Source organism: Schistocerca nitens, chromosome 8 (genome assembly GCF_023898315.1).
Source record: "Schistocerca nitens isolate TAMUIC-IGC-003100 chromosome 8, iqSchNite1.1, whole genome shotgun sequence".
Classification (NCBI taxonomy): Eukaryota; Metazoa; Arthropoda; class Insecta; order Orthoptera; family Acrididae; genus Schistocerca; species Schistocerca nitens.
In genome coordinates this window covers 245,666,634-245,873,670 of record NC_064621.1, presented here as the reverse complement: position 1 = coordinate 245,873,670, position 207,037 = coordinate 245,666,634, and the positions used below count along the sequence as shown (strand labels likewise).

The 207,037-nt window shown below is 42.4% G+C and overlaps 1 protein-coding gene and 1 non-coding gene across 2 annotated transcripts; one reads left to right on the top strand and one right to left on the bottom strand.

Annotated features, from left to right (window-relative positions):
• Nucleotides 1-83,342: 83,342 nt before the first annotated feature.
• LOC126199505 (uncharacterized) lies at nucleotides 83,343-200,627 on the bottom strand. The gene is made up of 9 exons (XM_049936428.1): nucleotides 200,415-200,627; nucleotides 183,297-183,445; nucleotides 174,170-174,349; nucleotides 163,297-163,466; nucleotides 151,266-151,468; nucleotides 132,435-132,600; nucleotides 122,150-122,274; nucleotides 118,953-119,080; nucleotides 83,343-83,565 (listed from the first exon to the last, which is right to left on the bottom strand). The coding sequence occupies exons 1-9, from the start codon at nucleotides 200,625-200,627 to the stop codon at nucleotides 83,343-83,345; spliced, it is 1,557 nt and encodes a 518-aa protein (XP_049792385.1).
• On the top strand, nucleotides 88,047-88,119 carry Trnaa-cgc (transfer RNA alanine (anticodon CGC)). The gene has a single exon. It is a non-coding gene; the product is annotated as a tRNA-Ala (tRNA).
• Nucleotides 200,628-207,037: the final 6,410 nt, after the last annotated feature.

Below are 207,037 nucleotides of genomic sequence, written 5' to 3'. Positions count from 1 at the left end.
ATTGTTGGCTAATCGAATTTCTATAGCTTCCCTGAATACAGATTCCCAAAAAGAAGAGGTGGATGTTAAAATCTTCACATCACCGTAATTCATGGAATGACCCGTATCAATGGTTTTAATTTGGACAAAGCATGGAATCCGGCTCTTGAAGTAATTAAATTGCAGAGAAGTCGTCATCGTGTCACCGCCGCTGATCAAACATCGATAAGCACATCGAATGTCTGTACGCCTTTGCCACAGGCGGCGCATGTGTAAGCGTATGTCTCTGCCGCCGACCAGCATCTGTGACCCGCATGCACAGTACCGCTGCGGTGGAGCATATAAGGCCCCCCTTGGCACCTTGTCGTCAGTCTTGTGACTCGCTCTGAAGATGGCCGGACGATACGCGGCCGAAATATCAGTAGAAGAAATTTTATTTGCGCGGCTGCATGCCTGAAATTTAATGGGTTATTCATTACGCCGCGAGAAGTTGTAAATGCACAACAGAGCATAACTTAATTACAGCTAACACTTGGTTCAAGAATCATAAAAGAAGGTTGTATACATGGAAGAATCCTAGAGATACTAGAAGGTATCAGATAGATTATATAATGGTAAGACAGAGATTTAGTAACCAGGTTTTAAATTGTAAGACATTTCCAGGGGCAGATGTGGACTCTGACCACAATCTATTGGTTATGAGCTGTAGATTAAAACTGAAGAAACTGCAAAAAGTTGGGAGTTTAAGGAGATGGGATCTGGACAAACTGATTAAACCAGAGGATGTACAGAGTTTCAGAGAGAGCATAAGGGAACAATTGTCACAAATGGGGGAAAGAAATACAGTAGAAGAAGAATGGGTATTTCTGAGGGATGAAGTAGTGAAGGCAGCAGAGGATCAAGTAGGTAAAAAGACGAGGGCTAGTAGAAATCCTTGGGTAACAGAAGAAATATTGAATTTAATTGATGAAAGGAGGAAACATAAAAACGCAGTAAATGAAGCACGCAAAAAGGAATACAAACGTCTCAAAAATGAGATCGAAGGAAGTGCAAAATGTCTAAGCAGGGATGGCTAGAGGACAAATGTAAGGATGTAGAGGCTTATCTCACTAGGGGTAAGATAGATACTGCCTGCAGGAAAATTAAAGAGACCTTTGGAGAAAAGAGAACCATTTGCATGAATATCAAGAGCTCAGATGGAAACCCAGTTCCAAGCAAAGAGGGGAAAGCAGAAAGGTGGAAGGAGTATATAGAGGGTCTATACCAGGGCGATGTACTTGTGGACAATATTATAGAAATGGAAGAGAATGTAGATGAAGATGAAATGGGAGATACGATACTGCGTGAAGAGTTTGACAGAGCACTGAAAGACCTGAGCCAAAACAAGGCCCTGGGAGTAGACAACATTGCATTAGAACTACTGACAGCCTTGGGAGAGCCATTCCTGACAAAACTCTACCATCTGGTGTGCAAGATGTATGAAACAGGCGAAGTACCCTCAGACTTCAAGAAGAATATAATAATTCCAATCCCAAAGAAAGTAGTTGTTGACAGATGTGAAAATTACCGAACTATCAGTTTAATAAGTCACAGCTGCAAACTACTAATGCGAATTCTTTACAGACGAATGGAAAAGGTGGTATAAGCCGACCTCGGGGAAGATCAGTTTGGATTCCCTAGAAATATTGGAACGTGTGAGGCAATACTGACCTTACGACTTATCTTAGAAGAAAGATTAAGGCAAGGCAAATCTACGTTTCTAGCATTTGTAGACTTAGAGAAAGCTTTTGACAATGTTGACTGGAATACTCTCTTTCAAATTCTGAAGGTGGCAGGGTTAAAATACAGGGAGCAAAAGGCTATTTACAATTTGAACAGAAACCAGATGGCAGTTATAAGAGTCGATGGGCATGAAAGGGAAGCAGTGGTTGGGAAGGGAGTGAGACAGGGTTGTAGCCTCTCCCCGATGTTACTCAATCTGTAAATTGAGCAAGCAGTAAAGGAAACAAAAGAAAAATTCAGAGTAGGTATTAAAATCCATGGAGAAGAAATAAAAACTTTGAGATTCGCCGATGACATTGTACTTCTGTCAGAGACAGCAAAGGACTTGGAAGAGCAGTTGAATGGAATGGACAGTGTCTTGAAAGCAGGATATATGATGAACATCAACAAAAGAAAACAAGGATAATGGAATGTAGTCGAATTAAGTCGGGTGATGCTGAGGGAATTAGATTAGGAAATGAGACACTTAAAGTAGTAAAGGAGTTTTGCTATTTGGGGAGCAAAATAACTGATGATGGTCGAAGTAGAGAGGATATAAAATGTAGACTGGCAATGGCAAGAAAAGCGTTTCTGAAGAAGAGAAATTTGTTAACATCGAGTATAGATTTAAGTGTCAGGAAGTCATTTCTGAAAGTATTTGTATGGAGTGTAGCCATGTATGGAAGTGTAACGTGGATGATAAATAGTTTGGACAAGAAGAGAATAGAAGCTTTCGAAATGTGGTTCTACAGAAGAATGCTGAAGATTAAATGGGTAGATCACACAACTAATGAGGAGGTATTGAATAGAATTGGGGAGAAGAGGAGTTTGTGGCACAACTTGACAAGAAGAAGGGACCGGTTGGTAGGACATGTTCTGAGGCATCAAGGGATCACAAATTTAGCATTGGAGGGCAGTGTGGAGGGTAAAAATCATGGAGGGAAAACAAGAGATGAATACACTAAGCAGATTCAGAAGGACGTAGGTTGCAGTAAGTACTGGGAGATGAAGAAGCTTGCACAGGACAGAGTAGCATGGAGAGCTGCATCAAACCAGTCTCAGGACTGAAGATTACAACAAAAACAACAAGGCTTCCGCGGCCAGTGTCAGTCAACATAAAAGTTTTCTGGGTTTGGTACCGCGTCATAATTTCACCATGAGGCCACATAGCGAACGTGTCGTCCACGTATCTAATCCAGAAACGTGGGCATAAAGGAGCTGAACCGAGGGCCGTTGCTTCAAGGGCTTACATGAATATGTCGGCTGCCAGCGGAGATAGGGGAGACCCCATTGCTATGCCGTCTGTCTGCTCATAGTATTTTTTCCTTGCCATTTGAAATGGAGTTACACAAGTTCCACGAATATTTGAACAATATGCGCAGGAAGATACAGTTCATGCTGGAAGTAGAAAAGAATGGTGCTATCCCATTTCTAGATGTTGAAGTCTACAGGAGAACGGAGGCCACACAGGGGCACAGAATACATCGTGAGCCTACGTATACTGACAGGTATCTGCACGCCCAATCCGACAACCACCCAGCGCAGAAGAACTCTGTCAGCCGCTCTTTGGCAATCCGTGCACATCACCTAAGTGATACTCAAAACATCACACCTGAACTTAAAAGGTTATGCACAATGTTTCTAGCCAATGGCTACAGCCATAAGTCGATAAACACAGCCTTGTAAATGAACACAAGCAAGAAAGGTAAGCAGGAAATAGACAAACTGCAGACAACAGTACGCTTACCCTACGTGAAAAACGTTACTGACTGAATAGGCAAACATCTTCACCGCGTTGGGGTGCAGCCTGTCTTCTATAGTGGTCGTAGGATCCAGGACATGCTATGCTCCACCAAGGACAAGGTGGATGCATTACACACTGCCGGCATTTACAAGGTGGAATGCGAATGTGGAGAGGCGTATATTGGCGAGACTGGTAGGCCAATAGCAACGCGCATTCTGGAGCATGAGCATTATATTCGTCTAGTGCAAGACAACAAATCTGCTGTGGCAGAACATCACCATGACTGTGGAAAAGAAATAAAATTCAGTGAAGCCTGTGTGTTGGCCAAGCAGCCAATTATGACGAAACACAAAATCAAAGAGGCCATCGAAATACTTAAACACCCTAAAAACATGAACAGGGAGGTTGGACTCAGGCTTGCCCCATCTTGTCTGCCAGCAATCAGAGCCCAAAAGACTGTCAACACGAGGCATGAGCACTACCGGCGAGTAACTGCCGCCGCGTGGCCGACATCCAGTAGTTGGTAAACATCAGTAAACTTCTCATTCAATGGTGGCCACCAATCATGGTACATAACATCTACATCTACATCTATACTCCGCGAGCCACCTTACGGTGTGTGGCGGAGGGTACTTATTGTACCACTATCTGATCCCCCCTTCCCTGTTCCATTCACGAATTGTGCGTGGGAAGAACGACTGCTTGTAAGTCTCCGTATTTGCTCTAATTTCTCGGATCTTTTCGTTGTGATCATTACGCGAGATATATGTGGGCGGTAGTAATATGTTGCCCATCTCTTCCCGGAATGTGCTCTCTCGTAATTTCGATAATAAACCTCTCCGTATTGCGTAACGCCTTTCTTGAAGTGTCCGCCACTGGAGCTTGTTCAGCATCTCCGTAACGCTCTCACGCTGACTAAATGTCCCCATGACGAATCGCGCTGCTTTTCGCTGGATCATGTCTATCTCTTCTATTAATCCAACCTGGTAAGGGTCCCATACTGATGAGCAATACTCAAGAATCGGACGAACAAGCGTTTTGTAAGCTACTTCTTTCGTCGATGAGTCACATTTTCTTAGAATTCTTCCTATGAATCTCAACCTGGCGCCTGCTTTTCCCACTATTTGTTTTATGTGATCATTCCACTTCAGATCGCTCCGGATAGTAACTCCTAAGTATTTTACGGTCGTTACCGCTTCCAATGATTTACCACCTATGGCATAATCGTACTGGAATGGATTTCTGCCCCTATGTATGCGCATTATATTACATTTATCTACGTTTAGGGAAAGCTGCCAGCTGTCGCACCATTCATTAATCCTCTGCAGGTCTTCCTGGAGTACGTACGAGTCTTCTGATGTTGCTACTTTCTTGTAGACAACCGTGTCATCTGCAAATAGCCTCACGGAGCTACCGATGTTGTCAACTAAGTCATTTATGTATATTGTAAACAATAAAGGTCCTATCACGCTTCCTTGCGGTACTCCCGAAATTACCTCTACATCTGCAGATTTTGAACCGTTAAGGATGACATGTTGTGTTCCTTCTTCTAGGAAATCCTGAATCCAATCACAAACCTGGTCCGATATTCTGTAAGCTCGTATTTTTTTCACTAAACGTAAGTGCGGAACCGTATCAAATGCCTTCCTGAAGTCCAGGAATACGGCATCAATCTGCTCGCCAGTGTCTACGGCACTGTGAATTTCTTGGACAAATAGGGCGAGCTGAGTTTCACATGATCTCTGTTTGCGGAATCCATGTTGGTTATGATGAAGGAGATTTGTATTATCTAAGAACGTCATAATACGAGAACATAAAACATGTTCCATTATTCTACAACAGATTGACGTAAGCGAAATAGGCCTATAATTATTCGCATCTGATTTATGACCCTTCTTGAAAATGGGAACGACCTGCGCTTTCTTCCAGTCGCTAGGTACTTTACGTTCTTCCAGAGATCTACGATAAATTGCTGATAGAAAGGGGGCAAGTTCTTTAGCATAATCACTGTAGAATCTTACGGGTATCTCGTCTGGTTGGATGCTTTTCCGCTACTAAGTGATAGCAGTTGTTTTTCAATTCCGATATCGTTTATTTCAATATTTTCCATTTTGGCGTCCGTGCGACGGCTGAAGTCAGGGACCGTGTTACGATTTTCCGCAGTGAAACAGTTTCGGAACACTGAATTCAGTATTTCTGCCTTTCTTCGGTCGTCCTCTGTTTCGGTGCCATCGTGGTCAACGAGTGACTGAATAGGGGATTTAGATCCGCTTACCGATTTTACATATGACCAAAACTTTTTAGGGTTCTTGTTTAGATTGTTTGCCAATGTTTTATGTTCGAATTCGTTGAATGCTTCTCTCATTGCTCTCTTTACGCTCTTTTTCGCTTCGTTCAGCTTTTCCTTATCAGCTATGATTCGACTACTCTTAAACCTATGATGAAGCTTTCTTTGTTTCCGTAGTACCTTTCGTACATGATTGTTATACCACGGTGGATCTTTCCCCTCGCTTTGGACCTTAGTCGGTACGAACTTATCTAAGGCGTACTGGACGATGTTTCTGAATTTTTTCCATTTTTGTTCCACATCCTCTTCCTCAGAAATGAACGTTTGATGGTGGTCACTCAGATATTCTGCGATTTGTGCCCTATCACTCTTGTTAAGCAAATATATTTTCCTTCCTTTCTCGGCATTTCTTATTACACTTGTAGTCATTGATGCAACCACTGACTTATGATCACTGATACCCTCTTCTACATTCACGGAGTCGAAAAGTTCCGGTCTATTTGTTGCTATGAGGTCTAAAACGTTAGCTTCACGAGTTGGTTCTCTAACTATCTGCTCGAAGTAATTCTCGGACAAGGCAGTCAGGATAATGTCACAAGAGTCTCTGTCCCTGGCTCCAGTTCTGATTGTGTGACTATCCCATTCTATACCTGGTAGATTGAAGTCTCCCCCTATTACAATAGTATGATCATGAAACTTCTTCATGACGTTCTGCAGGTTCTCTCTGAGGCGCTCAACTACTACGGTTGCTGATGCAGGTGGTCTATAGAAGCATCCGACTATCATATCTGACCCACCTTTGATACTTAACTTAACCCAGATTATTTCACATTCGCATTCGCTAATAACTTCACTGGATATTATTGAATTCTTTACTGCTATAAATACTCCTCCACCATTGGCGTTTATCCTATCCTTGCGGTATATATTCCATTCTGTGTCTAGGATTTCGTTACTGTTCACTTCCGGTTTTAACCAACTTTCCGTTCCTAATACTATATGCGCACTATTTCCTTCAATAAGCGATACTAATTCAGGAACCCTGCCCTGGATACTCCTGCAGTTTACCAATATTACGTTAACTTTTCCTGTTTTTGGTCTCTGAGGACGGACGTTCTTTATCAACGATGCTGATGTTCTCTCTGGTCAACAGAGGTCACATTCTCCCTCCACCGCAACAACCTATTAAAATAATGACATAATGGCATGCGCAGTGAACACTAACAACAAAATATAAAGGACACTGCATAGCTAGAACGCACCATTAGACCCAGAAGAAGGCCGCTGCAATCGTGGCCGAAATGTTGGTTTTTCTATAGCAGCAGTAGTTTTTACATTATGACGTGGTACCAAACCCAGAAAACTTTTATGTCCATAGCTGAAATCTTCTGCAAATTTTCTCATCGGTTTCCACCCTCTCAATCCTGAGTTCAACATGTTGATCACTCAAAACCAAATATAAATTGCAGAATTGATCCATAGCTTCACATATGTGGTGGGATATTGGTATACTGAAAATTCATTGGTTCAACACACTATCGGTGAAACCTCTTCAGGTTCTTCATAAGTGTTTGTTCTATCATAATGTCAGTCCATACTCCACACCGATACTTATCAGAACATCGAACTGTGAAGAAAATATCCTTGGTGAGTTTACTGAACTCCATGGGTTTCATGGTTTCTTTCAATTCTTCCACGTCCTGGAGGTACAAATGACATGCCTTAGCATAAGGAAAGTGTCCAGTAGCATTGAATATTGGGAGTGTAGCTCTCACACATTCTACATGGAGCTCCCAATTCCGCATACACTCTGCTTGGGTGAAATGCTATGCCAAGACGACAAGCCGATTGTATTGTATCCATAACTGGAAAATTTTCCCTCTTTGGTTAATATCATCCATTGTGTCAATAAATTTATTTTTCAGCTTTTCAATCACTTGATCTTTTTCCAAATCGATGAAAGATGCACCATTTCCACTCATATCAAAAATACAGTCTTTAATATGTTGCTTCTCCTCCTCCATGATTACAGTTTCCTCCAGTATTATGATGGAAAGAGCACACATGACTGCAGAGTGAGCTTGAATTGTCCTCATGTATGCATGACCAGAAAGTATATGGCAAACAGAAGCTGCAGCATATACAGTCTCCAAAAGTTGAGAGAGTCCACTGTCTCTTATTAAGGATCTTATTGCTCCTAGGAAAGACATTATCAAGTGAAAGCCTCCTAATCAAATAACTACATTATTGAATAGCTCTTTCCCTCCATTAGCCTCCACTGCAACTATATCTTTAGTTTTCATGTAGAGTGGTTGATCAAACATCACAATACATGTTTGTTGTGTGGTCTTCTTACTCTCCTTGATGGCATAAGTTAAAGCAGTTAAAAGAGTGCCACAATCTGTGGGTGAGTTGTTGATGAATGGAAGTGCTACCACATTTGATTGCATATGAGGTTCTCCAGTTGTGATTTCCTCCATAAAACCTTGCCATGAAGGAATAAAAAGCTGTAAAATTTTTCTCATCATCCAAGTAAAATAGTGATTGGTAGAGATAATTGATTTAGTGAATGCCTGTTAAATGTAGACGTTTTGCAGGACAATTTCTTCAATTCCAACTTTATCCTGCCTTTGGAATGTTAGCTGACTAATTTTTGGTCATTTGCTGTTTTAGTAGAGCTTGGCATGAAAGAGTTTCATTACTTTCTGATGCTCTATCGCTCTCCCTGGAGTCAATCACACATGATTCTACCCATAGTATGGAATATACCTTTGTCTGTCATTGTTACAATATTGAAGTCAATGTTATCGAAAATGAACTGTTAGAATGAATCATTTGAAATATTTTGTTTCCAGAACTGAATGGCAGAAGCCTCAAATAAAGCCACATGTGATGAAGCAAGCTGGGATAATTATAATGCCCCTGTTGTCTTGCCATCTGCCTCCTTAAATTCGTTTTGTTACTTTTAACTAATTATCATTAACATATGTGAATATAATCTGTATTTCCATAAAAGAGAAAGATTGGCCCTCAGTTTTAGGGTAAATAACACCAGATCTAATTTTGTGATAAGTTTTATGTATGTAATTGATTTTCTAATTTATTTTGACTATTACTAGGGTGAAATCAGTAATTGTTTCATAACTTAAATTCTATTGTTGACATATAAACAAATATAAATTCTGTAATAATTGTATACAGTTGGATGATGAAATGCTAGTAATCTTAAAGTATCTATTTGGCTCTATTCAAAAACACATTAAGAAAGCCAGCCCTGAGTTAATTCCAAAGTAATTAACAGTTTTGTCAAAAGTATTGTTTATATAACTATATACATTAATTTCATGATTTAAACAAATAATCGGCTTAACCCTTGCAGTAGAAGAAACTGTTAAAAAGACACAATTTTTCAATGTATTCAGTTAATTGAGTGAGTTAAGTTTTAATTGTAATTTCTGTAAATTTAACTTCAAACAATGTGTAGTTTCAGTACCGATTATTGTGATAATATATAAGGGCCCAATTTTGGTCATGAGACAGTCAGTCCATGGCCCAGTCTCTGACGAGTAACCTGTGTTAGAACAACAACAATGCCTCAAATTAACTGCAGAATAAGTGTTAAACAATTAGGCCATGTGTAAAAACAGTGACAGTGTCTGCTCCATATGTACCTGATTATTCATCAAGAGCTGTGAACTTTGTCATTATGTTTTACTGCTCGTAGATGTTCAACAAGAAACTATTGTAGCAGTATCTGGAGTTTCACGTGCTAACTATTAATGAGGCTTATCAAAAGTTAAACAATAGTGCTCTGGCCATAACCATGAAATTACTCCAAAACTCAGATTCCTGTGGATACGATGGCATATCAAGTAGGATTTTAAAATCATGTGCAGATTTAATCAGTTATATATTGTGCTATTTGTGTAACCAATCTATGGAAACTGGTGTGTTCCCAGATAGATTAGAACATGCAGTAGTGATGCCAATCCACAAAAGTGGAGCAAGGGGTGAAATATCCAACTATCGGCCCAGCTCCCTGCTGCCAGTATTCTCAAAGGTATTTGAGAGAATAGTGTATGACAGGATTTAAAGTCACACTACACAAAATGGCTTACTGGCTCCTACACAGTTCGGCTTTCATAAGGGCTCCTCCACAGACAGAGCTATATTTAACCTAACAGATGAAATTTTAGGTGAACTAAATTATAAAAGGTATCCAACCTTGGGATATTTTGTGACCTTGCCAAGGCATTTGATTGTGAAGATCACAACAAACTCTTAAAAAAGCTTCCACATTATGGCATTAAAGACAAATCTTTGAATTGGTTAGAATCATACTTACAGAGCAGGAAGCAAAGGGTTGTCTTAAGGGGGACAGGAACAGCATTAACATCAGACTGGGGAAATATAAAGTATGGAGTCCCACAGGGCTCAATTCTTGGGCCATTAATTTTCCTGATCTACATTAATGATCTACCAATCACAATTAACAACAGAACAAAAATAGTAATGTTTGCCGACGATACAAGTATCCTCGTAAAAGGACCTAACTCCACTATGCAGGATATAGCCATGACAGTCTCTACTCAAGTACACAAATGGTTCACTGCGAATAGCCTAACCTTAAATATTTCAAAAACCAATATGATACAGTTTCTGACAAAAAATTAAAAAAAATAAGTTCCTGAAATACATGTTAACAATCACAAAATTAATGAAACCACACAAACAAAATTCCTTGGTACCCAGATAGACAGTCACCTAAGATGGAAAGGACAAATTGATCAGCTGGTCAAGAAACTTAGCTCATCGTGCTTTGCGCTAAGAGCTCTCCATCAGTTAGTAGACAGAGAAATAATGTTGTTGTCATATTTTGCATATTTCCATTGCGTCCTCTCCTATGGCATAATCTTCTGGGGAAATGCTGCAGGTGTTGAAAAAGTCTTCAGAATACAAAAACGAGCAGTGAGGCTAATATGTGGGGTCCCTAATGGGACATCTTGCAGAGGTCTCTTCAAATCTCTCAGGATACTTACCATCATAGGTCAGTATATATACTCACTGATGTTATTTGTAGCCAACAACAGGGAACTGTTTCAGACAAATTGTGACATCCACAACCATGACACAAGACAGGTGAAAAATTTTCATCAAAGCTCTGCATCTCTCACTAAAGCACATAGTGGAGTTACTGAGTCAGGTATAAAGGTCTTCAATAAGCTCCCCATCAATATAAAAAAGAAAATAAACAATGTACAGGTTTTCAAAAGGAAACTAAAATTATTCCTCATCGAACAAACTTTCTATAAAATGAATGATGTACAAGAGTGGGGGAAACTGCCTAAGAAAAGCAATCCCTTAGGGCCCTGCCGCACTGGGATGCCACGGCATCTCTGCTGGCAGAGACGCCCGATACAATACATTGGGCTCAATGGGGCCCCCCGCACCTGACATCCACCTGACGCCGGCAGCGCTGCCAGCAGACCCGCCGCTCCAAGCCTCTGCTGGCAGCGCTGCCAGGCTGGCGGTGCTGCCAGTGAAACACAAGGCGGCTTATCGCAGCTCCCGCACCTGGATGCCAGCAGACCTGCCACGCGCTACCTGCCACTCACCTGTGCTCAGATTTGTTGCAGTTTTGCATGTGTGCCACTGTGGATAGTTTCGATACGGAAGCTTTTATACGTGAAATTCAGGCGAGACCAGCAATTTGGGACACATCATCCGTGGATTATTCGAACCACGAACTGAAAAAAACGTGTTGGGAACAAGTTGTTGATATTTTCGGAGGAAAAGAATCGTCTTTTGGAAGTGAAGAAAGAACTCGGTAAGTGCTTCAAAAACATTTTATTTTTCATTACTAAAGTTTACTGAACGTAAGTACTTTGCCACTTGAGGGGATCATGATTAACAAAATAATCTGCAAATTTGTCTCTCACTGCAAGTGCAGCTCGACCGCTTCTGCCTGAATGGCCTGCACATTCATTGTTCTCAAAACCAATTACTTCAAGTGAGTCTTCATAGACGAATCCATCTCTTGCATGTACAAAATTATGCAAAGCACAACAAGCTTTAACTATATCTTGCGCAAAATCAATGCCCACATTTAGTGGACGATGAAAGATTCTCCACTTGTTGGAGAGGATACCAAAGGCACATTGCACATAACACCTAGCCCTGGATAATCTGTAATTGAAGATCTTCTTCTCGTAACTAATATTATTTCCACCGTATGGACACATCAAATTTTCACTCGTGCCAAAAGCCTCATCTCCTACCAACACATAAGGAAAAACAGCTGAATGTTTTTCTGTCAGTGGTGAAGCTTTAGGTATCTTCAGGGAACTGTTCATTAGTTTCTTGTAAAAGAAACTGTCTTTGAAAATTGCTGAATCATTACTTTTCCATAAGCTCCAACGTCACGATCAGCAATGAAGGGGTGTACCCAGAAATTCTTCGTTCTCTGAATTCTCTTTCTCTGTCAACGATGCACACAAAGCACAGCTACTAGCTCCTCTACATTCATTTCGACACTGAGCGCAGACTGAAGGAGTCTCTCCTGTGGCGTTCCTGCTGGCAGCCGCACCACCAGACCGCGTGCTGCCAGCAGAGATGCCAGCAGAGATGCCGTGGCATCCCAGTGCGGCATGGCCCTTAAAGATAAAGTATGATGCTGTTACTTGTAGTTTAACTGAAATTGTGGTGATAAAATGTAAATTTAACTGTTTCATTACGAGAAAATGTGAACTCCCATGTATCCCACTCTCTTGAGCATTCACTTAAACCTCTTCTTAAGGAATGCAGTTGAAACTTGTATTCATTCAAACCATGACCATGAAGAAAATTTACTTCCTTATATATGTCAGTAGCATAAAAATATGCACTGTCACTTATTCTACTATTTTAAACAATCATTTTAACTGTTTTTGGCATAATGCAGGCCTTAATACTGCATGCAAGTAATTGTTCTTGTAAAATAAACCAATGACTGTGCAATGTGATGTATAAATGTTAATGTACTACTGTAATTGCATCAATTTACTTGTCCTATATTACTTGTACACTGGCTGTATAATCTGTAATCAACAGGACCAAATAAATAAATAAATAAAATGAAATTTATATGTCAGCTACATCATTTAAAGAAGTGAGTGTTGGAATCCTCACAACCCATTTCTCAGTCAGTAAATCAACACCAAGGACAACAAATGAAGAAATAAAAGCAATAAGAACCACTTCACACAGTGCTATATGAAGAACAGAAACCCATATTTGAGACAATTTCAATAAAGTTTTTTGATCTCATTTGACGAAACAAGTACACTGCAAACCAATTGCAGTGGGGAGATAAATGAATGAGGCCTGTTAGCTGACACAATCACATGGAATATTGCTGTACATTTTTTAAAGGGTACTGTTCACTACCTTTCTTTCTTGTCAAAACCATACCCTTCACAAATTCATGTAAAGTGTCAGGAACCATAACTTCAGCATTCTCTGTCAAGTCATTGATATCTGGATAATCAGCAATACTGTAAAGAGTCATTCTTGTATCTTAACAGATGATAGCTGCTGCTGCTTCTACTATTCTCTTTCTCTCATCTTTTTCATTAACAACTCATTCATTGTACCATTGATTCAAAAGTTTGTGGCCACTGCCACGAAAACATACAACTGGGGGAATTTTTGGCATTGTGGCAAACAAGACCCCCATCACTGAAGTGTTCAGTCAGTTTATTTTTCAGAGTTTTTATGGTCATTGTCTCCCCTTCTGGGAGACATCCATTAATTTTCTGCAACAAATCAAGAAGTGAAAATGGACATTCCTCTGAACTATCTACAAAGTTGTATAATTCTTGAAAAGTGGCATCAAAGTTGGTATCTTGAGGGTAGCCTCTTTTTAGAACAGAGGAGGTCTTCAACACTATTTTAGCACAGCAATCTTGATGATAACAGGCTTCTGCAGCTGCTAAACACAAAACACTGTTGATGCGTTCAGGGACCTTTCTGCTGAAATCATCATCACATTTCTCTCCTTTCTCAGGCAGCATACATTTCACAGTTAAAGAGCAAACTCTGAATCCTCCACAGCGTTTGTGGAATGTTTTACTTTTTCTTTTCTTTTTTTTTCACCTCTATGTCAAACTTTTCAGCATATATGAAACAGTCTTTTTTGAAACTGAATGGATGAGAGGAAGAGGATACCAAACTTTTACCACCTGCTTGTGCAACATTCTGATTAATTAGTTTCCTTATATTACGTTCCTCACTCCAGTGTTCTGTAGAAGATTACGAGCTCCATCCTTTGTTTCTTGCTGACGCATATCAGATTTTCCAAGCCCTTCATCACTATTGATGTCTCTCCTTCCGAAACAGATTTACCACAGATAAGACAGGTACTAGATTCCAGCTCTACTGCTTTCTCAGTCCAGACAAAAAATGAGACTAAGAAGAAGCACTTCATAACACCATAAACTTAAGAATACTGCCATGAAAACAGAGCTCTCTGGCACTACTTTGACAGTTTACAACATTAACTCAACTGAACTGGACATTGGGTAGGAAGAAACGGCAGTAACAATAGTGGTAGGGGTGCACTGAGTGAAAGGGAAGGGGAAATTGATGTTTTCATTGTTGGCATGTACTCCTGATTTCCATATACTTAACTATGCATTTCATTTAAATACTTTGCTAAGCAATAAAAAATGCAAAATATTATGTTAACAGAATTCTATTCCAATTTTTATACCTCAATAAACCACCCGTGTAAATAAAAAGATGCATAAGACCTTTTTCATGTACAATTTTGAGAGTAATATATTTACTAATAAGAGCTCTGTTCAAAAAATGAGCCTTTTTGCATATAAATTTAAAATATGGTACAAATTGGCTTTTGGAGGAGATGAAAGGGGGACACGCCACTCTATGAACGGGAACTTTTCTGTTTCTTGTTACTGTACCCCATATGAGTATTTTCCCAAAGTTTCAAAATTTTATAAATTTTTTCCTCCATTGCTGATTTTCTTACTAATTTGCCTGAGGTAGTGCCTATTGACAACTCAATTATTTTGCTTTTCACTGAGTGGTCTCATATTTGCATTTTACAAGAACTTTCCAATAACATTTACAGCGGCGAGTTTAGTTCTTTGCTTGATGTAATGATCCTCATTGCTTTCTTTTGGAATGGAAGCACATTCTTACAGTCTGCATAATAGCCCCAGAACAACAGCCCATAGCTCATGTGTCTGCAAAACATTGCATAGTATAGACTGCTAGTAATGTTAAGGCCAGATCATTTGAATGGAATATAGTCAAACTTTCCAAAATGGAAACATGCAGGAAACCTGCAGGAAACCTGCAAGTCATAGCTTCAGGCTGGTTGTCTCCAATAACTGCAGTGCTTTGGATAATATGGACAAAATAATTCAGACAATTCAAGAAGTTCAAAAGCAGTGTGACAGTGCATGGCATAAGGTGCTATCTAACTCTACGAAGAAAATTTTTAGACAAACCAGAAGGTCTTATTGCTGCATAGTAGTCATGGGGGTACAGGGGAGTGGGAGAGGGGAATATCAGAACTGTAAACTCTGGGAAGTGATTACCAGGTAACTAATATATTTAGACAAATGCAGGGATCAACAATTTCACCTGTGATTTAATCTCTTGGGTAGGCTCTTGCCCAAGATGTTGATTTGACAACAACAGGGAGGACAGGCAACAGATTGGGTCATAACATTCATCAAAAAATTGAGGATGACATCAGGCACATTGCTGAGAATGCTCCTCACTCTAGTGTGAAAATCATGGAACACTTTGAGTGTTGTGATGAAACTTGAATGGTGTGTTCTGTGGAATATGTTAATCCAAAGCTTGTATAAGCATACAGGGGTGAAGGATGTTCATCCATTGATGTGACTGATGAAGTGCCTCTCACTTGGCAGCAGCACATGCCATTGTTCACAGTAGAATACTTCTAGAGAAAGGATACCTGTATGGCTAATTGCTGGAGGCATCCAGTTAGCCATATCACAATCCATCATATACCATAATGTATGATATTATCCCTGGGATCTTCATTAAGTAAATTCAGCCAACAGACAGAGCTACAAGACACTCATAGTTACAGTTCGAAGATTTACCAATAAAACAATATACCACTGCTGCCTTCAACAAATCCAGAGATATCTTAAAAAATTACATTTGATGTCTTCTACTAGTACATCAGAAATCACATTAATAAAAAGTGCAACATTATCACATCCATACTGGAATATCAAAGGATAGCTGGAATGCCAGCACACTTGTTATGCATATCATAACATCACATAAAAATAGTGAAGTCAAGCAGATTGATCTTGATGGAAAAACACAAGCTCATTTATAGTCCTGCAGCTAGCAGTATTTTAACCTCCATAATTCAATGGGAGACAGTTTCAGTCAAGTTATGCAGGGTTAACTGAAGAATTTTCTGGTTTGTGGGGACTTTAATGATGATTTTCTCTCAGACAATATTGATTAAGGGTACCTACAGTTGATATTGTCCAGCTGTGATTTATTGTCAAAACACTTATAAACCACCATTTTCTATAGTACCTATGTCTAGCATGGAATCCGCATCAGGGAGGAGCGACAGAAGACATTGAAAAAGTTCAAAGAAAGGCAGCTCCTTTTGCATTGTTATGAAGTAGGGAAAAGAGTGCCATGGATATATATATGAATTGGAGTGGCAGTCATTAAAACAAATATGTTTTTTGCTGTTGCAGGACATTCTCATGATATTTCAATCACCAACTTTTTCCTTAGAATTTGAAAATATTTTATGGTGCTTACCTATACATGTATAAATAACCATCAGAAAATAAGAGAAATCAGAGCTTCCACAGAAAGATTTAAGAGTTCGTTTTTCCTGCTCTCTGTTTGAGAGAGGAAGAGTAGAAAAGTAACTTAAAGGTGCTTCTGTGAACCCTCTGCCAGGTATGTAATTGCGAACTGCAGGGTAATCATGCAGATGTAGATATAGACTTAGGGTGTTTGCCAAAGTAAAATTTCCTATGATGATTGAAGGACATACTGGTAATGAATACATACTGACAATCAGTTTGCACTGATTTAGCTGTGAAACTAATATCAATGATTTATCTGAGCATGAAGGGTCAAACTGAAATATGTCAGTTAATTAGCAAACAGTAAAAGTTAATTAGCATATGCTCATTTTTTGTTTCATGGCAAAGCAGTACCTGTAAAAAAAATTGCAAATAACTGCTCCATCAAAATTTGCTGCAACCTGCTGAGTTCTTGACAGTGTAGCTATTTATTTGGTAGTGTCAAGAAAAATTTCAAGTAATTCAGGTTGATGTGATGTACCCTTTCAGAATACATATTTATAGCTAAAACTGTATCAAAGCTTATCTGCAAAAAAAACTGTCAGAGAACTGATGCCCTTATGGCTGATTTGCCACTGCTTATGTCATCCATTTTTAGGAAGAGAAAATTTATGGGTTACAGTCAAAAACTTGCTGGTGTATACTGACTGGTTTCAACTAGTTACTCATTAATTTGTTCCTCTCACATTGCAATGTCAAGTTTTACACAGTTTTTAGTATTGAAATTCATAAAATATGTCTGATAACAATGCTTTTTATTAAGTTGCCTATGTCATGATGATTATTAGTAGGAAAAGTTCCTAATCTTTACAAGAGTTTATTTCATAAATACTAATGGAAAGCTACCATCACTTCTTCTAAAAGGTATTCCAGAATTACAAAATCAGAATTACTTATTTCTATGTTCAAGTATCAATTAGTAACAGTCAAACCAGCACAGAGATATTTGTGTGCTTGCTAAAGCTGAAACAGTGACAATATATAATAAATTGAATTCTAAAATGACCAGATAAACGAAATAAGATTATTATAAAGTTTATGTAAGCCTATAAATGTGACAGCCTGACACTTGATAACAATGCTTTTTACTAAGTTGCCTATGTCATAATGATTATTAGTTGGAAAAGTTCCTAATCTTTACAAGAGTTTATTTCAATGGAAAGCTTCATGTCATACTTATCCTAACAATCATATATTGGTATGTTTCAACAATGTATCACAGATGAGTATCAGATACAATACTCTGTCAAAAATTAAGCTTCAATCAATTCCCAGAAATTTAGTATAAAATTCCCCCAATCATTCTAATCGCTGCAACAAGACATTCACTTTAGTGAACATAAAACATTACAGTAAGTGCATCAGACCTAGTTTGCAAAAACTATGAATCACACTCAAAGCATAGCTTAGCACAAAGATTCGAATTTAAACCTTGTCCATTTCCATGTTGTTGTTGTGATCTTCAGTCCTGAGACTGGTTTGATGCAGCTCTCCATGCCACTCTATCCTGTGCAAGCCTCTTCATCTCCCAGTACCTACTGCAACCTACATCCTTCTGAATCTGCTTAGTGTATTGATCTCTTGGTCTCCCTCTACGATTTTTACCCTCCACGCTGCCCTCCAATGCTAAATTTGTGATCCCTTGATGCCTCAAAATATGTCCTACCAACCGATCCCTTCTTCTAGTCAAGTTGTGCCACAAACTTCTCTTCTCCCCAATCCTATTCAATACCTCCTCATTAGTTATGTGATCTACCCACCTTATCTTCAGCATTCTTCTGTAGCACCACATTTCAAAAGCTTCTATTCTCTTCTTGTCCAAACTATTTATCGTCCATGTTTCACTTCCATATAATTCAAAAAAGAAATAAATGAAGCAGTCACACAAAATTATAAAAAAATATACATTCTTCTGTATTATATGCTTATTTCATTGCTTCATTTGTGGTAACACCTCCTTCCAGATACTTTACATTCCTCTGGTGCTCGCAGGCACACGGTCTCTGTGTTCAATAATTTCAGTAAATACATACAATTGATTTCTAGTCACCATTTACCTTTCCAACATACACAGTGTAGTGTACTAAAAAACAGAACAGGAAACAATTATACACAGTTGATGCTCAAATACCCAGATATAATGCTTATATTGAATAGTCTCAAATTTGATTATTATTACACAAATACAGTTTCATAGACAGTAGTTTTCTAGCAAGATAAGTTTTGGTCAGTTCTATCAACAAGAGTGAATGATTTGCTTAAATGGTATATGTGATTAAAGTACATATTCTCAAATATCACCACCAAGACACAACAGAAGTTAAAACAGTATGTAGACACAGTGATAATTAGTTTGTTTTCAGTTTCTCTGCATACTTGTATATTCATATAATAGAGGGAAACATTCCACGCAGGAAAAATATATCTAAAAACAAAGATGATGTGACTTACCATACAAAAGTGCTGGCAGGCCGATAGATACACAAACAAATACAATCATACACACAAAATTCTAGCTTTAGCAACCAACGGTTGCTTCATCAGAAAAGATGGAAGGAGAGGGAAAGATGAAAGGATGTGAGTTTTAAGGGATAGGGTAAGGAGTCATTCCAATAACGGGAGTGGAAAGACTTACCTTAGGGGGAAAAAACGACAGGTATACACTCGCACACACACCCATATCCAACCACACATACACAGGTGTCTGTGTATGTGTGATTGGATATGGGTGTGTGTGCGAGTGTATACCTGTCCTTTTTTCCCCTTAAGGTAAGTCTTTCCGCTCCCGGGATTGGAATGACTCCTTACCCTCTCCCTTAAAACCCACGTCCTTTCGTCTTTCCCTCTCCTTCCATCTATCCTGATGAAGCAACCGTTGGTTGCGAAAGCTAGAATTTTGTGAGTATGATTGTGTTTGTTTGTGTATCTATCGACCTGCCAGCACTTTCGTATGGTAAGTCACATCATCTTTGTTTTTAGATATATTTGTATATTCATTTAGATATTACACTTGTGGTTTCCTCATGGTACTCCATAACATAAAATATTGAAATATTAAGTAATAAAACCTTTTGTTCACAAGGGGGAAACACTGTGCAAGCACATGCTTTTGTGCTAGAGTCCCTCTCATGTGAGTGAATGGACGTGTATAATCATAAAGTAATCAAATTAGCAATTAATAAATTCCTTCCTTCAACTCCTCAGTACTGTACAGTTGCGATCACATAAGGTATGGAATAATGTGCAGGTAAATGCTTTTGTGCTAATATTCCTCACATTGTTATGTAATAAAACTTCTTACAACCATAAATTCATATTTTCAGTGCGAAAATTATACAGTTACAACAATTAATCCATTCAGATGTGTCTAAGTGATGTCTTACATACAATATTTTTTCAATTAACTCCTTTTCTTATACAGCAAAGTTACTTTACAATAAGGCTACAGCTATCCTTTACCATATTTCATCCAAAATAACCCTCCTTTCAAAACCCTTTAAATGTACTGTGTAAATAGCATTAGTTGTGTCTGCAATACAAATATTCTTTTGACATATACTGAAAGTGTACTCATCATGACTCAATAGCAGGCTTGTGTTTCAAAATATCTGTGACCTCCCATAAATTATTCACATAAGTTTTGCAATTACATACCTCTCAGAATTCAATAAAAGTTAAAATTGTGTTACAAATGCATCTCTTGACAGACAATTGAACTCAGGTGTATGTTTACAAGTGTACCTATGAGGCCATGTGTCTTTACCATATTAAAATGTGAAATACCAGTGCAGTAAAATACCAGAACACACAACAAAAACTGGTCACAGTGGCACAGTAGTTAGCACACTGGACTCACAGTTGGGAGGACAAAGGTTCAAACTTGTGTCTGGCCATCTTGATTTAGGCTTCCTGTGATATCCCTAAATTGCTTCAGGCAAATGTCAGGATGGTTCCTTTGAAAAGGCATGGCTGCCTTCCTTCCCCATTCTTCCCTAATCTGATGGGACTGACAACCTTGCTGTTTGGTCCCATCCCGCAAATCAACCAACACAACAAAACTCTCTAATGCTCCTTGTCCCTTAACATTGATCTTATAATATGTGAACAGTGAACAACACACCAATCCAAGGAAGCAGGAATGAACGTATCTGACTAGAACATTGACTAATTGGTTTCACAAACTGCTGTGACTCCCATCACTCAGACAATCTTTTTTGTATATTATTCAATATCTCTTTGCACAGATTCTATGGTTGTGTATGATAAAAATAGATAATTCATGTCTTTTCAGTAAGATATTTCTCATAACATAGTAGGTTATATACTTTCAGTTCTCTTAAAATCACTCTTTAGTATTGTGTATTGTATAACAATGTACAACTGTTTCATGATAAAATGTTTGAGATATTTCATTGATAAACTTCAATGACTTCTTTATAATAGTCTACCAGACACCCAGTAGCTTTATGATAAAAACAACAGTGAAAAATAGTATTGATCATATTCATTGTGTACTACTAACTTCATCTTTCCTTTACCAGTAGCAAAAAAATCATGTTAAACAGGGTACAATCGCAATATGTATCTATAAAGCAGCTTCATGTGAACTATGGGTGCATTGGTTCAAAACACTATTCATCTCCTTCTTCCTTATCTTACCTGAACCACAAAATTATCCACAGGTAGTACATGAAGTATGTGACATAAATTCACAGCAATGTTCTCATTACAATATAGCACCCTGTAACAAAGTAATTCTCACATAGTAATTTTTTAAACAAAGTAACTTCCTTATCTCTCATCAACCTAAAGAAACATAGCTATTAGCGTCAATAGTAATTTATGTGTGTGTTCTATTTTTTATTTTTATTTTTTAAGATTGCTTGTATAACTGACTGGCTGATTTCAAGCATAAAATTCTGCATGCGTAGCTATGTACTCGCATCAAAAGAACTCAGCACAATTCAGTTTTAAGCATTGTGCATACATAGATTACTTAATATGTACAATCTACACCTTCAACAAACTCTTCTAAAGCCAAGTAAAGTGTGCCTCACCTGTGTAATATTTTTTGTGACATAACTTTCAGTGTGGACAGGGTGAACATTAATAAAACTAAGAAACTGCAGGGACCGATTCCTGACTGGAAATGGAGGGAAAAAAAGTCCTATGAACATGTGTCCAGAAAAGCGTCATTGCCACCATAGGTGGTGCTGATGAATGAAAGTTCTTCTGACTACATGCCTTGTGTTCCTTGTGTGCTGCAGGCTGTGTGATTCACAGAGCATACCGTAAGCAGCAGAATGGTCTGGTATTTACGTTAGGAACAAGCGGGGATGATGTTTGTGTACAGCCAAGCAGATGGGAAGGGTGAAGAGGCAGCATGGCTATATCAAAACAAGTACCCTCACAGACACCAACCACATCATACAACATTTCAAGACCTTTTTGGGCATTTGTGTATCATGCATCATTTCAGACAGACAAATGTGCAGTAAGGCAGTGGACTGTGCATACACCAGATATGGAGAACACGTTGCATGATGCATGATGCATGATGCATTTCCAGACACATGTTCATAGGACCTTTCTTCCTTCATTTCCGGTCAGGTATCCATCCCTGCAGTTTGCTGCTTTTATTAATGTTCATCCTGTTTATGTGTTTGACATTGTGTCAGTTTGAGGGCAATCTGAAAGTTATATTATTCTTGAAGAATCAAATTAGCCAGTATCGCTAGCAATTCTTTTTATTGCTAGGACCAGTTTCGACAAATCTATGCTGTTATAATGTTACAAAAGATCCAATTATGACAGTGCAGATCTGTAGAAACCAGTCATAGTAACAAAAAGAATTGCTATCAAGCTTGGCTAACTCAATTCTTCAAGAATAATATTTCAGTATATAGTTGTGCAGTTGATAATGAAATTAATGCAGAAAACAAATAAAGGTTCACTTTCTCTTTCCTTTTCTGTAAGCCTTTAGTTGTACTGCATTCCTTACACCAAATATTTTTTCTTATTTTATAGTTAATTGAATGGTTTATTTCAGAAACCAGTCAAGCACCAAACCAGAAAATATGAGTTAATGGCGCCATATTTGTCTTTGAGGGAAACTGCACATTTTAGTGCAGAAAGCAGTCAAATATCTCCAACTGTTGTTGTCTGGCATTACGTTTAAGTTTGCGTTCACATCAGAAACTAGTCAAATGACTCCATTTGTCTGATTTCTGCAGTAAATTGTAGGGACACTTTATGTTTCTTTGTTGTCAATTGGTACTCATGTTCTGAATCAACAACAGTCAGATAGAATACTGCATGCATAAACAGATGAGTCAATATTTTAAACATAACGATACACTCACCTCCTCACAGTATGGTTTCAGATCCAGCCTTTCTACAGTTGAGAGCATGGTAGCAAAAATATACAGTTGTTTTGAAAATAAAGATATTATCTATGCGACACTGTTGGACCTTGGGAAAGCTTTTGATATGGTCTCCCATAACATTCTCATAAAAAAACTCTACCACTACGGAGTGAGAGAGAATGCTCTATGCCTAATGCAGTCATGCTTGGTCAACAGAAAACAGTTAGTGAAGGTAAATAATCAAATGTCAGAATGTCTCCTAAATGTACTGCAGAAGAATAATAGTAAAACTGAAGCTATTGTATTCAATCTGAATGCTCCCAGTCATGATAACAAAACAGTAAAATTATTCAGATTTCAAATATCATAAGCTCATCTGGGGTACCCACACAGAGAAGATATGTGGCAAATTGGCATGTGCCATATATCTGCTGTACAAGCTGAGGAGCAGCGTCAGTAAATAACTCCTGTTATCTGCATATTTTGCATTCTTCCATTCACACCTGAGTTATGGAATACTATCATGGGGCAATTCCATAGGCTCAAAATTAGTGTTTAAATGGCAAAAGAAAGCCATAAGGTGCATAGCAGAACTTAGCTTGTATGAATCATGTCGAGATAATTTTAAGAAACTAAATATAATGACAGTGCCTGTCCTGTATATTTACAACTGCCTTGTCTTTGTTAAAGAGAATCTGAGTAAATTTGACTTAAGGAGAACAGTTCATGATCATAATATAAGAAGTGGACGTACAATTAATATGCCATATGCTAGGCTTGCAAAGACACATAACAGCTACAAATATCTTGGTTCTGTCTTCTTCTACAAATTACCTGAAAATACCTACACAGTGCCAGTACATAAATTTAAAACTAGTTTTTGGAGGTGGATCAAAACTATAATTTACTCAGCTCAAGAGTTCCTTGAGTATGTGACAAATGACCCACTTTCCTAATAAGAATGAACTATAAATTAACTGCAAACTATACAAATGCCACACTGCACAACTATTTTATTGCTGTTTCATCTACTTATTGTTAATTATCTGTTTGATTATTTATTTGTCATTCACTGAACTATGTAGTTCATCTATCTTGTAATTGATCTATTGGGAAACTTCTTGTTGTTATTGACATTTGCACAAATATGTATTGTATCCATCTTGGATTATTATATTGCAGTAAATAACATTTGTCATGTCAAAGTTTATATTATTATTATTGTCATTATTATTATGTTAACACTGACAACACCAATTGTATGTAAATATGCTCAACAGTGGAATAAAACATTTGTATTCAAATGTTTTCATTGTCGTAACTGATCAGTTAACTAGAGCTTTCCAAGTAAGTCTGTTCTTTTTTTACAGTGTTAATAGGTTTTTGATAACAGTAAGCATATATCAAAGTGAGATATCTACAAGTTCAGAAGACCGACCTCACCACAAAAGGAAACAAGGAGTAGTAAACAATGACTCGTACAAACATAATCGTATTTGGAATGCAAGGGTGAAAGGAGGGGGGTTATGTTTCTTACTCTTATGAAAAAGAAGCCCAGCAGTATCATTTGTAAGTGCAATGCAAATTGTTATTTAAATATTAACCAGGATGTCATTTATGAAATGTGGAGATATTTTCATTCTCTTGGAAGGAAAAAAAATCTGTCAAGCTATATATATTCAGACTTTGATTGAGGTTAATGAAGTTAAGTGTAGAAGGGGGAAACCAGGTCCAGACAAAAGATCAGGCAAAGAAAGTGGTAGGCATACTGAAGGCAATTTTAAAAGAAATCACTCTTACGGATATAATGTAAAGATTGGCAGTGTTCTAAAACATGTTTGCAAGAATGTGTTTATGGAAATTCATGGTATATCACATAATAGATTAGGGAGAATTTGCCAATTCAATGCAATGGCAGTGCTCTTCCTGGCAACATTTATGAATGTATCCATGATCATATCAAAAAATTTGAATTTAAAGAGAACCACTATGGTTGGCAACACAAAAAGTATTTGGATGCTCATTTAAATGTCACAAAACTTCATGAAATGTTCATTAATGACAACCTTGTCTTAAGAGATACTTTCAAGTACCATTTTTACTATTCTTATTTTCATGAAAACTTTGGTTACTCGTTTGGTCAACTACAGGTTGACGTATGCAGTCAATGTGAAAGTATAAATGCAAAATTAAAGGATAAACCCTTGAATGATAATGCTAAACATATGGCAACTGCAGAGCTCATTGTACACAAGAGGATGGCCAAAACTTTTTATATTAGCATGAAAGAAGCATCTCAAAATGATGACTAAGAAATGGCCGCTTTGTGTTTCGATTATATGCAAAACTTGCCAATCCCAAATGTTCCTGTGCAGGAAGTTTTTTACATGTGGCAGTTATGGGTTAACATTTTTAGCATCCATGATTTGAAAAGCAACAACTCCAAAAGCTACCTTTATCATGAGGGTTAAGGTAACAAGTCTCCTGATGAGATATGCAGTTTTTTATTGAATTACATAGAGACTGAAATATACCTAGAGTAAAGAGACTGACTCTTTCTAGTGATGGTCTATCAGGACAGAACAAGAACCACACAGTTGTTAGGATTTTGATGAACATCTGTGACTAAGGGCAATTTTACAGTATGACCCACAACTTCCTTGTTCGTGGTCACTCTTATTCACCATGTGACAGATACTTTGGGGCTATAAAGCATATTGTGAAAAAAGTGGATCAAATTTATACACCAGAGCAACGTATGGAGCTTATACTGAAAGCCAGGCCAGCCGCTGTGGCCGAGCAGTTATAGGCACTCCAGTCCGGAACCGCGCTGCTGCTACGGTCGCAGGTTCGAATCCTGCCTCGAGCATGGATGTGTGTGATGTCCTTAGGTTAGTTAGGTTTAAGTAGTTCTAAGTCTAGGGCACTGATGACCTCAGATGTTAAGTCCCATAGTGCTTAGAGACATTTGAACCATTTGAATACCGAAAGCCAGTAAGACAAATCTTTTTACTGTACACAAAATTTCCATCCAAGGCATCAGAAGTTTCAAAACATGGTGGCTCATGCACACAAAAAGCTTACAAACTCAGACGAAACTACTGGTAGTGGTGTTCCTGAAGACCAAAAGGAGAATTTCAAGATACCCACATACAAACAATTTTGTTACGACAGTAATACACCTGGAAAAGTGCCAGTAAAGTCACGTATTAATGGAATCATTCAGTCAACTTTCACACTGCTGAAAACAGAGCCTGCTTCTGACTTACCCACCAATTTGGCCTTGCCTTTCAGGAAAAGTAAATTTATAAATAATATAATATATTAGGCAAAATACACAAAAATTACTGTTAGGTGTAACTATTTTCTTTCATTCAAACATTTACCTAAAATATTGTAGTGAAGTCTGAAATAATATTTCTTGGCCATTCTCCATTTGTGTTTAGGTCTGAACCCTAATTCCTTCATTATTGCATTAGGTTCCTATCAATGTCCAGAAGCTGCCAGACCTAAATTTGCTAAGACCTTACCTGGTGGGTTATCAAACATTTTATGACAGCATTTTATAATGGCCTACTACAGAGGAAGAATGTGCCATGGAATTTGTTTAAGAGGATTAAAGTAGTTGATTATTTCATTTGTGTATTAGTAATGTAGTCTCAATATTATAGACATTTCTGTCCTTTTCCAAATATAGGAGTTTTATTTGTAAATGCTAAAAATAATAAAAATTATACCATAAAACTACATTTGGCCTACTCGTTTTCTGTAGAAACCAGTTAAGTAAACTTTTTTCTGCTCCATTGACAGCAATGTTAAATAACCCAAAATATTTTTCTTTGATACAATGATTTGCAACATACACTACTTTCAGAAATAAATACCAAAGTCACTTCCGAAACAGGTATGATGGTAGACAGTTTTTTGTATTTTCTCAAAATGGATAAAATTGGTGCCTGGCTGGTTTCTGAAATATACAATTCAGTTAATCTGTAAGCATTTGGATGAGAATTTGATATTACTTCAAATGGCAAAATGTGTATCTCAAAAACATTTTTGATAACTTTACTAATTGCTCTAGATCTTTCATTGGTTTCACAAGAACCAGTTCCCCAATTCTAAATTGTGTAAGTTTTATTTTTCTGTCACATCTCTATTTTTTTAAACTGTACTGTTGTTCCATTGTCCTCCTAACAGTTTCTTCCCTTTCATTACTACAACCCCTTTCCAAGAGCCTAGTTCTTTTTATTTCTTTATTTATTTCCTCTCAACGACTTCTCTTACGATCAATGGATTATAGTATTCACTGCAACCCCTTTCTGTGACTCCTCCAGCTCTTTATTTCCTGTAATTTCAGTGACTCCTCTTTTTGAAACTGAAATCCAGTAAGGCTTTTTGAAAAGTGACTCATGAGGTTTCAGCTTTGATTTACACTGCCAGTTCTGCATCATTCTTACAGATTTCTCACTACTGGTCTTGACACTCTTTTTTTTCTTTTTTAATTCCCTTTTTGTTCATGGTCAAGCTTACTAGCCACATAACTTTTAGTTCATCAATTTATAATACCCATCCTCTTCAAGTTCCTCATCGCTACTGTGTACATAAATTGCATACCCCCTGCCCTCATTTCAGACTATCGCTTTTATTTGATTAGCTTCACCCCTGCTATTTCACACTGACAGTATTGTTTTCCAGTACATCACTCTTTGTCTCTGTAAAAATGAGTTCCTCAGTTCCCCAACTAAAACATACCTTTGGTTTAATAATTCAATCAGTCCTCAAAAGTAAGTCCTCATTAAGCTCAGAAATGACAAGACAGCCTTGTACAGTACACCACAAATTTTACTGTTTTACTGTGCCTCCTGGTAACTCCGTAATCTTGACACCAGCAACAGGTAATTCAACAAATTTCTTGCTATATTTAATTCTGTCTCTAGATTCCACAGATTGGACGGCCAGTGTCCATCAAACAGTTGCCTTCCCAGTTACCAGTTTTCTACCTTCTTTTTCAAATAACAACTCATCTGCTTTCATCACTGAAGACCACGGGGTGCCATTCCATTTTACAAGTGATCCTCTGATGGCACCAGTCGAGCCCTGCACATCGATCCTGTGGCATGAGTGGAAGACGGGCTAGTGGTGTGCGTGCCCATAGTCCCACTGCTGATAACCGGTTCACAACAGTTCATGTTGAAATAATTTGGGCTCACAAGTGCTTCCAAGCTGTGGAAGCTGTACAATCTGCCACTGCTCATCTTACAATACGACAATCCTGACAGGTGTCTGTTCCACGTGGACAGCGTGTGTGTGAATGTTCACGTGACCACTGATAACAGCATTGTTGCGCAACTGATGCAGCACATCCAGCTTGTGTGGCAGTTCTCTGAAAGGACTATCCCACCATTTGCTATTCCACAAATTGACCCCTTTCAATCTTGCTCACTTGGGTGTAGGAAGGACTAGTGCATCTCCATGGCATGTTTACCTGCTGACTTCACGTTTGCACCACCCTAAGCCTTCTGGCTGTGAGCACTTCCTGTTTAAGAGTAGAAACAATGGCCCTCTGGTAGCTGTGCCGCTATGCTATCTGTTGTGGAATAGATTGAAACCATTGTCAGTACATCTGCTAGCCTCCAGGTGGCATATGCCATCATCGAATCAAAACTGACATCATCTTTCCAGGTGTACTAATTTTTTTTTTCCTTGCAGTGTATAAACACTTGCACTACATTTATTTTTTGGGGTGAGGGAGAGATGGGCTTAACCTGCATGACACACATACACCAGGCTTTAATAAGACAAATATAATTTGGAACATTATTAACTAGGAAAGAAACAGTGATTAAAAGAAAATTAATCTCCCATAAAATGGCTCTAGTAGAAATGGTGACACCCTCAAATTGAGTTATTACTTTCTCTCAGTGGCAGCAAATGTTACACCCACTAATAAACAACATACTGATTCATTAGATTTACATGCGTTCACAACATCAATAGACATTAGCCTTAAAAATACAACTCGTAAGTAGATTACAAAATTCATTGGGGCATTAAAAAGTAGTAATTGTACTGGCTATGATAGTGTTTCTAGCAAATGTTAAAATTTTGTGTTGTGTTGATAGGATTACCATTAAGCTATCTTTATAATCAATCAAAGACACAGGGTATATTTCCTGACAGACTTATGACTAGTAAACATTCTGTAGTCATGCTCATCTGTAAAGCTGGAAATAAAGCACGTATAATCACGACCATATTTTACTCCTTCCAGTCTTTTTAAAACTGCTTGAGAAAATGGTGTATGATAGAATATTGGCTCATTTAAATGAGAACAGCTTATTAACTCATCTCAATCTGACTATCATAAATGAGTCTTCATGAAGAAAGTAATACAAGATCTCACAAATGAAGGTGCAGTTATGTTAAGCAAGAGAAATTCCTTGGGATAACACTAGGATCAGCATTGGGCCCACTCTCATCCCTAACCCACATAAATTGCTTTTCAATGACTTTAAAGAATAGTTAAAAGAACTGTAATATTTGCTGATGACACGAAAATACGAATCAAGTGTCCAAACATATAACTGAACAAGTCCGCTGTTAGTTCACAGTTAACAGTTCAAGTACTTGTTTACAAATATTGAGTATTAGTGTGTGTGCAAGCATACATGTGCACACATAGATGAACACATCCACAGGTCATGGTCTAGCAGCTAGCATTGCTTCCTCTGGATCACGGGGTCCTGGGTTTGATTCCTGGGCGGATTGGGGATTTTTTCTGCCTGGGGACTGTGTGTTTGTGTTGTCCTCATCATCATCATCATCATCATCATCACTCGTAACAATGGCTAGATTGGACTGTGAAAAAGAATTGGACTGTGGAAAACTGGGTTTTTATATGGGCACTGATGACATGCAGTTGAGTGCCCCACAAAGCAGACATCATCATCACAGATGAACACACACACACACACACACACACACACACACATGTACGCAGGATGACAATGGAGTGTATCTGAGTTTTAAGGAAGCATGAGTCAGAGATTTAGTGGAGGAGACTGCCTGGGTTTTGATAGGGGCTTGAAAAATTTGGTGCTGAGTCAGATACATTTGCCATGGATGCCTAGGCTGTAGGATAGGGAACTTGCTCTCCAACATATTGTCACATCCTGGACTTACCTATTAAAAATTGTCCCATTCTTTGGCAGTTATTTTTATCTATTTGCTCAATATTTTCAAAAAATTTCAGTTATGTTTTTCTTTTTTAACAGCCACTTATCTCTATCTCTCTGCCACTCCCCACCCCTCTCTCTCTCCAGTGTTTCTCATTTTCTGATTTCCTCTGAGTTCTTGGTTGAACTCTTCATTTCATTTCCCATTTTTCTACCTTTTAATCCATCTTTACATCTCATCTGTCCTTCTAACAATAATATGATAAGGATAGATAGCTTCTCGGCATATAGAGGAGATGTTGAGTTGCACAGAGGCGTATACCAGGTGATGTCGATGATAGCTCACATACTCTTTATATTTTAAATCTGAAGATGGCTTAATTTTGGTCAAAACAAGGTATAGCAGTAAAAATATTATCAGCTTAGAACTTATCTTCCTTAAACTATGGTCACTGTAAAAAGAATTTCATATGGAGAAACTATTGTTGTACAGAAGCAGGGGTTTGTTCAATTCCATCAGTTGAAGTAGTTACCACTGTCCAAGGCAAATAGTGAGTATCTTTTAGTGACAGTTGTCAAAGTTGTGTAATGTTGAATCAGAAGCTGAACCAAAGCACAGGCAGATAATCAAAATCGAGTTACACTAAGGCACAGTATAATGTTAATCCAACCATTTACTGTGCTCTGTACTTCGTTACCAAACATGATATATTTATTGATCATTAGCATGTTTCTGCAACATATTTCATGTGAAAATTTCACCAGTATCAGTTTCCAGGGAAAAGATTGAGCTATTTGACCAATGGGACTGTAATTCACGTGGTTCTGGTTTCAAAGTACAAGGTATATATATGTTATTTATTTATTTATTTATACATCAAGTTCCGTAGGACCAAATTGAGGAGCAAATCTCCAAGGTCATGGAATGTGTCAGTACATGAAATTACAACATAAAAGTAATAACAGATAAAAATAAAATGTTTATGAGCCCAAAAAAAGTGAGTCCATAAGTTTAAGTAAATGCAATCAACAATACAACAAGAATCAGATTAATTTTTCAGGGAAGTCCTCAGCAGAATAGAAGGAGTGACCCATGAGGAAACTCTTCAGTTTCGATTTGAAAGTGCCTGGATTACTGTTAAGATTTTTCAATTCAAGTGGTAGCTTGTTGAAAATGGATGCAGCAGTATAGTGCACACCTTTCTGCACAAGAGTTACGGAAGCCCGATCCACATGCAGGTTGGATTTCTGCTGAGTATTAATTGAGTGAAAGGTGCTTATTCTTGGGAATAAGCTAATATTGTTAACGAGAAATGACAGTAAGGAATATATATATTGAGAGGCCAATGTCAAAATATCCAGACTCATGAACAGAGGTTGACAAGAGGTTCGTGAACTTACACCACTTATTGCCCAAACTGCCCATTTCCGAGCCAAAAGTATCCTTTTAAAATAGAAAGACTTACCCCAAAATATAATATCATATGACATAAGTGAATGAAAATAAGGAAAGTAGACTAATTTTTGTGTCGAACGATCGCTCACTACAGGTACTGTTCGAATAGTAAAAATGGCAGCATTCAGTCTTTGAACAAGATCCTGAAAAAGGGCTTTCCATGATAGTTTACTATCTATCTGAACACCTAGAAATTTGAACTGTTCCGTTTCACTAATCATATGCCCATTCTGTGAAATTAAAACATTTTAAGCACCTTACAATACCGTTTGTAATAGGCTACTGTAGCTTGATTGTGACTACTTCTAACATTTTAATATAATTCCCACTTTGTTTTACATGATATCCTTGTCCCAATAGTCAGCCACACAGGCTGCCTATTACTGCTAGTACCCCGTGTAGAACATTCTAGTGGAAAGCAACTCTCAAAAAGCGTGAGAAATGTGTCAAGGAAAGCATTGTATTTATCATCTATGTTGTCGGCACTATAAACATCTTGCCATTCTTGCTACTTGACAAGGTTAAAAAAACACTCTATTGCTGTTGGATTAACATTTGGAAAGTAAAAGGTGAGGTTCTGGCAGAAATAAAGCTGTGAGGATGGGGCGTGAGTCACGCTTGGGTAGCTCAGATGGTAGAGCACTTGCCCCCAAAAGGCAAAGATCCTGAGTTTGAGTCTCGGTCCGGCACACAGTTTTAATCTGCCAGGAAGTTTCAACTTTCCTACATGGTCTGTAATTATATTTGACATTTGTTTGAGTACAAAAGCCTCTTAATGTTAAAATTTGTGCATCATGGTCTGAAAGGCCATTCACCCTTTTACTGACAGAATGCCCATCTAGTAATTAAGAATGAATAAAAATATTGTCTATAGCTGTGCTACTGTTCCCATGCACTCTAGTTGGAAAAAACACAGTCCGCACAGCATGAAATTAGGAGGTATACCGACATCCTTTTTCTTGCACCATCATGTACAAAATTTATGTTGAAGTAATTTCTGGTACTTCCTACAAAGTGAATCAAGAACCCTCTCTAGCTTGAGCAGAGGTGTTCTGAAGTCAGAGTTAGGGGACCTATAAACAACATCAATTAGAAGTTTAGTTTCACTAAATTCAACTACCCTGCACAACATTCATATATCTGTTCAGTGTAGTGCCATGATACATCTATGCACTCAAATGGAATACTATTTTTTACACACATAGCCATCGTATGTATCAGTACTGAATAATTGCCAACAGAGATACTTAGTACATTTGCCCCCAACTATGAGAATAATTTATCCATGAACTAGTCCATTTTACACAGGTTCTCTGCTAACATTTCACTCTCAGTTAACAACACAGATCAGTTGCATATTGTCATCAGTGATCTATCTGAAAGTGCTTTCAACAATATGTTTACAAAACACCTGTTAGAGTTTTCTGTGTGCATCTAGAAGAGTGGCCTATTTACAGTGAACATTATTACTTGTGATGCAGTTAATAGCACTCTTCACTCTTTCTGTGTGCATCTAGAAGAGTGGCCTATTTACAGTGAACATTATTACTTGTGATGCAGTTAATAGAACTCTTCACTCTTTGACTTCAGATAATTTTTAGATTGTGTGACTAATACAGTGAATACTTAACAAAAAACTCGTTGTAGATCTTGAAACCAGAATATAGAAACTTACTCGGGGCCCTACACATGGATGTAATATCTGCATGGAAATTATTTTTCTGCCTTTATTTTGGTTGGCTCAATTACAGTTCATCTTAAACTGATCTTTATTATTAGTAGCCAATGTCATTAAGGAGTAAATGTGTTGGAGAGCAAAAATAACAATTTCATTATATTTAAAAGTCCTCTGTGAGATAAATGGGTATCCATACAATATTCTTACTGCCCAATTTTGCTGGCTGAATATTTTCTTTACTTCGGATGCATGATCTCAGAAGATAATTCTAGTTATAGTAGGGGGTGACAGCAAAGGTTCCAACGCATTTCCCTAGGACATCTCTGAAGTTACTCCTATATCTGTTGATAACTCTCCATCCAAGATAAGATATTGCATGCACCCTAACATAAAATCCTCAACCTAGATACAAAGTTCCTTTGATGACTTATGTGATCTTACTTTTGTTAATTAGTGTTTGTGTGATACTGAGTCAAATGCTTCTCAGAAGGCAAGAAATACGTACACATCTGATTCCTTTGGTAAATGGCTTTCAAGAAGTCAAGTGACAAAAGCACAAGTTGGGTTTCTTAAAATCAGTGTTTTCTGAATGCATGTTGTTTGACATGGAGAACATTGCGATACTTCATTACGTTTGAGTTCAGAATACGTTATAATATTCTACACCAAATAAATATATTCACTGCACAACATGAGCAATGGAGTTCAACTATAAAATGAAGATATAGTATAATGGATAACTAATTCATCATTCAGTTCTAAATTTCTCACTATTCTGAAGAATTTTAGTGGAATTTGTGCCACTAATTCCATTAAAAAGATATAGTACACTAACATCTGTTAATCCCAAACAACGTGGTAATTCACACTAATTGCTTCATTCTATAATTTTACTCATGACCTCTACATCTACACGCATACTTTGCAATCCACTGTATGATGTATGGTGGAGGATACCATGTACTAATAATTTCCTTTCCTCTTCCCTCCAAAATTGGAGTGAGGGGAAAACAATTATTTCCCTGTAGAAGTCTTAATCAATGTTATCTCATCTTTGCAGTCCTTACACAAGATGTACATTCATGACAGTAGAATCATTCTGTCATCAATTGTAAATGCTTGTTCTCTAAATTTCTCAGCAGTGTTTCATAAGAAGAACACTGCTTTCCCCCCATTGATTTCCATTTGAGTTCACCAAGCATCTACATAAGAGTCATATGTTTATCAAACCTACTGATAACAAATCTAGAAACACACCTCTGAATTGCTTTGATGCCTTTATTTAATCTGATATGGTGGGAATCTGAAACACACTAACTGTACTAAAGAATGAGTTATGTAAGTGTTCTTGATGTAGTCTTCTTTGTAGATGAGCTACACTTCCCTAAAACTCTCTCAATAAACCGAAGTTGACTATTCGCCTTCCCTGCTAACGTCCTTATGTGCTTGTTCCATCTCGTATCACTTTGCAATGTTACATGTAGATATTTAGTTGATGTGACTGTCAAACAGCACCCCACTAGTACTGTATTTGAACATTACAGTATTTTTTCTCCTACTCATCTGTATTATGAGAGTCAATCAAAAAATAATGCACCTCCCTTTTCTGTCAACAATATCAGATGCAAATACATACATTGAAAACCACAACATTGGTGATTAATTTAAGGTTTTCAATATAATCCCATCCATTTCCACAGATTTGGCCCATATTTGAACAAGGAAATGTATTCTAGTGTGGTAAAATGCATGCCCTTGCTTCCAAAGCCATTGACACATGGGCATTTTCATGGCCTCCTCATCTTCAAAGTGATTTGTACAATGAGCTTCTTTTAATAGCCTGACAGATTGAAGTTTGATGGTTCCAGGTCAGAGCCTTGTAAGAGATGAGGCAAGGCTTCCTATTCAGTTTTCACTATCTCTTCAGTAGTTTGACAATTGGAGTGTGGTCTTGCATTGCCATGCAAAAGAACAACATCTGCGATAGATTTTGTTTGACAAACTTGCTGTAGACACATTTTAAGCTTTCCCAGAGTTCTAACATGTTACATAGAATTTATCGTGCATCCCAGCTTCAAAAAAATCAACCATAATCACACCCTCTGCATCCCAGGATACTGTAGTCATAACTTTCCCTGCCAGTCACAGTTTTAATTTTTTCTTCTCCATTGAGTTTCTGTGATGCCATTCCACCGAATGCCTCTTTGATTATGGTTTTAAAAAAAAATGAAATGTTTCATCTTCCACCACAACTTTTTCCAGGAACAACTCTCCCTTCAAACGGAAGTGCTGCAAGAGTTGGGAGGCTAGTGTTTCTATTGTCTCTTTATTCTGGTTGTTTAATATTCTTGGTACTCAAGTTGCACAAACCTTTGAGCATCCTAACTGATGAAGAATTGTCAGCACACTGCCTTTTTGAGGGAGGTAATGTGACACAAAACATCTGCAGTCACCCCACAATCAACACAAATGATGTCATCATCTCTGAATGTCATGTGGTGTTACTGTAGGCACCAGCCTGCCACCCTGCATTTCATCAGATGGTGGTGATGGTTGTTCAGCTTCATTGCAGCACTAAACCCATCATCTAATAGTGCTGATATCCACTCTCCCATCATCATACACTTATTCAGTCCTTCATAAACACAAACAGGCATTTCACCTTCTACATTCAAGAATTCTATCACAGAATTCTGTCTACTATGAACATCAATGTTGGACATTTTGCAAGCAACTGTAGTACTGGCCTCTGTTAAAACAGCAAGTTATGACTGCAGTGAATTAGTGAAGAATCTTTGCAGAACAGCACCAAATTTAAATTTTTCACTTAATGAATTTCATTTAAGGAAAAAAAAATAGGAGGCATTACTTTTTAACTGATCCTACTAACTTATATTTTGCTACATTTAGAGCAACAGCTGCATGTAGAGCAAGCTATTCATCACACCAAATATAAATTCTGACTTTAATCTTCTTCCTGCCATACTATCTGCCCATATAATCTGGTTTTCTGTTGTTAAGGTATGACTCCTTTCACAGAAAGCTACTTTTACATCTGTCAATGACTCTCCACCTAGGATAACATACTGCATCTTTCATAGCAAGAAATCCTCAGTCCAGTCTCATATTTTGTCTGGTACCCCATATGATCATATTTTTGATAATAAGCATAGTTGTGACATTGAATCAAATGCTTTTTGGAAATCGAGAAATACTGCATCTGCCTGACTGCCTTGATCAACGGCTTTCAGGATGTCATGTGAGAAAAGTTTGAGTTGGGTTCCACATGATCTATGTTTCAAAATACATGAATTTCTAAGGGACCTGACTGATCTATTTTTACATGATCTATGTTTATGATGGAGGTGTTCCATTTTGAGATATCTCATCATGTTTGAGTTGAGAAAATGTATTAAGGTTCTAAAACAAATGGATGTCAAGGATATCAGACAGTAGTTTTGTGGATCACCTTTCCTATTTTCTTGTAGACAGATGTGACCTGTGCTTTCTTCCAATTACTTGGATCAGATTTTTTCTTTTCTTTCCTTTTTTCTTCCTCGCCCCCCCCCCCCTTTCCCCTCACTTCCCCCCCTCCCCCCTCCTATCTCTCTCTCTCTCTAAGAGATCAATGATAGACTGTAATTAACAGAGGAGCTAGCTCAGCTGTGAATTGGTAATAGAAGCTGATAGGCATTCCATTGTCCCCTGAGGCTTTGTTCAGTTTTAAGTATTTCATCTGTTTCTTAACGTCACTGACACTAGCATCTATTTTACTCACTTTACTGCTGGATTTTCCTTTGCAAGTGAACATTTGAAAACAGAGTTAAGCATTTCTGGTTTTGCTTTTCTACTCTCAGCTTCAGTTCCAGTCTTGTCCATGAGTAACTGGACACTAACTTTGATGCCACTGACAGTCTTTATGTATGATCAGAATTTCTTTGAGTTTTGTGAAAGATTATTTGACTTGAAGGCTTCATGCATTGCACTTTTGATGACCAAACACATTTCATTCATATCTCTATAATTACAGCTCAATGCTTTGTTTTATACCTATTAAGCAATAGCCCTTGTTCCTTCAGAATTTTCTTACAGTGACTGCTTACCACGGAGACCTTTCCCATTATGAACTGTCCTAGTGGCTACATATCTATCCAATGCGCGATCAACTATTCTTTCAAACTTGAGACATAGTTCCTCTACATGCTCCTGCCATGATCTAAAAGTTTCAAGTACCTCATTGAGGTATTACACTATTGTTTCTATGTCTAATTTGTTGAACACACAAATATTTCTGTTCATTTTAGTTGCCCTTTGTGTTTTGGTATTCATTGTTGCTGTAACTGCCTCATGGTCATTAGACAATGGAATGAACAATTCCGATAAACAGGTAGTTTGTGTAAAGGCAAATCACCAGGCCATCCCCAAGTGTCTGACACAGATGTCGAACACATCCGTTATAGTTTCACAAGGAGTCCACAGAAATCTGTTCGCTGTGCAGCTCGACAGCTCAACACATCCCAAATGTCCACCTGGCATGTGTTACATTGATGTTTACACATGAAACCATACAAAAATCAGCTCTTCATGAAGGTGACACACAACAACATGTGGAGTTCTGTAATTTCATTCTTGGCAAGACGGAGGACACAGTTTTCTTCCACACTTAGTGTTTAGTGATGAGGCAACATTCTATTTAAATGGAAAGATGAACGGTCATAATGTGAGAATATGGGATATGGAAAAACCACATGAAGATGTACAACAAGAGAGGGACTCTCCAAATTTTGATGTGTTTTGTGCATTTTCAAGGGAAATGGTGTATGGTCCATTTTTCTTTGCCGAGAATACTGTTACAGGAAGCACATATCTCAATATGCTTCAGAAATTTCTTTTCCCACAGTTGGAGACTGATTCAAATGAGTTAATTTACCAGCAGGATAGAAAAGAGTGGGAATTTCTAAATCGAAGGATTACTGAACAATGGATCGTTTGCACTGGACCAAATGATTCAGCCTTACGTTACTGGCCTCCAAGGTCAGTGGACCTGACTGAATGTGATTATTTCTTGTGGCAGTTTGTAAAAGACTCTGTTTATGTGCCTCCATTCTAACAACAGTGAATGAACTGAGACATCACATAACAGCAGCAGAGGAAGCTGTAACTCAAGACATGCTCATTGCAGTGTGGGAACAATTTGAATACCACATGGACATATGCCATGCATCTCAAGGGGGGCATATTGAACACATGAAAAGACATGAAAATTTTTTTTTGAGTTTCCTGTTCATCAAAAAACAAAATTCATTCTATTTGTTTATTAGTGTCAGGGATAAAGATGTGTTAAATTGGGTGATTCTTTTTTATACACCCTGTATTTTAAGATGTGCTTAATTTTAATTGACATTAGTGAATCTGACCATGAGCTAATTAAAGTTGGTTGCTTATATTAGTCCAGTCAAATTGCAGATATACCTTGCAAAAGGTGGGGTAGAAGAGTTTATTTTTTAAACTCGTTCATATTGTTGGAATGATTAGAAAACCGAGTTTTGCCAACAAAATTTCGCTTGGGAAAACTTTCAGCAGTCAAAAGACGTGGAAAATTTCGGCCTTTTTTCAGTTTTTTCAAAATATCTCAGTTTCATTTTCTCCTATCACTTTAACGTCTATTTTCTTTTTTAAAGAGCACAAAATTCTCTACAAATTTGATTCTTGCCATTTTTTTCTGCTCCCAATATCTAAGGCGCTACAGCGCCTAAAAAAATACCAATTTTTCAAATTTTGAGCATAGTGGCAAGATACCTTATTTTTGAACACTATTTTTTCTGTTTGTCTAGTATAAATACATTATATATCATGTTATATGTTGGAATTTACCACCTCACTTTCAGGTATTCAATTTCTCTGTATGCCACATGAGGATTGCTGGGCACTCAACTATTGTGATTGTTACATCACTACCTCAAGTTCACTATGGGGCACCTCTGCCCTGGTATTTGTAAAACTATAAACATAAAAATACATCATTAAGAGACACACACACACACACACAAAATAATTTGTCTCAGGAAACTGAACTATTATTAGCTGCAATAGGCAACCTAATTAGATAGGTAATTATTCTTGTGTATAAAAGCCACGCAGTTGACATTAAAAATAAGTAGCTTTATTACAATTAAAATGCATTGTCAGTTACTAAAAAATGTTGACAGTTCTGGGTGTGCAATACTTGTAATATCGCACTTTAGTGCACTTGAGACAGATATGAGCATCATTTCCAACGTTTTGATGGGCCAGGTTTCTCAGTGTCACCAGAAATACCTTGGGTTACGGATTCAGGGTCTGTACATAGAGTTGATCCCAGATTGACCTCTTCTTTAAACAGTGACTCAGCCTCAGCAAGTTCGTTGATTTCGTCAGCGGTTTCCTCAACATCCTCCATAACATCTTCTTCACTGTCTTCATATAAAAATTTTGGCACATTTTCACAGTTGACCCCAATACATTTCTTACAAATTGAAGAACATTTCAAACCTGCTTTTCTGCAGGAGCACGCTCCGCCACAGTTCAGCTTGCATGAGCATGAAACAATGTGGAGAAGTGCTTCAGGTGCTGGATCTTGGCTCATTATAACGGGTATTGGACCGTGGTCAATGTGATTCCAGCCCCATTTCTCAGGAGGTTTCCAGTTTCCCATCCAACTTTGGACTTGTTCGTAAGTCCGCAACGAATGATGTTGTGCAGCATCTTGTGCAGGTGGCAACCGTGCAGGATTCAGTTTGCTTTTTGTGGCAGACTTGGCGAATAGCTGGTACCGCAAATGGTCTAGTGTGTGGGAACTGCTGACACCTCCACTATACAATGCGATAGTAACCTGTTCTCCTGCTGTTATTACTTCTACACGGGTAGCATGTGGTTTATTGAACGTGCAAAGGACTGAGGTTAGGTGTTCATTTTTCGCAACAATATTGCAGCACTTACTTTTTCCTTGACCAAAAAAGTGGATGTTGTATCACATCCGCTAAAGGTGTAAGTGAACAGAATATATTCAATGTCAAACTTGTAAGCTGCAGTGGAAAACCACTTGTCTTCTGCATTTCTTCTTTGGCTTTAAGAAAAATAAGTTTTCAATGCCTTGCCACAAACTGGTCATGAGCACAAGCAGGTCAACATCTTCTCCTACAATGACAACACTTCCAAAATCTTTGGTTCTTGAAATGGCAGATGTTACAATCATAACGTCAACATCTTCTTGTGCCAGGAGCAATTCAATGCTACACTCCAGAAATTCCTTTTTAAGAAATGTGATCAAATGCATCTTGTTTCGTTCGTTATACAGGAACTTGTCCTGAGGGACTTGTTTCACGTCTCTGATTCAACCACAACATCAACCGAAGAATGTTTTTTGGACCTACGAATCCTCTCAGCACTCTTTGTGCTACATTTGTCTCCCTCACATGGATACCCATCAAATACAATAGCAAATTGAGATCCAAAATAACGTTGCAGGTAAGAAGCATAGCTTTGAGCTATTGACTTGAAGCAAATATTTCGAGTCCAAGTCACTTTGTGGATAAGGTACCCTCCACCAATGACAAAAAATTTACTCGGTCCACCTGACTTCACATCTTCCACTGGAACGAAGGCCAAAGAATAAATACGCTTGTGTCCCCTAAAGAACAATTCCTACATACTTTTACTTATAACTGATCATTAACGTCAATCAACTGTAGAAAATGTACGGCACCTGCATGCAATCGTATTACATATTGTAACACAAATAAACTTCACGCAATCCGACGTGAATGTGTTCGTAGTTACTGAATATGATGCTGTTTGTCCTGGCCCTGCAGCAGAGTGAGATGGTAAATTCCAATGAATAACATGATGAGTAATATGTTTATACTACACAAATAGAAACTGAAATAACAGTGTTCAAAAATTAGGTAATTTGCCACTTTGCTCGAAATTTGAAAAAAAAAAAGGTATTTTTTGACGTGCTGTAGCGCCTTATATACTGGGAGTAGAAAACAGATATTTTGAAAAAACTGAAAAAAGTCCGAAATTTTCGAAGTTTTTTGACTGCAGAAAGTTTTCCCAAGAGAAATTTTGTTGGCAAAAATTTGTTTTCTAACCTTTCCAACAATATGAACGAGTTAAAAAAATAAAATCTTCTACCCCACCTTTTGCAAGGTACAGGCTTTTTTTCTGACAGTTTCACTGGATTATATAGGGGCAGAGGGTAAGTAGTGTTGCCATTGAGTGGTTAGAGGATGTGGGAAGGGGGGGTGGGATGTTTTAATGTTTGTCTTCCATTACTGACAACTACCAGGTATGTGCAACTCATACTGATCGCCAGCTACAGTATAAAATTTCACAAGAAAGTAACATGGATTCATGAATGCTCATTATAGAGACTGCCATCTACATATGCAGTACATATTTGTATCAAGGAACATTGCATTAATTACAACTATTGTAACACGGTGCATTGAAAGAAGAAAAACACTTGCCAAACTTTCCAACAAAATGGATACTCTGAACGGGAGATTCACCATGCCCTATACCTGAAGCGGGTTACTCAATGTGAAGAAATGGAAGAAGGTGAAGAATAAAGGGGAATGGTCATCTTGCCATATATCGGTGGTGTCTCTTCAAAAATAGGAAGATTATTGAAGAGGCATAAAGTTAAATGTGTCTTTCATCTGCCGGCAAAACTCAGAGCTCTCTTGGGCTCATCTAAGGACAGCCTTGGCCTAAGAAGACCCAGTGTTTACGAGATTCCTTGTAGCTGCAGCATGTCATACATCGGACAAACTTGTCGCACTGTAGAAGAGAGATGTACTGAACACTGACACCACACTTGTCTGAAGCAACCAGAGAAGTCTGCAGTGGCCGAGCATTGTCTCAGTACAGGCCATTCTATGAATTATCAACACACCAAAATTCTCATGTCGACGAGTTTGTACTGGGACAGTGTTATTAAGGAAGCAGTGGAAATACGTAGCTTGATGAATGTCATAAACAGAGACACTGGCTTTCAGCTCAGTACAGCTTGGGATCCAGCAGTGGCCATATTGAAGTCACATCCAGCAGAGAGGAGTATTTTGGTCATATGATGGATGACGATTCGCCAGCAACATAAATATTTTGTTGACAATGGGACAATAGTCAAGCGCCTTACGCAGACGTGCATTTTTGCTTGCAGCTTCCGACAGAGGTCGCTGGGGCAGCTGATGGCAGTGCAGAGCAGCAGCGGCAGCCTCTGCGCATATGCCTAAGTCTTTGGTTCTTCTTCCTGTAGGTGGCGTTGCTGTCCTTACAGCTATCGGTTGATATCATCGCTATTGGCCATCGAATTTGGCGCCTTCCACGCATGCGCACTTTCTGCCTAAGACTGGCATAAATAGGGGCCTCTAGTCATGCCTTAGCAGTGTGTTCGTCACATCTGAAGATGTCGGCCAGTTGCCCTGATGAAATATTGTGAAGTTTTCGCTATGACATCTGACGTCTCGCCCGAGAACCATATATACAACATGTCCATCAGGAAAGCCTCAAGCAACACATAAATACAGTTACTGTTATTAATCAATTAATCATCTACTCATGGAGGCAACAAAAAACACTTCATCGGGTAATTACAGTGTCACAGCTTTACAGTTGCTGAGGGTGGTAGCACTCTGCAATGGAGAACAGTTGACATGAAGTGTTCTGAATGATGCCGAATTTCAACGATCAGTACTTGAAGGCCAGCAGCCAACTTATCACATCCTTACTATAATTAGTCTATTGGGAGATCATAAGAAACTAATTTATGCATGTTGCCAATTAATAATAAGGTCAGAACATATGGCCTGAGGTTCCAGCCCACAGTGTTAGTATTGGCTCTTGAGCAAAAGAGTTTGATGATAGCTGCTCTAGAGAATCAACCAAAATTCTTTTTCATCAGTTACTCAGATATGAGGGCTACAGGGTATGATACTTACACTCACAAAAGGATTTAACTTTTACAAGCTTTCAATGCCAATAGCTCCTTCTTCTGGTAAAAGGGTTGAAGGGAAAGGAAGAAGGGTGAAGTAAAACGACTGGACTGGGTGACTTTTCTGAATGTTACCTCTTTTCCTAAACCTCTCAAGTCATTTTACTTCACCTCTCTTCCTTTCCCTTCAACCCTTTTGCCAGAAGATGGAGCCACTGACTCCAAAAGCTTATAAAAGTTAAAATCCTTTTGTGTGTGTGTTCCGCTGCTGCTGCTTGGTGAGTAGATTTTTAATTTATCCATTTATATCATAAAATTGTATTTATATGGACATCATTGTGTATAAAGTCTTCAGCATTATTAAAATAGTTTCTTGATCATTTCAATATTAAATATTAATGCTAGAATTTACTTGTCCTGGCACTGAATCTAACAAGGGATTGCCTGTATCTGTTGATGCTTCAGAACAATGCAGCCTACTCTCAAAGCTTTCTCACTATCCCTGTCCATATGGCATGACCACCTTATTACTAGCAAAGTTGGTAATCTCTTTTTCCTGTCAGCACACATAGCTATGAGCTGGTCATTGCATTCATGTATGCCATTTCCTCTCTGCTTCTCTTGAATACAGTTTTACATGAAGCATATATCAAAATAAGAAACATTTGTTAGATACAAGAACATAATCTTGCTGAAAATAAACTCATAATATTAATATTGTTTATAACAATATGCTAAGCATCCAAACAAACCTATCTCAATGTAGGTGACACATTAGTTGAATTATTATTCAGTATAAGAGTAGTTGCCTTGCATATTGATAAGCTAAGCTTGATAACTGATGATACTCTGTTACATGTCTGCTGGCACTGCATTACCTATTTTGTTTTGGCAGGCCACTAAAAAATACTTGACTACGGCAAGAAGTGTCATTCAATTCATTACCGCTTGCATCAGAAGCCATTAACCTGCACCTCAGTGCCAGGTGTGCCTGGAGGTGCTCAACTGTTTTGACAGTTCTCACACTGCAACTTAACAATGCAGTTTTCTCTGTCCTATAACATGAAATGTAAAACATTTGTGCCCAATCCCACTCAACATTACCAAAGAATTACATGAAATGAATTAATTTTTCAAGCATCTTCAAATAAGTAAGTTTTCCTACATCATTTCTCTGCAAAATAAACTGTGTCTGTGACATGTAAGGGCTGGTGAGTTTGACTGCTATGTGTTGACAATGCTCACACCAGCTTATGATGCACACCACATTATCTTGTCAGTATACTGCCAGTTTGCTTGGAGTTATCACTACAAAGTGTGTCTGGTTAAGAGCTGTGTTCTGTAATTTATTTTTTTGCAGCATAACAACTATCCACTGTCAGTATCAACCAGGAGTTACCTCTGTCTGTGGAGAAGGCTGTAGGAGCATTCAATGGTTCAATGTTGATGTGTACAGTTCCTTGAAGAGCACAGAAATGTGCATGACAAGCAGTGCACAGGGAGGCCCACTACAGCAAAATGTACAACATTTGATGATGTCATTATTACAATTCACATTATAAAATAATGCAATTCACAATGTTGTGGAATAAGACTGTCACATTACTGTCGAGAACATCCTAATGTGGCTCCCTCCTAGGGCTGCAATTTGACACTCGTCCATCACAAAGATCCTGACAGATGATCTTCCCTACCCCAAAGTCTGTGCAAGATGTGTGCCACATTTTCGGAGCAATCTTCACAAGCAGCAACAAATGGATTAGGTCATAATGCTTCTGGAAATTCATCAGAGTGGGGGATCAGCTCTTCATATGGTCTGTCACAGGGATGAGACCTGGGACTATTATTTGCCTCCTGAGACAAAACATTGGGGCATGGTGTGGAAGAAACCTGGCAGAAGAAGCCCATAAGATAAATAGTGCCAGAGATTTAATAGCCTCTCAGCAAAATAGTGCATCTGTAAAGAAAGACAGGTTTGATTTTATAATCTGTTATCTTAACATTGAAGGAGTAAGGGATAAAGAATTTACTGTCAATGACTTTGGATTAGAAAATAAGTTTGATATCTTTTGTTTAAGTGAACACTGGGCTATAAATTTGATAATTATATTCTAGCCAGTAGCTACTGAGGACAATTGCATTTAAGAGGTGGTGTGGCAATATATGTTAACAAGTCACTTAGCGGTACATTCAATAGATTAGATCTAGATTTTCTGTGTGATGAACAGAACTTTGAAGCTGCTGGTATAGTAATAGACAGTTTTAAGTTAGTTGTAATTTCCCTGTACAGGTCACCTAAGGGTATAACCAATGTATTTTTAGAAAAACTGGACCTGCTGTTACATGTACTTACAGATACCAGATGGATACATTATGATATTGTGACAGGTGGAGATGTGAATGCTGAATTCGATGTCACAACACAAAAACGTACTGTCACTGAACTCCAAAACCTACTAAGACAGTGCAACTTACATTCAGTCAATAACAAACCTACAAGAGAACATGCATGTCTTGACAATATGTTTGTAAATTTTAAAACAACAGAAGAATCATGTTTTTTGACAGTATTTCCATATTCTGATCATGATTCAGTATCTTTAAATCATACAAGTAGGTTCCCTCTTGATAAGAGTTATGTAAATAAGCTTGTCCCAGAAGTTGTGGTCACTAGACCAGTCACAGATGAAAAAATTGACAGGTTTCGTACGTCCCTTTCTAACAGAGATTGGTTTGGCCTGTGTTATGATGAGACACATTATACTCTAAGCAATTATCTGCCAGCAAAGGTACTATTTGATAGGTTTCTCAAAGCATTTTTGGGACACTTTAATGACTGCATACCAATAAAGAAATGCAAAGTAACTGACAGAGTCCTAAAAGCAAAAGTTCCAAATAGACAAAATACATGGTATACAAAACAGCTGTCTACTATGAAAAATCAAGTTATGTTGTTGTACAATATTTATAAAAATCTGAAAACCAACCATACTAAACTAGCTTATGTTAGATCTAGGAATGAGTACAAAAAAGCAATTGTGGAAGCCAAACAAGCACACAATCTCAGAAGTATTGAGAAATCCACCAATAAGTGCAAAGTAGCATGGACTCTAATAAATAGTGTCGCCAAAGATAAAAGAAGTGACAAAATTAGTATCTCTCCCCAGGAATTTAATGACTTTTTTATTAAATCAGTTGAGGAAGTAGGAAGTGCTATAATTAAACCTGAAATCAGCTCATCACAGTTACTGTCAAAAAATATTGCTAGGTCATCAACAAACACAAGTACCTTCAGTTTTTCTGAGGTCTCACCTAGTTTTGTGTTAAGAATAGTGAAGCAGTTAAAATCATCAGACAGTGTAGACATATATGACCTGTCTTGTAACATGCTTAAGAAAGTAATAGACTGTATAGTGTACCCCCTAACATATTGTATAAACAAGTGAATACTGGAGGGTTTTTTCCCTGATGAGGTTAAACTGTCTAGGGTAGTTCCAGTACATAAAAAAGGAGATAAAAATTCTGTCTCAAGTTACAGGCCAATATCCATAGACCCAGTTTTCTCAAAAGTTCTAGAATGCATAATTTACCAACAATTATCTGTTTACTTTGATAACATATGATTAATAAGTGGATCACAGTATGGCTTTAGGAAAAACCTGTCAACCATTGATGCCATAGACACTGTTGTTAAATACACCCATCAAGTATTTGAAAATAAATGCTTTGCCCAAGTGACTTTTTGTGACCTAAGCAAAGCCTTTGAGTGTGTAGAACATACACTACTACTCGAAAAAATGGACTTTTATGGTATTAAAGGTAACAGCCTTAAGCTATTGAGATCATATTTACAAAACTGTAAGCAAGCCGTCTGTGTTGGGAAAGAAATGTCCAGTATAGAACAAGTTGAGGTAGGTGTTCCGCAGGGATCCATGCTGGGCCCTTTCCTTTTCCTAATAATGATAAATGACCTGCCATCATTTATCAAATCCAGAACAGTACTCTATGCTGATGATGCAACGTTTCTGAACAGCAGTAATGATCTTAATAGCCTTAAAACATGTGTTACAGAGACAACTGAGCAAGCTTCACTCTGGTTTAAAGCAAATTGGTTCTTGCTTAATGAAAGCAAAACCCAGCAGATGGTATTTAGTTTAAAAGACAAGTTTCCATCAGATGATCCTAGTTGTGTTAAATTTTTGGGGGTATATTTGGATGATAAACTTTCTTGGAATCCACATATTAAGTATATTAGCGGTAAATTGTCTAGGGTAATCTATTTGTTAAGGCAATTAATGCACTGTGTACCTAAAAATTATGTTAGAGTATCTTACTACTCATTTTTCCAAAGCATCATATCCTATGGCATTATTTTATGGGGAAACTCCACTTGTGTGCATGATATACTATTGCTGCAAAAGAAAGCTATTAGGATAATTACAGGCTCACCATACAAGGCTCATTGTAAACCTTTGTTTACTCAACAAAAAATCATGACAGTAATAAACCTATACATTTATTATGTTTTAATCTACACAAAAAAGAACTTACCTAAAGTAAAACGCAGGGCAAATATACATTGTTACAGCACTAGGACAAACAGCTCTATCTATATGCCATACCACAAACTGTCAAAATCAGTTAACAGTTATGAACTTATGGGCCACAAATTATTTAACAAACTTCCACAAGGTATACAAAATTTACCAGAGCAACAATACAAACAAAGACTTTATGACTGGTTAGTTGTAAACCCATTCTACAATGTAAAGGATTTCATGACCTGTGATATTAAACTGTTAAGTTCTTAACAATTCTGTCCTTCTATAGCATGTACTGTACTGTATTGTATTATATGTATGACTTTATCTATTGCTGTAATGGCTTAAAGACAATAAAATTATTATTATTATTATTATTATAGAAGTGTTCCAGAAATGGGCAAATATCACCCATGTGTCAGGGAAAGTAATGGTAGCCATCTTTTGCAGGTGGTTCTGGGGGGCTTTGCTCATTCATTACCTGGCTCACAACACCACAATGAATGCAGAGGCGTACTGCAACGTTTGGGGAATCTACAAGCTACCATCAAAAGAAAATGTCCTGAACTTTTGTCTCACAAAGTTATGTTCTTTCAGAACAATGCTTTGCCTCATACATCTTGGATGACCTAGGCAGAGCTCAGAAGATTCAACTGGGACGTGTTTCCACAGCGTCCATATTCACCAGATCTTGCCGCAAGTGAGTTTCACATGTTCCCCCGAGTCAAGGGTCATCTTGGAGGTAAGCACTTCAACACCAATGATTAAGTCACATCAAAAGTGAACAGCTGGTTATGAGCACAGAATGTGAACAGTTACAACACTGATTTGGAAAAACTTGTGTCACATTACCTAAAATGCTTGAAAAAACATGTCAACTACATGGAGAAGTAACGGAAGCATTGTATGAAGTCAATAAAAATATTACAATGTGATAAATTGTTTGTCATATACTGAAATGTACTACTTATTAGATGCCCCTCATACTATAAACATCATACTAATATACACTGAGATGACAAAAGTCATGGGATAGCAATATTTACATATACAGATGGTGGTAGTATTATGCACACTAGGTATAAAAAGGCAGTACAATGGCAGAACTGTCATTTATACTCAAGTGATTCATGTGAAAAGGTTTCTGAAGTGACTATGGCCACACAATGGGAATTAATAGACTTTGAACACAGAATGGTTGTTGGAACTGGATGCATGGGACATTACATTTTGGAAATCATTAGGGAATTCAATATTCTGAGATTCACAATGTCACCATTAATAATGCAATGGCTGACAGCCTTCACTTAACAACCAAGAGCAGCAGCATTGGCATAGCGTTCTCAGTGCTAACAAACAAGTAACACTGCATGAAATAACTGAAGAAATTAATGTGGGAAGTATGATGAACATATTCATTATGACAGTGTGGAAATTTTGCCTTAATGGTCTATGGCAGCAGACAACCAACACAAATGCGTATTCTACCAGCATGACATCACCTGCAGTGTCTTTCCAGGGCTTGTGACGACATCAGTTGGTTCCTAGATGACTGGAGAACCACGGCCTGGGCAAATGAGTCGTGGTTTCAGTTTAAGAGCTGATGGCAGGCTTTGAGTGTGGTGCAGACCCCATTAACCCATTGTCTAAGTTTTCCACAAGGCACTTTTCAAGCTGTTGGTGTTTCATAATAGTGTGGGCTATATTTATATGGAATGAACATGGAATCAAAGGTGATCGTTAACTACAAATGGTTAAGTTCAGTTACTTGAAGACCATTTGCAGCCGTTTATGGACTTCATGTTCCCAAACAACAATGCGATTTTTATAGATGATAATGCACCATGTCACCAGGCTAAATTTGACCATGACGACTTTTTAGGTTAGAGGTCTCAAGGAACAACAGAAGGGACGTCCGTCTAAAAGTGGTCAGGTAAAACACAGTAAGGTAGTTGTAGAAATGATTGGTATTGTAGTTGTAAATTGTCGTAGGTGTGTTGGGATAGAACCAGAGCTCCAAGCCCTAATAGAAAGCACTGAAGCTCAAATAGTTCAGTTTCAGAGATCTGGCTAAAGCTGGAAATAGGTTCAGCTGAAATTTTTTCAAATGATCTAACAGTGTTCAGAAAGGATAGATTAAATACGGTTGGTGGTGGAGTATTTATTGCTGTCAAAGGTAGTTTGCTCTGTAGCGAAATTGAAGTAGATAGTTCATGTGAAATAGTATGGGTAGAGGTTATACCTAAAAATCGGACTAAACTATTGATTGGATCATTTTACTGACCCTTCGACTCAAAATACATAGTTGCTGAACAGTTCAAAGTAAACTTGAGTCTCATTTCAAATAAGTACCCTGCTCATATAATTATAGTCGGTGGTGACTTCAGTCTACCCTCGATATGCTGGAAAAATTATACATTAAAAGGCAGCAGCAGGCATAAAATATCATCTGAAATTGTACTGAATGCTTTCTCAGACAATTATTTTGAACAATTAGTTCATGAGTGCACTTGAAGCATAAATGGTTGCGAAAGCATACTTGACCTTTTAGCAACAAATAATCCTGGACAAATAGTGAGTGTTGTGACGAATACAGGGATTAGCGACCACAAGGCAGTTGCTGCTAGGCTGGATACCATAACACCTATGACCATCAAAAAGAAACATAAAGTATATATATTTAAAAAAGCTGATAAAATGCTCTTAATGCCTTTTTAAGAGATAGTCTTCACTCCTTCCGATCTGATCATGTAAGTGTAGAAAAGTTGTGAAATGTTTTCAAAGAGATAGTATCAACAGCATACATACCACATAAGATGGTACTGATCCCCCATGGTATACAAAATGGGTCAGATTGTTGTTGCAGAAGCAACGAAAAAAGCATGCCAAATTTAAAAGAATGAAAAATCCCCAAGATTGGCAAAGTTTCACAGAAGTTCGAAATACAGCACGTAATTCAATGTGAGATGCTTTTAATAATTTCCACAACAAAATTCTGTCTCAAAATCTGGCAGAAAACCCAGAGAGATTCTGGTCATACATATTGCACACCAGTGGCAAGACGATATCAATACTTTCACTGTGTGATAGCAATGGTGAAGTCACTGATGACAGTGCCACTAAAGCAGAGTTAATAAACACGGTTTTCTGAAACTCCTTCACCAAAGAAGACAAAGTAAATATTCCTGAATTCCAATCAAGAACAACTGCCAAGATGAGAAACATAGAAGTAGACATCCTCGGTGTAACAAAGCAGTTTAAATCACTTAATCAAGACAAGGCTTCTGGTCCAGATTGTATACCAGTCAGGTTCCTCTCAGAGTATGCTGATAAAATATGTCCATATTTAGCAATTATAAACAACCACTCTCTCGCATAAAGATCCATACCTAAAGACTGGAAAATTACTCAAGTCACACCGATACCCAGAAAGGGAAGTAGGAGTAATCCACTGAACTACAGGCCTCTATCACTAACATCGATTTGCAGTAGGGTTTTAGAACATATACTGTATTTGAACATTATGAAGTACCTCAAAGAAAACGATTTATTGACATATAGTCAGCACGGATTCAGAAAATTGTTCTTGTAAAACACAACTAGCTCTTTATACTCATGAAGTAATAAGTGCTATCAACAGGGGATGTCAAATTGATTCCATATTTTTAGATTTCCAGAAGGATTTTGACACCGTACCTCACAAGCATCTTTTAACCAAACTCGTGCCAATGGAGTATCGCCTCAGTTGTGCTATTGGATTCGTGATTTCCTGTCAGAAAGGTCACAGTTTGTAGTAATAGATGGAAAGTCATCAAGTAAAACAGAAGTAATATCCAGCGTTCCCCAAGGAAGTATTATAGGCCCTCTATTGTTCGTGACCTATATTAATGACAGGAGACAATCTGAGTAGCCGTCTTAGATTGTTTGCAGTTCATGCTGTCATTTACTGTCTTGTAAAGTCATCAGATGATCAGAACGACTTGCAAAATGATTTAGACATCTGTATGGTGCAAAAAGTGGCAATTGATCCTGAATAAAGAAAAGTGTGAAGTTATTCACATGAGTACTAAAAGAAATCAGGTAAATTTTGATTACACACAAATCTGGGGGCTGTAAATTCAACTAAATACTTAGGGATTACAATTACAAAAACCTAAATTGGGACAATCACATAGACAATATTGTGGCTAGAGCAAACCAAAGACTGTGATTCATTGGCAGAACACTTAGAAGGTGCAGCAGGTCTACCAACGAGACTGCTTACACTATGCTTGTCCATCCTATTCTGGAGTATTGCTGTGTGGTGTGGGATTCGCATCAGCTGGGACTAACAGATAAGCTTCAAAAAAGCACAAATAAGGGCAGCTTGTTTTGTATTATTGTGAAATAGGGGAGATAGTGTCACAGACATGATACGTGAATTGGAGTCGCAATCATTAAAACAAAGGCGATTTTCATTGCAATGGGGTTTTCTCATGAAATTTCAATCACCAGTTTTCTCCTCCAATTGCTGAAACATTCTGTTGCCACCCACCTGCGTAGGGAGAAATGATCATCATGATAAAATAAGAGAAATCAGGACTTGCACAGAAAAATTTAAGTGCTCGTTTTTCCCGCGTGCCGTTCAAGAGTGGAATGGCAGAGAGACAGCATGAAGGTGGTTCATTGAACCCTCTGCCAAGCATTTTATTGTGAATAGTAGAGTAATCACGTAGATGTGGATGTAGATTGGTGTGAAGAACATTCTGGACAATTCAAGTGAACGATTTGGGCACCCAGACTGCCAGACATGGGACATAATTGAGAGCTCACTTCTTGCACAAAGTCCTTCTTATATCATGTTGGATATTCACAATTGTGGATAGCTGTAGAGGTAGTGTGGCTCCATATTTCTGCAGGGTATTTCCAACAACTTGTGGAGTCCAAGCCACATCGAGATGCTGCATTATGCCACGCAAAAGCAGTTCTAAAATGATATAAGAAGATATCCAATTACTTTGCCACCTCTGTGTATATTCTGCTTAATTGCTTTAACAAGTAATTAATGTCATTAACTACAGCTTCCCATTTTACTATGAGCATGACATAATGGCATCATTTGAAAGGGCTATACTCTCTTTACCTCAAATCAGTAAACATTACTCCGTTTATCTCTTATAATCAATTGTTCCGTGCATTTCACCTCTCTTTCTGCTTTATTCATTTTTATACTTGTGCTTTCACCTACAAAATCTAAATTTGATTTTTATTTATAATTCTGAGGCTCCTTCTTCCCCATTTTATCATCATATTCATGCACTTTACTTCCATTATAAATAATCTTTCTTAACATCTCATTTTCTGCTACTTGATTCATTTGGTCATTTTCACTTCTTCTTTCACTTTCTGGTTCTGTTTGCTCAAGCTGTTATTTATATTTTGTTTCCCAGTCACCTTAACTTTGATATCATTTTTCAATTTCAGGGACTCACCTACTTCAAGCATATTATTAGATTTACTATAAACTAAAAACTTAATGTTACCATCAATATTATATCATATTTTCTTGAACAGGCATCTCATTACCCATATTCTCATTATTAGAAATCAATTTGGCATATTTACTGATATCAACAACTTGCAAAATACATCAATCCAAATCCAGAAATTGCAAGATAAATTCTCACAAAACGAAATCAAGGGATCTTTTCTCACACAATGTTGTGTCAGTTGCATTACCTCTGCAAAGTCTTGTGCCACCCTCTGCTGCCAAAAGGTTGAAGCCATTCATGCCAAACTGCCAAACTGGCCCACCTCTACGAACTCACAGAACACTGCCTCCACCAATCGCCACACTCAGAGCCATTCACATCATCCAATGTGTGTGCCTCTTTGCTGCAGGATTGAAGCCACACACACAAATATTATTTGCCAGGCAAACCCCTGGTGACTATCAGTACAGCACCTCTCCCAATCATCACCCTCAGTTCCATTTGTATGCTGTCCATTGCATGTGCCACTTGCACTTTGCAGCTCCACTATATATGCCATCTAATCATGAGAGTGCTAGCTGACACTCACACACAGTTTGCAAAAAGGCTTGATGTTCCACTACTACTGCCTGAACATGTGTGCTGGTGATAACAATAATATTTCATTGCATATAACGTTCATGCAACATGTCATAACAATCCATTACAGATTCCTTATTTAATCATTATTCCATTTTCCAAACTAGTATTTACATTCATTGGTCAGAAGAATTTTCACAGTCCTGTTCATAAGACAGTTTTCAGGGTTACTTAATAATGACAGTTGAAAATCAATAGTCTCTCACAATATTCAATTTTCAACATACTCTTTACCACATGTAATATTCACTGTTGAAAATGATTTTTTATCATGCCAATTAATCACTGTCTAGTTGCAGTGTCCTTCCAAGCCTATTAATCACTGTCTACTAGCTCTCCACCAATATTTGTCACATTTAATATTCACTATTCAAAATTATTTTTGCCACATCAATTAACTGTTGAATTGCAGTTTTCCCACAAGGGATGCCAAGTGTAATCACTGTCTACTAGCTCTCCACCAATATTTGTCACATTTAATATTCACTATTCAAAATTATTTTTGCCACATCAATTAACTGTTGAATGGCAGTTTTCCCACAAGGGATGCCAAGTGTAGCGCATCCTCTCCTGTCCAATAAATGAATGAGAATAAATGCTCCTACCATGACACAATAATGTCATTTCTTACATTCAACTTACAATTATAAATAAGACATCAAATAAAAGAGAAACTCAAACAACTTGTTTGTACACATGTGTGCATGCACATGCACTGTTTACTGTGTCTTCTGTTAGAAAGCATAAGTAACAAAGAGGATGACTAGTGAACAGAAAGCTTTCTATGTTTTACAGTTTGTAAGGACTGATTCTGTTGTTACAATGCACCATGAATCCCATATTAAGTTTCATTGTAATCCTGTAAGTGACAGTAACAGCTGTAGATGATGTCATCAGTTTGAAGACACTGGCTGTCTTTGCAAAGGGAAGAATACAAGACAAGTAAGAGTGACTGAACATGTTGAATGAGTGAGAAACTCTTTCACATGTAAGCCCAGACATCAGTTTGGAAGGCTAGTTGTGTACTAGCAATTCTGGTCATGTCTGTGTAGAGACTTTTAAGTCAATGCTTACAACTGTGTCATTTTTTGTAGTAGTTATGAGCTCTTTAATTTTATGGACTATGGTTTCCTTGCCAACTTTTCAAATGAAGTATTGCTGTATGAGAACGAGGATTTTCTGGATCATGTCATCTTCAGTCAAGAATTGACATTTCACTTAAGTGGAAATGCAAACGTTCCTAATTTGTGCATTTGGGGGTTAGCAGATATCCAGAAGGTGGTACAGGTGCAACAAGACTCCCATAAATTGAAAGTTTTTTGTGCTGTATGTCAGTGGAAAGTTTATGGGTCTTCCTTTATCAACAAAGTAACTATAACTGTTGTTTCTTATCTTGATGCACTAGAGCTATTGCTTTTTCCTCAGTTGGAAGAAGATGAACCACATAACTTTATTTGGCAGCATGATGGAGCGCCAACTCACTGGCATAATTCAGTATGTGGTTGGTTGAACAATGCTGTACCTGACTACTGGTTCGGCTACAAGAGGCTGGACGACAGGGTTTGTTTTGCATGGGCTCTATGTTCACCCAATCTAACACCATGCAATTTTTACCTTTGGGGGCTCATAAGGGATTGAGTGTAAGTGCCTCAACTACCTTCTGATCTATCTGACTTAAGAAACAGATTGCAACACACCTTGGCCTTGGGTATACACAGCCTTCACCATGATATTTCTTTCAAAGAGGATACAGTTTAGTTACTGTCCAATTCATTACCAAGGATGATGATATCAGTGGGACATTAAATGTTTAAGTTCCTTCCTACATTCCTCTCAGAAGTTTAGGTATGGCATCACTTCCTCAGACAGATATAATTCATTTTTCTTAATCAAATGAGAGACTGTTATTCTAGTTGGTATTATGTAGGATCCTGAACTGACCCACATTTCTCACTGATATTTAAGAAATACCGGGTGATCAAAAAGTCAGTATAAATTTGAAAACTGAATAAATCATGAGGTAATGTAGATAGAGAGGTACAAATTGACACATTTGCTTGGAATGACATGGGGTTTTATTAGAACCAAAATAATACAAAAGTTCACAAAATGTCCAACAGATGGTGCTTCATCTGATCAGAATAGCAATAATTAGCATAACAAAGTAAGACAAAGCAAAGATGATGTTTTTTACAGGAAATGCTCAATACGTCCACCATCATTCCTCAACAATAGCTGTAGTCGAGGAATAATGTTGTGAACAGCACTGTAAGCATGTCCGGAGTTATGGCGAGGCATTGGCGTCGGATGTTGTCTTTCAGCATCCCTAGAGATGTTGGTCAATCATGATACACTTGTGACTTCAGGTAACCCCAAAGCCAATAATTGCACAGACTGAGGTCTAGGGACCTGGGAGGCCAAGCATGATGAAAGTGGCGCCTGAGCACACGATCATCACCAAAAGATGGGCGCAAGAGATCTTTCACGCATCTAGCAATATGGGGTGGACTGCCATCCTGCATAAACATCGTACATTCCGGGAGGTGTTTATCATCCAGGCAGGTGATGATGCGATTCTGTAACATATTGGCGTACCTCTCACCTGTCATGGTAGCAGTTACAAAACCAGAATCACACATTTCCTCAAAGAAAAAAGGCCCAATAATGGTAGATGTGGTAAATCCAATCCATACCATGACTTTCTCATCATGCAATGGAGTTTCCACGACAGTGCTAGAATTGTTGGTAGCCCAAATTCTTCAGTTGTGGGCGTTGACAGACACTCGGAGCATGAAATGAGCTTCATCGGTCCACAACACATTGCTCAACCAATCGTCATCTTCCGCCATCTTTTGAAATGCCCACACTGCAAATGCCCTCCTCTTCACTAAATCGCCAGGCAGCAGTTCATGATGCCGATGGATTTTGTACGGATAGCATCGGAGGGTATGCCTCAGTGCCAACCACACAGTAGTGTATGGAAGGCCGGTGTGACATGCGACTGCACGAGCGCTGACTTCCCCGTGCATAAACGAACCCGCTACAGTCCCCATTTCTTCCTGAACTGTCTCAGCAGCATTACGTATTGTGCTCAGTCGGCCACTATGGGGTCTTTCATCTAAACAACCCGTGGCTTCGAATTTCGAAATCATTCTCGCCACAGCTGCATTTGTCAATGGACCTTTACCCGTTCGAATCCCCTTCCTATGGCGATAGGATCGTAATGCTGAACTAGCATATTCCCCATCTGATAATACAGTTTCACTACAAGTGCCTTTTCAGGTAATATCAACATGCTGTGACTGCTGGCGCATCTGATTCTCTCTCTCATTACAGCTCCTTTTATACACGATTGTCATGCGCAGTCACTGACATTTTGCTATCCAGCGCCATCTGTCAGAGATTTTGTGAACTTTATTTATTTATTTTTTTTTGTTCTAGTAAAACACCATGTCATTCCAAACATGTGTGTCAATTTTTACCTCTCCATCTACATTATTCCGTGGTTTATTAAGTTTTCAAATTTATACTGACTTTTTGCTCACCCGGTATATCAAAACGCTATACGTTAACTTCCATCTTTTATATGCACCATAAATGGTTTATATCTCCATAGATCTCTCCTCTCTGTATTAAATAAATTTTTCAGAAATCTGTATCGTCATTAACTGATGTTTACAATGTCACTGCAAGTACACTGTATTCAGATTTTGTAAAATAAAGCTTTCTTTTCATATTCTTTAATTCCACCCAATTTTAACTCAGTCAATGTGAAATGTCAGCTATCTTTATTGCATCAAAATATTCCAGGATTGAGAAATAATATTAATGAATTAACTATCTGCATAGATGAATTAGAGTCTTCAAACCCAGCTGACATAATCTGCCTCTCTGAACATCATGTGACCACTGGTATAGAACATTTAAGTGTTACAGGGTTTAGGTTAGCATCTCACTTTTGTAGATCAGAAATGGAGAAAGGAGGAGTTTCCACATTCATCAGGAACTGTCATAAATTTAAGAACATAGACATTCATAAATTTTGCCTAGAACAGCATATGGAAGCATGTGCAACAGAATTAGAATTTCAAGAAAAATCCTTCATAATATTAAGTGTATATCGAGCACCTGCAGGTAACTTTAATCTGTTTGTAAACCACCTTGAAGCTGTACTGGACCATTTAACAACCAAAAACAAAGAAATAGTGGTTGCTGGTGATTTCAATGTAGATTTCCTTAAAGACTCTCCCAATAAGAACTTATCTGAGTTAGTAACACTATCATTCAACTTAATTCCCACTGTAAAGTTCCCCACTAGGATAGCCACTTGCTCACAAACAGCCATTGATAATATCTTTATAGAAAAGTCCAATGAACAAAATTATATTACAAAACCAATAGTCAATGGCCTCTCAGACCATGACATGCAGTTCCTTCTGTTAAATGTTAATACTGAACAGGATATAAAATCTGTTAAATCTGAGCTCAAGAGGGTAATCAGTAAGCCAAAAATTGATTATTTTAGGACACTCCTCAGAGACATTCACTGGACTGATGTTTACAGTGCTCATGGCATGAATGAAAAATATAACATTTTTGCTAATAAAGTGCTTACCTTATTCGAACACTGCTTTCCCCCAAAACTTACCAAGGTTAGAGCAAAGTCTACAAAGAAGCCATGGATTACTCGAGGAATAGGGGTATCTTGTAAAACAAAAAGAAAACTGTATCTGTCAATCCGAAACATTTTCAATGTTGATGCTATAGCATATTATAAGAAATACTGCAAAATATTAAAGACTGTAATATGGATGTCAAAGCAAATATATTACAAGGAAAAGATAGTCATATCAGATAACAAAATAAAGACAATATGGGATATAGTGAAGGAGGAGACTGGTAGAACCAGACATGAAGAGGAACAAATAGCATTAAGAGTAAATGATACATTGGTGACAGATGTGTATAGTGTTGCAGAACTTTTTAACAAACATTTTATAACTGTTACTGAAAAGATGGGGTTGTCAGGTTCGGTAGATGCTGCTATGGATTACCTTAGACCAGACATTTCAAGTAACTTCCATAATATGAATTTGACCCTCACTACCCCAACAGAAATAATGTCCATCGTAAAATCTTTAAAATCAAAAACATCTAGTGGGTATGATGAAATATCAACAAAGTTAATTAAAGAATGTGATTCTGAGCTAAGTAACATATTAAACTATCTGTGTAACCAGTCGTTTATCAGTGGAATATTTCCTGAATGGCTGAAATATGCTGAAGTTAAGCCACTGTTTAAGAAGGGAGATAAGGAAATAGCATCAAATTTCCGTCCAATTTCACTGTTGCCAGCATTCTCAAAAATTTTTGAAAAAGTAATGTACAGTCATCTTTATAACCATCTTATCTCAAATAACATACTATCAAAGTCACAGTTTGGATTTCTAAAAGGTTCTGATATTGAGAAGGCTATCTACACTTACAGTGAAAATGTGCTTATTTCATTAGACAAAAAATTGCAGGTAACTGGTATATTTTGTGATCTGACAAAGGCATTTGACTGTGTAAATCACAATATCCTTTTAAGTAAACTAGAATATTATAGTGTAACAGGAAATGCTGCAAAATGGTTCAAATCTTATATCTCTGGCAGGAAACAAAGGGTGTTATTAGGAAAGAGACATGTATCAAGCTATCAGGCATCATCCAAGTGGGAACTAATTACATGTGGGGTCCCACAAGGTTCCATTTTGGGGCCCTTACTTTTTCTTGTGTATATCAATGACCTTTCATCAGTAACATTACCAGATGCCAAGTTTGTTTTGTTTGCCGATGATACAAACATTGCAATAAATAGCAAATCAAGTGTAGTCTTAGAAAGATCAGCCAATAAAATATTTGTGGACATTTAATCACTGGTTCCTAGCTAATTCTTTGTCACTAAACTTTGAAAAAACACACTACATGCAGTTCAGAACTTGTAAGGGTTGGCCCAAGAGTATATGTCTAACATATGATGACAAGAAGATAGAAGAAGTGGACAGTGTTAAATTCTTGGGATTACAGCTTGATAATAAATTCAACTGGGAGGAGCACACCACAGAACTGCTGAAGCGTCTTAACAAATCTCTGTTTGCAATGCGAATTTTGTCAGACATAGGGGATATAAAAATGAAAAAGCTGGCATACTATGCTTACTTTCATTCCATAATGTCAAATGGTTCAAATGGCTCTGAGCACTATGGGACTCAACTGCTGAGGTCATTAGTCCCCTAGAACTTAGAACTAGTTAAACCTAACTAACCTAAGGACATCACAAACATCCATGCCCGAGGCAGGATTCGAACCTGCGACCGTAGCGGTCTTGCGGTTCCAGACTGCAGCGCCTTTAACCGCACGGCCACTTCGGCCGGCCCCATAATGTCATATGGGATTATTTTTTGGGGTAATTCATCAAGCCAAGCTAAAGTTTTCCACGCACAAAAACGTGCAGTAAGAGTTATATGTGGTGTGAACTCAAGAACATCCTGCAGAAGCCTGTTTAGGCAACTAGGGATACTAACTACTGCTTCCCAATATATTTATTCCTTAATGAAATTTGTCATTAAAAATATATCACTTTTTCAAACCAACAGCTCAATTCATGGAATCAATACTAAGTAAGAATAATCTTCACAAGGATTTAAAGTCACTTAGTCTTGTACAAAAAGGTGTGCATTATTCAGGAACACACATTTTCAATAACTTGCCAGCAGCCATAAAAAGCTTAACAACCAATGAAATTCAGTTTAAGAAAAGCCTAAAGGATTTATTGGTGGCCAACTCCTTCTACTCCATTGATGAACTTCATAGTAAAAGCAACTGATTTGTATATAAGTACAACATAACTTCTGCGCAATTTCAGTGCAGTAATGTGTTCATTGAAAATGTGTGTGTGTGTGTGTGTGTGTGTGTGTGTGTGTGTGTGTGTGTGTGTGTGTGTGTAAGTATAATCTAACTTCTGCACCATTTCAGTGCAGTAATGTGTTCATTGTAAATAAGTATTACAGTAGTTGTATTACATGTTTATTACCTTATAAATAAATAAAAAACTTTTTTATTTTAAATTCAGTGCATTAGTATTTGTAAAATGACTCTTAGTGTTCATTAAAAAATGACGATCATTCCACTTGGGACCTGTGGAATGGTACATTAGCTTATTTGTTTTGGTTGTAAATATTTGTCATGTATTGTTGTTTTTCTGACATGTTCCACATCCTGGAGGACCTCCTCACTACGGATCAATTGGAATGAAAGTAAATCTAATCTAATCTAATCTAAACTGATGGTAGACTCCCATAATAATTAGTTTGTCTTTCCTTTGAATTTTCACATTTTTTTTTTTTTTTTTTTTTTTTACCCATCTCTGTCTCTGTGCAGTGAATAACATTCCATCATTTCCATATTGTTGTTGTTGTTCCATCCTGGACTTTTGCATCGTTGGATTTGTCTATATATCTATTTTTGACTTGTGGCAGCTACATATTATGAAGTCTTCAGCTTTCAAAGTAAATAGATCCTTATATCCATCCACTTTAAGTGTCAATACCTGAAATTCATCATCTTCTCTCAGTTCAGTAAATCATGTATCATACAAAGCATTTCTATGCTGATCTTACCTGCACAAATTCAAAGTTTCTATGTGTTATTATGGATCCACAGGAACCCTATATGTAATTACACTAAGAATTATAATAAATTATTTAGAATATCCATCTCATAAATAATACTGTGAGGAAATGTGCTATGTTCAGTCAGTTTGGACTGAGCAGATGCTAGTAACAATCTAGTTCTTTGTTCTAGCCTTTTGCACCAAAATTCATGGTCAGCTTTTTAAATACCTTCTCCCATGACATTTCTGTTTACTATTATTGAAATCTGTTAATGAATCAGGAAAAGCTTCTAATAATGTTAATGAAGTACAAGAGAGGGCAAATGTCATTGCAACTACTTTTTGCAGATTCCAGCCCAGTTGGCAAATGTGACACACACAAATGAAAAGGTGAGGTGGGAACTACATGTGTGGACATTGAAGAACACACAAATATTGTCCCTCACATATATGTTATGGTAGTGTACAGGACAATACTGGATTCATGGTGCAAAATGATTACATCACAGCACACAAACAGTTGCCGTGGCAAAACTGGGTCTAAAGGCCCTCAAATGAGATGTCCAAAGTTCACCACATGCTGCCAACAATATGAGAGGCACTGAATGCCACTTGCATCACTATTTGCCACACCATGTCCCAATCAGGTCATTTGTTATCGCACAGCATTAGCAATGTCCACTTACTATGTAGTGGTTCCTTTACCTTCCATATAAGATTAAAATCACAGGGCAAAAGCTCAGGAAAGTACAATGAGTGCTCCAATTCTTCCCATTCCCAGCATTGCAGTTGTTACTATATAGACTCTGCATTATGTGGTTTTGTCTTTTCATGCAATATGATTACCCTACCCAGAAGATGTAGACATTCCTCCTGGATGCCATGTTGTACCTGTCACATCAGAAAGTCCCTGTAGTACTCTGTGCTCATTGTCATGCCATGTGTAATGAAGTGGCACAGAGTGACACCCCTAATTTCATATGTGATTAATGCCAACAGTTTCATGGGAAAACAATTCTGATGGAACTTCTGCTGTGTTGGTGATCCAGCTTGTCATCTTTCTGTGGACTGACACCTCACATATATAAAAAGTATCAGATTGCTGACTCGCTCTTCTGACAACAATAACACTACATCTGTTCCCATGTCAGTGCATGTTGTCATACGATAAAAGGAATACATTGAGAATTTGAATTCTGGTACTTATCTGGTTGATGCATCAATCTGCTTCTGCTTTCTCCAGCTGTTTTCAAAAGTTGGGCAGTGGGTTGTTTAATTATTAAACTGGACACTAGATGGTTTCCATATGTTTATTTCCAAAATCCATGTCATTTCCTCATTACTGCTGTATATCAATCAAAATTTATGAAAAACCATTTGTTGTGCAACATTTCCAAACATCAGAGCATAACAAGCTACTAGCTTCCACCACTGATGTCACTCTGCTTTATGAAAAAACAGTTTGTTGTACAACATTGCAAAGTATCAGAGCATAGATGCTACTAGCTCCCACCACTGATGTCACTGTCTGATTGAGTGACAAAGTGCTTCCCCTTTGTTTGTACACAAAAACAGATGCTTTCTGATCTGTTGGTAATGCCACATTTACCAATCAGTTCAACAATTTTGTTTTAATAATTTTGATTCTTAGGATTACCTGATTGTTTAGTTCTTTGTATTTAGTTTTTATAATAAAGCAGGTAATAAAAAATATAAGAAAAACTACCATTTTTTATGTCTTTAATTAAGCTAGTCAAATCTAATCATTAATCAATCTTTGGATCGATGTGTAAGAGATGTGATTTAGTAACATAAATGTGGTTGTGCAAAAATGTCTATAGTCTGCATGCATTAATAAACATTTAATAAAGTTACAACCCATTCAACTTTTTCTCTTAACATAAATACAAAAACTGTAGAGGAATTATTTTATAGAGATATGGGATTTTTCTATTATGTGAAACAAGGCCCCGGGAATAGACAACATTCCATTAGAACTACTGAAAGCCTTGCGAGAGCCAGTCCTGACAAAACTCTACCATCTAGTGAGCAGTGTATGAGACAGGCGAAATACCCTCGGACTTCAAGAAGAATATAATAATTCCAATCCCAAAGAAAGCAGGTGTTGACAGATGTGAAGATTACAGAACTATCAGTTTAATAAGTCACAGCTGCAAAATACTAACACGTATTCTTTACAGACGAATGGAAAAACTGGTAGAAGCTGACTTCTGGGGAAGATCAGTTTGAATTCCGTAGAAATATTGGAACACGTGAGGCAATACTGACCTTACGACTTATCTTAGAAGAAAGATTAGGGAAAGGCAAACCTATATTCCTAGCATTTGAGCACATAGAGAAAGCTTTTGACAATGTTGACTGGAATACTCTCTTTCAAATTTTAAGGTGGTAGGGGTAAAATACAGGGAGCAAAAGGCTATTTACAGTTTGTACAGAAACCAGATGGCAGTTATAAGAGTTGAGAGACATGAAAGGGAAGCAGTGGTTGGGAAGGGAGTGTGACAGGGTTGTAGCCTCTCCCCGATGTTATTCAATCTCTATATTGAGCAAGCAGTAAAGGAAACAAAAGAAAACTTTGGATTAGGTATTAAAGTCCATGGAGAAGAAATAAAAACTTTGAGGTTCGCCGATGACATTGTAATTCTGTCATAGACAGCAAAGGACTTGGTAGAGCAGTTGCACGGAATGGACAGTGCCTGGAAAGGAGGAAATAAGATGAACATCAACAAAAGCAAAATGAGGATAATGGAATGTAGTTGAATTATGTCAGGTGATGCTGAGGGAATTAGAAATGAGACACTTAAAGTAGTAAAGGAGTTTTGCTATTTGGGGAGCAAAATAACTGATGATGGTCGAAGTAGAGAGGATATAATATGTAGACTGGCAATGGCAAGGAAAGCTTTTCTGAAGAAGAGAAATTTATTAACATCGAGTATAGATTTGTGTGTCAGGGACTCGTTTTCGAAAGTATTTGTATGGAGTGTAGCCATGTATGAAAGTGAAACGTGGACGATAAATAGTTTGGACAAGAAGAGAATAGAAGCTTTCCAAATGTGGTGCTACAGAAGAATGCTGAAGATTAGATGGGTAGATCACATAACTAATGAAGAGGTATTGAATAGAATTGGGGAGAAGAGGAGTTTGTGGCACAACTTGACAAGAAGAAGGGATCGGTTGGTAGGACATGTTCTGAGGCATCAAGGGATCACCAATTTAGTATTGGAGGGCAGCATGGAGGGTAAAAATCGTAGAGGAAGAGCAAGAGATGAATACACTAAGCAGATTCAGAAGGATGTAGTTGCAGTAGGTAGTGGGAGACGAATGAGCAACAGGATAGAGTAGCATGGAGAGCTGTATCAAACCAATCTCAGGACTGAATACCACAACAACATTGGTAACCAAACACTGAGCACATGTTGAACATACATATAACATATACAATTAGTTGGTGAAAGACTTTGTTAAGCAAAGATAACCATTTGTTTTAAATTCATAGGCACATGTAGAACAGACAACAAATATTAATATTCTGCATAATTTGGTACTCCTCCCTCCCACCTCTGTTTCTTTTTTATTATTATTTCTTATTTACTTGGTCAGGCAGCTTTCATATTTAAGCAAAAACTTGCACTGGTATCAGTAATCAGATGTTTTACAATAGTGTTCCTTAAGCTGTGCAAGTTATGATATTAGGTCATGTTCCGACTCCAACTTCTAATATTTCATTTGTTTTAGTATCAAAACGTATTACTGTTAGCCAACACAGAACATAAAAGGAATCCCTAACTTCTTGCCTTTCTGCACCAAAAACATCACTCTCTTCAAACATCTCAAAAAATCTCATCATCTTCCACCTCTACAAGAATTTTTTCATAAATGCCTTCATCCATCAACAAGAACCTAAACTCCTCTACTCTTCAACATAATGAAATAAATGCTCTATCCATAAATAAACATGTATAAACATGTTTTGCTAAATTGTTATTACCTGCCCTCTGGTTTTACACATATGTCTCCCACAATTTTCGTACATTGTGTTGTAACTCGCCGATCATTCAAAGCTCTGCCGCACAATTACGCGTGTCCTCTACGTGCGGCGCTGTCTGCCAGCCATGCAGCAGCTGCGCCACCTAAGTGGACAGCCGAGCAGTGGCTGCTAGACTGGGACTCAGTTCTCATTCGAATGCTAATGTGTACACATGTCTTGCTTGTCAACTTACTCTGTGACTTATATGTGTTGTGTCGTTCTGAAATGTGTTAAACTAGACGTTATAACACATTGTTATAGGTTGTATAATAGATTTAAAATTACAATAGTTGTCACAGGCAACAATGTCTGTCTGACCATCCCACACCTCAGCTTTTTCTTTTTGAATTTGTTTTTACTGTTTTACAGTTATTCAAATTTTTCAAAAGTGGATACTTATGCAAGTAATAGAGACTAGGTGATTTTCATATCGAAGACAAATGTATAAAGTGATATTAAATAGTTTGGTGAATGACTATTTAAGTCATATAAGACACAGGTAAGAGGACTAGTTTGTCATAGTTTATTAGATATCATAATCATACATCTATATATGTCAAAAAACATATTTATTTCAGCAGTCATTATTTGTGATTTTTCCTTAGACTTCAGATATATCAAGTCCCCCAGTTTAAATTCCGAAAATTTGCCTTTTGCATCATGTCTTCCTTTTCTTATTTTCCCTTGTTTTCTCATAGTATTCCTGTCACTGACTTCCTTTTCCTGTGGAGACATGATTCTACAAACTGCTTGTTCTATATTTTCTGTAAAGCAATTTAATGGTCTTGTCATCCATGACTTCAAAAGGTGGGAATCCAGATGGTGTATGTTGCAGACTGTTCAAGATATGTTCATAATTCTTGACATATTTTATCCAATCTACATGGTTTTCATTACAGTGGATTCTACAAAACCTTTCAATTTCTCTCATGTATCTTTCAGATACAGTTTGATAGACTGAGACTAAGATGTCTAATTTTGGTATGGTCAGTGAAATCCTTCCAAATTTGAGCTGTGAACTGTGACCCTTAATCTGAGAGGATAGTTTCAGTTTTTCCAGCTTCATTGAAAAAGTCAGTTGCAAATTTTGTAATCAGCTGTTTAATGGCTGACTTTTTGAGTGAACATATTTTCACTAGTTTTGAGAAAATATCTAAAATTATAAAAAATATAACAATATAACAATAATCTCCCTTTATTTTTGGCAGAGGTCCATGTGTGTCAACTGTGGTAACATTTAGGTTTTTATCTGGCAATATGTTCTGCATCAGTCCCTACTGTTTTGGTTACTAACTTTGACTCTTTGACATCTTTCACAGGTAGCAAGCTTCTTTTTTACTCACCTGGCAATATTGTAAAAGTATAGGTATACTTGTATTTTCTGTGTGTATTTAGTGGTTCCACAATGTCCAAATCTTTCATGAATTTAAGTTGTGAGTGCACCAATATGTTGATCTGGCCAGCACAGTTTCCTATAATTGAAGTCAGGTTTGTACCTTCTAAACAATATTACCCTATGGACAACATAATACTGATCAGTTATTTCTCCCTGACTTTTTCCAAGGAAACTTTTCACTAGTCCAGTTGTCACAATGATTTCAATTTCTCCTAATATCTTTGCAAACTTTCAAAATTTCTTTTTCCTCTTTTACTCTCTTTAAATACATAATTTTAAACTGATTTTCTTCATCCCCTCTACTGTTCTTTGTCATTTCCTATTGGTAAGCTTTCCCCACATGTACTTTACATCATAACTGAATTACTGTAAAAACAATACCCACCTGATAATTCTGCTGTGATAAAAATTACATTCCTCACTATAGCCTAATACTTCATGGTTAGTATATATATGATTACTTTAAGACCCAAGAGTTAAGTTTTAAACTTATTAAAGGCCCATTGTATGGCTAATAATTATTTCTATGTTATGGTATGGGATTTCTCATGTTCCTTTAAGACTCAGCTGGCAAAAGGTATTGACTTGTGATTAAAATTCTTCTGGGTATTATGCCACATAATTGCTAAAAAACTAACAATAATAAGCTAAAACCGACGTTTCGGCCGAATTGCAATGGCCTTCCTCAGTCGTGCACTGAGGAAGGCCGTTGCAATTCGGCCAAAATGTCGGTTTTAGTTTATTATTGTTAGTTTTTTAGCAATGACGCAGCATAATACACAGAATAATTTTAATCATTATGACACCGGCTGCAGAAGCCTACGTACTTATACTATTGACTTGTGTTCTATCTTTCCCCTTTCTAGCTTTTCTTAAAAAAGGATGTGCTCCCAATCCTGTGTTACTACTGTCAGTCATAATGCAAAAGGACAGAGGCATATCAAGTCTTGACAAAATTGAACTTTGACATAACTGTTTTTTATTTCACCGAATGCAATGTGGCATTCTTGAATTCAATCCCATATTATGTCCTTTTTGAGTAAATTACATAACTAAGTGGAACTGAGGACTTTGTTACCTACAAATTTTCTGTAAAATCAAGTTGATCCAAAAAATATTTTGATTGTTTTTTTATTCTTGGATACAGGAAACTTAGCAATGCCTTCAGTTTTACTTCCATCTGGTGCAATTCCTTTTTCTGAAATAATTTGCCCTGGAAACTTCAACTCACCCCAAATTTGTACTTTTCTAACTTTAATGTCATGGCCCCTTCCTTAGCTTTAGACACACTTCCTTCAATAAGCCAAGATGTTCTTCCCAAGTTTTACCAGTTATTAAAATGTCGTCTACATAGATTATTAACACAGTTTACCTTGTCCCACAACACAATCTAAGGCTCTGATAAACTCAGCCACATACACATCCAGTCCAAAAGGTACAACACAGTATTGGAAACATTCCCCACCTTAAAAAAAGCAGTGTATTTCCTGGAATGAGAATCCAAGGCACCGTTGTTGAAAACCTGAGGTCAGATCTGTGCTACTCATACATCTGACACACTGAAATCTGTGAAGGAGTTCATCAACATTCTCAGGGTGGTCATTCTCTCTTTAGATATTTATTACACTGTGTGGAATACAAGTCTGATCCTTCCACATTGTTTTGATACAACTACTAATGGATTGTTATATTCATTCCTACTCCTTTCTAAAACCCATAATGTCTCCATCTTTTGAATTTCCTTTTCTACAGCTTTTCTTTTTGCAAAAGGTATCCCATAAGGTGTTTAGGAAAAAGGTCTATGTGGTTTGAGGCTTAATTTACATTGGTAATTCTTCAGCCTTCCTACTCTGTTGCAGAATATTCCCCTAAATTCCCATTAGACTTTCTTTAACTGTTCTTTCTGATTGGAATCTAAAGATGTGGCTGCATCTACTTTTCTGTTTACAAGCGCCTCAAAGTTCTGATTATCTGTTGGATCACTGGTAACCTCTTCTAAAATGTGTCTGTTATCCCTTACATTTCTACATTCTGTGATATGGTTTCACTCAATCCCAATATTCACATACCCGTTTTGGTGGTTACTTCATGTTTGGGATCTGTTACCATTATACTTTTTCTATCCCAATGAAAAATTACATCAGTTTTAGGTATCCAATCCATATCAAGCATAAAATTTTCTGTCTGCTCTGGGATAATCAAATAACCAGGCTTAAACTATTAATTCTCAATCTTAAAAGGAAAAAGTACTTGACTCTTTACCATTTTGCTATATCCCTGTAGTTCCTTTGCCTTTTACCGCAATTATTGTTAATTCAGAAGCACTTTCAACAATCATGATCTTATCTCTAAGTTTTTGTGTTATTCCTGAGATAGATCTTCCTGCGTCTAGTAGACATTTACCTTCCCAACAATTACCTCAACTTTTACATGAAGGCAGCCCATTTCACCCCCTATGTCTCTTTCTTCAGTATTTTCAAATAATAGGTCCTTTTCAATTTCTTTAAAATCAGTCTTTTTCCTCCTCATCATCACAAGATCCACCTCTTTCACTTTTAATCAAGTTTACAGATTTTCAGTTGCTTCATTTTTCCTGTTGCTTTCTCCTAAAGGAACTGCACTAACCAGACTACTAGTTTTACTCTATTTTTTATTTCATTGGTCTTTCAATTCTTTCCACCATTCAGGATAGTGAGCATCACTGATTTTAACAAGCTATTTCCAAAATCCTTCATTATCATTATTATTTCCACAACCTTCACATATTATTCTTAGAAACTTTTTTCCTTTCCCCTCAAACCTGAAACTAATATTTGACTGATCATAAATTCTGTGGTTATCAAATCGTATGCTTTCAGTGGCTAATGGTTGACAAACATTGACCAACAATTGTGTTCTTGTAAAATTTGAAATTTTTTTGGCAAATCAACTGTACAAAAGGATTTCGGGCTTGCAGCCAGTCATTGTAAACTTCATTGCACGATATGTTGGATGGACAACTGCCAGTCATCTGCATGTGAGCTGAATGAGGACTGACGAAGACGTTCTCCACTCCGTCTTATATAGTGTGCTGATAGTACTGCGGCACATGGGTTGCAGTCGTGGAGACAAAAGGCCACACTGCCCAGTGAGTATTGCAGTTCCACCAGCGAGGGTGCTGTCACTGGGTGGTGTGGCCCTTCTGTCTCCACGACTGCAATGCATGCGCAGCAGTACTATCAGCGCACTATATAAGATGGAGTGGAGAATGTCTTCGCCGGTCAGAGTGGCCGTGCGGTTCTACGCGCTACAGTCTGGAGCCAAGCGACTGCTACGGTCGCAGGTTCGAATCCTGCCTCAGGCATGGATGTGTGTGATGTCTTTAGGTTAGTTAGGTTTAATTAGTTCTAAGTTCTAGGCGACTGATGACCTCAGAAGTTAAGTCGCATAGTGCTCAGAGCCATTCGGAGAATGTCTCCATCAGTCCTCGTTCAGCTCACCTGAAGATGGCTAGTATTCGCCCAGGGGAAATATCGTGCAGTGAAGTTTGACGACCAGCTGCAAGTCTGAAACCTTTTTGAACAATTGTGTTCTTGATGCCTCTCTCTTACTGACTTCATCCCTCTCTATACTCTCCACAACATCGTCCACTTTATCTAACTTAATCTTCATTTATGACAATATATATCTGCTCTTCCTTTACACCATCTTTAACTTCATTCTCCACAAAAATTAGCCTCAGCTTCCTGTCTTTCATTATCAACTTCATTCTTGCCTACTATCTGTTCCTTCTTTTGCATCATTCCCACAGATTGCTACTTTTAACCTCTACCTTGCATTATAAGCAATTTCTTAAGACCAGAGTTAGCATGTTCAATATCCTCATTTGTTGTTTCCCTTTCTGCCTAACTATAAAATTCACATAAAGATACTATATCCTCTTCACTATCCATCTGCCTATTACTCTTCTTTTTATTTGTTGAATGATCCTCGGCTCTTATTCTCTCAAAAATATTTTTCAAACTCTATCCTGCTTATTTGTAACATACTCTTTCTGTTTCCTTCCGTTTCTGTCTGTGAACTCTCTTTACCTACTGCCATTCCAGTTAATGATCCTATTATACCTTGGTCTATTCACCTCAAAACTGTGGACCCTCATTGAGACAATTTGAAGTTTTCCTATATACTATTCCTGTCATGTCTCCAATTCTGATTTCTCCCATTTTGACCATCCCATCTACCATTCCTATTATTATTTCTTTTCCATGGCCTGTCTCTAGAATTTCTATTCTGATCCCTCACTCCATAGTTTTGATATCTAACCTTTGATTACCATAGGATCTACTAACACCCTCCCCCCCCCCCCTCCCCATTACCTCTGATGCCACAATTTCTCTCCCAAGCATAATTAAAATTCCCTTTGGTATTATGCTCAATATTCCTCTCCAAAACTCTATCCAGTTTATTGCCATGTTTCAAAAATGCATAGATTTTCATCAGGGCAACTACATAGCTCCCACTGTAATTTGTATGGCAACCTTCTCTTAAGGGTGTCTATATGGGTCATGACATCAAAAGCTTTCTCTAAAAGTACTAAATTTTTCAATTGAGCTTTACAGAAGTCTTTCATAGGGACATTTCCGGTCCTATAAACAAGTCCACTTAGAAATTTGCTCTTTTTCTGGCCTGCTCTGACTTAGACTAAAGATTTTCTAGTAAACATTTTTCAGATTCCTTAAATGATGTCCACAGACCAACATTCAATTTTTCCCAGCACAGTGCCACTTCTTCCAAGAACTTCTTTACTAACTTAATTTTTAAATTGTCTGTCATAACAGAAACAAAATTGTCTTTACAGTACTGAATAAAATCCACCAGATGTAAATTGTCACTGGGGAATCTCTTTACTGGTAACTTGGACCACACAACGGCACTGTTTTTACACAAGCTTTTGTATGCACACAGTTCTTAAGTTCCTATCACTCTCCTAAGTCTACTACACCACCAGCTACTTTCTTAAACTTAGTCATTTGCCCAGATGCTTCTGTGCACATGTTGTTGACTTTAGGAGATACAATATCATGGCTGCTCTTTAGGTCTTCAATTTCTTATGATTATAAATATCATTAACAAATTGTTTCAAAAATTATCCCGCACCCGGGTTCCCGGGTTCGATTCCCGGTGGGTCAGGGATTTTCTGCCTCATGATGACTGGGTGTTTTGTGATGTCCTTAGGTTAGTTAGGTTTAAGTAGTTCGAAGTTGTAGGGAACTGATGACCATAGTGCTCAGAGCCATTTGAACCATTTTTTCAAAAATTACGACTTTCCCCTCACACACTTTTACTCGTTTACCAAATACATCTACATCCTCTGCAACCTGATTTTTTAATTCTGTGAATTGTTTATTAACAAATTTCGTGTGTACCTCAAAACATTCTAATACCTCTCTTTTGTAACTTGGCATTTGGATTTGGACACCCAAAATTTTGGCACTTGAGATATGTTTTTAGTTCTCCTAGTTTAGAAAACATAGCAAGTCATCAGTTTGTGCAAATCTGGCTTATTTTCTACTCTTGCAGAGTCACTTTCATGTGGTATTTTTTCCTCAGATGTCTCTCCTCTCCCTCTATAGCTCACCTACCGTCATCATTCCCCTTATTGTTATCTACTTTTATCATTATTGTTTCCCTCAAAACTGAACTCTTCTTATTATTCTATGGCACTTAGCTCCTGTAATGGCTTTATTCCTCTGATGCTGGTCCTGTAGGTTTGTTTTCTTTAATCCCATTTAATATGGCTTATATGTAGTGTCTTATGCTGCAACTCTCTCTCTCATGTGATAACATGTCAGAATTGACCATAAGCAATAATATGTTGCTTCTCTGTAAATAGAATATCATGACCATCCAGCATAATATGACATCAAGTACCTCTATGGGGAGGAGATGGTGCTTGTACAGAAGTTAGATAAACTTCGGATGAAAAAAGGAAAGCTGTTGAGTACACTCACCTTCTTGCTGAGATGCAATGGACGAAGGTATTATTGCTAATTTTGCCAGATTAGTTCATTTTATTAGAAGTAAGAGAGCTAATAGGATCAAGGAGCATGCAAGCCAAGCACTTATAAGAGAATGCATTCGTTTAACCCGAAGACAGCTGGATATTGTTTCCAAAGATTTATTTTACTTACATTTGAACTTGTCATTGCAGGTATCAAGTGATGTTTGGCAGTGGGTTGATGATTTCACAGGGGTGCTATCAGATTGGGCATGTAGGAGTGTGATTACCAGATAGTCTTCGAAATTTGAACGGCTTCTTTCTCGTTCTACAGCATCAGAAGGGGATAAACGTCGACGCATTGTGGTTAATCTTTCTATCAAATAGTTTGATGGGCCCACAGTGGCAGTGTTGGCGTAAGGTTTAAATTTTTCCCCTACTCCAAAGAGACTTCCTGTCACAGAGCTTATATGCTCTGTAGAACAAGCAGTACGCAGCGTTCCCGAGGAGCAAGCAGAAGAAATAAGGCAAGAAGTGCCCCACACATTGTCAGGCTCGGCCATCATGGGATAACATCTCTTCCAAAGAGGGAGCAGCCATTCATTCCGTTAGGAATGATGATGAAGTAGTAGTCTTACCAGCCGACAAGGGGAATGCTACGGTCTTAATGACACAGGATAATTACGTCCTAAAAATGGATTTACTATTTAACGACCCAGGGTACAGAAGACTATCTAGTAATTCCACAAAAAGGATTAAGTGCAGGACATTTTCACTGTTGAAAAAAAGTTCATTGTCCAAAGATTTAAGTAAGAAATTTCATCCTGGTGTTGCCATTCTGCCTAGGTTGGATGGTCTGCCTAAGTTGCATAAGGAAAGGGTTCCTCTACACCCTATTGTTAGTAATTTGAGTGCACCCACTTATAACCAAGTGAAGTATTTATCATATGTTGTCAGTCCATATGTTGGCAAGTGTGAACACCATATCTCCAATTCGGTGGATTTTATTCGACAATTGAAATCTTTGAGGCTGAGTCCTTCAGATCTATTAGTCAGTTTAGATGTGGTATCTCTGTTTACATGAGTCCCTCTGGAAGAGTCCCTTAGTTTGATTAGTGAAAAACTGGATGAAGAGTTGCTGAAGCCTTGTCATCATGTACTGAAATCCATGTATTTTTTATTTAATAGCAACATTTTTGAATACCCATAGTCACCAATTTATTTATGGAGGACTTCAAGGATATGGCACTAAGGACTTCGGCTTTGCAACCAACATGCTTCTGGAGATATGTGGATGATACCTTTTTCATCTGCCCACATGGACATGATGCTCTTAATAGGTTTGGAGCACTTCAACTGTCTTCATCCCCACATTAAATTTACAATGGAGGTTGAAAGTGATGGGATGCTTCCATTTTTAGATGTTATGGTTTATAAAAAACATGATACTTTGGGACATAGTGTTCACTGAAAGCCGATGCACACAAATTGGTATCTACATTCTAAGAGTTCTCATCCACCACACCAATGCAGTGGCGTCCTTAGGACTTTGGTACGCGGAGCATATGCCATTTCCGATGCGGCAGCTTAACACAAGAACTTGCACATTTGAAGGCTGTTTTTAAGAAAAATGGATACTCTGAGAAGCAGATTCATTGGGCTATGGAGTTTGGACCATCACTGGAGGTGCATGAAGAGGAACATAGATTAGTGGCCTTTATCCATTTTCTGGGGTGTATCATTTAAGATAGGAAGAATTTTAAGGAACTTTAACTTTAAGAATGTGTTCTGTCCACCTTTTAAGATTAGGGCACTACTCAGCTCTGTGAAAGATGATTTGGAGCTTAGGAAACCTGGTGTATGCAAAATTCTGTGTCAATTTGGAAAGGCTTACATCGGCCATTCAATTTGCACAGTTCATGACAGGTGTGAGGAACATCACTGTCATATGAGGCTACAACAGATGGAAAAATAAGCAGTAGCAGAACACTGCTTAAATGAGGGACATGGTATGAAATTTGATGAAACTGTGATAGCTGCCAATACCTCTGGTTTATGGAACAGTGTCTACAAAGAAACAATTGAAGTTAGGTTGGCAGATAATTTAATTAACAGAGACAACGGGTTTCCTCTTAGCAGGACATGGAATCCTGTACTATCCCACATCAAAACAGAATGTTCTTCGGTGCGGCCAAATAAGTATTAGAATATCATCCCTGAGTGTGATATATCATTGCCACTAGTGTTCTACTAAGGGCAGCACCACCTGCCCAGTCTTGGAGGGCAGAAACTGTGATGGACCATGCATATGCCATGTACGGTACAGTGGCCTGTATAGTATGTTGATTGGCAGCCTGGCGTCAGTTCTCAGTGGGAATCATCAGCAGAAACAGTATTCTCCTGAAGATGTCGACCAGTTGGATCACCAAAATATCGAATCGAGTTGATGTTAGGATCCAGCAGCAAACCCGAAGAGACTTTCAAGACTTACTATGCCGGGAAAGCCTACAATGTCACATCAAGTTACCAATTTCGCAGTTAGTTTATAAAATATCCAGCCCCACATTCAGAAGCCACATGTAAACACCTCTCATATGCAAAAAGTATTAGATTGCTGGCTAGCTCGTCTAACAACGCCAGTTCATCTGTTTACATGTCAGTGCTTGTAGTTATATGATGAGAGGAATACATTCCATTTAAGAATTTAAATTCTGGTACTTATCTGGTTGGCACACCGATCTGCTTCTCCTTCCAGCTGTTTTCAAAAATTGGGCAGTGGGTCATTTAATTATTAAACTGGACACTAGATGTTTTCCATATGTTTATTTCGAAAAGCCACATAATTTCCTCATTATTGCTGTATATCAATAAAAATTTATGAAAACACCATTTGTTATGCAACATTTCCAAGCATCAGAGCATAACGAGCTACTAGCTTCCACCACTGATGTCACTCTGCTAAGTGCTTTCCCTTTGCTTGTACGCAAAAACAGATGCTTTCTGATATGTGGGTAAGACCACATTTACCAATCATTCAACAATTTTGTTTTAATAATTTTGATTCTTGGGATTATATGATTGTTTGGTTAATTGTATTTAGTTTTTATAATAAAGCAGATAACTGAAAGTATAAGAACTAACATTTTTATGTCTTTAATTAAGCTAGTCAGATCTGGCTATTAATCTAGCTTTGAATCGATGTGTAAGAGATGTGATTCATTAACAGAAATGCACTTGTGCAAAAATGTTTTTAGTCTGCATGCATTAATAAACATTTAATAAAGATACAACCCATTCTACTTTTTCTCTGAACATAAATACAAAAACCGTAGAGAAATTATTGTATAGAGATATGTCATTTTTCTATTATGTGATAAAATTAGTTTAATTATGGTGTGAATTACGTCTCCTTACACTGATGAAGTCATTAGTGTTTGAAACTTCCTGGCAGATTAAAACTGTGTGCCCAACCGAGACTCGAACTCGGGACCTTTGCCTATCGCGGGCAAGTGCTCTACCATCTGAGCTACCGAAGCACGACTCACGCCCGGTGCTCACAGCTTTACTTCTGCCAGTATCTCGTCTCCTACCTTCCAAACTTTACAGAAGCTCTCCTGCGAATCTTGCAGAACTAGCACTCCTGAAAGAAAGGATACTGCGGAGACATGGCTTAGCCACAGCCTGGGGGATGTTTACAGAATGAGATTTTCACTCTGCAGCAGAGTGTGCACTGATATGAAACTTCCTGGCAGATTAAAACTGTGTGCCTGACCGAGACTCGAACTCGGGACCTTTGAAAGGCAAAGGTCCCGAGTTCGAGTCTCGGTCGGGCACACAGTTTTAATCTGCCAGGAAGTTTCATATCAGTGCACACTCCGCTGCAGAGTGAAAATCTCATTCTCATTAGTGTTTGTTTGTATTCCTGATTTGGTCCAAATTTGGAAACATAGTAGTAACGTGAAGAAAAATAGTATAGTATCGATCCTTTCATTAATGGTACAACATGTTTTATGGGTTTGTTTCATTGTAGGTTCATATGCCTTGATCCAGAAAATAATCTATGGTAATTTTTTGTGACAGGAAGTAATCACCATCCTGTTGCCAATGTACTAAGTAGCTTGAGCATATTGTGTGCATATCATATCCACCATTGAACTTCCATCTCTTCATGTGGTACAAAATGCATTGCAATTTTCCACAGTTGCTGTTCTGTCCACAATATCCTGTTAATGATGTGCATTTTGATGCCATTTGCCCTCTCTAACCCCAGTAGTGTTCATTGTGTGCCTTCCTCCAGGAGAAGCTCAATGATGGCACATGAAATATCAGTCTGCACACTGACAGGTCATCCCAGGTATTGCTGATCATTGGTTGCCACATGTCCTTGTTGAAACTTTCCTGTCCACTGTCCTACTTCATGGTATGGGAGGGCATTATCCCTAATGCCTTCCAGAACTTCACTGTGACAGTCTCTTGCATTTCTCCCTTGGAGAATGACTATCTTGATATGTGTTTGCTGCTCAACATGAGTTACTTTCATCTTGCAGGACACTCACCACACACCTGATTTCACAGTACACTCTGTGGTGCTACTACCAATCACAGAGCCATCTGTTGTTGTGAATACACAATATGCCTGCATAGCTTCAAAGTGAAAAATAGCAGCTTGAGATGTGCTCACAGAAAAGAAGTGGATGCAATGCCTTTTGCCCAACCCTTGTATCTTGGACGTAGACTCTGCAGTTCATCCTCTCCTGTGCAGTCCCTAAATAACTGGATATTAAATTAAATCAGTAAAATCCTTATTCTTCTATATTTCTTACAATCTACTGCTACCTCCCTCATCAAATTTTTAAGTCTAGGTGGCATGGTGAATCTTCCAAAAAAATTTACTCCCCTCAGAATCCATTTGCTAAGATGTATTTCAGTGTGTGTACTATTTACTCCACGTTGTTTCATACTTTAGCAGCCCATTTTAATTTGAAAATCTTTCCAGGGGACAGCACTTCAACTGCTTTTATCCCTTTAGTCAAACTTTCCCATGGTAGTCCTTTCACTTCACATAGTGATGTTTTCCAAACAGATAGTTTAGAAGCTTAATCTTCAATTTCAGATCAATATCTAATATGAGAAAATTCTTTGTGTTGAAGATAGGTTCATTTATCTCTTTGATCCATTTTACATTTCATTTTTATCATGGTTTCAGTGTTATTTTGTTTCTCAGTAAATTACATTTAGATTGTCATTCTCCTTCTAGTTATTTTTCATACTTCCTAGAATTAAAATAGACTTAAAAATAAGGTGGAACAAAAGGTATCAACACATGGAACAGTATTTATGAAAACAAGCACTCCAATCTTACAAATGCTTACCAAAGATGACAGTCACTTAAATGAACTAATATGGTACAGTATGTAATAGAGGCAACCAACAGAATAGCCTGCGACTGCTGCTTCTCTAACAGACAGATACAAAAGAGTTACATGTTTGCACCCATTACTGTCCTTCAAAATAGTCACCAGCGCTGTGTAGAACCTGTTGCAAGTGATGTGGAGGGCATAGTATACCATTAGCAGAGCCTGTTCTGCTGATGGTGTGAATGGAGTGGTCTATTCCATGTCGAATCTCTGGAACAGTTCTGAAGTGAATGCCACGAAGTGGTTCCTTCATCTTTGGAATCAAATCAGTCACAAGGATTTAATTCCGGGGAGTATAGAGGATGGTACAGTACTTCCCAGTTCCATCTACCGAACAGAGCAGCCACAGCTTGTGCTGTATGCGCCCATGCATGGTCGTGCAAAATGATGGGTGGGTTGTGCAAAAAGTGTTGCTGATTCTTTCGCAAAGCTGGTAGCAGGTGATAGTGACTTTGATTTGATTCTGAAGATGAAGGAACCTGTTCATGGCATTTGCTTCAGAACTGTTCCAGAGATTCGATAGGCTGTAGACCGCTCTATTCGCACCACCAATAAAACAAGCTCTGCTAACGGTATATCGTGCCTTCCACATCACTGGCCTATATCTCTGACGTCGATCTGTTGTAGAATTTTAGAACATGTTTTTTGCTCGAGTATCATGTCGTTTTTGGAAACCCAGAATCTACTATGTAGGAATCAACATGGATTCCGGAAACAGCGATCGTGTGAGACCCAACTCGCGTTATTTGTTCATGAGACTCAGAAAATATTAGATACAGGCTCCCAGGTAGATGCTATTTTTCTTGACTTCCGGAAGGCGTTCGATACAGTTCCGCACTGTCGCCTGATAAACAAAGTAAGAGCCTACAGAATATCAGACCAGCTGTGTGGCTGGATTGAAAAGTTTTTAGCAAACAGAACACAGCATGTTGTTATCAATGGAGAGACATCTACAGACGTTAAAATAACCTCTGGCGTGCCACAGGGAAGTGTTATGGGACCATTGCTTTTCACAATATATATAAATGACCTAGTAGATAGTGTCGGAAGTTCCATGCGGTTTTTCGCGGATGATGCTGTAGTATACAGAGAAGTTGCAGCATTAGAAAATTGTAGCGAAATGCAGGAAGATCTGCAGCAGATAGGCACTTGGTGCAGGGAGTGGCAACTGTCCCTTAACATAGACAAATGTAATGTATTGCGAATACATAGAAAGAAGGATCCTTTATTGTATGATTATATGATAGCGGAACAAACACTGGTAGCAGTTACTTCTGTAAAATATCTGGGAGTATGCGTGCGGAACGATTTGAAGTGGAATGATCATATAAAACTAATTGTTGGTAAGGCGGGTACCAGGTTGAGATTCATTGGGAGAGTGCTTAGAAAATGTTGTCCATCAACAAAGGAGGTGGCTTACAAAACACTCGTTCGACCTATACTTGAGTATTGCTCATCAGTGTGGGATCCGTACCAGATCGGGTTGACGGAGGAGATAGAGAAGATCCAAAGAAGAGTGGCGCGTTTCGTCACAGGGTTATTTGGTAACCGTGATAGCGTTACGGACATGTTTAGCAAACTCAAGTGGCAGACTCTGGAAGAGAGGCGCTCTGCATCGCGGTGTAGCTTGCTCGCCAGGTTTCGAGAGGGTGCGTTTCTGGATGAGGTATCGAGTATATTGCTTCCCCCTACTTATACCTCCCGAGGAGATCACGAATGTAAAATTAGAGAGATTAGAGCGCGCACGGAGGCTTTCAGACAGTCGTTCTTCCCGCGAACCATAAGCGACTGGAACAGGAAAGGGAGGTAATGACAGTGGCACGTAAAGTGCCCTCCGCCACACACCGTTGGGTGGCTTGCGGAGTATGAATGTAGATGTAGATGTAGATGAATGGGCTCTACACAATGCTGGTGACTACTTTGAAGGACATTAACAGGTGCAAACATGTAACTGTTTCGTATCAGTTGTGAATAAATAGTTGCCACTATTTAAGTTCCAACCCTTGTATATAACTGTGACTTCACAAAGGAGAGTGCCCACAAAACATAAAGGTGGCCCATAGTGGAATATTGCAGAACTGATGTTAAACAGGGCTGATAGGGGATTCTGAACAAATGAAAAGAAAAAGCAGAACGATATGTCACACGTTTAACCCATGGGAGAATGTCATGTAAATGCTGGATATAGCAAACTGGCAGATGCTTCATGAAGCAAACTAGCTGACAAAAGTCCACTTACAAAGTTTTGTCAACTGTATCATTATGTGAGGAATATTGTAGTAGAGTACAATACCCTACATATTGATCACTCCCATAGGCAAGGGCGTCACCGGCACTAAATTGTTGGGTGGGAATGACTCTATAGAGATGGTATAGATCCACTTGATAAAAATTGCAAAGATTTGGACCTAAAACATCTTTTTGGAGCATTCTGGATGCCTTACACCATATATTTCAGTGGCACTTAAAACTCATAAACCATGCCAACTTCAGCCTAGATGCCTCACACCATATATTTCAGTGGCACTTAAAACTCATAAACCATGCCAACTTCAGCCTAGATTTGTAATTTGTAGTTACTGAGTATAATAAAGTTATATAACATTAACATTTAAATTTATTGACAGTGTGTGTATGATTATTACGGATTGCGCCCTAAAGAACCATGAAAACAAATTCAATAGTTTTTTAAACTAAATTTTGCAGTTGTGACAACCAACAGTCATTAAGTACTTAAGAAAACACATTATTAACAATCAGCTGTCTATTATAAATGTATATCTCTATCGGTTTCTCATCACAAGCCATGACCACAGGAGATAAGATGAAAAAGATCAGGTGGAAGCATATTTCACAGTCCTTACAGGCTCACACAGTAGCAAAGTTATCACTGGAAGTCCACCCTCCACTTTTACCATGACAGCTCTGATGTTGCCTGAGCCTATAAGGACCATGAATATGCTTTCATCTGACCTGTTTTGACCTTGCGTCATGTGATTATGGTCTATGACCGAAACAGGTAGGTATACACGTTTAAAATATACAGCTGATGGTTAATAATGCCGTCTGTTAAATAGTTGTACCAACACGAGTCATTAAATCTTTGAATATTGTCCTTATTCTATAATATAAATGGATTTACTGGCGCATTAGTATATCCTGCATACAATTAATTCATAGTGCACAAGAGCTTTTAGTAATGTAATTACACTTCTGGCCATTAAAATTGCTACACCAAGAAGAAATGCAGATGATAAACGGGTATTCATTGGTCAAATATATTAAACTAGAACTGACATGTGATTACATTTCCAAGCAAATTTGGGTGCATAGATCCTGAGAAATCACTACCCGGAACAGCCACCTCTGGCCGTAATAACAGCCTTGATACACCTGGGCATTGAGTCAAACAGAGCTGTGATGGTGTGTACAGGTACAGCTGCGCATGCAGCTTCAACACGACACCACAGTTCATCAAGAATAGTGACTGGCGTATCGTGACGAGCCAGTTGCTCGGCCACCATCGACCAGACGTTTTCAATTGGTGAGAGATCTGGAGAATGTGCTGACCAGGGCAGCAGTCAAACATTTTCTGTATACAGAAAGGCCTGTACAGGACCTGCAACATGCGGTCGTGCATTATCCTGCCAGAAATGTAGGGTTTCGCAGGAATTGAATGAAGGGTAGAGCCACGGGTCATAACACATCTGAAAAGTAACGCCAACTGTTGAAAGTGCTGTCAGTGCGAACAAGAGGTGACTGAGACATGTAACCAATGGCACCCCATACCATCACGCCGGGTGATATGCCAGTATGGCAATGACGAATAGACGCTGCTAATGTGCGTTCACTGCGATGTCGCCAAACATGGAGGCGAGCATCATGATGTTGTAAACAGAACCTGGATTCATCCGAAAAATGACGTTTTGCCATTTGTGCACCCAGGTTCGTCATTCAGTAGACCATCGCAGGCGCTCCTGTCTGTGATGCAGCGTCAAGGGTAACCACAGCCACGGTCTCCGAGCTGATAGTCCATGCTGCTGTAAATGTCGTCGAACTGTTCGTGCAGATGGTTGTTGTCTTGCAAACGTCCCCGTCCCTTGACTCAGGGATCGAGACGTGGCTGCACAATCCGTTACAACCATGCGGATAAGATGCCTGTCATCTCGTCTGCTAGTGATACGAGGCCGTTGGGATCCATCATGGCATTCCGTATTACCCTCCTGAATCCACCGATTCCATATTCTGCTAACAGTCATTGGATCTCGACCAATGCGAGCAGCAGTGTCGCGATACGATAAACCGCAATCGTGATAGGCTACAATCCGACCTTTATCAAAGTTGGAAACGTGATGGTATGCATTTCTCCTCCTTACACGAGGCATCACAACAACGTTTCACCAGGCAACGCCGATCAACTGCTGTTTGTGTATGAGGTATCGGCTGGAAACTTTCCTTCTGTCAGCACGTTGTAGGTGTCGCCACCGGCGCCAACCTTGTGTGAATGCTCTGAAAAGCTAATCATTTGCATATCACAGCATCTTCTTCATGTCGGTTAAATTTCGCGTCTGTAGCACGTCATCTACGTGGTGTAGCAATTTTAATGGCCAGTAGTGTAGTTAAGCGTTCAACAGCGTCAATTTTTGTCAACTAACAATCCAAAAACTGAAATAACTTTTAAAAAATATTGGAGCGGGTGGAGATCCCTCTCTCGCGACCCCTCCTCTCCCCCTGTGGTGACGCACTTGCGCCACAGGAAGACAATCTCAGACTAATTATAGTGGACACGGAGGCATTTAAGCAGCCATTCTTCCTGCGCTCGCAATGTGAATGGAGCGGGCAGAATCCCTAGTTGGTACAGTGCGCACTACCCTACAGACGTAGACGCAGAGGGCCTAGTCGCTGCCGGTGGGGCTCGAGCTGCGGCGTGCTCGGCGCCGCCAATGGGCGGGCGTGGCGGCATAAGCGGCGGCCATGGCGGCGCAGCAGGGCCGCAGCGTCTCCTCTTGGGCGATGCAGCCCAGCACGCCGCCCACACCGCCGCCCACCCGCCGCGCAGCGGCCGCTGATGCTGAAGCCGACTCTGCCTCTTCTTGGGCTTCCTTCTGCCACTGCTCCCTGAAACACCAGCCCCCACTGTCGCAGCTTCCTTGGCAGTGCTGTCAACTTAACGACTACATTTTGTGATGTATAGGGTGATTATAATTAAAGTTAAACTTTCAAACCGCTGTAGAAATAACACCACTGTTCAGAATGACGTCAAATTGCAATGAGTATTATCGGAGAAGGGGGAAAACGTATGACAGAAGAAAAATAAATAGTTACAAAATGTAGCAATAGATAGCGCTGTAAGCATCATAATGGTCGACTACAAATGAGAAATGAATCATACAACAATGCCTAAGGCGTACGTTTGACGCTAAACAAACAGGTGTTATACTGTTAGGTGCATAAGCCCATCCACCACAGCAGGTCATATAACATTGGATGGGAAAAATCGATTTTTAATTGTCCTGAGGCTAAAAACAGCATGAAAAGTATCAGTCATCAAATTGGATTATTAATTTCCCTGTGACTGGCGCGAAACATGTTTAGTATGCTGTCCACCGTTTTCTGTAACAAGTTGAAATCGAGAAACAGCGTGTTACACAACTCATCGGAGTGTTTCCGGAGTCACGATCAGAATGTGTTGTGCAATGCGTGCCTTCAGTGGAGCTAAGTTTGCAATCCGAACACTGAATACATCTTTCAGACAGACACACAGCCAGATGTCACTCTGATTAAGATCAGGTTATCGGGACGACCAGGCTGTAGGGAAATGGCGGCTGACAATTCTAGCATTTCCGAAATGGTGCTTCAGCAGCTGTTTAACTGGATTTGCAATGTGCGAAGGTGCGCCATCTTGCATAAAAATGATCCATCCACACATCCACGCTGTTGAAGAGCTGGAATGACGTGGCTGCGCAGAAGACACTTGTAGTGCTTACCAGTGACGGTACAGGTAACAGATCTGGAAGCACCTGTCTCTTCGAAAAAATATGGCCCTATGATAAATGATGCCGTAAACCCGTACCACACACTGCCTTTTTCAGGGTGATGTGGCAGTGATTGATTTGTGTGTAGATTTTCCGTTGCCCATATTCGACAATTCTGTGTATTGACGTATCCTGTCAGACGGAAGTGGGCCTCGTCTGTCCACAAAACCTTTCACGGCCAATCATTGTCCACTTCCATGCGAGCAAGAAATTCTAAAGCAAAGGTCTCTCTTGCTGGCAGGTCAACAGGAAGCAACTCGTGCACATGTGTAATTTTGAATGGATACCGGTAGCAAAGAAGGATTTTTGGTAGGATTTTGCGCACCGTGCTCACGGGTATGTCTAATGTTCGGGCAATTCTCCATGAACTACACGTTTGCACACCACCACTCATATCCTCCTGCATTTCTGTGGCCACTACTTCCACTGACGTCGAATCAATTCGTTTCCTCCCTCTACCAGGTTGCACACCAAAGGAACCCGTCTTTTCAAAGTTCCGAATCATTTTATCCAGACCCACGGCAGTCATTGGACCAACGCCTTTTTTTCAAACCATTCAGTGTCCGGAACTTTCGCAGAGCAACGTGTGCACAGTCATCATTCTTGTAATACAACTTTACAAGCAGAGCGCGATCCTGCATTGAGACTGTGGTTTCGATAGTTCCGATGCCACAGTGTAGGTACACGCTCGTAGGTTGGCACTACGAGAGCAGACGAACTACGCCGACCACAGCGCCCTCTACCCGACGCTGTAGAGCTCAACGAGCGCCGCTCTACTTTCGCACCAGTTGATCAAGAGCAGACGGTCTGGATACATCGCTTCTACTTCAGAGGGTGTTGGCTCGCCAATGAGACTTTGTACTACTTACGACGGGAATACGGCTGTGCTCATCATCGCAAAGTTATGTAACCACTTATTAACTTGTTTTTGCCTATAGTAAATGTGCTTTTACTTTACACGCAGTACCGAAGTGCCTTACCTCACCTGCTCCTGCTCGCTTCCTCCATGCGGCCTATTTTGCAGATCACAGAAGCAGACCCACGCGCCTTCCAGGCGGGATACAAAAGAGACAGTCATGGCGAACGTCGCAGACGCGAAAGGGGGAAAAGCCGTGTACCCGGCGTGTTCATACCAAGTTCAGTGGGTCGTGCGCATGACAGGTATTTTCATTTACGTATTTTGACACTTGCAGTGCCATCTATTGGTCAATTTTCACATTTTTTTTTCTTCTATCATACGTTTTCCCCCTTCCCGATAATATTCCGTTGTAATTTGACGTCATTGTGAGCAGTGGAGTTATTTCTACAGCGTTTTGAAAGTGTAACTTTAATTATAATCACCCTGTACAGGATGTCCCTCTTAAGAGACGTCAAGCACATTCTCTCTCGTGCTTCAGCAGATATCAGTAATTTTCTTTTTGCGATACGTAGCTGGAATCACCTAAAACAAACCCTAATCATCTGTCTTACATGCAGTGTTCAGTGCCGAACGTGTCGGTTAGATTCCCATCATGAGCAAAACAATTTTTAAAGCGGAACTTTACATTCCCATTCGACAGAGCGGTCCCAAATTAGTCTATAGGCTGATTAAAATCTCAAAAGTAAGGTCTCCTATTTTTTTATAAGTACACAGACCTGTTTATTTCTACAATGGTTTACCTCAGTTTACAGCTTGAACATTTATCTATTTTTTTGACATAATCACAATTTCCGTCGATGCATTTTTGTAGATGCTGTGGCAGTTTTTGTATGCCCATGTCATACCAGCTCGCCGCCATGCTGTTAACAAAGTTATGAACCTGTCCTTCACCTCGTCGTGGGAGCTGAATCGCTTTCCTCCAAATGTTCTTTTAACCTAGGGAACAGGTGATAGTCACTGGGCTCCAAGTCAGGACTATAGGGTGAGTCTGTGACTATGTTCCACTGAAATTGTTGGAGGAGAGTAACAGTTTGCCGAGCGATATGTGGGCGAGCGTTATCATGGAGAATGTGTACGCCCTTGCTCAACATTCCTCTTCTCCGGTTCTGAATTGCCCGTTTGAGTTTTTTCAGAGTCTCACAGTACCTGTCAGCTTTAATTGTGGTCCCAGCGATTCAGCTCCTACGACGGGGTGAAAGAAGAGGTTCATAACTTTCTGAACAGCATGGCGGCGAGCAGGTATGACATGGGCATACAAAAACTGCCACAGAGTCTACAAAAATGCATCGACAGAATAGGTGATTATGTCGAAAAATAGCTAAATGTTCAAGCTGTAAACTGCTGTAAACCATTGTAGAAAAAAAACAGGTCAATGTACATACAAAAAAAATAGGAGACCTTACTTTGGGAGTACTCTCTAGTTGACACTTCACAAGCCGGAGCTGGTTTCCTCCAATCAGAGTGCTCAACGTTACGCTCGAACCGTTCGCCGTTGCCAAACTGCCACAACGATCCGGCTTTCTTTCTTGTTGTGTCTGGATCCCGAGTCCTGCATCTGCCCCTTTAATTTCATATTTCACCACAAATGATAACCATACAACAAAACACACACACGCGCGCGCGCGATATTAACGATATACACACGTTTCATACACAGCAATAACCAAACTAGTTCCATCCGCACAAGACGCCATTCAGCGCCACATACAGTTATTATAGTCACGGAGATCGGCTTGCAATAGAAAAGCTTCACACATTACCTGACGCCAAATTTTTAATGCTGCAGTTCATCGTTGCTACTGCAATTTGAGTCATAAATGTAACAGCTGGAAGTACAGTGATGTCGTAGTGTAGTGGTTACCGTATTAACTTTTGTATGGAAGATCTTGGATTCGAAACTCGTGGCAGAACGGACAAACGTAATTACAGGTTTCTAGCGCCAAGATACCCGAATGGAAACCGTTACCCAAAGGAAAGCGACACGCAACGACGTTGATCATCACACACACAATTATATAATTTTTGGACTTAACGGACAACTTTCAGTACCTGGCATACTTATTTGACAAATACGAGGAAGTAACTCGTCATCCTAAATATTAGCTCGCATACGCAAATTTTCCCAAGATTCCAATGTGTAAAGCTTACGATAGTATTTTGACATGAAACCGAACGCAAGAAAAAGTGGAAATGTAAAGTGACTTCTACAGTTGTCATCTAAGAAATAACTCTGTGGACAATTTCTTGCAGGTTTCTGAACAAGAGATTGAAATGTGAAAGTGTGGTAATATATATATAATCATTTCTCAAATGAGCTTTTTTTGTTGTTACACTGGTGTCCATAATTAAACCAACAAGCCGTTGTTTCCCCTTCCTCTGTTGTGGCGACATTTAATGGAGACCGAAACTGTATTCAGAAGACCAGGGCGGGGCCGACCACGTGCGACATCAGAAAGAGAGGACCGTTACTTAGCTGTAAGGGCACGACGGTACGGCCTTAGTACTGTGTAGCAACTGGCATTGGACCTTGCAGCATCCACTGGATTTGTATCGAGGAAATTTGTGTAGAGAAGGCTTCGGCAGAGTGGCCTATATTATCGAAGACCTGCTGTATGTCTCTCCCTGACGCGTCTTCACTGAAACCGGGCGAGGTGGCGCAGTGGTTAGCACACTGGACTCGCATTCGGGAGGACGACGGTTCAATCCCGTCTCCGGCCATCCTGATTTAGGTTTTCCGTGATTTCCCTAAATCGTTTCAGGCAAATGCCGGGATGGTTCCTTTGAAAGGGCACGGCCGATTTCCTTCCCACTCCTTCCCTAACCCGAGCTTGCGCTCCGTCTCTAATGACCTCGTTGTCGACGGGACGTTAAACACTAACCACCACCACCACCACCACCACCACCACCACCATCTTCACTGAAGGGAACCGTCTAGAGTGGTGTCTTAGACATGCCACCTGTACAGTCGAAGAATGGACCAATCTTCTTTCCACAGATAAGCCCCGATTTTGTCTAGATACTGATTCTCGACGGATTCGCATCTGAAGGGAATGTGGAACACGATTTCGAGACCCGGAAATTGCGGAAAGGGACCGATATCGAGGAGGATTACTAATCGTATGGGCAAGGATTATGTTGACCATTCGAACACCTCTTCATGATGTGAATCTTCAGGTTTTGGCGGCGCAAAGACTGTTCCATTAAGTTTCGGGTGTGCAGCTGCAAGAATTCTCCTCCTCCTCCTCCTTCTTCTAATATTTCGGCTGTATAACGTTCAGCCATCTTCATAGTGAGCCGCAAGACTGCCGCTGCAGTGCTCACTTCGTCCCTTTCTACTCGTGTACCGCGCAACTGCGCATGCCGCCACAGAGTAAATATCTCTGGAGTGAGCATTGCGTTCTGCGCATATCGTCAACATTAAACCAGGATTGTCACGTGTTTTCGGGACTTTGCTGTGCGTGTGTGCTTTCTGCACCGTTTGAAGTTTATAATATCAAGAGTTTTTGTTGAATTTCACCGTTTGTTGATAATGTAATAGCGATGGTGAATTGCTGTTGTTGCGACGCATGCAAAGTAAAATATGTGAAAGGAGGGATATAACTTTTCATGGGTGCATACCATGTAGCTCTAATTATTGTTATCATATTAGTAAGAGACACTGTATATGTTCAAGAATTTCGAGACTCATTATAATTAAGGCTAGATTCTGTAGACCTATTTTTCTACGATTTTATGACTTTATAATAGATATTGCGGCTCGTACAAAAGCTTACAAACAATCGCTTCCTCTCGTAAATTTGCTAGTGGGACAGGAAAGGGAATGGTTAGTTGTTTCAGCAAATACTATCCTCCACGCATTTATCAGTGACTTGTCGATTATGTATATAGATTACTCGGTCTACTATTTATTTAATAAACTGGGAGCAAGTACGTAAAATGCTTTAAATAAATACTTCAAAGTGTCACCAGTAAGAAAAATTCTGCTTTACGTCGCAAAAACGAGAAAATAAATACGCAGAAATATCAGAAAGAAAGGACGAATTAGCAGGGATATAATCGCTAATGCGTGGCAAATTCGGTGTTTTTCGGACACTTGCAAAAGTACTAGCGTACTGTCAAGCCGTTTTGCAAGACTATCACTGCAAAAATGTACGTCAGGCTCTGTAATACTATTAAGTGCCGTATCATACCGAAAACTACCAAAAATCGAGTGCATCTGAACTGTGACACCTATCGCAAAGAAGCAGGATGTAATATCACTTGCCCTTAAAAGTTCGGTAGCTGGTTTATTCCCGGTATCAAATGGATACTGTTAAAATGTCTGCACAACATATATAAATAATCTACGACACGTACGAAAAGAATCCGTCTGTACTAGGGATGTAGTGACATTCTAAATATACAGGGCGCTATACGGACAATGACCAGGCCGGCAATGTATGTTGACAACACAAAATCTGTTCTCCGCATGTGTATGCTCACTCCAGAGATATTTACTCTATGCATGCGGCAGGCCCCCACAACCGCAACTAGTCTTCGACTGTGAACAGCGGACAAATTGAATAGCTGGCCGGCGGCCATTAGAGTGGTAAACTGACGCGCGGAATTCGAATGTTTATACATCGCTTTTGGTTATAAAATGCCTTCCCTTGAGTTGAGTCACAAACATAATGCCTCATTTAAATACGTTACTACAATATACTTTTTAATTTAAGAACAAACAGCAAACACTGTTCATGAATTTATCTTACGTACTACATGGAATCTGCCATCGCTAAAAGTTATGTACTGGACCCCTAGCATTTTTCGTAGTTCATTTACGATAGATGTACGCAAAATGTATCAAAATACTCGAAGATTTGCCCACTATATTAATAGATATTTTCTGATTCTACCTTGCTTTAGATTTTATGACGAGAAGTGCGTTATATATGGCATAGTGTTTTGGCAACTCACGACCAAATTATCAAGTTTCAACCTAACCTAGACCATGAAAACACTACCGATCAGCCAACTTTCTTCAAAATGATCAGAACATATAAAATTGTATTCTGTCGGTCGGAAATCTTGCCTCCTGACAGCGTGTAACCATTTTTGTAACAGCTGTGGTTTTGAGAAAGGAAACCTGCAAATAGATGCACAGACATTATGCTAATACCGTGTTACAAAAACATATATTGAGCAAGTGCACTGACATACAAAACAACTTAAAATATTCACATACCTGTGCAATGTGATATTCGTTCCTTTCTCGAATTTATTTGTACAATTAATCGCTGCACAACTCTTCACCATTGTACTTCTTTTGATTGGAACATACAGACAGTAGAATTACGAGTAACAAATGCTGTATGTACGCCCAACAAATATACAACGTTGAATCAGGGTCTTCATAAACAAAAATACTGCACAACACATCAGACTACAACCACTATAACGGCGTCCAGCCGAAGGTTCAAATTATCCCGCTACTGAAGCGCCATCAGTGAGTCTAGTTATTTTTTACAAGGTCTTTGGCATGCGGCCACAGATGCAATGCGCCAGAGACGTTGGTCGGCGGCAGAGACGTGCACAATGCGCGAGTTATATCTATGACTCCGCAGTCGATCTGTGTTGGCATATCTATATATCATTGTGAGCTGCACTGTGAGGACGTCTTTGTGAGTTTATTTCACCCCAAGTGCCGGATTCCATGATTTATCAAGGTTGAAACCACTATCTCTAATAATTAAATTCGACGTCAATCGAATCTCAATTGCCTCCTTCATTATCGAGTCCCAATAAAAGATGATGTGGTTGCCAGAATTTCGACGTTTTCATACAACATACTGTGACCAGTGTCAATACAATGCTCTGCCACTGTCGACTTGTTAGGTTGTAAAGGTCGTGTGTACCTCCAGTGTTCTGTACATCTTTCTTGGACAGTACGAGTTGTTTGTCCAATGTAAGGGAGGCCACATTCACATGGAATTTTGTAAACTCCAGGTTTTCGGAGCAGCAAATCATCTTTGACGGGACCCACGAGTGCAGCTGTCTTGGGTGGAGGACGAAAAATCACTTTTACTTTGTGTCTGCTGAGAATCTGTCCTATTTTTGATGAGAGGTTACCCACATATGGCAGGAAGGCCATCGATTTAACGGTTTCTTCGTCTTCTTCTGCTTTCTTTGTGGCCTCTTTCGGTTCCATTTTCAGTGCCTTCTGTATTTGCTGTGGGTAGTACTCCTTGTCTTCAAAAACTCTTTGTAAGCGGGAAAGTTCATCTTGCAGACTGCTTTCGTCAGAAATAAGATACGCTCTATGGGTCATAGTTCGGAGAACACTCATCGTCTGGGCAGGATGGTGACAGCTATTTGCACGTAAATACAAATCCGTGTGCGTCGGCTTCCGATACACTTCATGTCCCAAAGTGCCATCCTCTTTGCGCCGAACCAGAACATCCAAGAATGGAAGTCATCGCTCCTTTTCAATTTCCATTGTGAACTTTATTTGATCGTGGAGGGAGTTCAGATGTCTTAAGAAGTCTTGCAAGTTATCTTCACCATGGGGCCAAACTGCAAAGGTATCATCAACATACCTCCAGAATACCGTGGGTTTCAGGTCAGCAGATACAAGCGCCTTCTCCTCGAAGTCTTCCATAAATAGATTGGCCACCAGAGGGGATAAGAGACTACCCATGGCGACTCCGTCCGTCTGTTCAAAAAATTCGTTGTTAAAAAAGAAGTATGTAAGGGTCAGAACATGTTTGAATAAAGCTGAAATCTCTTTGTCAAAACGTCTTTCAATAAGTTGTAGATATTCTGGAAGGGGAACATTTGTGAATAAAGACATCACATCGAAACTAACTAATATTTCAGAAGGATTCCTTTTTGAATGATTTCGGTTTACTAATGAAATCAGCAGAGTTCCTTATGTGGTAAGCACATTTTCCCACAAGAGGCCTCAACAACGATGCCAGGTGTTTGGCAACGTCATAGGTCGGAGAGCCTATGGAACCTCTTCATGAAATTGTAAAGGTGAATCGGAAAGGGTTAACTGCTGTCAGTTACCGTGAAGAGGTCTTGGGACTTCATGCACTCTTGTTGCGAGGTGCTGTGCGCCCAGACTGTATTGATGGACGATAATGCTCGAGCTCATAGAGCACGAGTGGTCGATGTTTTCTTGGAAACGGATGATACTGCACGCATGGCGTGGCCCGAACGCTCTCCCTGTTTGAATCCAATGGAACATGTTCAAAAATGATTCAAATGGCTCTGATCACTATGGGACTTAAATTCAAGAGGTAATCAGTCCCCTAGAACTTAGAACTACCTAACTAACCTAAGGACATAACACACATCCATGTCCGAGGCAGGATTCGAACCTCCAACCGTAGCGGTCGCGCGGTTCCGGACTGTAGCACCTAGAACCGCTCGGCCACTCCGGCCGGCAATGGAATATGTCTGGGACGCTCTAGGGAGACAGGTTGTATCACGTCAACGTCCACAAATCACTAACCAAGACTTGCGAGCAGCTCCATAGGAGGAATGGGCGTTATTGCCTCGACACTGATGACGTTATTGACAGCATACTCCGTCGTTGTCAGGCCTCTGTTTCTGACGGAGGTGGTCACACCCCATATTAAGTGCATTAACCAGTTGTCGAAAGGCTTGTGCAGATCTGTTAAGTTGGAGAAAACGAAGAACATTCTCGTCTACTGTTCAGCATGTCGCAGTTGTTTCCGATCAATATTCTTTACATTGTTTCTACTTCGCTATCACTGTTCATACTATTTTTTATTTGGAATCTGCCAGTGTTGTTGTCTTCAGACCGAAGACTGGTTTGATGCAGCTCTCCATACTACGCTATCGTGTGCAAGCGTCATCTCCGAGTAACTACTGCAACCTACATCCTCCTGAATCTGCTTGCTGCATTCATCTCTTGGTCTCCCTCCACGATTTTTACCGCCCCCCTCCCCCCCCCCCCCATGATTCCCTCCAGTATTAAACTGGTGATCCCTTGATGTCTCAGAATATGTACTACCCCCAGATCCCTTCTTCTAGTTGAGTTGTGCCACATATTTATTTGCTTCCCAATTCTATTAAGTATTTCCTCATTCGTTAAATGATCTACCCATCTAATCTTCAGCATTCTTCTGTAGCTCCATATTTCAAAAGCTTCTATTCTCTTATTGTCTTAACTGTTTAGTCCATGTATCTCTTCCATATATGGCTGCACTCCATACTAATACTCCAGAAAAGACTGCCTGACGTTTAAATCTAAACTTGATGTTAACAAATTTCTCTTCTTCGGAAACGCTTTTCCTGCCAATGCTAGTCTACATTTTATATCCTCTCTACTTCTGCTATCATCAGTTATTATGCTCCCCAAATAGCAGAATTCATCTACTGCTTAAAGAGTCTCGTTTCCTAATGGAATTCCCTTAGCATCACCTGATTTAATTCGACTACATTCCATTATCCTTCTTTTGCTTTTGTTGATGTTCATCTTATACCCTCCTTTTAAGGCCCTGTCCATCCCATTCAACTACTCTTCCAAGTCCTTTGCTGTCTCTGACAGAATTACAATGATCTCAGCAAACCTCTAAGTTTTCATTTCTTCTCCCTAACTTTAATTCCTACTCTAGATTTTTCTTTTTTTCCTTTACTGCTTGTTCGATTTACAGATTGAATAACATCAGGGATAGACTACAACCCTGTCTCACTCCCTTCTCAACCACTGCTTCCCTTTCATGTCCATCGACTCTTATAATTGCTGTCTGGTTTCTGTACAAGTTGTAAATAGCCTTTTGCTTGGTGTATTTTAGTCCTGCTACCCTCAGAATCTCCAAGTCAGTATTCCAGTCAACACAGTCAAAAGCTTTACTTAAAGAAAGCTTTTGACAGTCTGCCAGTATCGCCTGTAATCTACAACCAAGTGCCAAGCAGGACTGGTCATCTTTTGGTAAAGCTGCTTTCATGTAGTCAGTGTACAGACAGTTTCAGGTAACCAATGAATGATAGCAAGAAAATCAATTTCGTTTTTCAGCGCTGAAACTGTAATTTTTCTGGCTTGAGATTGCTCGTAGAGGTTAGCTTTAATCACTGTGAACAAAGCGATCGCCATTTTAATTCTGCCACAGATTGCTGACCGCCGTTTTCTCTCGGATACATTGCACAGCATGAGGTTGTGGTTAGGTTAGGACATGAATTTACATTCAAGGGTACAATATGCTTCATCTGGCACATTTCAGTCTGTCGACAGAGCATTTCGCATTTCCGTCATACATTGCGAATGCCACTTTGGCAACATTGCTCGACGTTACACACTAACAGCACTTGTGAAGTGACCCGTCATGTTTGTGCGTCACTTATAACCGAGCCGATGTGGCAACACTGCAGTGGCAAGTGACAGACGTCAACTATCAAGTAATTTTAACCAGACTACGGTGCAATGTTTCATTTTATCGATGTGTAGACTCTAGCAGTGATAGCACCACCCTGGCCATCACTGGCTGTTACCAGTACTGCCATGCAGCAACACTGCTCAGTTGGCAGTATTGTTTTACACACTTGCTGAGAATATTTAATGCGAGCACTCCACAACAACACAGGAGGTTGAAAAGTTATTTCCCTTCACACTGTCACTCATTGATGATGTAGGTTCACCTTCATCATGGCTTAGAACTTTATTTCTATCTTCATTAAGAGGAAAATACCCCATGTCCAAAATCGCTTCATCAGTTCTATATATTTTACTTAGGTTTTCCTACACATTTTCACTAACCGAATCTTGTAATATCACCAGCTCTACTGATGATATATTAGTATAAGCATTAACATTATCACATTTAAAGAACTGGGTAATTAATCCACTTTTGTGTATTTAATTGCGTCCATCTACAGTGTTCACTCTCCTGTTTCGATAGACATACTGACAACAATCATTTACAATTTCCATCGACGCTCAGGGTGGAGTTTCCAAACATATAATCTCAACTACCACTCTGTACGATGTTACCAGAGCGATTTCAACTTTTCCAATTGACTGTTGCTGATATTTTAAAAAGTAACTGATATTCATAAAGATCACTGCATTATTACTAGTTATGTAATAAAAAATTATTCTTGAAAGGGACATATTTCAGTAGTGAATGTTTCACTGTTTGTGTCGTTCTAATTACCATCACACCTGAGGACATTATAATGGGAGGAAATTCTTCAGATAAATTCATTGTTCATGGGGGTGAAGTATCCTTGAACAGAGAAGTGATCGAAGACAGTTCAAAAAAAAAAAACTGTTTACTGGCAAAATCAAAACTCATTTATAATGTCCTTGGATGAATATCCACACAAGTACACAAAACAGAAAAGTCCCTTCTATGATGTCATCTGGGATGTGCCTACATGACGAGACCTGCTGTCATGATACGCAGTGCCGTTAAGACCTGAGATGTTGCTGGTCCATTGTGTGATGGCTGACGTGCTGCTGGTGAAGACCAGGACGAAAGGGGCTGGGCCTGCCAGCATGGAGCGCTGAGGCGAAACTGCTGGTATTGCCAACTGGTAGCGCTGGAACTGAAATGCTGAAGCGGCCAGATGGAACTGTTGATACTGCCGACTTTGGGGTAGGGCGTAACTGACTCTGCACGGTCCAGAGATGGCCTAAATAGTCAAGCACTGATGGATACCTATGTGACACTGTGAGGGCAGGTGACCTGACATAGCAAAATAGTGTCGTGCTGACAGTGCTCTCGGCAACGTTGGTGCCCCCAGAAGCAGTGGAGGCGACGTGTAACTCTGTGGTAAATATACAAGGCCCTATAAGGACAACATTTCTGTTTTGATGAGAGTCGATACGCACGTCCTCCTGACGAGGCGGCTACCAGCACAGCCTACCTGGTGTGCAGAGGAAACGATTACCAGGGGTAGACAATAGGAAAAAAAACTACCCATCCCTCCTCCCTCCTCCCTCCCCCCCCCCCCCCCCCGCGATTTCCCTTACTGTTATAACGTTTAAGTGTGAGCATAAACTCTTTTCGTCATTTTGCATGTTTTGATAATCATCCTAGAAAGGCACTGTCAATGGAAATAAATTATACTATCTCAGTGGATAACATTTTCGAGACAATTTCTGAAAGAATATCATCTGAAATGTTCATACTTCTTTATAAGAAACATTTTACAGCATATAATCAATAAAACTGAATGCAACTAGGAACTGAATTCACAACAATCCATTGGCTTACATGTACAATATGCAAGGAAACCCGCAACACATAAGTGCACAGACAACTACACTTCATGACGTAGAAAATGTTACTGTGAATTGAACTTGCACTAATTTATATCAGAAAAGCAAATCCATAGGTGACAAATGTTAGCTGGACACAAAACTGGCACTGAGGACATGAGCCTGAAAGGCCATCTGTAAACACAGATATCATTACTCATTTGTTTGTTGATATCTCAAGCCTACTGACATAAAAATGGTATTCATAGTTTTCAGAGAAACTATTGTGAACATATTAACACCAGTACAATTGATTGTTTTTAGTAAATAAACAGCATTTAAACCAGTGGTATCTGTATTTACCAGTGACACTTAAAGGACTGAATATGCATCACTGCAAGATAACACCATTAACAAGCGTCTGGAAGATTAGAAAGCAATGTTATAAAGAACGCAACAGATCTTTACAGTTATAACCATAACACAGATGCTCAGATAATTTAGATGGCAATCTATGGAAGAACGGCGATGAAGTTCTCGCTGAATAAGTTAGCAGGACTGATAATACAAGAAGACTGTTCAGCTGCCTGCATCGTGTATCTCACCTAGGGATCTGAGAATAAGAAGAGAGGTTACGGCACATACACAGGAAGTATGAAACATAGTGACACATATAGACGTCCAAGATGTTTAGTAGCACTATGTAACAAACAACAATATGGACAACCGACAATTATTCATGGTGTCTAAATACGTGAAGACAGTTCTGTAATTATATCTGAATATCAATTTATCCATGTAGCTCAAGGCCACGGATGACAGGTCCTTAGTTGTAAATAGTTTTTTTTTTTTTCAATTGTATCAACTTTGAGACAATTTGAGAGCATCTGATGTGGGCTCTGCTGTCTTTCCTTGTAGTCAAGTAAATGAGTATATTCAGGCAAAGTATGAGGCAGGTATGTAATGCGCCTCGAATTGTTGTAGGATGTCAAGTAGTAAAGCAGCGAACCAGATTTTGCTCATTCGCTTGTACTGTTAAACAATACACTGAATAATTACAACATTATGATTACTCTCCAATGCGAGACTGAATGCCGCTCGGTGGCGCTGCAGTCATACGATGCGGCAAGAAAAGCGTATTAGTGGAGCAGGGATGAATGGCGAATCATTCTTGCGACGATATGGGCTGTAAATACGAAAATCCATTGACATAAGTGACTTTCTAGAGACTTTAGGGGCCACAAATAGGGAAATATACTGACAAAAACAATTTCCCCCTGCTTCCCCCATAGTCAAGGACCTTACCGATGTGGATTGGCTAGCGTGTCTCACTGACACAGACAGCCGTACCGTATGTGCAACTACAGTGGAGAGGTATCTGTGAAGAGACCAAACAGTTTGTTCCTGAAGAGAAGCACCAGCCTTTGCAGTAGTAGCACGGACAACAGATTGGATTATTGGCTATTGTGGCCTGTGAAATTAGCCAATATGGCTAGCAATCGTTTTTTAGAGTATTTGTTTGGAGAGTCGCCTTGTATGTGAGTCGTGGCTGGCAAGCAGTTTACACAAGAAAAGAAGCTTTTGAAATGTTGTGCTACTGAATAATGCTGATGATTCGTTGGGTACATCTAATGAAGATATAATAAATCAAATTGAAGAAAAAAGAAATATATGGCACAGTTTGGCTAAAACAAGTGATTGGTTGACAGGACTCATCCTGAGGTATCAGGGAATAGTCTATTTGGTAATGGGAGTATGTGAGGTAAAAAATGTAGAGAGAGACGAAGGGATTAACACAGTAAGCAGATTCAAAGGGAAGTAGATTGCAGTAGTTACGCAGAGATGAATAGGATTGGACAGGGTAGAGTAGCTTCATGAAATCAGTCTTTGGACTGAAGAACACATCAACAACAACAAATGACTTTGGCCAAGAGCAGATTGCTATGGCTTGGGCCTGGGCAAGAGCATCTAGGAAACTGCATAGCTAGTAGGCTGTACACGTTCTAGTGTCGTGATCATCTAAGGGATGTGATCGAACAAGCCGCAAGTAGGTGACAAGGTGTTGGACGCCCACATATCACAGATCAGAGGCTTGTCCATCTGTGGCAGATGTGTGGTGCAGACACAAATGTTTCAGAGCACACCATAATGCACACATTGTTGATCACGGGGCTCTACAGCAGACGACTTCAATTACAATTGCAGTAGGCATGGGATAATCGAGACTGGACCGCAGATTATGCAAAAGTACCGCCTGATCACACGGATCACGTTTTTTGTAACCGAACGTTGATCGTCGTGTCTGGAGAACGGCTGCTCGAAACACAGCTCGCGCCACTGCCGCAGATCAGTGGGACACTTTTGTGTTGCAGATCACATGAATGCCTTCAGTTTGATGTCTTTCCCGGCAGCGATGGCATCTTGGATGATGATTATTGCCTGTACCACAAGGCCAAATGGTTCAAATGGCTCTGACCACTATGGGACTTAACATCTGAGGTCATCAGTCCTCTATAACTTAGAACTACTTAAACCTAACTAACCTAAGGACATCACACACGTCCATGCCCCAGGCAGGATTCGAACCTGCGACCGTTGCTATCGCGCGGTTCCAGACTGTAGCGCCTAGAATCGCTTTGTCACTTCGGCCGGCACACAAGACCAGAACCTTGCAATTATGAGGTATAAGTAGCGTGGTGGTGAACACATTTTGATATCTTGGCCACCACATTTTCCTGATTTTAATCCAATGGGCCATATATGGAATGCTATCGGGTGCCAGCTCTGCCTCCACAAACCATCGCCTCAAGATTGATGCAAATTACATAACCTGTTTGTAGACATCTGGTGCCACAGAAGTTCGGAAATCTACCAAGGACTTGTCGAATCTCTATCACGCAGAATCACTGTTGCATTGCATCTCTAAGGTAAGTGCATATGCTATTAAGCATGTAATCATAGTGTTTTGGTTCATCAATGTACGCCTAATGACATAATCAGTTAAGACCTATGAACAGTCCGTTAACTTCGTCATGAGGAGGAGGTTATACAGAACTATAAACTCTGAAATTAGAGCAGACAGGGTAAATTTGACGTCCCTATTTTTCAGACAAGTTCGCAACTACAGCCCATAATTAATTCATTGCCATATTCACTAGCGACGTATGTTATGGCTTGAGACATGGTAGATACATGGTGATTCAGCTGCCCGTACTGACAGGTTTTATGCAACCCACAATGTCTTCAAAACCCACACGCAAGATTTTCATATTCTCTCACTTGCTGCAGACAAACTATTTAGTCCTACAGAAAAAAAATCAGTGGGGCCTATTTCTAGGACATTTAATGTAGTTAAATTTTATACTGGCATACGTTTTCGCTGAAGGCCACAGTTTCCTAATTATATAAGAATAATGCGTTTGCAGGACATTTTTGCGCGTTTTTCTTGAGTAATTCGAAAACTAGGGACTCTAGCGCAAACGTATCCAACTACAAAATTTAACTACATTAAATTTCCTACAAACAGGTCCTGTTCATTTTTTCTATAGGACTAAAAGTTTGCGCATAGTGAGGAGAGAATATGAAAATCTTGTTTTTGATATTTGAAGGTGCTGTAGGTTGCATAAAACCCTTGGGCAGGGGTGGATGAATCACACTCAATGGCTCCAGTTTATGTTTGCTCGTGTGAACACCTTCCAGAAAACATCTACATCTACATCATATTCCGCAAGCCACCTAATGGTGTGTAGCGGAGGGTACTTTTGGTGCCACTATCTGAGCCCTTCAGCCCTGTTCCACTCGAGAATAGTGCGTGGGAAGAATGATTGTCGGTAAGCCTCTGTATTGGCTCTAATTTCTCGAATTTTCTCCTCGTGGTCAATACGGGAGGGGGGGTGGGGGTGGAGTAATATGTTGTCCGACTAATCCTGAAAAGTGCTGTCCCGCAATTTCATTAGTAAATCTCTTCGTGATGCACAACACATCTCTTGTAACGTCTGCCAGTGAAGTTTGTTTAGCATCTCCGCAACGCTCTCTCGCCAGCGAAACGATGCCGTGACGAAACGCGCCGCTCTTCGTTGGATCTTCTCTATCTCCTCTATCAGCCCTATCTGATAGGAATCCGAGATGGATGAACAATACTCAAGAATCGGGCGAACAAGCGCCTTATAAGCCACTTCTTTCGTTGAGGGTGTTACACTTCCTCAAGACTCTTCCGTTGAATCTGAGTCTGGTGTCTGCAGTTTCACACTATCTGTTTTATATGGTCATACCACGTTAGACCGCTCTGGACAGTAACGCCTAGATATTTTACGGCAGACTCTGTCTCTTGCTGTTTGTCATCACTAGTGTAGCTCTACAGTAGTGGATTTCGTTTCTTATGTATGCGTAATATGTTACATTTATTTACGTTCAGGGTCAACTGCCAGAACCTGCACCATTCATCAATTCTCTGCAGGTCTTTCTGCAAATTCTTACTACCTTCTGGCGTTTCTACTTCGTTATAGACAACTGCATCATCTGCGAATAGCCTTAAAGAGCGTCCGACGCTTTCTACTAGATCATTTAAATATATTATAAAGAGCAACTTTCCTATCACACTTTCCTGTGGTACTCCGGATATTATCTTTACATCTGTCGATTTAGTTCCGTTAAGAGCGACGTGTTGAATTCTATCTGCAAGAATGTCTTGAATCCAATTGCAGGTCTGCTACGATACTCCGTATGCTCGAATTTCTTTTTTCGCTAAACGACAATGCGGGACGGTGTCAAATGCCGTTACTGAAATCAAGGAACACGGCATCAGCGTGAGCGCCGTTGACCACTGCGCTGTGGATCTCATGGAGGAACAGAGCGAGCTGAGTTTGGCAGGATCTCTGTTTTCGCAATCCATGTTTATTTTTATAGAGGAGATGTTCGTTTTCCAAAAAAACGTCATAATTCTTGAGCATAAAACATGTTCTATAATTCTACAACAAACTGACGTCAACAATATAGGTCTATAATTGTGTGGATCTGTCTTACGGCCTTTCTTAAAAACGGGAATGACCTACGCTTTTTTCCAGTCGTTGGGTACCTTTCGCTGCTCAAGTGACCTGCGATAAATTACTGCTAGAAGGAGAGCAAGTTCTTTCGCGCAATCCTTATAGAATCTTATAGGTATCTCATCTGGTCCTGAAGCCTTTCTGTACTAAGCGATTGTAGCTGCTTTTCAGTTCCGCGATTGGTTATCTCAATATCTGCCATTTCGATGTCCGTACGACGATTGGAAGGAGGGACAGTGTTACGATCTTCCGCGACGAAACAACTTCGAAGACCGAATTCATTATTTCGGCCTTCTCTCTGTTATCTTCCGTTTCGGTGCCGGTGTGGTCGCTGAGAGAATGAATAGATGATTTTGACTCACTTACTGATTTTACATACGACCAAAATCTCTTAGGGTTCTTACTTTTAATACTGATTCTCAGTTGAAGTGGTGTGAACACACAAAGGTACCTGTAAACAGAATGTCATCAGCAAGTTATGCCCTAAGAATCCTATCATCAGTGTGAAACATGCAGCATCTTTTAGTTACATACTATTCATATATACACTCAGTTCTTAGCTATGGCATTCTTTTTTGGAGAATAAATGCACAAAATACGAACACAATTTTCAAACTCCAGAAAAGAGCCATTAGAATAATAACCAAAAATACTAGCCGAGCTCGTTATAAAGATCTGTTCAAAACATTAGGAATTTTAACTATTCCGTGTGAATACATTTATCAGTCAGTTGTACACATCAAAAGTAATGATGGTAATTACTGCACAAACAGCTCTGTCCATGGCCATGAAACAAGAGCTAGACTCAACTTACACTTACCAAGAAAAAATAAACATAAAACTCAATATAGCATTTTCTACCAAGGAATAAAACTGTACAATAAATTACCAAAAGACATTACAGAAATAGCAAAAATACACTTATTTAAAAAGACAGCGGAAAGTACCTGTTATGCAATACATTTTATACACTGAAGGAATACTTAGATAAAAAAGAGTAGGGGTTTGGTAAAACAATGTTATACAAATAAATGATAATAATGATTATAAAACATCCAACAATCCACATAACACCTTCAATTTGTTTTTTCCTTCTTTTTCCCTTTTCTAGAAAAACTTACCCCCAAGTTATGCGTAGCACAATACTAACACCTCTTCCTCTTTCTGAGATCAACATCTCATTCATTATAGAAGGATTCTGACTCAGTTTCTCAGGATAGCAAATGGGAAGTTGCGGTACAGAAAATGGCCCAGAGATCACCAGTGTGTGTGTGTGTGTGTGTGTGTGTGTGTGTGTGTGTGTGTGTGTGTGTGGTGTTACGAAACAATGTGCGTATAGTGTGTGCAGTGATTGATAGTGAGATATGAGTGAGCAGTGTGGCATTACATTATTTAATAAGTTATTTGTAAAAAAAGTATTGTATACCAGGAGTAAATCTAATGATTGTCTCTAAGTAGAAGTCTGTAAATGTATGTGTGTACGAATTAGTTTATTTTAAATTGGTCTAAACTTGTAAATACTTTGACATGTCCTATATCCTTGTAAAAAGAGATCTACGGATGAATAAAACTACTACTACTACTACAAAATCATTGAACGCTGCTCTCATTGCTCTCCTTGCGCTCATTTTCGCTTCGTGCAGCTTTTGTTTCTCAGCTAGGTTTTTACTTCTCTTGAATCTGAGATGAAGTGCTCTTTGTTTACGTAGCGCTTTTCTAACACGGCTATTAAACCAAAGTGAATCTTTCCCAGCCCTTGAGACCTTACTCGGAACATACTTGTCTAGGGCATATTGAACGATGCCTATGAATTTTTTCCATTTGCTCTCCACTTCTTCGTTCTCATCACCGAATATTTGATGCTGACTGCTGAGGTATTCTGAAATTTGTGTCCTGTCACCCTTGCTGGGCAAATATATCTTCCTACCTTTCTTAACATTCCTTGTAAGACCCGTCGTCATAGATGCTGTCACAGTCTTATGATCTCTGATACATTCCTCTACGTTAACTGATAAATTCAGGTCTGTTTGTTGCCAGGAGGTCTAAGACGTTACCCTGTCGAGTCAGTTCTCTAACTATCTGCTCAAAGCAAATTTTCGTACAAGACATCCAGAACAATGCCACACGATTCACTGTCTCTGGCACCAGTCTTGATGGCATAGCACTCCTAGTCTATACCTAGCAAGTTGAAGTCACCCCCTATTACAACGGCATGATCAGGAAAATTACAAATGATATTCTGCAAGTTCAGCCTGAAGCGCTCTACTACTACAGATCCTGACCCAGGTGGTCTATAAAAGCATCCGATCACCATTTTTGACCGTTCTTTGATACTGAATTTCACCCAGATTAATTCACAATTGGAATCCGTGATAACCTCGCTAGATTTTATCGAATTTTTTTACTGCAATAAACACAGCGACTAACCTATCCTTACAATAAACATTCCAATCTGAACTTAGGATTTCGTTGTCACTGACGTCTGGTTTCAACCATCTTTCTGTTCCCAATACTATTTCTGCATTATAACCTTCAGTAAGCGACATTAATTCCTTGGATGCTCCTGCAGTTTACTAAAATCATAGTAATGTTTTCTATCTCTGATCTGCGAGGACCAAGATTCTCTAAGGTCGCTGTGGCTGATTTAACAGGCGAATCGTCTTTAATCCCAAGTGAGGAGTTCTCTAACCTAAAAAAGCCCCATGTGCACGCCACACGTACTCCGCTACCCTAGAAGCCGCTTCTTGTGTGTAGTGCACGCCTGACGTATTAAGGGGAACCCTACAATTCTGCACCCGAAAGCGGAGGGCAAGAAATCCGCATCCGATACTGTCTTAGAGTCGTCTGAGCCTCTGTTTTAAACCTTCCACTCTGCCTCAAACCAGAGGAGTGCGATCAACCGTGGGTACGATGCTACAAATGACAGCTTAGGCTGCAGTCCGCGTGCGTTGCTAGTTACCTTCACCAAATCAGCCAGCCACCGAAAGGAGCCGAGGACGGCCTCAGAATCCAAGCGGCAGGCGTCATTCGTGCCAACACGTGCCACTACATGCAGCTAGTTGTACCCAGTGAGCTCGATAGCCGCCGTCGGGGCCTCCTCCACATCACTGATGAGACCTCCCGGCAAATATACCGAATGCACACTGGAATTCTATCCCGCCTTGCCTGCTGTCTCCCTGGGGTGCTACATCTCCCGCCTAACATTGGAGCTCCCAATGACGACATACCCACCCTCTGTACCTCTCCAACTGGGCAGGAAAATCGACCGCTGACCCAACAGGAGAGGCAGCCCGTGCTGACTCGGTTATCATAAACACCAGGTAGCACCTCGTACGTGTTGCTAAGACGTAGGGAGCCAGCCGCACGGCCTGCTCCATCTTTCGCCTTCCGCCCAGTGACACGCGAACCCACCACTGTCTGCCACCCACTCTGGCGTGAGGACGGATCGGTCATATGTTGCGTATCAGAAGCCGCAGCGACGTCTGGGTCACCAGGGGATTTTAGTGGCACCAAAGGTGCCGCAGGTCTCGTCACCGCAACATTGAGCAAGCTTGTCGTCGATAGCCAACGCAGCTTCCAGCTGTTTACGGACGGCAGCCGGCTCTCCTTGTATCCGCTCACAACAAGCACGGTCCCTAGCCACAAAGTACTGTGTATAGAACAGATATAAGGTCTCAAATGGCATACAATTAATTTGTATCTTAACATATCAGAGTTAGAGAATTGTCATAAACAAACTCATAAGTTCTTAGTCAATCAAGTTTCCCTTGGTTGCTGCGACAGAGACAAGTACTTATCATAAATAGGAAGTTAACAGTGAAGTGAATTCATTTTGGTGGTAAAAATCAGATTCCGACCCTGATAGCTGCATAAGCTCATTACGTCTGGATGGTTCTATTGAAGATGACTTGCACAATTTCCCTGTCTAATCTGCAGTCCGAGTTTCTGATCCGCCTCCAATGGCCTCGTTGCCGATGGAACGCTACATTCTGTTCTTCCTTGCGTCTCAGCTGCACCGCTGCATGTCGGGCTGTGGTTTGTGCTGTTCTAAAGTAGCAACGTTTCCAGAATGGTAGGAATGACTTCCACTTCTTTCGGCAAAATTCTTCTGGTATTGATTGCCCAACGCAATGGTTTCAGCATCTCTCTGCCATTACAAGTGCGACCATGGTTACACTGTTCTAATCAAATTACACTACTGGCCATTAAACTTGCTACACCAAGAAGAAATGAACATTGGAAAAATATATTATACTACAACTGACATGTAATCACATTTTCACGCAATTAGGGTGCATAGATCCTGAGAAATCAGTACAAAGAACAACCACCTCTGGCCGTAATAACGGCCTTGATACGCCTGAGCGTTGAGTCAAACAGAGCTTGGATGGCGTGTACACGTACAGCTGCCCATGCAACTTCAACACGATACCACAGTTCATCAAGACTAGTGACTGGCGTATTGTGACGAGCCAGTTGCTCGGCCACCATCGACCAGACGTTTTCAATTGGTGAGAGATCTGGAGGATGTGCTGGCCAGGGCAGCAGCCGAACATTTTCTGTATCCAGAAAGGCCCGTACAGGACCTGCAACATCCGGTCGTGCATTATCCTGCTGAAATGTAGGGTTTCGCAGGGATCGAATGAAGGGTAGAGCCACGGGTCGTAACACACCTGAAATGTAACGTCCACTGTTCAAAGTGCCGTCAATGCGAACAAGAGGTGACCGAGACGTGTAACCAATGGCACCCCATACCATCATGCAAGGTGATACGCCAGTATGGCTATGACGAATACACGCTTCCAATGTGCGTTCACCGCGATGTCGCAAAACACGGATGCGACCATCATGATGCTGTAAACAGAACCTGGATTCATCCGAAGAAATGACGTTTTGCCATTCGTGCACCCAGGTTCGTCGTTGAGTACACCATCGCAAGCGCTCCTGTCTGTGATGCACCGTCAAGGGTGACCCAGCCATGGTCTCCGAGCTGATAGTCCATGCTGCTGCGAACGTTGTCGATCTGTTCGTGCAGATGGTTGTCGTCTTGCAAACGTCCCCAACTGTTGACTCAGGGATCGAGGCGTGGCTGCACGATCCGTTACAGCCATGCGGATAAGATGCCTGTCATCTCGACTGCTAGTGATACGAGGCCGTTGGGATCCAGCACGGCATTCCGTATTACCCTCCTGAACCCACCGATTCCATATTCTGCTAATAGTCATTGGATCTCGACCAACGCGAGCAGCAATGTCACGATACGATAAACCGCAATCGCGATAGGCTACAATCCGACCTTTATCAAAGTCGGAAACGTGATGGTGCGCATTCCTCTTCCGTAGACGAGGCGTCACAACAACGTGTCACCAGGCAACGCCGGTCAACTGCTGTTTGTGTATGAGAAATCGGTTGGAAACGTTTCTCATGTCAGCACTTTGTAGGTGTCGCCACCGGCGCCAACCTTGTGTGAATGCTCTGAAAAGCTAATCATTTGCATATCAGAACATCTTCTTCCTGTCGGTTAAATTTCGCGTCTGTAGCACGTCATCTTCATGGTGTAGCAATTTTAATGGCCAGTAGTGTATAAAAATTTCGAAAACCACAGCAGTAGTGAATAATTGCGTCTGTACAGTTTTCCTGTTACTGTAGTTACGTTTTTCACTTTAAATAGAATTTGTTTGATTGTATAAGAATGATTCGTTTTAGATAACTACAGTTTCTCAGACTCACATCCATCTGAAAGAGTGTGTGTCTTCTATAAACTCGTTATTGAAAAGATACCGAATTCTGTACTACCCACTATCGGTATTCGGGCGGTATTAAGAACAAACATTGAGTCATATAGTTTCTTTTGTTGTGCTGATGTCCTGGGTTTTCTCCCAAACGTTTCTTCAGTGTCTTATGGGGATGCTGCGCTGTTGACAATATTCATCAAACAGGATGGGCACGTAAAAATAGACGACTCCCTTGCTGTTATTCAGGAACAGCAGGCTGTGTTTCAGCACTAGCTTCATGTGACTGTCAAGAAAACCATCACAGCTGTTGTTTTAGGTTTCATTCTGTATGAACAACCTTCGGTGATCTGCTATTCAGCACAACACAGATCAGACTAAAAGCTGTTAAAGCATGCACATGACATTAACAGTCACACTAAATACTCACCAGCAGCCTATTCAAATAATACTCACAAAGTGGCACAAATGTTTCTGTCATGATTTAATAACCCTAATAGCCCGGTAAAATGCTGAGAGGTACATTTTGGAATACGATAGATACAATGTCTGACTTCGTCAGCTACGTGCTTAGTACAAACACGGCCAGCAGTGTGTGTCGGGTACATAAAAACATGCAGCTATGTTGGGCTGGCTAACCAGAGCCGCTTTACTAAAGAAGTAACATCCTCATGTCATCTATCGAGTGTGACACCAAAACTGAATCAAAGAAAGGTAATGACTAAGCGCGAGAGTGTAACTTAATAAATATACGAGGGCAGTTCAATAAGTAATGCAACACATTTTTTTTCTGAAACAGGGTTGTTTTATTCAGCATTGAAATACACCAGGTTATTCCCCAATCTTTTAGCTACACAACACTATTTTTCAACGTAATCTCCATTCAATGCTACGGCCTTACGCCACCTTGAAATGAGGGCCTGTATGCCTGCACGGTACCATTCCACTGGTCGATGTCGGAGCCAACGTCGTACTGCATCAATAACTTCATCATCATCCGCGTAGTGCGTCCCACGGATTGCGTCCTTCACTGGGCCAAACATATGGAAATCCGACGGTGCGAGATCGGGGCTGTAGGGTGCATGAGGAAGAACAGTCCACTGAAGTTTTGTGAGCTCCTCTCGGGTGCGAAGACTTGTGTGAGGTCTTGCGTTGTCATGAAGAAGGAGAAGTTCGTCCTGATTTTTGTGCCTACGAACACGCTGAAGTCGTTTCTTCAACTTCTGAAGAGTAGCACAATACACTTCAGAGTTGATCGTTCGACCATGGGGAAGGACATCGAACAGAATAACCCCTTCAGCGTCCCAGAAGACTGTAACCATGACTTTACCGGCTGAGGGTATGGCTTTAAACTTTTTCTTGGTAGGGGAGTGGGTGTAGCGCCACTCCATTGATTGCCGTTTTGTTTCAGGTTCGAAGTGATGAACCCATGTTTCATCGCCTGTAACAATCTTTGACAAGAAATTGTCACCCTCAGCCACATGACGAGCAAGCAATTCCGCACAGATGGTTCTCCTTTGCTCTTTATGGTGTTCGGTCAGACAACGAGGGACCTAGCGGGAACAAACCTTTGAATATCCCAACTGGTGAACAAATGTGACAGCACTACCAACAGAGATGTCAAGTTGAGCACTGAGTTGTTTGATGGTGATCCGTCGATCATCTCGAACGAGTGTGTTCGCACGCTCCGCCATTGCAAAACTCACAGCTGTGCACGGCCGGCCCGCACGCGGGAGATCAGACAGTCTTGCTTGACCTTGCGGCGATGATGACACACGCTTTGCCCAACGACTCACCGTGCTTTTGTCCACTGCCAGATCACCGTAGACATTCTGCAAGCGCCTATGAATATCTGAGATGCCCTGGTTTTCCGCCAAAAGAAACTCGATCACTGCCCGTTGTTTGCAACGCACATCCGTTACAGACGCCATTTTAACAGCTCCGTACAGCGCTGCCACCTGTCGGAAGTCAATGAAACTATACGAGACGAAGCGGGAATGTTTGAAAATATTCCACAAGAAATTTCCGGTTTTTTCAACCAAAATTGGCCGAGAAAAAAAATGTGTTGCATTACTTATTGAACTGCCCTCGTATTTTCAAACAGTCAACTTAAAAATAAAAAGTAAAACTGTTTAATATACGAACTAAATTTTTAGATGTGTGAATTACAGAGTTGACAGTCAAGGATACGCATTGCATTTTTTGTTTCTGTAGTGCTGTATAGAGGTACCGCGCACAGTGAGCATAATTCAGTTCACAATCTTACACATAGTGGGAAACACTCGTTAAGTGAAACAATTTATCCCATTTAATTTAATGTAAAATACACTGAAGCGCCAAAGAAACTGTTATAAGCATGCATATTCAAGTACAGAAATATGTAAACAGGCAGAATACGGCGCTGCGGCCGGCAACACCTATATAAAACAACAAGTATCTGGCGCAGTTGGTACATCGGTGACCGCTGCTACAATGGAAGGTTATCAAGATTTAAGTGAGTTTGAACGTAATGTTATAGTCGGCGCACGAGCGATGGGACACAGCATCTCCGAGGAGGTAGCGATGAAGTGCAGATTTTCCCGTATGACCATTTCATGAGTATACCGTGAATATCAGGAATTCGGTAAAACATCAGATCTCCGATATCACTGCTGCCTGAAAAAGGTCCTACAAGAAAGGGACCAACGACTACCGAAGAGAATCGTTCAACTTGACAGAAGTGCAATCCTTCCGCAAATTGCTGCAGATTTCAATGCTGGGCCATCAACAAGTGTCAGCGTGCAAACCTTTCAACGGAACATCAACAATACGGGTTTTCGGAGCCGAAGACCCACGCCTTTACCCTTGATGACTGCACAACACAAAGCTTTACGCCTCGCCTGGACCATTCAGCAACGACACTGGATTGATGATGACTGGAAATACGTTGCCTGGTCGGACGAGTCACGTTTCAAATTGTATCGAGCAGATGGATGTGTGTGCGTATGAAGACAACTTCGTGAATCTATGGCCCCTGCATGTCAGCAGGAGACTGCTCAAGTTGGTGGAGGCTCTAATGGTGTGGGTCGTGTGCAGTTGGAATGATACGGAACCCGTGATACGTCTAGATTGGACTGACAAGTGACATGTACGTAAGCATCCTGTGTGGTCACCTGCATCCATTCATTTCAATTGTGCATTCCGACGGACTTGGGCAATTCCAGTAGGACAATGTGACACCCCACACGTCCAGAGTTGGTACGAAGTAGCTCCAGTAACACTCTTCTGAACTTAAAAACTTCCGTTGGCCACCAGACTCCCCAGATATGAACATTATTTAACACATCTTGGATACCTGGCAACGTGCTGTTCAGAAGAGATATCCACCCCTTACGGATTTATGGACAGCCCTGCAGGATTCATGGTGTCAATTCCCTCCACCACTACTTCAGACATTAGTCGAGCCTATGCCAGGTCGTGTTGCAGCACTTCTGCGTGCTCGCGGGGGCCCGACAAGCTATTAGGCGGTGTGCCATTTCTTTGGCTCTTCAGTGTACGACAATGCATTCCATGCAAGAAAAAGTGCTAAAAGTTTTATCTCATTCATGCCATTTATTCAAAGAAAATTATAAATACAATATACGTACTTATTATTCACGATACGTAACTAATTCTTTTTTATTAGGAAGCTGTCTATAGTAATTTGTTCTGCTGACGCTTCAAGGCTTGGCGAAAGGGTGACACAGCATTATCGTCAAATAAATTTGTGTGCGTGTAGAAACTGCTTTATCGGGGGGATGCTTTTCAATTTACAATACAAGCGATTCCCATGCTTTCGACATTTATCTTATTGTTCCAGAAGATTGCTGCTTTGCTGTTACTGCCTACTCCTCCTCCTCTGAAGAACTCCTCTCCACAACTTCTTGCTGTGAAACACACTTCAGCTCCATGTGCTCTTCGGTGCTTGGCTGTGATCTTCCACAAGTTCATTGATATCACTGTTATTCACTTCCAGTCCTATGCTTTTGACCAAAACCACAATCTCGTTTAGAGGCTCTCCAATTACTGACCCAAATGCGCCAGAATCACATTCGACAATGCACTCCGGCCAAAGCTTCTTCCAAGCAGCAGTGAGAGTTCTCTTGGTAATGCCTTCTCACGCCTTTCGATCACCTTGACGCAGGCAACGATGTTGAAGTGATATTTCCAAAACTCTCTGATAGTGAAATTGGTAGTTTCAGTCAATTCAAAGCAATGCTCGAAGAGTGCTTTAGGGTAGAGCTTCTTTAAATTAGAAAAAAATCTGCTGGTCCATAGGCTAGAGTAATGGAGTGGCGATGGGAGGCAGAAATTGAATCTTGATGAACTGAAATTGTGCAAGGCGATAGTCTTGTAGGGCTGGAGAATGAGCAGGAGCGTTGTCCATAACAAACAAGACATGGAGTGTCAGATTCATCTCGAGCAATTATTTTTTCACCGAAGGACCAAACACTTCATTGATCCAATCACAAAAAAGATCACGTCTCACACAAGCCTTGTTGTTGGACCTCCACATCACATTTAACCTGCTCTGCTGGACTTTACACTTCTTGAAGGCTGCTGGAGTTTCTGAATGGTAAACAAGCAGCGGTTTAATTTTAAAGTCACCGCTTGTGATCGGGCAATGCATCCTCCTCTACTATTGTAAAGGTACGCTTCGGCATCTTTTTCCTGAATAGGCTCGTCTCGTCACAACTAAAAACCTATTGCGGCGGATAACCTTCAGTATCTACGACCATATTGTCACGTAGAATAAGGTGGGAGTAGATGAATGGCGAACACTAACTTCACTTAACGAAGGTTTATTCAGCACTTGCACATACAAGAGCGCGGAGTGAACTGCCTCCAGCTATAACACATACGGTACATACAGCTAAAGAACATTCCAGAACAATGATACTTGCAATTTGTGGATATTCTAGACTGCACTAGAATCGAATACGGAAATTAAAATGTCACAGTTCAGGTGAGCTTTGAACTCACGACCCTCCATGCAACAGCCTAGTATCATAACTACTACACTACGGCGACTGTGTTACTGAGCTTTTTCTGCGACAATATTGAAGTTGCTGATGAAGATCGCTGCTGCCTTTGTGTCAGAGCTGGCTGCTTCGCCGTACCTCACAACACTGTGGATGCCTTTTTCTTCTCTTAAACTTCTCGAACCACCCACAGCTTCCCTTAAACACTTCTTCGGCCACTGATGATCCTTTGTGTCGTCTTAACGAGGCCGGCGAAAATCATTCTCGTCTTCTCGCAAATGATGTTCTCGTTAACAGTGTCGCCTTGCAATTGCTTTTCATTTATCCATAATACAAAAGACATCGTCCAGAATACGAAACCGTTGTTTCGATACTCTGTCATTCCCTTTGAAGCACCTAACTCGTTAATCTTGTCCTTGATCTTGAGGATGATGCAAATAGTTGATGTAGACCGATTTTATGTGCGTACTAAATCAGCAACGCTCACACCACGTTCGCGTTTGTTGATGATTTTACGTTTCATTTCTAAGGTCATTTTCTTTATCTTCTGGTCGTTTTCTCGTGGCTTTATCTTGTGGGACATTTCTACGAAGGTTATTAAAATTTGCATAGCAAAAAATACTGTGTAAGATCGAAACGGAAAGAGCGCTAAACGCAGACTGCAGTACGTATAAAAGAAATTGTTCATGTGCCGCTGCCGACTATGAAAGGAGTTCATATTGATGAATGTTTCCCCCCGTCCCGCGCGAACGGCTGGTGACGTCAGACTAAGTCGTCGTAGCTCGTTATGCGAAACATTGCTCGTTAAGCGAGTCATTTTTTTACAATTCGTTTTGCTCGTTATGCGAACTGCGCCTTTAGGGCGGTGTTCGTTGAGCGAGGTTCCACTGTACTGTCTACCTAGAGCGCCTGCAACACCGGCCACCCGCGGAACGCACCTGTAAAGCGGGCCCCGGACCGAGTAGGAATTAGCTTTGCCGGTCGCCCGGTGTACGCAAACTCATCGGCGGCCACTAGGAGGCCTCATTTGCGCTATCAGAGGTCGCTGTTATCTACGGTTCTACTTTCCTCCTCACACCACGTGACGAGACATAGCAATGTATCCTGGAGCGGGCGTACTATACCGCGCCGAGACGTGGGAGGTCTTCACATCGAGTGAGCAGCTCATGGTAGCAGCCGGGGAGCCGTTCACAGTCCGCCGATTGCCGACACGTCGACTCCTGGCCTGGAAGTTTTCACGTCATCGGTATCCCAGACCATTACGTGGTCTCAGACAGTACTTATCCAGTCTTACTCGAGTAACTGTTTTGTCGATTAACTTTTACGGCATGATCTAATTTCCGTCTTGCGCAGTGGTATTGTGTTTGAGCTGGAACAGTTTTCTGATTTAATTTCTTTATTGTGGGCCTCAGAAGTGTGTCTGAAGAATCTGTTTGATTGGCAGTGAAACTTGTAATAAAATTCTTACTAGTGTCTTAGAACTTTCTTTTCCTGTCCATAGCCATTTGACATCATTGTTCTGATCTACTTTTGTCTGTATGCGCTATTTGCGCAATATTTGGTTAAGTGTACGGTTTCCTTTACACTTGACTCTTAACTATGTAATTTGCACCCGTAAAAATTTCTTTTGCGTGTTCACGGCCTAATAAGTGTGTTAAGCAATTTTGCTTTTAAGCACAGGGTTGAGGGCAGTATAGCGCCGCGTGTTATTCCGTATCCAACATGTACTGTTGGCTGTGCTTGTTGCAGGCACAGCGAACGAAGTCAAACCTTGTGCTTGTCGTATTCCAACACATACTTTGTAACGTTTCATCGGGCGATTGTGCATTTTAAACCATGACACCGGTACTTTTCTGACATTTCCTGAGTATTACTTACGGAGACTGTGGTGAATTTAAGTTGTGACAGTTACATATCATACACTATCTGATCAAAAGCATCTGGACGCCCCTACGTAATGAAGAACTGACCAACCTATGTCACGAGAAGCGAATTAGACAGCTTATAAGCAGACGGGGAGTGTAGTTTCGTCAGTAGAAAAGCAGTGCCAATAGAATAGGTTTGTCAGAAGAGGTCAGTGACCTCGAATATGGATTACTCATTGCATAGCACCTGAATAACAAATTAATCAGGGACATTTCGTCATTTCTAAAGCTACCCAAGTAGACCGTTGGTTACTTGACTGTGAAGTTGAAACTTGAAAGAGGAGTCACTGCTAACCCATGACCAAGCAGACCTCATGTGCTGACGGATAGGGACCGTCAAGAACTGCATGAGGTTGAGCCGTGGTGCGTCTTTTCTGGCACACCAGCTCTTTGGTGCGACTATCGATTACCCGGCTGTACTAGGATCTTTGCCCCTGTTGTGATCTCGCGGGTGTTTGGCGCTCGGGGCAGTTGGGGTTTGGACTCGCTACGAGGTCCAAGGACGTGCTTGCGTGGACGAAAGAGGAAAACAAGCGCGCTCGGCCAGCAGCGGCACGGCGGGTCTACCTCGTAAGGAGGTTGAGAGTTTGTGGTGGACCTGCCTGATGTCAACTCCGGGCGCTGTTCGTCGCATTGCGTTGCTGCCTGTTTCCTCGGAGAGACCAATCCCTGGAGACCATCTCGAACAACGCTCTCCATCGAAGGTGTAAGTGATTTTGGTGCCTTCGTTTCGTTGAACGATTTGCGTTGCAGCGAGTGTACTTGTTGCTTGGTTGCCCTAATGGACGTGTTGTTGAAGTAAGAGCAGCCGGCAGAGTGTGTAACCGATAGAGACCAGCACATACTATTTATATTTAAAAAAATCTGCTGGTTGAATTACTATTAGGAAGCTGATTAGCTCGAAGGTGTGTGTGTTATATTTTGGTTTTTTTGAGACAGTATCCAGAAGTTTATGTATTATCTGTATGAGATTTTCAGTGTATTTTGATTGCCATAAAATCGACGTCCCTTGTATATTGCTGTAAAATTTGGGTCACTTCTATTGAACGCAGTTACTCAGTTATTAGTAAAGACTCGTATTCTGTAAAGCTAGTCATTTGCACGTAGTTCCTTTATATACGTGCATTTATTTGAAAGCACTCACTCAGTTATTAGTAAAGGCACGTATTCTGTAAAAGGCAATCATTTGTACATAGAATTTTATACGAGTGCATTTATTTGAATGCACTCACTCAGTGTTAGTAAAAGAGCAATTGGTTCTTCATTTATTGTTGTTTATTGATCTCTTAAGTTATATTAATTGGTGTTTGCCGTGTTTTCTGTAGTCTGTTTGTGTTCCAGTTTTCTGCGAGTTGGGGTATGTGCGAGCAGCGCCACGTTCTGCTTCGGTGCGCAGAAGCTGTGACGTGCCGTCTAATGGGAAGCGACTCCCGGTTGGGCCCCGGCGTTTAGGTGTTGTTTGGGACGGCTGATCTGCCACTTCCGGCATTTTAAGTTAAGTCACCTTTTGTCCAGGGCAGCTTGGCGTCACTGCCCGTTTGGTAAACGTTTAACGTGTTTCATGTATATTTAAAAAAAAGAAAATATAGTTTTTAATTTGTTTGGGATTGAATTGTATTAAATTATGACTTGTGCTGATTCTGTTATTTGGGTTCTTAACGAACTGGTGTGCATTTGATAAATCAGTTTCATATTGCAAACTATTGCTCTTTTAAATAAATTATCTGTGGCACATTTCTTTAAATCACTTTCTGATTGTAATTTACTGTTCCTTTAAGTATTGAAATCTCTGTGGCTCATCTCTTTAAATCAGTTTTCGTAATTGTAATTTGCTGCCTTGCTTGAGAAGCAAGCTATCTGTGATATTTTGGTATTGTCTTAAGGATGGCCACGTTCTGATTGTCTCTTAACTGTTTCATAAATATTGTCTTTGAATAAATTGTTAATTTATTGATCTGGTAGTTGTTGTGTTTCAGGAGTGACATTATAGGAACCTTGACCTTCCAAGCTAAGTGTACCCCTCATCCCGACTTCCTCAGTCACAGAGGTGATTGTAAAAATTCGCATGAAGTCAGCAGAAGGAATCACTCGCAAGTTCCAAAGTGCTACTAGCAGTCCAAGTAGAACAATGACTTCGCGTGGGTAGTTAAGAAGAATGATCGAGCAGCTCTTCATAAGCCGCACATTTCTGTAGTCAGGTGACGTAAAGAACGACGCCACTGGACAGCAGAAGTCTGGAAACGAATAACTTGGGGTGATGAATCACGCTATACCCTGTGGTAACCCGAAAGATGGATTTGGGTTCGACGAATGTCTAGAAAACGTTACCCTCCCTCATGTGAAGTCGCAGCAGTGAAGTACGGCGGAGTTGATGGTACGCTGACGGGGCGTTTTTCGTGGTTATGATGGATCCACACACTTCACTTAAGGAAACACTAAATGCTAAAGTATAAACGAAATGTTACGGCATTGTGTACTGCGTACGGTAGAGGAACATTTCTGAGACGATGATTCTACATCTAGATCTACATCTGGATTGTTTGTATCAGTATGAAAATGCAGCCTGCCATAAAGCATCACCTATGGGACAATGGTTTGTGGTCAATAACATTCTCAAAATGGACTGGCCTGCCCAAGTTCCCGACTTAAACCCAATGGAATACCTTTAAAATGTGTTACAACGTCGACTTCGCTCTAAATCTCAGCGTTCAACATAACTACCTTCTCTCTTTTCGACTCTTGAGGTAGAATGGGCTATCATTCCTCCACAGACATTTAGACACCTCAATGAAAATCCCCCCAACAGAGTTCGAGCCGTCATAAAGGCGAAGGGTGAACACACCCATATTAATGGTCATAATACGTATATTTGCTGATACTTCGCATATTTTATTAGGATTTAGCCAACTCTGCGTCGTGTTGAAGAGCACGTCACTTTAGAATATTCGTATAGAATGAAACCGGTCGTCGCTTAATAAATGCACCAAAAATACCAGCTGTGGTGGCTTTTTCATATTAATCAGCAGTAGAAGCGCAACATTATCAAAATTATGTATTGGATGTATCATCTTACTTCCTTTTAGCTCACGCTCATCTGTAACAGCACTAACACGATTTTACTCTGTACAAGTGCCCACCTAATGTTTATCATAATAGGTGAGAGGAAAGATTAGTAAGCCACTTCTACCAGCATCTTAAGTTGTAAGTAGCGTGAATAAAAGGACGCTATGTGTAAGAAGCATGAAGCGCCCTTTGAATGTATCCTGATAACTAAAAGAGCCACGCGCACTTTGAATAAGAAAATGCTATTTGACACTGAAATCAATGTAAAAGATAGGGTCGCCACCAACTCTAGCCACACGACAAACAAGAGGTAGCACTGAGTCGGAAAATTACTTAATTTATTAATAATAAAAACTCACAAAAGAACATTCATTGTAAAGTCATTGATAAAGAATGGGATGTAATTATTAATATGATCCAGGCATTCTTCCCGTGAATCAAATATTGAGTAAAGTAAAGAGGGCGTGAACACCATGCGTAAGTGCAGCCTGCAGCAAGATTCGTGAAAACACGATCTATTCCAGAGCATTTGTTTCAGATAAAAAAAAGGGACACTAATCACTACACCTGTGCACATGGAAACGCTATAGATGGGCCAACAAGGAAAACTACAAGGTAAATGGCGAAGGTAACGGCGACGTAACATCGGTACACTAGATAAGATTGAAGGCAAAATTATTTATTCCTTAAAACATTGATGTAGTGCATCTATAGACTGCTGTTGCATGCTAACTATGTACAATTGCTTGTGAAATACTATACGTTTCATAACAGACTCGCGTGCCCACTCGGTCCGCGGAGACAATTTCTATGGACCGTGGCTAAATTTTAGTCACATGAGACAAAGAAAATTCACAAATACTCAAAAATTACCAAGATCCGGAAAAGATTAGAAGCATACACACACAGTTGTAGGCACATAAACATTCACACTGAACCGAGGGCACTTCAACATATGCAACTCCTTTGTGCTACGTTCCTCTCACGGATCAAAGTCAAGACTGCATTGGGAATCAAACTGAAAGTCTACAAAAGCCTTCCATTCCCTGCTGCAACCCAGCAAATAAATCTTTATAAGACGAAATTCGAGACCAAAAGCTAAAAGCTCCCCTCTTTATGTGACAACGCGCCACGGGGTCAGTCCAATTCACCCTTCCTCGGCTGGAGCACAGCTGTGTACGCTTCCCGTACCGGCGGCAGACTGCCTCCCGCTTCTCCAGCCTCTTCCACGCTCCGCGTGGACCGGAAAACCCCAAGATGGCATTTCCGCCACCAACCTAACGCAGGTGGATTTCTCACAAGTAGCGGAAACCTCTTTGCCGACTTGACCACTACGAGAGTTGGGTATTCTGTACGGCTATCGCAGACTTTCTGCAGCAGACTACGCCACCGTTTGTGAAATTGGGCTACCGGACTAATGAAAGGTGGCTACAGGACCCTTTCAAAGTTAGAAATTTTAGAGTCCAGAATTTTTTGTATCCCTCGCTACTTGAGTACGGAAGTGCCTTTCAGTTTGGTCAGTGAACGCGCAAGCTGTTTAAGTGGGACAGTCCGTACGAAACCCACACGGTTGCACTTACTTGTGTTGCGAGCGGTACGAGGCGTACAGCTGCCTCCATCGTCTCGACGCCTCCAGCAGGCCCCCAGTCCTCTGAGGACACACGTCAGCTGCCTCTCCACCTGCTGAAGGACCCGCCTCGGGTTTATCCTGCACAGAATGGCAGCGACAGTGATACCTAAACGAGACAGCTAGCTCTGATCAGCAAATACAATGTTATTCATAAGTACCTCTTGGGTCTCAAAAGATGACTGAGCGAATTCTACAAGGCATACGGAAAATACACACATCACTGGCTGCAGCATCTCTCCAAGTTCTTAGCTCACATTACAGGTTCTCAGTACGGGTACAGTTTGTGACGAGGCAACCTACGCGTCAGGTCAGACGCACAATAAGCCATAATGCCAACAATAACTCCAATAACCCCCCCTCCGCCCCTACTACGCCACTGCCCTGAGCATCTCGTCAAAGTAGTAAACAATTTGAGTGATTTATCACAGTACCAAATAATGAAAAGTCGGGATTGGAATATCAACAGTATTACTAAAAGAATTTATTACTACTCTGCGTAAAGATGACCTGCTGCGTAGCAGACAGGTACAATGGAAAGACTGTTATGAGACGTGGGATTTCGGGTAAGCAGGAAAGGTGTGGAGGGGCCTAATAAGTTGCCGTTGGTTGCACAGAAAACACATACACTTTATTTCTAAAAAACTAACTCTCAACAATCATTTTTTAAATGATTTACTACATTTGCGGCTGAAAGCCTTATTAGAAGAAATGCAAGTTGTTGTCGGCTGAAGGTCTCAAGCAGTGTTACACCCAATCAATGGCTGAAGGCCTGATTAAGAAGGTGGAAAATTATTCGTGGGCTGAAGGCCACAAGCAATTTCAGAATACACAAGGGCCGAAGGCTTGAATCACAAATAATGTGGACAATTACTCTTTTTAAAAAAATACTAAAACCCCTTCTAATAATCTTAATAACTTGTAACAAGCTAGTAACAGACGAAGGCCTCACTAAAACAAGATTGAAAATTATTTGTCGGCTGAAGGCCACAAGCAATGTTTCAAACAATTAACGGCTGAAGGCAGGAATTACAAGTGGGGACGGCAATAAAATGTTAAAAAAATTAGGGTAAATTTTGAACAATTATGACAACTTGAACAAATAAGACGGAGTGATCAACAGACAGTGCTCCCTGGATCGACCTGAGGAAGGTGACTACAGCTGTGTAAGCGGTGAGACAGGCAGCCAAAGTTGTACTCACGTAACAGGGTGGCAACTCACACTAGGGGTAGCTTAAGCGCCGACCGACCGACCGACCGACAAACCAGTCCACCTAACGTCCCATCATCGGTACAACTATGGCATATTTTTAGGCAAGGGCGAAGAGACGGACAGCACTACATCTTCAGAAACACCCCCAAGTACGAAGGAAACACTAGAAGCAAGGTGGACCTCTCAAAAACATATGCACAGTACAATTCAAGAGGCTGTCGAACTACACGCCGTGTCGGACTGCATCAACGCGACGAGGAAAGGTACACTGCCGGAAAAGTATGCTAGCCTCCAGAGCAGGTAACTGTGGAGTTAGCAGCCACAAGGCAGAAAATACCGCTGGTTGCACTCCACTAATAAGAATAATACTAAATCCAAACAAACATCAAGAAGGCGGCTAATAGCTTCCGCCAACCTGACAGACTCTACTTGTTGCGGTTGGTCTCACCGACCCTGGGAGCAGTAACACGCAAACAGTGAGATCTCAGACTGTGGAGGTTTCGGTACTGGACACGGTTCACTCAACTTCAGACGTGATGGGTTCGGTAGTCGGCTACAGCCCCTCCGCGCGCTGCGGACCTCCTCGCTGCTCCGTCCGAAGCCGAACTGCCTGACACACACGACCACCCGGAAATACTAACCGTGGCACTAAAGATAGTACCACAGTACTGGCTATCGATAACCGCTGCTGCTGCCACTCGCGGACAAACATTACTAGCGAACTCAGTGGTGCCATTAACACAAAAAGGAAACAAGACGCCACTACCGCTATTACAAGACGCCGCGTTATGAACGGCAAGAACGCGAGCCGCACACAGCTCATGTCACACACTGAGCTTTCGACCAAACCTTTATCCAGTTAAAAATGACACACACACACACACACACGCACGCACGCACGCACGCACGCACAAACAAGCAAGCAAGCAAGCACATCTCACGCGCGCATGACCGCTATCTCCGGTCGCTCTCTGATTACGATGAGTAGCAACTGTTTTGTACTACTATCACAGTATCTATCAGCAGTTATCACTCAGTGGATTAATAATGGAGGCACATAATGTGCTTAGGAAAACTTTATTTCAATCTGCTACGCTCATATTAGTCCTCCAGTCCTTATAAGATGCCAAATTTCTCAAAATTCAGAGGGAAAAAATATTACATATGCTAATGCAACGTCGTATTTAATATTAGTCGCTAATGCTGCATTTCGTATCCGACTACAAAAACAAGAAACACAAATGGCAGCCAAGGTACTCATAGTTCATTATTTTCATCATGGCAGCGAGAACAGCAACCGTTACGAAATTGTCTCGAATGAAAAACAGCCCACAGTTGCACTAAATTGTTTATTTTAAACCTTGACTATGCTTTCTGCTATAATAATATAGCGTTCTTCAGAAGTCATACACACTAATAAACGGAAAAATGTCTTAGCCCAGAGGCTGTGTCAAGAAAAGAAAATAATTTCAGACAGACATAAGCCTGTTTCGAACATAAGTAAAATTACATATGGCACCGTATGTCCTCCGCCATTACACAGAGGTAGTGGAGGAGCCGCTGGGCAAAGACATTTTTCATGTATTAGTGTGTATGGCTTCTGAAGAAGGCTATATTACTACAGCAGAAACCATGGTCAAGGTTTAAAATAAACATAATTTAGTGCAACTGTGGGCTGTTTTTCATTCGAGACAGTACCCATAGTTCATGTTACTTCCATGTTGCGGTAGATTCACATACCACATCTAAAGTATATGAAATCACTACCCAATTTTAAATTCACTGCTACATAAACTCGTCCACACAACGTGCGGAAGCAGAATTTCACAAATGAAAGGATTGTGTGTCGATTTGCACAATGGAATGTTGTTGTAAGGGACAGAGCAAAGAGTGTTAATACCAACACCGAGAAGAGGCTAGGTGTGTGTTGCGCTCACCTGCCAAGCGCCACGCACGCCCTTGCGCCTGCTGCGGAGCGCGGCTGCCAAGTTACCGCACACGACTCCCCCAGACGTCAGAGCGCTCGGCGAATCTCCGTCCGCCGCTGCGACACCGCCTTCGTCTGCAACCACACAACCCGCAACTGTTTCAGCGTCCACAGCACCGAGTGCTAAATGGCCGAAAGTAAAACATCGACCAGTCATAGAACTTTCTTACTGATATGAAGATGGCATCTGTTCTTTCGGACATGTCCGAAAGAACAGATGCCATCTTCTACATCTACATCTACATCGACACTCTGCAAATCACATTCAAGTGCCTGGCAGAGGGTTCATCGAACCTCCTTCACAATTCTCTATTATTCCAATCTCGTATAGCGCGCGGAAAGAATGGACACCTATATCTTTCCGTACTAGCTCTGATTTCCCTTATTTTATCGTGGTGATCGTTCCTCCCTATGTAGGTCGGTGTCAACAAAATATTTTCGCATTCGGAGGAGAAAGTTGGTGATTGGAATTTCGTGAGAAGATTCCGTCGCAACGAGAAAAGCCTTTCTTTTAATGATTTTCAGCCCAAATCCTGTATCATTTCTGTGGCACTCTCTCCCATATTTCACGATAGTACAAAACGTGCTGCCTTTCTTTGAACTTTTTCGATGTACTCCGTCAGCTCTATCTGGTAAGGATCCCACACCGCGCAGCAGTATTCTAAAAGAGGACGGACAAGCGTAGTGTAGGCAGTCTCCTTAGCAGGTCTGTTACATTGTCTAAGTGTCCTACCAATAAAACGCAGTCTTTGGTTAGCCTTCCCCACAACATTTTCTATGTGTTCCTTCTAATTTAAGTTGTTCGTTAAGGCCAACCGACTGATAACCTTCTTCAGTACGGATGCACACGAATTGCCTGAACTCTCACGGGACTCGGTGGATTGTCTGCCGCGACTAATGGGTATAATGGCAGGGGCACTACGAATGTAGTGTGTGGACTGTAAGCTGAGAATGTGGGTCTCACGGGGAGCGTGCCGGCGATAAGTCCCTGCAGTCGCACTATCCTCTGTGCCCTCGGCGGCTCATATGAATAGAGCGTCTGCCATGTAAGCAGGAGATCCTGGGTTCGAGTCCCGGTCGGGGCACACATTTTCGACTGTCCTCATTGATGTATATCAGCGCCCGTCAGCAACTAATGGTATTGATTTAATTGTAATTTCTTTCTTACTGAAGCTGTTGAAGGAAGGTAGGCTTAACAACCTGTAAGACGTATGTGACACGCATGTAACAGTGTTGCATCTTGAATGCGACAGAGACTGTAACGTATAAAAAAAAAAGTCACATGTCCGAAGATACTACACTCGAAAGACATATCCGCCCATGTACACAGGCTTTTAGGTTAATGCCAAGATCAATGCGTAGTATCCCGGGAGGCCCCTGGAACCCCATAATATGCTATGACGTGACACGTATAGGCATAACCAGAGTCCTACTGTTTTTATTGACACTTTGAAACCGAGAAGGAAAAATAAGAATGGACGATGAAGGACGAAGTGCTCGGGCTGCAAAGAGTATGGGAAAAGGATGTAGTGTTTCGCCCCTACTGTTCAGTCTACACATTGGAAAAGCAACGACGAAAACAAAATAAATTTTTAAGAGTGGAATTAAAATTCAGTGATAAGATTCGCAGGTAACATTGTTATCCTCCATGAACGTGAGGAAGAATTACAGGATGCGCTGAATGGCACGTACAGTCTCATGAGCACACACTATGGATTGGGAGTAAACCGAAGAAAGACGAAAGTGACGAGGAGTGGCAGAAATAATGTAAGATTAAAACTTAAAATTGAAACTGAGATCATGAAGCAGAAGTGCGACAATTCTGCTAAAATTATTTTCTTCATGGCAGCGACAACAGCAACCGTTGCGAAACTGTTACGAATGAAAAACAGCCCACAGTTGCACTAAATTCTGTTTATTTTAAACCTTGACCATGGTTTCTGCTAAAATAATATAGCCTTCTTCAGAAGTCAATCACACTAATAAATGAGAAATGTCTTAGCTGGGCTAAGACCTCAGATGTTAAGTCCCATAGTACTTAGAGCCATTTGAATCAGAAATCATGGTCAAGGTTTAAAATAAACACAATTTAGTGCAACTGTGGGCTGTTTTTCATTCGAGACAATTCTAACAGTAACGTGTAAGCAAATTAACGCATGACAGGCTGAACAAGAGGGACACAAAAAGCACACAAGCAGAGGCAGAGGGGGCATTCCTGGTCTAAAGTGTTCTACTAGTATCAAACATTGATTTTAATTTGAGGAACAACTCTCTCAGAATGTATGTCTGGAGCACAGGATTGTATAGTAGTGGATCACAGACTGCAGGAAAACCAGACAAGAAGACAATAGACGCGTTGGGGATGTGGTCCTGTAGAAGGATGTTGAAAATTAGATGGAGTGATAATATAAGAAATGAGGATGTTCTCTGCGGAATCGGAGAGGAGAGGAATTTGAAGAAAAAACTGACAAGAGCAGGACGATAGGACGTATGTTAAGATATGAGGGGATAACTTATATTATTTTTGAGGGAGTTTTTGAAGGTACAACTGTAAGAGGAGACAGAGGATGGAATACATCAATGAAATATTTGAGGACACTGGGTGCAAGTGCTGCTCTAACAAGGAGACCACACAGCAATTGGACTTTGGTAATTTTTTATATTTATGGTACGTGAGGTACAGAACTCAAATATTAATAACCCAAAGTAGCTCCGTGCAACTCTCAAAAATCTACATCTACACCTACATCTACACCTACATCAATACTCCGCAAGCCACCTGACGGTGTGTGGCGGAGGGTAACTTGAGTACCTCTATCGGTTCTCCCTTCTATTCCAGTCTCGTATTGTTCGTGGAAAGGATTGTCGGTATGCCTCTGTGTGGGCTCTAATCTCTCTGATTTTGTCCTCATGGTCTCTTCGCGAGATATACGTAGGAGGGAACAATATACTGCTTCACTCCTCGGTGAAGGTATGTTCTCGAAACTTCAACAAAAGCCCGTACCGAGCTACTAAGCGTCTCCCCTGCAGAGTCTTCCACTGGAGTTTATCTATCATCTCCGTAACGCTTTCGGGATTACTAAATGATCCTGTAACGAAGCGCGCTGCTCTCCGTTGGATCTTCTCTATCTCTTCTATGAACCCTATCTGGTACGGATCCCACACCGCTGAGCAGTATTCAAGCAGTGGGCGAACAAGCGTACTGTAACCTACTTCCTTTGTTTTCGGATTGCATTTCCTTAGGATTCTTCCACTGGATCTCAGTCTGGCATCTGATTTACCGACGATCAACTTTATATGATCATTCCATATTAAATCACTCGTAATGCCTACTCCCAGATAATTTATGGAATTAACTGCTTCCAGTTGCTGACCTGCTATATTGTAGCTAAATGATAAGGGATCTTTTTTTCCGTGCATTCGCAGCACATTACACTTGTCTACATTGAGATTTAATTGCCATTCCCTGCACCATGCGTCAATTCGCTGCAGATCCTCCTGCATTTCAGTACAATTTTCCATTGTTACAACCTCTCGATATACCACAGCATCATCCGCAAAAAGCCTCAGTGAACTTCCGATGTTATCCACAAGGTCATTTATGTATATTGTGAATAGCAACGGTCGTACGACACTCCTCTCCGGCACACCTGAAATCACTCTTACTTCGGAAGACTTCTCTCCATTGAGAATGACAATGTGCGTTCTGTTATCTAGGAACTCCTCAATCCAATCACACAATTGGTCTGATAGTCCATATGCTCTTACTTTGTTCATTAAACGATTGTGGGGAACTCTATCGAACGCCTTGCGGAAGTCAAGAAACACGGCATCTACCTGGGAACCGGTGTCTATGGCCCTCTGAGTCTCGTGGACGAATAGCGCGAGCTGGATTTCACACGATCGTCTTTTTCGAAACCCATGCTGATTCCTACAGAGTAGATTTCTAGTCTCCAGAAAAGTCATTATACTCGAACATAATACGTGTTCCAAAATTCTACAACTGATCGACGTTAGAGATACAGGTCTATAGTTCTGCACATCTGTTCGACGTCCCTTCTTGAAAACGGGGATGAATGGAACAATTTCATGCTCCCATTGTGGCGGGTGTACATTTTTCATTCGACGGCCCCTTGCAGTACAAGTCGTCAAAGTACACAGTGAGAGGAACACAAAACACGCAATGGAGAGACATAACGTCAGGTATCCCTCTAGACCAGTCAGAAGATTGATGCCGGCCGCTGTGGCCGAGTGGTTCTAGACGCTTCAGTCCGGAACCGCGCTGCTGCTGCGGTCACAGGTTAGAATCCTGCCTCGGGCATGGATGTGTGTGATGTCGTTAGGCTAGTTAGATTAAAGTAGTTCTAAGTCTAGGGAACTGATGACCTCAGATGTTGAGTCCCATAGTGCTCAGAGCCATTCGAACCACCAGAAGATTGATGACCTAAAAAAAGTAGCAGAGAAAATAACAGGGCCTTAGTCCTAATCCTAGAGGGATACCTGTCGTTATGTCTCTCCATGGCGTGTTTTGTGTTCCTCTCACTATGTACTTTGACGACTTGTACTACAAGGCGCCGTCGAATGAAAAATGTACACCCGCCACAACGGGAGCATAAAATTGTTCCATTCAGACGCGTGAAGATATTTATCCCACTGGGAGATGAGACGATCAGTGCCCATTTGCTAGAACGCGGTCGACCGCTGACGGCTGCACAACTACACCCGGCCTTGCATTTCCTTGTCCGACTGAAACCGACGTAATCGCATGTCTATCTTCAGGTCGCCAAAGATGTGAAAATCACACGGTGGAAGATCGTGGTGGCACGGAAGATTTTGCAGTGCTTCCCAGCCAAATTACTGGACCGTAGCCTTCGTACGATTGACAGTGTGGGGCGCAGCCGTTATCGTGCAACAGGATGATTCCATCTGACAGCATTCCGACAGCCCAAGGGCAAACAGCAAAGCCAACAATGGAAATATCAACAACTCTGCGGGCAAAGAAATCCAAAGGTGTTTCCTTCCGATAAACTCAATATGATCTCCTTCTTCGACTGCAAGTTCGCTCTTATTGTCGAGTTCCTCGAGTGTGGAACCACAATCGACGAGCAGTGCTGTGAAGAGACATTGCAGAAACTGCAACGCGCTATCAAGTCAAAATGTCCAGGAATGCTGTGGGACGGAATCATTCTGTCGCACAGTATCGCCCGCCCCCACACTCCCAATTGGATGGAGGCAACACTTCAGCGGGGAAACACTGCAAAATTCTCCGCACAGTCCTATTCTTTTACCATGTGGTTTTCACGTCTTTGGTGACATGAAGAGAGATGACGTAGCGTGCACAGCCACACAAACGCAACGTCGGCTACCGCGGCAGAGTTACGCGGCGCCGGCGACGTAGTACCGGCGCGTTCCTCCAGCCGGCGCTAGAGGCGTTTCCGCCAAACATTCAATCAGCCGCGAACTACGAACGCGCATGAACCTTTTTCCGGCGCGGATGATCACACGATGATATCACCATCCGCCAATCAGGGACCGCCAACGGCCGCCAATCATCACTCCGGAATCAGCGGAGGAAGACTGGCGCTGCTGTGTTAAATAGCCGGATGGAAGGAAAGCAGGCGTGTTCAGCAAGGTCCTGGAATCTATCCTCACCCGCCGCATCCACCAGCATCTCCGCCAGCACCGCCTCCTTCCCGTTACCCAGTGTGGCTATCCTTCCGATGATCTTCTCCTTCACCTCTCTCATCTCCTTTCCGACCAGCTTAATTCCCGTCGCTCCGCAATCTTCCTCTCCCTCAACCTCGAACGAGATTATGACCGCGTATGGCATTCTGGTCTCCTCTTCAAGCTCCAAACCTTCGCCCTTCCCATTAACTACGTCCGTCTGATTGGCTCCTTTCTCTCCCACCGTCCTTCCTACGTCACCATCCATAACACCGACTCCTACACCTTTTTCCCCTCCGCCGGTGTGCCCCAAGGCTCCGTCCTCTCCCCCCTTCTGTACCTTTTATATACGGCGGACATGCCACCACCGTCACCCCCCGTCCACCTTCTCCAGTTTGCCGATGACACCGCCTTCCTTGCCCTTGCCCCCACCATGCAGCGCTCCCAACACCTTCTCCAATCCCATCTTGACTGGTTCACCGCTTGGTGCAACCAGTGGTTGCTCAAGGTCAATCCCTCCAAAACCCAGACGATCATTGTAGGCAAAACCACCCCCTTCCTTCCGCCTCCTTGATTTCTACCTCACCATCTATGGCCGTCCTATCGCCCTCACTCCCACCCTTAAGTACCTTGGCGTCACCCTCGACCGTCGCCTCTCCTGGACTCCCCATCTCCGGACAATCCAAGCCAAGGCACGCTCCCGACTCCATCTCCTCAAGCTCCTTTCGGGTTGTACGTGGGGTCTGGACCCCTCCACCATCCTCCACACCTATAAATCCCTCATCCGCCCTATCCTTTGTTACGCCCATCCGGCCTGGATCTCCGCCCCCCCCCCTACCTTTTATAAATCCCTCCAAATCCTTGAACGCCATGCTCTCCGCCTCGCCTATCGCATCCGTCTCCCCTCCCCCACGCGGATCCTGTACAATCTCATCCCCTTCCCCCACCTCCTCCTTTTCCTTGAAAGAATACGGATCCTGTACACCTCCCACAAACTCGATCCTCCTCATCCGCTTGTCCCACCCATCCTCTCCCACCCCCGCCCACTGCCGCGCCTGTATTCCCACGTCCCACCTGGTCTCCATCTCTCGACCCTCCTTACCCTCTCCCAAGGTGGCTTCCGCCAGCTCCCCCTCCCTGATGATGTCCTCCTCCCCTCCATCTACCCCTCCTATCAACTTTGATCCTCCCCCCCACTTCCTGTGTCCTTTCGTTAAGGCACCCTCCCTCCCTTCTCTTTCCTTTTCCCCCATCCCCTCCCTCCACCCCTCTTTCCCCCGGGCTTCCCCTCCCCCTTCCTCCCTTCCCCCTATCTCCCCTGCCCATGGCATCTGTTCTACCCTCTCCCTCTCCCACCCCCCCCCCCTCCTCCTCTCTTGGCAGGTCCCCGGACTCGTACACGGTTAGTGAACATTCGCGCGCCGGAGATCAACGCCTCGTGTTCTGTGTGTGCCATCGTTTTGTGCTTAAGTGGTTCAGTGTTATCCATTTTGTGCACCTACGTTTACGTGTGACAATTTTCGTCTCTGTCTGTGTCCAAGTGTTTGAACAAATTTTATCTTGGACTCTACGCCCGTGAACGGCTCCATGTATTTTAAAAAGTGTTTGTCTCCGTTTCTATGTCCACCATGTTTTTCTCTCAATGTCTTCATTTGTATCTTTTGTGTTTCTCTGAGGCCAAAGAACGGCGTAGTATGCTGCTGCTGGCCTGCCTGTAAACAGGTTTAAAAATAACAATAAAGAAAAAAAAGAAAGCAGGCGTCTTTCGACCCGCCGCGGACTGCCGCCCCGGCTGGTCCCGGCGGAGGTCCGAGTCCTCCCTCGGGCATGGGTGTGTGTGTTTGAACTTAGGATGATTTAGGTTAAGTACTGTGTAAGCTTAGGGACTGATGACCTTAGCAGTTATGTCCCATAAGATTTCACACACATTTTTGACTGCCGCCCGGAAGATACTCCGATGCAGCCAGAACGTCCAGGTGCTACATCTTCGCTACGCCGGCTAACGACCCCGGACTCTAAGCCCGTCTACTTCCTCGGCATTCGCCGGAAAGCGTCGAGATAAAACCAGCAAAGGAACGAAAATTAAGTTCAGTTGCTCATATTTCAATTCAATGAGGTGGCATAATTCTTTGGTTTGATATAAAATTTTGGCAGGAGAAGAAGCTTTTTGTTTTCAAAGGAAGTTTATCTTTTTGTAAAATTAAGCGGTGGCCTTGCTCCACCCAATAAAATATTTTTTGTTCGCAAATGTGTGTTAATCTGTGGATATAACAAGAGACATGCTTGGACGTGGGTTTCGGGTGAAACTTCTTAATAAAAAAAAAAATTTTACTTACATTGCAATATCTGGGAGAGGCAGCACTGACTCACAATATCCTAGCGCAACGCAATCTGACTGCTTTAAAATTAACTCAGAAGAATGATAACCTGACTTCCAATAATTAATACAAAAGAATGACCCTGAATAAGAAGAAACGCTAACAATAACCGATACATATCGTAAGTTACTTAACTCACAGAAAATCTTCATGACACACACTACAGCAATGCAGCAAACACCAATAAAGCCACTTACAGTTTATCTTAACAAAGTGACAACCAGTTCAAAAAAATTATATAATCACCATTAATAAATCTCCATGACAGATACACATTCATACCGTCCGCTCGCGCTAATACTGCAAACCTCCAACACTGTTAATTGTTAACCTCTAACCTCCATCACTGCTGACTACTCACGATCAACTTCCATCACTGCTGGCTGTTCACCACCAACAGCTAGTCCGACCAGCCACAGAGTCTCTTACAGAGTGCGGACAGGGCTGTCAGAGTTACTAACGCACAGCGCTACATAGTGCTGCCAACATACAAACACATAAACAGCCTACTTACACGGTGAGACGAGGAAGAGCAAGAGTCGTGCAGTTGTAGATCTGTCAGCGACAGACTGCATTCTACCACACAGGAACTGGTCGTCTCGTCTCCCAGTAGGACAAAGTCTTTAACTCGTATGGTAATTACACTACTGGCCATTAAAATTGCTACACCATGAAGATGACGTGCTACAGACACGAAATTTAACCGACATGAAGAAGAAGCCGTGGTATGCAAATGATTAGCTTTTCAGAGCATTCACACAAGGTTGGCGGCCGTGGCGACACCTACACAGGCTGACATGAGGAAAGTTTCCAACCGATTTCTCATACAAAAACAGCAGTTGACCGGCGTTGCCTGGTGAAACATTGTTGTGATGCCTCGTGTAAGGAGGAGAAATGCGTACCATCACGTTTCCGACTTTGATAAAGGTCGGATTGTAGCCTATCGCGATTGCGGTTTATCGTATCGCGACATTGCTGCTCGCGTTGATCCAGATCCAATGACGGTTAGCAGAATATGGAATCGGTGGGTTCAGGAGGGTAATACGGAACGCCGTGCTGGATCCCAACGGCCTCATATCACTAGCAGTCGATATGACAGGCATCTTATCCGCATGGCTGTAACTGATCGTGCAGCCACGTCTCGATCCCTGAGTCGACAGATGGGGAAGTTTGCAAGACAACAACCATCTGCACGAACAGTTCGACGACGTTTGCAGCAGCATTGACTATCAGCTCGGAGACCATGGCTGCGGTTACCCTTGACGCTGCATCACAGACAGGAGCGCCTGCGATGGTGTACTCGACGACGAACCTGGGTTCACGAGTGGTAAAACGTCATTTTTTTTCGGATGAATCCAGGTTCTGTTTACAGCATCATGATGGTCGCCTCCGTGTTTGGCGACATCGCGGTGAACGCACATTGGAAGCAGGTATTCGTCATCGCCGCACTGGCGTATCACCCGGCGTGATGGTATGGCGTGCCATTGGTTACACGTCTCGGGCACCTCTTGTTCGCATTGACGGCACTTTGAACAGTGGACGTTACATTTCAGATGTGTTACGACCTGTGGCTCTACCCTTCATTCGATCCCTGCGAAACCCTACATTTCAGCAGGATAATGCACCACCGAATGTTGCAGGTGCTGTAAGGGCCTTTCTGGATACAGAAAATGTTCGACTGCTGCCCTGGCCAGCACATTCCCCAGATCTCTCACCAATTGAAAACGTCTGGTGAATGGTGGCCGAGCAACTGGCTCGTCACAATATGCCAGTCACTACAATTGATGAACTGTGGTATCGTGTTGAAGCTGCATGGGCAGCTGTACCTGTACACGCCATCCGAGCTCTGTTTGACTCAATTCCCAGGCGTATCAAGGCCGTTATTACGGCCAGAGGTGGTCGTTCTGGGTACTGATTGTCAGGATGTATGCACCCAAATTACGTGAAAGTGTAATCACATGTCAGTTCTAGTATAATACATTTGTCCAATGAATACCCGTTTATCATCTTTATTTCTTCTTGGTGTAGCAATTTTAAGGGCCAGTAGTGTACTTTTGAATTGAACCACTCGACCGTCCCATTGTGGCGGCTGTCGATTTTCATTTCACTGTCCCTCATACATCAGGTGGACAGATTTAGATGGTTATAGTATAAGTCCCCCTAGGATGATGAGAATAGTACAGTTAGACTCACCTGGCAGCCGCTGGTAGGTGGGCAGGCAGGGCGCCGCGCTGAAGGGACGCCGTCGCCCTCTGGCCGGGCCGCGGCTGCCCGCCGGCTGCGGCTTGGCGAGTACCAGCGCGGCCGACGTCGCCGTCTGTGGCCGGACACCAGAACCGCTGCCGCCTGTCTGCCGTCTCTGTTGACATCCCCATCACCTCCTCACAGCTATCGCGCTACGCTCCTGCTGAATGTCCAGCGCCCGACCGAGCAAAATCTGTGTCTGCCAGGGCAGCACTGCATCCTGGAAATATTCCAGCAACACTACGAGGGGCGTTCGATAATAAATGCAACACATTTTATTCTCGGCCGATTTCGGTTGGAAAAAAGCGGAATCTGTTGTGGGACTTCGTGGAATATTCCCGCTTCAGCCTCTATAGTTACATTTCGTTCCGATAGATGGACGTGCTGGACGTAGTCTTAAGAATGGCGTCTGCAACTGAGGTGCGTTCCAAGCACAGAGATGTCAATGATTTTCTTTGGGCGGAGAACAGAGCATCGCAGACATTCACAGACGCTTGTAGCATGTCTACGGAGATCCGGGCAGTGAACAAAAGCACGGTGAGCCGTTGGGCGAGGCGTATGTCATCATCGCAACAAAGTCGCGCAAACATCTGCATCTGTATGGTTACTTTGCAATTCACACTTAAGTGCCTGGCAGAGGGTTCATCGACCATTTTCATACTACTTCTCTATCATTCCACTCTAGAATCGCGCGTTGGAAAAAGGAACACCTAAATCTTACCGTTCGAGCTCTGATTTCTCTTATTTTGTTATGATGATCGTTTCTCCCTACGTAGGCGGGTGTCAACAAAATATTTTCACAGTCGGAAGAGAAAGCTGGTGATTGAAATTTCGTTAATACATCTCGCCGCAAAGAAAACCGCCTTTGTTTCAGTGACTGCCATCCCAACTGGCGTATCATATCAGTGACACTCTCACCCCTATTGCGCGATAACACGAAACGAGCTGCCCTTCTTTGCACTTTTTCGATGTCCTCCGTCAATCCTACCTGGTAAGGATCCCACACCGCACAGCAATATTCCAGCAGAGGACGGACAAGCGTAATGTAGGCTGTCTCTTTAGTGGGTCTGTCGCATCTTCTAAGTGTTCAGTCAACAAAGCGCAGACTATGTTTTGCCTTCGCCACAATATTATCTATGTTATCTTACCAATTTAAGTTGCTCGTAATTGTTATTCCTAGGTATTTAGTGGAATTGACGGCCCTTAGATTTGTGCGATTTATCGTATACCCAAAATTATCGAATTTCTTTTCGTATCTATGTGAATGACCTCGCAGTTTTCTTTGCTTAGTGCCAATTGCCACTTTTCGCACCATACAGAAATTCTCTCTAGATCATTTTGTGGTCGGAACTGACCGTCTGATGATTTTACTTGACGGTAAATTACAGCGTCATCTGCAAACAATGTCCGCAGCTCGTGGTCGTGCGGTAGCGTTCTCGCTTCCCACACCCGGGTTCCCGGGTTCGATTCCCGGCGGGGTCAGGGATTTTCTCTGCCTCGTGATGACTGGATGTTGTGTGATGTCCTTAGGTTAGTTAGGTTTAAGTAGTTCTAGGGGACTGATGACCATAGATGTTAAGTCCCATAGTGCTCAGAGCCATTTGAGCCATTTTTGCAAACAATCTAAGGGGGTTGCTCAGATTAACACCTAGATCATTTATGTTTATGTAAATCAGGAACAGCAGAGGGCCTATGACACTACCTTGCGGAACGCCAGATATCACTTCTGTTCTGCTTGATGATTTACCGTCTATCACTACGAACTGTGACCTCTCTGAGAGGAAATCACGAATCCAGTCACACAATTGAGACGATACTCCATATGCACGCAATTTGATTAATAGTCGCTTGCGAGGAACGGTATCAAAAGCCTTCTGGAAATCTAGGAATATGGAATCGATCTGAGATCCCTTGTCGACAACACTCATTACTTCGTGTGAATAAAGAGCTAGCTGTGTTGCACAAGAACGATATTTTCTGAATCCGTGTTGGTTATGTATCAATAAGTCATTTTCTTCAAGGTAATTCATAATTTTCGAGTACAGTACATGCTCCAAAATCCTACTGCAAATTGAGGTCAGTGATATGTGTCTGTAATTCAATGGGTTACTCCTATTTCCTTTCTTGAATATTGGTGTGACCTGTGTTACTTTCAAGTCTTTAGGAACAGACCTTTCGTCAAGTGAGCGGGTGTATATGATTGCTAAGAAACGCGCTATTGCGTCTACATACTCTGAAAGGAACCTGATTCGTATACCATCTGGACCCGAAGAATTGCCTTTCTTAAGTGATTTGGGTTGTTTCGCAACACCAAAGATATCTAGTTTTATGTCAATCATGCTAACAGCTGTTCTGGTTTCGAACTCTGGAATATTTACTTCGTCTTCTTTCGTGAAGGCATTACGGAAAACTGTACTTAGTAACTCCGCTTAGTGACACCATCATCGGTAACATTTCCATGGCTATCCCGCGTGCCGTCCAGTGCACACAGCTGTGATTCCTGCAATGTCGGAACGCACGGACACCCTCATCCGACGTGATCGACGTATCACAATCAGACACCTCACTGTTCAATTGGACGTCTCTGTTGGTAGTGTTGACACACTCGTCGACGGGGTACTTAAAGATGTGTGCCGCCTAACATAAGACCATAAAGAGCAACGAAGAACCACCTGTGCAGAATTGCTTGAGCCTTATGCGTCGAACATCGTCACTTCGATGTGGAAATAAAACGGCAATCCTGGAGTGACGTCACACCACCTTTCGGCCGAAGTAGAAGTTCAGTGCCGCACCCTCTGTTGGTAAAATCATGGCGACTGTCTTTGTGACGCTGAAGGGGTTATTCTCTTGAATGTTCTCCCTCACGACGCAACTATGAACTCTGAAGTGTACTGTGCTACGCTCTGGAGACTCAAGGAACCACGTCGGAAAAAAAACTTCTCCTTCTCCATGACAACGCAAGGTCTCACACAAGTTTTCCCACTCTAGAAGAGTCCACCAAATTTCATTGAACTGTTCTCCCTCATCCATACTAATGGCCTCATCTCGCACATTCCGACTTCCATCTGTTTATCCCAATGAAGAATGCACTCCGTAGGATTCAGAACATGGATGATGGAGATGTTATTGATGCTCTCAGTACTATGGGACTCAACTTCTGAGGTCATCAGTCCCCTAGAACTTAGAACTACTTAAACCTTACTAACCTAAGGACATCACACACATCCATGTCTTGCGGTTCCAGACTGTAGTGCCTAGAACCGCACGGCCACGCTGGCCGGCCAAAAATAGGGTTTTGTAGCCAAAAGAGTGGAAAATAATATGGTGTATTTGAATCCTGAATAAAACCAAACTGCTTTAGGGAAAAAATGTGTTGCATTACTTTTTGAACATCCCTTGTTTGTCGAAGCCATTGTGGTTACACATTTACCTCTATTCCTTCTCCGGAAAAGTAAATAAAACGTTCTCTTTCAAAATGGCTCTGAGCACTATGGGACTTAACATCTGAGGCCGGCCGTTCTCTTTAAGGTGGCAGTTAATTTCATGTTTTTAATTTGTTATGCGTCCACAGACTCTTTTATTTGTTTACCTCCGAAACACAACACGGGAAGCTGTTGCCGTAACTTTTTACACACATTTCGCTTTCTGTGGCTGTAACCAAAGTACTAATTGCCTTATTGGACGTTGTGCACACAAGAGAATTATCAGAAGTCGGCCAGTGTGGCCGAGCGGTTCTAGGCACTACAGTCTGGAACCGCGCGACCGCTACGGTCGCAGGTTCGTATCCTGCCTCGGGCATGGATGTGTGTGATGTCCTTAGGTTAGTTAGGTTTAAGTAGTTCTAAGTTCTAGGGGACTAATGACCTCAGATGTTAAGTCCCATAGTGCTCAGTGCCATCTGAACAAATTATCAGAATCATTTCGAGTGTAAATGTAAAATTATAGATTGTCACTCAATGGGAAATTAAATGTAACCAAACTGGACGGTTGTAAAAAATCAACCAGAGTGCTACAACAGTGAGGAAGTATTAAAAATAGTGAAAGAAGTTGCAAAATGTGAATTGTTTAACGGAGGACTGTTAGAGGCGGGAAGATTACGGCTTAGCAATCAGGTGCAACGACGGCAGATAAAAGGCTGACCCAACAGTAGGTTCCCATAATGCAAGACCCAGCTCACAGCCTTTGATATGCTATTATGCTGTTCGGAAGAAACAGAAAGTTTGTTTCCTTTGTCCAGAGTCACGGCTTGCTAACCTGCATCGTCAGAAACGGCTATACAACGCTACATATTAAGTGGACCCTTGATAGTCAAATGCATTAGTCAGTCACTCTTAAGGTTCAGCAGCCTCCTCAGGAAAGATGCCACAGTAATCTACAAGCCACTATAGCGAATGTGCCTGTGTGTTGGCTGGCCGAAGTGGCCGTGCGGTTAAAGGCGCTGCAGTCTGGAACCGCAAGACCGCTACGGTCGCAGGTTCGAATCCTGCCTCGGGCATGGATGTTTGTGATGTCCTTAGGTTAGTTAGGTTTAACTAGTTCTAAGTTCTAGGGGACTAATGACCTCAGCAGTTGGGTCCCATAGTGCTCAGAGCCATTTTGCCTGTGTGTTGAGAAAACGACTGTCAGGAAGGCGCCATAGTTGTGGTCTCCAGTCCGAAGACATTTGATCATTTGATGCAGCTCTCCTACTCCAGTGTATCCTCTGCAAACCTCCCCGTCGCTGGAGAGCATTTTAACCTGCTTACTGTATTCACCCATGCTCTTCATCTAAATCCCCCCCCCCCCCCCCACACACACACACACAAGCACACACACCTGCCTCCAACACCAAACTTACGATTTCTCGAAGCCTCAGTATGTGTCCCTCAACCGATCGCTTCTTTTAGTCAAGTTCTACCATAAATTTCTGTTATTTCCAATTCTGTTCATTACCTCCTAATCAGTTATTCGGTCTACTCAACTAACCTTCAGCATTCTCACGCAACGCCACATTTCAAAAGCTACTCTTTTCTTCTTGTCTGGACTGTTTATCTTCAACGTTTCAGTTTCGTACAACATCCATTCCACACAAATCCTTCAGAAAGGACTTCCTAACACTTAAATTTATATCCAATGTTTACAAATTTCTCTTTTTCTTCTCAAGCTATAGCCAATCAACATTTTATATCCTATGTACTTCGGCCATCATCAGGTATTGTGGCGCCCAAATAGCAAAACTCACCTAACACTTTTAGGGGCTTATTTTCTAATCTAATTCCGCCAGCATCGTCTGATTCAGTTCTGCTGTATTTCATTGTTCTTGTATTGATTTTGTTAATGTTCATCTTACCTCATTTGAAGACACTATCCATACCGTTCAACAGCTCTTCCAAATCCTTTGCTGTCTCTGACAGAATTACGTCATCAGCAAACCACAAAGTTTTTATTTCTTCTCCCTGAACTTTAATTCCTTCTCCAAATTTTCTATGGTTTCGTTTACTGCTTACTTAATACACAGACTGAATAACTTCGAGGATAGGCTACAACACTGTCTCTCACCCTTCTTAACCACTGCTTTCCTTTTATTTCCATCGACTCTCATAACTGCCGTCTTGTTTCTCTACAAGTTGTAACTAATCTTTCACCCCTGATCCGTTCATGATTTCAAAGAGAGTATTACTGTCGACACTGTCAAAAGTTTCCTCCAAATCTACAATATCTATAAACATAGGTTTGCTTTCCTTACTCTATCTTCTAAGATAAGTTGTAGGGTCAGTATTTCCTCATGTGTCCCTACATTTCTCCGGGATCCAAACTGAGTTTGCTTCTACCATTTTTTTTTATTCTTTTGCATATAATTCGCGTTATTACTTGGCAACCATGACGTATTAAACTGATAGTTGGCTAATATTCACACCTGTCAGCACTTGCTTTCATTGGAAATAGAATTATTATTTTCTTTTTGAATTCTGGAGTTATTTCGCCTGACTCATAAATCTTGCACATTAGATGGAGTAGTTTTGTCATGGCTGGCTCTCCCAAAGGTAGCAGTAGTTCTGACGGCATGTCGTCTACACCGGGGGCCTTGTTTATACTTAGATCTGTCACATCTCTATCAAGTTCCACTCGCAGTATCACATCTCCCATCCAATCTTCATCTACTTACTTTTCCATTTTCCATCTTATTGTCTTCGTTTGTATAGCCCTTCTATACATTGCTTCCATCTTCCAGCGCTCTCTTTGTTGCTTAGTACTGACTTGTCGCCTGAGATCTTGGATATTCATAACGCTTCTCATTTCTCCAAAGGTTTCATAATTTTCGTTTAACTTGCTGTCTGAGCCCTAATTTATCCGAATATTTTTGTATGGTCATTTCACGAGATGTTTGCGAGCGTAAATAATATGTTATCTGACACTTTTTGGAACGTACGGTTTCGGAATTTTAACAGTAAACTTCTCAGTGCTGTGGATCGCCTCTTATAGCGTCTGCTACTAATATCTGAAGCATCTCCGTAATGCTCTCGCAGCAACCAAACGAAATCATGACGGAATACACCTATCTTCTTTGGATCTTACCCATCTGCTCCATTAATGCTACTTGGTAAGGAACCTAAACTGTTGAAGTGCTTTTAAGCCACTTCTTTGGTGGCCAAATAGCTTTTCCTTCGCATTCCTCCAATTAATCTCAGACTGGCACCCAACTGTTCCTACAACTACTTCTATTATAATCAAGAGCAGCTGCCAAAGTGAGTAATTTGGCGTCGCTAAGCAACTTAAGTAACCTAATACAGGCAATTCTTCCAGTCCAAATTGTATATCAATTACATTCCTTTCGGAGTCCGCCAGTGAAATAGCTCTATTTTTAGGAGTTATACATAAACCCCTCTTTCAACCTGTAGTAGGATTATGGAGCACACACTGTGTTCCAACGTCATAAATAACCTCTAAGAAAACTATCTCTTTACACACGACCAGCACGTATTCAGGAAATATCATTGTTGTGAAACATGACTGGTTCTTTATGCACATAGAATAAAGTTGTCGTGTCCACCAACTTAAAATGAAACCACCACAAAGAAAATGTGGGGAAAGCGAACCGAAAACTTTTTTTTGTTGGCTGAACATCTAGCGGATGTAAAAAAATCTACTGACGAGATTGATTACAATATGGTTGTCCGTCCTCTTGCGCATATTGCTGCACGGTATGGGATCTTTGCAAGGAATGATGATGGAGGACATCGAAAGAGTTCAAATAAGGGCACATCGTTTTGTTCTATCGCGAAATAGGGAAAAGAGTGTCACGGATATGATAAAGCGACTTGGGGTGGCATGGAATTTTTGTTGCGGCGGGATGTTTTTACGAAATTTTAGTCACCAAGTTTAGGTATTCATTTCTAACACATGCCGTTAGAAAGTCCTAACGGTCGAAAAATAGCCTATGAAGACTCTGCCAGACATTTAGGTGTTAATTGCAGAGCAATCATGTTCATGTAAACACGTCGTCATATTACTTTAGGTCGAACCGAATGTCTGCTCCAAAGTATTTTACAGCTGCTACTGTTTCCAGTAATTTATCACCTATAGTGTAATCGAACTGTAGTGCATCTTTTTACAAATTTATCCATATCCATACCTGTTATAAAAGTATATGCATGTATGTACAGGGTGGTTACACTTAAACTTTCGCTTCTTGAGCCAGTGTAGACTGAAAACTATTTACCATACGGGTACCCAGCTCGATAGGAATCATGTTCAGACTGTGCACTGCAGGATTTGCGTTGTTAGTAGTGTTAGTGCCATTCCTCGCCCTTAGGCGCCGATACTGGTACTGCAACATAGGGTTGAAGCCCAAACATCCATGTCCATTACGGTTGCTGTCAGTCAACTTGGGTCTGCACGAGGTGAGCAGGCCTTAACTTGCAAAGCTGTTTTATCAATACAGCAGCAATAGTACTGCTGCTTTTCGTGGGTTTCGGTGCATTAAAGGACTACAGTGAGGTCCTCTTCCTCCACGGGGATTAAAGAGTATGATTCAGAAGTTCGAATTAACTGTTGATATGGGGATTGCTCCTGGGAGAAGCCAAGGACCAACTGCATCACAAATTGTTGAAGAAGATACTGTTGTGAGAATGCCGGATGCATGTGCGATCTTCAAGCAGTGCACGAGCTGTGTCACGACAGCTGAACATGGTCCGCTATTCGAAAAGTGCTGAGAACAATTGTGAAATGGTATCTCTACTGCGGTTCGAGACTGTCGTGGGTTTATATGGTTGTTACATTAACAATCAACAAATGTTACCCTCTTATATGGGAATTAAAATGTGTTCCTTTCAATAGTTAGCTCCTTATTTCTCTTCCGCATGTCCTCACAAATGTTTCCGCGAAGTTTCATTGTCATACGATCACTCGTTTGTCATGGGGTCCTTCTCAACTAGCGAAAGTTTAATTATAACCACCCTGTAAGTATGTCATCTACGTACGTAATGTATGTACAGTACTGGCCATTAACATTGCTACACCACGAAAATGTTGTGCTACAGACGCGAAATTTAACCGACAGTAGGAAGATGCTGTGATATGCAAATGATTAACTTTTCAGAGCATTCACACAAGGTTGGCGCCGGTGGCGACATCTACAACGTGCTGACATGAGGAACGTTTCAAACCGATTTCTCATACACAAACAGCAGTTGACCGGCGCTGCCTGGTGAAACGTTGTTGTGATACCTTGTGTAAGGAGGAGAAATGCGTACCATCACGTTTCCGACTTTGATAAAGGTCGGATTGTAGCCTATCGCGATTGCGGTTTATCGTATCGCGACATTGCTGCTCGCGTTGGCCGAGATCCAATGACTGTTAGCAGAATATGAAATCGGTGGGTTCAGGAGAGTAATACAGAACGCCGTGCTAGATCCCAACGGCCTCTTATCACTAGCAGTCGAGATGACAGGCATCTTATCCGCATGGCTGTAACGGATCGTGCAGCCACGTCTCGATCCCTGAGTCAACAGATGGGGACGTTTGCAAGACAGCAATCATCTGCACGAGCAGTTCGACGACGTTTGCAGCAGCACGGACTATCAGCTCGGAGACCATGGCTGCGGTTACCCTTTACGCTGCATCACAGACAGGAGCGCCTGCGATGGTGTACTCAGCGACGAATCTGGGTGTACGAATGGCAAAACTTCATTTTTCGGATGAATCTAGGTTCTGTTTACCGCATCATGATGGTCGCGTCCGTGTTTGGCGACATCGCGGTGAACGCACATTGGAAGCGTGTATTCGTCATCGCCATACTGGCGTGTCACCCGGCGTGATAGTATGGGGTGCCATTGGTTACACGTCTCGGTCACCTCTTGTTCGCATTGACGGCACTTTGAACAGTGGACGTTACGTTTCAGATGTGTTACGATCCGTGGCTTTACCCTTCATTCGATCCCTGCGAAACCCTTCATTTCAGCAGGATAATGCACGACCGCATGTTGCAGGTCCTGTACGGGCCTTTCTGGATACAGAAAATGTTCGACTGCTGCCCTGGCCAGCACATTCTTCAGATCTCTCACCAATTGAAAACGTCTGGTCAATGGTGGCCGAGCAACTGGCTCGTCACAATACGCCAGTCACTACTCTTGATGAATTGTATCGTGTTGAAGCTGCATGAGCAGCTGCACCTGTACACGCCATCCAAGCTCTGTTTGACTCAATGCCCAGGCGTATCAAGGCCGTTATTACGACCAGAGGTGGTTGTTCTGGTTACTGATTTCTCAGGATCTATGCACCCAAATTGCGTGAAAATGTTATGATACGTCAGTTTCAGTATAATATATTTGTCCAACGAATACCCGTTTATCATCTGCATTTCTTCTTGGTGTAGCAATTTTAATGGCCAGTAGTGTATGTGTGTTCTGCATCTCCTTCTAAATCACAGAATAGATTTCAAGTCAACTTGGTATACAAATTACTGTCTGGAAAGAACCACCGTGAGGGTAAGAACCATCTACCCCCCAAAGTGGTGGGGATGTGGTGTAAAATAAGCGTAGCTCAAGATGCACAAATACACAGATGATATCCATCCAGTATTTGATAATTAGAGTACTTGGTGCCTTGCAACCAACCCTTCACAAAATGATGAAAGGAAAAAAGTTTATCGCTTGTTAGATGTTCACTGTTACCACATCGGGCATGGCCTTTATACTAATAGTGGCCGACACGGCGGAGGTGTACATATTGACAATGCGGTCACAGACCCAGAAGAATTTTATTGAATACGTGAAATATATGTAACAGGTGTACGCAAGCAAAGCCAGGGATAGGAATCTCTCCCTAAACCCCTGGATCGATTTGAAGCAAACTTGGTACACATATTACTTACTGTCTGGAAAGAAATATTGTGGGCTATGAACCAGTAACCTCCTATTGGGGTAATGTGTGACTAGGGCCTCCCGTCAGGTAGACTGTTTTCCGGGTGCAAGTCTTTCGATTTGACGCCACTTCGGTGACTTGCGCGTAGATCGGGATGAAATGATGATGATTAGGACAACATAACGCCCAGTCCCTGAGCGGAGAAAATATCCGACCAACCCGGGAATCGAACCCGGGCCCTTTTGACATTCCCTCGCGCTGACCACTCAGCTAGTGGGGGCGGACCCTATTGGGGTGGGGTGATAACTTGGAGAGAGAGAAGAGGGGAGAAGGATATGGACAGACATAGAGAGGGGAGGAGGAATGGACACAGATAGGGGGAAGGATGATAAAGATTTTTGGTTTTTTGGGTTCTCAAGCGCGTGGTTATCAGCGCCCTTATACACTCATAGTCTTTGCTCATTCTGGTCTCGCCACTTCGTGAATGATGAGAAAATGATGAGGACCCACACTTATACCTAGTCCCCATGTGGAGAAAATCCCGGGAATCGAACCAAGGACACTGTTACGCAGACATAACAGCGCTAACCACTAGACCACGAGCTGCGGATGGGGAGAAGAAGAAGATGGACAGAAAGGAAAGAGGATGAGAGGGACTGAGGGACGGGAGGGAGGAGACGAACAGAGAGGAGGGAGGAGGAAAGGTACAGAGAGAGAAAGGAGGGACACAAAGGAAAGAGGAGGAGATGGACAGAGCGAGGGGAAGGAGGAAATGAATAGAGAGGGAGGAGCAAGAGATGGACGGAGAGAGGGGGAGAATGACGTCAAGTTAGAAGGGGAGGAGATGGACAGAGGAGGAAGGAGCAGATTGGCGCAGGGGGGAAGGAGCAGATGGACAGAGAGACGAGGAGGACCACATGGACAGAGAGAGGGGCAAGAGGAAATAGATAAAGAGTGCAGGAGGAGGAGGAGGAGGATGAGATGGATAGATGAAGGAGGAGGAGATGGACAGAGAGAGGGGGAAGGAGGGGCTGGACTGAAGTGGTGGAATAAATTCATACCAGGGCTACTCAGCTAATAAGTATTAAAAACACCTGAGCCGTAGTGAAAATTGCTGTTTTGAAGAGGGCGCCGCAGCGCGTTGTGTGCAGCAGTCGCCCTCCGTTTCTGGCGGTGGCGCCGCTGTGGCAATAGCTGCTTTGGTGTCTCCCCCTGGTGGGACAGGGGAAATGTTGCCTGTTCACGTGCATTTAACGCTTTCGGGACGACGACGGATCAATCCCGCGTCCGGCCATCCTGATTTAGGTTTTCCGTGATTTCCCTAAATCGCTCCAGGCAAATGCCGAGATGGTTCCTTTCAAAGGGCACTTCCTTCCCCGTCCTTCCTTAATCCGCTGAGACCGATGACCTCGCTGTCTGGTCTCCTTCCCCAAACAACCAACCAACCAACAATGTGCATTTAAAGGGCGCTATGAGCTGGGTTTGGCATCAGAGGGTTGGATCCCCTCATTCGAAGGCGCCAGATTGCAAAGCCTGGGCTACTCTCAGGTTGGAATCTCCGCTTTCGACGATTGTGTCCGTCTGTCTGTCTGTCTGCCCGTCTGCCCGCCGCTTACTGCTGTAGCTGTTCGTTCGTTCGTCCGTCCGTCCGTCCGCCTGCCTGCTCGCTGTCCGTCTCCGCCGCTACCGCTGCTGCCTGCTGTCCGTCCGTCCGTCTGTTCGCCGCCGCCGCCGCCGCCGCCAGCCGGTGCTCGCCGCCAGCCGGTGCTCGCCGCCGCCGACGCCTGGTCGCCGCCGCCGCCGCCACCGCCGCCGCCGCCGTCCGACCCTGGTCTTCGGCCGTCCTCGTCTTCCTCCGTCTTTGTCTTCGTCCGCCCCGGTTTGTGTCCTTTCCCTTTCGTTCTGTACGTTATTGTTTCTCCCTGTCGTCATGTCCGCCCCCGCCACCACCGCCACCACTACCACCACCGCCATAGTTTACACTTCCCCTTCCGCCGCCTCCACCACTATAACGTGGTGTGCCCAGTCCCACCCCCCTCCTTCCATCCCACCTCTTCTCACTCTCCCTTCGCCCTCGCTCTTTGTCGCCCCCTCTCCAGCTTTTTCCTCCCGCTCCTCTCGATCTGATCCTTTCCCCCCACTCCCCCAGCCTGTCACTGCAGCTCCGGCTAGGGTGGTGGCCCGTCGGGCCACTGTCCATGCCTAGCTCTCCCCGTCGCCTTCGCCATCACCGCCGCCACCGCCACCGTCATCGTCGTCGTCGCCTTCGCCTTCGCCTTCACCGTCACCGTCACCATCTCCGACTCCAGCCCCGGGACCTGCCACTCCCCGCCACATTCCAGTTGTTCCCATCCCCCACACCTCCTCCGCCGCCGTCAAGTGCCCCAGTGGCACCCCTGCCTCGTCTGCTCCAAAAAAGGCTCCGCCTCGTCCCCCTTCCCCCACCCCTGATGCCATGGATGTCTCCCCGCCCGTCCCTGCCCCCTCCTCCTCCTCCTTTACCCCCTCCTCCCACCGCTACCTCCTCTCCCGTCCGGATCCCTCCCTCCTTGAAGCCCGGAACCTCACCCTCTTCCTTCGCCAGAATTGTTCTGGTGCCCCCATCTCCCTCCTCACTCCTCGCCGTGATTCGGTACTCATCTCCTCCCCCAGCCCTACCCTCCACACAGACCTCCTTTCCCGCATCCCTGTCACCCGCTTTGGCCCTCATGCCTCTCTCACCCCTGCTCCCTCGCCACCTCCCTCCCACCAATCCCAACCTCTGCGTCGCCCGCCGACCCTCACCGCCGTGATCACTCGGCTCAGTCCAGTGATCACGGAGGAGGAGGTGTTGGCGGAGCTTCAGGCCCATCCCCATCTGGAGGTGCGTGCGGTTCGCCGGATCCATAACACTGCCGGCCCCACCCGCCTTATGCGGGTTTTTTCTGAGCACGCCCCCTCCATAGACCGTCTCCTGAAGGAGGGTGCCCTCCTTTTTAACCAGCGTTATAAGGTTGACCCCTCCCGTTCCCCTCCTCAATCCCTGCGCTGCCAGAGGTGTCTGCGCTATAACGCGCACCCCACAGCTGAGTGCCGCGAGGCCCCCACCTGCCCGCATTGTAGGCAAGCGCACTTCCTCAGGCAGTGCCCTAACCTCCAATCCCCTCCTTCCTGCAATACCTGCAATCTCCCCCATCCCACCTACTCCCAAAAGTGTAAAGCCCGACCCCCTCCGGCCACTCCTGAACTCACCGTCCCTGTCCATCCCCTGGACGCCCCCACCCCTCCTGGCAATTCCCTTCGTCCCCCCCCCCACCACTGAGGACATCATCAGGTTCATCACCATCGTCCTTCAAAATGTTCATCCCGTTCAGCGCCCCCACACCCTCCAGCAGATCTCCCTTGCCACCCGTTCCATATTCCAACTCAAGATGTACGCCACCTACTCCAACAACCAGGCCCATTTCACCTTCTCCCATCTTGACACCCTCGTCTAAATCCCTGTCATGGCGCGACAGCAACGTATCCTTTTCAACAATATCCGCTCCCTCTCCGCCAACAAGAACCTCTTCCTGCACACCCTTGCCACCCACCGCGTGGATGCCTTCCTCCTCAATGAAACCTTCCTCCAACCCCACCACTCCATCCACACCTCACCCTATCTCCTCCACCGCTCTGATAACCCCCTCCCAATTGCGCGTGGCGGAGTTGCCATTGGTCACCACCGCCAGATCCCCGTTCGGCTCCAACCTCTCCTTCCCGACCCCACCGAACACCTGATCCTTAGTCTCTTCTTCCCCGGCCTTACCGTTACCTGCGCCACCATCTATGTCCGCCCTAACGCCCCTATTCCCTTCGACTTCATCTCCCACATTGACCGTACCTTCTCCTCCTACGTGATCGCCGCCGACCTCAACATCCATAGTCGTTCCGCCGCCCAGTTACGGCGGTGGCATCGGTTCCTCTCCTCCCTTCAAGGCGACCTCATCCCCATCCCCCAGCACACCCGTCCTGAATCCAACTCCACTCCTGATGTTATCCTCTCCTCCCCCAACCTCCTTGGCCGCATAACGGTGGATGTCCTGGAGCCTATTGGTAGCGACCATCTCCCGTCCTCCTCACCGTTTCAGACGGTCGTCGCCCTCGCCCCGACCCTCGTACTGCCCCTCCCCCCAAGTATGTCCACGACTATTCCCGTGCCGACTGGAATGCCTACCGGGATACCCTTTCCACCCAGGTCGATAGCCACCCCTTCACCTACCACCACCCTGACGATGTCACCCATGCCGCCTCCTTTCTCCAGCAGACCTTGTCTGAGGCTGTGGAGGCCCACATCCCTACTGTCGCCATCCACCCCCACCGTCCTACCTTACCCCCACAGGCCGTTCTCCTCCTCCGTGAATCCCGGTGTCTCTACCGTGCCTTCCTCCGCACGCGTGACCCAGACACACTACGACGCCACGGCAACTCCAGCGACACATTCGTAATTTGCTCACGGCTAAGAAACGCCGGAACTGGCGACAGACATGCACCCATTTAAATGATACCCTACCAATCAACTCGTCCAAGTTCTGGTCAGCCTTCCGTCGCCTTACCGGAACTAAACCCTCCCCCTATTATCCTCTTCTCCATGATGATCACCCTTTCCCTGACACTCTTAGTAAGGCCAATCACTTTGCCTCCTACCGCTCTGATGTATTTTCCATCCCCGATGATCCCCAGTTCGATTACTCCCTCTTCCCGGATGTCCGCGATCGAACTGACACCTCCGTCCCTCCCCTCGCTCCTGGTTTCCAGTACTTGGACAACATTGCCCACACGGAACTCAATGCCCCTATCACTACACAGGATCTCATTGCTACACTCTGCACAAAACGCAACACCGCTCCTGGTCACGATCGTGTCACCTACCGTCACCTTCGTGAAGCTCCTGTCTCTTTCCTCACCAACCTGGCCCGGCTCTACAATGTAGTCCTGTCCACCGGTTACTACCCCGACCTGTGGAAAACCTCCCGTATCCTCATGTTCCTTAAACCTGGCAAACCGCCGTCCGCCGTCTCCTCCTACCGTCCCATCAGCCTTACCTCGGTCTTCAGCAAGGTCCTGGAATCTATCCTCACCCGACGCATCCACCAGCATCTCCGCCAGCACCGCCTCCTTCCCGTTACCCAGTGTGGCTTTCAGCCGTCCTTCTCTTCCGACGACCTTCTCCTTCACCTCACTCATCTCCTTTCCGAACAGCTTAATTCCCGTCGCTCCGCAATCTTCCTCTCCCTGGACCTCGAACGTGCATATGACCGCGTCTGACATTCCGGTCTCCTCTTCAAGCTCCAAACCTTCGCCCTTCCCATTAACTACTTCCGTCTGATCGGCTCCTTTCTCTCCCGCCGTCCTTCCTATGTCACCCTCCATAACACAGATTCCTACACCTTTTTCCCCTCTGCCGGTGTGCCCCAAGGCTCTGTCCTCTCCCCCCTTCTGTACCTTTTGTACACGGCGGACATGCCGCCGCCGTCAGCCCCCATCCACCTTCTCCAGTTTGCCGATGACACCACCTTGCCCCCACCCTACAGCGCTCCCAACACCTTCTCCAATCCCATCTTGACCGGTTCACCACTTGGTGCAACCAGTAGTTGCTCAAGGTCAATCCCTCCAAAACCCAGGCGATCATTGTAGGCAAAACCACCCCCTCCTTCCGCCTCCTTGATTTCTATCTCCCCATCTATGGCCGTCCTATCGCCCTCACTCCCACCCTTAAGTACCTTGGCGTCACCCTCGACCGTCGCCTCTCCTGGACTCCCCACCTCCGGACAATCCAAGCCAAGGCACGCTCCCGCCTCAGTCTCCTCAAGCTCCTCTCTGGCCGTACGTGGGGTCTGGACACCTCCACCATCCTTCACACCTATAAGTCCCTCATCCGCCCTATCCTTTGTTATGCCCATCCGGCTTGGATCTCCGCCCTCCCTACCTTTTATAAATCCCTCCAAATCCTTGAACGTCATGCTCTCCGCCTCGCCTATCGCATCCGTCTCCCCTCCCCCACGCGGATCCTGTACAATCTCATCCCCTTCCCCCACCTCCTCCTTTTCCTTGAAAGGATACGGATCCTGTACACCTCCCGCAAACTCGATCCTCCTCACCCGCTCGTCTCCCCGATCCTCTCCCACCCCCGCCCGCTGCCGCGCCTGTATTTGCACGTCCCACCCGGTCTCCATCTCTCCACCCTCCTTACCCTCTCCCAAGGTGGCTTCCGCCAGCTCCCCTCCCTGATGATGTCCTCCTCCCCTCCATCTACCCCTCCTATTAACTTTGACCCTGCCCCCCCCCACTTCGGTATCCTTTCCTTTGGGCACCCTCCCTCCCTTCTCTTCCCTTCCCTTCTCTTTCCTTTTCCCACGTCCCCTCCCTCCACCCCTCTTCCCCCGGGTTTCCCCTCCCCCTTCCTCCCTCCCCCCTTTCTCCCCTGCCAGTGGCATCTCTGCTCTCCCCTCTCGCTCTCCCACTCCCCTTCCTCCTCCTCCTCCTCTCTTGGCAGGTCCCCGGACTCGCACACGCCTAGTGAACATTCGCGCGCCGGAGATCATCGACATCAGTATCTCGTGTGTGTCCTTCGTTTTGTGTTTCGTGCAGTTAAGACTCCACTGTTCACATGTGCCATCGCCGTTCTCCGTGTTTTGTGCGCCGTGTCCACAAGTGTTGGTGTTTTTATCGTCCAACGTGAACGGCTTCATGTTTATTGTTTTTTTTTGTATCTCCATTTTTTGCCCGCCGTTTTTTGTATTGTCTGTATCACCTCTATGTCATGTTATTGTTCCACTTAAGGCTGAAGAGTAGCGTAATGTGCTGCTGCCAGCCCGCCTGTATAGGTGATTAAAATTATAATAAAAGAAAAAAAAACTGGGTTTGGCAGTCAGTCTGACTTGGTCAGCCAGGGCAGTCTGGGCGAGTCCGGTCAGTTGGTCAGCCAAGTTAGTCTGGGTCTGTCTCTCGTCCGCATTGGTGAGGCGGTTAGTGGCTGTCGGTCGTCCGGAGTGCTGGTGTGTGTTAGGCCGCCAGTGTGCTCGAGTTTGTTTAGGCAATGAGCATTGGCGGTTGGATCGATCGGTTGGTCGGTCGCGCACTGGGACACAAGATGACTTGTCCGATTGGAGCGTCGGCGCATGTGAGGTCGCCACATGAGTCCAGTGGCCGTGCCGTATACCGAGGCGTAGTAGCTTCGCGGCTAACACGAGAGCAACAGGAGTCAACCCACGACATCGGTCTGGCCGGGGCGAGCTGCGACGCCGTGAGACGGATGATGGGCGCGCCTTCCTGCGTCCGTTGAAGCGGCTGGCAGTGGACGGTTCGCGAAAGCGTTTTGGGGGTGCTGCGCCAGGTCTTCGCCGGACATCGCACTTTATTAGAAGTTATGTGATTTGTGATATGTTGTTTCATTTAGTTGTTAAATTCTACTTGTTTTCTTGGTCAGTCTCTCGTCCCCAGTTGCTGGTCTGTCTCTCATTCGCATTTGTTAGGCGGTTAGTGTCTGTCTGTCTGTCTGTCTGTCTGCCTGCCTGCCTGCCGTACGTTATTAGCTGCCTGTGTCATGTCTGTCGGATTCGGTGTTAACGAATTTATAGAATTATGGTAGGGGCCGAATTCCTGAAATATGTTATCTTGCCTATCATCTTGCGAGGCGGTATATGTGTAATGTAGAGCATGTTGTACATTTTATGTAAGTCTGTATTTCATGGGTTTTATTTAAATAGTCATTTTTATAAAGTTGCCACCCTTCCAACGTAAGAGCCCTTCGAAAAACAAATTGCACCTTCGGTGGAAAATAAGTTCTTCGTGTGAGTGTTTGTACCATTTCCATCCCCTTACGGGGTGCATAGTTAATGTGTTTGTGTGAGTTGCTAAAAATTTTAGGTAAAGTAATCTGGTATGTTGCAGATTTGCACCAGTTTAGTTTTTCAGAGGTCGTTGTGAGCGGTCGTGACTACGGTCGTGTTGAAAGGGACCCGGAAGCTTCTCAGCCCGAAGGCTCCTACTGTAACAACAAAAACAAAAAATTATTCTGCCTCTGAATAATTGTAACTTGATATTTCGAGTGTGCTTTTTTGCTTATAATTTTAAAACTGTTTTGAAAAGCCTTTAGGAATACATTCACATTTGTTAAATTGTAACTTGATACTTCGAGGGTGTTTTTCTGCTTATAAATTTTAAATCTGTTTTTGAAAAGCCTTTTCATCAGTTACTCCTTGGCAACTACTTCCACGCTCACATAGTGTGTTAATGTTCTTGATGAATCGCTAGTAAATAAATTCTTTAAAAAAATATTTTGAAAGTAAAATTTTTCCGGTTCAACACCGTTATGTATCTCTCAAGTAATTACGTTGTAGCTAAACACCTGTACCACTAATATGGCAAAGTGACATTCCGATCCCAGTTTTGTCACAGTTTGGCTGCCTGCCTGCCTACCTGTGATGTGACGTCAGTGCTGGCCGCGGTGCTGCCGGCGTCCGCTGTGCATAAAGCTGCATCGGTACGCCCCTCCTGGGTTAGGAGCTGGTCCGTAAGTGCGTCGTCTTCCCCACCACCGGCGCCGCCATGGCCGGCACGCTCTCCACCTCCGTCGCTGTCTCCGTCACACCCGCTGTCTCTGTGGTCGTCGGAATCTGAATCTGCGAACAGCGCGTGAAGGTTTGCCTCTATACTCCCAATCATGTACAAGGGAACTACAGCAGTTCCGAACCTTTAAGATGGTACAGGAGTCTATATTATGAGATAAGAAACCAACTGTTGGAAAAAATTTTTAGTTTTTTTATTGGCAAAAGCGACTTAAACCTTGTAGCAACATCTTGAACTTTTAACTTCTTTTCAAAGTGACTGCGCTCTCAGTGCGTGCATTACAACATAACATAGCGACATAATTGAACCCTGAAATCAAAAATAGTTGCCCCAATTCCTTATTTATTACTTGTAACTGCTGCTTCACCACTACTCTCGGCACTAAGTTCTTCAAAGTGTGCATTTCATAGGTAAGAGGGGTGTTGTATTGGTTTCTGGGTTCGATCGGTTCATTAAGAGTTCTTGTTTAGTTTTGAATTGGTCTTTTCACTTGTTTTCGAGACGCGGTATTGGTCAGTTTCTTTTGTAAGTTTCGCGACGTGAGGTATCAGTTTGTTCATTTACATTTTATAGAGAACAATTTTATAAAACTTATTACATATTCAAGACATACTGCCGGTTGGAACAGCGACCAACACATTCAGAAATAAATCATTTGCTTTTGTCTATTGCCCTATCTTTATTTTGTCTAATGACTACAGATGCCGCTCGGGGTAGCCGTGCGGTCTGAGGCGCCTTACACGGCCTGCGCGGCTCCCTCCGTCGAAGGTTCGAGTCCTCCCTCGGGCGTGGGTGTGTGTGTTGTCCTTAGCGGAAGTTAAAGTTAGGTTAACTACTGCGTAAGTTTAGGAACAGATGACCTCATCAGTTTGGTCCCATAAGACGTTACCACAAATTTCCAAAATGACTACAGATTTCTGAACCAGCTACTATCATCAGGCCATCCTATGATCAAAAACATCAGTGCTTGGTTAAGACAATCTTAAGAAAACGACTAGGAAATTTTTTTCTCTATGGTGGCCGATGTATGGTACTAAGTGCAACCTTAAAATACAGGCAGCTTCTTATGCCTGCTGCACAATCGTCAATCTCGCTAAGCCAAGTACTCTTATCATGTACTAACAACAACAGTTAATGCAATCCTTTAAATAGGCGTAAACTGAAGCAAGAAGAGATAATGAAGATTTTTCTTATTTCTTAAAAATTAATCAAGGTGTAAGACATCTAAAAATTAAGATCGCATAAAATATGGAATGCAGGGAGTTAAATATTAAAACATACGGAATGAAAAAATCCCCATACGCGAAATTCTTCTACCTCTACCAGTACCCCATATACGACACAACGCGTGGTAATGCTGAATGGCTATGCCGTCTATGATTAAAAGCATGAGGTTGGGGTATTTAAAGCCGGAACCTGTAAGTATACGTCTCTCAATATAGCCAAGTACAACAGTAGAACAATATACAATTGCAGAAGACGATAAAAACCAGTATTTAGTGAATGTTTCATGTCATAAAATAGTGTATATTGATCATGGTTATATAGTAATTCGTGTGTGCGAAGACGGTAGCATAATACACTACTGGCCATTAAAATTGCTACACCAAGAAGAAATGCAGATGATATACGGGTATTCATTGGACAAATATATTATACTAGAACTCACATGTGATTACATTTTCACGCAACTTGGGTGCATGGATCCTAAGAAATCAGTACCAAGAACCACCACCTCTGGCCGTAATAACAGCCTTGATACGCCTGGGCATTGAGTCAAACAGAGCTTGGATGGCGTGTACACGTACAGCTGCCTATGCAGCTTCAACATGATACCACAATCAAGAGTAGTGACTGGCGTATTGTAACGAGCCAGTTGCTCCGCAACCATTGACCAGACGTTTTCATTTGGTGAGAGATCTGGAGAATGTGCTGGCCAGGGCAGGAGTGGAACATTTTCTGTATCCAGAAAGGCCCGTACAGGACCTGCAACATGCGGTCGTGCATTATCCTGCTGAAATGTAGGGTTTCGCAGGAATCGAATGAAGGGTAGAGCCACGGGTCGTAACACATCTGAAACGTAACGTCCACTGTTCAAAGTGCCGTCAATGCGAACAAGAGGTGACAGAGACGTGTAACCAATGGCACCCCATACCACCACGCCAGGCGATACGCCAGTATGGCGATGACGAATACGCGCTTCCAATATGCGTTCACCGCGATGTCGACAAACACGGATTGACCATCATGATGCTGTAAACAGAACCTGGATTAATCCGAAAAAAATGACGTTTTGCCATTCGTGAACCCAGGTTCGTCGTCGAGTATACCATCGCAGGCGCTCCTGTCTTTGATACACCGTCAAGGGTAACCGCAGCCATGGTCTCCGAGCTGATAGTCCATGCCGCTGCAAAGGTCGTTAAACTGTTCGTGCAGATGGTTGTTGTCTTGCAAACGTCCCCATCTGTTGACTCAGAAATCGATACGTGGCTGCACGATCCGTTACAGCCATGCGGATAAGATGCCTGTCATCTCGACTGCTAGTGATACGAGGCCGTTAGGATCCAGCACTGCGTTCCGTATTACCCTCCTGAACCCACCGATTCCATATTCTGCTAACAGTCATTGGACCTGGACCAACGCGAGCAGCAATGTCACTATACGATAAACCGCTATCGCGATAGGCTACAGTCCGACCTTTAACAAGGTCGGAAACGTGATGGTACGCATTTCTCCAACTTCCACGAGGCATCACAACAACGTTTCACCAGCAACGCCGGCCAACTGTCGTTTGTGTATGAGAAATCGGTTTGAAACTTTCCTCATGTCAGCACGTTGTAGGTGTCGCCACCGGCGCCAACCTTGTGGGAATGCTCTGAAAAGCTATTCATTTGCATATCACAGCATCTTCTTCCTGTCGGTTAAATTTCACGTCTGTAGCACGTCATCTTCGTGGTGTAGCAATTTTAATGGCCATTAGCGGACATATTCAAGACATACTGTTGGTTGGAACACCGACCAACACTTTCAGAAATAAATGATTTGTTTTTGTATATAGCCATGGCTTTATTTTGTCTAATGACTACAGATGCAGCGCGGGGTAGCCGTACGGTCTGAGGCGCTTTGTCACCGCCCCCCCCCCCCCGGCCCCCCGTCGGAGGTTGGAGTCCTCCCTCGGGCATGGGTGTGTGTGTGTTGTCCTTAGTGTAAGTTAGTTTAAGTTAGATTAAGTAGTGCGTAAGCTTAGTGACCGATGACCTCAGCAGTTTGGTCCCATAAGACCTTATCACAATTTCCAAAATGACTACAGATTTCTGAACCAGCTACCATCATCAGGCCATCCTATGATCATAAACATCACAGTGCTTGGTTAAGACAATCTTTAGAAAACGATCAGGAAATGTTTTTCTCTGTGATGGCTAATGTATGGTATGTAAGTGCAACCTTAAAATACAGGCAGCTTCTTACGCCTGCTGCACAATCGTCAGTCTCGCTAAGCCAAGTACTCGTCTATGTACTAACAACGGTCAATGCAATCCTTTAAATAGGCGTAAACTGAAGCCAGAAAAGATAATGAAGATTTTTCTTATTTCTTAAAGATGAATCAAATTGTAAAAGATTTAAAAATTAAGATCGCAATAAATATGGAAAGCAGGGAGTTACATATTAAAACATAATGAATGAAAAAATTCTTCCACCTCTACCATGGCCCATATACGAGACAACGAGTGGTAATGCCGAATGCCTATGCTGTCTCTGATGACAAGCACGAGGTTGAGGTATTTAAAACCGCAACCTGTAAGTATACGTCTCTCAATATAGCAAAGTACAACAGTAGAACAATATACAATTGCAGAGGTTGAAAAAACCCAGTATTTATTGAATGTTTCATGTCATAAAATAGTGTATATTGATCGTGGTTAAATAGGAATTTGTGTGTGCGAAGACTGTAGCATAATAGTATGGATTTGGAGAGAAGAAATGTCGACATATCTGTGATATCTGTGCGTATGAACTGGCACGAAAAAACTCAATCTGTGCTGAGCTGCTGGGGAGGAAGGTACAGCCTTTATTTATTTTGAAGGAAAATCTCAGTTGTTAGTGTGGGAGATGTATGTATTGGCAACTGCATATCCTAAAGTGCGTGTAAAATTACATGCTAATTTTGATATTTGGCTGACCAGAGGGGAACGTGACGCCATTTTCCAGGAAATAATAATGGCGAACCGCCTTTGCCTATCATGGCGCCAGCACTTCTGCTGATCAATCGCCCCTCTTGCCATATAATAATCAAACAATACCACGTGGTCTCACGCATTAGGTGCATCAACGTTCGTCAGCTCTAGTTATAAAGTCGTATTCTCTGGCGTTAAAGTTTTCTGTAGTCGTCAGGTATCGTGAACATTGTTTTGTCTTGGTGTTGTATTAATAACAACATTGCAGTACCTCTGAATACGAGATGTGCAGTAAAAGTGTCGTCCAAGAACTCATTCGCCGGCTAGGAAGATAACGTTCTGCTACAAAACATTCCTCTGAATTCGACAATAGCAATGGACAAAACGCTATACAACTACGTTGTGATGTATAAAGATCCAGCAATACAATGGAGGAAATCAGATATTTTACTCTACGTACAAAGAAATGTTCCACGAGATAAAGTTAAACTTAGCAAGTATAAGGCGAAGTTAATGGAACTGTACAAGCTAAAACTTCACACTACCGAGTCGACGAATTGGCTAATGGTAAAGGGCACAGTTTAATCAGGCTTCCTCCGTATCATGCTCATTTAAATCCAACAGAGTATATAGGCCTAGGTGAAACGTAATGTGGCAAAAGAAAAAAAAAGATAAAAAGATGTTTGCCCTCACTGTGGCTGAAATGCTGACAAAGAAGCCACTGCAGATGTTACACGGCAGAACTGGTATTGAGTAGTTATCCATACCAAGAAGGTAGTTGATGAGACATTGATTCGTGAAGGACTGAGACGAGTTTTCAGGAATACATAACTTCTCTTGTTGCCATGTTAAAATCTGCTTCTTCTGACAAAACACAGCAGAGGTTAGAAATATTCCTCTCACTATCATTTTAATGCAGTTGAAATTGCGACGAGTTCTGAAGCTGTGTATTATTAAACTAACAACTGAGTGCCAGGCAGGTCAGTAGTTTATGAAACCGCGCAATCTTGGTATAAAAATAAAAGTTAACTTCTCCATTTGTATTATTACAAAACCCACAGCAATTCTCGTTTCACCAGCTCAATAATTACATCATTTCGTTGGGAAAATCTGCTGTCACTTGAATATCACAGTAGATACGGAAGTTTCGCTTATTAATCTTATGGCAAAACACTCTCGCTTTGAGCGCTACCATTTGCCAAAATCTTATTTCCATATCTCAAACCATTATGAGATACGAGGAATTTATGAACATTTCGTTCTAGTTTTTTCACTGACGCAAGAGTACGTGACGGAGTGCTTTCCACACATTCCACTTTCTCGAGATTGGATAGGGGTAGCGAGATGCTTCTAAGTTTAAAGAATAATTCAATATATTATCTACATTTAATACATTTCAATTCATAGTGACACATTTTTCACTGCAAACTACGAATTTCTTGCAGTAGTTTATGTTCTATCAAAATATCACAATAAGTATGACCATTTACGAAATTATAAGAGGTTGCTCATGAAGCTCACGAATTAAACTACACTCCTGGAAATGGAAAAAAGAACGCATTCACACCGGTGTGTCAGACCCACCATACTTGCTCCGGACACTGCGAGAGGGCTGTACAAGCAATGATCACACGCACGGCACAGCGGACACACCAGGAACCGCGGTGTTGGCCGTCGAATGGCGCTAGCTGCGCAGCATTTGTGCACCGCCGCCGTCAGTGTCAGCCAGTTTGCCGTGCCATACGGAGCTCCATCGCAGTCTTTAACACTGGTAGCATGCCGCGACAGCGTGGACGTGAACCGTATGTGCAGTTGACGGACTTTGAGCGAGGGCGTATAGTGGGCATGCGGGAGGCCGGGTGGACGTACCGCCGAATTGCTCAACACGTGGGGCGTGAGGTCTCCACAGTACATCGATGTTGTCGCCAGTGGTCGGCGGAAGGTGCACGTGCCCGTCGACCTGGGACCGGACCGCAGCGACGCACGGATGCACGCCAAGACCGTAGGATCCTACGCAGTGCCGTAGGGGACCGCACCACCACTTCCCAGCAAATTAGGGACACTGTTGCTCCTGGGGTATCGGCGAGGACCATTCGCAACCGTCTCCATGAAGCTGGGCTACGGTCCCGCACACCGTTAGGCCGTCTTCCGCTCACGCCCCAACATCGTGCAGCCCGCCTCCAGTGGTGTCGCGACAGGCGTGAATGGAGGGACGAAAGGAGACGTGTCGTCTTCAGCGATGAGAGTCGCTTCTGCCTTGGTGCCAATGATGGTCGTATGCGTGTTTGGCACCGTGCAGGTGAGCGCCACAATCAGGACTGCATACGACCGAGGCACACAGGGCCAACACCCGGCATCATGGTGTGGGGAGCGATCTCCTACACTGGCCGTACACCACTGGTGATCGTCGAGGGGACACTGAATAGTGCACGGTACATCCAAACCGTCATCGAACCCATCGTTCTACCATTCCTAGACCGGCAAGGGAACTTGCTGTTCCAACAGGACAATGCACGTCCGCATGTATCCCGTGCCACCCAACGTGCTCTAGAAGGTGTAAGTCAACTACCCTGGCCAGCAAGATCTCCGGATCTGTCCCCCATTGAGCATGTTTGGGACTGGATGAAGCGTCGTCTCACGCGGTCTGCACGTCCAGCACGAACGCTGGTCCAACCGAGGCGCCAGGTGGAAATGGCATGGCAAGCCGTTCCACAGGACTACATCCAGCATCTCAACGATCGTCTCCATGGGAGAATAGCAGCCTGCATTGCTGCGAAAGGTGGATATACACTGTACTAGTGCCGACATTGTGCATGCTCTGTTGCCTGTGTCTATGTGCCTGTGGTTCTGTCAGTGTGATCATGTGATGTATCTGACCCCAGGAATGTGTCAATAAAGTTTCCCCTTCCTGGGACAATGAATTCACGGTGTTCTTATTTCAATTTCCAGGAGTGTATAAGATGTGCGAAAATGTGAGTTTATTACCGAACAGTATTTTTAAAATCGTTTGAGAAAGATCTTAAAAGGGGACCCTCCACACTGTAAATCACGGATTTTGATGGGCTTCAAATATGTTGTAGACACACTTACCCTGAGTACCTGGCTAGCTATCCGATTTTTTAGCGACGGGCCTTGCATTTTGAGAAAATCGATTTTGAAGTTCATTGCGCGCTTTGTATACCCGTAACATTTCATATATTCCTAGCAAGTCAGCGTAGCGCAGCGGTGAGATTTCACGGCTACCGCGCTGGAGGTACCGTGTTCGAATCAGCAAGGGTGATCTTACGCCTAATCCACGGTGCGCACTCCTGGATTATGATCAACGTTCAAAAACGAGTAGGCGAATTAACTGGGAAATACAGAAATGTAGTCGTGTCCTGCACGAAATCTGGGAAGTTCACGAAACTAGAGTACGAAGAACTTTTGCGTTCTGTAATTCTTCCGTACGTGGGACGGAAAAAATTTTTGTTCATTATCCATTCGTGGGGAGGGCAAACCGATTAAACTTTAAACGATCATCTATGCACTGATTCAAGGAAAGCGATCACCTGCACCCTAGAAGTGGTCCCACCAAAGTGCACTCCTTATTGCCAGCCCTGCGATGTCTATTTTTACCGACAGGTGAAAATCTTCACGGAAATTATTCGGAATGCTCCCGACTTGATGAAAGACAATAGAGATATCGCTTCTAGTGAAGATTCGATAAAATTACATTCGCTAATCCTACATCAATTCAGCGCACCTAATTTTGAAAGCATGATTAGATACGCGTGGTTCGCATCAAAATTAGCGGATGAAAGAGAAATCTTTTTGAATGCAAAAGAATTGTGTTTCCCGGTACCGCTCATGAAGAAACCGTGCGCGTCTGCAAGACGGTTGCTTTCATAAAATGAGGGTAGTGCTGCGTACATTTATGCTTCGGTTGTTTGTTTGATAAGTATCACCTACAATATTGTTCTGGCCCATCAAGCAATGTGAACGATGAAAAATAAGATTTTGTAATATTGTATGACAGAAAAAATTAGCAACTGAATATATCTTTATAATTTCGCACACCTTACACTGCTGATATTCTTTGAAATAAAATTGAAAAATTCAGTCGATTTCGAAAAAAAAATAAAAAATAAATAAAGTACACGAGTAGGACTCGAATACGGTACCTCCACCGCGGTAGCCGTGAACCTTCACCGCTGCGCTACGCTGACTTGCTCGGAATATGTGTAATGTTAGGGGTATACAAGACACGCAATGAACTTCAAAGTAGATTTTCTCAAAATGCAAGGCCCGTCGCTAAAAAACTGGACAGCCAGGTACTCGGGGTAAGTGCCTCTACAACATATTTGTAGCGCATCAAAATCCGTGATTTACAGTATGGGGGGTCCCCTTGTTAGATATATCACCTTGTGCAGCTTGCTGTTCACGCAGTCAAACGAACCTCACAGCTTCCGCACCGAGTGGTCACCTGCTGACGTACACAGCATATGCTGGCAACTACGCTTCCCTCCACTCGCTCCGTACTGAACAGTCAAACGTCGCAACTTTTTTTTTAAACACGTTGTTGTTCTAGTTGCTGTTGTGGTCTTCAGTCCTGAGATTGGTTTGAAGCAGCTCTCCATACTACTCTATCCTGTGCAAGCTTCATCTCCCAGTACCCACTGCAACCTACATCCTTCTGAATCTGCTTAGTGTATTCATCTCTTGGTCTCCCTCTACGATTTCTACCCTCCACGCTGCCCTCCAATACTAAACTGGTGATCCCTTGATGCCTCAGAACATGTCCTACCAACCGATCCCTTCTTCTAGTCAAATTTACCAAGAACTTGCCAGTATGAGTCCACTTATTAATATGATGTTTCACCCCATCTGGCCTGGATGCATACACCGATTCGGTTGAGAAAGGTGCCATGAATTTGTCGTATCCTTTCCTGAGGCAAGCTGTCTCATAACTCTTCACCTGTTGTAACTGATCCTTGATGCCCCAGATGTTGCCACTGTGATGGAGCTGACGTACAAGTTAGTCCCACACATGTTATATTGATTGCAGACCTGGAGATCTTTCTGGCCATGGAAATACCTCAACTTTATGCAGACTGTTCAAAAGACAGAAGTCATGTATTCATGAGCATTATTGTGACACCACGATGCTGTCACATGAGAGATAATACTTGATGGCTCAGGATGTCTGTCATATGCCATCGTGCCGTCAGAGTTCCTTCAGTAGCTGCCAGCCGTGACCTGAAGTCATACCTGATAGCTCCCCACTCCATGATGCCAGGAGTAATACTGCTATACCTGTGTAAATCACTGAAAGAATGGGACCTCTCCCCACGTAGCCAACATACTTTCTGACGATGTTCATCTATGGTAGTTCAGATCCATGATTCATCGCAGAACTCAGTGCCACACCATTCAACAGCAGTCCAGGGTTCCTGGTCATTGCACCACTACAAACTCAGCAGTCTGTGTTGTGGTGCTAATGGCGTCATATGTATGGGACTGTAATTCCCTAGTCTAGCTGTTGCTGTTTCTAACCAACGATGTAGGATGACAGAGAATGTTGCAGAGACTCCGTTACTTATTTTTGTATGGTAGGCACAGATCGACTGTGTTATGATGTGCTTGCTTGATTTTGTAATCACTGAAACATCAAATGCCCTCCCATCCCTGAAGTTTCGATACGTTTCCTCCACTCTTTCTGGATGTTTCACTATTTTGGCAGGTAGTTTATTTACATTGTTGGTCTGTGAATGATAATAATAATAAAAAACATAAATATTTCCACTTACTTATCGAGCGAAGTGGCGCAGTGGTTAGTACACTGGACTCGCATTGGCGAGGATGACGGTTCAAACCCGCGTCCAGCCATCCTGATTTAGTTTTCCCGGGATTTCCCTAAGTCGCTTCAGGCGAATGCCGGAATGGTTCCTTTGAAAGCGCACGGCCCACTTTCTTCCCCATCCTTCCCTAATCCGACGGGACCGTTGACCTCGCTGTTTCGTCCCCTCCCCCAAACCAACGTATTTATCATTTATATGAAGTTACCTTTACGTTTGAAGATACCACTCCATACTGAACGACATTCTGTGTACTGTTTGCTAGGAACTCTTCAGACCAGTCACAAAATTCGCCTGACATTCCATAGCCTTGTATTCTGTTCACTACGCGGCAGTGTAGATCTGCATCTAACACATTCTGGAAGACAGACAAACACGGCATCAATCTGGGTCGCCTTATGGGTCTTAACGGACAAATAGAGTGAGCTCGGTTTCACACGATCGTTGTTTACAGAACCACTGTGGATTCTTACATATGACATTTTTCAGTCTCCAAGTCATCCCAGAGACAAACACTAGTTGTTGCTGTTGTAGTCTTCAGTCCTGAGACTCGTTTGATGCAGCTGTCCATGCTACTCTATCCTGTGCAAGCTTCTTCATCTCCCAGTACCTACTGCAGCCTACATCCTTCTGAATCTGCTTAGTGTACTCATCTCTTGGTCTCCCTCTACGATATTTATCCTCCACGCTGTCCTCCAATGCTAAGTTTGTGATCCCTTGATTCCTCAGAACATGTCCTACCAACCGATCCCTTCTTCTAGTCAAGTTGTGCCACAAACTCCTTCTCCCCAATTCTATTCAATACCTCCTCATTAGTTATGTGATCTACCCATTTAATCTTCAGCATTCTTCTATAGCACCACATTTGGAAAGCTTCTAATCTCTTCTTGTCTAAACTATTTATCGTCCACGTTTCACTTCCATACATGCTACACTCCATACAAATACTTTCAGAAACGACTTCCTGACACTTAAATCTACACTCGATGTTAACAAATTTCTCTTCTTCAGAAAAGCTTTCCTTGCCATTGCCAGTCTACATTTTATATCCTCTCTACTTCGACCATCATCAGTTATTTTGCTCCCCAAATAGGAAAACTCCTTTACTACTTTAAGTGTCTCATTTCCTAATCTAATTCCCTCAGCATCCCCCGACTTAATTCGACTACATTCCATTGTCCTCGTTTTACTTTTGTTGATATTCATCTTATACCCTCCTTTCAAGACACTGTCCATTCCGTTCAACTGCTCTTCTAAGTCCTTTGCTGTCTCTGACAGAATTAGTGTTATCGGCGAACATCAAAGTTTTTATTTCTTCTCCATGGATTTTAATACCTACTCCGAATTTTTCTTTTGTTTCCTTTACTGCTTGCTCAATATACAGATTGAGTAGCATCGGGAAGAGGCTACAACCCTGTCTCACTCCCTTGCCAATCTCTGCTTCCCTTTCATGTCCCTCGACTCTTATAACTGCCATCTGGTTTCTGTACAAACTGTAAATAGCCTTTCGCTCCCTGTATTTTACCCCTGCCACCTTCAGAATTTGAAAGAGAGTATTCCAGTTAACATTGTCAAAAGCTTTCTCTAAGTCTACAAATGCTAGAAACGTAGGTTTGCCTTTTCTTGATCTATTGTCTAAGATAAGTCGTAGGGTCAGTATTACCTCACGTGTTCCAACATTTCTACGGAATCCAAACTGTCAGTAGTTCTAATGGATTGTTGTCTACTCCTGGGGCCTTGTTTCGACTTGGGTCTTTCAGTGCTGACAAACACTTGCGTAATCAAAATCTGCTGCGGACTAATCATTAAGGTAATATTTGAAGCCCGCATGGCTCTGGAGCGACGTAGCTGTTGCAGATGGGACTGGCGTACCCTGTTGCTGCAGAGGCAGCCCGTCGAGCTGGGGCAGCCTGGGCAACAGCCGCGCGACGTCCCTGCGGTAGGTGTTGGCGGCCGCCGCCGAGTTCCCGGACAGGTGGAGGCTGTACAGGCGCCGGCAGCAGGCCAGGAAGCCCACCCCGGCCAGGTCACACACCGCGTTCCTGTAGAAAACACCAGTTACCCTCACCTCGCACTCCCTAGATCTAAATCTGTAGCTAGACTACTGTAGCGTAAAAGCACAATATTTTGTTATTTCCTGTCCTACCTGGTGTCGCAATTTGTATGGCCAACGGTGTACAAATATTTCCTCAACAATTAGTCACTCCTCGTATTTGAAATGCGATTGGTGCACTTCCAGAAGTAACTGTCTGTAGTGGTCTGTATGAGATTGACTTTTTTTTATAACGATCGTTACATGATACGTTCTTGAAATTATGAGAATAACCATTTAGTAATCCGTAGGGGTCTGTATTCTAGCTTTTCTCACACGAGATTGTTCAGTATATCTGTGAAACTCTTACTGTTAGGAAACAAATTCTTTTCTGTCTCGATTACAGGGTCATTTTTGTACTGAACAATAAGACATTGCGAGAAGATGCTACTCCAGGCAGGTGGAAAAAAAAACGGAAAATGATAAACGCTAAAATGAAGATTTGGCCCTGTCTGACTACCCCCTGAAGCAGATCTTAAGATCTCTTAATGGACTTTAACATGTAAATTACAACCTAAACACAAATGAATGATTAAGGCAACTAATACGATTGAATGATAAACATTGTTCCTGATTATATATTTACTGTAGATTAAAAAACCTTTAAATTATAAACTTTACATTTCCTAAGTAAAATTACTAATCAATTGCCCAACTCTGCCCCTTATCATGACAGCGCGATCTAATTTCAATAACGCGAAATGACTGACATCGTCTACGTACCAAACACTAGAAGACATTACTTTCAAATGTGGTCTACGGTGGTCTGGAACCTGTGTAAATAAACTAACGTGATCACAGCTGTTTAGCTTTATAGCCCCAAGAAGCCGAAGCCGTTTGCGATATCACCATATGTACTGCGTCCAGTGCGTCGAAGTGATGGTTCTCGTACTCGTCTGCGACGATGGAAGAACTCCAGCCACAAATAAACTCTTTCAAACACTAGGACGACAGAAGGCGGTCCTCTGACTAATATACTCTCATACTGTCTTCTCCTGTCTGTGTTCTACAGACGAGAAACTCGAACTCCCAGCCACAAGGACGGAGTTCAGATAACGTCTCAACGTAAGTATAGGCAGAGGAAGTGCCCTCAATTACTGCACGCTGTGTACTCAACGACGACTTCCAACCCGGAGGTGAAGTCCAGAATCGTATAGGTTCTCAACAGTACATTGCCTAACTGTTCTAACTATAAACACTCCTGAGAGCAAAGACAGCAAGTCCGTCTGTGCCTACGAAGCTGATACCGAGCGACCGTCACACACGGGCGCTCACAACGAAGACCTCTTCTCTACACCGCTGGCCTCCCAGAAAAGCTCGGCTGCCCACCATCGTAATTCCGAAAACGAATCATATTCCCGAAACCACGGAATATTCTCCCTCTCTACAGATTCTTCCGAACGCCGACCAACCATATTTTAGTCTTTTGTCGTCCAGTGTGGAAAGTTTGCGAGGAAAAACCTATGATCGTACAATGGTAGGCTTCTGAGTAAAAATCCTTGAATAACCCAGCCTGCTTGGTTTCCGAGGTGCCTCCTCTTCGTTCCTCTCACCTGCGTCCAAAATTTGCAGAGTTCGGAAGTATTATCCAATTATCCTTCCGACCCTACTACAATTGCGTCAGCCCGTCACCCTGTTGTGCTCCAGAACTCAGGTGCCACGACGTCCAACTGGCAACTTCCTGTGTTTAAGCGGGATCGACACCCGTGCGGGCCTTTCAGCCAGAGCTTGAGTTCTGCCTGCCGTTTCATCTCCACTGGCGTTCCAACCTCTACTAATATGATAATAAGCGTTAACAATTATTTAAAGGCATATGAGACAATGTCAGTCTCCTTTATATATTCACATATACGATGCACAACCTATCACATGAGACCTAATTGTGTTTGTATATCATGGCAAAGTATGTGGATGGGTGCTTGTAAGGTGCGAAATTATAGCCACCTTACAAGGAAACAAATTCTTTTCCGTCTCGATTATAGGGGCATTGTTGTACAGAACAATAAGACATAGAGAGCTGCGCATCATCATCATCCACGACAAAGAAACATGGCTGGCCAAAGGTGCTTAACCCATTATATCCCAGAATTAATATTTTTTATTTTGATAAAATTTCATATCCACTACCCACATCGGCTATTAATCACATCATGAATGTCAATTTCTGATGGTGGCCTTAAATTCATAATTTTTTTAACGTATGATATACGGTGGGCAGTGAGGGGTAGAATTCCTTACACAATTTTATCACAACTAATATGTTGAAATTTTCGTGATTATCATTCATTACACGAATAAATGAAGAAAAAGTACAACAATAATTTACAGGTACTATAATGTTCGTTTTATTTATATTTTAAGGTTACATTATTTATTTATCCATTTAGTATACATGGAAAATTCATATAGTAGAACCAACAAAATAACGGTACTGCATTACACGAATAAAGTAAGACATTGCAATAATAAAGGATAAATGACAAAAATAGTAGTTTATTAGTCAACTTAGACTGCTTAGCGCCGGTGGTACAAAATGAAACATCGCTTCGGATGAAGTCCCACATTGCATTTTACACAGTGAAATTTTGTGCATTTACCACACTGTCTAGATGTTCTTTGTGTGCTCTGCTCAACAACCATGTGCCCAGCATTATCAGATATTGTCTTCTTGCATCTTTGACAGAAATCTTGGCCTCACACTTCTTGGCTTTTCAATTTTGGGCGAAGTCAGAAATGATGTACAATACGTCTGGTAAATTCCAGTAAGCTTACATTGTTATTTAGCTGCCGGTATAGGATCCACATATTCACAAAAGGACCATTTAGGCAGAACTTGATCATTGGCCAGTACTATTTCTTTGATCTTATTCGAATGCTGCATAGACTTCGTAGATTGTCAAAAAGATCTACTCCTTCCATAAGGCGATTATATTTCTGTACAAAGGAAGGCTGTAGTATGGAAAACTTTTTTGGCTCTCTACTCTACCTCAACGTCTACTTTTATCTAATACACCTTCATCCAATACATTTGTCCCCAGAGTCACTTGACTATTATCGTTTCATCTTACTAGTGTGATAGAATAAGTGTGATAGAATTCGCTGTATCACGTAACACATGAGTGGTGCCTTCTTTATATCATATATGACATGGGCGCCTTTTCCAAGCGGTCATTTCCCAGGGCTCCTATACATTTGATTCCATTTGAAGTAAGAGATTCAAGTAGGGGAAAAGAGTTAAAGTACTTATCAATGTACACTGTGCTATTCTGACTGATGTAGCCCACACAGAGTTTTTCTACTACAGAATGTTCCAGTGGCTTTTGTGATCTCTCTGACTTGCTCCAGCATATGGCTCAAATTTGATGAGATGTCCATTAAATATAGCTTAACACCACCAATTGAAACCATAGCCAATTCGGTTTGCCACTTACAAATTGCTTCATAAAGTGGTGGCAATAATACGGCTCCATGGCCTCATCGAAGGAAAAGTTTGACCCTAGAGGCTCTATGATGTCTTGAAATTTCTTATTTAGATGTGAAATTAATGGCTGAATTTTATAAACTTTATCTTCTTTTTCAATGCTGTCATTATCATTGACATGGAAGAATCTATGAATTTCATCACAAGTATTTCTGGAGATATAATTCGAACAAGGGCATTGTTTGTGTCAGCTCTGATCTCCCAGTACATATGTCTATGCATGACCTTACAATATCCAGATAACAGCAAAATAGCCACGTATTTGTCGATGTCATCGTGACTTATTTGTATGTTGTGTCCCTTTTGAGCAGCTTATTTTAATGTCTCTCTCGTCAGAATCTCAACCAAATCAGCATAAAAAACTTTATGAAAAAGATCTATAGGAGTCGAGTTTGATGTGCGGAGACGTTCTATTATATCAGATGTAGGATCACGAGGTACTTCAAATTTTTGTGAAGAGTCTAGTTTTCTTCCATCCACTGTCTTGTTTTCCTAATTAGGGACCTCGATCGTGATACGGAACAGCAGGTATTTTCCTCTAGAGTGGATAAAGATGTAACATTTTCAACAAGGCCATCAGTATTTACTGATCTTATCGCTGCAGTTTATGCCAGAACCTTCTTCCCTAAACCAGCAACAGTGGCGGGTTGTCCTTCTGCATCACTACTTGCATCATCTTTATCAGTGTATTCACCATCATTTGGCGGAACAAATACAATTTCAAGCTCCTGACATGTATCAAATATGTCAGACAAAGTTTCATCATCATCTTCTGTGGAGAAAATGATATTTAGAGCCTCTTCTAAGTCCCTCTCCTTCCCAAATTGTATCTGAAATGAATCTGACAAGTTGCGAGAAAATGGCCCCTTACTACCCAGCGTATGACATTTCATACGTAAAGATGTAAGCCAGTATCACAACAAAGCAAATAAAATACTCTTTGAAACTTCCTTTCATTTTAAAATACTCTTTTCCAATTTGTGCTTATATATTGCATTTAGGTGTTCAAATTACTAATCCATAATAATATGAGTGAAATTATGAACCTGCACATCATAATTTTATTATTACTTACCGCCTGTCCATGACGAGAAGCAGCAGAGTCAACAGCGCTACAACAATTGCTTTCCACCAGGAAATAAAAAATCCTGATCTCGACTGCTACTGTTAGTTTCAACAACGGACTTTCAACCTAACAATAAAACATTAAAGATATATTTCAGTTATCGACAAATAGCTTCTGAAGAGAAATATGCCTGAGAAGAGCAAGCGTATGATAAATCGTACGATGGGATGTAATGGGTTAAACGATCTGTGTCACTGAAACGATTCATCACGAGGGGATAAAGCTAGTTATGGGTGACTAGGCCTCTGTATTGAGACTGATGACCTGTTACCATCCAGTGACGTTGAAGTTATCTGCCATGATGGAATTTAGTAGGTCACAGCTATCTACAGCCCCTGTGCTGAGACTGCTAGGCCACCACTACGAACTATCCATTATTTAGGGTACCAATGACATGGCATGGATAGGTATAAGCGTGTCAGCCTCGATGCTGAGACTGGTGGATCGCCATTTTTTTCATATTCTACCTCCAACATTATCCATAATGAAGGGATAAAACTGACCACAATGCCTTCATTATCTGTGCTGGTGTTCGTTAGCTGGAAACTACCATCCATCATCACGGATGATATGAGCTATGAGGAGTCTTTACTAGTCACTGTATACAGCCTTTGTGCTGAGGCTGGTGAGTCACTATTATCGATTATTACTGACGCTATCCACCAAGAGTTGTTCAGGTTGGCCAAGGTGTCTGAAGCCTCAGTGGGAAGGGAACTCAGTCGCCACTACTCATTCGCCGGCAGCTTCTGAGAGTGAATCACGAATGTAGGATACAGCCTGCAATGTGAGATATTCCCTCTTTATCAGGCATCACCAATTCGTAGAGTACTGGCTATTTCCCAGGTACCGATAGTTCATATAGTTGATTCCCCAATAATGAAAACAACATTCATTGATGTAATGCAAATGCCGGCCGTGGTGGTCTCGCGGTTCTAGGCGCTCAGTCCGGAACCGGGCGACTGCTACAGTCGCAGGTTCGAATCCTGCCTCGGGCATGGATGTGTGTGATGTCCTTAGGCTAGTTAGGTTTAAGTAGTTCTAAGTTCTAGGGGACTGATGACCATAGATATTAAGTCCCATAGTGCTCAGAGCCATTTGAACCATTTGATGTAATGCAAGACCTTGGAACATTTAGTGCAAAACATATATTTTTACCACCTGGTGTAAGTTTCCCCAGCCACATTGGTCACTGAAGAGGCTCTCAAAATTATTTTATATTTATTGGAGAACAAGAGTTACATTACCTAACTTAAATTTTGCAGATTATTATTTTATATGAACTTTATGTACCACCGACAGACGATCATACTTACAGTGTGCTACGTGGTACATAAATTTGACGAGTAGCTGCCGTAACTGTTCCATGGCACGAAGACAGCTGCTCATTGCAGCTGAAACCAATCATCTTACGATAATTGTAATGATCTACACATATTAACGTTATATGCCTTGAACTGGTATTGTGTGCTCCTCAGTTACTCTATGTCAAATATTATATAAAAAAGAAAGCATCACACAAGATATCACCCAAGGCAAGCCTTCCCATGTGCTTTTATGGTTGCGTGGAAGACATGGTGTTGTTGGTGTGCTGGTTCTACGATGGTGCACAGTGGGCGAGTCTGCTCTTTACAAGAATCTTACAACTTTAGAACGGAGTGCAAGATGCAGGTTTCTAGGTCAATATATCAGCCAAGAATGTGTAATTTTGTAATTATTTTAGAGGAGACGTTGTTTAAGGTGTGTTTTTAGCGTAAGAAAGAGGTAGTTACTGAACAGCAACGTAAGTGTCTAACAAATAATTCGATTATATGAACAAAGGTCCGAGCTCGCCAATCCCAGCAGAAGTTGGAATGTCTCACATCAGGCATAATAGCGAAGTCTCCTACAGTACGAATATAACAGTCTGCTCTCTCATACAGCATTCTGGAAAATTCGCACTTTTGATATGCCAACTCGGATATTTGTTCCGATAATCAGTCACCACTGTTAACTGTTTGGTCTAGCTGCAGCCAGAAACGAGCGACGCTTGCTACCCAGAGATGCTGTTTTCCCTGGGATCCAGCGTGAAAACTACGTGACAGCCAATGCCAACAATTAACCACACCCTGTCTGATAACGATGTTCATTAAAGCACTCCAGTAGAAATCCCCCTCCCACTTTTCCATTTGTTTCAAAGTGACTGAAACCCAGAAAAATGACCCTGAGAAAATGGGATAGGCGTGTTATTGTTTTTGAATATCATTGTGTAATGAAAGATAGTTTAAACACTTCTGAGTAGGTTGTTAAATAGTTTCACAAAGGGTGACTAAAATCAATGTAGCTCGTTTGAAATGAACAACCCAATTAGTGATGGAAGGAATCTTTGTTGTTATTGTTGTTGTCGTCTTCAGTCCTGAGACTGGTTTGATGCAGTCCTCCATGCTACTCTAACCTGTACAAGCATCTTCATCTCCCAGTACCTACTGCAACCTACATCCTCCTGAATCTGCTTAGTGTATTCATCTCTTGGTCTCCATCTACGATTTTTACCCTCCATGCTGCCCTCCAATACTAAATTGATGATCCCTTGAGTCCTCAGAACATGTCCTACCAACCGATCCCTTCTTCTAGTCAAGTTGTGCCACAAACTCCTCTTCTCCCCAGTTCTATTCAATGCCTCCTCATTAGTTATGTGATCTACCCATCTAATCTTCAGCAATCTTTTGTAGCACCACATTTCGAAAGATTCCATACATGGCTACAATCCATGCAAATACTTTCAGAAACGACTTCCTGACACTTAAATCTATACTCGATGTTAACAAATTCCTCGAGAAACGCTTTCCTTGCCATTGCCAGTCTACATTTTATATCCTTTCTACTTCGACAATCATCAGCTATTTTGCTCCCCAAATTGCAAAACTCCTTTACTACTTTAAGTGTCTCATTTCCTAATCTAATCCCCTCAGCATCGCCCGACTTAATTCGACTACATTCCATTACCCTCGTTTTGCTTTTGTTGATGTTCATCTTCTATCCTCCTTTCAAGACACTGTCCATTCCGCTCAACTGCTCTTCCAACTCTTTTGCTGTCTCTGACAGAATTATTTATCCTCCATGGATTTTAATTCCTACTCCGAATTTTTCTTCTGTTTCCTTTACTGCTTGCTCAATATACAGATTGAATAACATCGGGGAGAGGCTAAAACCCTCTCTCACTCCCTTCCCAACCACTGCTTTCCTTTCATGTCCCTCGACTCTTATAACTGCCATCTGGTTTCTGTACAAATTGTAAATAGCCTTTTGCTCCCTGTATTTTACCCCTGCCACCTTCAGAATTTGAAAGAGAGTATTCCAGTCAACATTGTAAAGAGCTTTCTGTAAGTCTACCAAATGCTAGAAACGTAGGTTTGCCTTTTCTTGATCTATCGTCTCAGATAAGTCGTTGGGTCAGTATTGCCTCGTGTGTTCAAATATTTCTACGGAATCCAAACTGATCTTCCACGAGGTGGGCTTCTACCAGGTTTTCCATTCGTCTGTAAAGAATTTGCGTTAGTATTTTGCAACCGTAACTTATTAAACTGATAGTTCGGTAATTTTCACATCTGTTAACACCTGCTTTCTTTGGTATTGGAATTATTATATTCTTCTTGAAGTCTGAGGGTATTTCGCCTGTCTCATTCATCTTGCTCACCAGACGGTAGAGTTTTGTTAGAACTGGCTGTCCCAAGACTGTCAGTACTTCTAATAGAATGCTGTCTACTCCCGGGGCCTTGTTTCGACTCAGGTCTTTCAGCGCTCTGTCAAACTCTTCACGCAGTATCATATCTCACATTTCATCTTCACCTCTATCCTCTTCAGTTTCCATAATATTGTCGTCAAGTACATCGCCCTCCTATAGACCCTCTATATACACCTTTCTGCTTTCCCTTCTTTGCTTAGAACTTGGTTTCCTTCTGAGCTCTTGATATTCATACAAGTGGTTGTCTTTTCTGCAAAGGTCTCTTTAATTTTCCTGTAGGCAGTATCTATCTTACCCATAGTAAGATAAGCCTCTACATCCTTACATTTTTCCTCTAGCCATCCCTACTTAGCCATTTTGCACTTCCTGTCGATCTCATTGTCGAGAAGTATGTATTCCTTTTTGCCTGCTTCATTTACTGCATTTTTATATTTTGTCCTTTCAGCAATTAAATTCAATATTTCTTCTGTTACCTAAGGATTTCTACTAGCCCTTGTCTTTATGTATCTAAATTACACTGCTTGACAATTGTCAAGGAATAGCTCACAGTTGCTACACGGCAACCGACAATTCCTGCAGAACATCCGACCGATGATAGTACAAGGAACTGCAGAGGTCGAGACGTGTTAAATGCAGCGAAGCCTGTGCACGAACGCTCTGTATGCATTCGACAATTCGTGCAATACGGTGTTCAACGAAGGTTGTTATGGAACCATTCCGTGTGGTACTGTAACATATCTGCAAGACGTTATTTAACTGATTACGACCGTCGAAGAGCAATTAGACGGCTGAATGCCCGCCGGTAATGACTGTATTCTAAAGTGTCACCTCGCGATTAAGAATGGTCGCTGAAGGTGGAAACGCAAGTTGAAGCGTGCCGGTGGTTGTAGACGGACCACCAGACTGGACGAGGATCGATACATAGCTCTAGTGGCGAAACGGAACAGACATCTCACTCCTAGGCAGATCGCTGCAGACCTTGCAGCCGCTACCAGTACACGTGTTTCTACCAGAACCATTTCGTGGCGATTAAATTGGGCTGTTTTGTATTCTCGGAAGCCTGTTAACCGCATCCCACTTCATCGTCGAGAAAGAGTTCTTTGGTGTAGGGAGCATGTTGTTTGGGGCCAGCAACAGTGCTCCAGAGCGATGTTCTCCGACGAGTCCCGCTTCCTTGCGGTCTGATTCTGGCCAGCAGTTAATTTGGAGAAAGAGGGGAACACGTTACACAGCATAGAATGTTCATGAACGCCATCGATATGGCCTAGGCGTTATGGTGTGGGCAGGCATTATACATAACGGCTGAACACCGCTGCATATCTTTGGTCGCAGTACCGTTACACAGTGATACTGCAGGAGGGTTATTCTGGATCATGTACGTCTGTTTAGGGGTGCAGTAGGTCTCCACTTTCTGTTTACTGACGACGACGACGAGCGGCGAGACAGGACCGTTGAGGTGTCGGACACACTGTAAAGTGAAGATACTGAACGTGTGGAATGGCCTGCGTACTCCCCAGACCTACGCCTAGAGAGCATGCCTGGGAAGCTCTTGGCAGACGTGTTTCTCAGCGAACAGCCCCACCCCCCTCTCTCCCCCACAGACCTTGCGAGAACTGTAAACCACCTTGGGAGAGGAGTGGGAAGGTATTCCCCAAAGACTCTTCAACGGTTTGGTAGCCAGCACGCATAATGGTTGCAAAACGTGCATTGGTGCCCAAGGAGGGCATATTCCTTACTGGGAGTCTGAAATGGACTTCTATGTTGGGATTATGTGTGTATTCAACAAGAACGTTATTGATGTCTATTGTCTTACTTTTCCAGATAGTTAAATCTGAACCATTTTTCGTTATAAATATACCATACATATGTACAGTGTTTCATGCCGTCCACCAATGCATGTGATTATTCCTGTCCACCAAGTCTCTGTACATTAGCAATTGTCAAGCAGGCATATTCCTACAGCTGATATATTAAGCCCTTTAGTTTTATTTATTTAAATTTTATTTGTGAAGTAAATTCAGTACGTGTACATCACAACTAATTACAGGAAATCAGCTCATTGAGCTAATGCTAATAAGCCATGGGACTTATTTTATTAGTGAGGTGAGCAATCAATTTACAACTGCATCGGTGTATGACATGCATACTCCTTATAAGTTTGTATTTGAGCAAACACTCTCTGGATTATTTATGTCACAACTGAAGCAGCTTTGCCTTAGATGGTATCAGTGGAACGTACTTGTGGCTGATTGTGGGTGTAACAAGTGACTTGTTGGCCGTGACATTAGTGGGACAGAGGATCAGAGGGCAGGATGTGAGACCTACCGTCGCAGGTCGAGCACTCTGAGGCGCGGCAGGAACGCGGCGGGGCTGACGTCTGAGACCCTGTTGTTGGGGGCGTGGAGCTCCCTGAGGGCGGCAAGTCCACTGGTGCCATCCAGAGAGTCCAGTCCACAGCCAGCCAGCCGCAGCAGTTGTAGCGAGCCCAGACCACAGCCCAGGTCCCTGACAGCACAACAGCACCAGCTCTCAGACCAACTGTGAGTTGGTGTTTTATTACTTGAAGCTCCTGACGAGGAATCGTGCGTCACAGGTATATTCTTAAATGTTTCTAAGGCTTCTGATATTGATTCCATAAGATACTACAAGGTCTAGTCACATTAATGTGGCCACCGCCTCTACACGACATCAATGTGTTATAACCACCCACATACGGCAGATGGCAACGCTATCCATGGAGGGTATATAAAGCCTGTTGTGGGGCCACGGAAAATAGTGTAGACCTTGTCTAAAAGCGGGAATGAAAAGATTTATCTGCTGTTCAAAAGGGTATGATCATTGGCTTTCCGGCCAAGGGTGCAAGCATTTCAGAAACGGCTAATTTTGTAAATTGTTTGCATGTTACCGTGGTAAAAGTAAACCATGCATGCCAAAATGGTGCTATCCACAACCAGCGCAGAGGCAGTCGTGGTGCACCATGTGATATAGATGACTGGGTGAAAGACATCTGCAGAGATTTGTACAGACGGATAGATGTGCAACTGTTAAGCAATTGTCTACCCAAATGAACCTAGGGGCTATCAACAGTGTCTCCTCAATGGCCCCTCAGCGAACATTGCTGCGTATGGGCATCCGCTGCAGGTGTCTGTTTCATGTGCCCATACTGACTGCTGTTCATATGCATCTGTTCTTGGGGACCATGTCCACCCATAGATGCAGTCTGTGTATTCTCGGTACAATGGCATCTACTAGCATGACAATGCAACGTGTAACATGGCTCGCAGTGTACGTGTGTACATTGAAATGCACCAGACTGAGTTGACAGTGCTCCACTGGCCATCAAACTCCCCGGATTGAAATCCAATCGATAATCTGTTGGATCACTTCGATCGAGCTGATTGCGTCATAGATCGCCAACCGAGAAACCTAGCACAGCTGGCCACGACACTGGAGTCAGCATGGCTCCACATCTTTGGCAGAACCTTTCAGAGCCTCACTGACTCTTGTCCCGCGCTGTAAAAGGTGGTTATACACGGTTTTGACAGGTGGGCACATTAATGTGACAGGACAGTGTACTAAATAGGCTAGAATCATTAGGAATAAGGGGTGTAACTAATGACTGATTCTGACCATAACTACCAGACAGGGAACAAGTAGTAGAAATAACACAAACTTCAATCAAGACAAAACTTTTAGAAAAACTCTTATTAGGACCACAGTACAATAATACAGAAGCTCCTCAGGGTACTACATTAGGACCAGTAATGTTCCTGATATACATTGGTGACTTTCCCAGTAACACATGTCATGGGGAAAATTGTCTTTGCTAGTGACAGCAACATACTCACGGGGAAATTAAGAGAACTCCTTGCAGAGAAAGAAAATGAAACTCTCAAGGCAGTTTATAGCTGGTCAGTCTGAAATAAAGTTACATCCAATATAAAGAAAATAAATGGATTGGCTTACAGGTTGAAGATGACAAATGACATTGTTGAATTAAATGTAGATGATACTTGTGTATACAGTGTAACAAACACAAAAATGATGAGAGTATATACTGACATTCAGCTGAAATGTTGTTAAAACACGATGTACTGCAGACAGAATGTCATCAGTCTATTGTGCCCTTGGAGTCCTGTCACCAGTGAGTGATAGCCAGTGTGTTTCAGTTACATACTATTCACATACAGAATCAATTTTTAGCTACGAAATTCTTTAATGGGGAACAAATGCACAAAATATGAACACGGTTTCCAAACTACAAAAAAGATTCATAAAAATAACAAGCAAAATCAGTAATCGGCGTCGAGGTAAAGATCCGTCCTAAACATTGGAGATTTTAACATCATGTGAGTTCATTTTCCAGTCAGTTATGAACGGCACAAACTATTCTGTCCATGACAATGGAACAACAACTAGACTGAACTTGAATTTATCATGAAAGAATGGACATAATACTCAAAATAACACTTATTACCAAGGAATTAAATTGTGCAGTAAACTGCCCAAGGAAATGAAAGAGATAACTTATTTTGAAAATAAGATAAAAATGTATTCTTAAGCAACATATTCCTTGTAGTGAAGAATTACACAGAGTAGGGGTTAGGTAAAAGATATAACACAAGTAATAATAATAGTAATAAAACAGCTGTGTCATTTCGCACCGAAATTTTGCCCTATAATGATTTTTGTCTCTGGCCTCTGAGTTATTATGGATGGCTGATGAGACAGTTTTTTAGTCAAGCTTATGAGAAGTTTCCAGAATGAAATTTTCACTTTGCAGCAGTGTGTGCGCTGATATGAAACCTTCTGGCAGATTGTAACTGTGTGCGATGCGAAACTCGAGCTCGGGACTTTTCCCTTTCGTGAGCAAGTGCTCTACCAACTGAGCGAACCATACACGATTCACGACTATTCCTCACAACTAATGGCAAGTTGCGTACACAAAATGGAATCCAAACACAGTGACTGGTCATCAAGTACGTAGGTTTACATGTTTTTTTAAAAATGTGTGTTTTGTGTGTGTGGTGATCGGTGATGGGAAATGAATGAACAATATTTACTTCTTACATCACTAAATAATTTATTTGCTAAACAGTACTATACAGTAGAGATAAACCAACTGAGATTGCAATGATTTCAACATAATGATATTGCATTCGGGATGATGGAGACTCCAGTCTCCATCTGGCCATACTGACGTAGGTATTCTGTAGTTTCCCTAAATCGCTTCAGCCAAGTGCCAGGACGATTCCTACTATAACCCCACGACCCATATTTATGTATTATATTCTTGCTTGTTCTTTGGCTGTAACTCCACGACATTTTCCAGTGTCATAATTTTAATAGTAAAGACACTACTACAACTGTATCTAACAGTGACTGAATATCCCCTACCGTCCCAAGTATCAATACAGTCTTGGTCTCGAACCGATACCTCAGATAAACTGTGCCATTCGTCACTTAAACTCTCGCCTAATCTATTGACCATTACGATTATTCTGCATCCACCTTTGCGTGCTCACGTTTCTCACTTCGGATTACTCTCTGGACGAATTTATAACCCTCTACGACAACCGTCGCTATATTGTGGACTTTGCTTCTGTTCGGCTGTTCACTACCTGAACTCTGTTGTCGCTGGCAACTCGGAACGAGCTATTTGTTTCACTGGCCTCGCATCATCACCTGTGCGAGAGATCACGGGCTTTGTTTCTACATACATCTCAGCATGATAAAAATCATGTCTTTAATCAATGACGGTCAGTGATGGTGCGTCTCACCTGCTCCCAACTGTCCGCATCTCGTGGTCGTGCGGTAGCGTTCTCGCTTCCCACGCCCGGGTTCCCGGGTTCGATTCCCGGCGGGGTCAGGGATTTTCTCTGCCTCGTGATGACTGGGTGTTGTGTGACTCCTTAGGTTAGTTAGGTTTAAATAGTTCTCGGGGACTGATGACCATAGATGTTAAGTCCCATAGTGCTCAGAGCCATTTGGACCATTTTGGACCTGCTCCCAACTCATATAAGAAGTGGAACCCAAATAATGTGACGCCTTCATGTACGGCGTTGGAAGAATCTGACTCGATTTTACTTACAGACGTCAATCAAGCAGTCAGTTTGAATACAGATTAAACACGGCTTATCACGTGGATATACGTGAGGAGGAAGGGCAGTATCACAGTCATAACAATGATAGAAGCCCAAATTTGACTCATCACTTGTAATGTATTCTTCATTTATCTTTTACAAACGAACAGAAAACACCGCCTCATCTGCGATCTTGGGTCCAGCAGAGGTGGGTGAGGATAAGATTCGACAGATCATATTTGTATCAGTATTTGAATCATTACAAATGTTGATGGTTGACTGAGTGGAAGAGGAACCCTGTGGGGTGCGGGAGCCAGGGAAAGGACACAGTTCTCAGAATGTGAAGAAGACGCTTTGGAACATGTAGAAATCTGTCCAGGAACAGGAAACCGTGCAGTTGCCAACTCCGTGCAAGCCGACCACATGAGAGTTTGGCGGGTCCTGCATGGTGAGCACCTATGTCCATTCCCCAGTCAACCAATTCAAGTGATAAGGCACCCTGATGTCGAAGCAATTCTCATAGTTGTTCCTTCATTTGTGAGCTGCTGTCCCCAACATTCCAGTACTGTTGATGCTTACTAATAAGTCAAATCATTTCACGATCCAGTCACGTTAATGTGACCATGGCCTATGCTCGACGTCAACAAGCAATAACTGCTCACATGGGGCAGTTGACAGCACTAGCAGTGGACAATATATAAAGCGTGAGGAGCGCACGTGGGAAATAGTGCAGTCATTGTCGAAATGCGGAAATGGAATGATTTATCTGGCGTCCAAAAGCACACGATCATTGAATTTTGGGCCCAAGGTGGGAGCATTTCTGAAACGGCTAAGTTTGTAACAGTTTTCATGCCGCCGTGTGTCACTGTGCATGACAAAACGGCGCTATCCACAAGTGCCGAGGAAACTGTGGTGCACCATGCAGCGTAGATGACAGGGGTGAAAGACGGCTGCAGAGATGTGTATAGGCAAATAGACGTGCAATTGTTGAGCAACTGATCACCCAGGTGAACCAAGAGCCTATGAACAGTGTCTCCTCAACGACCCTTCAGCGAACGTTGCTACCTGTGGGCCTCCTCATGAGGCACATTGTTCATGCACCCATGCTGACTGCTGTTTATCGGCGAGAAAGGCTGGAATTCGCAGGACAGTACCGCAACCTGATGTCCAATGAGTGGCAACTGGGAGCCTTTCCACATGAATCGCGTTTTATGCTCCAACGGACAGACCGCCATTGGTGTGTATGGTTTAAAGCATCTGAAAGTAAGTGCAGAAACCAGAGGAGGTAGCATTATGGTCTGGGGAATGTTTTCGTGGCATTCCCTGGGCGATCTCATTATTATGAATGAGACAATGGAACGACACATGCAGGGTGTTACAAAAAGGTACGGCCAAACTTTCAGTAAACATTCCTCACACACAAATTAAGAAAATATGTTATGTGGACATGTGTCCGGAAACGCTTAATTTCCATGTTAGAGCTCATTTTAGTTTCGTCAGTATGTACTGTACTTCCTCGATTCACCGCCAGTTGGCCCAATTGAAGGAAGGTAACGTTGACTTCGGTGCTTGTGTTAACATGCGACTCATTGCTCTACAGTAATAGCATCAAGTACATCAGTACGTAGCATCAACAGGTTAGTGTTCATCACGAACGTGGTTTTGCAGTCAGTGCAATGTTTACAAATGCGGAGTTGGCAGATGCCCATTTGATGTATGAATCAGCACGGGGCAATAGCCGTGGCGCGGTACGTTTGTATCGAGACAGATTTCCAGAACGAAGGTGGCCCGACAGGAAGACGTTCGAAGCAACTGATCGGCGTCTTAGGGAGCACCGAATATTCCAGCCTATGACTCGCGACTGGGGAAGACCTAGAACGACGAGGACACCTGCAATGGACGAGGCAATTCTTCGTGAAGTTCACGATAACCCTAATGTCAGCGTCAGAGAAGTTGCTGCTGTACAAGGTAACGTTGACCACGTCGCTGTATGGAGAGTGCTACGGGAGAATCAGTTGTTTCCGTACCATGTACAGCGTGTGCAAGCACTATCAGCAGCTGATTGGCCTCCACGGGTACACTTCTGCGAATGGTTCATCCAACAATGTGTCAATCCTCATTTCAGTGCAAATGTTCTCTTTCCGGATGAGGCTTCATTCCAACGTGATCAAATTGTAAATTTTCACAATCAACATGTGTGGGCTGACGAAAATCCGCACGCAATTGTGCAATCACGTCATCAACGCAGATTTTCTGTGAACGTTTGGGCAGGCATTATTGGTGATGTCTTGATTGGGTCCCATGTTCTTCCACCTACGCTCAGCGGAGCACGTTATCATGATTTCATACGGGATACTCTACCTGTGCTGCTAGAACATGTGCCTTTACAAGTACGACACAACATGAGGTTCATGCACGATGGAGCTCCTGCATATTTCAGTCGAAGAGTTCGTACGCTTCTCAACAACAGATTCGGTGACCGATGGATTGGTAGAGGCGGACCAATTCCATGGCCTCCACGCTATCCTGACCTCAACACTCTTGACTTTCATTTATGGGGGCATTTGAAAGCTCTTGTCTACGCAACCCCGGTACCAAATGTAGAGACTCTTCGTGCTCGTATTGTGGACGGCTGTGATACGCCATTCTCCAGGGCTGCATCAGCGCATCAGGGATTCCATGCGATGGAGGGTGGATGCATGTATCCTCGCTAACGGAGGACATTTTGAACATTTCCTGTAGCAAAGTGTTTGAAGTAACGCTGGTACGTTCTGTTGCTGTGTGTTTCCATTCCATGATTAATGTGATTTGAAGAGAAGCAATAAAATGAGCTCTAACATGGAAAGAAAGCGTTTCCGGACACATGTCCACATAACATATTTTCTTTCTTTGTGTGTGAGGAATGTTTCCTGAAAGTTTGGCCGTACCTTTTTGTAACACCCTGTATATGCATGTCCACTTCTACATGCAGTTTGTTTTTCACTCGGCATGATGGTATCTACCAGCAGGACAATCTAACATGGCACACAGCTCGCAGTGTACGTGCGTGGTTAGAAAAACATAGGATGATTTTACCGTACTGCCCTGGTCACCAGTGTCACCGAATTTAAAACTAATCGAGAGTCTGTGAGATCACCTCGATCGGCACATTCAAGCCATGGATGATCTGCCGAGAAACCTAGTACATTTAGCCACGGTACTGGAGTCAGTGTGGCTCCATATCCGCGTGGGTACCTTCCAGAAGCTCGTTGACTCTCTTCCTGGACGTCTCCCGCTGCAAAAGGAGGTTACTCTGACTTTTGACAGGAGATCACATTAACGTGACTGGACAGTGTACAAGCCAAGTGCATTTTTAACTCCCGCAACAGGCACGGGTCGTCGAAAATTCAAGCACTATCACTCAAAAATGTTCAAATGTGTGTGAAATGTTATGGGACTTAACCGCTAAGGTCATCAGTCCCTAAGCTTACTAACTACTTAACCTAAATTATCCTAAGGACAAACACACACACCCATGCCCGAGGGAGGACTCAAACCTCCACCGGGACCAGCCGCAGAGTCCATGACTGCAGCGCCTTAGACCGCTCGGCTATACATGTGTAACAGTGCAGAGAATTAATACGCGTCCGCTAACGAACGTTTCCAATTAATATGCCAGTACGTCACGTAGTTTGGCGCGCCGCAAATCGCGACTAGTGCGTAGATTCAGTTCAGGCCCGTTTCGTGCAATACCGACGTAACCAAGGAATGGAGGAAAGGAACGTTCCAGCAGCATTGAAGTGAGAAGTGGCTACCCAGTAACAGTGGCTTCCGCTTTTTTTACAGATATCTAACACATTTTTTATTTATTTAGTAACCAAGGCATCACGTGATAAAGCAAATCCAGAACGCTTCCTTCCATTTCGCCGCCCGCGAAACACGTGAATATGGTCAGACAGAGATGGCTGAGGTTAGACGGAGGAAGAGTGAGGTGATGTACACCACTGGCCATTACAATTGCTACACTAAGAAGAGTTGCAGATGATAAAGGGTATTCGTTGAACAAATATATTATACTAGAACTGACATGTGATTACATTTTGACGCAGTTTGGGTGCATAGCTCGTGAGAAATCAGTACCCAGAACAACCACCTCTGGTCGTAATAACGGCCTTGATACGCCTCGTCATTGAGTCAAGCATAGCTTAGATGGTGTGTATAGGTACAGTTTCCAATGCAGCTTCAACACCATAACACAGTTCACCAAGAGTAGTGACTGGCGTATTGTGACGAGCCAGTTGCTCGGCCAACATTGACCAGACGTTTTCAGTTAGTGAGAGATCTGGAGAATGTGCTGGCCAGGGCAGCAGTCGAACATTTTCTGTATCCAGAAAGGCCCGTACCTGCAACATGCGGTAGTGCATTATCCTGCTGAAATGTAGGGTTTCGCAGGGATCGAATGAAGGGTAGAGTCACGGGTCGTAACATATCTGGAATGCAAGGTCCACTGTTCAAAGTGCCGTCAATGCGAACAAGAGGTGACCGTGACGTGTAACCAATGGCACCCCGTACCATCACGCCGGGTGATACGCCAGTAAGGCGATGACGAATACACGCTTCCAATTTGCGTTCACCGCGATGTAGCCAAACACGGATGCGACCATCATGATGCTGTAAACAGAACCTGGATTCATCCGAAAAAATGACGTTTTGCCATTCATTGCACCCAGGTTCGCCGTTGAGTACACCATCGCAGGCGCTCCTGTCTGTGATGCAGCATCAAGGGTAACCGCTGCCCCCGAGCTGATAGTCCATGCTGGTGCAAACGTCGTCGGACTGTTCGTGCAGATGGTTGTTGTCTTGCAAGCGTCCCCATGAGTTCGCTCAAGGATCGAGACGTGGCTGCACGATCCGTTACAGCCATGCGGATAAGATGCCTGTCATCTCGACTGCTAGTGACACGACGCCGTTGAGATCCAGCACGGCGTCCGTATTACCCTCCTGAACCCACCGATTCCGTATTCTGCTAACAGTCATTGGATCTCGACCAACGCGTGCAGCAATGTCGCGATAGGATAAACCGGAATCGCGATAGGCTGCAATACGACCTTTATCAAAGTCGGAAACGTGATGGTACGCATTTCTCCTCCTTACACGAGGCATCACAACAACGTTTCACCAGGCAACGCCGTTCAACTGCTGTTTTTGTATGAGAAATCGGTTGGAAACTTTCCTCGTGTCAGCACGTTGTAGGTGTCGCCACCGGCGCCAACCTTGTGTGAATGCTCTGAAAGGCTAATCATTTGCATATCACAGCATGTTCTTCGCGTCTGTAGCACGTCATCTTCGTTGTGTAGCAGTTTGAATGGCCACTGGTGTGTGCACTGTACCTGAGAGAGGAGAGGCAGGAGCCGTCCAGGTTGAGCTCCCGCAGCGCGGGCACGTACAGGCTGAGGCGCTGCAGGCTCGTCTCGCGGGCGATCACGCGCAGCTTCAGCTCCCGCACCGCGGGCAGCGCCTCCGTGCCGGCCACCTGCCGCTGCACTCGACACACGGAGTGACACGTCAGTAAGCATTCGCCGGGCCCCACTGCTCTCTGCTAAATATCAACTACACACTACCAGCCAGAAGTTTCCGATCTCAACTATGGATTTGTGGTTAAAACAGGGATATGGTGTTCAATATTCAATCACGCGCCCGTTATGGCCTCTGTCGTGTATTTCACACGTTGTTCGCATAGAGGGGAGCTGATGAGTACCCGCAACAACACTTATTTGCCTTTACCTAATACGGTTCCGGTCGACTAACCTCATTACTTCAGCTGTAAGTGTAGCAATCAAACGTTCAAATGTGTGTGAAATCTTATGGAACTTAACTGCTAAGGTCATAAGTCCCTAAGCTTACACACTACTTAACCTAAATTATCCTAAGGACAAACACACACACCCATGCCCAAGGGAGGACTCGATCCTCCGCCGAGACCAGCCGCACAGTCCATGAGAGCAGCGCCCCAAACCGCTCGGCTAATCCCGCGCGGCTGTAGCAATCAGTTCACATTTGTTTACAATACATTGTGTACATCTTCTAGTGTGTTTGTATATCTGCCCACGTGCACACTACAAGGTGTATCAAAAAGAATCATCCAATTTGGCACGTATATATTTCTGAAATTAATGAACATAACCAATGAATTTTGGTTTTTGATCAATGGGAAACTCAAAAAAAATTTTTTTTCATACGTTTTGATAGGTGTTCAATATGCGCCCCTTGAGATGCGTGGCATACGTCAATGCGGTGTTCAAATTGTTCCCACACTGCAGCGAGCATGTCCTGAGTTATAGCTTCCACAGCTGCTGTTACGCAACATCTCAGCTCATTCATTGTTGTTCGTAACGGAGGCACATAAACAGTCTTCTACAGGGTGGAGCAGAAGAAACGCATATTTTTCACTATTGAATGGCTGGGACACGGTTTGATAAAAATAATAAAAACAAGCATTAAGTGATAGATTTTTTTAATGCAGTTTTGAAATATACATACTTTAATTAGGTTCGAAAAATAATGTCTTGGAGATGACGTCCTTCTTGCTGGATACAAATTTGGAGCCTCTCGCCAAAGCTACTCATGGCTCTCTCCAACATTTCATTCGTCACAGCTTCAATTTCCTCATGAATGGAATTCTTCAGGTCATCGATTGTATGGGTTTGTTCATGTAGCCTTTTGATTTAAATATCCCCACAAAAAGGAGTCGCATAACGACAAATCGGGTGAGCGAGGGGGTCAGTAAACATCACCCTATCTCGAAATAACACGTCCTGAGAACATTTCTCGAACCACTTCCATAGATGCCCTCGCCATGTGAGCTGTGGCACCATCCTGCTGAAACCATATTCCTCTCAAGTTGTGGACGAAGAAAGTTGTTTAACGTTTTAACGTAGCGGCTGATGTCACAGCACCTGCAGTTCCTTCCTCTTTAAAAAAATAGGGTCCAACAATCCCCATCTTTGAAATGCAGCACCACACATTTACTTTTAAACTGTGAAGAGGTCTTTGGTGTAATTTATATGGCTTCTCCAGCGTCCAGTACCGACAATTTTGAACATTGACACAAGCGTCTACATGAAAATGTGCTTCATCACTCATGAAGACTGTAGCATCTGCATCTTCCGTAAATTTTCGTCCATTACGGGCCAAAACTGTCTGCGCTGTGCAAAATCCCCTTCACTAAGCTGTTGGACGATCACTATCTTGTACGGGTGAAACTTGAGATGATCATAAAAGATGCAGTGAAGCGAACGACGTGACATACCCAGCACTACAGCCTGTCGTCTAGCCGATCGTTTCAGACTAGCAAGAAATGCCGTTCTCACTCGGTCTACATTTTCCGGAGTACGAACTGAGCGGGGAAGACCAGGTGGTTTCTTTTTCATCACAGATCCAGTACTTCTAAATGCTGCAACCCATCGGAGTACGGTATTTCGATCAGGCACTGTACCTCGACGTCCAACTCTAAAATTTTGACGGAAAAGACATTGCACTGTGACTACGGAATCATTGTTTCCAAAGTACTGCTCGACAACGAACACGCGATGCTCTACACTCCAATGCTCCATAGCGACTGAAACTGCATTGTATGGGCAGTCTGCCAACATTCATTCAAGGTCAATACCCCCTCTTGTCGCCGCGTACTAGCTGTTCAAAAAACATGCGTTTCCTCTGCTCCACCCTGTATAAACCCCCCCACAAGAAATAATCACATACAGTCACGTCCGGTGACCTTGGAAGCCAGTAATGGAAGGCTGAATCATTTGGTCCAGTGCGACCGATCCATCGTCCAGTAATCCTGTTGTCGTGTCCTGCCCACTCGTCTAACTAGGGTACATAGGAAGCTGTTTTCCTGGGTAGGTAGACAACAATTCAAGTAATCATATTCATGGTTTTTATTACACTTAAGTAAATTGACAATACTTAACATTGCGTATTTACAAACATGGTCCGCTAGCAATTGGCGACATGCAAATAATGAATGTCCTTCGATATATACAATTTCCATGCAAGCAAATAATACAGTTCACAAGTCACCGCTAAAGCGTTGATATCACGGCTCGTCTTCCACTGCGGCCGCGGCTTTTGTTTGTTTGTTTGCTTTTTTTGCGGCATTTTGGGTCCAAAAAGTGATTTATTTCTTCTTCTCGAGTGTGTATTCGCTTGCAAAGGGACTTGGGCTCTCTGTGGGCCGCTGAGTCCTTTGAAGGTGTTGGTTAGGTAGTTGTACGAGTGAGTGACAGTAACTATTTACATGTAAAATACCGAATAACTGAATATTATATCATCTTTGATGGTCCTGTGGGGGCACAATAATGGCTCGAGGCACTTTCTATTTGTGCCAATGTCGTGGTAGGGTCTGGCCTACATTCACAAGATGGCGGTCATTTCCCCGATACTAGTCTAATTTGTGAAAAAGACGACACCTATTTGGTAGTGGTTGCAAACTACGTATATTAGAGTCGCCGAGCCGTACAGCAGGGAGGGCTGTACCGTTGCTCGATAAACTTTTAATTTCGTTGACGGGTTTAGATTCCTGCTCGGGAAAAACGGCGTGAGTGACCGGATCATCTTCATAGTATTCAATTTTCTACACTCCTGGAAATTGAAATAAGAACACCGTGAATTCATTGTCCCAGGAAGGGTAAACTTTATTGACACATTCCTGGGGTCAGATACATCACATGATCACACTGACAGAACCACAGGCACATAGACACAGGCAACAGAGCATGCACAATGTCGGCACTAGTACAGTGTATATCCACCTTTCGCAGCAATGCAGGCTGCTATTCTCCCATGGAGACGATCGTAGAGATGCTGGATGTAGTCCTGTGGAACGGCTTGCCATGCCATTTCCACCTGGCGCCTCAGTTGGACCAGCGTTCGTGCTGGACGTGCAGACCGCGTGAGACGACGCTTCATCCAGTCCCAAACATGCTCAATGGGGGACAGATCCGGAGATCGTGCTGGCCAGGGTAGTTGACTTACACCTTCTAGAGCACGTTGGGTGGCACGGGATACATGCGGACGTGCATTGTCCTGTTGGAACAGCAAGTTCCCTTGCCGGTCTAGGAATGGTAGAACGATGGGTTCGATGACGGTTTGGATGTACCGTGCACTATTCAGTGTCCCCTCGACGATCACCAGTGGTGTACGGCCAGTGTAGGAGATCGCTCCCCACACCATGATGCCGGGTGTTGGCCCTGTGTGCCTCGGTCGTATGCAGTCCTGATTGTGGCGCTCACCTGCACGGCGCCAAACACGCATACGACCATCATTGGCACCAAGGCAGAAGCGACTCTCATCGCTGAAGACGACACGTCTCCATTCGTCCCTCCATTCACGCCTGTCGCGACACCACTGGAGGCGGGCTGCACGATGTTGGGGCGTGAGCGGAAGACGGCCTAACGGTGTGCGGGACCGTAGCCCAGCTTCATGGAAACGGTTGCGAATGGTCCTCGCCGATACCCCAGGAGCAACAGTGTCCCTAATTTGCTGGGAAGTGGCGGTGCGGTCCCCTACGGCACTGCGTAGGATCCTACGGTCTTGGCGTGCATCCGTGCGTCGCTGCGGTCCGGTCCCAGGTCGACGGGCACGTGCACTTTCCGCCGACCACTGGCGACAACATCGATGTACTGTGGAGACCTCACGCCCCACGTGTTGAGCAATTCGGCGGTACGTCCACCCGGCCTCCCGCATGCCCACTATACGCCCTCGCTCAAAGTCCGTCAACTGCACACACGGTTCACGTCCACGCTGTCGCGGCATGCTGCCAGTGTTAAAGGCTGCGATTGAGCTCCGTATGCCACGGCAAACTGGCTGACACTGACGGCGGCGGTGCACAAATGCTGCGCAGCTAACGCCATTCGACGGCCAACACCGCGGTTCCTGGTGTGTCCGCTGTGCCGTACGTGTGATCATTGCTTGTACAGCCCTCTCGCAGTGTCCGGAGCAAGTATGGTGGGTCTGACACACCGGTGTCAATGTGTTCTTTTTTCCATTTCCAGGAGTGTATCTTACATGTGGGGCAAAAGTCATCCCTTTATCCATTATCACTCCCAGGTATTTCGTCGTCGTAGTCCAGGGTATTGGCTGTCCATTGATGGCAAGTCACGTCCTCAGTTCCGGCCGTGTCCATTGTTCGGTGACGACAAGTTGTCGCTGCATCCTGTTGACAAGTTGTTCGATGTTCCTTCCAGAGGCTAGGAAGGCCGTTTCATCGGCGTACAGACTAGCGGTGACGTATTGAATGGTGGGGATGTCGTTAATATACAAATTAAACAGGCATGGCGGTATCACCGCTCCCTGTGGGATGCCAGCTGAGACAGTTTTCAGTGCTGATTTCTTCCCATCTATTTGTACAAACAGACGCCTGTCCTGCAGAAACCTATCAATCATCTTGATGCAGCAGTCGTGGAGACGGGTTTGATCGACTAGTTTGACTATAAGCTTGGCATGGCACACCAGATAATATGCCTTTTCGATATCTAGGAAAGCTCCAACTGTGGAGTTCCGTCTATTCCGGTTGAGCTGTATGGACTCTGTGATCCGAAGCAGCTGAAGCACCGCCGATAACCGTGGCTGGAAGCCAAACTGTAAGTGGCAGATGATGTTATTTCCTTCCAGATAGTCTTTGAGACGCTGTAGCAGCACCCATGCCAATATTTTGCCGGGTGTGGACAATAGACTAATCGGGCGGCAGCTGTCTGGCAACGTTGGGTTTTTTCCTCTTTTGGGAATAGGGATCGTCTTCACCGTGTTCCAGTCTGCAGGGAAGTGGCCGTTGAATAAGCCGCTGTTGATATAAGAGTTACGAGAACGATGGCGTTTCTCGGAAGATGCTTAAGATCGGCTTTTGTCACAGAATCCTTGCCAGGCGCCGAGTTGTTCGTCTTCCTGAAGAGTTTTCTAACTTCAGCAGGAGTGCTAAGAACAGGCCTCTGTTGCGTGGGGAGTTGGCGGAAGTCGGCGATTCGTTCTCGGATACGGTCCTCTCCCCTTGCGTCCTCTGCAGCCTGTGGGGGCGGAGCTGTCATGTGGTGTTCATATACGTCGGCATAAAATTCAGCTTAGCCAAGAGAGTCATATATAAGGCCATCGGGGCCGCGTATTGCTCTCTTTGGTGGTCTCGGTTGGCGTAGTGCCCTGACAAGTTGCCACTCTTCCCTAGTCTGGAGAAACATTTCGCCCATCTTTGTTTCCCTGAGGTCTTGCCTCCATTCTTCAGCTCGGCGGCGTAGTTCCTGGGACAAACGATGCATCAGCCACCTGTCTCCTGGAGGTCTGTATCGTTCGGCCGCGGCTAGGCGGAACGGCGCTTATACACTACAGGCCATTAAAATTGCTACACCAAGAAGAAATGCAGATGATAAACTGGTATTCATTGGACAAACATATTATACTAGAACTGACATGTGATTACATTTTCACGCAATTTGGGTGCATAGACCCTGAGAAATCAGTATCCAGAACAGCCACCTCTCACCGTAATAACGGCCTTGATAGGCCTGGGCATTAAGTCAAACAGTTTTTGGATGGCGTGTACAGGTACAGCTGCCCATGCAGCTTCAACACCATACCACAGTTCATCAAGAGTAGTGATTGGCGTATTGTGACGAGCCAGTTGCTCGGCCACCATTCACCAGACGTTTTCAGTTGGTGAGAGATCTGGAGAACATTTTCTGTATCCAGAAAGGCCCGTACGGGACCTGCAACATGCGGTCGTGCATTATCCTGCTGAAATGTAGGGCTTCGCAGGGATCGAATGAAGGGTAGAGCCACGGGTCGTAACACATCTGAAATGTAACTTCCACTGTTCAAAGTGCCGTCAATGCGAACAAGAGGTAACCGAGACGTGTAACCAATGGCACCCCATGCCATCACGTCGGATGATACGCCAGTAAGGCGATGACGAATACACGCTTCCAATGTGTGTTCACCGCGATGTCGCCAAACACGAATGCGACCATCATGATGCTGTAAACAGAACCTGGATTCATCCGAAAAAATGACGTTTTGCCATTCGTACACCCAGGTTCGTCGTTGAGTACACCATCGCAGGCGCTCCTGTCTGTGATGCAGCATCAAGGGTAACCGCTGCCACGGTCTCCGAGCTGATAGTCCATGCTGGTGCAAACGTCGTCGGACTGTTCGTGCAGATGGTTGTTGTCTTGCAAACGTCCCCATGAGTTCACTCAGGGATCGAGACGTGACTGCACGATCCGTTACAGCCATGCGGATAAGATGCCTGTCATCTCGACTGCTAGTGATACGAGGCCGTTAGGATCCAGCACGGCGTTCCGTATTACCGTCCTGAACCCACCGATTCCATATTCTGCAAACAGTCATTGGATCTCGACCAACGCGAGCAGCAGTGTCGCGATACGATAAACCGCAATCGCGATAAGCTACAATCCGACCTTTATCAAAGTCGGAAACGTGATGGTACGCCTTTCTCCTCCTTACACGGGGCATCACAACAACGTTTCACCAGGCAACGCCGGTCAACTGCTGTTTGTGTAAGATAAATCGGTTGGAAACTTTCCTCATGTCAGCACCTTGTGTGAATGCTCTGAAAAGTTAATCATTTGCATTTCACAGCATTTTCTTCCTGTCGGTTAAATTCCGCGTCTGTAGCACGTCATCTTCGTGGTGTAGCAATTTTAATGGCCAGTAGTGTATTCTCTTCGTATAGGGGCTGCTCCTATCTTGGTGTCGTCATAGTCAGCATACTATTGGCTGGTATCGTCTCACAGCCTTCTCTGATGTAACGTTTCAGGCCGACGTGCTGGCGCTTGATGTTCCGCCAGAACACCTGTGATTTAAAAATTCCTGCACTTTCATATGCCAGTGTGGCGGTGCCTCATCATGTTGGTAAATGAAGTCGTTCGAACCAGTCTCCAACTGTGTGAAAAGAATATTCTCAAGCATATCGAGATATGTGCTTCCTGCAACAGTGTTCTCGGCAAATAAAAATGGACTATACAGCTTTTCCTGTAAACTGCACAAATCACATTAAATTTTGGAGAGTCTCTCTCATGTTGTACAACTTTATGTGGTTGTTCCATATCCAATATTCTCAAATAATGACGGTTCACCTTTCCAGTTAAATGAAATGTGCCTCGTCACTAAATGCTAAGTGTGGAAGAAGCCTGTCATCCTCCATCTTGGCAAGAACGAAATTACAGAACTCCACACCCTGTTGTTTGTCACCTTCATGAAGAGCTTTCAGTATCTGAATTTTGTATGATTTCATGTGTAAACATCGACGCAACGCCAGATGGACATCGTAGGCACGTTGAGCTGTCGAGCTGCACGGCGAACGGATTTCTGCGGATTCCTTGTGAATCTAAGGAAGATGCGTTGGACGTCTTCCTCAGACACTCGGGGACGGCCCGGCGATTTGCCTTTACTCAAACAACCTGTTTCTCTGAACTGTTCATGCCATCGTTTAATGCTCTGTGCTGTAGCAGGATCCACACCATACCTAGTACGAAAGTCACGCTGGACATTTGTAAGTGACCCACACCGCGCAAAACGTAGAACACGACTGAAATGGACGCGCACTGCTGTTACCGAGTGTGAACTCGGGAGTTTGCTCTTTCCAACAGTATGTTGTTCACCTGCATATCTCAGATAACATAATAGTTATGATAATCAAAATATCCACGGGTGTACTGCCGGTCTACAGTGTCCAACGGGCACAATATTTCGGCGATCATACATGTCGCCATCATCAGGTAAACTGACGGACTGAGCTCCTGTGAACGTGCGGCACGGAGATCCGTACGCTATGGCTGCTCAGAGGGAACTGAGTTCGGTCGCGGCGGCGGCCGATTTAAATACCCTCCGCCCGCGGCGCGCTCCTTCCGCTGTCCGCGCCCCGCGCCACGGTCGCGCGGTGGAACAGATTGCGACGGTGTCTGAGATGACGACGGTGTAATGGCTCTGTCCGCCGTGGTCTTCACAACTATACGTTTGCTCGATTTACTCTTGATTAACCCAATCGCTGGTTCCCAAGCCTTGCTAAGATTATAGCCACAGTCACGGTTTATGAGGTCGTCATTGGTGCGAATTTCGATGGCCTCTCTAACAACGCTGTCCCAGTATATCGACGTCTGTACCAGAATCCACGTGCGTTCATACTCCATAGCGTGATTTTCCGACAAACAATGTTCAGCGACCGCCGACTTGCTCGGATACATCAGTTGAGTGTGTCTCTGGTTTTCACGGCATCGATCCTCGACGGTACGTATCGTCTGACCAATATACGACTTGCCACATTGACACGGAATCTGGTACAAGCCGGCCTTCCTCAAACCGAGGTCATCTTTGGCGCTCCCCACCAGTGCACGAGTTTTATTCGGAGGACAAAACACAGTTCCGACCCGGTGTTTCTTCAAAATGCGGGCGATTTTCCCCGAGAGTGCGCCTGTGTATGGATCAAACGCAGTGCCTACCTCCTCCCTCGTGATTTCATCCATCTCCACAGGTTGTGCTGTAGTAGTTGGGCGGAGAGCACGTTGAATCTGCCACTCTGAGTACCCATTTTTTCCCGAAATACAGTTCTCAGATGTTCCAATTCCTGGGGTAGACTCTCTGCGTCAGAGATAGTGGGCTACCCATGGCGACTCCCTCCGTTTGTTCGTATTTTTACCATTAAAAAGAAAAGACGTGGACGTCAAGACATGCCTAAAAAGTTCAGTGGTCTTCTCGTCAAACGTCTGTCTAATCAATTCTAGTGACACTCGCAAGGGTACCCTCGTAAACAAGGAAACGACGTCAAAACTCACCATGATATCTGACTCATCCAACCTGAAGCTATCAAGGCGTTTAACAAAATCCACAAAATTACGGGTGTGATGAGGGCATTTACCCACATAAGGACTTAATATTCCTGTCAGGTATTTGGCCAACAAACGGTGGTAGTCGCCATGGGTAGCCCACTCTCACCGGTGGTAGCGAATTTGTACATGGAGAACTTCGAGGAGGAAGCCCTGTCGTCATCCGAATGGAAACCTATTTGCTTTTTCCGTTACGTGGACGACACGTTCGTCATCTGGCCACATGGTATGGATAAACTCCTTGACTTCCTTAAACATCTAAACTCCACACACCCCAACATCAAATTCACTATGGAGACTGAAACGGAGGGTAAATTACCTTTCGTTGACGTCTTGGTCAAGAGAAGGGCTGACGGCACCATAGGTCATAGGATGTATCGGAAGACAACGCACAATGATCTGTATTTGCACGCAGACAGCTGCCACCACCGTTCACAGAGGAATGGGGTACTTAAAACTCTAGTACATAGGGCGCGCACTATCTCTAACGCAGAGAGTCTACCCCAGGAATTGGAACATCTGAGAACTGTATTTCGGGAAAAAATGGGTACTCAGAGTGGCAGATTCAACGTGCTCTCCGCCCAACTACTACAGAACAACCTGTGGAGATGGATGAAATCACGAGGGAGGAGGTAGGCACTGCGTTTGATCCATACACAGGCGCACTCTCGGGGAAAATCGCCCGCATTTTGAAGAAACACCGGGTCGGAACTGTGTTTTGTCCTCCGAATAAAACTCGTGCACTGGTGGGGAGCGCCAAAGATGACCTCGGTTTGAGGAAGGCCGGCGTGTACCAGATTCCGTGTCAATGTGGCAAGTCGTATATTGGTCAGACGATACGTACCGTCGAGGATCGATGCCGTGAACACCAGAGACACACTCGACTGATGTATCCGAGCAAGTCGGCGGTCGCTGAACATTGTTTGTCGGAAAATCACGCTATGGAGTATGAACGCACGTGGATTCTGGTACAGACGTCGATATACTGGGACAGCGTTGTTAGAGAGGCCATCGAAATTCGCACCAATGACGACCTCATAAACCGTGACTGTGGCTATAATCTTAGCAAGGCTTGGGAACCAGCGATTGAGTTAATCAAGAGTAAATCGAGCAAACGTATAGTTGTGACGACCACGGCGGACAGAGCCATCACTCCGACGTCATCTCAGACGCCGTCGCAATCTGTTCCAACGCGCGACCGTGGCGCGGGGCGCGGACAGCGGAGGGAGCGCGCCGCGGGCGGAGGGTATTTAAATCGGCCGCCGCCGCGACCGAACCCATTTCCCTCTGAGCAGCCATAGCGTACGGATCTCCGTGCCGGCACGTTCACAGGAGCTCAGTCCGTCAGTTTACCTGATGATGGCGACATGTATGATCGCCGAAATATGTGCCCGTTGGACACTGTAGACCGGCAGTACACCCGTGGATATTTTGATTATCAAATACGCCGGGAGAAACTCAAGAATCACATAATAGTTATGATCCTTTTCATTCGGATGATTCTTTTAGATTCACACTGTATATAAACTTCTAATGGGACAGAAGCAGCAGATTGGAATTGAAAAAACGTGCTGTAATTATGGTAGCTCTGCATCAGGACGGCTATTCTACAGCTCGCGTCACGTAAGACGGCGCTTCCGTGCATAGTGGTGGAGCAGCGAAGGGATGAGAACTGCTCATGCGCGACAGCAGAGAGCAGGCAAACGAAGTCCACGTTGCCGGACTGCATTGTTGTGGACAACAGTCAGGCTCATTTGCCTACGGTACATCATATTATACGTTCAAATCTGTGAGGGGGAACAGTAAATATTACAACCACTTTCGATTAGTCGCCATGAGAGAAATATGATTCACATCTTGACGACGTTGCATCCACTGCTCCACAGATTTATTCCGTGTGACATCGGGAGGCGAGAACAGTTGACACAGATTTGTGAGGACGTGAAGTAAAATTTTTCTCAACATGAAAATTGTCTAACGATGACATCATTGAAACTGCTTGCTATAATTATTATTTATTGCAATTTGAACTGTATTGTAAGTAAAAATTTAATACACAACAAAATTAACTTCAAGCACAAACCGAAATCATAATATTTGCTTGACAACTGCTTCTACTGAATAGAATTTTTAAAAATGTGTTTAAGGTGTGTGTGTTGATGTGTTTGACTGTAGTTAAGTGTAATCACTGTACATAAAAAAGAATTAGTAGTAGAAAAGAATGCAAAGACTATTGTAAAAATGATCAGTAAGCTTTCATGTTTTTCACGGTTAACAGGCATTATGAGTGTAAACTAACTCCTTCGATATTACAGTGAGAGACTGCATTTATAATCCATTGAACAAGCAAACAATCTGCGAATAACTCCAGGGAACGATATCCGATAACATCGAAAACGGCCGATATCTCGACAAGTAACAGTTACCGGCCTTCTTCGGCCTTATCCAATTCGTGCCTTGAAAATGGCAGGGGTTTACGTGTGGAAATATCGGTCTTTTGACGAATTTATTCAGGTGCATCTCGCTCGTTATTAGAGCAATAACATGGTGGGAGAAGCTTAATTTCCCTGTGAGTGGGTTGGTGTTTTAGCTAGCACCCCCTGCCTGCATTTTATATAAATACACTGGTGTCCAAAATTAAAGCAACAAACGGAAATTTTGCAAGGTTGCGTTTATTTTGCCACAAAACAGTATAAATAGACGATAGTAAAGTAGAAACAGTGTAAAGAATATAGAACGTAAAAAACTGGAAAATGCATAGCAGTAGAAAAAAATGCTCTTCCTTTTTTTCCAAGTTAACGGATTTGCACACGCATTCCGACAACTGGTTAATGTGCTCAGTATGGGGTGTGACCGCCTCTGCCAGCAATACAGGCCTGACAACGACGGGCCATGCTGTGAATGATGTCATCAATCTCATTTTCAGGGAATAACGCCCGTTCTTCCCGCAGAGCTGCTCCCTAGTCTTGGAGAGTGGCTGGTGGATGCTAACGTGATGCAGTACGTCTCTCTAATGCATCCCAGTCATGCTCTATGGGATTCAAATCGGGAGAGCGAGGAGGCCACGCCATGCGTGCAATATCTTCCGTTTACAAGAAAACATCAGCCACCCGTGCTTTATGGCTCTGAGCACTATGGGACTCAACTGCTGTGGTCATAAGTCCCCTAGAACTTAGAACTACTTAAACCTAACTAACCTAAGGACAGCACACAACACCCAGCCATCACGAGGCAGAGAAAATCCCTGACCCCGCCGGGAATCGAACCCGGGCGTGGGACGTGCTCTATGAAGTCGAGCATTATCGTCCATCAATACGAAATCTGGGCCCAAAGCAACTCTCAACAGTCGCACACGAGGTCCCAAGATCTTGTCGCGATAACTGGCAGCAGTTAAACCTTGCCTCTTCACCAGAACAATTTCACGAGTTGTTCGAGTGGTCAATGTAATCCCTGCCCACACCCTTAGGGATTCCCCATCGGTATCGGTCCATTTAACATGTTTTCTTCAGATGCGAATCCGTGAAGAATCACTCTACGTACCAAGTCGGGACTCATTCGTGAAAAGAACATTTGTCCACTGTTCGACCGTCCAGGTGGCATTTGACGACTCCACTTCAGATGTTCCCTTCTGCGTAGACGAGACAGAGGGAATGAAGACCACTCTGCAGGAGCCTTCGGTACACCGTTTGCCTCGATACAACACGTCCAGTGGATGCTGAAAGGTCAGATGCCTGTTGCCGTGCAATACTAAGGCGGTACCGTCGTGCCCTTAGAACCAAAGAACGATCCTCTCTTTCTGATGTCACAAGCGGTTGGTCCTCCCCCAGTCTTCGGGATACAGTTTCGGTCTCTATAAACCGTCGCCACATCCGAGAAACAGCAGAACGACTCACATTAAAGCCATCAGGACACATAAGTTTGCGACTGTCCGGCTTCGATTTTTCCTATTACTCTCCACCAATATTCACAGCGACTACGGATGTGGGACTAATCGGCAAACACTCTCCCGTTTGATATGCGCCCTGACGTCATCGTAGGCGTAGCTGTCCGTAGATCGGAATGCCACCTTTCGTGCAGAAGACGATCCTACGGACACATGTTTGCAGTTTGGATGATTACATCGTGAATTAGACACAGGACGGATATTTACTGAAGTCCAGCTATACACCGGGGAGGCCCTTTGTTTAGTGTGATGCGTGTAACAGTTGCTTCATATCTTCCTTTATTGTTTTTGTACCGAAAATTATTCGTACGGAACGCATGTGGGGGCTCAGAGCCAAATTACATACTTAACAGAACAGTGAAGAAAAGACAATTCGCGAACTCCTATTGCATTATTATAGCAACATTATACACCGCCCAATCGCATACTGCACCTGAAATTCGCGAGGAAGTGAACAGTATGCGAGCAGCTCCAATCTCTTGTCTCAACAGTGGAACTCCCGTCTCCGTGAACATGGATTAAAGGGGCGCATGGCGGGCAAAAAACCTTTATTACGCAAACATTGTAAGGTGAAAACATTCAAATGGGCGCAACAATATAAAAACTGGAGCATGCAGCAATAGTCCAAGATGTTATTCATGAATGAACCTAAGTTTGAAGTATTTGGAAGCTATCGTCGAATGTTTATTCGTCGACTTCGTGGAGAACGAATCAAGAGCCAATGTGTGATGCCAACAGTGAAGTATGGAGGCTATTTTGTCCGTGGTCAAGTCAGTGACATAGTGGAAATTAATGGAACATTAAAGAAGGAAGGATATCATACCATACTTAATCAACAACGCAGTTCCATCTGGCAATAGATTTACTGGTCGTGATTTCGTTCTGCAACAGGACAATGATCCCAAATACGCTTCTAAATAGTGCAGAGAGAATGTCCGAAGAACAGAGAAATTTGGGGAATTGAGAAATATGATTTGGCCAAGTCAGTCACCAGCCTTAAATCTCATTGAACACATGGGATGAACTCGAAAGGGATGTCAGAAAACTGAGGGCATCTAATGTTGAATATGTGCGAAATAATTCACAAATGTGTTTGGCTGCAATAACATCAAAAACGCTACAAAATCTTATCTCCAGGATGTCAAGAGTTTGAGTAGCATTTCTGAGGGCAAAGAGTGAATTCTCTGAAGAGACTAAAATCTAAAGCATGTTGTACTGTACTCAACGATAGAAGCAGACAATATTTATTTTGTTGGTCTGTTTTTATATTGAAATAAAGTATGTAGTTGTTACCATGGGTGATGGAAAACTTTTGACCAGTAGTGTATAGAGTAGTTCAATAAATACTTTAGGGGCAGCTGGCAGCATTTATGGAATTTTATGTGCTCATTAGAGGAGAGCTGTTTTAGTCTAAATGTGTTTTTCATGGTTATGGCGTCGTCTCCTCTTGCAATTAAGAAAACACTAAATGCGGAAGGATATGAACAAATTTTACGGTAATTTGTACTGTGTACGACAAGGAATAGTTCAGAGACTATGATTGAGTGTATCAGCATGACAATGCACGCTGTCATAAAGCAGGATCTTTGATACAGTGTTTTTGAGAGAATAACATTCCTGAAATGGACTAGCTTGCCCAGAGTCCCGACCTGAATCCAATGAAACACCTCTGGGACAAGTTAGAACGTCAACTTCGCTACAGTCCCCATCGTCCAACAACGCTATCCTCTCTGGTTTCGGCTGTTGAGGAAGAGTGGGCTGATATTCCTCAATGGACATTCAGACACCCCACTGAAAGTGACTGCAGCGGAGTTCAAGCCTTATAAAGGCAAAGGGCGTCGCTTGTTAGGCATAATAATTGTTCTGTCAGCTTCAAGATATCTACGAAGATAACCACAGTAGCTAAATGTCCTCACGATACCTATATTAACAAGAAGTTCAACGTTTAAGAGTTCTATGTGCATCGTGAAGCATATGCTAAAGACAGTACGGTATACGAGGGTAATCCCAAAAGTGAGGTCTATTTTCTCATAAGTACATAGACCCATTTATTTCTACAATGGTTTACATCAGTTTACAGCTTGAACATTTAGCTATTTTTCGACATTTCTGTCGATGCATTTTTGTACGCGCTGTGGCAGTTTTCGTATGCCCATGTCATACCAGCTCGCCGCCATGCTGTTCAGAAAGTTATGAACCTCTTCTTTCACCTCGTCGTCGGAGCTGAATCGCTTTCCGGCCAAATGTTCTTTTAATCTAGGGAACAGGTAATAATCACTGGGCGCCAAGTCATGACTATATGGTGGGTGGGTGATTATGTTCCACTGAAACTGTTGTAGGGGAGCAACGGTTTGCCGAGCGATGTGTGGGAGAGCGTTGTCATGGAGAATGTGCACGCCCTTGCTCAACGTTCCTCTTCTCCGGTTCTGAATTGGCCGTTTGAGTTTTTTCAGAGTCTCACAGTACCTGTAGCGATAATTGTGGTTCCAGTGGGCATAAAGTCGACCAACGATACCCCTTTCCGATCCCAAAATACGGTTGTCATGACTTTACCGGCAGACTGTGTTTGTTAGAACTTCCGCAGCTTTGGCGAAGAAGGATACCGCCACTGGCGTGTATTCTTGCTTGGTCTCAGGTGTAAAGTGGTATGCCCAGGTTTCGTCACCCGTGACAACTGAGTCGAGAAGGTTGTCCTGTTCGGCTGCAAGGCGGTGAAGAAATGTGCGGGAAGCATCAACTCGTTGCCCCATGTGGTCCTCAGTCAGCATGCGTGGCACCCATCTTGCGCACACCTTCCGGTAGTTCAATGGTTCCGTTAAAATTCTGTGAGCGGTTCTTCGGGAAACCTGTCTCCTCAGAAACTGACGGTCTCCCGCTCCTTTGTTCGTCGTGAATTTCGGTCAGACCAGCTGCAAACTCTCTACTTACGAACGTTTTTGACATCCATGTACGACTCACCACACACTTCCGTCAATTGGCGATGGATTTCAATCAGCGCAGTGCCCTTTGCGTTCAAAGACCGAATAACTGCGCGCAATTCGCACTTGGCGGTAACATCCAACAAGAGCTCCTTTCTCAACGGCTGCCAAGCCAAGACTGAGTGCCAGTGCGGCGTGCGCATGTTTACACACAGCGCGTGAAGCACTCTTCATAACAGTGTGACCAACTGCCACACAGAGTTCTGTACTTATAAAAAAATAGGAGACCTTACTTTTGGGATTAGTCTCGTAATAACGATATTGGCCACTGTGTCAGATGGTATACTGTTCCTTGTTACTGGGCATTCCCTCACTGTCCGCTCTTACATGTGCACGTCGTTCTAGTGATGGCAGCAATATATTTGATATCGGCGTTTAAAGTCATGCACGGAGGTAATAATCGCTCATAGATCGTAACTGAAACAGAAATTGTGTTTTGTATGAACTTGTTAATAGAGATCCTAACTGTAACAATTATGTACACTTATCAGAAGGGAATCCAACACTATTAAATAGACTGAAGTGCGAAACAGTGACACAGCAGACACCACTGCCTACCTCATACAATAATGTTAGCGAAGTATCATTGGCTGCAACAATAAACAAATTACTACCGGCCGATGCCTTTCGATTTCCAACGATTCAGGTCTAGGCAGCTGACTGGTCAAAGTTATCTCACTTGTGTGGTGAGTTTACCAAGAGGTCTGGCAACGTGTGGTCTAGCGGCAGCACGTCTGGAGCCCCTGGCGGCGGCAGTGACGGTGGCGGCTCCTGGTGGGGTGGCAGAGAAGTAGTGGGGGTAGACGACGAGGAAGAGCCGCTGTTCGCCACCTCGCCTGCTTCTCCCTCCATGGCTTCCTCGGACTCTGCACACGGGACTTCGTCCTGGGCTGCGTTGCGTGGTGACATCCTTTCAGCGTCTGCGTGAGTGCAAATTTCATTCTCCAGTTGGTTCAACAACGAAACAAAAATTAGTATAATATCAACACCATAATACAGAACAAAAGCTAACAATCTCTGAAACTTTCAACATTCCTGTTATTTGTCAATCTTTTCTTGAACCACCCTCGAAGATGGGATACAGTACCTAGATCACGACACAGCTGTCCTGAAAGCCATTCCACCACACACTATATCTTAGCATCTCGCAACCTCCTTGGGCTGTAGAAGCCTGACTATTAGAAGTGGCCACTTACCAACTCTGTTCACTATCCACTACAAAACATCTCACATCCACATACCTAACGCCAACAGCAGTCGAACTCTTACTCAAAATTAATCCCACACCAAGTGGAACCTTATAACCTTTGACGAGCTGGATCACTTCCTGCGTGCCCCTTCCTTCCTACCTTCATCTGTCCGCATTTCACCGAAACTCCTCTATTCTCAAGGCCCCATACCACACCCAAAAGCTCTATTACTCCACGAGCCCCGTAACACTGTAACACTCCTTCCTGCAGACTTATGACTGTGATACACTTACTGCTAACTAGTGTTGTGGGGGTAGGGGGGATGGCGGGGGCGGCAAGAAGCAGCCCTATTATTTCATCTAGTATGGATTAGATCAAAAAGTCAGTATTAATTTGAAAACTGAATAAATCTCGGAATAATGTAGATAGAGAGGTACAAATTGACACACATGCTTGGAATGACATGGGATTTGATTAGAACCAAAAAATACAAAAGTTCAAAAAATGTCCGACAGCTGGCGCTTCATCTGATCAGAATAGCAATAATTAGCATAACAAAGAAAGACAAAGCAAAGATGATGTTCTTTACAGGAACTGCTCAATATGTCCACCATCATTCCTCAACAATAGCTGTAGTCGAGGAATAATGTTGTGAACAGCACTATAAAGCATGTCCGGAGTTATGGTGAAGCATTGGCGTCGGATATTGTCTTTCAGAATCCCTAGAGATGTCGGTCGATTACGATACACTTGCGACTTCAGGTAACCCCAAAGCCAATAATCGCACACGATCATCACCAAACGACGCGCGCAAGAGATCTTTCACGCTAGCAATATGGGGTGGAGCGCCATCCTGCATAAACATCGTACGTTCCAGCAGGTGTTTATCAGCTAGGCTGGGAATTATGCGATCCTGTAACATATAGGCGTACCTCTCACCCGTCACGGTAGCAATTACAAAACCAGAATCACGCATTTCCTCGAAGAAAAAAGGCCCGATAACGGTAGATGTGGTAAATCCAACCCATACCGTGACTTTCTCGTCGTGCAATGGAGTTTCCACGACAGTTCTAGGATTTTCGGTAGCCCAAATTCTGCAGCTGTGGGCGTTGACAGACCCTCGGAGCGTGAAATGAGCTTCGTCAGTCCACAACACGTTACTCAACCAATCGTCATTTTCCGCCATCTTTTGAAATGCCCACACCGCAAATGCCCTCCGCTTCACTACATCGCCAGGTAACAGTTCATGATGCCGATGGATTTTGTACGGACAGCATCGGAGGGTACACCTCAGTGCCAACCAAACAGTAGTGTATGGAATGCCGGTGCGACGTGCGACTGCACCAGCGCTGACTTCCCCGTGCATAGACGAACCCGGTACAGTCTCCATTTCTTCCTGAATTGTCTCGGCAGCATTACGCCTTGTGCTCGGCCGGCCACTACGGGGTCTATCGTCTAAACAACCCGTGGCTTCGAACTTCGAAATCATTCTCGCCACAGCTGCATTTGTCAACAGACCTTTACCCTTTCGAATCCCCTTCCTATGGCGATAGGATCGTAACGCTGAACTACCACATTCACCATTCTGATAATACAGATTCACTAAAAGCGCCTTTTCAGGTAACGTCAACATGCTGCGACTGCTGGCGCGTCTGATTCTCACTCTCATTACAGCTCCTTTTATACACGATTGTCATGCACTGTCACTGACGTTTTGCTGTCCAGCGTCATCTGTCGGACATTTTGTGAGCTTTGTTTTTTTTTGTTCTAATAAAACCCCATGTCATTCCAAGCATGTGTGTCAATTTTTACCCCTCTATCTACATTATTCCGTGGTTTATTAAGTTTTCAAATTTGTACTGACTTTTTGACCGCCCGGTACATCGTTCAGCAAAACTGTTAAGTATATGTAGCACCGACAGCATGGGAAGGTATACTAGGCAGTCAGTGCCATTTTGTTCTACTATGAGAAGCTATTCATTAACATGTAATATTAAAAGTCATAAATACAGGCCAAATTTTACAAGTCCTGGTGCTTGAAAACAAGTTTGTTCTTCTAGTTTTGAGCAGGCATTAGTTCTACTTTGCTACGTGACGAATTATGAACAAGAGTTCAGATTTACTGCACACTGCAACATCATTTGGTCACATATAAACCTATTATTATTATTACCTTTGTAGACACAGAAAGGCATTCGGAAAAGTTATCTGGCAGGAGACGCGCAGAATGTCAACGAAAGCATATACAGAACATAAAGACATTCATAAGAACGAAGTGCCTGTGTTTCGGAATTTTCATGCGGAACAAGAACCAAAAACTAGAAAAGGCGTGGAAAAAGAACCTGCTCTCTCTCTCCTCTTACAGTCAATGCTTACACCAGGATGCTGTAGACCAAGTTTGCGAAACGATTGAACTTGGGATGAAAATTAATAGACCGGCTGCTGATGACATTGCTGTGGTCACGGAGATGAACGAAGACCTACAAAATTTCCTCAGCAAATGAAAAGGGTTTCCAGTAATCTGTCTAGTATGAGAATAAACAAGAGAAAGACTAAAGCGGTAGTATTCAATACTGAATGGACGTTGACAGAACACGATAAAAATGCTCTAAGAAGCATTGAGCGGAAAATACTACGCAAAATCTATGGGCCAATAAGGGAGGAAGAAGGCTGGAGAATACGCTACAATGCCGAATTACAAGAGTTAATACAAGGCAGGGACATAGTAAAATTTGTGAAATCTCAGCGAATACGATGGCTAGGACACTTGGAGAGAATGGCAGAGGATAGAATTCCAAAGAAAATGATGAAAGGTATGATCCATTCAGTTAGGCGAAAAGGGAGACCTAGAAGAAGATGGATCGATGAGGTAATAATGGATATCAGCAATATGGGAGTCCGGGGGTGGAAAAGAGCAGCAAATAACCGAGAAGTGTGGAGGAAGATTGTTGAAGAAGCCAAGGCTCACCAAGGGCTGTAGAGCTACTGAAGAAGAAGAAGATTCAATACTGAAGAAGAATATGAACAGCTAAGTATGAGCATTGGACGAGATGACTTAGAAGGGGTAGAGCAATTGGCCTAATGTGGAAACAGAATCACAAGGGATGGTAGAAGCCAGGAAGAATTTGTGAGCAAAATATAGGAGGCCAAAATTGCTTTTAGTTTGAGAAAGAACTTACTCAGCAGCAAGAATATCAGCCTGGAAATAAGGAAACGGGTCATGACAGCGTTTGTTTGGAGTGCAGCTTTACATGAGTGCGAAACTTGGACAATAGGAGTACAAGAGAGAAGACAGCTAGGAACCTTGGAAATTTGGAGCTGCAGAAAGATTTTGATAATCCTCTGGAGAGATACAGTTACTGATGAAGAGCTGTTTAGAAGAATACAGTATACAAGATCTCACGGTGCACATCCACACGAGTAGAGACAAACTCATATGACACATTTTAAGACTCAGTAACTTCATGGGAACAATAGCAGAAGGAGGTAATGAAAAAAGGAATCGCTAGGGACAACAAAGGATATCATGCATGCAGCAGATTATGAGTGATACAGGGTATGCTAAGTGTGCAGAAACGAAGAGGAAAGGAGGAAGGTAGACAGAAGAGTGAAAAAGCTTACTGCTGTAACCAGTGACAGGTTTGAACGCTGACGAAGAAAAAGAGAAGTACTACACGTGTTAAAATACAGGGAGGTTATAATTTAACTTTCGCTGCTTGACAGGGTCCCCATGAACAACGAGTGATCGCACTACAATGAAATTTCGTGGAAACATTTGCAAGGACATGTGGAAAAGAAATAACGAATATACTATTGAAAGAAACACATTTTAATTTTCACACGAGAGGATAACATTTGTTAATTGCGTATAGTGTTTACGTTCCAGGTTGCTCAGTTTGACGACCATTTGCAACCAGGACAGCTGGAACCGCACTAGAGATCCATCTCACAACTGTTCACAGCACTTTTCCACCGGTGAACCATGGAATGTTAAGCTGTAGTGACATAGCTCTCGCACTGCTTGCCGTCGGCCTCTCCCTGGAGCGATTCACAAATCGCCAGTTAATTAGAACATCCCAGTCGCATTCCTCATTCAACCCCAGTGAGAAAAAGAGGACCCCTCTATATGCCTTTTATGCGTCGATTCTCGAGAAGAGCAGCAGCACTATTCTTGTAGTGTTGATGAAGCAGCTTTACAAATAAAACCCTTCTCACCTTGTCCAGACCCATGTTGGCTGTATGCAACTGTAATGCACACTGAAGCTTGTGTCTCAAACCTATGTCGCCGTACCAGTACCGGCGCCTAGCGGCAAGTAATTACACTAACACCACTAACAACGCAAATCCTGCAGCACACAGTTTGAACATCTTTCCTATCAAGTTGGGTAGCCACACGGTAAATAGTTTTCTGGCTACATAGGATCAAATGGCGAAAAGTTAATTATAACCAACCTGTATATTGTTTTGAGCCAATTCTTAACTTTATGCCAATAAGACCTAATTTATGACGCTTATGAACCGAGCTGCATTAAGGCGATCCTGCGCCCTTGTTACAACTGCCAATCTGTGCTTCCCCGCCCCCCTCTCCCCCCTCCACACTAATACACACACGCACACAAAAAAATCAGCAATATTTTCTACACAGATTTAGCTAGTTTTACGATTTTGCAAGTAGGTTTAATAACAATGAAGTATTATTGAAAACTAGTACTTAACTGAACTATACTGATATAAAATACTGCACACAACAAATGAAACGAATGATTTTAGTGAACATATCACAAGTAGTAAAAAGGTTCTAAAAAAAAATTTTAAATTAAAGTGAAATGGTATCGTATTGTTTATGGAGCAACTGTACATTGATCTTAGTCTGATGTATAAATAAAGAGCACATATAAGAATCCTACTTGACTATTTCATCAGACATCTTGTCGAAGGAAAAATACACCAAAAAAACGTTACCAGTTTCCCAGCACATAAATTCACCAATACGACTGGGGGCAGATTCATTGCAATGTGTCAACAAGAGAATTTGAAAACCATGTCGACCTCCTTGAGGAAAAATTTTCGAAAGCAAAAGATCTGCAGGTATTCCATACAACTGCTTGATGAGTATCGATTCCATCACGTTGCCATCACATACAGTTCAGAGACGAAAGGCACGACGTTCAAGTCGACAGAGGTGTAAACGTCGATCGGATCGCTATCTTGTTCGCATCAAAGTTAAATTTGCTCCTACAGGGCACAACTCGAAAGTGCTCACGATGGGAAAAATTACACAAAAAGGATCCATGAAAATAAGATAGATGAGGAATGGGAGAAGGAAAAGACATTCAGCTGGGACTGTTTAAAACTAAGATTACACAGAAAGTAAACGCGCTAACCCACAGAAGACGAACTTAAAACAACCTTGGTGAGGCAATGTGTGAAAATACTTCGGGAGAACGAAAGAGTTCGTTCCAGAAATATAACAGTAAACTATGATCCCAGAATAAACAACACTTTTTTGACATAAGAAAGAAGGCGGCAACATTAAACAGACAGAGTCGACATACGTGAGTGAACCATATTAATAAATGATTCAAATGGCTCTGAGCACTATGGGACTTAACATCTGAGGTCATCAGTCCCCTATAACTTAGAACTATTTAAACCTAACTAGCCTAATGACATCACACACATCCATGCCCGAGGCAGGATTCGAACCTGCGACCGTAGCGGTCGCGCGGTTCCAGACTGAAGCGCCTAGAACATCTCGGCCACATCGGAACCATATTAAATTACTGAAAATAACTGTAAGGAAATCAACATACGTGGCTTTTGCGGGATATTCAGTTGGAGGATCCGTGGATACACACAGCAGAATCTGTGCTTCAGAAAGCAGAATTGTAAACTTGCTCTGACAAATCACGATAACTGCAGGGAGCTATTTCAATACCTCTCTGAGCTATGCAACTGCCCAGAACCAGCTTCAAGATTTCCCAGGGAGCTTCCTCTACACACACACACACACACACACACACACACACACACACACACAAGCAAGCACAGAATCTCAACCATTACCAATGATGAAATCTAGAAAGATATCCTTGGGACATTTAAGAGAAGAAGGCATCATCTCCGAGT

Bases quoted from the DNA above. Each gene is read 5' to 3' on its own strand.
- LOC126199505 (XM_049936428.1), bottom strand. From the start codon at position 200,627: ATGTCACCACGCAACGCAGCCCAGGACGAAGTCCCGTGTGCAGAGTCC. The intron at 151,469-163,296 runs GTACGCCAGTCC...CGCTGTTCGCAG, and splicing joins GCTGCCTCTGCAGCAACAGG to ATTCAGATTCCGACGACCAC. The intron at 132,601-151,265 runs GTAGGCAGGCAG...GGATGTCAACAG, and splicing joins GCACTGACGTCACATCACAG to AGACGGCAGACAGGCGGCAG.